The sequence below is a fragment of the Ambystoma mexicanum genome, chromosome 6p (assembly GCF_040938575.1).
Source record: "Ambystoma mexicanum isolate Mex_15411 chromosome 6p, UKY_AmexF1_1, whole genome shotgun sequence".
NCBI lineage: Eukaryota > Metazoa > Chordata > Amphibia > Caudata > Ambystomatidae > Ambystoma > Ambystoma mexicanum.
The window spans coordinates 361,355,480-361,643,837 of NC_090935.1; the positions used below are offsets into that span (position 1 = coordinate 361,355,480).

The 288,358-nt window shown below is 46.9% G+C and overlaps 1 protein-coding gene across 3 annotated transcripts; it reads right to left on the bottom strand.

The window, feature by feature from the left end:
* Window positions 1-6,141: 6,141 nt before the first annotated feature.
* On the bottom strand, window positions 6,142-241,974 carry RANBP3L (RAN binding protein 3 like). Of its 3 annotated transcripts, XM_069627138.1 has the most exons (16): window positions 241,377-241,572; window positions 200,365-200,419; window positions 159,220-159,278; window positions 157,572-157,608; window positions 148,071-148,148; window positions 140,244-140,318; window positions 130,606-130,674; window positions 130,332-130,468; window positions 126,204-126,307; window positions 125,135-125,201; window positions 122,134-122,218; window positions 99,210-99,340; window positions 68,511-68,631; window positions 67,769-67,911; window positions 36,844-37,042; window positions 6,142-10,088 (listed from the first exon to the last, which is right to left on the bottom strand). In XM_069627138.1, exons 1-16 carry the CDS (start codon window positions 241,422-241,424, stop codon window positions 10,045-10,047), a joined length of 1,452 nt encoding a protein of 483 aa, XP_069483239.1. In that variant the 5' UTR covers window positions 241,425-241,572; the 3' UTR covers window positions 6,142-10,044. The 3 variants fall into 3 exon arrangements, with proteins under 3 accessions (XP_069483239.1, XP_069483238.1, XP_069483240.1); XM_069627137.1 differs by lacking the exon at window positions 200,365-200,419 and having other exon boundaries at window positions 241,377-241,974; XM_069627139.1 differs by lacking the exons at window positions 200,365-200,419; window positions 241,377-241,572 and adding an exon at window positions 197,450-197,525.
* Between the last annotated feature and the right edge of the window lie 46,384 nt (window positions 241,975-288,358).

Sequence of the window (288,358 nt, forward strand, 5' to 3'; positions counted from 1 at the left end):
ATTAGGCTTTCCTTTCCCCTAGTATCCTCTTTGGCTTCTGCAGCTGTTCTGTCCTCTACGTTATTTTATTTTTTTCGACATGGTAGTTTATTGGCATTTATAAATAACAGATGCTTTATTATTCTTTGTGATTTGCTATTGAGAACAAGAAACAAACAGGGAGAAAGCAAAACAAATACAACAGTAAAATCGCCTAAGCTGAGGCTAACTTAAACATGAGTGGGGGGTATTCTGGGGTGGGCCGGAGGGGATTGCACTCAACTCATTTCCGCGTTACAGATCCTCGGATCACTGGTCGCGGTTGGGGGGACCACTGACTGTTTGGGCTGGGGTGACCCTGACCTGTTAGTCATCAAAGTGATGGTGGTTGTCTGGCTATACCTGGAAATTTCTGTACGAAGTCCAGAAATGGGTCCCAGATGTTGTGGAACTTGTTCCTGTTTCCCTGGCGGATGGCAGTGATTTTCTCGGCGGCGGTGGCGATGTCCCAACATATTACCCACCGTATCGGGATTGCTGGACCTTCTGGGTGTTTCCATAGTTTAGTAATCGAAATTTTGGCTGCCGTTAGTAGGTGTGTGCAGAGAGTTGACAAGTTGCCGGTCAGAGGAAATTGTCCTTTTCCTGTGTCTCCCAGCAAGATAATGCCTGGGTCCCATGGGATTGATAGGCCTGTGATTTGTCGAATGTGTTCCAGGACCTCCCTCCAAAATCTTTCCGTTTTCGGGCATGCCCAGAGGAGGTGGAACAGTGAGCCTGTGTTTGTGCAGCCTCGCCAGCATTGGGGTGAAACTGCGGAGCTGCATTTGTGTAAAATTTCAGGGGTCATGTACCACCTGTAGCAGACCTTAACGGCTCCCTCCTTGTTCGTTACGCATCTGAAGGCCTTGTGAGTTCTTGTAGGGCTCCTTTGATTCTGGGTCTGTCCTTTCCAGTAGCCTGTACAGGGTCGCTATCTTGCCTTTGGGCGGGGATGACGTTAATGTGTGTTCCAGTGCCATAAGCTCTGTTTCCATGCGTCCGCATAATGTCGTGAGATAACCAGTGTTGGAACAGGGCGTATCGGAACCTCTCGGTCTCTGGAATTTCCTTTTGCAGTCCTCAAATGTAAGTAGGGAGTCCCCTTCGTAGAAGTCTGACACGTGTCTCAGCCCACCCCGCCTTCCATCCGGAGAAGGCGTTTTGTCCCTGGCCTGGGGTGAAGTCCGGGTTTTCCCAAACTGGTGAGAGCGGGCCTATCGTGCTTCTGCATTTCTATTTCCTCACTGCCTGCTTCCAGCTGCCCCCTGTGTTCCTCGTAGTGGATAGGGGATATTTAGGCCATCTGATGTGTGGAAGGGATTCCAGAGGATGTTGGCTCCAGTCCTCTTCCAATTTCAGCCAGCAGGGTTTACTGCCTACCTGTTGCCACAGAAATGCCGCTGCCAGCTGAGCGGACAGGCAATACCTCTCGGGACTCCCATACTTCCGAAGCTAGTGCTTTTGAGTAGGACCTTCCTGGTTATTCAGGGTTTCTTAGCCCCCCCAGACGAATTTTAGCATATTTGCTTGCAACTTCTGTTTGGCTTCTTTGGGGAGCGTTACTTGGAAAGCCTGGCAGTGATATAGCAGCCTGGGGATCAAGTTCATCTTGAGCGTTGTGATCCTCCCCAACCAGGAAATCTCCTGATCTTGCCAACGGGCCACATCTGCTTGTAACTCTTTCAGTAGGGCTGGGAAGTTCAGTTTGTAGGTGCGTTCGGCGCATTTGGGTAGGCAGACGCCTAGGTAGTTCAGGTGTGTTTTGGCCCATGGGATCGGGGGGTTAGCTGCTAAAGAGTCCAGTGTGGCTTTCGGGATGTTGATACCCAGCGCTATGGACTTTTGAGGGTTGAACGAGAACCCTGAGGCTTCTTTGAAGTGGCTCAGCTCTTCCCATAGTGCCGTCATGGATCTGTTTGGGTGCTCTAATGTTAATAACACGTCATTGGCGTACAGGGCTGCTTTATAATTGTCGTTCTTGAATTTGGGACCCTAGATTACAGTGTTTTGTCAGATCCTGTTTGTGAAAGGTTCCATTAATAGGGCAAAGATGAGGGGTGATAGGGGACAGCCTTGGCGGGTGCCTCTAGTGATTTTGATCCTATGGGACATGGCTCCATTGATTCTCAAGTTTGTGGTAGGGTGCTGGTAATTTTCCATTGTCCATTTCTGAAATCTTGGCCCCAGCCCATAGTGTTTCAGTGTTTCTCCTATGTATCCCCAGTCTAGCATGTCAAACGCCTTATGTGCGTCCAGCGATACTATTGCTAGTTCCCGTCCAGTTCTGTTGGCCGTCTCGATGATATACAAGGTGCGCCTGATGTTGTCCATGGTGCTAGGTCCTGGGATGAAGCCCGTCTGGTCTGGGTGAGTAAGGTTTGGGAGAAGCTTGGCGAGCCTGTTTGCTAATAGTTTCGAGAAGATTTTAGCGTCCACATTCATTAAGGCGATGGGACGGTATGATGAGCAGAGTTCTTTCGGAATTAGGATCGTGATTGATTCTGCCATTGAGGGGGGGGTGGCTCCTGTTTCCAGAAACAAATTGAAGTGGGAGGCCAGATGGGGGGCTAGGATGTGATTGAATTTATTGTAGAATGATGCCAGCAATCCATCTGGGCCAGGGGCTGTGTTCTTCAATATACGGATTACTTCCGCTACCTCTTCTGAGGTTATGTGGTCTTCCAAGGAGTCGATCTGCGGGTGGCTTGCCAGTCTTGGGACCTTGCTCAGGTAGGCCTTGTGTGCGGCTGCCTCTGTGGGATTTCCCGACATCACGTTGCTGTGGTGGTCGGTCATGATGGCCAGTTTCTCTGGGTCTGAGCAGCCTCTGCGTTTTTCTTTACGGAGGCCTGTTTTTTCTTCCTTTTCCGTCTTCAGCGTCCTTTATTATTTCCTTTTGCTGCTTTCTGTCTCAACATTCTAGTATCCTCCTCCAATCTGGCCCTTGCGACCAAGGATAGTGAAGATTTCCTTGTTTCTACATTCCCGAGACTCAGAATCATTTTTGGAATGCACATCCACTTTCAAGCTACTAACAGGATTGGACTACAACTCTTCTTCTGGGTTTTTTGTGCCTTCTTGGCTTTTTCCCCTTCTGGCTGTTCCGGAAGGGAGTCTCTGGCACAGCACTTACAACTGTGACTGTGGCTTCTTTCCGTGGCAAGCCACCGCTTCAAATACAAAAAAACCCTGGAAGATACCAACATCTGGCAAAAAGACCTAAAGAATGTCTACTCCACAGAATCATCTGACACAGGTGAGGAGAGTGGGAACAGTGATTCTGGGGAATCAGAAGGTAGTTGTGACACTGAAGTAGTCCTGCTGCAAAATCATCTTCAATGCTGAGGTACTGTGTTCACTTGGGTATGTACACACCTTAAGTCTCTTAGGATATCTGTGTAGCTGTGGGGTGTGTTCTGTGATGGGGAGGCCTACCATCCAGTGCATCCAGTTGCACTGCTAGGATCCTGCTAGGGTGTCTTCTGCGAAGCCCCTGGACTCTCTTCTAACTCTAAAGTAAAGTACTCACCTGTTTGCCCAGTCTTCCTAAGGAACTCTGACTTTTGCTACTAATAATGAACCTATCCTGACACTGCCTGTTGGTCACCAGTCCGAGTGAACCCCCATCTGCCACTGAGAATGCTCATGCTCCAAGAATAAGGGAAAGACTTTTAAGGGATTGGGACTTTTGTCTAGAAAAGAAAATAAGTGTTTAAAAGTTACTTTCTTGTAAAGAGTTGGTTGGTAAATGTAACTCTAAGAGAGACCCATTACAAAAGTTCTTACCTTGGATGTGTGATGCACTATTCTTAAGTATGGTTAACATCTTTTCTTCCTTAGAAAAATGTTTTGCCAGTCTAATAGAAAGTAGATGTGAAGGTGTATTACTCTCCTGTGATTAGGTTGTACCTCTTCGCAAAACTAACGTGTTAGTGTCACCAGATTATTCCTGCAGGGTAATTGCATGAGTGTCCTCCAACTGTTGGTATCACCAGATTAGTCCTTTGAGGATAATTGTATGAGTCACCCCCAACTGGGTTTTGCTTCCCCTGACTTGCTGCTAACCTGTCCATAACGTTATCCTTATAGCTGGGAAAGATCTAACCTGGACTGCTTGTGAGATATAACAGGTCTATGGGTTTTACTTACCTTGAGTTAGCTGTGTGCCTTCCCAAAAATAAGTTACAAGAGTTACTGCTTATCTCTATCTGTGGTTCACTGATCCCAAAAGCACCTGTAATTGAATATTACATCCTTAGGTTTTACTCACTGTGTGTTATCACAAAAGTAGTTATAGGTTTTTACTGTACCTGGAATAGGTGTTCCACTATTGACAAAAAGTATATTGTCCAGATGACTGTTTAAGTGATTTGCACTGAGAGTCAGTGTATAACTGGTAGGGTCTACTGTCCTTGCATTATTGAATGTAATTGTGAAAGTAACCATTGGTTTTTACTCCCCAAGAATAGGTTTGACCTATACTGAATGTGTATGAAAAGAGTTTGACTTCGCTAGAACTACTGTTAGGTATTTCAAATAAGGTTTATACTTGGGTCTGTGTACCTTCAAGTATAGTGTTGTGTTTTTTATAATAGTGATTTCATATAATGTGTTAGTGCATATTTAACCCTAGATTTATCTGGGCCTACCTGTATTTAAATAAATAATTTATTTTTACATACATAGTGTTTCAGTGTTTCTTTGGACCATTTGTATTACAATTTCATGTGTACTGATTCTACAGCCCTCTCTCCCTTCTAAGATAAGCCTGGCTGCTAGGTCTACGCTACCATGTACTCAGGTGGTACAGCTTTATACTAAGACTGGAGTCATGTACTTCCTTTGAATGGTTTTGACAAAGTTGGTAGCACTTCAGAAAAACTGTCCTAACAATTGTGCAAGACCTTTGTGCTATCTTCAAGAAGTGCCTCAGCTCAATTGGCATTGCCTGTTCTGACTCCCTGCAGACTCTTCTTACCCTCTGACTTTGTGTTTAACAGTCCCATAAAGAAGTCATACAAACCTTACTTGTATAGCTGGGAAAGGGTTAACCTATATTTCATGGGGGGATTCTAAAGTGCTTACCTGTTTGAGAAGTATATTAACCATTGTTTCCTTCCCTAACCTTTTCCTTTTTGCCATAACGTCAGTGTTACCTTTTAAGTGTGACAAGTGATATATAATATCCACAGTGTCCTAGCAATTGAAGTTACCTCATAGTGTAGGAAGTATCAGTGTGCCACCCCAAAAGGCTATCTACTTACTTAACTGAACTGAAGGAGTGTATTTTCTGAAGTGTATTTAAGTGTTGCATATTGCTCCCTTCCAAAGAAGGATCATTTTAAAACTGACTGTTAAATTAATAAATCATTATTTTAATCAAGAATCCTTGAGTATAAGTGTTATTTGAATACCTGTCACCGTGAATCTCTATGTTACAAGCCTACAGCTCACATTGATCCCTCTTGAAATAAGCCTGGCTGTTCAGCCACTCTACCAACTTGTGTAGTAAAGGTCTATACCAAAGGTCGGGTTACCCATTGTCAAGAGGACAAGGCTGGTGTGGTCTCCCACAGGGTTACTACATACAATCTTGCCTAACAACCATGCAGACAGTTTGCAGTTGCAAAGAATAAACATGAAGCCTCTTCCCTCTGTACCAGAATGTAGATCTTGCTTTGAAATGCCACGAAGCGTATCACTGTGACTGATATGGGAAATGGAGTGGAGATGAATGGTGGTACGTTATGTCTGAGGGAAATGTAAGAAAATTGACTTTCACATTAATATTTTAACTGGAACAACTGGAAAATAGACTTATGGAATAACTAAAGGTTACCAAACCCTGTGGGAAATCATTCTGGGAATTCTGTCTTGGAGACTGATATAGATAGATGAAACACTTTTTAAATTGTTATCAACGGATGCACTGCTCACATATTTTAAAAGTTGTAAATAATTGAACAATAACTCCAAAAAAAGATATGGGAAACATGAAAGAACTTTAACAGATTGAGACATGGCCACAAAATCATTTTGACTTTATACAACAACGTGGTTCAGAATTGAAAGAATTAAATGCAAATGATATGTCTTTTAATTTAAAGAATGCTCAGAATGGTAGATAAATAAATCCCACTTTATTAAGTGATAAAATGGCATGCATGACCTTTACATTCTTCTTATACATGATGGTAAGCTAACAATCTATAGCACACCAGTAATAGAACAATCCAGCTAAACCAGCAACCCCTTTTCTCACAAAGCAGTAGCTCATAAATATATTGTTTACATTTACAAAATTGAGACGGCATCAGATATGCAAACCCTTTAGCAGCATGATTTGATAAAATAAGCAAATATTTTTGAAATCACACATTTATAAATACAATGGCATTTTGGTTAATACCAATTACTTACAATACCCTCTTTTTTAACAATAAATTATATACTTGAATTAAGTAAATAAAAGGAGTAAAGTAATAAACCTTACAATTAGACTCATGTATGCTGAAATAGAGAGTAGGAATGAGGAATTGTGTTTTACAAAATCTTGTTCTATTTAAATGTAAAATGTATGTTGACCAAACACATACTAAATCTAAATTAATTATTCAAATATGTTTATTTGAAAAGTTACATCACATATGCCATGCTATTCCGAAACCGGCTCCTGCCAGACTTCACAATACTAGCTGGAAAACCCAAAGGACAGATAGTCCTGGGGTGATGCCATTAGCTGTGACAGCGCATGACTAACTTCAACGAATACATAATGTAACCATAGTAAAGAAAAATGACAATTGAGGCACCTTTTTCCTCACAGTTTTTTCTTTAGGTCTGGTTCTTCTTTTCACTTCCTAACGTTTGTGTAATGAAAATGAACTAAAATAAGCCTGTGTATGGAAGGTGTTGGGACTGTCAGTCACATTATATCTTAAGAGGCCTAACTGGATTAGTGGAACGGAAGCCAACGAGTCATTTAAAAAAAAAGGCAAAATTTGATATAGATTTTAACTGTGATAACCAGTCATGTTTACGTTCAATTAACATTCTCATTCATGGTCAAGCTTTAGCAAGTTGAAAAAGTGAACTTGAAGGCAAACGTTAGTGGTTTTGCAGTTTCCGCCATTAAACCCCAAAAAGATATTTTCTGTACATTTTAAGTTTAACAGGTATTGTCATTTTTTGTTGCATCGCTGATTTTTGCCCCAATTTAGAACATATTATGCCAGTTTAGTAACTTTTTGCAATACAGCGAGAACTGCAAACCAAAATCAGCTGGCAAATGAGCTAAGTGGACATTTGACAGTGAACATGACAGAAGCTGATTTTATCTTTAATAACGATTTGATTAGTAGTGGTGGCACAGGCTGCAACTGCAGTGGCACATACTTCCAATGAACATCAAAAATAAATGCAGAGTTCAGCAATGCATACCCACTTTATGACATTAACCTCTCTCTGCCCCACAGTATGGCGATTGATTGACAGATGTCATCAACCAGAGCAACTATTTCCATGTTTGAGAGATTTCCATTGGGAAATTATGATAATGAACCCTCCTTAGCACAGCAGGTTTTTAGTTGCAAATAATGCCAATGTTGAACTTTTGATAGAAATTGGAATGTCAGCTCGCCTTTTTTTAAACAGTAGCATGGTCTGCTGATTGGAAATCTGTCCTTGTATTTCGGAGTATCTAGGTTTGGAACGAAAAGACATTTGCACAATAGGAAGCTATTCGTTAGTACAAGATTTTCTGTATTTCTCCTAGATCATAATTCTTATTCCTCAACAATAAGTCTTGTAACCCATTTACGATATTGTATATACTTCTTTTAATAGGCAGGGATTCATATATGTGTGTGGTAAAAGTATTATATGGTGGTTTTTACTGTTGGTTTAATCATGCGAATGATTCTGTTGCAATAGTCACATGAATCTAAAGCGTTTACTACACCGTTTTTGTTTTTACCTCAGACTACTGATTGAGATAATTTTGTTTTTTCACCGATATTAAGGGTAAATATGAATACTACTGATAAAACGTACATGCGATGTTGGTTTTTGTTCCTACAGACATTTTTCCAATGATACTTTCATATATGGTGCTTGTCATTTACTTTCATGTTGCATTATCGCACATTGAAGTAGCAAATCTAAACATTAGCTGGGATTCTTTGGAAACATTTGGTCGCACTGCTGAGTAATTACTAAAGTAAATCTTCAAACCGTGCTCCCCATTACTATTTGCCCTACCCCTCCACCCACAAACACAAAAAAGGAAATAAAAGCCCAGGCAGAAGCTATATGTGTACAAATTCACTGAGGAGGTTTCATGAAACTTGCTTTTAGTGGCTCTTCATAGCTCTTCACCTTTCAAAGTTTCAATGACGGTCCTTTGGCATTCAAAAAATGTTACACTTTGAATGCTCATTTAACCTCATTGGAATGAATGAATCACGTGTAGGATCCAGCAAGAAAATGGGTAATTAATTTCATTAAAAATGTGCATTAAATGCTGGACCACACAAAAGTTGTATCTAACAATTGGTTTGTTTCTAACAGAAATACTACATTGTCACAGTGTGGGTCTGACAATCTTAGGGCTGGTTTTGGTTCGGTTTGATTTTTTTTTTCCTACTTTGATGTATGTTACAGAAAACATATTCCTTTAATAAAACTTGTGTGGCTTCCTTTCAAATTTATATAGCATTTTTTCTGAAAGCAGACGTCCTATGGTACCTTTCCTTTAAATAAAAACAAAATAATTAACATTGTTTTCCATAAAGTGCAATTCGTTTTTCCAAGTAGACTATTTCCTTTTTAGTCTACGTTTTTGTTGGAGTCACGCCCCGTATATCATGGCAATGAAGACACTAGTGAGTTGAAAACTAAGAGCACGCCCTTTAACACTGCGGGGACCTAATATATGGTAGTATTCTTATAATTGTTGTTTAGCTGCATGTACTGGTCCCCACAACAGAATGTCAAAACTTGATTATGTTCTTGCAACACCTGTACCAACAAGGGAGCTACCGAATGATTTGTAATTGTAACTAAACTTGAGTTTCTAATCCTTTGCTGGTCTCCCTTGAAATCCACAATTTCTAGATTAAATATTAGCAAGATTTGGCTGTTTAAAAATACTAATCTAACACTGAATAGCAACAGAACTGTAAAGCTAGGCACTCTAGAATACATAAATAGAGAAATATATTATACTTTATAGTGCAATGCTGTTAAATGAGCTCATCGGATCCCATAACTCAAAACGCATTTATATATTGTTAAGAATAATAATACACCTTATGGACCATGTTTAGTTTGAGGTTAGTTAGCGTGTATGGCATTTGTAGAAGAGTCATTTCATAAGTAACATAACAAAACTGTTCTACTTCAAAACATTATTTTACACTGTCCTATATTTGACTCAAAATATGGCACTTGTAATGACTGAACACATTTTTGGGTATAACATTATTTTAAATCACAGTAGAAAGTCCACACAACTATCCATGGATAGAAAATTAGCGTCTCACAGCATATTTTGGATTGTTTCATACCACCACAGGAATCCAATATAGAAAAAGTCACAGTAAAGGATCTTTTCACCCATCAATATGATGAATGTATCTTGATTATGCAGGAACGCCTGAGGAAGAGGTAAGGTGGGGGATGGGCATACGTTATCACTCCTCAACTCCTCCTTGGGTCCACTGAGAGTATCCTTCATGTCATTTTTGTTGTACCAAATGCTAAAGCTGTACCAGCTCCTTTAAAATGCCAGATGACAACCAAGTATTTCCATAACACAACTCTGCGCCAAGGAATGGTGAAGTGGGAACAGGAGGACAGGGGCAGGTTCTTAAAGTGCACTGAAAGATCCTTTTTTTAGAGACAAAGATGTATATAGTTTCTCTTAGTTCTGCACCCACATCATGCATTATCATGGGTGCCAGGTCCTTTGGTGGAGTATTCAGCCATTTAACAAAACAGCTGAAATCACAGGTACAGCTGATGTCACAAAAACATTGCGGGCTCTCTGCGTATCCATCTAGGAGGATCTGAAATAGAACGCAAAAAGTAGGTTACTCACCATAGATCAGAATGAACATAATCAGACGAAACATACAATAAATACCGATCTATATAAATGTAGTTGGGTCGCATTGTCAGGTTACATTTTCCAAAGCACCCAACATGAAAAACATTTTGGCACATAGTATGATAAGCCCCATGGCTGATACTACTAATTGGCTTACACAGCACTCGAGAAAAAACATTTTTTCCAGTTGTAAGCAATGTGGATCGGGTATATGCACTTCAGAATATGAGTATGAGCACAACATCAAATGGAAGGTTAAACACGAAATCATTTGTTTTGACTTAATGTGTAGTATATCTAATAGGTTGCCCAAGTAAACTGGACTACATTGGTTCTACAATTTGTAGTCTCATACTTCAGCACTATTGTGCGATTAAAAAAATCAGGATGAGGTCTATCCACTTGCTAAATACTTTTTTCAAAAACATGGAGGAGATCCTGAGAATTTGACATTTCTTGGCCTACCTCATGTACCAGAATATGTACGCAAAGGTAACCGTGAGCTGAAGTTGCGACAATAAGAATCTAAATTGATCATTCTATTCAATACTCCTCATCGGCACACCTTCACCATCCTTTCCCCTCATCTCTGGCCAGCCTCCCTTGGCCCTTCTCCTACCCCCAACTGCGAGGCTAAGAACCTCAGGGTCATCTTTGACTCCACCCTTTCCTTCTCCGCCCACATCTCTGAGATCTCTAAAAAGTCAAATTTCCTACTGCATCTCCTCAGAGGTACTCTGCCTTTCCTCGACTTCCCCCAAAAGCTCATGGTATCCCAAGCTCTGGTTCTCTCTAGCTCGGACTATTGTAATAGCCTCTGCCTCTACTCTCCTCCCTCTGCAACTAATCCAGAACAGAACTGCAAGACTTGTCTTTGGCCTCAAGCCCTGGGATCGTATCTCTCCAGCTCTGAAATCTCTCCATTGGCTCCCAGTGGCTGCAAGGATTACATTCAAAACCCTCTGCATTGCCCACAAGGCTTTCTGGGGCCTGGGTCCAAAATACCTTCAGCTATCCCTCTGCAAATACCTCCCCTCTCAAGCTCTTTGCTCCTCTACCTCCAACTCCCTCAGAGTCAGTCGTTTTTCAAAGAAACAAGTTGGGGGTAGATCTCTGTCTTCAGCTGGGGCCTCCTTCTGGAACAGCCTCCCAGCCACTCTAAAACTTGCGGAGAACCATCTACGGTTCCGGAAGCACCTCAAGTCCTTCCTCTTTTCTTCTGCCTTCGCTCCCCCTCTCCACCTGCTGATCTGTTCTCTCTTGGCACCGTGCACCTGGCCACCCTCTGCCCTCTGGGCCCAGGTAACTGCTCACCCTGCCACCCTCCCGCACTGCCTCCGGGCCACCGCTTGCACTGGGGTTTGTATCTGTACCCATACAGCCCCCCCTTTATCTTCCTGCACTTATCAGACCTACCCTGTCTGCTGCCTTAAAGCGAGCACCTGCAAATTGCTGGCTGCACTACCACTGTTTGTTACCTTTATTATTTATTTATTGTTATTTATCTGTTTCTCCTCTGCTTCGCACTTTACACTTCTCCCCCCTTCCATGCACTTTTGCCCTCCCCCTCTCCCATGCACTTGCGCGTTCTCAATGTCACTGGGCCTAGTAAGATCACTGTTTTATTCTCCCCTGTTCCCCTCCCTTGCCTTGTTGCGCTCTGAAACACTTGTTTACGAGCACTATAGAAATAAAATATCAATATCAGTATCAATATCAACCACTGTGAAGGCATCATGAAGCAAGACACAGACAACAGATTCAAAGTTCAAAATAAAATGGTGTATTAAATCAAATGTCAGGATGGTTGAAGGCCTAACTTGCCCTATGCTAAGGTGGGATTTCCCTACCTGAACGAAACGTAGGAAAGTCTGAGTCAGAAAATTCAACTTAAGTCATTCTGTATCCAAAACCTTTCCTTGCCCTCACAACTAAAGCTAAACAACGTGTAGGGATGTCAACAATAAAATAAATGGAGATCAACACAAAGTTCTGAAATTCTTTCAGCTCCTAGCTTCCTCTTCAGCTCCCAGTCACCAATTTCAAGAAAGTTCCACAAATCCTTGAGGTTCCCTTCCCCAAGTTTAGGGTAATACAGTTCAACACAATCCTCGGGGTTCCTTTCCCCAAGGTCAAGGCAACACAGTTCAAAAGAAAGGCTCTTGAGGCTCTGTCCTCAATACAGCATTACAGTTCCTCAAGGCTCAGGGTTCCCTTCCCCAAGACTTCAATGTTGCAACTTATACTTGTTTCAGTCTTTCAATGTTCAACACAACTCCATGCTAACTTGACACTCCTTCGGGATTGCATTAACAGTTCACTTACAGTGCTCCTTGTTGGTTTGTTTCCCAATTTCTTTGGCTTTTACAAATGCTCATTGGCAGCTCGACCCACTCCTCCCCAGAACTACCGGCCCATTTCCAACACCCACTTCATGGTCAAACACATGGACCGCATAGCATACAAGCAACTCGGCCATTTCACTGAAGCCAACAACCTCCTGGAACTGCCCAATCTGGCTTCAGAGCACTCCAAGGAAACTGAGGTGGCCGTCTTCTGTTCCTGTGCCCGCTCTGCAAATCCTGGGTTCCTGGGCCTCAGTCGTGGGGACAAGTGGGAGGTCGTCTGGAGGAGTCCTGCACTGCAACGGGATGGTCGTCGACAGAAAAGGACCAACTTCTACTCAGTGGCACTTTGCGGTTTCAGCTCCTTGTGTCTAAGCAAATATCAGCACAGCATACTCTTGGCTGTTGAGATGGGCTTTCCTTGCATCTGGGGTCCAGCACTCTGTTGGGGTGGCTCAGGCTCGTCAGTCCTGCTTCCTGGCAGTCCAGAGGATCTTCCTAGAGCTCTTGGCCAACTTAAAAGCAACACACAAACTGGTGTTCTTCTCCGTGGCTATTCGGTTCCAGCAGCAACTGCAGTGGAATTTCAACCAGCTCCGAGAGGATGTCCAGATGGCTTACTTTGGAGTGGATTGGTCCCACCAACTGAAGGGTTTGAGGCGAATTCTGAGCTTCAGCACAGCAGCAGGGCTTCACCGGGCAAACCAACGGTCCAGGAGTTGCTGCAGGCATCTCTTCCAAGTTCTTTTTCGGATTCCTTCATCCAGTGGTCGACTCTGCCTTCCAAGCCAAAAAGCCTGGCTTTTTATGCAGGTTTCTCCCATTCATTCCAGCCTGTCAGTCACTCAGCAGGCGGGCTGTCCTTGCCGGACAGCCAGCCGACCAATCACCTAAGAGTTCATTTCTGTCTCCTAGGAGACTAAGCACAGGGAGTTTCAGGCACCTCTCTCGCTTCCTGCCCCTGCAAGACACACAGAGGCGGGCTTCACTTGTGAACCCCGCCAAAGGATAATCGAACAAAGTGACCAAACCTGGTTTGTAAAAGTAAATCTCAAGAAGGACCATTCCACAAAGAAATGGCAAAAAAATAAGACCAGGCCATTTTGACATAAATGGCACCCTTGGGTGCTTTCCTGCAGCTGCGAACGCAGCCCGCTGTTAATGCACATCATGGTAGCCAAAAGTAAACCACTGCCACCAGCCATTCATCGAAGAAAGGGTAACATCCAATTGTTACATGAGAAGCTAGACAAAGGGGATACTGAGTAACCCCTCCAGCACCCTATTGTAAGATAACGTGTGCTGGGTCTACAAAGTTACAATGTAAATGAAGTCAATTTCACTTCACTGCTCTTGGAAACAGTAGTTTATCCAAGAAAAGGTATTTAAACATTGGGGAAATCTTAAAGACTTTCCTGTGTCACTGCACTGAAGGTGCTGTGTGACACAACGTAAAAGATGATGCCTATGGAGTTTGTCAGACTCCACAACCAAAAGACACAGACAGAAAACACATAGAATTAAAAGTCAAAAGTCTCAAAGTTCAGCAAAAGAGCTGGGGGTCTCTAAGGTGGGAGGAATTTAGCACTAAACTGAACATTCTTCCTAACACTCCTCTTGAAACCTTCTTGCACTCTATACTGTTAATACACGCACAGAAACACTGGCCCAAACCTGACATCATACCTATACACCCAAACCTCCATGGATGTCGGCAGTGTTCTCAGCAGCACACCGTAATAAATTTGCAACCCTCAGACGATCATACCTCATGCTCCCGTCCCACCCAGGGACCTCATTTCACCAAAATGCCAGGGGTAGCGGAAGTGACATCACACAAACCTTGAACCCCTGATGACATTTGACCCCACCCCGAAGTGATATCGCGGCAAGCGATGGAACACAACCTTTCACCCATTGACAAAACAGGAAGTGGCATCACATAGCATTGTACGCTACAAAAAATATGGTTACGATATCACTATAATGTGATGTACATTTCATACAAGAATGAATCGCCATATGTATCGTTAAAATCAGTGTGTATAGGCCCATATTACCAAATTACTGTGAATGTAAGCAGACGTCCATGACCACATGATAATGATGTGTTATTATATAGCACTTACGCTTAAGCGCTTTATATAGAAAAAATATACACCCAATATCACCGAACCTGTGTTGGTACTCATTTATCAACCTCAGAAGGATAAAAGGCTGAGTTGAGAGGTTTAAGAACAGACTAAATCAGTGGCTCACCCCCTGAAGTGTGCCTGAAATAAACCTTTAAGGAGTGTAGCAATTATTGTATAGAATTCCAGAAAGACACATTATTTGGTATTCCTGTTCTTTCTTATTTAGGGTCAGTGCTGAAAGTGTTAGACTTGTGTCTTCTTCTTTTTTTGAACAAGAAAGCCAGCCACGCCAGAAGTAAAGAGCGACATGGTGCTGGCCACAGCCCAGGAGCATGCATTACAAAAAAAAAAAAGTTTTTTATTTTTTTATAGAGGTCGCAAGGGAGACCTCAGAGGTTGCAGTACGATCCCTGGCGACCCCTAAATGACGTCCCTGGTCCCACCTGGCCCCTCTCCCACTTCTCAGGCTCTCAATCTAGGGAGATCACAACTGGCAAGACCAGCCAATCGCTTTGGACCTAGAAAAACGACATTGAAGATAAACTCCATCCGATTTTAAGGTATGTATAACTTGTGCCACGTCTGTGGACACAGGCAGCAGGCACGGCCCCCCATCCATGCACTTTAGAAAGCAGCTATTGCTATGCAAATATGGTCTAGCACCTCGCGTAGCCGTCCACACTGACACCCCTGAGGAACCTCAACACCTCTGCCATTAGTATATAGCGACAACCTACAAAAAATGTTGGTCTAGCAGGACACACATTACATTTCCTGCAACAGCACTCCATCCTAAACCACCAACAGCACCCGCCCATGTGCCTGACCTCCGGGATGCTTACTGGAGCCTAGGCAGCCCACCTAAGTCCTTACCTGGCAAAATGCACACACGCATCTGTGAGGAACCTGACAGCATCCTCACTTCTTTTACCCCCTGTATTCTGCTGTCAGGTAGCCAGGGAAAGGCCATCACTTTTGGATCCCGTCCCTTGGGGTGGATATGCAAGGGAGGATCACCTGGGTGGAGGAGGCGAGAGGAGTGGGGAGAGGACGTCCTTAGGTGCGACATGGTATCCCCCATTTCCTTTTCATAATGAACCATCCATCCCTCAAGCCTTTGTAGGCTATTGTCAGCCCTTTTCCTGTTCTTCCCTTAACATATTCCCCAAGAAACATCATCTCGATACTGGGACGAGGAAGAGACCAACTAGCAACCATCCTCATTTTGTTAATACAGACACATATCAGCCTCATTTTATCAACACAGACAGAGAACAGCCTCAGCTGTGTACTGGAACAAGGAGGAGGACAACAAGAATAAGACAGGACTACCGTTCTGATGGTGAGTGGTCTAGCCTTTTATGGACTCATGGTGGCAGGAACTTTAAAAGCCGACATCCATCTGGAAATGGAATCAGCTGTGGAGGCAGGGTCACGGACTGCAGGGTGCAGGCAGACCTCTCCTGATCAGCGTTGTGGCAAGCAGAGCGCTGGAGACCCATTCAGAGATGCAGCTGTTATGCTGTGGGAAGAGAAACTGAAGGATGCTGGAGGCTGGTAGCAGACCGCAAGAGGGAGGCCGGCATGACTGAGCAAAGCAGTCATAGAGATCCCGAGCTGCAGGTGGAGCATTGCCGGGTGACCGGAGCCGCAGGAAGCCACTGGGAGAGAGAGCAAGGTACCACATGGGAAGGAGAAACCCTGTGGCGGGCAAGGATCTCGCAAAGGAGCGGTAAAATCCAACCGGTGAGTGAACCACGCAGGGGGTACACCGGGCTAGCCAGCGCATTTGAACAGCAAGCAAGGAACATTGATTTAAAATTAACTGAAAGTGATTACAAGTACTTTTGCATATCGAATGAAGTGACAACAGTTACAAGCCCTTTTGAATACCAAATGAACTGAAAGCAATAATGTTTTTCTAACAACTTTTATTGTTTTTCATTTAACATAATAACATACAGACTTGCACATCCAAGTATAACTGCACAATAAAACAATAACGTCGGCCTTCTCCCCCTTCCCCAACTCCCCCCTCCTGCCTACTTATCTAATAACATAAACATTGCGCGACAAACCGCTCATACCCTTCCTTCCTCCCTCACCACCACCGTCATACCCAGCGCCCATAATATCCATTACCATTGGAACTGAAAGCAATAATAAGTACTTTTGAATACAACAAAGTGGATGCAAGTGTTCAGCATTCTTGAACATTTAACAGAGTGAAAGAAAGTTGGGAATTTGCCTGATACAAGGAATTGTGCATTATATGAGAAAATATGAGAACACAAGAATTGGCAACAGCCAAGAGAGTTCAGGGAACTATACGTCCTGAAGAAATAAGCATTGGCACAAGCCAGGAGTAATTAATTGATGTAGTGACTAGAGTACTCATAGTACATGGTCCCCTTTCCTCCATCCTTGTGGGCGTCCCCCAACATGGGGATGGTACCGGAAGCTTTGGCAGTGAATAATTGAGCTTTTTGAACACATCGGACGCTTGGATACCTGGCTACACCTATACATAACAGCCATTGGCATACAAGCGGACAAAGGTGGGTGGGACGAATGGAGGAAAGGGCACTATGGATTATGAGTACTCTAGTCACTACAGTGAGTAAGGAACAAGTTACTTATCTGTAACTATTGTTCTCCAGCATGGGTCTGGCATGGATTGACATACTCATGAATATTCCCCGTTGTCAAGTGGGGAATCCTCGGTAAAAGAAAAAAACACTTTCACTTTTACTTACAAACTGTATTTCTCCTCTAACCCAATCACTGTACTCTGCGTCATACTGCCCCCAGCCAATGACTGCCTTCTCCCTGAGCCCCTCTGCCAGTCATCCTCAGATCTGGTAGCACGTAAAGTGGCAGTATGACCAAGAAGAGCCGCAGAGGGGCAGGAGGGAGGGTTTGCATGTGAATGCCAGACCCATGCTGGAGAACAACAGTTACAGGTAAGTAACTTGTTCCTTCTGAAGCATGGGGTCTGCATTAATTCACATGCTCATGAATAAAGAATTCATAGCAGTACAACATTACACAACCACAGGCTGTGGCAAGGCTCAACAGAAGCAATTACTCTACCTCTGGAACAGGCTCACCTTCAAGCAAACAGGTTGCGTAGCACTGCTTGGTTGACCCTTGGACTCCTCTCTGGAATCCCTGCCGATGGAGTAGAATCTTGGAAAGTGTGCATGGACCTCCATGTAGCAGCCCTGCAGATGTCCAGCAGGGGGACACCAGACAGGAACGCCGTCATCGCAGTGATCGCTCTGGTGGAATGGGCTCTCGGAAGGCTGGGCAATGGGCTCTCGGAAGGCCGGGCAGCGGTCGGTTTGCCAACCGATAGTGTGTGATACAGCCGGAGAGTCACCTTGAGATGGAAGCCTTGGACAAAGCCTTACCATGGTTCACAGGACCAAAGTTCACGAACGGTTGTGACGTTGTATGAAAACTCTTCGTGTGAGCCACGTAGAACTTCAGAGCAGGTGCAACATCCAGCGAGTGCAAAGTCCTCTCAGCCGATGATGAAGGTTTCGGAAAGAACGCAGGCAACAGCAAGGGCTCGTTGAGGTGGAACTCTGATGGAACCTTTGGCATGAAGGAGGGGTGGGTCCGTAACACCAATGTTGATTCGTGAAAAGCCAGATATGGCTGTTTGCAGGCTGGCAGATTTGATGGCCATGAGGAAAGTTGTTTTTCATGAGAGGAACCTGAGAGGGCCTGATGCGTAGGCCGGAGGGGTCCCCATGAGCCTCGTCAGTACCACGGTCAGTTCCCACGCCGGGGCAGGCGCCTTCACCGGCGGGAACCATCGAAACAGTCCTTTGAGGAACTCCTTGATGAGATGGTGGGACCAAAGAGATCGTCCTGGAGACCTGGTGTAGCGGGAGATAGCTGCCAGATGCATCTTGCTAGAGACGTGCGCCAGCCCCGCCTTGGCCAAAGACACACGTATGGAAGAATCTGCGTAGCCGTGACCCTCAGAGGATTGATCTTCTGCACCCGGCACCACGTAGCGAAACACTTCCACTTGTGTGCATTGCACTTAAGAGTCGACGATGCTCTGGCCCTGGTAAGGCCCTCCCTGCAGTCCGCTGGCAACTCGTACCCTCCGAAGCGTAAGGATGCAGGAGCCTAGCCCTCAGGTTCAGCAACCCTGGGTCGTGATGCAGGATTGCGCCTCCTTCTCTGTTGAGCAGATCCGCGACCACATGCAGCTTGACAGGAGGTGATGTTGACAGGCTGAGACGGCCTGGGTACCAAATCTTCCTAGGCCATGCCGGGGCGACGAGGATCATCCTGCATAGGCACCATTTGAGTTGATTGATGAATCGCAGCAGGAGAGGCAACGGAGGGAACGTGTCTGTAATGAGAAGGAAAATGCACCCCACCCCCCATGCTTCTCGGCTGGTGGAACCTGCTGGAGAATAACCGGCATTTGGAATACGTTGCAGTCGCAAACAGATCATTTTGGGGTCTGCCCCACTTGAGGAAGAGGCGGTCCACCTGATCCTGTCGAAGTTCCCACTAGAAGCAGGAGCACAGCTGCCTGCTGAGGGAGTCGGAGATGGTGTTCTTGACTCCCGCCAGGTGAAAGGGCATGAGGAACATCTCTTGGGCGACGGCCCAGTGCCACAAGTCCTGTGCCTCTCTGGAGAGCACTGGGGATCTGGTGCCCCCCTGCTTCCTGATGTAGAACATTGTGGTGGTGTTGTCCGTGAAGACCCTCACCACTTTGCTCTTGAGGGATAGAAGGAACTACTTGAGGGCCCAGAACACTGACCGCAAATCCAGGATATTGATGTAAAGATCCCTCTCCTCTGGCAGCTACAGGCCTCTGGCATGGAGACGTCCGGTGTGGGCTCCCCAGCCCTCCAGGGAAGTGTCTGTGGTAACCGTCTCCTGGTACGGGGGGGCTATGAAATCTTGTGCTCCCGGCGATGTTGGAGCATACGCCCCACCACCTTATCGCTCGACAGAACTCCTTGTTGAGAGAAATTTTGTCTGCAAAGCTTCCGGACACCTGGATCCAGCGAGCGCATCTCCAACCTGCAGAGCAAGATCAGGTAGATGCACGACAACATCATGCCGAGCAGCGACTTGATGTTACTGCTGCGCTCTTCAGTGCCAATAACTGTTGTACCTTTCCCAGCAGGGCCGCTATCCTCTCTTCCGAAGGAGCCATCAGACAGGAGACTGTGTTAAGCCTGTCCCCCAGGAACAGCGCATTCTACGATGGTATCAAGCATGACTTTGGATAGTTTACGGAGAACCCCAGATCTGTCAGCAGCCGGACGATCCTTTCAGTGTGTTTTCGATGGCTACTTTCCTTGACTTGGCCCGTGTTAGGCAAGATTGTATGCAGTACCCTTTGGGAGACTACAGCAACCTTGTTCTCCTAGCATAAGGTAACCCAACCTTTGGTATAAGTCTGTACTACACAGGTTGGTAGTGTGGCTGAGCAGCCAGGCTCATCTCAAGAGGGGTCAATGTGAGCAGTAGGGTTTTTACAAAGAGATTCACAGTGACAAGTATTCAAATAAACTCTTACACTCAAGGTTTCTTGGTTAAACAATTATTAATTTATTTAACAGTCAGTTGAATAAGCCTTCTTCAGAAGGGAGCAATATATATGTAACACAAAAATACACTTCAAAATACACCCTCTTAGTTTCTCTAAATCAGCAAGTACCCATTTGGGAAGGCACACAGATTCTTCCAACACCCTGAGGTGACTTAAATAATTAGGACATTGTGGACATTAATATATCACTGGTACATTTAGAGCAATACTGAGTTTGGTGTCAAAGAAAAAGGTTTAGGAATTAAACAAAGGTTACACAAATATTCTGAAGGAAGTAAGTACCAAGCCACTCAACAGAAGAAACCAAGACAAGTCTCAAATGAGAACAAGTAAGTGTACAAGACAAGAGGTAAGTTCTCTTAGTTTTACAGTACCTTTGGTTAGAAGAAATTGGTTACAGCTGGCTTCTGTTCCTGTGTAGGTCTGCAGATCCTGTTGTTCCTAGGCACTTTGGTGCGGACTCCGGCACCCAGTACTTTTTCCTCCAGCCTATCCCTCTTGGCCTGGCCGGATTTCTCATCAAAGATAGGCCCTCCTCCCAAATGTTGTCCAGGAGAGGCACTGCCAAGATGGTTTTCCTCTTGGCCTTGCGCCGTTGGTATAGGAAATCTTCCTTCTTGGTCTCTTCTGGCATCAGTTGGAAGAGTTCAGATGCTCTGGCAACGAACGACCCCACCTCATCCGGGGGAGAAGCCGTTGGCTGCGGCGAAATGCCTGCCGTGGCCAGATCGTCATCCGTGGCCATATCATCATCCGTGTCCGCCCCCGTGGCCCTAGGGGGGAGGGCACCTGTGGAGGTTGATGCAACGGCGTAGGGTGCTGCTTCCTCTTTTTCGCCGGAGGCTGGTCCGGGACCACAGGGGACAGTGGTGTTGTCGGCATCCTTTTCTGAATCTCCGAAACCAGGGTCGAAATGATGTCCAGTGATACATCCGTCAGAGGGGTCGGGCGTAGGCCTACTGGCCCACGTGCCGTTGCTGCCGGCAGCATTTACGCCATCGCCATCTCCGTCGTTCCCCTCTGCGTTTCTGCTGTCGGCGTCACCCACATCCGCCTGGATCGTGTGTAGGGACACCTACTCTTCCGAGGAAGAAATATCCGTGACCTGGAGTACGGTTGAGGCCTCCCCCCTTTTCTTGCATCCTGAGGGGTCAGTTTCAGGCTCAGGGATGGCATCCTCTTCTCCGGTGTCCTCTCCACCAGCTAGGCCGAGGCCTCCTGCCTCAGGGGTATAGATACACTGGCCACTGCTGGGGTTGCCTTGTCTGGATCAGCCCCCTTGGCCTTCGAGAGGGAGGCTGCCACCCACTCGATCGTCAATGACGATTTCACCTGGGCCGCCTGGGCCTTCTGGGGCAGGTTGGTCACCTTTTCCTGCACCTTTGTCTTCTCAGGCTTTTCCTGCAACTTTGCTGTGTTAGCCGATTTCCTCTTCCAGGAGGAGCTGGAGCGATGGCTGGCGAAGGCTGGCGATGGAGGTAGATGGTGAATATAAGCGCGCCCTGCCCATAGCGGGACCCGCTTGCACAGTGAGCCCGACGGAAACTGATTCGCACTGCTTAGCCTTGTCTTGGGCCCCCACCGATGGAGGGCCCTCAAAGGACTTAGAAGCCCGCTCCTCGGACCAGACGGTCCTGGGTGAGGCATGCCCCTGCTTCGCGGTTCGCTTGGAAAACCGGAGGAAGATTTCACTATCCGCTTCCCTATGATTCAGATGTAGACAGTAGAGGCACTGTATAGGTGTTTGTCTTCTTCAAACACATTCCGCACCCCGCAGCTGGAGCAGAGCTTGAAAAGGGAGGTTCCTTCTTTCTTCTCTTCCAACATCGTCCGGAGTGTGGAGTAGGCCTGATCGCCTTCTGTAATCTTCGATGAAAATTCAGCAATTTCTGCCCTTGATGGGCGTTGAAATTCACTGACAAACGGATCCCCGCTTGTTAGGGAGAATTCTCATTTCTGTGTTAATTCCCTGCAACCTTAAGAGACCCCCAGTTCTTTAGCTGGACTTTAGAATTTTATAATTTTAACCCTGGAGTGAGTGAGACCTTTTTCTCACTCATGTGTTTTGACCTGATTTGGATTACACGTTTCCTTTGTTTTCGGAGTCCGACAAACTCCATAGGCATCTACATTTTGTATGGTGACACACAGCACCTTCAGCGCAGTGTCACAGAGAAATCCTTTAGATTCCTCATAAGGTTTAAATAACTTTTCTTGTGTGAACTACTGTTCCCAAGAATACCAAAGTGAAACTGTCTTTACTTACCTTTTCTCATTGTAGGTCCAGCACACACCATCTTATGTGGAGTGCTCGAAGCAGGCCCTTATCCTACCTACTCATCTAACATTTTTTTTGTGTTACCCTCACTACTTTAAAAAGGCAGGTGGCAGTGGTTTAATTATCCTACCAGAGTGCTTTTCTACCGCAGGCTGAATCCTCATCTGCAGTATAGCACCCATGGGTGACCGTTTTGTCAAAATGGCCTGGTCTTCTTTTTTCGGCATTTTCCAGTTGTGAGATCTTTCTTGGGTTTTAGTCTGTGCGCCAAGCCAGGTTTCAGCCCTTTGTTTGTTTTGCCTTTGGCGGGCTTCAGTACTGAAACCTGCTTCTGGCTCCAGTGTGTTTGGAAGGGCAGGAAGTGAGGGAGGTTCCCGAAATTCCCCTGTCCTTTGTCTTTATGAATGCCTGAATGCACCCAGTCCCGATTGGCTGGCTGGCTGTCCTTGCAGCCACTGTTGAGTATTCTCTGAAATGTGCTAATTCCCTTCTACCTCAGAGACCCCCAGCTCTTTTTGCAGGACTTTAGGACTTTTAATTTTATCCTGGAGAGAGTGAGACCTTTTTCCCACTCTCTCATACATTTTTCATTGATTTGAACACTGTGTTTCATTTGGTTTTGGCGTCTGACAAACTCCATAGGCATTATCTTTTTACATTGTGACACACTGCACCTTCAGTGCAGTGGCACAGGGAAGTCTTTCAGATTTCCAAAAGGTTTAAATACCTTCTCTTGGTTAAACTACTGTTTCCAAGAGCAGTGAAGTGAAATTGACTTTACTTAACTTTTTTTGTAACTTTGTAGACCCAGCACACACTATCTTACATAGAGTGCTGGAGGGGTTACTTAGTATCCCCTTTGTCTTCTTTCTCATGTAACATTGTTATGTTAATCTTTCTACAATTAATGGCTGATGGCAGTGGTTTACTTTTTCCTACCATTGTGTGTTTTTACCGCAGACTGCAATTGCAGCTACAGTAAAGGACCAATGGGTGCCCATTTTGTCAAAATGGCCCTGGTCATTTTTCACCATTTCTTGTTGGAAAGGTCCTTCTTGAGATTTACTCTGCACGTCAAACCAGGTTTGGTCCCTTTATTTGTTTTGTCTTTGGCAGGGTTTACAGCGTGTTGGCAGGGCAGGAAGCGAGGGAGGTGCCCGAAACTCCCTGTGCTTAGTCTCTTTGGTTACAGGAATGCACCCAAAGGTGATTGGCCGGCTGGCTGTCCTTGTAGGACAGCCACCCTGCTGTGTGAGTGACAGCTAGGTTGTGAATGAAAGGGAGAGACTTGCAAGGAAGGCAGAGTCGACCACTGGACGAAGGAATCCAAAGAAGAACTTGGAAGAGAAGTTTTCTGCAACTCCTGGACCGTTGATTTTCCCGGTGAAGCCCTGCTGCAGTGGTGAAGTTCCGCATTCGCCTCGACTAGAGAAGCCCTGAAAAGTATGACCTCTCCCCTTGGGTTGGTGGGACCAATCGACCTCAAGATAAACTCCTCTGGAAATAATCTTGTTACTGGCTGTACTTCCATTTGCTGTTGCAGGAACCGAGTGCCAGGGAGAGAAACACCTGAATCGAGTGCATCATTTTTAAGTTGGACCCGAGCTCCAGGAAGATTCTCCGGACTCCCACGAAGCAGGACTAACCAAGCCTGAGCCACCTCAACAGAGAGCTGCTCCCCAGAAGCAAGGAAAGACCCCAAGGTATCCGAGAACCACAGTGGTGCTATTCGTGAGTAGCTGAAACCGTGAAGTGCTGCTGATCTGAACTTGGCCCATTGCTGCCACCGACCTGCGAATCGTATACGTCCTCCCTCTTGTCACCACGACTGAGGCCCAGGAACAACAGGATCTGCCATACTACAACAGGAACGGAAGCCAGCTGGAACCAATTTCTTCAGACCTAAGGTACTGTAAACTAAGTGGTACTTAACTCTTGCTGGGTAACTTGCTTGCTCTCAGTTGAGACTTGCATTTGTTGCCTTTTGCAGAGTTGCTTGCAGCTTTGCCCATCACAAGCCTCCCAGCTTGTGACCCAACAGGGATTTCATTTTCTACAAAGCTCTCTATAACATTGTGCAAGACTTTTGACTTACCTTCAAGAAGTGCCTCAGCTCCCCTAGACTTTGCTCAAGTGACATTGGCTGGCCTGGCTCCCCGAAGACTCGTCTAACCTCTGACTTTGTGTTTTGATCTGTCCCTCCAAAAAGTCATACATTCTTTACTTGCATAGCTGGGAAGGGTTAATCTACATTGCATTGGGGGTTCAAAAGTGCTTACCTGTTTGAGAAACTTGTTAACCATTGTTTCATTCCCTAACCTTTTCCTTTTGACACCAAACTCAGTATTGCTTTAAATGCACCAGTGATATATCAATGTCCACAGTGTCCTAGTTATTGAAGTCATCTCAAGGTGTAGGAATTGTCGTGTGCCATCCCAATGGGTATCTACTGATTTATTGAAACAGAGAGTCGATTTTGAATTATATTTCAGTATTACATATTTGCTCCCTTCAAAAGCAGGCTTACTGAACTGACTGCTAAATTAATAACTGTTTAATCAAGAAACCTTGGGTGTAAGTGTTATTTGGATAGTTGTCATTGTGAAAAACTATGTTGCAACACTACAACTCACATTGACCCCTTTTGAGATAAGCCTGGCTGTTCAGTCACTCTACCAACTTGTGTAGTACATGCTTATACCAAAGGTTGGGTTAACTATTGCCCAGAGGACAAGGCTGATGCAGTCTCCCACAGGGTACTGCATACAATCTTGCCTAACAGCCACCCTGCTGTTTGAGTGACAGCTAGGCTGTGCATGAATGGGAGAAACCTGCTCAAAAGGCGAGGGTTTTGGGACTGAAGACAGAGTCGACCACTGGGAAGAACCACCCGAAGAAACCGTGAACAAAGCTTGCTGCATCCTCCTGGACCTTTGAATTGCCTGGTGAAGCCCTGCTGCTGTACTGAAACTCCTTTTTCTAATCGGCAAGGGAAGCTCCAGAAGGGATGACTTCTTCCCTTGGGGTAGTGGGACCAACTAACCCCCAGCCAAACTCCACTGGACCACCTTCCCCGACTGGTTGTACTTCTTTGCTGCTGCAGGAACCGAGTGCCAGGGGGTCAAGAAATCCATAGTTGAGCGCAAGGTCTGGATGCGGCCAGAAGCTCCAGGCATCTCCCCAGGACCCTCCGGAAGCAGGATGACCAGAGCTCAAGTCCTCTCACCAGGGTGCAGGGCTCAAGGTGTGAAGGAAGCCCAACTGGTATCCAAGATCCACACTGGTGCTGTTTACCGAGTGCTGAAACCGTGAAGAGCCGCTGATCCAAAAAAAAAAAACATAGCTGCCGCTAACCTCCAAATTGCTGTGCAGGAGTCCTCCAGATGTTCTCCCTCTTGCCCCCACGACTGAGGCCCAGGAACACAGGATCTGCATCACTGCAACCAGACAGAATCCAGCGGGACCACTCTTCTTCTAACCACAGGTACTGTTCAGACTAGAGGTACTAACCTCAGTGTCTGTAGCCTTGCTCTTCTCAGTTGAGACTTGCAGTGGCTGCTTTTCTAGAGTTCATTTCAGCTCTATCCTTCACAGGTTTAACAGCTTGTGACCTTACATTGATTTGTCTTCAAGAAACTCTCTAACTTTGTGCAAGACCTTTACTATCTAAGAAATTCCCCAGCTCCATAGACTGTGCTCCAATTGACTTTGGCTGCCCTGGCTCCCTGCAGACTCTTCTTGTCCATTTGCCTTTGATACTTACTGTGCCTCATAGGTGATTACAGGGGTTTTAACTATTGTTGCTGGGAAAGGTTTTTATCTAGACTTCATTGGAAGATGTAAAGTGTTCACATGCTCTGAGAAACCGGTTTAACCTTTTTCCTTCCCTCAACCTTTCCTTTCTACAAACCTCAGAACCTACAAAGTGTATTAGAGATATACAAATGTCATTACTGTCATAGTAAGTGAAGTCACCTCAGGGTGTAGGAAGTGTGTAAGAAGCATCTCTAAAGAGAATCTACTAACTTTGTGTTGATTCTGGAAAAGTATTTTAAAGTATATTTGATTATTACATACATTACCCTTTTTAAAGAATGCTTATTTAAAAACTAATGTTAAATAAATAAATAACTATTTATAACGAAAACCTTGAGTGTAAGTGTTATTTGGCTACTTTTATTTATGGATTTCATTGCAACGGCTCACATTTACCCGTCTTGAGATAAGCCTTGCTGCTCAATCACACTACCAACTTGTGTAGTACAGGCCTATACCAATAGGTGGGTTTCCCAATACAAAGAGGATATAAGTATTGTGTAGTCTCCCCCAGGGTTACTACATCAATTCTTGCCTAACAGTCGTCCAGATAGCTACTACTGCTAATACTTTTGTGAACACCCTTGGCGCTGATGCAATGACGAAGAGGAGGACTTTGAATTGGCAATGATCTTGTTCAATTTTGAAGAGCAGGTATTTTCTGTGCGCTGGCAAAATTGAAATATGAAAGTATGCATCTTTCATATCTAATGCTGCCATGAAATCCCCCTGCTTTATCTCTTGTAACATTGTCATGCGAAACCTTTGAAGTTTGACATATGTGTTTGCTGGACGCAAGTCTTGAATAGGGCGCATAGTTAAGTCTTTCTTTGTCACAAGGAAGTATGTTGAATAAATACCATTTTTCACCTGGTCTGCTGCAACTGGTTCGATTGCGCTTTTTTTTCTAGAAGAATTTGTTACTCTTGTGGTGACATCTTTCAATGCTTTGGAGGGTGGTTCTGGGGTTTTTCTAGAACCTCGATACAGTATCCCCCTGCCACCGTGGATAAAACTCACTGATCGGATGTGATCCCCTCCCACACTTGGGTGAACTGACAAATTAGGCCTCTGACTGGAGTTGCAAGGGAGGGAACCCGGATCAGGGTGTGAGGGAGAATTCTCATTTCTGTGCTAATTCCCTTCAACCTTAGAGACCTCCAGCTCTTTTGCTGGACTTTAGTACTTTTCTTTTTAATTTTAACCCTGGAGTGAGTGAGATCTTTTTCTCACTCTCTCATGTGTTTTGAACTGATTTGGATTATGTATTTTCACTGTTTTTGGAGTCTGGCAAACTCCATAGGCATCTACTTTTTGTATGGTGACACACAGCACCTTCAGTGCAGTGTCCCAGAGAAATCCGTTAGATTTCTCCTAAGATTTAAATACCTTTTCTTGTGTGAATTACAGCTCCCAAGAATAGTAAAGTGAAATTTACTTTACTTAACTTTTCTCTTTGTAGGTCCAGCACACACCATTTTATGTGGAGTGCTGGGGGTTACCTAGTAGACCCTTATTCTACATTCTCGTGTAACATTTTTATGTTACCCTCACCACTTTAAATGGCTGGTGGCAGTGGTTTAATTTTGCCTACCGTTGTGCGTTTCTACTGCAGGCTGAACCCTCAGCTGCAGTACAGCACCCATGGGTGACCATTTTGTCAAAATGACCCCGTCTTCTTTTTTTGCCACTTTCTGTTTGTGACATATTTCTTTGGTTTTACTCTGCGCGTTGAGCCAGGTTGTGAGCCCTTTGTGCATTTTGCCTTTGGTGGGTTTCAGACCTGAAGCCCGCCTCTGGCTCCAGTGTGTCTGGAAGGACAGGATGTGAGGGAGGGTCCCGAAACTCCCCTGTCTTTGTCTCTAGGAATGCCTGAATGCAACCAGTCCTGATTGGCTGGCTGGTTAACCTTTTTCAGGACAGCCACCCTGCTGTGTGATTGATAGCCTAGGCATTACATGAATGGGAGAAACCTGCTTAAAAGGCGAGGGTTTTTGAGCTAGAGGCAGAATCGACCACTGGGAGAAACACCAGACGAAGAAACCGTGAACAAAGCTTGCTGCATACTCCTGGACCTTTGAATTGCACAGTGAAACCCTGCTGCTGTGCTGTACTCCTTTTTCACCTCGACAGAGAAGCTCCGGACGGAACAACTTCTCTCCTTGGGTTAGTGAGACCAACTAACCCAGAGATTAACTCCATTGGACCATCCTCCCTGTACTTCTTTGTTGCTGCAATAACCAAATGCCAGGGGTTGAGTATCCGTAGTCGAGTGAAACGTCTGAAGCAGTAACAAATCCAGCTAGAAGCTCCAGGAGTCTCCCGAGGACCCTCCAGAAGCAGGAGGGCCAGACCCCGAGTCCCCTCGCCAGAGTGGAGCACCCAAGAAGTGAAGGAAGCCCAACTGGCATCCGAGAACCGCAATGGTGCTGTTTGCTAAGCGCTGAAACCGCAAAGTGCTGCTGAAATGAAAAGAGCCCATAGCTGCCGACGACCTCCCAAGTACCGCCGCAGGAGCCCTCCAGACGTCCTCCCTCTTGTCCTCACGACTGAGGCTCAGGAACACAGGGTCTGCACTGCTGTAGTAAGACAGAATCCAGCTGGACCACTTCTTCAAACCAGAGGTACTGTTTAGGTTTGGGGTACTTACATCATTGCCTTTTGTAGCTGTGCTTTTCTCAGTTGGGAATTGCATTAGCTTACTTTTATAGTTAAGTCCAACTCTTTTTCTCACAGGCTTAACAGCTTGTGACCCTACAAGTGATTTTCTACCAACTCTCTAACTTTGTGCAAGACTGTCTCTGATATAAGAAGTGCCTCAGCTCCATAGACTGTGTTCCAATTGACTTTGGCTGTCCTGGCTCCCTGAAGACTCTTCTACTCCATTGACTTTGATAATGTGTGTCCCTCATAGGTGGTAGCTTGCTGTGAACCATTACTGCTGGGAAAGGCTTGTCTAGATTTCATTGTACGATTTAGTTGTCCTCACATCTACTGAGAACCTGTTCAAACCGTTTCCTTCCTTAAACCTTTCCTTTCTGCAACCTCAGAATCTGCAAAGTATAACTAGTGTGATATAAATGCCATTACTGTCCTTGTGATTGAAGTCACCTGAGGGTGTAGGAATTGTGTAAGAAGCATATCCAAAGATTATCTACTGACTTGTTCCGATTCTGAAAAGTAACTTTAAATTATATTTACCTTGTTACATGAATTGCCTTTTTAAAGAATGCTTATTTAAAAATTGCTGTTAAATAAATATTTATAACTGAAACCTTGAGTGTAAGTGTTACTTGGCTACATGTAGTTACGGATTTCATTTGTACAGCTCTACAGCTCACGTGTACTCCACTTGAAATAGGCATGGCTGCTCATTCACAGTACCAACTTGTGTAGTACAGACCTATACCCAACAGTGGGTTACCTAATACCAAGCAGTCACACAGTGTGACTGCATCGACTCTTACCTAACACAGGGCGTCATTGTTTAGAGGCAGGGGAGCCTCTGGAGACGGGCGCTCTAACCCTGCTTCTAGATATTTTATAACCTTTTTGAAAGTTGGGCTGGTAACTGTTTAACTTACTCTGTGTGTTGCCCCAGGATGAGGATTGGCCTGGGTTATATCCCATAGATCGTGGGTAACCTTGTCCACGAAAGGAGTGTCGGATATTGAACACCCCTCAGTGAACAAAAAGGTTTGTTAGTTATCTGGCCTAAAGATTTTAGAGTCTCATGCTCTTCTTTTGCACTCTTTGGTGCAACATCAACTGCCTTGCCAAACAACATGTTAGGTTCTATTGGCATATTTAAAAGTGAGGCCTGGGTTTCAAGCTTGAAACCTGACTGTTGTAGACACGTGTGCCATTTCATCAGGGTGCCTTCCGCAATAATGCATCCAGCATTATCTGCTGCCTCTAAATAGTTTTTTAGGATACAATTGGCAACCTCTTACCCCTCCGAGATGGTTTTAATGAGCTTAGATGTTAAGGGCTCAGGGACAGCCTCAATTTGTTGTTGGATTGTATCCCAGACATGGCAGTTATAACTGGCAAGCAGGGTGGTGTTATTGGCAATACAGGTTTGGTATGCAGCAGAGGATGCTACCTTCCTGCCTAGAGTATAGATATTTTTACTCTCCTTGTCTGGAGGCGCCTCCACGAATTCTAGCGGTGTGCCTGCCCTCTTTCTCGTTGTAGATACTACTAAGAAGTCAGGTTTTAGCTGACCTCTAATATAAAGGGGGTCTGGTGCAGCTGGCTTAAATATTTTTTGATGCAGTAGTTTACAACGCTTGTTAGGGTAGGTGTAAGTAGAGAGGCTTGAATGAGTCTCTGTACTGATTGGAAATTTGGGATTAACTGGGTTACAGATTATTTTTCCTCAGGATGTCGTTCATAAAGTCTGTCACATATTGAACCTCCTGTGTATTTATTTTGAATTGCTGTGCAGCTTTAATAAGCAGCTAATTGGGCCTCATTACAAGGTTGCCGGTCTGGTGAAATTGATGCCGGTATTACCGTACCGGCATCCATTACCGGACCGGAGTAGTCCGAGGGCATCGGCAGGGACCCGCCGTGGCCGGCCACACCATGGCCGGAATCATCGTTGACATGTGGCAGCCCTGCCAGTGACACCGGCATGCCGCAATTAGGCTCACATTAAGAGGTGACTGGACATGCAATTACTGTCATGGGCATGCCGGTAATAACGGTTACAATGATGCCGTTAACACCGGCATTGCATAGCAACCGCTAATAGGAATCTGGTGTGTAGAAACCTGCCACAGGTGCACACAATCAGCACAGGTGGAGGTAATGGAGTCTGGCACAGCACAAAATTAGCACTCCCACACACCACACCCCTCCCAAAGCCACAATGGTACCCTTAGCACAAGCAGTACTGGAGCTGGAGGCAGTGAACCAGAGTATGCAGCAGATGCATAGAAGGAGAAGGAGGGCGGGAATGGGCCAGCACATACCCATTGTGCAGGCAGTTGTAACCCGCAGGCAGCCACCAATCCCTCGCCTAAGGGCCAGCCCATTCAGCCTAACACCTGCTCAGATCCACACCCTGTACCGGATGGACAGGGACACCATCACCACAATAGTGGACCTCATACATGATGACCTGGTGAGCCTAATCAACATCCGGACAGCCATCCCTCCATTGCTGAAGGTAGTGAGTGCGCTACACTTCGTTGCCACAGGCATTTATCAGCACACGGTGGGGCAGCTGCATGGAATCACCCAACCCTGTTTCTCCCGTGTGCTGAACCAGGTGCTAGTTGCCCTCCTGTCCCACGCACGTGACCACATCAGTTTACCATGGACTGCGGAGGAGATGAATGCAAACAAAATAGCATTCTATGCACTGGCAGGCATGCCAAATGTAATAGGTGTGCTCAACTGTACACATGTGGAGCTGGTTATCTATCCGGCATGCTGTGGAAGTTGTGTACTGCAACAGGAAGCTGTACCATTCCCTGAATGTACAGATGGTGTGCGATGCACACAAAATAATCATGCGTTGCTGTGCAAGATACCCTGGCTCCACACAGGAGTGCGAGGGGCGGACAGGAGTGTGAGGGGCGGACAGGAGTTCGAGTGGCGGACAGGAGTGCGAGGGGCGGACAGGAGTGCGAGGGGCGGACAGGAGTGCGAGGGGCGGACAGGAGTGCGAGGGGCAGACAGGAGTGCGAGGGACGGACAGGAGTGCGAGGGGCGGACAGGAGTGCGAGGGGCGGACAGGAGTGCGAGGGGCAGACAGGAGTGCGAGGGGCAGACAGGAGTGCGAGGGGCGGACAGGACTGCGAGGGGTGGACAGGATTACATGCATGGGGCAGACAGGAGTGCAAGGGGCAGACAAGAGTGCGAGGGGCGGACGGGAGTGCGAGGGGCGGACAGGAGTGCGAGGGGCGGACAGGAGTGCGAGGGGCGGACAGGAGTACATGCATGGGGCAGACAGGAGTGCATGCACGGGTCAGTCAGAAGTGCATGCACGGGGCAGACAAGAGTGCATGGGGCAGACAAGAGTGCATGGGGCGGACTCGAGTGCATGAGTGCGTCGAGCAGACCGGAGTGTGTGGAGCAGACTGGGGTGAATGGAATGAATAAGAGTGCATGGAATGGACTAGAGCGCATAGAATTGCGTGATGTACATAGTATGGCTTGGAATGCTGGGAACGTTTGAAAGAGCATATAACCCATCCTATCACACCACCACGCTTACTCTCTTCTTTACACCACCACTCAACTAGAACACAGAGATACTATGACACCATTCGGTATAACTGTTCTCATACCAACATCCGCCGCTCACTCCCCATCACTCTAAGTAAGCAGTGCTGGTGACACACCCCCCAGCCAGGAGTTCTCCTCAGGCCTAACACAGCCACATTCAGTCTGGATAAATCCTGCCAGAACGGACACATACTCCTGATCTCTCAACCACCACACCTACCGCTAAGAAGCAGCTATTACACAAATACTGCACCAGCTGCACACATACCCAGTGCTCACATGCACCTTTGACTCCCTCTACTGACCTGAACTTCGGTTCCCAAGGGCGTTCAATCTACCAGCGCCTTCAACCATACCAATGGTATATAAGGCGCTATATAAATGCAAAATAACATAACATAACACATTATGCCATGGTGCTGCGCAACTCCACGCTGCCCCGCTACATGGAATGACACGCTGGACATCGTACCTCGCTGTTGGGTGAGTGTAACCATAGGGGCATGAGGGTCGTTGAATGGGGGGGAAGTAACCAGCATAGGCAACCTGTCTGCTGGGTGGGCCATGGGGGGCTTTGGGGAGGGGGGGGCTGTTACCAGCAAAGGCAACCTGTCTGCTGGGTGAGTCATGAGGGGCGTTGAGGGGGGGGGCAGTTACCAGCATAGGCAACCTGTCTGCTGGGTGGGCCATGGGGGGCATTGAATGGGGGGCAGTAACCAGCATAGGCAACCTGTCTGCCGGGTGGGCCATGAGGGGCGTTGAATGGGGGTTGGGAGGAGAGGCAACCTGTCTGCTGGAGAGTCTGATCACAGGGCGATGGGGGTTGATCCACTAATCCATCATCACTCCTGCAAAAACGCATAAATATTGCCAGGTATGCATTGAAGTGCAGAGGTACAGGGTAAGGCAATAGAAGGCTCAGATGAGGAATTACACCTAGCAATCAGCAGGATGAACCAGTCACCAGCCAGCAGGAGGAGGCACAATCCCCGTTGCACAGCAGCCAGCAGGATGACCCAGAGTCACCAGTATACAGCCAGCAGGAGGAGGCACAATCCCAGTTGCACAGCCAGTAGGAGGAGGCAGAATCCACGCCACCCAGGCAGACGAGCATACACGTAAGACAAACGGATGGCTACGGAGCAAACAGCACAGTGGAGCCAGTGAGCCCGAGTCACATAGCGGCGTTGCACTTGACAACCAAGCTGTGTTCACTCCACCAGGCCCTCTCCCACCTCCCTTGCCACTACCAGGACTGTGCCATATACAGGACATCGAGGGGCACCTCACTTGTATGGAAGGGCGGCAACAGGCAATGCACACCTTGGTGACCCAGTACATCACAGAGGCACAACTCACAAGGCACACATTGCAGGACTCCATGCGCAACATGCGTAGACTACTTGGCAGAGCCACAGAGGGTATCTACCACCTGGCTGGGCGCATTGAGAGGGTAACAGAGTCATGTCAAATATGGCTGCACAACGGAACATAACCACAACACACGGCCCATCCTCCAGCACAACACCCAGCAGCTCAATCCAGAGTAGCCCTGTGTGTCGATGGCAGCGACTGAAAAATGGTGATGAGTGCATCTTGACATGTGGTGGCTTTGGCCATGTGGTGGCACAGTGGTGACGGCAGCAGTTGGACAGTGATGTGTGCGTGCGCATGCAGCTGAAACTTGTGTTGGCAATACAGGGGACATGTGGGGTGTGTCAGTGGGGTTTGTTGATTGTGTTTGTGGCAGGAACATTCTACTTGTGTGGGAGGAGGCTTTCGGTGGGTGCAAATGCAGCAGGGATCTGGTGCCACTTACTTGACATTTTGACTTCACCATTGGCCTTGGGGATGAAGGTGTGTGGTGTGACTTTTGGATTACGGTAATGGTCACTCACTGTCATCATCAGATGTTGCTGCTCCCATCTCTGCATCTCCTACTATGCTCTCCATGTGGAGTATTGTGCTGCAGGTCTCCTCCCATGATGTGAGTTTGATGGGGGATGGCGCGCCACCTCCTGTGGCCAGCCCCTGGATGCGCTCAGCAGCAAGGAGGTTGCGGATCCGGAGACGTAGATCATCCCACCTCTTAAGACAATCTCAGACGGTCCAGGGTGTTGTCCCCACTGCCGTGACTTTGCGGGCCACTTCTTCCCATATGGCCTTTTTCCAGGGTTGTGCTGGCCGCTGCAGGTCAGTGCAGAAGACTACGTCTGTATGCTCCACAAGTGTGTCGACCAACATGTTGAACTCCTGCTCGCTGAAACTTGATTTTCGGCGACGGTCGGTGGCCTAGCTGCCATGGTGTACTTTGTTGTTGTCTACTCAGTTTTCCTGTTAGACTCCTGTAGACTGAGGATTGCAATGTATTGCATTTTAAAGATGCCTGCCGGTGCATTTCCCGTTCCGGCACGATGACGTTGTTTCCGGTGCCGGTATGACATATAATTATGGTGCCGGAGTTGGTGTCTGCGGCATTGAGGATGCCGGTATCAGCGGTTTGGGGACCGTTACCGGCATGCTGGTGCTACCGTGTTCGGCATGCTGGAATGCACGTGCACGCTGACTCGGAATCTATAGTAGATTCCGGCAGCAGTGCTACACGGAAACGGTAGCATTGGCATGCCGGTAATGTCCTTTTTTACCACCTTTCAACCTTCTAATGAGGCCCATTGTATTGGAGCTGATTGTCAACGTGGAAGTAGTAAATAGGCCGATCTTGGTCTTCTGGGGAGGGCAAAATGTAAATGTCTGGATCGTCGTTGTCATGGAGCTGATCCTGATTAAATTGGGTCATTCTGTGATACTTGATCACCTTGATGGGAAGGGTCAACAATGTACAGGTCATCAAAGGTGTCCTGACTGAGAGTAGTAAAGGGTAGGTGTGTGGAAGTGCTGGGCTGTGAGCTGTCCAGTCTTTGAACTTTTGCAGGTGGTTCCCTTCTAATTCCCTCCCTACCCTGTGCACCATGACGGTAAGTGAACTCTTCTGGATGCTTGTCCATAAAGTCGACAAAGCAATAAATCCTTTTCATTACTTGTTCGGTGGTTCATTCAGTGGACTTTGGGAACCGAGGGAGAAGGTTCTTGGAGAGATGCCTGCCTCCTGGGGTGTAAGGCCTCTGATAAGATGTCTTCAGAGGGTTTATAGTCTTTTTTTTGTTGTAATTTGTGTGTTTTATGTGATTTTGGCATCGAAATATTACCATGTTTTGACGTTCTGCCTTTAAGCAGCATCTTGGGAACATGTTTTTGAATATGTTGCTGCATTTTCAATGTGCCTGAATGTGTTGAAGATTTCACTTTCGATGTGAACTCTTCGGCGTGCGAAAGGAGGGCCTTTTTAGGCGCAGTGTAGGAAACGGGCTTACTCAGCACCTGTTTTGGAGACCTGTCATGCGGCGAACGTGAGGGCCCAGAGGGCAGTGTGTGTTTAGATTGTCCTGTCTCCCTTGATGCTGCATGGCTGTGTTTTGCCGACGGCGTGGTCGGCGGTCGGCTTGCGGATGTGTCTTTAGTGTGTTTGTGAGAATGTGTGATTTTGCCGCCGGGTTTCTACTCCATGACAGGACGGCTGACCGGCTTATCAGAGTCGGGAGCTCGCACCTGTTGTTCCGTAGACCCTCGACATCACTGACCGCTGTAGCTGCCTTCGACATCACTGAGCGCCGTAGCTGTCTTTGTTGCATTCATCCGCCAAGTCAATGGACTCAGCCTGCATTTCGTGTGTGGAGCTATCCGCCGATCGTTGCCGGAGATTGCTTGAAAGCAGGAGGTGAATATAATATTCAACTTTGCTCTGCAACACGCAACAAACTCTGGTGGTTAAAAATAACAATCTGAGGGACCTTGACGCGTGAAGGACCACAGTAGATGTCACACTAGAGATAGTATTACAAACATGCACATTCGAAGACCCTTTTCAAGTTTAAAAAACAAGACATGTAATACTCGGTGACTGCCACTAGATGTCGGCCTATGGCTGTTCAAAGAAATAAAAGCCAGTACAAAATGTGTTTATTTGTAAACTTTCAGGATTTAACAGATGTATTAGAGAGCACTGATTATTCTTAATTACCAAAATTAAGTATGGCATTACAAAATATGTTGTAGAATTATTGAATATATTAAATGAACACTACACCCCAAATATACAAAACCACAAACACTTATACAAAAAACCACACTTACTTTAAACATAATAAAACATGTATATAAAAACACTTGATGTACACATTTTCCATGAGCAGAACATTTGATGTGCACTAACGTTTGGCGATGAGAAACAATTTGAAAAGGTCTACCTGTCTTATTGCTGGCAAGGTGGCATGCTTGTTCACGGTCTTCATCTTCATCATCACTGTCCACATTCAGCAGCCCAATGCCGGTTTCTGGCTCTGCTTCATCCCGATTAACATCTGTCCTCTGTTCTGTGGTGATCCTCAGGGCCACCAGCCGATGATGTATTGCTGCATACAGACGACCAGCATCTTTTGCACTGGCCTACATGAAGCCAAGAGAAATATTTAAAAAATAATGAAGACAAATTTCTGGATAACAAATAAAACTCTTTCAAATAATGTGAAGTTATGGAAGCAGACAACGATACTCACTGTGCCAAACATAGTACTTTTCATCCATACTAAACAATCAACTCCTTGGAATCCAGTAGCCATGTGATTATGACCACCATTGCATTTATGGCAACGAGAACTGTAAACTAGGGTCTCTTTCCAAGCCGGCCTTCACCCCACTATCTATTCATTAAGCCTCACCTTTAGTGCAAACACAGCCGTTTGAAACACGAGGCTACACCACTCAACTCCACACACCTACTTTCCTCCCATTCCCCTTCTATTCTAGTTCCTTTCCCTTCAGAATGCCCTGAGCATCCCTGCTTTATTATTATTTTAGTTTGGCATCCACCCTCATTGTACAGCACTTTGTTGCTTCTCAAGGTTAGGTCTAGGGTCTATAAATTCCTAAAATTAAATAAATATACTTAGCACGCAAATCTGAGTCAAGGCAGTAGGTGCACACCAGTTACATAGGTGATTTACCACACACACGACTTCTAATATTGTCATAAGGCTATTTTACTCTACAGGTACCACAAAGCAGATCTCAAAGTGTGCAAGGCAACAACACCAGGCTCTAAAAAAAAACTTAAATCCTTTTTTATGGAATCCTACAATCAACTTTGAAACAAAATGTAAGACAAGTTATATCTGAAATTGTAAGTTTCAAAGTTTTTTCTTTTTGCCACTTTCCACCATTGACTTCAATGAAGTCGCCCAGCATACTTGCCTTCTGTCTGGATACAGAAAGATTTGGGGATGAGTGAGGCCCTTTGCCTCACTCACCTGCTTCTCTTACACATTTTGAGGTGCAGTAGTCTGTCCCTATGGCCACCAGTGGGTCTACCTTTGTTTTTCACCTTTATTTTTACAGTGTAGCACACACCACCTTTAGTGGGGTGCTAGATGGACACTGTCCCTTTTATTTTTCTTCAAGTAATATCCCAGTTACTTTTGTTATGTAGGCTGAGCGGGCTGGTAGCAGTGAACTGTTTTTCATCTTTATCCCAGTGCACAACTGTGCCCCTTTATTTTTGTCCTGCGAGAATTCCTCGAGTATCGTATTCTCAAAATGGCTGCTCCTCATGGTACAAGACGTGTTCTTTCTGCCACAGCCTTTGTTATGATATGATATGATAGGTTATTTATAACGCGCTTAATACCCAGAGGTTTCTAAGCACGAAACCGGGGATCGAACCTGCGTAGCTCCGTGTCATCAGGTTGGAAATTGCCAAATAGAGCATGAAGTTTCACTGCAATCCAGCACTCGCTACATTGGGTTGTGTGGACTTCCTGTGCTACTGGGATCAAATTCGAGCCCTTTGTATCCTGTCCTGGGACTTTCGCTGTGTGTATGTATTAAGACCTATTAACCATTTGAAGGCCTGTATAATTTCTATAACTGTTTTTTACCCCCGCCCCCTTTGCAGTGTGTGTATTTCCATGATTATCTGTGTTGCATTCTAAAGTGGTAGGTTACACATCTGGTGTTACCCAACTCTGGTACATATGTTTTTTTTAGTAATTGTACTACTCAGTAGTGTGTCGATTTAACTTCTTGTCTCTGCTAATAGTATATTTTGGTACTTGCGTCTGTGGAGCTCTGTTCCTTAAAATACTTTACCCTTCTTAATTTTACTTCACAGAAAGGCTACCTCCTTCTGAGTTTAAGCCCAAATGCTCGCCATAGAGAGTTTGGTCAAAAACCTTGGAGTGAAACTTCTTGCACCTTTAGGTTGGCTTCTCAAAACACTTCACCAAGTAGGTTTTGACGAAGGCCATAAGAAAATATTCAGCTGTTCAAGAACTAGAAAACAACTATTGCAAAACCAAATTATAGCTCATCAGCACAAAACAAAAGCTTTGCATATTTAAATGGAACATTGATGGGCAACATAGTGAACTGGTGTAGTTATAAATACTTATGGGCGATCTTTAAGAATAAGGCCGCAATAGAGGGAGCAAGCAGCAGGGCAAGATTAACAAAATCGTACAAATTGTTGAAGGACTTGGAAAATTTGACATCTTGAATAGACTATGTTGCAGCTAACAGAAGCCTATAAAAGTAAGACAGCTGCCACACAGTTGTATATGGGTTAGAAACTTGGAAATTTGAAAGGCCCTGTTAGGCAAGATTGGATGCAGTAACCCTGTGGGAGACTACATCAGCCATGTCCTCCTGGTAATAGGTAACCCACCTATTGGTATACTTTGTACTACACAAGTTGGTAGAGTGACTGAGCAGCCAGGATTATCTCAAGAGGGGTCAATGTGAGCTGTAGGGTTGTAACAGAGATTCACAGTGATAGGTATTCAAAAACACTTACTCTCAAGGTTTTCTACTAAAATAAAATATTTATTTAACAGTCAGTTTTTAAATAAGTCGTTTTTAAAAATGGCAATATGCAACAATAGAAATACACTTCATAACACTTCCTCAGATTTAAGATAAGCAAATAGATACCATTTTGGGATGCCTCACACACACTTCCTACACCCTAAGGGGACTTAAATTGCTACGACAATGTTGGCATTGATATATCACTTTTTATACCTAATGCAATTCTGAGTTGGTGGAAAAGGAAAAGGTTAGGGAAGGAAAAGGTCAACAGATTCTCAGAGCATGTGAATATTTTTCAATCTCCCAATGAAGTCTAGATCAGATCTTTCCCAGCAATACAAATTAAACTTATGTACCACATATGAGGGACAGTTAGAGCCAAAGTCAATGGGTCAGAATAGTCTGCAGGGAGCCAGGACAGCCAAAGTCAATTTGAATAATGTGTATGGGGCTAAGTCACTTCTTAAGATAGCACAAAAGTCTTACACAATGTTATTAGATAGTTTGTAGTAATAAAATCACTGTTGTGCCACAAACTGCAAGGCATGTGAAGGGCAGAGCTGAAATTAAATCTGCAAAATGCAGCTACTGCAAGTCTCCAGTAAGAACAAGCAAGCTACAGACACAAGAGGAGTCAAGACAGTCCCTTGGTTGGAAGACGAGGATCCAGCTGGCTTCTGTTCTGGTTGCAGTCTTGCAGATCCTGGGTTCCTGGCCCTCAGTCATGGGGACAGAAAGAGGACGTCTGGAGGACTCCTGCACTGTAGTTTGAAGGTCGTCGGCAGCTACAGGCTCTTTCCAATTCAGCAACACTTTGTGGTTTCAGCTACCGGTCAATAGACCGCGGTTCTTGGACATGTGATGGGATTCCCTTGCTTCTGGGGTCCAGCGCTCTGGTGAGGTGGGTCAGGTTTGGGTCATCCTGCTTCGGGAGGGTCCCCAGGATCTTCCTGGAGCTTGGGTCCGGGTTAAAGACGATGCACTCGATTCTGGGTTTCCCGACCCTTGCCACTCGGTTCCAGCAGCAGCAATGACGTCCAGCCAGTTGGGGAAGGTCCTCCAGCAAAGTTAGTCTTGGGGTTAGTTGGTCCCACCAACCCAAGGAAAGAAGTTGTCCGTTCCGGGGGCTTCTCTAGTCGATTCGGAATTGGAGTTTCAGCACTGCAGCAGGGCTTCACCGGGCAGTTCACCCAGGAGGATGCAGCAAGCTTCACTTCAAGCTTCCTTCGTCGATGTTTCGTCCAGTGGTCGACTCTGCCTTCAGTTCAAGAAGCCTCGCCTTTTATGCAGGTTTCTCCCATTCATGGACAGCGAGGCTGTCACTCGCACAGCAGGGTGGATATCCTGCAAGGACAGCCAGCCAGCCAATTAGCACTGGGTGCATTCAGGTAACCAAGGAGACTAAGGACAGGGAGTTTTGGGCACCTCCCTCGCTTCCTGTCCTGCCAGACACAATGGAGCCAGAGCCAGGTTTCAGCATTGAAGCCCGTCAAAGGCAAAATTAACAAAAGGGTTAAACCTGGTTTGGTGCGCAGAGTAAAACCCAAGAAAGACCTCACAAGCAAGAAATGGCGAAAAAAGAAGACCGGCCATTTTGACAAAAATGGGCGACCATGGGTGCACTACTGCAGCTGAGGATTCAGCCTGCGGTAGAAATGCACAATGGTAGGAAAATTAAACCACTGCCACCAGCCATTAGGAGTAGTGAGGGTAACATAAATAATGTTACATGAGTAAGTAGGAAAAGGGGCTACTAAGTAACCTCCCAGTACTTGCACATAAAATGGGGTGTACTGGACCTCCATAAGGAAAACAGGCAAGTAAACTCAATTTCAGAAAAAAAGATTACAAGCCCTAAGTTGCGCTTTTACCTATAAAGAGTCTTGATGCAGCCAATATTCAGTTTCAGTGTGTCTTTTATTAGTTAGACATCATTTGTTGAAGAAAAAAGATTAATTTGTATGAGTTAGATCCTTAGGTCAAGAAAAAAACACAAACCTAAATAGCCTGCAACCAAGGCGGGGAAACACGTGTCGAGGTCCAGACACTGTTATCTAACAGCAATATAGGTACTCACTTTTGGAAAACTTTAAAGATTCACCAATGCACAAACTGTAAGGCCTAGGTGACTCTACTAATTGGAATCTTCAAAGTTTGACAGTGAAGCAACTGCAATTTATGTTTGTGTTTTTTTCTTGACCTAAGGATCTAACTCATACAAATTCATTTTTTTCTTCAACAAATGATGTCTAACTAATAAAAGACACACTGAAACTGCATATTGGCTGCATCAAGACTCTTTATTGGTAAAAGCGCAACTTAGGGCTTGTAATCTTTTTTTCTGTTATTCAAAGTCCTGACCAGTCACAGGACAAAGCCACAGTTAGCAGCAAACCAGGAAATTATACAACCCAAACTGGAAAGCGCCAGTGCTCTTCAGGACTGGAAACATTTCTTGTTCTTAGTGTAATTAAAGTCAATTTCACTTTACTAATCTTGGGAACAGTAGTTCACCCAAGAGAAGGTATTTAAACCTTATGAGAAATTCAAAGGACTTCTCTGTGACACTGCACTGAAGGTGCCATCTGTCACAATACAAAAGTAGATGCATATGGAGTTTGGCAGACTCCAAAAACAAAAGAAACTCCGTCCAAATCAGATCAACAATACATGAGACGGGAAATGTGGCCTGCGGAAGTGCTAGCGGAGCAACCTGATACGGTTATTGAGACGATGTACGATGTCTCGGAGGGTGGGCACGAAATATCCCGCATATACGAATTATTGATGACTAGGGTGGGTAGGGAGGTGCTCCAACTGAGGCGAGACTGGGAGGAGGAGGTGGGAGAACCTATGTTGGATGGACAATGGGACAGAGTTCAAAGGTATCACAAGAAAGTGTCCCGCAACGCAAGGCTTCAGCAGATACAGCTGTATGTCACCCATAGGGCATATATGACCCCTGGGAGGATCGCCAGGTTTGGAAATTCAGCGGTACAAAAATGCTCACGGTGCGGGGAGGTGGATGCTGGATTGATGCACATGTTTTGGGCTTGCCCGGAGGTGGTCAGATTCTGGGCGGAGGTTAAGCTACGCCTAGCAGAAAAGGGGATTGCGCTGGAAGTGGAGTCAGTATGGGCATGAATGCTGGGGGTGTTCGCCAGACCACGCAACCTGAAGCACATTAGTAAAATGAAAGACCTGGCCTACATCCTGGCCAAACGGAGAATCGCAATGGGTTGGAAGGCTGCCCAACGGCCCAGAATAGAGAGGTGGTGGGCGGACCTCCTAAAGTGGGCAGATGCAGAAACGGCAGCCTGGTAAGAGGCGGGGAGGAAGAAGCGGGACCCCTGACAGCGTGGAGGCATTGGTGGCCACGATGGCGGGACCCCCCGGGCAGATCCCAGTGAAGTTGACACAAGGGGGACTGCCAAGTAAGACACGTATATAGATACGCAAGCTACTGGCATTGGAACAGGGGCTCGAGTTAAAGGGGTGGGAGGGGTGAGGACGGCGATGCGCAAGGAGTGCACATAATGAAGCAAAACTTATATGCAATGTCCTCAATGTTTGGAATGTTTGGTGTGGTGGTAATAAAATAATAAAAATTGTTTTAAAAAAAACAATACATGAGAGAATGAGAAAAAGCCCTCACTCCAGGATAAAAATTAAATGTCCTAAAGTCCAGCAAAAAATGTACGGGTCTCTAAGGTTTGAAGGGAATTAGCACAGAAATTAGAATTATCCCTAACGAGTAACACTTAATTAGTCCTACGTCACGTCCCCCTTCCTCCATACTTTATGGGCGATTACAAGTGACACAGCTGCTCTGGGGAGGAGAGCTTGACACTCTAGGCAAACGGATTACGGAGGACAGCCTGGCCAAATGCTGCGTCAGCCCTGGCACTGGTTTCCAGACACTAGTGCTTGCAGAATAACGATGGAGTGGCCCATGTCGCCGCCCTGCTAATCACTTGCCACGGAACATGACGTTGGAAGGCAACAGCCGCTGCCTTGGCCCTGATGGCGTGACCGTGCATGCCCCTTGGTGATTCTTTGTGCTGAGGCTTGTATGCCTCCTGGATGGCTGCAGTCATCCATCTAGCTATTGAAGCTTTGGATGCTTGCTGTCCAGGCCTTGAGCCGCCAAATGTGACAAATAAGATGCCCGTCTTGCGTAAGTCCTTGGTTCTGTCAAGATAGAATTTTAATTTTCTTCTTACGTCTAAACAGTGAAAACCCTTTTATGCGTCTTCCCCGGGGCTTGGAAAGAAGGTGGGGCACAAAATGTCTTTGTTAATGTGGAAGGAGTGAGTGCGGAGCACGACCTTGTCCCGGTGAAACCTAGTGTAGGGCTCGGAAGCCACTAGAGTCTGAATTTCGCTAGCTCTGAGAGCTGAATGAAGCCCCACTAGTAGCACTGTCTTGAGCGTGACTTATTTGATGTCCACTGTGGCCATGGGCTCAAATGGGTTGTGCGCAAGTGCGCTTACAACAACATTGAAATCCCAGACTGGGTGCGGGCGTCTGAAAGGTGGGCAACCTGGTTAACCCAGCTAGATGCCTTTTCAATGCTGGGTTGGCCGAGGAAAAGGTAAACCTGTCTGAGTTCCTGTATGCGTCAATGGCTGCTAAGTATAATAATAATAATGAATAATAATTTAGCATTTATATAGCGCTACGAACCCTCAGGTAGCTGAGCGCTGCTTATTACCCACGGTGTGTGGTGCTCATTTATCGACCTCGGAAGGATGAAAGGCTGAGTTTGGCCCTGCCGGGATTTGAACCTGCGTCAGCAGACTCTGCACAGATGTAAAAGCGATCGCTCTACTCGCTGTGCTATCAGACCGTTATGTCCTGTAGGTGTCGACCTGGACCCCTAATCTGGCTAAATACGCTGAGAAAGACAACACCTGGTCCAGAGTGCAGGATAGCGGGTCCTCTCTGTTTTCATTGGACCAGAAGCAAAACCTGGTCCATTTGCTTTAATATTGCTTTCGAGTAGCCTGTCTCCTGGCTCCCAACCAACTCGAGTCTGTCCGCCTCCTGGTTCGATTCCCACCGCAGGTGCATCGCAGAGATCCAGATGTCCTGCGCAATCGCCCACTCCCAGATGCTGAGGACCAGCCTGCAAAGGAGCGGGGATCTGGTGCTGCCTGCTTGTTGAGGTAATACATGCAGGTAGAGTTGTCCATCCGAATGCAAACTGCACTGCTCCTGATGAGCGGGAGGAATGCCTTGAGTACAAGCCAAATGGCCATCATTTCCAGCCAGCTGATGTGATTTTCTTGTCTGTCTGTAACCACACACCGTGCACAGAATTTGTCCCGAGGATAGCGACCCACCAATGGAGTAAGGAATCCGTAGTTAGGTATGATCCGCCTGAGGGTGCCTGAATGGTCAGCCCACCATGAGGTTCACCTCCTGCCCCCACCAAGTGAGTTCTTGCTGTAGGTGAGCAGGTATCGTGACCAGGGCTTCTTGATGACCAGACATCGGGTTCCGGGATGACGAAACATTTAGTTGCAGCTTCCTCATTCACAGCCTAGTGCAACGGATGGCCAGGAGGCATGCTCCCAGTATTCTGAGCAGGTGCTGGTAACCCCAGGCCATTATTACTGTTCTGATTAGGAAGTGTGCAACGGAGGATTTGATCGCTGCCACTTTCTCCTACGTGGGGAACACCTTCTGCTTCTGAGTATCGCACAGCAGCCCCAAGAACACCAGAGATTGTGTAGGGTAGAGTTGAGACTTTTGGAAGTTGATAGAGAACCCCAGTTTGTAGAGTGTAGCCATGAGTCTGCCCGCTGCGTACCTGACCTGCTCCGAGGATCCCCTTCGGACTAACCAGTCATTCAGGTTAGAATTAACATGAAGGCCCTCCGACCTGAGCAGGGCTGCCACTGCGTTCATCAGTCTTGTGAACACACTCAGCGTTGAGTTCAGGCCGAATGGCAACACCTTCAATTGAAAATGCAAACCCATGACCCGGAACAACAGGAATAGTGAAGTGAAACCAACAGCATTACTTTTGGGTAGAGGCACAACCAAATCACAGGTGAGTAAAATAACCTTACATCTATTTTCTATCAGAATGGCAAAACAGTTTCTAAGGGAAGAAAGATTTACATATACTTTTCAGAATGGCCAAACATTTCTAAGGTAAGTAATAACTTTTGTAACTGTTCACGCTCAGAGTTAGTTATCAACCAACTTCTTTTGCAAGTAAGTAACTTTTAAACACGTGTTCTCTTTTCTAGGCAAAACGCCAATCCTTGGAAGTCTTTGCCTTATTCTTGGAGCATGAGTGTTCTCAGTGGCAGAAGGTGGGTCACTAGGGTCTAGTGTCCAACAGGCAGGTCAGGATAGGTTCTTAAGTAGCAGAAGTCAGAGTTCCTAAGGAAGACGGTTAGAACAAGTAACTACTTTACTTTAGAGTTAGTTGAGGGTCCAGGGGCTTCACAGAAGACACCCTAGGAAGATTCCAGCAAGGGCCTGGGTACACTAGACGAGAGGACTCTGAATCACAGAAAACATCCCAAAACTACACAGGAATCACAAGAGACTTAAGGTAAGTAAATAACCAAAAACAAGGGGGGGTTCTGGGAGTCCCTCTGTCGGACATTAGTCCTGGTTATGAGAGCCTTACCCAGATTCTTTAGCTAACTATCTTTAACAGAGGAGAAATATTCAAAACATATCAGTCTTTGTCCTGCCATTGGGCAGTCCACCACCGAAATGCTAGGCAATTCTCCTCTGAACAAGAGTACCAACAGCAACCCTAGACACGTGTTGCGTTCTGGTTTGACCTCATCAGAAGGGTGGAGCTGTGCCGCTCTAAGAAGCCAGCACAGCACCTCAGCACAGAAGAAGATTTTTCAGCAGGAGGACTTCAGGATCTGTAGCCAAAAACCTGGTAGTTTCAGCAAGATTCGCAATTCGGAAGACCGTGCACCTCTCAATGACTCGAGGTCCCAGGGAATTGGGGTATTGCAGCCGGCAAGGTCACAGCACGGCGTGGGTTGGCTCAAAATGCAGGTCTCTTCTTGAGTCTAGTGGGTCTCACAAGGCCTGGGTCGGGGTCATTGTTTGCGGAATTCCCAGGTCGATTGGAAGGAAGGGCTACAGCAGGCTCTCCGGTCGCTGTAAATCGTTTCAGCCGCAAATTCTTCCTCTTCCTCTTCGGTTTTGGTTCCAGTGGTCGACTATCTCTTCAGCTTCCAGGTTTGGACTTTTATGCAGGAACCCAGCCAATTAAAGAGCCCTGCAACATTGAAACTTGGGGGATTGGCAATCCTTTCAGGACAGCCAGCCTCCCAGTTTGATCTGGAATCTCACACTCAGGCTGGAAGACAAAGGGCTGCAGAGTTTTGGACTCCCCCCTCGTTTCCTGCCTTCACAGAGACTGGTGGGGAATCCAAAGGATTCCTGCCGAAGCTAAAAATCACACAAAGGAATTTCCCACACTGGAATGTCAGGAGAAGAAAGAAGGAAGGACAGGAAACACTAAAATGGTGGAAAAAGAAGACAGGGGCCATTTTGGTAAAATGAGCACCCTTGGGTGCCTTTACCACAGCTGTGGAAACAGCCCACGGTAAAGGAGCACCGAATTAGTAAAAGGTATCACTGCCACCAGCAATTAGGCAAGCTTGTCCCTGTAACAGACAGTTTTAGTGTGAAAAGGGATACATTGGGCCACATTACAGGCTTAGCGGTAACCCTTCCAGTGCTACCGGCGGGTTGCCACCGGACCCGTAAAAATGTATACCGGCGCTGCTCTTCCCGGTGCCACCGGCTCATTACGAGTCCGGTGGCCGGGAAGTCTGGTGCCGGTAAATTTGTAAATCCCCATTCCCATTGAGTCTGAGAGGACTCTATAGGACAGGGGACACGGAAGCACTGGCAGTGTTGTTAAGGGTGCTGGTACATCCGTGATGGCTTTGCTTATCATGATTGATGCGCCCGGCAGGGTCAGACCGGTCAGGCACAGCAGCTCCGGCAGGCAAAACCATAGGCCCTTATTTCTAGACCGGCAAACTTTGGCATGAGGCCCATTGTATCTCCCCAGCACTCCACATATTGAAATGTAAAAGGTATACAAAGATCCTTTCTACCCTTGGGAACTGTAGTTCTCACAAGGTTAATCAGAGAAAGTTAAAAGGGGAGCCCAAACGGCAACCCAGCAACAATAGGCAGTATGTGCAAAAAGTTTTCAAAGAGGATAACATTTAAAAGGCACTATTTAGAGTCTTAAAATGACACCCATGAAAAGAGTAAAAGACTCTGTGGAAAAAAGTTCCCCTCATTGAGGTATAAGGAAAATAATCCACCTGTAAAGCAAAATGTTCTGGGAGATGAAAATCTTACCCAACACTCTCCACAAGGGAACGTATTTCTGTTAAAATTGAAAGAGTCCCGGACTGTGGGAGGGTGGGGGGGGGGCAAAGGCAGGGGAAGCTGAAAGCCTGTGGAGACTACCGAAATCACCCATGAGTCCGTAAAACAAGAGCACCAAGCTTGACTGTGCAGGGCCAGTCTGCCCCCAACTGGTGTGCTCTGGATTTGAGAACAGCTGTCATTGCTATGTTGAATCGGAGGCAGATGACTGGGAGGGGGACTGAAAAAAGCCCTTGTGCAAAGACTTTTGGTGTGTTTGCTTATGTTGGCTGGGCGACCTGTCCAGTTGCCTGGCCCGGCGGTCCTGGAAACCCGAGAAACTGCCAAAGGATCGCCCTCTGTCTGATCGAGAATGGCCCTGTGTGAAGGTTTTAGCTGCTGGCTTGGTGAGAATGGCCAGGGATTTGGCCGTCTGTGAGCTGCTCTTCTTTTTATCGAGTTCCTCGTCCATGGTGGAGTGGAACAAGTCGCTGCCCTCGAAAGGCAGGTCTAGGATTCTGTCCTGAACATCAGGGTTGAATCTATTTTCCTGGAGCCATGCCATCCTTCTCTTGTCAGTAACCACACAGATTGCCCTGCTAGCAGTATCTATGTGCACCACCGTGGCTTCCATGATGTCCTGTGCCACTAGTTTCGCTTCGGCGAGTCCTGCCTTGAAAGAGGCTTGTTTGTGGGCTGTAAATATCTGGGAGGAAGTCTGCAATTTACCTCCACAGCCGTTGGTTAGCAGCTGCCAGGATGGCATTGGCGTTGACCTGCCTGAGGTGAAGCCCAGCATTCGAGTACACCTTCTTCCCGTAGGCCTCAAGTATTTTGTCTTCCTTGCCCAGTAGTGCTGAAGTTGAGGGGCTCGTGGTAGAGGTTTGAGGCTTGGCGTTCATAAAGGCTGCCGCAACGACTGACGACAGTGGCTGAGGAGAAACGCCCTCCACCTGCCTGAATTTTGCATCCAGCCTTTTATTTTATTTTTTAAATATAGTTTTTTTTTAAACTCTTTTTATTAGTGGCTACACAAAGGCACATGGCACTCCCCCGCCCGCACAGTACATATACAAACAAATTATTGACACCATGATCATGACATTCATATATCAGCACGTAGAGTCATCGTCATCAGAGGCCAAGTTACATAGATATGTTCTAAATGGGCCCCATATGTCCTTAGGTCTAAAACCTGTGGGTCGGGTCATAGCATATTGCTCCTCTGCTTCATTCACATAGGTCAATTCACGAAGAAATTGATTTATGCCGGGTGGGTTTACATTCTTCCATTTCAATAGAATACATTTTTTAGCAATAGCACATGCAACATTGAACAATCTTCTAATTTTCTCAGAACATTTGCCTATGTCTCCAAAAAGGTATTTTTGGGGTTTCAGGTCTGGGGGAATTTGTGTGATCTCCGCCAACATTTCGGGAACCTCGCTCCAAAAGTTCTGCACCACACAGCATTCCCAGTACATATGGTAGTTTCCAGCCTGTGGCATATTACATTTGGGCCATGCATCTGACGCGCCTGGGGTGAATTTCGCTATTTTGATAGGGGTGTAATGCAATCTATTAAGAATTTTGAATTGAATCAGCCGCAGGCCTGCATTTAGGGATACATTTTTAGTCAGTGAACAATATCTGTTCCATTTCTCGTCTTCAATGGCCATCTGTAAATCCCTTTCCCATTTGTCTTTTATTTGATTAATAGTGGGGGTGTGGGTCTGTACTGCCGCATATAATTTAGAAATTCCCAACCCCCCCACTGCCGTCACCATCTGCAAGCAGGGGTGTGGTTGAGGCTTGTCCGGGAACAGCATCCATTTCTTTTGAAATGCGGATCTCATGCAGTAATATTGGAGCGTTCTAAGTTGGCCACCTCCAAACGCTCTTACTATTTCCTCCAGGGATGCAAATTTGCCATTTATAAACACATCACCAATTTTCATTTCCATGTCGGGGTCCCAGGCTTCCTGTATCGCGCTATCGTGTGTGGGGGGTATACCTGGATAGTTCCAGAGAGGTATGACTGGATTATAGAGTGTTTCTATAAGTAGTCTTCTGTTTATGGCCTCCCATGCCTTAACCGTACAGCTGACAGGGTTATAATCACATGTATCTCTGTATTGCGTGTCAAAGATGACTGATTGTATATTTGTGGGGTGCATAGTGTATTCCTCTATCAGGGCGTGGGGTGTCGTATGTGTGGTATCATACCAGTGTTTTGCAAATTGAGCTTGGGCCACATAAAAATATAGTTCAAAATCAGGAGCCGCTATACCGCCGTGGAGTACGACTCAGCCATCTTCTCCCAGCTAATCCTAGCGGTTTTTCCATTCCAGAGGAACGTCACCACTATGGACCGGAGCCTGGTGAAAAAGGTCCTTCCCGGCCATATGGGAATGTTGACAAACAGATAAAGAAGCTTAGGAAGGATTATCATTTTGAGAACCGCCACCCTGCCATGTAGAGATATCGGCAACCTCCCCCACATCTGGAGTTTCGTGCTGATGGTCTGTAGTGTAGTCTCGTAGTTGTCTTGGTATAGCGTGTTCCCTTCCCTGGACACCAGAATCCCCAGATACCCAATACGTTGATCCGACCATTTAAGTCCATGCAAGATTTCGGGGCACTCAGTGGATGGTGTGAGTGGAAAGATCTCAGATTTGGCACCGTTCACAGTATATCCCGAATAGGCCGCAAAGTTTTTTACTTCCGTCATTATGGGTGCTATGTTTTTTTCGGCTTCTCGGATGTATAATAGTGTGTCATTGGCATATAATGAGATTAATTGAATGGACCCCTTTATGTTTATGCCCTTGTCCGTGTGTCTCAACCTCACCGCAACTGCCATGGGTTCTATAGTCAGTGCAAACAGCAGGGGTGAGAACGGACAGCCCTGTCTGGTGCCCTTGCCTAACAAGAACAGGCTCGAGATGGTTTTATTAGTCAGAACTCGCGCCCCGGGTTCAGTGTCTAGTAGTTTCACATACCTAATAAAGTTAGGGCCGACCCCAAATGCCCCAAGGACCGCAATAAGGTAGACCCAGGACACCGAATCAAAGGCTTTCTCTGCGTCTAAGGAGATTGCAGCTGCGCTTCTCTTGGGGTCTATTTGTGCCATTAAGCCAAAGAGTCTACGGAGATTTAGGGATGTGGACCTGGTAGGGATAAACCCGTTCTGATCGGGATGGACCAGCGCGGGAACTGCCGGCAATAGTCTATTGGCCATTACTTTTGCAAATATTTTGGCGTCAGTATTTATGAGTGACAGGGGTCTATAGGACGACACATCTTGTGGTGGTCGTCGTGGCTTGGGGAGCACTGTGATCACTGCTTCCCTCAGAGATGGCGGCATTATCTTGCATTCAAGGGATTCCTCCCACACCTGTAGAAGTACCGGGACGATCTCTTCTCGGAATTCTTTATAAAATTCCGCCCCTATACCATCTGATCCCGGTGCCTTCCCTGGTGTCAACATTTTAACAGCTTCAGTGACCCCTTCTGCCGATATCGGCTGATCTAACGCTGCGCGTTCAGCCTCTGGGAGTTGGGGCAGACTAAGGGTTGCAAGATAGTCCTTAATGTCCGCAGGGACTTTTTATCTTGGTTAGAATAAAGTTTAGTATAAAACTTGACAAATTCTTTATTTATCTCATCTTCCCCTAGAAGTACCTCCCCTTGTTCTGTCTGTATACTGGTAATTTGATTAGGGGGTTTATTACACTTAAGCAGATTAGAGAGTGTTCTGCCCACTTTGTTACCTTCGCCGTATCTACGTGCCCGCATAGGGGCCGCCGCATATTGCAGTTCCCTAGTAGCCAGTTTATCAAAGTTTTGCAGGTGCGTATGTATGTCTGCTAACAGGTCCCTGTTCTGTGTCCGGGTATAATCTCCCTCCAATACACCCAATTTATTTTCGATGTCTGCTAGTTCAGAGCGCACGGCCCTCAACATGCCAACAGACTTGGATAACAGCACTCTTCTGACCCATAATTTAAAGGATTCCCAAACAGTGGAGCATTCAGCCACCGTTCCCATATTGTTGGAAAAAAAATCTGCTATCTCCGTATGTAATGTTTCCACCAACCCAGGGTCTTCCAGCATTCCACTCGGCATTCTCCACCTCGCAGCTGGACAGGGGGCATTCTGAATCTTTAATTCTATCAGCACTGGGGAATGGTCTGAAAATGTATGGGGCAAGATTTCGCATTTCAGCAACATAGAGGACATAACCGATGTGACAAACCAATAATCTATCCTGGACTCAGAATCGTGGACCGAGGAGTAATACGTATATCGCCTGTCCCCAGGGTGCATTGTACCCCAGGTGTCCATCATTGACAATTGACCCAGGATATATCCATGTTCCTCCCCCATGTCGTCTAGACTTCCGGCCTGGGCCTGTTGTTTTGTGCCTGCCTGCCCCATCTGGGAGGAAGAGGTATAGAGGTCTCAATGTACTGCGTGGCTTCAGCCGTGGACTCGAAGAAGTGCGCTCTCCCCGCATGTTGTATTCTCATCTTGGCCGGAAACATCAAGGCATATGGCACTTGGCAGTCTTTAAGAAGTCTTTTAATCGGGTCATAGGATCTTCTACTGGCCTGGACCCCGGCAGAAAAATCTGGGTAAATATGAATACAGTTCCCGTCGTGATGTAGTGTCCCAGCCTCTCTCGCCCTGCGTAGTATCGTGTCTCTGTCCCTATAATTGAGGAGCCTCGCGATTATCGTGCGTGGAAGCGCTCCTGGTTTAGGGTGCGGGGCCAATGTGCGGTGCGCCCTTTCCACAAGGAAATGTTCTGAGAATGCCTACGGGCCAAATAAGGTTTTGAGTAGTGTTTCCAGCTGCTTTTCCATCTGGCCCTTGCCAAATGATTCTGCCACTCCCACCACGCGGATGTTGTTTCGTCTTGATCGCGATTCCAGATCCTCACACATGTTTTGTATTTTGGACATGGCCTCTTTGAGTTGGTTGATATCTCTGCTACGGTGAGCAATGGAATCCTCATTAGTGCTTATTCTGTTCTCAGTTTCAGTGACACGTGCACTTTCTTTTTCGACCCTTGCTTTAAGTGAGCCTATGGTGGACACTATGTCGTCCAACTTGATGTTAACCACCCGGAACCCATTTTGCACTATTGTCGTTAGCCTGTCCTCTTGTTCCTCGCCCTCAGCGCACAGGGTTTCATTTGCACTAGTACATGCCTCTGAAGCCATGGCCTGAGTTTTGCCGCCTGTGTAGGCATCCATAGGGCCCTTCCTCCTGCTGCCGGGGGTTTTGCCCGTCTTCCCAGATTTCTGCAGGTCGCTCATTTTGTATTCGGGTTTACACCGCTTTGTGATATTGTCTTTAACCCCCTCTCACCCCCGATACTTGTTGTGCTTAGATGCGGGTATTGGCTGAGGTAGTGTAGTATTGGAGCCAGAAAGAAAGAGAAACGGGGGGTGGGGGAGTCCAGGGGAGCAAGGGGTATCCGTCTCCAATGGATTGTGTCCTCCCACGTATATTTCAACAGAGGTAATGAGTAAGGAGTAGTTCTGTGTCCTCCAGGGTATATCTGCCCACAGATGTCAATAAGAGCAGGCCTGCAGGGGGATTGTAGGCAGGACATCTGCAGCCAGCAGCTCCCCGATGACCTCACACCCCCACCAGACCCCTTAGCGTAGTCTCATTGGTGTCATCACCTCGGGGGGAGGGGATCCCGAGGCCCAGCAGGCAGGAATTTACTGGATGGGCGCCCCAAGTCAGTCACGCCAGGCCAAGACGGCCCGTAACACGCGGCCCGGGGCCCGGCAATACAGAAAGAGACACACCTCAGGATGTAGCGGCCAAATGGAGGAATCTGGCCGACCGCGAACCGCTGCTCAGCCGCGGAGGCGGGCGGGGGGGCCGAGGCCGTATCACACGTGTGGCCTAGATGTATGGGCGCCCTCCCCCCGCTCGCTGCACCGCCGCCTCCTTACTTTGTTTCGGAGCGTCTCCTCCGCTCCATGCGTCTCCGGCCTTGCGCCGTTCGCCCCGCCTGGGCTCCAGCAACCACAGGGCCATGGCACAGCTCCGGCGCCCTGCTTCCCAAGGGCCCGCGGCACCGTCCCACGCTGAGGCGAAGGCTCAGCGAACCGCCAGAGCGCAAGCCCCGACCACCATGGCCTCACTCTCCCTCCGAACCGCGGCCTCCAGCTGCCGCACCGTGGAGCCCTGGGGGCAGATTGCGTCGCCGGCAGGGGCCGGGCAAGGATCAGTTGGGGATAACTCCGGGCAGCGCCCTCGCAGCTGTATAGGATTTTCACGGGGTATGGACGGGTACTCAGGAGCTCAGAATCAAGCAGCCATTTTCGATGTGCGCAACAGCGCCCCCCCCCCCCTAAAATATAGTTTTTATTAACATTTTTTAAGGTTATCACAACAAACATGTCATTTCAAACCAATGCCATTCTCAGAAAAAGAAAACATTCGAAAAATAACCCTCCCCCCACTCCCCTAGCCAGTGAACAGGTGTCAATGTCAAGCTTATCTTGCAGGAATGCATTATGCATTCTTCGAGTTCGGACTATCGAGTAGATTGGTGTACACAAAGTCTAGGGCTCAACCTAGCAGCACCACCCGGGAGGGGAGTGTGCCTTATACAACAGATACCTAGTAGGTCCTCCATTTCCACTGAACTTCAAACCCAAACAGGCCAGCCGTTGATGGGCTCAACCCTCAGATCGATCGCTCATACTTTTCAAAGAAGGGAAGCCAAAGTTCCTCAATATTGGATCTGGATTCATCCAGGACGTGGGTTAAAAATTCTAATTCATATATCGTCCGCACCTTCATTACCCATTACTTCTCATCAGGCATGTGCGGATTCCTCCACTTCTGGGCCAAGCAGCACCTGGCCGCTAAGAGCATGACCTGCAACATGTGGCCCTGGGTGTCCTCCTGGTCATCGCCCACCTCAATAACAAACAGCAGCAACCAGGGACAGAGGGGCCTAGAGACACCATCCACCCCCTTAACACATGATAGGACCTCTTCCCAGTATGACTGCACCCTCGGGCAAGACCACCACATGTGTATGTAGTCCCCTTTTTTCTTTTTGCATTTCCAGCAGTGTGGGTCGTAGCCCGGACTCATCCTGGCTATCAACTGTGGGGGGTAGTGCCACCTGTGTAAAATCTTGAGGGCCTGGTGTCTGTACTGGGGGGAGGTTGTAGAGCGATGGGCCCGGATGCACATTTTGGTCCACCTTTTGTCATCTATTGCCGTGCCCAAATCTTTTTCCCATTGTACTCTTGCTGGCAGTGGATCCCTGGGTATCGAAAGCAGGAGGAGTTTGTACAAACGAGATATGACCACCCTGGAGGCCCGTGTGGAGATGATCGCTTTCTCGAAGTCCGCGAGTTCACTCCTGAGCGTGTCCCCCCATGAGGGTTCAGAGAGGACTCCCTTCAATTGGAGATAGCCAAAAGGTGAAAGCTTGCCCAGCCCCAGGGCCTCCTCCAGGTCCAGGAGGGGCATGAAGGAGCCACCTACCCACAGGTGGCACGCCCTAAAAAGGCCCGCCTCATACCACTTCTGATACGCGGCCGGCTCCGCAATCTTAGCTATGAATGGTGGCGCCCAGATGCAACTTAGTGGGGAAGGCCAGGTTGTGAGCCATCTGTAGTAACCCCCCTCCTTCCAGACAGACCACAGGACACCCAGTACTGGATGATCTAAAACACGCCTGGGGATGTGCGCTCTGGGGACCCACAACCACTCATCTACCGTGACCGGGGCAAGCAACCTATTGTCCAGTGCTACCCACTGCTTTTGTGTCCCAGGGTTGAAGTGGTCAACCAGAATCCTTAGTTGGGAGGCCCTATAGTATGTATCGAAGTCCGGGAATCCCACCCGCCATCTTCCTTAGGTCTCGTTAGGACATCGTAGGAGATCCTGTGTTTTTTCCCTTTCCAGAGGAACCTGAGTAGGGTGCGCTTCATGGACTGTAGGAACATGGCCGGGACCTGGGTGGGGAGCATCTGGAAGAGGAATAGGAATTTGGGAAGTACCACCATCTTGATCAGGTTGAGTCGTGCCATCCACGAGAACCCCGAGACCGCCCACCTCTCTATATCTCTTTTGACCTCCGTCCACAAAGGGGTGAAATTACTCGAGAAGAGGTCCTTCGGGTCCGGTGTTATTTGGATTCCCAAGTGCCGGAATCCCTCTCTCTGCAGTTGAAAGGGAAGGCCCTCCACATACTCCCTCTCGGTGTCCGGTAGTCGACCTCCCATAAAAGCCACAGATTTACCCAGGTTGACCCTGTACCCCGAGAGGCTCCCGTAACGCTCCAGTGCCCGCAACACATGAGGAACTGTCAGTGTCGGTTTGGTAACATAGAGGAGAGCGTCATCGGCGAACAGGCTGATCTTGTGGTGGGAGCCGCCCATCTGTACTCCAGTGATAGCCTCGTTGTTACGCACCGAGATCGCCCAGGGTTCCATGACAAGGACGTATATCAGGGGGGATAGTGGACAGCCCTGTCACGTGCCCCGCTCTAGGGGAACGGCTTCCGATTCCATCCCGTTAACAGCCACCCTAGCCGTGGGGGCTGAATATAGTGCAGCCATCCATCCCAACCATCTCTGGCCCATCCCTATTGCCGAGAGGACCTCCCCCATGAAGGCCCAACTCACCCGGTCGAAGGCCTTTTCTGCGTCTAGGGAGAGCAGGAGGAGCCCCTCGTTCCGGGTTTCCCTTGAAAGCAACACATGGAGGGTTTTGCGCATATTGTCCGAGGCTTGTCTGTGTAATATAAAGCCCGACTGGTCTGGATGGACCAGGCGGGGCAGGCATCTCTCTAGGCGAGTGGCCAGGATCCTGGCAAATATTTTAGCATCTAGGTTTAAAAGGGAGATGGGTATATAGGAGCCGCGCTCTGTGGGGTCTTTCCCTGGCTTGGGGATCACCGAGATGAGGGCCTGTAGGAATGTGGGGGGGATTGTCTCTTTGTTACGAATGTGGTTGAACAATTTGGCTAAGGGTTCTGTCAGAATGGGTTGGAATTGTTTATAAAAATCAGCCTTGTATCCATCACCTCCGGGGGACTTCCCTGCTTTAAGTCTCTTGATGGCTGCCTCCACCTCCTCCGCCGTTATGTCCCCCTCCAAGCCCTGCAGCTCGGCCTCCGTTAAGCAGGGTGGCCGGTGTTCTTCCAGATAAGCCCGGATCTCCTCCAGCGATTCCCCCTCCTGTTTTGTGTACAGGTCCCTATTGAAAGTTGCGAAGGAGCCCACTATCTCTGCCTTTCTGTTGAGAGCCCTGCCCTCCCCATCTTTAATAGGTCCGACCCTCCTCTCAAGTCTACAACCCCTAGCTCTACGTGCCAATAGGGTCCCCACCCTGTCCCCCTTATTGTAGTACCGTTGTCGAGTGTATCTCAACTTCTTGATCACCTCCCCAATGAGGACCATGTGCAGAGCCTGACGTTTTTTGCGCATTTCCGATAGGAGGGACTCCTTATCAACCCCCTACTGGGTGAGCCTGCCCTGCAGGCTCTTGAGTTCAGCCTGTATCTTGGCCTCAATGAGCCCTCTCTCCCGTTTGCACCTAGACCCCTCGGCTATAAGGGGACCACGGAAGGTGACCTTCGCCGCCTCCCACACTATCGCCATATCCATCTCCCCATCGTCATTTGTCTCAAAATATGCCTCCATTTCGCCTCTGAGGAATTCCCTAAAGACTGGGTCCCTTAGGAGAGTGTCATTACACCTCCATCTGGCTGACCAGGGGGACAAGGGAAGCGACCAGTCCGCCACCAGAAGCTCGTGATTGGACCACGTTATTGCCTCGACCTTCGGAGCTGTAGCCACCGCGCTCCCCTCTTTGGAAGTCAAGAGGAAATCGATTCTGGTGTAGGTGTGGGGGGGGAAAGAATGTATATCCCCCGGGCTCCGGGTGTCGTTCGCCAGACGTCCTCCCAGTAGTGTTCCCTCAGCAGGGTCTGGAGCGTTAGGTTGTCCTTGGTGATACCTTTTGGTTCAGTCACCCGTGCCGTCCACAAGTCCAGCCTGGGGTCCAAAATGAGATTGAAGTCCCCCCCAGTATCATGGCCCCTTCAGCCCATTCATCCATTACCCCCAGAATCTGGGTTAGGAAACCTATCTGGCCCGAGTTGGGAGCATAGAGGGTGGCCAGGGTTATGCGTTCCCCTTCATATGTACCCTTGATCCCCAGGAACCTCCCCCCAAAGCCTCTCTTGGTCTCTGTGTTGGTGAGATGGAGTGGCTTACTCAGGAGAATCCCCACACCTTCCTTCTTCGAGCTCCTGTGGGAGGCCCAGAAGTTGGCACCGATGTCCTTCCCCCTGATGGGTGATTCCCTCCCCTGTCTGTAATGGGTTTCTTGGAGGAACAGCACCATCAACTGCTGTTTGCGGAACATGTTACTGGTCAAGGACCTCTTGTTTGGTGAATTGAGGCCCTTGACATTGTGCCTATCTTGCCTTCAACCATTATCGTCTAGGTGCTCCGCCTCTAGATTCACCGTAGTGTAATGCTTGCGTATGGCACGTTGAAAAATATAGGATTCCTGTTCAAGTTGGCTAGTTCCCCCACCCCCCGTGGACCCCTCTAAACGTTCCCATTTTGGCCTCGATGATGGTCGTTCTCTCCCCCTCCCCCCTGCTCCTTTCCCCCTCCCCCCATCTTGAGGCGTTCGTCCATGTCACCCTATCTTTCTCGGGGACGGTCAACGAACCACCAAGGACTCTACCCCAGCTCCGGGTAGTGTAAGCATGTAGATAACCCATTCTCTGTTAAACCAGAATGAACGCGTGTGAACCTTCAAACAAAACTCATGAGACGTAACTCTGTTCCCGTGGTCCCCCGTGTCCCCAGGCACAGGCCCGACACGGAGGTCCATCGAACCAATCAACCAACATTGTAAAAAGTTACAGTCACTTCAGGAGATTCTCAGAGGCCGATGATGGGTGCCTGGTTTTTTGGAACTTGCGTGCCCCCTTAACCTTGGTCTTGCCGCTAGGTTGACCCAGTCTGTTGGGGCCCCGCGGTGGGTTCCTGGCCTCAACCCCCACTCTGCCGGACGGGCCTGCACGATCTCCCATCAAGTTGTCGGTGGCCCGCACAATGTCCTCCTCCGTCACCAGGTGGTGTCTTTCCCCCGACCACTCAAATGCCAGGTAGAAGGGGTGCCCCCAGCGGTATCTGACCCCCTTACCTTGCAACCATCTGGTTAGGGCCCCGCATTTCTTTCTCATTGCGAGGGTGAGGGCGGAAAGGTCCTGGTAGATTGCCACCTTAGAGTCTCCGTATTGGATATCACTGAGTTTCCTCGCCTTCTCCAGGGTCCTGGCTTTGTCTCTGTAGTAGTGTAGTCGAGCCAGCACCGACCTCGGGCCCCTGCCACCGCCGCCGGCTCGATGCAACCCATCGAATTTAATCTCGATGTCGGCCTCCTCCCCCATGACGATTCTTAAGATGTCATGGACTTTGCCCTCCAGTGCCTGCGGGCTCTCCCCTTCGGATTCCACAGGCCAAAAATGTGCAAGTTGTTCCTCCTCTCCCTGTTCTCCATGTCGTCCACCTTGAACCATAGTTCCTCCTCCCTACGGTGTACCTCCTGGAACCTGGCCTCCATTTGCGTCTCCAGGATCGCCGTGGATAGCTGGTTGTTCTCGACTCCCTCCATGTGATCCTCCAGGGTGGTGACCCTGGTGTTAAGGTCTGCCAACTTAGCACCCATGTCGGTTCGAATCCCACGTATCTCCTCAAAAATCATCTGGATGTTATTTTGGATGGCCCCCAGGTCGGGAGGCGGCACCGACGGAGACCCGGCGGCCATTTTGTCCCCTCCAGCCACAAACTGATACTTGGAGAGGGCCTCCTTCCAGCTCATGGGGTGTTGGTTGCAGCTGAATTTGTGGGGAGGGATGCCGGATGGGGGGGCACCTATGGTTGTGCCAGCCGAATAACTCGAGGGGTTCAGCGCCGGTGGAGTGGCGGCCTATACACAAAGTCCCAGCCCGAGGGCCTCTCACCTGGCGTGTCTCTTCTCCAGTACCCTCTCCAGCATCCCCAGCCGGGTTCGGTGTGGGTGCGCTCCCGCGACGGCCCGGGCTAGGGAGTTCTGGCGTGCAGTTGGGTGGGCCTGATATACCCTGTGGGTGGGTGGGGTGTCAGGGTGATGCGGTGCTCGTGCGGCACCTCCAGTGTCTTCGTTCAATGTCGAGCACGGCCTTGTGCCGGTTCTGCGCCACCTCGGCCCCACTGCGGATGGGGTACCAGGGCCCCCTGGGTCTGGTGGAGCCTCCAAGGTCCCCGACCTCCGACCTCACCTCGCTCCGAGTAGGTACTCCTTCAGTAAGTGTCACCGCTCCTGTGTTCTGCTGCGGCCTCGGCGAGCCTTGGCGCGCACCGCCTGCGTGCTGTTCAGGACCGCGGGGGGAGGGGCCGTGGGGACCCTGGACGGTCAAACTCAGTCTGTGGGCTATGTCGAATCTCCTGGTTTGGACCCCCTGGATGGGCAGGGGTTCACACGGCCTTTCTTGCGATGCTTGCGAGAGATGGGCACCTTCTTCCTGCTAAACTCCGCCAAATTCCCGGGGCTGGGTGCGGAGCTGTCGGCTCAGGCGGCCATCTTGCCTGCGCCCCCTGGTGGCCTCCCAGCCTTTTATTTGTTGGCTGAGAGGAGTGGGGCTTGAGCCATCCCTTCTTCGCCAGAGCTGCCATGTCCTTCTGCAGCGGGATGCCAAATCTGGATTTCGCTTTAATGGCGAGTACTTCCGCCAGTAGTCTTGACTCCAGCAGCTCCTTCTGGGGCTGAGATATGCCCAGGTATTCAGCTAGGCCAGCAATCCTATTGTGGAAGGCTCTTGCCGAAGAAGGCGTGTTCTGCTCCTCCTTGTTGGTGTCATGTTGGTCACCTGTGCTAGAAAGGGTTCCTGGGTCTGCAGGGGTTAGTTCTGCTGCTGGAGTTGGCCCAGGTGCTGGAACTGGGGGTGTAAGCGCTGCCACCGGAACTACCCAACGGTGGTGGTGGAGGTACAGGCTGCGCAGGCACCGGCTGAGGTGGTGGTATGTGAGGTAGCATCGCCTGAATTATGCCTTTAAGGATGTTCCCCATCTGCAGGGACCACATAAAGGTCAAAAAGGTTTTCTGGTAAAAAGACGCATAGCCATATCTTGGAAACTAAGACGTGCCCCCCCGATATATGGTATGGCGGAATGAATTTGAGTAATGGTCCCTGGCTGAAACTATGATCTGGCTTTGATCTTTCAGCAGGGACACCAGTGTGTCTGATAATTTTGATACTTGGAACGCCCTTGTTCTTGCAATGTTCCATCCATCGGATGATATGCCACCTTGAGCACCACAACCACTGTTTAAGCTGTAACATTACATTTGTTCAATTATCTCGCCCTGACCTGAAATTTCCAGTCCAATCCGGGCATGAAAGGTTTATCGGATACCTGTTTACCATATTTCTGAATCACTGCCTAGCTATGGGCCTGCCCTCAGAATATGTACACTGTCCAAGCATTATTTACTCCCTTTTGGAGTTGTTAATGTTTCATTTTGTTCATAATTTGTTGCTAATCTTGCGGACTGATTCGACATCTGGTAAAATGGCACCGGTACTCAATTTGCTTGTACTGATTGGCTGAATTGTTTGCCTTATCTGGCATTGCACTGTACGATACTGTGTCGATAATGTCCTTAAAAAATGTATAATAAAAAAATTTAAATAATAAAATAAGGGTCAAAAACTTAGAAACGATCCTTTCAAGCGGGCTAGGTGGAGTAGAGGCCTATTATCTTCACCCACCTTGCCCTCATGGTACTGTGCTTTAACTGTGAAGGTCGGGTATGAAGTGGCCTATGTAACTGGAGTCATAGGACCCCAATCCGACTTGGCCATAGGCTCGTGCCTTTGTGGTTCGCCCTGTTGGCGGGCTTCTGTCCTGGGCGCCATCTTGTCTGCACGTGCCACTATTGTGTCTGTGTCTTCCGCAAGTGGGACCGTGAATGATGCAGGCCTGGGCTCGGCCTGCATGCCTAAACGCATCAATTCTGACCCTGCACCTAAGGCGTGGGTCTGGTAGGCAGTTGGCCCTCGGCCATTGGGCCGGTAATGCTGTCTGCGCTGCATGTAGGCGCCCCCTTAGCTGAGCCCCTCAGGATGTGTCCCAGTAACAGAGCCAGTAGGCTCATCGGGGGCAAAACCGGTAGGGCCCTTAAACCCCTTGGCTGTTAAACCGGTAGTTAAAAAAGCCTCTGTGTCCTTGCTGTCAGTGCAAGTGTCCGACTGACCCCTCCCGTCAGCAGGCTTCCCCAGGAAGGAGTCGCCCCTGCGGGTGCTTTTGAGAAGAGTATGCTTATCTTCTTGGTCTTCCTGCGGACGTATTCCTTAATGCTCTCCGGCGGAGTCCTGGAGGACAGCACTCTCCACCGCGCAAGCTGGTTTCTGGGGGACCGGGGCGTGAGAGCTTTGCTTGCTGAACGTGTTCTTCTCCAAGGCACCAGAGGCAGAGCGCGTGCCGATCTGAGGTGGGACAGGAACCATCGCACAACGGGCACCTGCTGAAGCTAGCCCTGGTCGATATACACCGGGGACAGACTAGGGCACCGGTGGAATTTGAAAAAAGCACATAGAATTACGAGGCTTGAGGCCTGACCCATGAGTGTTTGCGAAATCGGTCTGCTCCCGTCAACGTGGAAGAGAGGACTGAGGTGTGGCACATGCTCCCCAGCACACGTAAACATTTAAAGGGAAAGTGTTATTTTCTGGTGAAAAAAGTTCTGTTTCCATGCCTAGCGAGGGACGCTGTTAGGCAAGATTGTATGCAGTACCCTTGGGGTGCACCACAACAACCCTGACCTAGATGTAATAGGAACCCAACCTTTTGTATAAGCTTGTACTACACAGATTGGTAGCGTGTTGAGCAGCCAGGCTTATCTCAAGAGGGGTCAATGTGAGCTGTAGGGGAGTTACACAGAGATTCAAAGTAACAAGCATTCAAATACACTCTTACACACAATGTTTCTTGAATAAACAATTATTAATTTATTTATCAGTCAGTTAGAGTAAGCCTTCTTCAGAAGGGAGCAATATAAAAGCAACATACAAATACACTTCAAAAACGGTAGTTTCTAAATCAGTAAAGACCCTTTTGGGATGGCCCACTGTCACAACCTACACCCTCAGGTGACTTCAATAGCTAGGCTGCTGGGGACATTAATATCTTACTGTTTGCATTTCGAATACTTTTGGAAGGTAGTCAAAGAAAAGGTTATTAGAACACACAAGAGATCACAAATATTCTTAAGCAGGCAAATACTTTTGGATCCCCTAAGCAGAGTCATTCAGTGCTACAGGCTAAACCAAAGTAAATGGGCAAAAGTCTTATATAGGCTGAAGCACTTCTGGTAGGTAAGAAGAAAAGTCTTTGCACAATGTTTTAGAAGTCTTTGAAGAAAAGAGGGCCACAAGCTGTTTAGACTTCTGAGTAGTAGAAGATGCAAGCAGCTCTACCATGAGAGGTAAGTTCTCTCAGACTTTACAGTACCTTTGTAGTGAAGAAAAAGTGCAGCAGATGACGCCTGTTCCTGTGCAGCTCCGCAGATCTCACTGTTCCTGGGCCTCAGTCATGGGGACAAGAGGGAGGACTTCTGGGGACTCCTGCTCTGCAATGGGACTGTCACCGCTCGTAACCGGCAATCTTTCCAACAAGTGGCACTTCAGTGTTTCAGCTCCACGGGACTACCGTAAATAGCAATACTGCGGTTTCTGGCTGTCGAGATGGACTTTAATTGCTTCTGGGGGTCCCGCACTCAGTTGAGGGGGCTCAGGCTTGGTCAGTCCTGCTTCCGGGGTGTCTGCAGGATCTTCCTGGAGCTCTTGGCCAACTTAAAAGCAACGCACACAATCTGGTGTTCCTCTCCCAGGTGTTTCGGTTTCCAGCAGCAACTCTGTGGAAATGCAGCCAGTTCCCAGAGAATGTCCAGATGGCTTACTTTGGAGTTGATTGGTCCCACCAACTCAAGAGGAGAAGTCGTCCTTGCAGCTGCTTCTCTGTCGATAAAATTTGGAGTTTCAGCACAGCAGCAGGGCTTCACCGGGCAAACCAACGGTCCAGGAGTTGCAGCCGTCGTCCTCTTCAAGTTCTTCTTTGGTTCCTTCGTCCAGTGGTCAACTCTGCCTTCCAAGCCAAAAGGCTCGCCTTTTATTCAGTTCTCTCCCATTCATTCCAGCCTAGCTGTCACTCACCCAGCAGGGTGGCTGTCCTTGCCGGACAGTCAGCCGGCCAATCATCACAAAGTGCACTTGGGACACTCGGGCGCCAGAGGCGGTCTTCACTCCTGAAGCCCACCAAAGGCAAATGAACAAAGAGACCAAACTGGGTTTGGCGCGCTGAGTAAATCTCAAGAAGGACCTTTCCACAAAGAAATGGCGAAAAAAGAAGGCCGGGGCCATTTTGACAAAAATGGCACCCTTGGGTGCTTTACTGCAGCTGCGAACGCAGCCTGTGGTAAATGCACACCACGGTAGTTAAAAGTAAACCACTGCCACCAGCCATTCAGTGCAAGAAGGGTAACATAAAAATGTTCCATGAGAAGCTAGACAAAGCGGATACTAAGTAAAGCACCCTATTGTAAGATAGTGTGTGCTGGGTCTAGAGAGTTACAAATGTAAGTAAAGTAGTTCATCAAAGAGAAGGTATTTAAAACTTTGGGAAATTTGAAAGACCTCCCTGTGTCACTACTCACTGCACTGAAGGTGCTCTGTGACACAATGTAAAATATGATGCCTATGGAGTTTGTTAGATTCCACAACCAAAAGCAACACAGTGTTTAAAATCACATTAAAATACATGGGGAAAAGGGTCTCACTCTCTCCAGGTTAAAAAAATAAAGTCCTCAAAATCCAGCAAAGTTGCTGGGGGTCTCTAAATAGGGAGGAATTAGCAAATTTCTGAGAATTCTCCCTATCAGACGCCTTCACAGGATGGAGGAAAGGGGATGGGCTGTAGGAGTATGACCACAATATTCTGTTGCAACGCCTGGAACAAGCAAGACTGACGGGCCCTACTCTGGCCTGGTTTTCTTCGTTCTTGAAGGACCGCACGCAGATGGATGCACCCTCCACGCCAATTCTCTGTGGGGTGCTGCAGGGTTTATCCCTGCCAACCTTACTTATTAAAGCCTGCCTAGCTGAGATGCCTAGCTGAGATCGGCCGCTGGATGTCCCAGAATTGGCTGAAACTTAATGGCAAAGAAAACGGAGGTAATGATAGCTGGCTGCACTGATGACCACTCTTTCTGGCTCACCGATTTCTTGCCCGACTCTCTGGGACCTTGTTCCTCCCCTAGTCCCTCTGTTAAGAGCTTGGGGGTTAAACTCCCCCCTTCAGTATCTAGAGAGGGACAGATCGCGGCCGTGTGCACGTTGGGTTTTGGCAAACTGAGATTGCTCAAAAAAGTATTGCCGTTTGTGCCTCCGCACAAACATGGTCACTGCCTCGATAAAGGGCGCGGTAGATTACTGTAACAGCATTTCTCTGAGCCAAACGGAATTTCTGGTCCATCAACTTCAAATTCTCCAAAATGTCACTGCACGCCTGGCTTTGAATGCCTCTAGTAGATCCTCTGCTTTGCTGCTACTGGCCAAACTGCACTGGCTCCCCGTCAAAAGTCGGAGAATGTCGGATAGAGGTCGGATAATGTCAGATAGAAATCGGATAATGTTTAAGATACTCTGCATGACGTGTTCTTTCATACAGGGCCCTCTTTTCTTCAATCTAAACTGAGCCACTATCTCCCTACTCATTCCCCGAGATCATCCTCTGCCAGCTTGTTGGAAGTGCCCCACTTTCGTAAAGCCCAATCGGGAGGACGCTCTTTCTCAGCCTTTCTGAGAGAGATTCCAGACCATTTGGGCTTCTGCAGAGCACTCAAGGCATTTCTTTTTAAAGAAGCTGCAAGTGCTTTCCTGTGGGTTTCCCCGTCGGTCGCTCTGATGTTTTTTCCTTACCGGATCGGTAGCGCCCATACGCCTTTTGGCCTTGATTCGTGCTTAATACATTATTTTACATTACATTTCACCAGTGTAAGGTCTGAGACCCTAACACAAGCAAATTGTGCCTTCAAGGAAAGCATCCTTGTCGCAGTGGTGAGCATAAGTGCACTGAAACCCTGAGAAGATTTGGAACTTTGCTGATACAAAGAGAGAGTGGCAAAATAAACATCAAGTTGAAAGATACGGAAAAGAACTCCAGAAGGGAGTCATTTGCATGGTGAACAAACATAAGTCCTTTTGAATATACTCAAGAGACGCCAGGGCAAGGGGGTCATTCCCCCTGGTTTTGTTGTTAACTATATTGAAGTGTGTGGACCAATACCAGGAGAAGGGAAGCATTCTCCTGGTCCCGAAGGTGGAGCAGTATGAAGGTTTTGCTGGAACCACAAGCCAGGGGAAGGGAGTCATTCATCACCCGATCACCAGGAGAAGAGTAATTCTCCTGGAGAAGGAACTTTCTGTCAGATTATTCTTTAGTTGTAGTGTAAGGGATAGAAGTAGGTTGTGGAAGGTGGAGTGTGATTTTGACAGACATTCTGACAGATCCTTTAGTATTGTTTTGAGGCAGAGAAACCCCTCTTAGAATATAGGGAGGGTTTCTCTTTACTATAAATATAGGTTTTTAGCAACCACAATGCCAGCTTTGTCCCAGTTTGCTTCTTCGAGATACTTACCCAAAACATCAAGAAAAGGGTTTAACTTGCAAGTGTGAAATAGAAGTATTTTTGGCAGGAACTACCTGAAGAACTTCGGTGAGGGGGATAGCTCAGGAGCAATGTGTTTGTCTTGGAAGCAAGACAATGCAGCACAACAAAGCTTCGAATCCCGATCCTGCACTTAGAAACCAATTTCTGGTATTAAGTGCGTTATAAAAGAACAATTATAATTATAACCTGAGGTGGATGGTACGCTTCTTCTGCTTTATGACTTGGTTGAGGGGGGTCTTTGTGTGTCTAGGTTATATGAGAGGTTGCTTTTCTGCCTACATAGTGGGACCATAGAGTACAGGTTTTATGGGAAGAAGACCTCAATATACATATGTAGGAAGCAGAATGGGGAAATGTTCTATTATATATACAGAAAGTGTCCAGAAATACCCAACAGAGTACTCCAACTGTTTATTCTCCACAGCACGTACATGACTCCATATAAGATAGCTCAGTTCTCCAGATCGTCATCCCCCTGCTACCCCTGCTGTGGTGATGATAAATGTGATTTGATACATATGTTTTGGTCTTGCCCAGTACTGAGGCAATTTTGGTCTACAATTCGGGTGAAAGTTGAAGCAGCGAGGATAAATAGATTTGCCTACCCGCCTGAGGCGTGCCTGCTGGGCATACATCCCCGTCTGAAGGCTACTAGGCAGCTGACCAAATTACTCAACTTAGCTTGTATGGTGGCAAAGCACAGAATCAACATGGCGTGAAAAGCTGTTGCAGGGCCACAAATTAGGGCTTGGTGGAAAGATCTTAGACTTTGGTCTGTAGCTGAAAGAAAGGTATGTTATATGTATGCACATAGGGGAATGCAAGAGGGGTGACTGACAATATATTGGCGTGTAACTCCCTTATACAGACTCTGTTCTATCCCTCTGATGATATGCCGCCTTGAAACCTTGGATATATTGTGTTTTTGTTGTTATATTACATTGCTGTTGCTGATCAGGCTTCCCCGGAATTTAATGTGGTTTGGGGTTGGATTTTTTTATTTGAAACAGGGGTCGATGGCAAGCAGTGTTTTGTATTTCGTATAATATTTTTATGTTTTGCGAACATTAAGGTGTTGGAATGATGTAATTTCTGCTGTAACACTGTTGCATTTAAATACCAATACTTTTTTTTATTTTAACTAAATGTTACCTGTATTAGAAATACTCTGATGACGTTGTCTTCCAAGTCCGTCGCAGAGAGGTGTATGCTTTTTCTGTTTGCCTTCTCAATCTTCATTTGAGCCCACAACTTAGTGTTGAAAATCAATCTTAAACTGCCATGGTTTCGCATCACTAAAATAAGAATCAACCAGAAGTTACTTCAGTAATTAAAAATCATCTCTTTGGGTTCACAGAAGCTTTGAGGCCATTTTGCATCATTTGTTTAACTTAAATTGCAAAAGGCAAAATAATTTCCGTCAAAGATATTCAAAGCATTAAATTTGTGCGGGCTATTTCTGAGATAAAGCAGTTTACTAATGTTGCTGGCCCACACAACTCCCACATCCCACTCCATGCTAAACTGGGATTACTGAAAGCCAAGCTTTCTGTCAATTATAAGACATGTTGCCTTCGACATACGTTACTTTTCTTATCCACACTTAGAAATCCATGCAGTAGGCAGAGACTTACAAACCGTGGGTTATTTGTAATGATTAAGGCAACATGGAAAAACACAAATAACCTTAGGAAAGCACAAACACATCTTTTGTGGAACATGCCTAAAGTGCCATGTCCACTCCTAATCTCTGGAAACAGCAGTAGTGACCATGAGGAAATTACTTTAGGTTCTGAGGGGTGACAAAACAGGCAACAGGACAGCCATGAACCAAACCAATACCAAGCTCATTGACCCCCATCAATAGAACCAAATGTAAGAAATTGACTTGTACCTAGCCGAGACTGCAGCATTCCATATCCATTGCTTGATGTGTCATTAAGCCGCAGGGATCCTCTGCCTTTTTCAGTCCAGGACTGGCTTGCTTTATTTAAGACAAAGAGCTTGCAGTTGATCTGTTGTAGAGAAAAATATATTTAGGAAAAGGTGCTAGGCATGCTGACCTTGAGTGTCCACACAGACTTGCTTGTCAAGCTGCAGCAAGTGGAAAAACTGTTACAAACCAACCTATATTTGCAAAGTTATTATGCTCCAAAGATTGTACATAGTGCACTTGGGGAATCATCTTCTAAAATATGCCTGTAATGTATTTAAAGTCACTACAAATGCATAAATAAACCACTTTAGCCAGCTATGTCTCGCCACTTTAGCCAGCTCTGTCTCAACTTAAAACGTTGCTTGACCCAAGGAGCGATATTCCAGAAACAGGCAGTTTGTAGCCAGAGGGGTAATTCAAAAAACAAAAGGATGGCGTCTAGATCCGTGCAGCACAACATATCCTAGGGGTCCTTCACACAATGCACCATTCCCCCATTTAGAAAGGTGCCAGTACCTGTTTGTTTGGAGTATTCTTTTCTGATCCAGTGTTTAGGGATTTGAGAATAATCTACCCATACTAGTCAACAAAGTTACCCTCAAGTCAACATGCCTCTCTCTTAGCAGTAAATGTGGCAGAATACCAAGACTCCACTCCAGTCTGTGGGGTAAAGGAATTGGCAGTTGGGAGCCGAGGAACGCAGTTTCATTTAAATTTTGCGGTGCAGGGTTCTCAGGGCCCAACCCTTTTAAGAGAACATCACAGGAGTAAGGAAGAAAGGGACAGAAAGTAGAAGTAATAGGAAAATATACTAAAAAACATACTGTTGGGTTACAGATGACTTTCTAAAATGAGCGTAGTATCAGAGGATATGACCCTTCTAAGTTCTTTTTTAATACTTTATTTTTGTATTTTAACAACCAACCAATACAAACACAATCACAGAGTCAGATTCCCTCCACCCCAGTCCAAAAATAGCATAGTCATTAGTAGGACTCGAGACCTAGGCATCAACAATACTGCAGCTAGTGTCTTCAGTCTGATGTGGAGATCAAGTATTGGAAGTACGGGTCCCACAACTCTTGGGGACGGGCATGCAGTGGTAAAGTTTGTATAAAAGCAATCTCTGCATCATGGCAATAAGCAACATCCCGCAGCCACCCTTGTATGTGGGGGGGGGCACCCCTTGCCCCAGGCCATGGCCACACTTCTGGGCGCCAGTACCAACAGTAGTCCTGCCAGGCGCCCCCTCGTGGGCGGCAAGGTTCTTGTGCATCCCAACAGAGCCAGAACGGGACTTAATTCCAATGTTTCACCTATGATCAGGGAGATTTTGGCTAGTATCTCGGACCAGTACCTATGAATCTGTGGGCACTCCCACGCCAGGTAGGAGAAGCCGGCCGGGGCGAAATTGCACCTGACGTATGAGGCCGGGGTCGTGGGGAAGTACTTATGGAGCGTAGCTGGGGTGTGGTAGACCTGGTTCAAGAAATTGAAGTGTATCTGCTTATATTTGGAGTTTAAGGAACCTTTCTGGGTCTGTTATAGTACGTACACCCAATCCGCCCATCTATGGATTCTCCCAAGGCTGTCTCCTACCATGCTCTCGGTCCACTCCCCTCACATGCTATCTCCTTCATCAGGCCTTCATCAATCTGTGAGACTAGGCGACCCTCCCCTTGTGACTGAATGACTCCTCTCATCATTGGCCACTCCGAAGGCTGCGCTGGGAATTATGCAAAGAGGCCTCTAAGTGTGTGTCGTAATTGAAAGTATATGAACATATCTAGCGCTGAGTTGCCCCCTCGCTTCCTTGCTTGTTGAATAGCAAAGAACTCCCCATCCACAAATTGATCCCCATGGGTTTCTATCCCCAGTTTATTTGCCCACTGGAGGTATACCTGTTCAGTCATCAGGGGCAGACCCGGGACATGGCATGCTGGAAGCAGAGATGAATAAACAATAGTGAGGCCCATCTTCTCCGCTAACCGCCTCCAGGTCTTGCAAGTAATTTGAACTACATTCAATGTGTGGGATGTTGCTCGGGCCGTACCGAGGATCGCCGCGTTCAGTAGATGAGGGGACGCCAGTGCCCTCTCCACTTGCACATGCGGTCTCACAAAGCACGTGGCATACCAGTGCCCAAGGAGGTGTGCTTGAGCCGCCCAATAGTAGCGCTCAAAGTCTGGGAGAGCGAACCCCCCCCCCCTCCATTTGACTGCATCAGTGTCGTATATGCTACCCGTGCTGCCTTCCCCGCCCACACCAGATTAAGGATAAGCCCACGAAGCTGTCGGAAGAAGCTGCCCGACAAGAGCAGGGGCACATTGAGGAAGAGATACAGAAATTTGGGGAGGATGACCATTTTCACAATAGAAATCCGAAGTTTCTCAATTGCCCTCCCATAGGTGTCGCGAAATAACTCTTCCTGGCGGCGGGACACCAGCACCTACAGATATCAGACTCCCGTACTTTCCCATCTTAGGCCATATTCGTCCTGGAATTCCATCGTTCCAGGCGTTTGGGGAAATACCACAGATTTGCTATGGGGAATTATCTGGCCTGAGAATCAACCAAAGTGTATCATCACCAGGCACAAGTTCTCCTCCGGGTCACCAATATAGAGGGCCACATCATCCGCATACAACAATGTGATCATTCTGTGTGGGCCGAAGGTCGGCTTCGCTGAATGTGTCGCTCCAAGGTCGCGCCAAGGGGAGAGGGAGCATCCTTTTCGGGTTCCCATCCCATTTCAAAACGGATCGATCTCGCTCTTCCCACCACTATCCTCGCCGATGGGCTGGTGTACAGTAAGGAGACCAGTTTAAGAAAGAGCGGGCCTAGCCCTCATTTCTGGAGTACCACAAACAGGAAGGGCCACTCGATGGAATCAAAGACCTTCTCGGCAGCTAAAAACACAGCGATTGCTTGGGATGCGCCGTCAAGCATTTCCATGGCCCCGAAGAGATGACAGAGCCTGAATGTCGTATTCCTCCAAGGAATGAATCCCGCCTGGTCGGCCAGGACCAGTCCGGGCATAAGTGGGAGCAATCGGTTTGCGAGGATTTTGGCATGTATTTTACTGTATACATTTATCAGAGTGGTTGGCCTATAGGAGGCACAGTCCTTCGGGGGGTTTTCCCTGCTTGTGTATCAGTATTATATTGGCTTCACGCAGTGTGGGGGGGAGCGACCCCATCGCAAGGGATTCCTCGAATACACAGAGGAGGATCGGGGCCAGGATAGGGGCGTAAGCCTTGCAGAACTCCCCGGTTAGGCAGTCGGCTTCCGGTGACTTCGACCCTGCGAGTTACTTAATTACCCCCAAGATCTCTTCCAAAGATACTGGATGCTCAAGGGGTTTGCACAAATGTGCCTCTGCCCAATATAACTCCACTGCTTCTAGATAGCACCCGAGTTCCCCCGGTTCGGCCGATCTCCTGGAGTTGTATAGTTCCTGATAAAAGGACTGGAACACTGTTGCGATATCTCCCTCGGAATACGCCAGTTCACACCGAGGGTCCCTCACCCTGTTCACATGCGGGGGCCGTCTATCTACAGCTATTAAATGTGCCAGCAGTGCCCCCAGTTTCTGCCCCTCTCCGTATTGCTGTACTTGGGGACCACGGGCCAGGAACCGGACCTCTTGGTCAGCATTGACCCTAAATTTGTCAAGCTCCTCACGGAGCAGGGCGAGCGTGCAGGGGTTTGATGTCTCTGCATAATATGTTTCTTTTTTTTTTTTTTACTTTTCTTTATTGGCAAGGAACAGTAGCAGGCACGTAATACAGCAGATTAGCAAATAATGTTACATGTTTGGGATTAGCAAAGCATGACATGTACAGGGGTATACAGAGAGAAATGGATTTGCAGCCCATTAGTCTTTTCCTAGTTTGGGGTTATGCTTCGGACTGTTCTTCCGACAGGGGAGAAGAGAGCAATTCAATGTCGTCTTTGCTGTTCAAGTAGCTACAGAAATCTGTCCACACATTTTTCGGGCGGGAGTTCATGGGGAGGGAATTGATGTAGTCTTCCTCGCACATTTTAGTCCAGGTAAGGGCCTTCAGCCACATCTCGAAGGAGGGGTGGGGGGGGACCGTCGCTTCCAGCATTGTAATATGCATTTTTTAGCTACCATGGCCCCAATGTTCAAAAACGTGGACGCTTTCTTTGCCCAAGCTCCATCCCACAACCCAAACAGTATAGCAAGGGGATCTGAGCCGATCTGGATCCCCACCATCTCAGATAGGGCTTTGGTGACTGCTTTCCCGAACGGGACTAGCGCACAGCAGGACCAAAACATGTGGGTATGTGAGCCTCTCTAGACCTGCACCTCGGGCAAGCGTGGGACTGGTTCTGAGCAAATTTCCCCACCCTGTGGGGCGCGTAGTATAGCCGGTTGAGCAGCTTGTACTGCATGCATCTGAATCTGGAATTGAGTGAGACCTTGCATGTGTGTATGCACATTTTGCCCCACATGGAGTCTGTGATTGTCAAGCCCAGTTCGTTGCTCCATGTGTCCCGTGGTGTCTGGGGTGCATCTGCCGCCTTTGCCATCATCATTTTGTAGAGCGAGGATGTTATGCCCCTCCCGCCGACTGAATTGGATATGTAGCAGATCTCGGGTGAGTCAGCGGGTTCATCAGGGTAAGAGGGCCACATGGCACAGTCTGCCGCTCTTAGTCTAAAGTATTGTAGCAGCTCAAGAGCTGAAACCGAGTGGCTAGGTCGCCATGTCTGCGGGGTGATGAATTTCCCTTCGGGATATAGATCAGATAGCGCTCGATATCCTAGGTCAAGCCAGTGTTGCATGAGGAGTTTGTCGTGTGTGTGGGCGAGACCCGAAAAAGTGCCAGATAGGTAGCCATTTATAGTATGGGTGATGTTCGGGGTGAGGCTGCAACAGTCGTCTCCATGCCATGGTTGTGGTGGCCACGGGGTCAGACGGGGCCTCGGTGTGGTATGAGCGATAGAGAATTAGGGACATGATGTTTACCTCCTTGCTTGCCAGGTTCTCGAATTTCACGTGGGGGGGTGGATCCTGGTGTTTATACCAATGTGTGGCATGTTGGGCTTGTGCGGCAATCCAATACTGGGCAAGGTCAAGGGCATTAAAGCCCCCTCTCTCGTAGCGTAAGGTCATATGTTGCCACTTCTTGCGAACTGCGCCGGAGTGCCACAGGAATTGGGCGCATATGGAGTGCAAGTTCGAGAAGTATTGTTTCCCGGGCCATAGCGGGACGTTCGCAAAAATATAGAGAAGCTTGGGGACTATTATCATTTTGATTAGTGACAGCTTGCCCTATAAGGAGAGCGGGAGGTTACGCCACCTAGATAGCTTGGACTCCACTAGTTGCGCACTAGCAGCGTAATTGTCGGCCAGTAAAGAGGATCTAAGTAGGGATACCTGGACCCCAAGATATCTGATGCCTCCAGGAGACCAACGAAGGGGGAACTCGCAGGCTGGTTGTGGGGTTGCAGTAGTTTATTTCGGACTTGCAGCAATTTATGGTAAAACCCGAGAACGTGCCAATTTTCGTTATGTCTCGGATGATCGGGTCTAAGTGTACAGAAGGGTCTCTAATGTATAAGAGTACGTTGTTAGCGTATAATCATATAATTTCCGGTGTGTCACGCAGCCGTATACCCTTGCGGGTGTGTTTATCTCTGACATTGTCAGCCATGGGCTCAATTGCTAGTGCAAATAAAATAGGGGAGAACGGGCGGCCCTAGTGTGTACCCCTATGGAGCGTGAATGGCAACGACGTCAGGAAGTTGACTAAGACTCTGGCCACAGGATTTGTATATAGCATTTTGATGTAGAATAGCATGCGTGGGCCGATTCCCATTTTCTGCCGCACTGCCCACATATATTTCGCCAGGACACCATATCAAATGCCTTTTGGGCATCCAGGGTGACCGTAACCTCATTAGCATTTGTATCGATTCTGGACATGACATTAAACAGTCGACGGATATGGAGAGCTGTAGAGCGGCCAGGGACGAAGCCGTTTTGGTCAGGGTGGACCAGATGCGACATTATAGGGAGGAATCTGTTAACGAATGCCTTGGCGAATATTTTAGTATCTGTGTTTATCAGTGAGAAGGGTCTATAGGAAGCACATTCATCAAGGGGCTTACCCGGCTTAGGGAGCATGGTTATAAGGGCTTCACGCAGGGATTGGGACAGGGTACCTAGGCGGAGCGATTCGGTCCATACTTTGTGTAATCTCGGGGCTAGAATGCCAATGTTCCTGGTACAATTCTGAGGTGAGTCCGTCCGGACTGGGAGCCTTGCCCTTCAGGAGGGTAGAAATAACCTTAGTAATCTCTTCAAGGGTGATCGGGGCGTCCAGCTGCTCTCGGGTGGCTTGGTAGATGTAGGTCATAGGGATTTGTTTACGTCATGGAGGCTGTGCTCGCGCTTGGGGGCGTACAAGGCCGCGTAGAAGTCCGTAAAGATCTCCCAAGATGTGCAGGTCTGACCAGTGCTGGCCACCACTCGCATCCCTAATGTTATAGATGCGGGTTTTACCCCCTTCAATGCGGGCCAAGGTGTAACGCTCACCTGACTCCCACGGAGACGCTGACCAGGTCTGGGCTGCTGCGGCCTCTTCTAAGGTGATGCGCAGGACTCGGAACACCGACTGGGCCGGACCCCCAAACCTCGCCCGTCTGATGTGTAGGAAGATCTTTCTGTAGATGGGGAAAAAGATTTTAATCACCTGCGGAGTGACGAGTCGAACCCCTCCTTTCCCCTTTTACTCTCTCTTCAAACCACCTCTGAACCTTCCATTAATTCTCACCTTAAGATTTGAAATGACGAGCTCTCCATCCTGCCTCTGGTGCAGGGGTGCGGTAGAATCCAGTTACTTCACTGGTTATCGGACGGGCATTCAGGTCCAGTTGCTTTACTGGTTTTTGGGATGAATAAGGCGCTTTCGTAAGTATATGACTTATCAAGTTCAAGGGTTGTTCTCCCTTCCTGTTTAGCCTTTATTTTCAATGGACTGCTTTTAGTCTTTTAGCGCAGGTGCAGAGCGAAGATTCTACGTAGAGAAGACAATTCGCTGTGGATAATTCAGGTGAGCTTATGTTGGGGTGGTTTTTCTAATGTCTGTATGTTCACCCACTAATGCATGTGTTCCTTTTTCCCCATAGGGGCCGGGGCGCGGTACTGCCAAAAGGCGTGCCAACCCGAGATGAGGAAGGATTCTCCCCCACCAATCGCCAGGTAAGCCTTCTGGCAAATCAGTTTTTTCCCAATGTTTTCTCTGGCTCACCTTTTGTTCTTCTCTTTTCCTCCCTAGGTGCTGGAATGCAGCGGAATGTGCGGATGGTCGTAGGAGTTCGGAATTCCTTGTGGACAGGTGAGTTGATCGCAGCGCTGCAACGAGCAACGCAAGGAATCCAAAAAAAATGTCTTTTCCTTTAGGACCGTCGGCGTGTTGGCTCCGGATCCCATGCAATATCAGGTAATGTCCTTTATTCACCTTCTCTTCCTCTCTTCTTCCTTTTAGGTGTTCCAGGACTGAAGCGGGCGTGGCTGGAGTCAGGATGCAGGGGCAGACACGGTGAGCGTCCAGCTGCTAGGAGCAGAGCAACGCGAAGCGTGAGCTGCTGTCTGGGCGTGGCTTAAATAGCCTCCAAAGAAGTCCCAGGTATGTATCCTTCCCCAACCAGGTATGTATCCTTCCCTGACCACGCCCGAGTGGCAAAATAGTCCCACAGGTAAAGTAGTTCCTTTCAGGCCTCAAAGAGGTCTGGATCTGGCAGCATGGTCTGCATCAGGTAAATCCACCAAAAGCACTCCCTTTTTGAGCCTGGTGCCTACGGCGCCATGACTGATGTCCAGAATGAGCCTGGCGCCAAAGGCACCAGGACTGTGTCCAAAGGGCCCCTATTTGGGGTTGCTGGACCTTCCCTTGGGTACCTGATGTGTGCTTCCGGGGCTGCCGGTCTTGGACTGGCTCTCCGGGAGTATGCATCATGACAGCAGGTCCGTCCAGGTCGGTCACCCTCGCCGTACTTCCGCGCAGCCAGGGGACGAGCATAGTATTGTACCTCCCTAAGGGCGTGAGTTTCAAAGGTTTCCAGCTCCAATCTTATCTTATCTGCACTAGTTTGGCTGGGGAAGGCGCAGAGGTGTATTCCCGCTCTAGTTCTTTAAGCCTGGTTTCAGAGCGTTGTAGGCTGGTTTTTTATGTCCTTAAGTACCCCAGATTCCCTGGAGATGCACATACCTCTGATAAAGACTTCAAATGCCTCCCACCGGGTCTCATCATGTGTATCGTGTCGCTTGTTGCAGTCAAAAAAAGTGTTAATGTCGGCTAGGATCTCGGCCTTGAAGACTATATCTCGCAGTGCCTCTGATTTAAAGCGCCAGGCGGAATGAATGGGTGGGCCAGGCTCAAACTGGATCTGCAGCGTCACTGGGGAGTGGTCTGAGAGTGTGTATGCCAGTATCTGTATATCTGTGGTCTTACCCATTAATTCAGCCGATATGAGGAACAAGTCTATGCTAGATAAGACTGTCGTGTACAGACGGGTAAAAGGTGTACTCTCTTGTTTGTGGGTTGAGTGCTCTCCTGGCATCATGTAGGTCCAGTGTGTCCATGTGTGTGCATAAGCGTTTGGCGGCCCGGACATGGCTCTGCTGTCGGTACCAGATCTGTCCAGAACATTATTAACGATCAGGTTCATGTCTCCCCCCCCATTTGATTTGGATTCTGATATATTTCATGAGTAGGGTAGTTACTTCGTCAAAGAATTCAGGGCCATCAATATTTGGGGCATATGTGTTCACCAGTAGACACTCTGTTGGCCAGAAGACAGTGTAAGATTACATATCTGCCCCCCCCCCCCGAGTCTATGTAGCTAGTGCGCAGTGAAAATTCAACTGACTTGTGGACCAGGGTCAGCATTCCTCTGGACTGCGTGGAGTATTTGGTGTAGAACCTGGTGGGACCCCAAGTTGGTGCGAGGGATGCTGTGAGGTGCCCAAGGGTATGTGTTTCTTGAAGGAGAAGTATTTTAATACTGTGTCTCTGGGCATATGCAGTTATCCTACTGGCTTTTGTGAAGTTGCTTAACCCCCGAATGTTCCATGTCATTAGTTTAATGGTCATAATATAGCACTATGGAATTTCCCAACAATGAGATCTGCCACCTTTCAGTGGTACATTTACTGCTACTGCATCGTCGTGCCTCTTCGTAGCCACAGCCACTGCCTTCTTGCCATTTTTAATGTAACATCTCCCAACTTTGCCCCCTTCCACCCTCACTGCCCTCCCCTAACTAGCAGTGTATTGAAACCCACCCAAACATTGTGCGCAAGCGTGCCAATCCCAACTAGGCACCACCTGCCCACCTGCCCAACAGGGGCATAACTGATAGCAAACCGCCAGATTAGGCATTGCAACTGCAGTGGGGGTTGCCGCGAACCCAACTTTAGCAAATCAGGTGGTGCCGGTGCACCGCTATACATTTACACGGTAAATTACATCAAGATTGCGAAAAAAGTAACATTATGATGCATTAAAACAGACAAGGGGTGAACTCATGGTAGCTGCTACATGAATAGCAGTGGGGGCCTGGAGGCGAGGCAGGAGGCGGAGGCAGCCCCTATCCAAGTATAGTTGAGGCAGTGGGGATCAGGCTGTCGTTGTCCTCAAGCCAGGGTGCTCGCAGCCAGCAGGATATTGAGTTGAGTTGGTGTACCATGATGTCAGATAAGGAGGGAGGAGGATCTTTTGACAGTGATCATGGTGTCAACCGATAGGCCTCACTGCTGATAGTAGGTGCCAACCGCCTTAGTCATTGATCATTGATTTCTTCAGCTGCCTCTCCGAGCGGGATACGAGATTGATGAACTTCACTGCTTCATTGGGGACTGTGAAAAAGTAGAGTTTGTTGCGATGCGTAAATTTCAAGCGAGCGGGGAAGAGCCTTTCCCTAAGCATCTTCTTCACTCTGTTAAACTGTCTACGCTCCATCTGGACTCCCACAGAGAAGTCTGGGAAGATTCTGATGATTTGTGATTCAAGCCTTAATTCTCCTTTCTCACGGGCTAGCCGTAGTATGTGGTCCCTAACTCTGTAGCTAAGGATCTTAGCAATTATCGGTCTGGGAAAGTCGCCCGGTTTAGGGCGGGGGGGGCAGGGCACGGTGCGCACACTCAACTGTGAAGAACAGGGAAAGTTGGGGGTTATCGAAGAGGTCTTTGAGGAGGTTTTCGACAGCTAGTTCCATCTTGCCTGTGAGAGTGGACTCCGGAACACCTACAATACGGATGTTGTTCCTCCGTGATCTAGACTGTAAGTCGTCACACTTGGCCTTAACTTGTTTCATATCAAGCACCAGTTCCGTGACTGTAGTCTTTAGGGCAAGCATCCCATCTTCATTGGCCCTGATCCTGGTCTCCGCTTTGGTTATTCGAGCACCATGCTGGTCCAGCTTAGCTCTCAGAGAGGCCACATTGGCATTAATGTCGTCGAGCTTCTCATGGAATGAGGCAAAGTTTTTCGCCATAGATTCATTCATCGCCATTAGATCAGGCTGAGGGGGGTCTGACGGTGGGGGTCTGTGTCGTTGTGGTTCGAGGAGGAGCCTGCCATCTCGGCTCTGGGTGTTGGTTTGGTGTACTTGTCTATGGCTCCAACCTTGTTGGCGCTGCGTGACCTGTTCGACATGCTGTGGGCAGATGACGGTGTAGGGCGAAGCAGAGAGATGCGGTCTGTGTATTTGGAAGAAGCAAGCTCCCTCCGCGATCACTCCTCCGGGCAGCTCTGGGTGTGAGCTAAAGTGTCAGGGAGCACTGATGCTCTGAGGAATAGAGTCTGGCACTGGGCCCAGAGAGAAGCCAAAGTAGCTGGGTCGCAGTGTGGAGGTTGGGGAAATGACAGACAAATGGGAGGGGGCTCCGCACTGCTGGGATCCTGGGTGCGCAGTGGGGAGAAGGTGCGAAGCTCAGCACAGGTCCCTCCAGGGATCGCCCGCAATTAAGCTCACAAAATAATAGGTGTAGTGCACAGTTTTGGCGGCTCGGAGGCCCATGGCCCGAAGGCCTCACGGAGGTAAGGCAGCAATGTAGGCGCAGGTGTGGGTGCTGCAAGGAGGAAAATCGGTGTCTGTAGCTCTCACAATGGAGTCAATGGTCGAGGCTCCAGGGGCAAGGTTAGCAGTTGGAGGAAGTGTGGGGCCAGCCCGGGAGGGGGTGAAAATCAGTGTAGAGCAGTACCTTGTGGGGGGGTGCACAGAGGGCACAGCCGGCAGCCCCCCAGCTCTCCACCAGCGATGTCAATGGTTAGGCTTTTGTTGGTGGTGGGGAGGAGCTGCAGGAGGGGGGACGCTGAGTCCCGCAGGAGCCTGCATGGCTGGTGGTCGGGCACGCGTCCCCAAGGAGATTGCAGCGCAGTATGCGCGGTATCAAGTGGGCCCCTCCGTGGAACCAGGTCACGTTGCAGGCTTAGGTGGGGGCACTGGAGGAAAGTGGCCCAATGTCAGTTGGCCGTATCGCACAGGCCGGGCCCGGGCCCAAGGGGGCAAAGTGTTCACACTGTGATGGCAGGGGGGGCACGGAGAACTCAGCGAGCAGCCTCCCCCAGCTCCTCACCTGCCTTGATGGTATTGTGGATCCTGGTGTGTCATGGGGAGGAGCCGCAGAGGGGCCGCGGAGTCTCACCAGGATCCGCAGGGTGGGCACGAACCTCCAAGGCGCCCGGGCAGGATGGGGCACGAGCCGCCAGCCCCGCTTGCACCACGCTGCCCCCAGCGTCGGGGTTTGGATGTCTTGGCAAAGGCAGGCACTCTGTTGGCGGGCGCACAGGGCAGGGAAGGTGGCTCCGGCCCCCCGCGGCCGCCTCAGCAGGGGGGGGCAGGCAGAGCGTTCACCACAGTGCAGGCGGGCCCGGCCACACAACACCCAACAGGTGGAGGGGGACAGAGGGGGGGCAAGAGGGTTTCTCGGGCAGCAAGATCCGGCGCAGCCAGCCGCAGCTCCAGCAGATGTACGGGCTCAGCAGGAATAGCGCCCCAGCGGGCAGCAGCACTCCGTCGGCCGCGCGGGTTCAACGCGAGGACCGGCACAGACTCGGTACGCTTTTCTGCTGATACCTGTCTTGGCTGCTCTGTAGAGTTGTAACAGCTTCTTTACTTCACAAGCCTAAACAGTTTGTGGCCCTACTTTGATGTACAAAAGTACTTACCTGCGTTCAGAAATATTTGTGAGATCTCTTGTTGTGCCATAATAACCTTTCTCTTTGACAAACTCTTAAACCGGATTCTAAATGCAACAGTGATATATTAATGTCCCCAGCACTCTAACTATTGAAGTCACCTGAAGGTGTAGGTAGTGTCTGTGGGCTATCCCAAAAGGGTACTTACTGATTTAGAAATATTAAGAGTGTGTATTTCTGAGGTCTATTTGAGTGTTACTGTTATATTGCCCCTTCTGAAGAAGACTTACTGAAACTGACTGTTAAATACATTAATAATTGTTTCATCAAGAAACCTTGTGTGTAAGAGTTTATTTGAATACTTGTTACTGTGAATCTCTGTGATACTCCCCTACAGCTCACACTGACCCCTCTTGAGATAAGCCTGGCAGCTCAATCACACTACCAACCTGTGTAGTACAGACTTATACCAAAGGTTGGGTTCCTATTGCCAAGAGGTCAAGGTTGTTATAGTGCACCCAAGGAGTTCTGCATACAATCTTGCCTAAGAGAGAGCCGTGCTTAAAATGCACAGAAATATTAACAAAATTAGGAAAAAGCCTGGTTTTAAAAGGGGAGCACAGACATTGAGTGATTGATTTTAGAAACACTGTATGCAATATATTGCTACCTTACACAATTAGGGCAAATGCAGAATATGGCTACCTTACACAATTAGGGCAAATGCAGAATATGGCTACCTTACACAACTGGCTTAATGCAGGATATGGCTACCTTACGTAATTAGGCTAAATGCAATGTAAGGGTACTCTACCCAATTGGGCCAAATGCAGAATAAGCCTGCCTTACAGAATTAGGCCAAATCCCGAATAAAGTTACCTTACACAACTAGGCTAAAAGCAAGGTAAGGCTACCTTATACACTTAAGCTAAATGCAAAATATGGCGACCTTACACACTTAAGCTAAATGAAAAATATGGCGACCTTACACACTTAAGCTAAATGCAAAATATGGCTAACAATGTATTTATTTATTGTGTCATGGTTTATCAAAGAAAACTTTGTATACATGAACAATTTAGATTTACATTAATACCTCAATAAAACCCCATTTCCATTATACACACATGTAAACAACAAAACAAATTTCATGCTAAAATACATATTAAGAACACAGTAAAACCATCATGTCATAAACTCATGTCATACACTTTCTGCAGACAAATATCAACACATATCACAAATACAGCAGCATTTAGCATAAAGTGCATAATACAAGATAATATCAATTATCCTAAATGACTCCGTCTCAAACCCCAATCTGGAGCAATGTAAAGTGCTCTGTGCTTTTTCATTGCCTTTTTCTTTTCATCTATCAGCTTAGAATTGCTAGGTTTCGTGTCGTAATGGAAATAAAACAGCAAAACGTTTAATATATAAAGTGACAAGTGCGAAAAGTAATTACTTATTCAGAGCCAGATCTAGTCTAACAGTACATCCTAACTACTGGGGGTGGTACACCTGGATATCAATGTGACATATACAACAGGAAATTAAATGGCCCTAAAAATGATATGTACATATCTCATAACGGCTACAGACAACATATCCCCTGGATTCATTAACAAATGGTGCCACATATACTCCCAGGAACAGAGTCTAAATTTTGATATGCTTCAACACGAGTACCAACAGACCGCTACACGAGATCATCAGATGTTTCAGTGTCTCGATATCCGCCACAGAACATTATTAGGCAGATACAAATTCAATTTAACTCTCAGCATAACAGTTCTGCATGTTTTAGAAATGTGTTTTTGCAGGTCCGGTTGTAGCATCTTAAAAGGTTTTACATCTCTGTAAAAATGGTCAATAACTGTATAGGTTGCCAACAAATTTCTATTTGCTATCCAATCTTTTTCTATGAGTTTTTTCTTTACCCTATACAGCTTGCATAGCAATTCTGCCTGGTTGGAGCCAATTTTGGTCAGTATATTAAGACACGGTTTCACCCAGTTAACCAACACTTTCAAAGTGCTATTGCCCCAAAGTTCATTAAGAATAACAAATAAAGTATTCTCTGTAAGTTGCAAAATCGCTCTAAATAGCTGTAAACATCACCAGTCAATGCGTGCCTCTATAGAGATAAGACCCAGTTAATGGCTAATTGCTGCCAATGGTGTACTCAAAGGGAGGCCCAAAACTCTCTTTCAGATGTTCGATTCAGATTTTACCCAATCCCAACATTCCTTCTTTGTCTCTGTGCCATGTGTCAAACTTGTTATTATCTTCTGGTTATACATTGTCACCATAGGAGCCAATGAAAAACCCCCATAGCGTTTATCAAGTAATCGTAATTGGGTTCCAGCACTTAAGAGTAATAACGTTGTTATGGGCTAAACATACTTGTGGAGATTCCCTATTGCCAAATCTAACACCCAAATATTTAAAATGCTGCACAACGTCCAATTTCTGACACAATAACCAATTAAACAATGTTCTCCTTAGATTGTTTTTCAGAGGATTCATGACTAGGACTTTAGACTTTGGGATTTTGACTTCGAGCTCTAGTCTTTTGAAAAAGAGATTAACAGCCTCCAAAGAACATTGTTGTCCAATTTAAGTATAATCCACGAAAACCAAATCACCTGCGTAAAGGAGATAACCAAGCTTGTGCTTTCCCAGTCTGGGAGAGTTCGCCCCCACATTGTTGAAGCTATCCTACAGATTTGAAATATATGCGTTAAAAAGAAAGCGGGCCAACACACAGCCTTGACGCAAACCTTGCTTGCTAAAGACCAAGTTGGATAGGTTACGCTGCTGGTCCAACTTGATATCAAGCCTTGTACTCGAATTAAGTTTATGTAACATGGAGGGCAGCCCTGAGATTGCAGAATTTCCCAAAGTTTAGCTCTGAGGACACAATCCAATGGCTTTCTTATATCCAGGAAGGCAAAATATAGGTGTCGATTTGTCCCCCCTGGCCTGATTGCTCAAGAGGTGAAGCACAAGACAATTCAGAGAGCTGTTAGAGATATTGTTCCTGTGCCTCTGTCATGGGGACAAGAGGGAGGACGTCGGGGGACTCCTGCACTATGAATGGAAGGTCGGTGGCAGCAATGGGCAAACTTCAGATCAGCGGCACTTCGCGGTTTCAGCTTCTGGCGACCATCGCAAATAGCACCATTGCTGTCCTCGGATACCTTGATGGACTTTCCTCGCATCTGTGGTCCAGCAGTCTGTTGAGGTGGCTCAGGCTTGTTCAGTCCTGCTTCATGGGAGTCCAGAGGATCTTTATTTTTTTTTTTTATTTTTACATTTTTAAAGCGCTCACACAGCCCACAGGCATCGAGGCGCTGTTACAGGAATTGTTTTTTTTTTGTAGTTGCGTAATTGTTTTTCTCTTAGTTGCGTATTTATAATGCGCTTAAACACCCAGATGTTTCTAAGAGCGGACCCGGGGATCGAACCTGTGTTGCTTCGTGTCGTCTTGCTTCCAAGGCGCGCACATTGCCGAAGTGCTTTCCTCCCGGGACTCCTGGAGCTCGGGTCAGACTTAAAGATACTCACTCGATTCTGGTGTTCCTTTCCCCGGCAACCGGTTCCAGCAGCAGCAATGGAAGTACAACCAGCTCAGAGAGGATTTCCAGATGAGCTTGTCTTGGGGTTGATTGGACCCACCAACCCAAGGGGAGAAGTCTTCCTTTGCAGGGCTTCTCTAGTCGAGGCGAATTTGGAGCTTCAGCACAGCAGCAGGGTTTCACCGGGCAAACCATGCAGTAGGCATCTCTTCCAAGTTCTTCTTCAGATTCCTTCATCCAGTGGTCGACTCTGCCTTCCAAGCAAAAGACTGAGGGCCTCATTACACGGAAGGCGGTGGTCCAGGGTGCTACTAGCACCCTGGACCATGCCGGTAAAATACCGGCACCGCCTTGGCGGAAAGGGGATTTACCGCCCCATTCCAAGGTTGGAGGGGCGGTAAATCCCCTTTCCGCCATTGCCCTTCCCCATTCCCATTTCTGCCCCATAGGGCTCTATGGGACTGGGGAAGGCGCTAATTACGGCAACGCAATTTTGCGGTGCCGTAATTAGCTCCGAGGTCCCTTAGCGGGTTGGTATTTAACGCCTGCAAAAAGCAGGCGTTAAAACTCCAACCCGCTAAGGGACCTCGTAGTACGGCGGTAAGGGTTAACGGTCACCGTTACCATTAACGGTGACCGTTAACCCTTACCGCCGTCCGTGTAATGAGGCCCTGAGCCTTTTATGCAGGTTTCTCCCATTCATTTGCAGCCTAGCTGTCAATCACACAGCAGGGTGGCTGTCCTCCAAGGACATCCAGCCGGTCAATCACCTTTGGGTGCATCCCTGTAACCAAGGGAATTAAGCACAGGGAGCTTAGGCCACCTCCCTCACTTCCTGCCCCTGCCAGACATACTGGAGTCAGAGGTGGGCTTCACCAGTGAATCTCGCCAAAGACAAAATGAACAAAGGGACAAAACCTGGTTTGGCGCGCAGACTAAATCTCAAGAAGGACCTTTCCAACAAGAAATGGCGAAAAAAGAAGACCAGGGCCATTTTGACAAAATGGGCAGCCCTGGGTGCTTTACTGCAGCTGCAATTGCAGCCCGTGGTAGAAACACACAATGGGCCTCATTACAGGTTTGCCGGTCCGGAAACAACGGTACCGGTAAGCTTGCCGGCACCGTTGTTTCCAGACCGGAAAACTACGAGTCTGCGAGTGGGAGCCTTTCAGCCTGCTAGGTCTGACCTGGCGGGCAGGAAGGCACCCGCTCGCAGACCTTAACGGATGCACCGGCACCATTCATGAATGGTGCCGGTGCATCCATCCTTCCCATTCCCATTGAGTCCAATAGGATTTATATACACTTGTTAGTATCAAATGGGAATGGGGAGTAATATTTTCCTGCGCCTGGGAATGGGCAATTACCGGGTCTGTAATGCCCTGGTAATTGCCCATTCCCGGGTGCCGGAAAGTTAATTTACCGGCACGGCTAACGCCAGAGTCATAATAACCCCCAATGGTAGGAAAAAGTAAACCACTGCCACCAGCCATTAATTGTAGAAAGGGTAACATAAAAATGTTACATGAGAAAGTAGACAAAGGGGATACTAAGTAACCCCTCCAGCACCCTATTGTAAGAAAGTGTGTGCTGGGTCTAGAAAGTTACAAAATGTAAGTAAAGTAAATTTCACTTCACTTCTCTCGGAAACATTTTAACCAAAAGAAGGTATTTAAATCTTTGGGAAATCTTAGAGACCTCCCTGTGGCACTGCGCTGAAGGTGTTGTGTGTCACAATGTAAAGATGATGCCTATGGAGGTTGTCAGACTCCACAGTCAAAAGAAACACAGAAACCAAATCAGACCAAAACACATGAGTGAGTGAGAAAAAGGGTGTTATGTAATGTATGGGTTCCCCACGTTGTGCAGTAGCACTGCGTAACGTGTGGAATCCAAGTTGTAGTGGTTCTGGAATGCAGCCATTCCAGAACCATTATGTTTGCTGGTTTCTCCTTGGAGGCAGCTCTCCGGGGGCTCTACGAATAAACTAAGTTATACACTTGTTACAGTCTCTGTCTGTAACTTCTTAACAATTGGCGACGAGGTACCTGTATATATAAGAGCCCCCGGGACCCAGCTTGCCGGTTCAGCTGCGCCGAGAAGCAACGCCGGAAGAAATCCCGAGTGACAGCACGGCAGTGAGGGGTGCACTAAAAAGGGCTCACTTATTCCAGGTTAAGATTTAAAAAAGTCAAAGTCGAGCAAAAGAGCTTGGGGTCTCTAAGGAGGGAGGAATTAGACACTAAAATGAAAATTCTCCTTAACAATAACTGAGTGTCACTGCAGGACTGATGGGGTCTACTACCCTTGAATTACTGATGTTATTCTAAAAGTATTTATAACCTGGTTTACTCCACATGAATAGCTGACTGCCATTCTAAATGTGTTGTAGGTTTGACTCACCTCGACTACTGATTGTATTCTTAATAAGGCTATACTTTGGGTTGTATCCCATAAGTATTGATTTGTTTTTTTATAATTGTGTTCATATGATATGTTATAGTACTTATTTCAATGGATTGCTTTTCTCCCGCAGTTCCTCATCTGATAGATATTCCCTCCAGCGTCGCTGCTTCGGAAAATCTTCAACAGGGGGCGTAGTGGATCTCGACCCAGCCGTCGACCATCGGTCCGTCTTGCTCAGCGTCTGGTCGTTGACTTCGGACATGACGTCAGGTGTTGTATAAGTAGCGCGTCACTAAGCCCTGATCTCAATTCCTTTTTTCTGCGCGCTAACACACTGCTTTAGGAACACAGAGCTAGTCTCTTCAACGTTTTCGAAATTCCTTGCTGCGAGATGTCGGTCACACGAGTGTTCAGTTTCAAGCGGTGTATCGATTGTGGTACCAAGATGTCCCTAACCGAACCACACAAGTTGACTCTGGTGCCTCGGCACGGGTCACGGGACAGACGAGTGGCCGTCGTGCGCCAAGATGCAGCCGAAGTCACTTTGCGACTAAGCTGCTAAGCTCGCTCTGGGTAGACTGCCCTCAAAATCTCTGGCGCGGTCGATGGTTCAGATCTCGGAGGCCGAAACTGAGGGTCATACCCCTGACAAACACTGGGAGAAGAAGAAATGGTATTACTCGAGGAGTCACTCTCCCTCGTCCCGAAAAAAGAAAAGGCGCCACCGCCATCGTCGGCGGAGGCTGTCGACGGAAAGAGGTAAGCCGGCGGCGGGGCCTACCAGTGCCCCGGTACTGACTACGTCGGCGCTGATTAACCTTTCGAAACCGAAGATGTATGTAAGTCGGATTATCCCTGTGTGTCCATGGATGTTGCAGAAACAGTGTTTCGACCTCAGTCGACACCGACATCCACAGTTACGCCGCCGAAGGTCAATCCCTCAAAGTCGTCGGCTGTCGACAAATTCTTTACACCACAACCTGGTCCGAATTTTTCAAGACCATGACGAGTATATTCATCGAGCACGACGTCGACAACCAAGATGTCGACCCAATGTTCTTGGGCTCATGTGGGGTCGTCTATTTTGAGGACCAAAGTAGACTACAGCAAATGGCACAAGGTCTCCAAGACGCCAGTGGTCTGGACACGTTACCAGATGTAGAGTTTCAACAGTCTCAGCCTTTTCTCTACAAAGTGTCCACATTTAGAGCTCTGGTGGAAATTGTCATTGACACTCTGGGTGTACACTCAATAGTGGCACCTCCTCAAGTTTACGACCTCACTGACATCCTAGAAGGTGGTCTGTCCTCTGAACGACATGTGCCCTTGAACCCGGCCATTGCCAATCCGCTAACAACTATGGCAAACACCATGTTCTATTTTTCCCGTCAATTCCATAATTTCAGGGAAGTACAGGCCGGCTAGGGGAGACCCCTTATACCTCTCCTCTCCCCAGAAGGGCTTGTTATACAAGCTGCTACGGTCTCTTCTAAACCAGCATCATCTACGTCCACTCTGCCCCCAGACAGAGAGGCAAAAAAAGTAGATGCCCTGCAAAGAAGGCGTTCACATCAGGGAGCATGGCCCTCAAGGCGACCAATGTGGCAAGCAGTTTTGCAAAAAATACTCCTTCGGCCTATGGATGGCGGTGGAAAATGCTCCCCAGTATGTTCCGGAACGAGAGATGTGCAAGGGCTTCCTACAGCTAGTGGAGGATGGGAAGGAAGTGGCCAGGCAGTCGCTGCAAACGGGCCTAGACATCACCGACTGTGTGGGCCGGTCTATGGCGTCAGCCATAACCTTAAGGAGATATGCCTATTTGAAGACCTCTGGTTTTTCATCCAATGCCCAAATGACACTTTTGGATATGCCCTTCGAGGGCGATCTTTTCAGCCATAAAGCCGATGATTCCCTGGAACAATTCAAGGAATCTAAACTCACTACCAAATCCTTGGGTCTAGCTGCGCAGTCATCCAAACCTGCCTATAGCTTTGCTTCTAGAGCACCGGGCTACAGGAGATATGCTCCTTATGGCAGAAGAACGCAGCTCCCACCGGCCAGGCAAAGGCAGAAGCATTTCTTGCGCTGAAGAAGGGGCAAAGGGGTTTCTAGGGGCCAACAGGCAGAGTCAGCGACCCAGCCTTCGAAGCTGATTTGATTTCCCTTCTCACAGTGCACCAGTTGGAGGACGGTTGATCGAGCACATGCTCCAATGGCAGGGAATTACTTCCGATGCCTGGGCTTTACAGCTCATTCAATGGGGTTATTGTCTGACGTTTCTGAGAAAACCACCGGACAGACCACCCCCGCCTCCAATACAACCAGGACAGGAGCTCCAGGAAGATCTGAGAGCCCTTTTGCTGAAGGGTGCCGTGAAAGAGGTACCTCCTGAACAGAGAGGATTGGGTTGGTATTCCCGGTATTTCCTGGTGCCCAAGAAAGGAGGAGGTCTCCGTCCCATTCTGGACCTCAGGGCCTTTAACAAGTTCTTGAGGAAAGACAAATTCTGGATGGTGACATTGAGAGAAATTCTCCACGCTCTCGAATTTCAGGATTGGCTGGTATCAATAGACCTATAGGACGCCTATTTCCATGTGCCAATACATCAAAAGCACAGAAAGTTCCTAAGGTTCACCATAGGAGACATGCACTTTCAGTTCAAGGTGCTTTCCTTTGATCTTACCTCCGCCGCAAGAGTCTTCACCAAGCTCATGGCAGTAGTTGCAGCCCACCTCAGGAGATCCGGAGTCCACATATTCCCATACCTGGATGACTGGTTGATCCGAGGGAAGTCTGTAGAGCAGGTCTTGTCTCATCTCCAGGACACCTGTTCATTGCTGCACAAGTTGAGCTTCTCCCTTAACTTAAAGAAGTCCCACATGACAACAGTCCAATGGCTCTAATTCATCGGAGCAGTCCCAGATACCCGAGTGGGAAAGGGCTTCCCTACCGAGGAGAGTACTCAGCTTGACACAGATGGTGCATTTATTCCGGAACAATGAGCCTCATTATGAGTATGCCGGTCTGGTAACAACGGTGCCGGTTAGCCTACCGGCACTGTTGTTACCGGATCGGCACACTACAAGACTGCGGGTGGGACGGCACCCGCCCCCGGACTTTCACAGAAGCACCGGCACAATTATTAATGGTGAGCGGCCCCTGGTCAGCAATAGAAGCCAAGTGGCACATCAACAGGCTAGAATTTACATGCTATCAGGCTAGCCCTGAAAGCATACCCCGCCCTGTCTCTGCAGGGGAAACAGGTGCCCATTTTGACGGACAACACAGTGGCAATGTACTACCTCAACAAGTAAGGTGGAGTGCACTCCTGCGCCCTCTGCACGGAGGCGATGATGCTTTGGTTCTGAGAACAAGATCTCAGTCCCTGCAGTTCATCTAGCCGGCACAGAGAACAACTTGGCGGATGTCCTGAACAGGCACAGCACGGTCTCTCACGAGTGGGAAGCGTGCCAGGAAGTCCTAGAGGAGGTCTTCTCTCTTTGGGGTAACCCAGCAGTGGCTCTGTTCCAACAGGAAATACAAACTGTTCTGATCAAGGGAATTCCCAGCAAACGGTGCACTGGGGGACGTATTTCTGATGGATTGGGCCTTCCCTCTCCTATACGCGTTCCCTCCAATTCCCGTCATTCCATGGGTTCTCCGGAGGTTGAAGAGGTTTTGAGCGACCATGATCTTGATCGCCCCAGACTGGGCAAAGAGAACGTGGTACTCTGACCACTTGGATCTGTCCATCTGTCCGCCTCACCGGTTGCCTCAGCAACCAGATCTCCTAACCCAGTTGGAAAGCCGGATACTCCATCCAACCCCGGAATCCCTCAACCTACATACGTGGCTCTTGAGAGGATGAGATATGATGACTGGGACCTCTCTGAAGAAGTACTTGAGGTGTTGCTGGCTGCACGCATACCATCTACAAGATCTTTGTATGCGTGCAGATGGAGAGAACTTAAGGCGTTGTGCAGGGAACACAAGAGTGTCCACATCTCTTGCCTCACCACTGCAGTGATGGAGTTTCTGCTGTCACTGGCCTCTACAGGCCTTTATGTTACCACAGTGAAAGCATATTTGGCAGCCTTGTCTGTGTTTAAAAGATCCCCGGATCAAGGTCCATGTTTCACGATTCCGGTACTGGCACAATTCCTGAAAGGCCTTGTAAATAAGTTTCTGCCAACTCCTTTTGTTGTCCCAGATTGGGATCTTAATCTGGTCCTTACCATTCTGATGGCGGCTCCTTTTGAGACTATGCACTCTTGCTCGTTGCAGCTTCTCTCATTGAAAAAAGCCTTCTTGGTGGCTATCACATCCGCTAGGCGGGTGAGTGAAATTCAGGCCTTATGCTGTAGGCCACCCTTCTTACGTTTTTCTGAGAAAATGTTTCACTTAGAGAAGACCTGGTTTCCTTCCCAAGGTTGTGTCAGAATGTCACTTTTCACAACACTTGTCACAATCTATCAACCTTCTGGTCTTCTATCCTCCTCCTCACCCTTCTAAACAGGAGGAACGATTTCATCAGCTTGACCCTAAGAGGCCACCGAGTTACTATGTTGCCAGAACAGCTGATTTTAGGACAACTGACCATCTCTTCGTGGCTTTTTCCTTAGCCCGTAAGGGTTTGCCCATAACAAAGGAGATTTTATCCTGTTGGATAATCCTCTGCATAGAAGAGTGTTACCAGACCGCTGGGAAAGAATTACCAGCAGGCATCAGGGCCCGTTCCACAAGGGGGGTCTCCGCATCCACCGCAGAGGGGAGTCCCTATCCGGGATACTTGTCACGCTGTGACATGGTCGTCTTTACCTTCACAAAGCACTATAGCCTGGATGTGGCTCACACTTCCGATGCACGTTTTGCCAGAGCAGTTCTGCAGAATCTCTTAGTTTGACTTACTGTCTGCCTCCTTCATTTCTGCTTTGGGAGTCTATCAGATGAGGAATCTGCAGAAGAAAAGCAATCCACTGAAGGAGACATTACTGTACTGTTCTTTCTATGGATTCTTCTCCCGCAGATTCCTCATTTCCCCTCCCATCCATCCCTGCTGAGAAAGTCAGTGGTTGGTGCGCATCTTTCTATTTCAAATAACAATGACTTGGAGATGGTCCTCTGTGGCCCATTTTTCTGTCTTCCTGCCATGTCCTTAAATCAAAAGAAATTCTGACACTACTACTACTAGTGTTTCTTTTACAATTGTTCTTCCTTCTGAGGCCTGTAATAAATTAAAAAATGTTAAGTAAAGGGCTCATTAACCCGCTTCTTCTCTCTGTTTCCTATGCGGTGTGGTGCTCTAAAAAAAGAGGGAACTGAGATCGGGGCATAGTGACGCGCTACTTATATATATACATGACGCTTGACGTCAGGTCCGAAGTCGATGACCAGACGCCGAGCAAGACGGATCGATGGTCGACAGCCAAGGTGAGGTCCACTACGCCCCCTGTTGAAGATTTTATGAAGTAGCAATGTGTTACGCTCACCTGGCTCCCACAGGGGCGTCGATTGGAACTGGACAGCTGCGGTTTCCACCCACGTGACGCGTAGTGCAGAGATGACAGACTGGACTGGCCCACCTAATCTCGTCTGCTTGACCCGAAGAAGTATTCTCCTGAAAGTGGAGAAAGGGAATTAGTCACCCGTGGATTTGAATGATAACCCCCCCACCCCACTGTTCTCCCCTCTAATCACCTCCGATGTCTCTTTTTATATTCTCACCTTAGGTTTTTAAAGGATGAGCTCTCCATCCTGCGTATAATGCAGGGGCGCGTGGATAACCAGTTACTTCACTGGTCCGAAGGAATTGGAGGGTTCCAGAACAATATTGACTCTGAGGTTCCTGGCGAGGAGCCGTAAGTATATAGTTCGTAAGAGTTCAAAATCTCTGACTTTCACTCTTGTCTGATTCCTTGCAGCTTGACCCTAGAGAAGATTGCCTCGTGCGGCTGGTAAAGTTCAGGTAAGAATCTGTAGTATCCAACACTGTCCGGTAAATGACATCTGTATGTAATCTGTTGCTTTCTCCCTTATTACAGGTGCTGAGTGAGAATTACGGTGTTTTGAGGAATAATACCTCCGGCGGTAAAATCAGGTAAGTCTATTATGGTGAAGGAGATTCCCTTCGTTTGTTCTTTCGGCTCACCTGGCTGTCCTTTTGTTCCCCTTAGATGCCGGAATTCGGCAAAGATGAAAGGAGACTGCGCCGGCCCGTGGAGATGAAGAATGCCTCCGGCGGTAAAATCAGGTAAGTCTATTGTGGTGACTAATATTGCCTTATTATTCTCTCGGCTCACCTTGCTGTTTTTTATTCCTCTTAGGTGCCGAAGTTTGACGACGAAATGAAGAAGACAGAGGTGGATCGTGGAGGTGCTGCAAAGGCTGGTGAGTATAGCGCGGCGCTGCAGCAGCAAGCATCAAATAATGTCTTTCTTCCTATTCGAAGGCGCGATGGATCCAGAATCAGGTGAGGAAAAAGTATTTTTCTTGTTCTAACCTTTTTCCTTCTTTCTCCCTTTTCTCTAGGAGCTCCAGACTCGAGGCGGGCGTGGCAGAAGACTGGATGCTGGCTTGCAGGCACGGTGAGCGTTACGATGCAGGATGCAGAATAACGCGAAGCGTGAGCTGCTCTTCGGGCGTGGTTTAAATAGCCTTCAAGGTAGTCCCAGGTAAGAAGTTCCCAAGACCACACCCGAGTAAGAAAATAGTCCCTGACATTAAGTAGTCCCCCTTCAGACTTCACATTGGCTTGAATGCTGAGCAGCATGGTCTGCATGAGGTAAGTGAAAGCAAATGAGCCTGGTGCCTATGGCGCCAGGACTGACCCCTTCTATGAGCCTGGCGCCTACGGTGCCAGGACTGTACCCAGATAGCCCCTAGCCGGGGCTGCTGGGTTTTTCCCAAGTATCTGGATGCCTGCTCCTGGGACAAATGGACCTGGTCCGGGTGCCCGGGGGTAGGAATCATGACACAATGCTGGAGAGAACATCTATAAGATGGGGAATATGCGGGAGAAGAATCCATAGTAAGAACATTACGGTAAGTTAATTTCTCCTTCCCCAAGATTTATCTGGGCCTACTTGTATTTTGATAAACCATTTATTTTTACAAAACATAATTTTTCAGTGTTTCTTTGGACTGTATTTATGCTACAATTTCTTTGTACTAAGCTACAGCCCTCTCTCCCTATCAAGATTAGCCTAATTGCTCCGTCCATGCTACCAAAACATTCTCAGGTGGTAACGCCTTATACTAAGAGTGGAGCTTATGTCCTGCCTGAGATATGTTTTAGAAAACCTGTCCTAACAGTAATCATTTGGGTTAGTAAGGGCGGTGGATGTCATTCAGATGGCGACACTGGTTAAGGCTAATTGCTCCATGGGTTCTCCTGTGGATTTTACTATCTTATCCGAGGTGTCTCTGGTTGCTGCTAATCAGCTGGCACCACTTAAACACACTCTGGCACGCAAGCGCCCTTCTCAGCCACGGTTTTCTGTGGAATTTAGGGTAGCCCGATTGGCTCTAAAACAAGCTGCACGTAAATGACACTTGTTTTATGACCCTAATGAAAAGGGCGGCGTTTGGCGCACTTTCTAAGAAGTATCACACAGCTATTCAGCTGGCCAACTGTAATTATTTTCACGCATAAGGTTGAAACTGCAATCAATCCAAGAAACTATTTGTAGTAGTTAAATCTTTCTCATTCACAGCACGATTTATGCCAGTAGCATTCCCTTCTCAGTCTCGGTGTGACGTCCTGGCTAATTTCTTTCATACTAAGATAGAGGTTATACGTAACCGTATCCAAAAGGATCAAACTACTACTTCTCGGGCCGTCGATGAACTTGGTCAGCGGGCTGGTTCCAGTTGGTCTAGATTTCCTGTTTTTTCCTAACGAGGCCCTATCTACGGCCACATACCAGCTCAAATCTGCGGCTCCTTCTGACCCTGTTCTGCTTTAGTGTCCTGAAGAACAATCTGCGGGAAATTATCTCCTGGGTCACTGTAGCTGTTAACCTATCTTGTCAATCGGGATGCATCCCTGAAGAGCTCACCAAGCGATTGTGGTTCCCCTTTTAAAAATTCTTTGCTAGATGCGTCTGAACTGGCTAATTTTCATCCCATTTCTTTGCTCCCTTTCTTCATGATCTTCTTTCTTCCTTTCTTGAGTCCTCTTCTCTGCTTGACCCCTTTCAGTCGGGTTTCTGTCTGGGGAGAGGCACTGCGAGTGTTTTGGTATCAGTTGTGGACGATATGGCCAAGCTGGTTGACAAGAGGGGGACTGGGTGCCCTCATATTGCTCGAACTGTCAGCGTCTTTTGACACTGTTAACCACTCAATTTTCCTGCCCCAGCTGGCCTCAGCAGGGCTCTCAGGCGTCGTCCTAACATGGTTCACCTCCTTTCTTAATGTAAGGGGCCAATCACTATCATTACCTCTTTTTCTCTCTTCTTCTTTCACGCTGTCCTGTGGTTTTCCTCAGGGATCCGCCTTGTCCCTGATGTTATTTAATATCTTTGTCCAGCCCTTGGTTGGGCTGATCCACTCTCACGGCTTTGGGTGCTACTCGTATGCTGATGACACACCGATCCTGTGTTAAAGGAGTTTTCTTAAAGTCCTACTGGCAGTAAGACTTTAGTAAGCTTATGCCAGTGGTTGGTAGATCCCCAACTCTTGGTATCAGTTTGTACTAGCTCAAGACCTTGGTAGAGTGGCAGAGAAGTCAGGCTTATCTTAAGAGGAAGATGTGAGCTGTAGGTAAGTACATCGAATTTTAGCTAGACAGGCACAACAAAGAAGCACTTACACATATATTTATATAAAAGATATACATGTATTATATTTGCACCAGAATCACTTTAAATACTTCAGACATTTACGATAGAACACTTAGGAATACTAGATAATACACTGCAAAGGGAACTTTCACTTGTGTTTGTTCGCGGTTACATTTGATGCAACGTTAGAAAGGAGGTTATCGTATTATTGGTAATTGTGCACTCATGCAGTTTTCAACAGGTCATACGGTCATGCATTTACTCTGCAAACACATATAGAAAAGTCACTTAAAGGGAGGAAAATAAGTGGTTAGTGCAACATGAGCTTAGTTCAAGGTTCTAGAGACGGTTTCTTCGCCTGCCAAGTCTTTTAGGTCCAAAAACAACACCATAGCTAGAGGCAGTTCGGAGAGGGCTTGAAGTCTTGGCAAACAGCAAATTATGAAAAGTTCCTGTGGATTTCTTCCAGTGTCTAAAGTTATTGAAGCAGCAAGTTAGAAACTAACAAAGGAGACCTAAAAACAGACTTGAGAAGGGGACACAAGCAGCGGCTTGGGCCAAAGTTAAGAGGGTGTTGCCCTGGACTCCAACGCTCTGGAGCGACTTCTTGGAAACAGGTAAGCAATACCCTTTTCCTCACAGTACATTTGGTTTGAAGAAAGTGTTCGGGTGTGCTTCTTCGTCATGTGGCAGCTGTGGATCCGACCTCCGGATTCCTTGGTCTGGTGACGAAAGGCAGCACAATGGACAGTGTTTCTCAGCAGCAGTAGTCTCGAGGGAGGACCTGTAGCATGAGTTTCAGCAACTTTGTGGTTCACTCTGCGGTTTTGGTGCCTTTTCAGCAGCACCAACAAAGGACAAGGATCACCCGGTCAATCTTCTTTGCTTCCTGCAATCCCACACTCTGGTGAGGGGCTCTGGGTGAGTTTGATCAGATCTCTGGAATGTCCTTACGGTTTCAGCAAAGATTTGGATGGATTCGCCCTTTCCACAATGATACATTAGAAATGGGCAGCAGGTCTCCTAGTATTGGGGTTCTGCAGTTCTGGAATCTCCTAGGACAGCGGGAGATGGCTTGTTTCAAAGTTTGTCTTGGGACTGGTTGTTCTCACCAGCCAAAAGGAAGGAGTCGCCCTCTTCAGAGCTTCTCTGTCGCATAGAAAATGGGGTCAGGACAGCAGTGGTCGCTTCACGGTCTTGCAAAGGGTCTGCAGGTGTCTATGGTCATCTTCTTTTTCAGTTACTTCTGTTTCATGTGGCCGACTTGCTTCACACTCCAGAAGCCTTACCTTTTATACAGTTCCAGCACACATTCCTCTGCAATTTCTGTCAGCATTTTATAGAAAGGGGCGTTTGCCTGTCCAATCAGGACAGCTGTATCCCCCTGTGGGAGCTGGATCTATTCAGGCACTGTGGAAGACTCCTCCCCCACTTCCTGCCTACCCAGACACTCTGGAGCCTAGGCAGGGATACGTACAGGCAAAACACACACACAGACCTCCCCCTCCCAGAATGGTAGAAGAAGGGCTAACAAAGAATTAATGGTAGAAGAAGGGCTAACAAAGAATGAATGGCAAGAAAAAAGGGAGGCCCCATGTTGGTAATTGGGTGCCCCTACTGTGCACTACCGAAGTTATGGACACAGCCTGCAGTATGAAAAATACACAATAGTTGGTAGAGCATGTCCACTGCCACCAGCCATAACTAGGTGATTGTCGATCTGACTAAAAGGTCCCAGGAGCAAAGAGGAGGTTACTAAGTATCCCTTTGGCACGGACTGAAGGTGGTATGTGCCAATCTCTCAGACTATAGAGTTTTGGGAGAGATACTCTATCCTTAAGAACTGTAGTTATTCGAGGATACAGAAAATAATCTTAAAGGAGGACCCTAAGTGTCCCCAGCAACACTGCCCATAAGGATATGTGTGCTGCAGTAGCAAACACAGATGCCTTTAAGAGCTATGGGGGAGACAGACTCCATACTACAGGTAAAAATACAAAGAATAGAGTTCCAAAAGACAGAGCCCACAAGAACAAATTAGTGTAAAAAGGCTCCACTCATTCAGGATTGAAAGAAAAGGGTCCAGAAGTCCAGCAAAAGGTGCTGGGGGTCTCACTAAGAGAGGGGATGAAGCAAGATAAATCTTACCTGGATGAGCAACAACTGGCTTAAACTCAACCGGGATAAGAGTGAGGGTCCTGGTGGTGAGGGCTTCTTACTATTCTGGCTCTTGGTCTTCCTCTTTCTGGCCAACTACACTTGGTGATTTTCCTATTTCAGTGACGGTTTTGGGTCTGTTATCTTCTCTATCTATGGTCTCTTAGGTCAGCGCAGTTTTCAAAACTGCCCATTTCTCATTGAAGGTGCTTCATAGGGTTTTGCCATTTCTGCCCGCCCACCTTCGTCCGGCTGTGGTTGCCTCCCTTGTCACCAGTCAACTTGACTATTGCAACGTTCCATATCTAGCCCAGTCCAGTGGTCCGATCCATCGTCTTCAGCTGTCGCAGAATCTGGCGGCTTGGGTGGCCACGGCCCATCCTTATGGTTCCCACATTAGTTCAGTCCTTAGATTTCTTCATGGGCTTCGAGTGGAAAAAAGGATAGTTTTAGAATCCTTATGCCTGGTTCACTGTCTTACTACAAAGCTAGGTGCAGACTCCCCCCAAGATAAGTTTTTGCCATACATTCCAGACAGGGTTCTCTGTTCTTGCAATGATTGCTTGGTTGTGGTTCCCAAGTTTCGTTTGAGTAGAGTGGGAGGCTGGGCCTTTTCAGTGGCTGCCAGTAAGCTGTGGAATGATCTTCCGGCTAGCTTGAAAATTACTAAAAATCACCTGCAATTTCGCCGTCACCTTATGTTATTTTAAGCTCCGGGCTGGTATTGTTTTCTATGCATTATTCTCGCGCCAAGATGCCTTTGGTGTTCGTGCACGTTATGTTTCAAACATAATAGAACATAACATAAGGCCAGTAAATCGGAAAAAGGGTTGCAGGGATAGGGGCGCTCCTACTGAAGATCCACTGGCCATAAAATGTAACTTGAAGAACCAAAGAAGCCAGCAAAAAGGTTTAGTAGACCCACAAAGTGGGCTAGAAGAACTCTGACTCAGCTTAGGTCAGTCATCCCCAGTACCAAGCTTAAAAGCCTAGGAGGCACCCTTAATTTTAAAAAGAATTACACAGAAAGACAAGATCGTGCCTCAGGTTTGCACATCCCACCACTACTTCAGGATCCTGAGATTCGTGCTCCCTTATCACATGTGAGGACTGCCCAATAGAAGGAAGAACTATCAAATCTCAACTTATCTGCACAAACCTAACCCTACCTTTCTAAATATCAAATATCTCATGTGCAAGTGATACAGAACACAGCATCGACACCAGTAAGGAGCACTGGTACTCCATGCCACGATTGCTGAAATAACCTTCACTCATATTTATTGCCTGCCAGTAGCACCCATAAAGACCCTCTGCCTCCCCTGAAAAAGCATCAACCAACCAAACAATACAGTATGCCGCCTCGGGGCAAAAATCGAACCAGATCCTATACAGCTCAGGCATAGATTTCAAGTACAGGTATCAAGGGGATGGTGCCACAGAATGACAGGTATGAAAGAAGCATGATGCAAGCGTTCACACCGTTAGCAAGTACCAGTGTTTTTTTGTTACATAAGGCCACTCAATTGCTACTGTTCAGACGTAAGATCACTTTACCTGCAGTACATTACGTTCTGCTTCTTCTCCAGTGAGGATATCCACTTTCTCCATTTTAATATTTCGATGTGACTTCGATGTGCAGGCAGCAGCTGATTCAATCAAAGTTGTTTCACAAATTTCACTTGTTTCTGACAAAAAAAAAGAAGAGGCGATGAGAGAAGAAAATAACATTTTATTTATTTTCATTGAAGAGTAATATTATGTGGCACCAAGATAGTTTTAAAATAGTTGTATCATGTTCAGGCTGCTCAGCTACAAATAATCCAAATATACCAGACAGAACCAAGGCCATTACTCAATGACGTTAATGGGCCTGATGGACACTGTACTGCCAGCATATAAAGACCTTGAGCCCATCTTGTCTGCCCACCCAGTTTAGCCTCAAGATCTATTTTTCAAACTGATGTGCTGTAATGTCATGATGCCCCTGCAGGTGAGATAGCTGGGCTTTACACAAAACTACAGCATAATAACATCATAGCCTACTGACAGACCTTGCAAAGTTCAAGCAAAAAAGAAAGACCTTGGCTACAAAGCCAGCGGTGTGGACTGCACTCCCAATCTCCACATAGTGGTTTATAATGTTCTCAATTATTAGGGAACAGTAGTCTAAATACCAAAATCTTCAATGTTACTTTATTCTCTAATTGTTGTCTTAGAAAATAATTCGTTATTCATCAGTTAGTAGCAGATGCATGTTAGGGCCAATGCATTTTGGAGAATACTGTCCTTCATCAGGGCCAGTGCATTCTTCAAATTAGGTAAGGTGATTACAATTCATTATCCATAACCAGTCGATATACATTAACATGGTCCACATGACCATTGCATAGTTCAACAGAAAACAATGTAAATTTGGCGCACAGCGCGCATCGGTATCAATGTGTGCAAATCCGTCATATACAGTGCAAGCACAAATATATCCAAGTTAGACAAGAAGAACAAACAGAAGTGACATTATTCAGTAATTAATACGTACATTGTGAGACATTATGTTGGTAGGGAAAAAGAGAAACATTAGCTAAAACAGAATTTGATATGGCCATGCTCTATAAAGAACCAGACCGGTTAGTGGACTAACCTGTTGATGATCACAAGTGCAAATGTATCTGCAAATTTACAGTAAGCACAATGTCACTGTAGGTGATTAAAAAGGTAAATAAGGCTGTGCGACGCATATTGAATACTTAGTGTCTTACCACTATGTCAATTCTGGGACCTACATGAGATAGGAGTATTTGCAGTAAAATGACAGTTTTCCACGTGTTCAGATACGTTTTCCCTGTAATGATGCCACTGTATTAAAATACGGTTCAATTTGTCAACGATCGTATAAAATTACGGTTACATTTGTCAACGATCGTATGCTATCTTGATAACAATGATTTACGCATGAGCCCTTCCGACATGGTTCTTCCCCACAATTTCGATCTGTCTACTCGTCAAAAGCCTCGGAGACACGTTGTGTCAAGCAGTTGTTAATGTGGACAACCAAGCGTTGTTATGGAAACTGAAGAGGTTTCTAATGTTAGATGCGGTCGGCCATCTTGGAATGGCACGATCGTAATACTAGTTAACGGTCAATTTCAAAAAAGGATTTTAACTGCGATTATCAATAGTAATTCATTATAAAATTTAATTCAGGAAGTAACCCTTAAAGCTAAAGGGGACTCTTACAACCAGAGAGTTGAGAATACCAGATACAGTTCGAGAGAACTCTTCGCCATACTCGGCGAGCTAGAATCTCCTGCCCCTACCCCTGACCAATGCATCAAGGATAGGAAATGGTGTTCTAATATCCAAAACGCCTTGGCTGACAAAATTACGCTTCTCACAAAAAAAAAGAACAACAAAAAAAAGAGGAAGTCAAGAAATCTAAACTTAACCATGACTCGCCCCTAGCCGATCACCCAACTACAAAAAAGCAAACTGCACAGAAATTTGCCTTCACACCTCTGACCTCATCAGAAACAATCAAAATGATAAAAGGTCTTAAACCATCAAGATGTAAAGGTGACACTTGCCCCGTCACCTGCATTAAAGACTGTGCCAATGAGCTGGTTCCATTCATCACCACGCTCATAAACAGTTAATTTGCTTCTTGCGAAGTGCCCGACGACCTAAAAGAAGCATGGGTACTACCATTGCTAAAAGAAACAACGCAAGACCCTAACATCCCAACCAACTTCCGACCCATCAACACGGTACCATTTCTCTTAAAAATATCAGACCGCATAGCCTACCTACGGATTTAAACGTTTCTGGAGTCTAATAATCTCCTTGGCCTCAGACAGTCTGGTATCTGCCCAGGCCACGGAACGGAAACAGGACCTAAAAACACAAATGGACCAGATCAAGGACAAAGGGGACCTCTGCATCCTCCTTCTGCTCTGCTCGACTTGTTGGAAGCATTCAATCTGGTCAACCACAAAATTCTAAGTAACCATCTAGCAACGGCAGCCCAATTCTCCCCTGAAGCTATAAAATGGATTGAATAGTTTCTATCCAATCGCACCACGAGGGTCTTCTCTGCCTCATCAGCAGCTACCCCAGCCCTAATCTCATGTGGCGTACCTCAAGGTTCCTGTGTCCCCCCACACTATATAATGTATTCACCAAGCAGCTTCTCGAACAATTAGACAAACTTGTTGTCACATAGATTAACTATGCGGCTGATACCCAAATACCCCTACCCATCACAGGCTCCTACAACACTGACTCTAACACTCTCAACTAAATTTACCTCACGATCCAATCCTGGATGGCGCAAAATGAGTTATGTCACAATGATGCGAAAACTGAATTACTCGTCATAGGAAGTAACTCTAACCTAAACAAGTTATCACAACGTTATAAATCCTTTAACCTCGACGATAACACTATCAACGTTGCTAAAGAGATAAAAACACTAGGTGTCTACATCGACTCAACTCTTACCTTAACAAGACAGGTCAATGCCATTATCTCCTCAGCAGTGTACACTTCTAAATTAATCAGAACCAGCAGACCTTTCCTTTCTGCTAATAACTGTATTACGCGGGCAAGAGCATTGATCCTCCCCAGGATCGATTATTGCAATTCCCTATTTTCAGGATCCAATGCTAGAAACATTAGCAAACTTTAAGTTGTGCAAAACAATGCATTCAGAGCAGCACTAGACATACCCAGAAAAGAACATATTTCATCAACTAGACGTTCTATTAATTGGCTCCCTGTACGAGACAGAATTAAATTCAAAGTCCTCTAACTCACTCACGAATGCCTCTCTAATAATGCCCCAGCATACCATAGCAATCAAATTGCCGAAACCCAATCTAACAGACCTACCCATTCCTCTTACACAAGCTTAATCTCCACATCGAGATTTAGAAGACAGAAAGCTTGCGGTACTATCTTCACAGTGATTGCGGCCAAACTCTGTAACTCCTTGCCATTATCTTTGAGGATAGATACATCCTTGTGGTCCTTCTGCAAAAAACTTAAAACCTTGTTGTTTAAGCAAGATTCAAACTAATTTGTCACCTAGCTTAGGATCCCACACCTACCATGGGATTTCACATCTTGAAATAAGCAACTCCTATAAATTATGTATCTAATGATAGCTTGTGTACATGTGTAAACTTTTTTCTTTTTTGTAAACCTTGCATATAATATTTGACAGTGCATGACTGTGTATGAAAAGACTGTATGTTGAGATAGTAACCCTCACTCTTATATTGTGCATTATGCCTGTAACCACTCAATCATGAACAAGATGAATTACATACCTGTAACCAATCTTGTAAGTTCAAGCACGTAGATACCTTTGGGTTTTGCGCGCTAGATAAATACTCAAATAAATAAATACATTTGGACTTCAAAGGGCTTGCATCGCAATGACGGCTCTGAGTGCGCTTTCCGATTGCCTCGCATTTAAAATGTTCTATAGTTACGTAGGCATGTACTCTACAATAAAGTAAATACTGCGCTAATACCAAATCATTTGGGCCAACCTGGACAGACTTAGAGAGTGTGTCCCGCCCTGTTTGTTGAGAACATGGCAGAGGTACTGTCTGTGAGGACTAGGACTGTTTGTTCTGCTAAGTGATGTAGAAAAACTAGTAAGGCTTTGAGGACTGCTAGCAACTCTATTAGATTGATGTGATGGTGTGTTAGGCAGAAACCTATGCAGTTCCCTTAGGGACCACTGCAAAAGATTTAAGACTACAGGTGTTTGGCAGTAAACCCACTTGGTAGCAGTCTGTACCACACAGATTCACTTGGTAGCTGTGGCGAAGCAGTCAGACTTCCCTCAAGAAGAGTTAGGCAGTATATGGAGTATATACAATAGGTACAGAGATACAGTAGCACAAGCAAACACTGACCAGAGCTTTGGTGTAAAAGTATATAATTATTTATTTAAAGACACACTTGTAAATTACACTAGCAACAAAGAGGTAAGTAAATTCAGCACACAGTCATTATTATATATATACAACCCCAATTACTTATTAGACAAGTCTTAATGAGAAACACCACTTATTTTCAGACAGAGGTGAGCGCTTAACATAAGATGGCACTCTAATAAGTGATTAAAAAGGGGAGGGAAAAAGGCAGAGTTATGGAAGCACAGAAATTTCAATACTTTTAAAAGAACCACAGTAAGGCAGGATAGGCAGAGTTCTACTGGAGAGCAAGGAAGTCAATTGCAAGGCCCACTCTTGGAGAGAGCAAGCAGGAGGGGTCCAGGTTCACACAGTGGGGTTATGCCCAAAGAGTCTTGTAGATAGTTTGCACACAAAGGATGAAATTAAAGTCAGGAAAAGTTAGCTAGGTTGTCCTAGGCCAGCCCAGGTTAGAAAGTCGAGGCTTTACTGTCACCCCGAACGATCTGTCGCAAGGGAAGCCAGGCGGGACACAGTACCTTAAGTGTGAAGGAAGCTCCAGCGGGGGCAGTTGTTCCTGGCACCGGGTGCAAGTCAGTGTTTCGTCCAGAGGAAGAGGAGGTCCTGCCATGGAGGAAAGATGAAGGTCGTTGCACTGCCAGGGAAGAGACCAGCCGCAGAGTTCTTTGGTTAAATGGTACTACCCTTCTCTTCGCGGTAGTGGTAAGCCTGGTATTCCGGTTGCTGGGGTGCTTGGCGCGGGCAAGGCAGCCACGAGATGCTCCAGGAAGGTGAAAAGAAGGCAAAACTGGTTATCCCCACTAGTCAAAGGAAGAGGACTCTCCGGACTGGAGATCTCCTCTGTTGTCGGGAAAAATGGTGAGACGTTTCAGCAGGGCTCCACCGGTGGTGTCGTCGTTGCAGGTCGGATCAGCTTCTCCCTCCTCGGATTCTTAGGTCCTGTGGCGACTTCTGAAGTTCCAGTCCCCAAAGCCCTGCTTTTATGCAGCAAACCCCCATTCATTCAGCCTAGCTGTCAATCAAACATGCTAAGTGGTGAGTCGGCCGGCTCACCACTTGGGCCAATCACACAAGAGTGTGACTTGAGTTGCCAAGGCAACTCAGTCCAGGGTGCCTAAACCCCCTCCCACATCCCCTGTGGTACCCAGACAGAGTGGCACCACTTTTGGAGGCTTCTGTGGAGAAGCCCGCCAAAAAGTGGAACAAAGGGCTCGACTTGGGTTAGAGTCACAGAAGAGAACACAAACGCCATTTTAGAATCGAGTTCTGACAAAAAATACCAACCGGTGAATTAATATTAAATAAATAAACCGGCGGTATGTTCGAGGCTATAGGAATTAAATAATTAAAGATGGTAGCCTCGAACAATGGGAAAATCCCAAAGAGATATATTCGCGGTCGAATATAAAAAGTAGTATCCACTGCCACCAGCCAAAACTCTATCAGGGGGGACGGAGACGTGCCCCCTCGAACAACAGACCCCGGGGCAATCGAATTGCCCCGACCAGTACGTCCACAATATGATGGTTTGTATTGGTTTCTGTTCATAATTGGGGACTAGTAAAGCCAATGGTGACTTTACATGCTCTGGGAGACAGTAGTCAGTCCCAGGGTATGGAGTCTATGTTTGGGGTTCACTACGACACGCCTGGGTTACGGCACGGAGGGTGCTGTGTAACCCACATGAAAAACACATGAGACCCTATGGAGTAAAAAGACCCCATGGCCCATAAAACACATGGAAAGACAAAGGAACACCTCAAATCATGTCTAGGAGTGGGAGTAAAAGAGTCTCACTCTTAGCAGGAGAAAAAAATAAAGTCCAAAAATCCAGCAAAGCTGCTGGGGGACTCACTAGGTTTGGGAAATTAGCCTTTACAGAGAATTCTCCCTAACACTCACACCCCCTCCCCCCAGACTAAGGGACAGGAGGATTTAATCCACTCCTGGATGAATCTCATACCTCTAGTCGGTTACAAACACCCTAGAGAGACCATCAGCATTTTGATGGTGTCACCCTGACTTATGTTCAGTGGTAGAGTCAAAGGTTTTCCTTTGTAAGCTATATGACCTACAAACCCTTTGAGGAACATCAGTCTTTTTAAAGTTATAGGGGATCTGGTTGTCTAGTCCCTCAGAAGTTGTTACAACTTCTGAACCTGTGTTAGGCTTTTTCAAGGGGTCCTTATAAAGGATTCCCTTACATCTAGAGGGGCCTCCAGAGGTCCTCACCACCTCTCTGTTGGGAGAAGGTTGGGTTTTAGGCCTCTTGGTTGGAGGGGATGGAGATAAGCAAGGTACATGCTTCTCCTTCCTCTTAGATCTACCTTAACCTACTTTAGGAGTTTCCTCCTTAAGACTAGGAATTGGGTTGGAGTCTTCTGTGGAAGGTCCAACAGTCTGAAGGTTTTTGGCCTTAGACTTTTCTTTTCTGGTTTTCCACCAGCACTGAGAATTACCAGTTCTCTTAGGCCTAGTTAGGGTTCCAGTAGGTCTATCCACCTCTTCCTTAGAAGCACGGGGAGTCACAGACTATAAAACTGGGGGAACAATGATGGAGCTTGGTTGGGGCTCCCATTTCCCTAACATTTTTGCCTGAAATTTGCCTGGGTCAGAGGTCAACTTACCAACACCAGGGCTTGGAGTGGGGTTCTCAGTAGCGGTTCCCACAGGCTTAGAGTGGTTCCGTAAGGTGGCCTCTCTAGCCAATTTGGTTTGGTTCTGGGTCTGCATACTGGGAGGCCTGGGGGTACTGGATACTACTCCTAGAGTTCTTAGATCATTTCCCAACAGGACTCTCCCAGGCACCTCAGTCTGAACACTGACAGGAATCAACACTGTCATGTCACTACACTGAGTGAGGGCTGGTAGAATTGGAACCATTTGGACAGGGCCTCCAGACATCTTAGTGGGACCTTTGGGTGCCTTAGCAACATCCTCAGGACTGAAAACGCTTTCATCCACTACTGTTCTGCTGGCCCCAGAGTCTCGCCTGGCAGGAGTATCCTGGCCATTGACAAGAACACTGTCCATATAATAAACTTTTGAGTTTTCTGGTATGGAGTTGTACACACTCCTATTCTGATCACTAACCAGACCCATGGACTCTACGGTTACACTTGTTTGAAGACCCAAAGGTTCTTCAGCAAAGACTTCAAAGTGAGCACTAGCCATTTGGACTTCCTCCTCAGGAGTGAAGGCTAAGGAGACTGTGCTGATCCCTGCAGGTTTACCCTTACATCTGGGATCTCCTTTGATGTGGTCAGTTGCCCCACAGAGATAGCATGTTCCAAATGCTCTCTGGAAGGGTGGATTGGCCTGACCTCCTTCTGGTTTTTGACCAGAAGGTACACTAGCCTGTTGTGGTTTACACTGGGGCTTGCCCTGGTTATTTTGTTGTTTGGGGCCCTCTTTGGTTTGGGAGGTATTAGAAATCTCTTGGTTCCCTTTTGGTGGCTGCTTTCCCTCATCCTTTTTCTGAGTGACCCCTGAATCCTTGTGAGTAGCCCTGTTGGCAACCCACAAGTCAGCAGCCTTAGCTAGCTTTCTAGGATCGAATTCCTTTGAATCAGCCAAGTGCTGTCTGAGCTCAGGAGAGCAGGCATCATAAATTGACTCCAACATTACAAGATTTCTCATTCCCTCATAAGTGTTCACCTTGTAACCCTTAATCTATCCCTCTAAGTTTTTCAAACACTCACTCACCCAGGTAGCCCAAGGGGTACCATCATTCTTTTTGAGGGTCCTAAACCTCTTAAGGTACTGGGAAGGGGTCTTCCCAAATCTAGCTATCAAAGCTAGCTTCACACATTCATAATCCTTCCTATCCTCCTCCCCCAACTCCATTACCACATCAGTTGCAACAGGGGGGAGCCTAGAGAACAACCAGGAAAGTAACTCATTTCCTGTAATGTTCTGGAGCCCATGATTATACTCAAACAAACTCAACCAATCCAACACATCCAACTTAGGCTCATACACACCCACCAACTCCTTAGGCATCCGGGGTCTTTTGGGACTGGATCTCCTAGAGAATTCGGAGAGAGAAGCACTTTCCACAGACCATTTTTTTCATTTCTAGCTCATGGTTGAGCTCCATTTCTCTGAGCCTTGGTTCTTGGTGCCGTTGTTCTGTTTGAGCATTAATTCTTTTGAATTCTAATTCAAGCTTCATTTTTTAGTTCCATATATTGAGGATCAAGTGTGGAACCTGGTAAGGGTCCAGTAGGTACAGCTGGCAGGGCAGGTAGAGGCCCAGGGGAGACAACTCTAACATCTTCCCCCTACTCTTCTGCTTCTGACTCAAAGTTATCAATACTAACATTCATATCAATATCATTGCTGTTATCTACAGTTGCTGGAGTGGTAGGTTCCTCTGAACCACCATCCAGACTTTGGCTTGCTAACAACCTTTCTATTAGCTCCCTTGTCTTGCCTTTAGTCAGGAGATTCTTATGCTTACAGAGAAGTCTTAAACAATCAGCAGTTTTTGTAGCAAGGGACTCTTGACTATAACTTTCCATATTTGACATGTTTTAGAAAATACTTCTTTAGTGCTAAGCTTTCTGGTTAGTTGCACTAAGGTATCTATAAGCACACTAAAATGTATACTCAATACAAATCCCACCGCTGTACACCAGTATTAGGCAGAAACCTGTGCAGTTCCCTTAGGGACCACTGCAAAAATTTAAGACTACAGGTGTTTGGCAGTAAACCCACTTGGTAGCAGTCTGTACCGCACAGATTCACTTGGTAGCTGTGGCTGAGCAGTCAGACTTCCCTCAAGAAGAGTTAGGCAGTATATAGAGTATACACAATAGGTACAGAGATACAGTAGCACAACCAAACACTGACCAGAGCTTTGGTGTAAAAGTATATAATTATTTATTTAAAGACACACTTGTAAATTACACTAGCAACAAAGAGGTAAGTAAATTCAGCACACAGTCACTATTATATATATACAACCCTAATTACTTATTAGACAAGTCTTAATGAGAAACACCACGTATTTTCAGACAGAGGTGAGCGCTTAACAGAAGATGGCACTCTAATAAGTGATTAAAAAGGGGAGGGAAAAAGGCAGAGTTATGGAAGCACACAAATTTCAATACTTTTAAAAGAACCACAGTAAGGCAGGATAGGCAGCGTTCTACTGGAGAGCAAGGAAGACAATTGCAAGGCCCACTCTTGGAGAGAGCAAGCAGGAGGGGTCCAGGTTCACACAGTGGGGTTATGCCCAAAGAGTCTTGTAGATAGTTCGCACACAAATGATGAAATTAAAGTCAGGAAAAGTTAGCTAGGTTGTCCCAGGCCAGCCCAGGTTAGAAAGTCGAGGCTTTACTGTCACCCCGAACGATCTGTCGCAAGGGAAGCCAGGCGGGACACAGTACCTTAAGTGTGAAGGAAGCTCCAGCGGGGGCAGTTGTTCCTGGCAGCAGGTGCAAGTCGGTGTTTCGTCCAGAGGAAGAGGAGGTCTCGCCATGGAGGAAAGATGAAGGTTGTTGCACGGCCAGGGAAGAGACCAGCCGCGGAGTTCTTCGGTTAAAAGGTACTACCCTTCTCTTCGCGGTAGTGGTAAGCCGTGGTATTCCGGTTGCCGGGGTGCTTGGCACGGGCAAGGCGGCCACGAGATGCTCCAGGAAGGTGAAAAGAAGGCAAAACTGGTTATCCCCACCAGTCAAAGGAAGAAGACTCTCCGGACTGGAGATCTCCTCTGTCGTCGGGAAAAGTGGTGAGACGGTTCAGCAGGGCTCCACCGGTGGTGTCGTCGTTGCAGATCGGCTCAGCTTCTCCCTCCTCAGATTCTTAGGTCCTGGCGCGACTTCTGAAGTTCCAGTCCCCAAAGCCCTGCTTTTATGCAGCAAACCCCCATTCATTCAGCCTAGCTGTCAATCAAACATGCTAAGTGGTGAGCCGGCTGGCTCACCACTTGGGCCAATCACACAAGAGTGTGACTTGAGTTGCCAAGGCAACTCAGTCCAGGGTGCCTAAACCCCCTCCCACACTTTTGGAGGATTCTGTGGAGAAGCCAGCCAAAAAGTGGAACAAAGGGCTCGACTTGGGTTAGAGTCACAGAAGAGAACACAAACGCCATTTTAGAATCGAGTTCTGGCAAAAAATACCAACCGGTGAATTCATATTAAATTAATAAACCGGCGGTATGTTCGAGGCTATAGGAATTAAATAATTAAAGTTGGTAGCCTCGAACAATGGGAAAATCACATAGAGATATATTTGCGGTTGAATATAAAAAGTAGTATCCACTGACACCAGCCAATACTCGATATGGGGGGACGGAGACGTGCCCCCTCGAACAACAGACCCCAGGGCAATCGAATTGCCCCGACCAGTATGTCCACAATATGATGGCTTGTAATGGTTTCTGTTCATAATTTGGGACTAGTAAAGCCAATGCTGACTTTACATGCCCTGGGAGACAGTAGTCAGTCCCAGGGTATGGAGTCTATGTTTGGGGGTCGCTACGACACCCCTGGGTTACGGCACGGAGGGTGCTGTGTAACCCACATCAAAAACACATGAGGCCCTATAAAGTAAAAGACCCAATAGCCCATAAAACACATGGAAAGACAAAGGAACACCTCAAATCATGAGTGGGAGTAAAAGAGTCTCACTCTTAGCAGGAGAAAAAAATAAACTCCAAAAATCCAGCAAATCTAGGTTTGGGAAATTAGCCTTTACAGAGAATTCTCCCTAACACGGCGTCCACACACCGTGTGCAATGTCATGCAGGTAATGTGCTCCCCACCCCAAGAGTGAGGTGTCTGTTGTCAGAGTGGCCTGCACTGGTGGGTTGCAAAAGGGTTTCCCTTTTAACATATTTTCTTTGGACCACCAGAGAAGAGCATGTACTAAGGGCTGCAAAGCGACCACTAGATCATCCCTCTGACCAATTGCCTGACGCCATTGTTTTGCTAGTCACTCTTGCACTGGACGCATGGGCAGCGCACGTGTGGTACCAGATGTATGCAAGAAGCCATCACCCTGAGCAGGCGCATTGTCTTGCTTTTTTATTAGTGCTCCCAGGAATTGTTTTTTTTTGACTGGGGATGAGACTGGATTTCTTCTTGTTGATTGAGAACACCAATTGGAACAATAGACTGATTGTAGCTTCATTGTTCTTTTGACACATTTGTGGTGTTTCCCCTGTTATGAGCCAGTCGTCTAGATAAGGGCACACTTGGATGGATTGCCTTTGCAGGTGTGCTGCTACCACTGTTAGGACTTTGGTGAACACCCTTGGCGCTGATGAAATGCCAAAGAGGAGCATTTTGAACTAATAGTGGGTATTTCATAGCTCGAAGCGCAGATAGCATTGAAATATTAAAGTATGCATCTTTCATGTCCAATGTTGCCATGTAATCCCCGTTTTAAAAGGGGAATTGCTTCTTGCAGTGTTGTCATTCGAAACTTTTGCGGTTCCACATATGTGTTGGCTGGACGCAGGTCTAACACAGGGCGCATAGGTAAATCCTTTTTTGGCACTAGGAAGTATACTGAATACCCTTGTTTACCTGGTGAGCTGGAACTAACTCTATTGTGCCTTTCTGAAGGAGGGACTGGATTTCTTCCTGCAGGATTCTCTGATGGTGTGGAGACATCTTCCTGGGTCTTGGTGGAGATTGTTTGGGTTTCTCTAGAACCTCGATTGAGTAACCCTTTGCCACTGTAGATAACACCCACTGATCTGAAGTGATTCTCTCCGACGCGTGGGCTAATTGAGAAATGCGGACTCCTACTGGAGAGGCATGGGAGGGAACTTGGACGGGAATGTAATTGCTTAGAGGGGGAGGCAACTCTAGCAGTGGCCGCTCCAGCCCTACCTTGAGCTCTTCTGTAGCTCGGTCTGGCCCTGATCGTATACTGACTGTAATGAGCGTTGGAATCCCTTTCTGCGAAAGGAACGGGTGTGTTTAAAAAAACATTGTATATAGGGTTTGATATTTGACTTACGTTTTTTAGGGTCTCATGCTCTTCTTTTGCATCTTTAAGTGCATCAACTGCTTTGCCGAAGAGAACATTGGGCTTGATGGGTATATTTAGTAAGGTAGCCTGTGTATCTAGTTTAAACCCTGACTGTCGTAACCAAGAGTGTCGTTTTAAAAGTGTACCTTCAGCAATGAAGCGGACAGCGTTATCTACTGCATCTAAATTGTTTTTGAGAATGCAGTTGGCAACCTGTTTGCCTTCAGACACTGATTTAAACATCTGGGATTTTAAATGCTCAGGAACTGAATCAAGCTGTTGGAGGACAGAGGTGGAAGTTATAACTTGCTAATAAGGTGGTGTTAGGCAAGATTGTATGCAGTACCCTGTGGGAGGCTGCACCAGCCTTGTCCTCTTGGCAATAGTTAACCCAACCTTTGGTATAAGCATGTACTACACAAGTTGGTAGAGTGACTGAGCAGCCAGGCTTATCTCAAGAGGGTTCAACGTGAACTGTAGGTTTGTAACATAGACTTTCACAGGGACAAGTAGCCAAATAAAACATATACTCAAGGTTTCTTGATAAACCATTATTAATTTATTTAGCAGTCAGTTGAATATGCCTTCTTTAGAAGGAAGCAAACAAGTTATATTTCAAAGTATACTTCAAAGCACACTCTTAGTTTCTCTAACCAGATGATACCCATTTGGGATGACACACAGACACTTCCTAAACCCTCAGGTGACTTAAGTAACTAGGACACTGTTGACACTGATTGCAATGCAAAGTAAATTAACCCTTTCCTGGAGGAAAAGGCAAAGACACAAAGGCAGAGGTAAGAAGAGTCTCTCGGGGAGCCAGGGCAGCCAATGTTAGTGAGCAAAGTCTAGGGGAGCTGAAAAGCCTTCTTGTAGGTAAGTAAAAGTCGTGCACAATATTTTTAGAAAGGTTTGTAGAAAGGAAATCACTGAAGGGCCACAAGCTGATAGGCTTGTGAGAGGGTGAAGCTGCAAGCAACTCTGCAAGAGCAACCATGACAAGTCTGATCTGAGAACTAGCAAGGCTACACAACAAGAGGTAAGTCCTCTTAGGTTTACAGTACCTTTGATTAGAAGAAAGCTGGATCCAGTTGCACTTCTGTTCCTGTCTAGGTCTGCAGATCCTTTGTTCCTGGGCCTCAGTCGTGGCGACAAGAGGTAGGACGTCTGGGGACTCCTGCACTACGAACGGAAGGTTGGCGGCAGCAATGGGCAAACTTTCTGATCAGTGGCACTTTGCGGTTTCAGCTTCTCGCGTCTCTCGCAAATAGCACCGCTGCGGTTCTCGGATACCATAATGGACTTTCTACGCATCTGGGGTCCAGCACTCTGTTGAGGTGGCTCAGGCTTGGTCAGTCCTGCTTCATGGGAGTCCGGAGGATCTTCCTGGAGCTCGGGTGCGACTTAAAAGCGATGCACTCAATCTGGTGTTCCTCTCCCTGCCAATTCGGTTCCTGCAGCAGCAATGGAAGTACAACCAGCTCCGAGAGGATGTCCAGACGAGTTCACTTTGGAGTTGATTGGTCCCACCAACCCAAGGGGAGAAGTCGTCCGTTGCAGGGCTTCTCTAGTCGAGGCGAATTCGGAGCTTCTGCACAACAGCAGGGCGTCACTGGGCAAACCAACGGTCCAGGAGTTGCATCAGTTCTTTTTCGGATTCCCTCGTCCACTGGTCGACTCTGCCTTCCAAGCAAAAAGCCTATGCAGGTTTCTCCCATTCATTCGCAGCCTAGCAGTCAATCACACAGCATGGTGGCTGTCCTCAAAGGACAGCCAGCCGGTCAATCACCTTTAGGGGCATTCCTGTAACCAAGGGGTTTAAGCACAGGGAGTTTCGGGCACCTCTCTCCCTTCCTGCCCCTGCCAGACATACTGGAGCCAGAGGCGGGCTTCACCAGTGAATCCCGCAAAAGACAAAACAAACAAAGGGACCAAACTGGTTTGGCGCGCAAAGTAAATCTCAAGAAGGACCTTTCCAACAGGAAATTGTGAAAAAAGAAGACCGGGGCCATTTTGACAAAATGAGCACCCATGGGTGCTTTACTGCAGCTGCGATTGCTGTCCGCGGTAGAAACACACAATAGTAGGAAAAAGTAAATCACTGTCACGAGCCATTAATTGTAGATAGGGTAACATAAAAATGTTACATGAGAAACTATACAAAGGGGATACTAAGTAACCCCTCCAGCACCCTATTGTAAGATAGTGTGTGCTGGGTCTAGAAAGTTACAAAATATAAGTAAAGTCAATTTCACTTCACTGCTCTTGGAAACAGTAATTTATCCAAGAGAAGGTATTTAAACCTTTGGGAAATCTGAGAGACTTCCCTGTGTCACTGTACTGAAGGTGCTGTGTATCACAATGTAAAGATGATGCCTCTGGAGTTTGTCAGACTCCAAAGTCAAAACAAACACAGAGAGCCCAAATCACAGAAAAATACATGAGAGAGTGGGGAAGAAGGTCTCACTCTTTTCAGGTTAGAAATTAAAAGTCCTAAAGTCCAGCAAAAAAGAGCTAGGGGTCTCTAAGGTAGAAGGGAATTAGCACATTTCTGAGAATTCTCCCAGACAGGTGGTATTGCTGGTAATGCGTGTATGGTACGCTGGTGATGCAGCCACGTCCCTGCCTAGGGTATACAGTTGTTTGCTTTTTTTTCAGGGTGTGACTCTGCAGATGTTAGCGGGGTACCTGCTCTCTTCCTTGTGGTTGTATCTGTTAGGTAAGATTTTCATATTTGTGATACATTTTCCTGACCTGTGTCAAACCCAGAACTTTTTGCTGGGACTTGGTAACTATTTTACCTGGTCACCAGGTGAAGGGGAATCTTTTTCCCCTCTCACCTAATCTTTTACTCTTTTTATGGGTGACCTTGTTATGTCTCTCCATAGTGCATTGTATACGTTATAGTTTTCTACAACTTTTAGGCTTAGGCTGGGTTGCCCCTTTGGGTTCCCCTGTTAATTTCTCTTTCATGTACTTGGTTAAACTGCTGTCCCCAAGTAGTAAAGAGTGATTTTCATCCCCTTTACATTTTGTATAAGTGAGCCAGCACATCACACCTTAAGTGGAGTGCTGGGGGGATACAATGTATCGTCTTTCTTACTTACCTGTAACATTTTTGTTACAATTGCAGGTTTAGTTGAATGGCTGGTGGCACTGTAACTACTTTTATTACTTTTAGTCATCATTACTCGCAGGTTGTTAAATCAACGTAGGTAAATGGGCCACCATTTTGCTACAATGGTGGGCTCCTCCTCACCATTTCTCATGTGCTTTTTGTTTCGGAGGTCTTCCCCTGCCGCTCTAGGTGGGAACGACCTCAGTGGAAGTTTTGTCTTTGGTGGGAATCCTTTGTATTCCCCGCCTAGGCTCCAGAGTGTCTGAGAAGGCAGGAAGCGAGGGAAGCATCCAAAGCTCTGCAGCCCTTTCTCTTTCATCTTGCCTGAAAGGAACCAGCTCTCAGTAGGGGGGCTGGCTGTCCTAATTGGAGAGCCAGACCGTGCCTTTATGTAAACTTCAGAGAGAGTTTGCCGAAGTTGTGCTGTAGTTCCTGATACTTGGAAGCTGCTGACAAGTCGATCAATGGAGCTGAAACCGAAGATGAAGACGAAGAAAAGACAGCTGTAGCGATTTCCAGCGACCGGTGAGCCTGCTGTGTAACCAGAGCCTGTTCTAACCCTTCCTTCCAATCGACCTGGGGGTCCTGAACATGATGACTCCTACCCAAAGGCTGGTGGGATACACTAGTCCACGAAGACCTGCATTTTGAGCCATCCCACGATGTGCTGCGACATTGCTGGGGTGCAATACCCCAATACCCTGGGACCTCGAGCCATTGTGCGGTGCATGGTCATCCAAATACGTCTGAAACTTTGGCGGCTTCCTCCTGGCTCTCTAGAGACTTGATTCGAATCCCTGAAGTCCCCTCACCAGAATGCAGGACCGAGAGAGTGAAGAGAATCTGACCGTCGATATTCGTTCTTCATCTGGCTGCTGTAAAAAGGTGCCAAATCCTCAGTGCCGTGAGAATCCGTGAAATATACATTGCTGGAAGCCTTCTCTGACGACTGTTGCTGCAACTTCCCATCCAGTGTCCAGTTCCTTCATCTCCAGACCAAGAATCCAGGGACTTGGTACTGTGCTACTGCATCCTGAAGGCACCCACTCTGAAGCTGTTCCTTTCTCCCAAAGTACTGTGTGGGCTTGGGTATTAATTACCGTAAGTCTGGTGTGCATCCTGGGAGGCTGAGTGGGTGATTTGTGTCGTTGGGAGTTTGCCCATACCACTTGTCCAGGCCTAATGCTGAACACATATAGGGAGCCTTTCCAGAAGTCCCTGAACACTTTTAAGTAACTATGAAAGTTAATACTTGTTAAAGAAGACATCCTCTGGAACGTTGACTTTCCTGCAACTGAACCCTATCTCAACCTGCCTACAGTTTGTACCTAGACCAGTAGGGTCCGTCTTCTGCCTCTGAGATAAACTCATGCAATAGGCTACGGAAGGACTGGATAAGAACAGGCTTCTGTCTTAAAAAGTCTAACCAATGTAAAAGTACTTACTTGCTGAAAGAATTAGTGTGGTAACTGTATCTCTGTGAAAGAAGAAGTTACAAAGTGTCATTAGGTTTATGCTTACCTTTGAGTTGAATTCTGCCGTACTATAAAAGTGTATAAGTCGCTTTACTTACTTTGAATGGTGTTTCCCCCTTCTAAAAAGTAATAAGAATTGGTACTGTTTTATCATTGCTTAAATGAATGAGCGTAAACACTTACCAATAGGGTTTACCTGTCTGATTAACCTTGTGTCATTCTTAAAGTGTATCACTGGGTGCTGCCTTCCCTGGTCTGCTTTATACAGATCTAAAACAGTCTTTTGAGTTAATACTTGTCTTTGAGTTGCTTGGTGACTCTCCTAAAAGTATATAGGTCATATTCACCTTGATTAGCCGCTGCTCTTCTAAACCTGTAACCCTGGTTGTGCTTCCCTGAATTGTTTTGGTGCTATTCTAAAATAGTTTCATAAAGTTCTTACTTACCTTAGAAACTGTATTATACACTTCTTAAAGGTATACTTGGCGTAACTAGCTATTAAGCAGCGGATAGGTATGTACCAATAGGTCAATTACCTACATTGAATAACCTTGTGTCATTCTTAAAGTGAAATAGGGTTTTGCTGTCCCCTGATTTGTTTAGTGCATTGTAAAATAGTTAGAGTGTTCATACTCACTGAGTAGCTTAAGGCCCCTCCAGAATGTATGTGAGTTGATTTACTAACTCTAAACGGAGTTCTAAAAAGTAATGTTGAACGGAATATACATGTAACATGGTTAGTTTATAACCTGGTGTTACTCCCCATGAAAAATGGACTGCCATTCTGAATGTGTTGTAGGTTTGACTCACCTTGAACTGCTGATTGCTATTCTCAATAAGGTTATGCTTTGGGTTGTATCCCATAAGTATTGAGTTGATTTTTATAATTGTGTTTATATATAATGTGATAGTACTTGTTTACCCACGATTTACCTTGGTCTACTAACCATTTATTTTTTACAATACATAGAGTATGTGGGGGGGGGGTTTGGTACTGTATGTATGCAACAATTTCTTTGTACCAAGCTACAGCCCTCTCTCTCACCTAAAATAAGCCTGGCTGTGCTGTCCATGCTACCAACATTCTCAGGGGGTACAGCCTTATACTAAGAGTGGAGCTTATGTACTGTCTCTGATGTATGGTTTTATGAAGCCCTTAGTTGGACTTCAGAAATACTGTCCTAACAGTAACAACCAAGGAATCTGGTTTAAGTTGTCCCCTAATATAGATGGGATCTGTAGGTGCAAGCTTAAATGTTTTCTTCATTCTATGGTTTACAGCTAGTTAATGATAGAGTTGATAAAGAGGGCTGAATGCGTCTACAGGGATTGTTGTAATGGGATACATTGTGTGACGGACCCTGTTGTTGCTGGTCATCAATGATGCACAGATCATCTGATGCCCCTTGAATATCTGAGGGGGCAGTTTGAGTAGGAGTGTCACGGGCGTGAATTGAGTGCAATCTTTGTGTTTTAGCAAGAGGTTCCTCCCCCCTGCGGGTATGTATATTGGTAAGGATGCCTGTCCATGAAATCAACAAAGCATGAATTTCTTTTCATGTTTAACTCAAACTTCTAAGAAGTGCACTGGCTTGAGCTAGGGAAATTTGTAAATGAAAAGGATCCTTCGGATTCTTTCCCTGAGAGCGTAGAGCTTCGGATAAAGAATATGTGGATGGTGTATATTGTGTGTCTTTCAAAGTGATGTCAATGGGCGTGGAAAGAGCAGCTGATTTTATAGGAGTCTGCTTTAAAACCATTTTCGAAACGTGTTTTTAATGTAACTTAAGTTTCAACGTACAGTGGACATGCATCAAGGGTTTGAGTTTCTGCGCTTGATTTTCAGCACGCAACGGAACAATTTTTAGGCGCTGTCCCTGCAGTTACTCTGCTTGACATATGTTTAGGATGTTTGTCATATGCCGATAAAGTAGGCGAGGGCCCAGAGGACAAAGGACGCTTTGCGCTAGAAAGGGTTTTACTGCTTTCACGTGACACTGCGTGGCAGTGTTTGCCTGACGATTTAGTTGACGTATGGATAGGTGTTGTGTGCTTGGTGCGATGGGAATGTGTGCCTTCGTCACCGAGTGTGATCTCCAGCACAGGACCACCATCCTGCTTATGGGAGGAAGGGACTGGCACTAGGGATTCAGAAGAACTCATGCTGTTTCACTATGTGTGCCGGTCAGCCGTAGCTTCCTTGTTCCTCTTCGGCGCCTGTTGGGACACCTGTTTTGTTTTCGGTTTAAATAGTATACACACTTTACAGTGTTTCTCCGAGTGATCTCTCTGTCGTTCCAAGGGTATTTACGATTGCAGGACGGGCAAAATTTAAATGGTGTATTTTCCATACTTGGTGTAAAAGGGAGCACAATGACAAATGTAAAGGGGAGAGAAAAGAAAAGACAGTCTCATGTGAAAGAATATATGACAACCCCCACTCTCCCTACTGTAACAGGCCAGTGCCTGGTGTAGGCCAAAGCCAATGGTCGTCGAGAGGCGAGGATTTCCGGTTGAAGCTCCGGATCTAGAGACGTTGGTCTAAAGCCGCTGAATAATACTATCGAAGAACATGCCAATTTAAACACAAAAGGGGTCAGACAAAGGCTAAAATGTCTTCAAAAAATGAATTATAAAATGGGTCAGCACTCAGTAGATTTCCATCAAGGTCAGTTATCAAAAAGACCATGATTGCAATAGGATAAAACCCCCTACGAATTGGGGTCCCACTCCTGTAGGATAGGAGCAGCCACTTCAGCCTAGATGGAGGGGTTGCAGGAAAAAGCCATAAAGGGGATAGGGAGCTGGAAATCGGGATTTTATATTAGGAAAGACTTGATCTAACAGTCTTCTCCCTCCCCTCTTCCCACCTCCCCCCAGGTGCTCACAGGCAACCCTCGTCCAAAAACGGCATGGATCATGGGCCACTCATTTATCTCATGGGCCAGCAGATGGCTGGAGGAAACCCAGGTCGGCATGCATTTTCAGGACACCATCCCTTACTGGTGGGGCAAGCCAGGCATGCGTTGGGGGGTCCGCCACTACAAAGTGGACGGCCTACTGGGGGCCTGCTCCCCTCCCCCGAAGTATCTCATCATCCACCTGGGGGGCAATGACTTGCCTCAACTGGGCAGGGAGCTCCTCCTGGCTGAAATCTGCACCTCCCTCAGATCCCTGGCCCACATGCTAAGACTTCGAACAGAAGTGATGATGTCAGAAATTATCCCGCGCCAACAGTGGCATGGAGCAGAGTGCAACAAAGCCATGGAGATATCTCGGCGCAAACTGAATAAAGCAGGGGCCAATTTCTGCCTTTTCTCAGGCCTCAAATTCATTAAACATGGGATCTCAGTGCATCACAGGCCATGTTCTGCAGTGACGGGGTCCTCCTTTCCATTGAAGGTATGGACATTTTCACCAGGAACATTTTCTGGACCCTGGCAGCCACGGGCTGTACTTAATTCATAACTTCTATTTTGGGAGGCCCTGGGGGACGCCGGTCAGCATCCCCTCCGGGTGGCGGTGGGGATCAGCCTCGAGCGGGCCCTAATTGGGAGTAAGGCCCCCCCCCGCTCACCTGATCCCTCTTTCCCCAAAATATATTATTGTTATCCTTCTTATGTGATGTTATGGTTGTTTTTTCTTTTGCACCATGGCTGGTACTAAAATAAAGCTTGTGGTCAAAGTTTTTCCACCTCACATCCTGGTTTCAGTCTCCTCATTCCTGCAGCTGTCATTACTGTCTTTCCTGCCATGTCATAATTATCATCCATAGCAAAAACAAAGAGGTGATGGCTGGAAGGTTTAGAATGAATCTTAAACACTGGCATTGCTCTGGGCACCCTCCAGACCATCGTTCTTCACCTGCCAAGCCATTACAGAAGGGGGAAGACCATATGCAAATCAGGCTTGGTCCCACCCCAAAAGGGACAGTCCAGCCCGAACTGCTAGGTCACATCCCTTCTGCACGAGACCACAAGCATCCCCAAACATGTTTCGGCCTTGTTGGGCCTCATCATTGAGGAGAAGCTTGGGTCTCTAGGCCCAGCAGGAACGGGACCCACGTCTGGGCATACCTGTCCCACTCGGGTGACAAATCAAAAACAAAGAGGGGATGGCTGGAAGGTTTAGAATTAATCTTAACCACTGGCATTGCTCTGGGTACCCTCCAGACCATCGTTCTTCGCTTGCCAAGCCATTACAGAAGGGGAAAGACCATATGCAAATCAGGCTTGGTCCCACCTCAAAAGGGGCAGTCCAGCCTGAACTGCTAGGTCACATCCCTTCTGCACAATACCACAAGCATCCCCAAACATGTTTCGGCCTTGTTGGGCCTCATCATTGAGGAGTAGCTTGGGTCTCTAGGCCCAGCAGGCATGGGACCCACGTCTGGGCATACCTGTCCCACTCGGGGTGACAAAGCAAAAACAAAGAGGGGATGGCTGAAAGGTTTAGAATACATCTTAACCACTGGCATTGCTCTGGGCACCCTCCAGACCATCGTTCTTCACCTGCCAAGCCATTACAGAAGGGGAAAGACCATATGCAAATCAGGCTTGGTCCCACCCCAAAAGGGGCAGTCCAGCCCAAACTGCTAGGTCACATCCCTTCTGCACGAGACTACAAGCATCCCCAAACATATTTCGGCCTTGTTGGGCCTCATCAGTGAGGAGTAGCTCCGGTCTCTAGGCCCAGCAGGCATGGGACCCACGTCTGGGCATACCCGTCCCACTCTGGGTGACAAAGCAAAAACAAAGAGGTTATGGCTGGAAGGTTTAGAATGAATCTTAACCACTGGCATTGCTCTGGGCACCCATGACACTTGTCACCCGCATGCCACTCCCCCACACTTCCAGGCTTATACACCCGGGCCCCCCCGGATGGGAGGCCCTGGCCGTAAACTGGGACGTTTGTGCGAAGTCCAGAGGAGCAATACCTTTCAGGTGCTGCCCCACTTAGGATGCACTTGGTGGGGGCGGGCAGCTGGGTCCCCAAGACAAAGGGGACCGAGACTGCACGACGCCAGTGCAGGAAAGCCAGGTGGGGGGGCAGGTGACAACAGGTAGTCCCTGCCCCCTGTCACCTCGCTCCAACTTCAGAGGTCCCCCCTTCCCATCCTGGCGGATGCGAAGAGGGGACCTTTGAGGTTCAAAAAGGGGCCGCCTTGCCCCCAGGCAGAATGTTGCCTTCATCTGGCGGGGGCAAGGTGGCCCCTCTCATTCATTCTCAAATAGAAGGGGAGGCTAAAACACCTGACTTTAAAAATAAAAATAAAATTCAACTCCAAGAAGGGGTTTTAAAAGACACTTTTGTTTGTTTGTCGATTATTACATTTTTCTATTAAAATACAGTTATGTAAGAACCAGGCGCTCAGAATCCACCAACAAAAACGGATCACGAGACAGAAGGATCCTCATCAAGTCTCCAGGAACCCATTTCAGATAAAATCAATACAGGTTAGAGCTCTAGGGGTCTTACAAAACCAAAAAGGAGGGAGGACCCTGAGCAGAAACACATACCTCAAGTTTCCACCTCCAAGCATGCATAGGGGGGTCTCACCGCAAGTGGATCAGGAGCAGGATAAGTTCCTAGTAAGGCTCCGGATCCCACCACCCTTGCATTTAATATCCAAGATAAGCGCACTGGGGTACACAAGTGGATCATGGGTAGGGGAAGTTCCCAGTTAAGCCCTTAGAACCCACCCCAGCGGCGAAATAGTACAACACAAGCGCTGAAGGAGTCTCACAACACAAATGGATTGGTAGCTGGGTATTACCGGTGATAGTATTATAAATACGCCCAGTCAACATCACTTTTCGAATACAAGTCATGCAGTGCTATGCAACTACCACCAGATGTTGGCCTATGCATAGCATGTGATTCTAAGCAGATCCACAGGCCTCGGAAAACTTATAAGGGTCATCCCATAATTTGCTAGACTATAATGCAGGACTTACTTTGAGGAGCGTTATTTATCTGGAATGCTGATTCTCTCTTGTACTGGGCAGATTCAATTAGAAAGTCTGAGGAAGTTTGAGGGCTCTGGAAATAAAACATTTTAAAATAAATTAAGAGTTTGCGATAACCGGAATACTTTTGCATAGTACTTCACACTCTTAACAGTAGAGCAGTTGATTTTATTAGCAATCTGGAAACCACCCCACACATGTGGCCAGATAACTTTAACATGGAAGGGGAAAGCCAATGGAATCATGCCATAGCCTAAAACTGTGCAGAGGCTGATATTACATTAATTCCCAGGATGAAAGCCACAACTACACTTTCACTGAATTCTGTTGACACCTGTAGATTGTTTATAATGATATGGCATTTATAACACGCCTATACACAAGTGTACATCAACATACTGTGGGTAAGGTTTCAAGTGTTAACTAAAAAAGACAAGAGGCTTGAAATTCATAGCAAAGGTGTATGCCAAACTCGATGCGCTAATCCGGACTCATAGAGCTGAAATGGAATGGTCCAACACCAAATGGGTTTTGAATATACACTGACACTAAGCAAATGGGTTTCCCCACATGAATGCGTTCTGGAGAGTACCATTACGTGAGCAGTACAAAGTGCATTGGGTCATCACAGCTGAACCATAATAACGGATTACAGAGCAGCGGTGATGTCATTTTCTTACTATAGGTCAGTAGTTTACCTTACCTTACCTTGTTCCTCCTCATTCAATTGCCTTTATTTATGTAATGTACCTGTCTGTACTATTTTGTGTACCAGTTGAATATTCCTCTGTATTCTTTGTTAACCTAGCCTTTAGCTCAATATGATGCACTGTCTTCTCACTATGTTGTAACCTCAAACAAAGGCTGTTTTGCTCTGATTTGCTATTTATATCTGTAAGTCATGCGCCCAGATGCCCCAGGGCCGGGAGTGCAATAGAAATATAAAATAAATACAAATAGTGATGTCACAACTAGATTGTTTTAAGCACAGTATTTGCAGGTTTGTATACTTGTATTGCAGGCTACCATCTATTATATAAACCTTACATGCGTCTCACATCTACCAATCCGGTTGCAAAAAACAAAATCTTAAATGAAAAATCTTGAGACTCCATGTATCCAGATAATAGAAGCAGAGAAATATGTTGGATAGAAGTAGCAACATCGTTCATCAAGTGCAAAAATAACAGCAGTGAAACCAATCCCCAGGTGCAGTACAAGATAAACACTGAAAGTGACATAACAAAAAAGGAACAAAACAAACAAAAAATAACAAACGTTCAAAAAGCAATAGTAAACAGCAAGCTGAGCATCTATTAGAGTGAGCCCAAATATATAAGGCACCTGTAATGAGTGCAAGTGCTATTTTACTGTTTTTCTCCTGATATTACAAGGAAGAGTATTCCAGAGTCGACATCCCACAGCCTTTATTTACATGCCATTCAAACAAGCTTTATGGAATCTGCTCACTTATAGAAAAGAATAATGACGCGCCAGCACTCTAGGGGGATGCAGCCTAGGAACAGGACCCTCAGTGGTATCTCCATTAAGATACAACCAAGTCCTCTGCAGCCACTGCTCTTGAATCACACCAAAACCAGCACAAACCAGATCATTCAGGATCTGAGTGTCATTGGCATAAAGCTGACAACAAGAACAAAAGTCCACCAGCACCTGGGCCAGGGACCGCATATACAATGTCTAAAAGCTGTGGGGAGAGGTAGGAAACCTGTTGCACTCCACAGGGAATCTCACTATTATCAGAGATGACATTCCTTGGCTGTACCCTCAGATTTCTCTCCCAAAAAGTAATGACAAATTCAAATAAAGCTCTACTTTCTTATTGGGTCACTATTTCTTATAGCTTACTTTATTGTTGAACTGCCCAAATAGATGGGAAACTAGAAATCTTTGATGATCAGATTTTGTATTGTGTACCAAGGGTATCTTCAGCCCCCACGCATGGCTCTGTTCCCGCCAGCACTAATGATCTCCTGAAAGCCTGGTGTGTTGCTTGAATTGCTCGGGATTGTCCAGCTACATGCTGCCGACTTCCACCAGAAGTACACAAGGAAAGCTGGCTCAGCTGAAGTCTCCCCCGCATATTTAAATTGCTGACTCTCATGAGATAGGAATCCGATCTCCCTCGCTTGCTAAGGTAGAACGTGGCTGTAGTTTTGCCTATGGATGAAATATCTACTCTCCCTTGAAGTATCAGTGAGAAGGGCTTTAGGGTCACGACTGTAATCATCAGAGAGAGAGTGGGTCTGAAGGTAGGATTTCCCGCACCTAAAATATCATGCACTCAGGCCAAATGTGCAGTAAAGCGTTCCCAGGAGACCCGAGCATACACATCATCACCTTACAGCAGATTGAAGGGGACTAGCAAGCCCCTAGTCTAAAGCTCGATGCTCTCTCCCTCATTACAAACCTGAAGAGCTTCTGCCCCCCTCTTGGTGGAAGGCATGGACGGGCCACTGCATTGATTAACCCAGCCTAGCTTCTGACATTTGTCAAGATGTAAACTGTTGCTGTTACTTATACTTTTATTATAAAGGGTGTCGATGTGCATCTTTCTATTACATAATCTAAAAATGTTAGAGATCAAACCTCAAGCTGCACTTTCACGAGTACTTTACAGGCTGAAAATAGAGCTGCTATGTTTTTTTCTAGTGAGGTCAATAAACGATCGATATTATCAATGTGCACGCTTCTTCACTAAAAAACAATAAAGTCAATGGTACATCAATTTCTGGTGACGTACAATACGCACACTTTTGTCCGATTGTGATTACACAGTAACTTGTGCATTGTTTCGGGCCCAACATTTGACTAAACGTATCAGCTGAAGAGACTCCCCCATTTCTGGAATTTGAATATATTTAACTACAAAACGAAAGACTACCATTTTGAACTGAGGTACAAATGGCCGTTTCATCCACCAAGCATGTATTGTATGAGAAAACGTAATACGGATATCATAACTCACCAGGACTCTCTCCGTCATGTTTTCACCAAACACAAAATCAGAATTGGTGCCGTCCTCTGGCTGGCTTCTGGTAACAGTGCATAAAGAACAAACGTATTGTGAACATGTATCACGGTATTCAGTGGCCTGCCAATCAAAATGCAATGTAGCCCGTTTCACATGTACTGGGAAAACAAGCAGAAGCCAGCTTGCTTTAAAACGTCGGCACAGCTGTAAACCCACCCGAGAGGCGACTAGAGGGGCCGAGTTTAGTTGTGTGTCTTTGTTGACAAGGCTGAGAAGAATGCGCGTGACACACATGCAGAGCATGATTGCTGAAAGCAGCTTTTGCATCGCTATGTCATTGGCCAGGTCGAACATGAGCACAGGTTCACTACGCCTTCCTGCCAGTGCACATGCACACACATGTTCATCAGGGGTGTTAAATTAGGAGCTCAGTCATATGGAGGGCCATCCTGCTGCCTTGCATGTGCCTCCTCTCCCAGCAGCTCTCTTCCATTGTGCAGTGGGGGGGGTGCTACTGCAGCCCCCCGCCCCCCACTGCACAATAGCGGCCAGATGTCCAGCTCCTGCACACCGATGAGACTCTGTGCGGCAATTCCCCCAGAGTTATACGATCTTACCATGATTTTTAGCGACAGCTGACCTACTTTACACTTCATCATTGACTATATACAGGGCGGGAGTGTCTCAAGAGTTTTTAAAGGAACACAAACAGAAGAAAGCAATGCAACAGCATCAACGAAATATGTTTGGGAACAAATCTGTCGCATACATATTTAAAATGGGGTTTAACATTATAAAAGATTAATACAACGGATAGTGTGACTTACAACAATGAGTTTCTTCGGTTCCTTGTTCATTAAATGGAATTTGAACCATCAAAACATGGAAGAAAGCCTTTGGGGATCAATTATGCATCTTGCAGACGAACATGCATCCAGCTACATCAGTGGTAACACTCCTCTGCTCCCCGACCCCCCAAAAAAGAAGCAACTCTCATTCCCCCTTCAAGTCCACGTTTACACGGAACAGGGCACTGTGCGAGTGCTAGGGTTGGGAATCTTACCTTGGCGGTTTGGAGGGTGTTATGTGGGTGCAGTTATAGGGCCCAACGACTGTGCCTGGCTTAAGCACGTTTTCCGCCAGCGGGCAGAAGTTCTGTGAAACACCCTGAAAATAAAACCAAACAGCAGGTTAAAAAACAACACAAGCAGTAAATGAATTCCAACGGCTGCAGTGTTTTCAGTGGGATGAGAAATCAAGGAGGAGAGAGAGGGAGGGACTCTAACAGGGGCGTGGCCTACGCCTTGGGAATGGACTAAGTGGGAAAGGTGACTTAGGTAACGGCCGTCTGCACCAAACAATAACATCATTAGACCCTGCAAATTTGTGATTTGAGTCACGCAGCATGGTTTCAGGGGTCTTGTTTGCATTCAGTTTGCATATAGTAAATATATATCTCGAGCTCTGTTTGTGAATAAATAGTCTCCAAATAAATAAGTGTCTCAGTAAGAATATAAACAACTCAAATTATTCTGTGAATAAATCCCTATGGGAGAGGGAGACAGAACCAATGTGGGTTTGCTGGCGCTATTGCATAAAATCAATTTTGGGAACTTAAGAATGGCCACCCGTTCTTATATTTGACAAACAGGTCTGTGATATTGACTCAAGTATGCAATGCTTCTGAGCATGTAATGTGCAAAGGGTGTCATTTGTCACAATACTCACCCCAGTGCTTCATTTGGGGGGGTGGTTGCCAGTGCCCAACACCGGCACTCTTTTTTGGGCACTGGAACTCATGCGGGGCCAGCGCACGTGCAATTGCTTTATTTGTTCTTCCACTTTGCTTTGCTTAGATTATAAATCATTGGGATTTGTCATTCTGATCTCGATCCCTCTATTGCTTGCAGGTTGCAGGCCGTGACTGGCTGGGCCTGGAAGGGGCTAGCAATAGCAATGAACAACAAACGGTTACAAACAACAGCCAATGAAAACTACCATTCTGTTATTTCTATGCAGTATTTGATATTTTCTGTATAGTAACACAGAATGTGCAGTTGTCATTGGCTGTTCTTCTGAGCCAGTGAGATTACATGGTGACGTGTTGTTGCCACAGGAGGCGGTCTTGACTTGTGAGAGAGAGACCCTGCTCTACTGCACTGCGGGGTGCAGCCTAGTTACTTCCTGGGGCCCCCTCTGCCTGCTTTTTCTCTACTGCACTGCGGGGTGCGGCCTAGTTACTTCCTGGGGCCCCCTCTGCCTGCTTTTTCATTTGTGCGGGTGCCAGTGTGCGCACCTGCCCCCCCCCCACCCTGAGGCCCCAACAGGAGACCAAGTCCTAGCTGGCAAAGCAGGTAAGTCACTTGTTGCGTCCGGTGCAGCCTGAGCCTGTCACAGTCAAGTAATCAGGCAAGGAAGGCCCAGGTCGGGGCACGGGCGGCGGCGCGGTCCCCTGAGATGTCCTGACTGCCCAGGAGTCAGGACCCCACTAGGGGCCCGTCCGCGCCCGGGCTTCTGTATGTGTGACCTGTGTGCAGTGTGCTGCTGACTGCAGTCAGTGCCAGGCCCAGGCCAATTTCTGTGACCAGGGGCTGCCGGCTGCCGCAGACTGAGTCAATGACTCTACCGCAGGCGGCCGGGCCCGTGGATTGTGCCCAAAAGTATGATTATTACTTTTTTCTTTGAAAACCTGACCTTCCGTGGGGCCGGTGGCCGGGGCCCAGCCCCACGGAAGGTAGGTTTTAAAAGAAATAACTTCTTTTGAGTGGCGGCTGTGGCCCATCACTTCGAAAATGATGGGCCCCAGCCACCCAAATATATGTTTTTTCTTTTAAAATCTTACCTTCCGTGGGGCCTCTGCACCGCACACCTATTTTTGTCATCATCAGGCTCAGCATGGCCGTGGTGGTGGTGGCCCCACGGAAGGTAGCCTAAGTGATTGAGGCAAGGCAGGGCAGGGCAAAGCCCAAGACCGGGCGTGGCACGGGTGGCAGCGTGGTCCCACAAGTGTCTGTTACAAAAGGAAATAATTTTCGTTTGCAACTTTGGCCACTTTTTCATTGGTGCCGAGCCCGACTCGAGACAATTATATGCCCCAGTCCGACCCTGGATAGCATTCATCTAAGAGAAACATGAACTGTGAATTTTTGCCTGGGTGTTTCCGTTCTTCCTTTTAATGTTATCGGCCTCATTAGTTCACAAACGAGCTTCAGCGACGGGACCCGGAACGGTGCACATATCGGGCCGAAACCGAGCCAGCTGCACTTCGCGAGAAAAGCCCATGCAAAGACGAACTTCTGAAATGCTATTTCAGGCTTAAATATACACACATGGAAACTAGACGGGGATAAACATGGTGCACATGCCCACTAATCTGTCGTCATAAATAAAAGCACTAGTTGAGTATTCATGTATAATTCAACCGTCTTTTGCTGTCATTTTTTTACATTATTCCAGCGCATGTTTTCTATCCTGATGTGTGGTTTATACACCAGATGTGGCCCCTTAACCTGGGTACAATACACTCCGAGCATGTGCTCTGAATGAGAGCACATGCAATCCTCGTATAGGAATCCTCAGATAGGGAGGTGGGTGTCTGTTACACCCCACAGTTTGAACATGTCAGTGGGAAGGAGATATCCGACTATGCACTCTCCTCTGGCTCCTGAATTTGGGTGACGAAACATATTTAGTTTTTTAATATGTGTTAAGGTGGAAAGAGGCCCTAAAGCAGAAGTAGCACAGGCCGTTGATTTCACAACAATGGGGGTCATTACGAACCGGGCACAAAGGGATACCGGGTACTGGTAATGACACCGGTGCCAGTAATCCCTTTGCGCCCTATTCCGAGGTCCCTTTGCGGGTCCTTCCTTAATGCCTGGTTTTAGCAGGCGTTAAGGACGCGACCCGCAAAGGGATACCGGGGTCAATAACAGTACCGCAATTTGTGGCACCGTTATTGCCGCCTCTCCCCTCCCCATTGAGCCCTACGGGGGCTCAAATGGGAATGGGGAATGGCATTTCAAATGGGGATTTACCGGTCCCGCAAAGGGCAGAATGGACCGGTAAGTCCCCATACCACCACGTCGGTATGAGGGCCAATGTTTTGCAGAAATGACTTTTTCCAAGTAATACAACACCATGCTCATGCTTGAATGAAATGGGTTAAGGTGGATGCATTTATGAGATGTGATGACTGATAAGGGCTTGAGAGTAAATTGATTACACAAAACACCTGGATGAGATGACTGAAGAACGGGCTGAGGGGAGGGTGCTCTTCCTGGAGGTAACCGATTAACAATACTTGGTGTATTTAACTGACTGCCAGATGGGGCAGAAGGGGCAAAGACAAATACAGTGCAACAGTGACTGAAACAGAATGCTTTTTTATTTATTTGCATTTTTAAAGTGCTCACACAGCCCGGGGGCATTGAGGCGCAGTTACAGGAGGAGCATGCCTTAGTTGCGTATTTACTACTAGCCTGTGCCAGCAGTTGCTGCAGCACCAAACATGTGACATGGAGCAGCAGCAGTGTGATGGGCTGGTGGTGGGCCGATCTAGGTAGGTCTAGCACTGAACTGGCACGGCAGGCGCGCCCGTGCTGAAGACGGCACCACGCTCATGCTGAGGGTGGCGCCGAGCCCGCACTGGGTGCCGCGCCCAGCATTATGGGGCCAATATTCTTTGGGCACTGGCACTTATTTTTTTTACAAATTAAGCACTCACTCACCCTAAGAGAAAAACGTCTGCAAATCATGAAACATATACACTCATTTTGAAGGCCTAAACTCTCGCTTTTGAGAGGACTGTGCTGCTTCAGCACAGGATGACTTTTAATTTCAGTTCCCTAAGTGCAACCTTCTCACAATTGGGAAACTGTTCAGTGTGCCTGCAATTCTCAACTGCCTCACGTCTCCAAGAGCAAGCAATCAGACTCTTGATTGTGTATGTGTGAAAATGTGTCAGGTGCTCATTAACGAGGGCCTGAAGAAGGCCCAGCAGCACCCAGGATCAGGAGCAGCTTTTTGAAGACAACCGGAGCACCACCCGGTTAGCCCCGGCCCACTTCTGAGTGTTTGTGCTCTGGAGTTTCACAAGGAAAGACATGCCTGGCTTCTGGCTTCCATTGCCCAATTAGTGTATGTTGTATTATGGTGTGTACAAAGTTTTTCGACGCATTTGTGACTTCACCTTTATACTTTGTGTTTCTTTCGTTAGGGAAGTTGGAAGTACATTCTCTGCAACCTTCTCTGCTTCCTTTGCACACAGCTGAGCATGTGGCGGTTGTAAAATTGCAGGCCTTATGACATTCCGCTGTGTTTTGGTCCCTTGAAAGCAAATGTAAAATAAATGCTTCACGTTAGCCTAATGTAATTGTACATTAATATCATATACTATGGCATCAGCACTCAAGTTTAAAAATGGGACACCTAAAATTACAATATTTAAGATTTTTCTTCTGTACCTCTGTCTGCTGAAATGACATCATTTTTTGCACTGGTAGGAGTTGAGGACATAAAGATATTTTTTCTTGCTGCAAAAAAAGTATTGAGAAAGTTAACGGTATTTATTGGTGTCTAAAAATGTAATTTTATTTATTTTCCTTATTTCCATTCATCAATCAATGCGTAGCAGAATATTACATAAGCAACAAGTTTCTTACCTGTAACTGTTGTTCTCCAGCATGGGTCTGGCATGGATTCACATGCTCATGAATATTCCCTGTCGTCAGGCTGGGAATCCTTGGTAAAAGAAAAAACTGTTTCACTTTCATTTCCAAACTGTCTTTCTCCTATAAACCAATCACTGAGCTCTGGGTAACACTGTCCCCCAGCCAATGACTGCCCTCCACCTAAGCCCCTCCTCTGGCAGCCATCTTCAGATTTGGTAGCACGTAAAGTGGCAGTAGGACCAAGAGAAGAGCCGCAGAGGGGCAGGTGGGAGGGTTCGCATGCAAATCCATGCCAGACCCATGCTGGAGAACAAAAGTTACAGGTAAGTAATTTGTTCCTTCTCCAGCATGGGGTCTGGCATGGATCACATGCTCATGAATAAAGAATACATAGAAGTACACACATGCACAACCACGGGAGGTGGCCAGGCTCAACAGAAGCAATCTCTTACCTCCACACCAGGCTCACCTTCAAGCAAACAGGTTGCGCAGCACTGCTTGGCCGACTCTGGACTCCTCGCTGGAATCCCTGTTGACTCAGTAGAATTTTGTGAAGGTGTGCATTGACCTCCACGTAGCAGCCCTGCAGATGTCCAGCAGGGGCACACCAGACAGGAACGCCGTTGTAGCAGCGATCGCTCTGGTAGAATGGGCTCTCGGGACAGCCAGGCAGTGGTCGGTTTGCCTACCGGTGATAGTGAGTGATGCAGCCGGAGAGCCACCTGGAAATGGAAGCCTTTCACAGGGCCTTCCCATGGTTCACAGGACCAAAGTTCACAAAAAGCGGATACGTTTTCCGGAAACTCTGTGCAGGCTACATAAAACGTCAGCACTCTAGCCACATTCAGCGAGTGCGAAGTCCGTTCAGCCGGCAACGAAGGCTTCGGAAAAAACACAGGTAACACCAAGGGCTCATTAAGATGAAAGTCCGATGGCACCTTGTGCATGAAGGCGGGATGTGTCTGCAGCACCACCCTCGTCTCGTGGAAAGCCAAGTAAGATGGCTTACAGGATAGGGCCTGGATCTCACCCACTCATCGTGCAGAGGTGATGGCCACAAGAAAAGCTGTCTTCCATGACAGAAACTTCAGCGGAGCTGAATGCATAGGTCCGAACGGAGCTCCCATGAGCCTACTCAGCACCACATTGAGTTCCCACGCTGGGGCCGGAGCCTTCACTGGTGGGAACTTGCAGAACAGTCCCTTGATGAATTCCTTAACTAGACAGTGCCACCACAATGAAGACCATCCCGGAGATCTGGTGTAACGGGAGCTAACCACCAGATGAACCTTGATGGAGGCGTGAGCCAGCCCCGATTTAGCCATTGACAGCAAATACGGAAGTACTTGATGGGCCGTGACACTAAGAGGGTTGATCTTCTGCGAACGGCACCAAATTGCGAATCGCTTCCATTTGTGTCCATAGCATTTTAAGGTAGATGACGCCCTGGCCTTGGCGAGTACCTCCTTGCAGTCCGCTGGAAGATGGTAGCCTCCGAACTCTAATGCTGCAGGAGCCAGGCCTCCAGGTTCAGAGACCCCGGGTCGTGGGGCAGAATTGCGCCACCTTCCCTGGCGAGAAGATCCTCGACCACTGGCAGCTTGACTGGAGGGGACGCTGACATGCTGAGAAGGTCCGTGTACCAGATCTGCCTCGGCCACGCTGGTGCAACGTGGATCATCTTGCACGGGTACCGTCTGAATTGATTGATGACTCGAAGAAGCAACGGCAACGGAGGGAACGCATACAGAAACGGCCTTCCTAGGGGAATGAGAATGCGTTCCCCCCCCATGCTCGCCGGCTAGGGGAACCTCCTGGTGAACATATGGCAATTGGTGTTCGTCGCTGTCGCAAACAGATCGATCTGGTGACTGCCCCATCTGAGGAAAAGGTCCACTTGATACTGTCAAAGCTCCCACTCGTGGCAAGAGCACAACTCCCTGCTGAGAGAGTCGGCGACAGCGTTCTTTACTCCTGCCAGATGAAATGTTATGAGGATCTGGTGCCCCCCTGCTTCCGAATGTAAAATATTGTGGTGGTATTGTCCGTGAAGACTCTGACCACTTTGCCCTTGAGGGACGGCAGAAACGAGTTGAGGGCCCAGAATACCGCCTGTAGCTCCAGAACGTTGATGTGCAGCGCCTTCTCCTCCGGCAACCACAGGCCTCTGGCGTGAAGACGTCCGGTGTGGGCGCCCCATCCTTCCATGGAAGCATCCGCCGTAACTGTCTGCTGGTATGGAAAACCGTGCCTCTGGCGATATTGGAGTGCACGCCCCACCATCTTATCGCTCGGCAGAACTCCTCGCCGAGCGTGATCCTGTCCTGGAAGCTTCCGGACACCTGGACCCAACAGGCGTCGAGAACTCCTGCAGCGGGCGCATCCACAACCGGCAGAGCTGAATCAGATATATGCATGATGACATCATGCCGAGTAGAGACTTGATGGTCCTCACTGTGCCGATCTTCAGTGCCAAAAGCTGTTGCACTTTGCCCAAGATGGCCGATATCCTTTCCTCCGATGGCGACGCCAGGCATGACACCGTGTTGAGCCTGGATCCCAGGAACAGCACGTCCTGTGATGGAGTTTGGCAGGACTTTGCATAATTCACAGAGAACCCCAGTTCCGACTTCAGTCCGAAAGGAAGTGCCTTGAACTGATAATGCTTCCCCTGAACGACAAAGCACAGAAACTTGCAGTGTCCCTTGTGTATGGGGATGTGGAAGCACACGTCCTGTAGATCCAACGACGAGAGAAAGTCCCCCTCCTCCAGATGGCCAAGCATTTGCTGCAGCGTGACCATCCTGAACTTCTGGGACTTTATGTACTTGCTGAGCCGTTGTAGGTCGAGAATGGGCCTCCAGCCCCCGGTCTTCTTTCTTATGAGAAAGTACCTTGCGTATACTCCGGAGTCCCGGAGTCGCTGTGGAACCAGCTCTATCGCCCCTTTTCTTAACATGGCCCGAACCTCCAGCTGTGGATTTCCTGTCGGGCCACCAGTGGTATTCGCAGACACTGTTGATGAAACTCCAAGGTGTGTCCGTGGGCAAGAGCGTCCAGCACCCATCTGTCGGTGGAGATGGCACCCCACACGCCGATGAAGTTCGCCAGCCGGCCACTCACCAGGGTGGACGGGTAGGGGCCCCGATGTCCTGGCCGGTTCAATCTTGCTTGGAGGTCGACGGGCAGCCTTGCGGTCCCTGACGACAATGGGGTCCGCCCCCGAAGGCCTCTGTTGGCTTCCTGGGTTGAGGAGCGGAAGGGCTGGCGGTAAGAGGAAGAGCCCTTCGAACACCGGATAGACTTCCCTCCTGAGGAACAAAAGGACAGTGTCGTTGCTGTAAAGTGCCCAGGGCTCGTGCTGTCTCCGTGTCCGCCTTGATGGCCTGGAGGGATTCATCCACAGCCTTCCCGAACAGGTTGTCCCCGTCAAAGGGCATGGCCAAAACCCTTGCCTGGACCTCCTGTCTAAAGTTGGTGGCCTTGAGCCAGCCACAACGGCAAAGACAGACTCTGTTTCCCATCTGGCGGAAACTCATGTCAGCGATGTCCAGGGCCACTGTGATGGCGTGGTCCGATGCCATCTCGCCCTCTTAAAGGATCTCCAAGGCCTCTACCCGCTTGTCATTGGGGAGGAAGTCCAGTAGCAGGGCCAACTTAAAACACAGCTCCTGGTCATATCTGGCCACGATCACAAGGTTGTTGTCAGCCTTGACCCTCGTTGCCATCGAGTAGATAACCTTTCTACCCATAGAATCCAATTTCTGCGTCTCGTTGTCCGGAGGGGTGGAAGAAGACGACGCCAAGCTCAATGATTTCTTCCTGCCGGCCGCCAAAACCACTGAGTCCGGCCACGGTTGAGACTGCAAGCACTTTGGGGAAGAGTCCGGCACCCTGTACTTTTTCTCTAGCCGGTCTCTCTTCGCTGGGGCTGTCGAGGGGTTCTTCAGCAGAGCCAGCCCTTCATCCCAAACATCGTCCAGGAGCAGGACCGAAAGCATGGTCTTCTTCTTCGCCTCCCTGTGCTGGTACAAGAAGCCTCCTTCTTTTCCTCTGGCGTGAGATGGAAAAGCTCCGATGCTCGGGAGATCATTGCATGGAAAGATCCTACTTCATCCGGCGGAGAGGCTCCGGGCGGAGGCGACGGGAGGTCCCCCATCCCGCCGTCATCATCCGTGCCCGTTGTTGCCGTATCTGACTCTTGTCTCCCTTGCGGTGAGGGGGCAATGGGTGGCATGGAGGCACAGGTGCCTCCTCCTCTTCTTGGCCAGCGGTTCCCCCGGTGACACCGGGGTGGCTAACACTGGTGGAGCGGGCAGAGGGGCCATCGGCATCCTCCTCTGTATCTCCGACACCAGCGTGTGGCGGGTCGAAAGGATATCCAGTGAAAGATATTTAAGCAGTATCTTGGGTGTAGGAGCGCTAGGTCCAGGCTTGTCGTCCTGGGGATGCTCGTCGTAGTGGGGCCCCTCATAGTCGTCTCCATAGATGGTAACGCTGCCGTCGTCGCCCCCGTCGTGGGGTGACTCCCCAATGTTCCCCTAGACGTCTTCGCCCTCCTGCCTGGACGGTGTGGACGGAAATGATCTCATCCCCTTCAGCCAAAGAAATGTCTGTTCCCTGGAGGCCTTCAACGTCCCCCGCCTCTTTCTTCGGATCCTGAGTGGTCGGTCTTGGGCTGAGGTCCGGCATCCTCTTCTCTGAGGTCTTCTCAACTGGCTTGCTCGGAGCGAATCCTCCCTCCTGGGAGGAAGAGACACCCTGGCTGTCATTGGGATACCCTGGGCCGGGTCCGCCCCTACGTCCTTCAAGAGTGACGCCACCACCAACTCGATGGAGGGTGACAATTTTGCCTGGTGCACCTGGGCCTTCCCTGAAAAGCCGTATCCCTTGTCTGTCTTGGCCTTCTCTTTCACAGCCGTGTCGGATACCTTGTCCTGCTTGGCCTTCTCCTTCGGGGCCTTGTCAGATCCCTTGACTACTATGGCCCTCTCCGTCGCGGGTGGGTCGGACACTGCACCCTGCTTGGCCTTCTCCTGCTTGGCCTTCTCTGGCTTCTCTCCCACCCTCCAGAGTGGTGACTGGAGATCGATGCAGATGGGGATGACGATTGCCCCTTGACCGTCGCGGGACCCGCAACAGTGGCGACCCTGACAGAAGCAGACTCACAGTGCTTAAGCCTGCTAAGGTTTACCGGATCCGGGAGAGGCATGCTCATGGGTACCACCCGGTGCAGAGGCCTTTCCTGCAGCTATGACCCCAACCGTTGGTGTCGATCCTTTCATATTCTGGACTCGGCGATGGACCTTGTGGGGTCCCAATGGATAAAGGTTTAGGCAAAAGAGCATGCTGAGGTAAAGAGGCGCTCCCTTGCTGGGACTCCTCTCCCTCCTCAGACTCTTCTAAGACATTAGAGTTTGACTATGAATAATCATCCTCATTATCAATTTCCAGCGTTAGTAGGTGTGACAGGCCTACTACCCAGACTTTGATGATCCAACAATCTTGCTATCAATTTATTTTTCTTTCCTTTAACAGGGAGATTCCTGACTGTACACATTTCTTTCAGTTGCTCTACTGTTAAAATGATCAGGGCTTCCTGACTGAAGTTATCCATATTTGCCATGTTACAATTGCTGTTCTAGTGGAGCTTAGCCTTGTGAAGGTTTTAGTTGAACAAAAGCAAAGCAAATACTTAGTGTAACAACTCTACAATAGATCCTCACTGCCTGCCGCCAGTGTTAGGCAAGATTTGGTGCAGTACCCTATGGGTACACTACAACCTTGACCTCCGGAACCCAACCTTTGGTATAGGTCTGTACTACACAGGTTGGTAGTGAGGCTGAGCAGCCAGGCTTATCTCAAGATGGGTCAATGTGAACAGTAGGGTGGTTACAAAGAGATTCACAGTGACAAGTATCCAAATAAACTCTTACACCCAAGGTTTCTTGATAAAACAATTATTAATTCATATAACAGTCAGTTTGAATAAGCCTTCTTCAGAAGGGGCAATATGATAGTAACACACATATACACTCCAAAATACACACTCTTAGTTTCTCTAAATCAGCAAGTAACCATTTGGGGTGGCACACAGACACTTCCTACACCCTCGGGTGACTTAAATAGCTAGGACACTATGGACATTATTATATCACTGGTACATTCAGATCAATACTGAGATGTGTGTCAAAGTAAAGAGGTTTTAGAATAAGACAAGAGATCACACAAATATTCTTAAGCGGGCAAGTACTTTTGAACCCCCCAATGCAAAGTAAGTTAACCCTTTCCTGGAAGGAAGGTACCAACACTGCAAAGTAGGTTAGCCCTTTCCTGGAAGGAAGATACCAACACACAATCAGAGGAGAGAAGAGTCATTCAGGGAGCCAGGCCAGCCAATGTCAATTGGGTAAAAGTCTTGGTGAGCTGAAGCACTTCTTGCAAGTAAGTAAAAGTCTTGCACAATGTTTTAGAAGTCTTTGTAGAAGAAGTAGAATCAATGTAGGGCCACAAGCTGGGAGGCTTTTGGGAGGTAGAAGATGCAAGCAACTCTACAGGAGCAACCAAGACAAGTCTCAACTGAGAACAAGTAAGGCTAAAAGACAAGAGGTAAATTCTCTTAGACTGTACAGTACCTTTGGTTAGAAGAAATGGTTCCAGCTGGCTGCTGTTCCTGTGTGGCTCAGCAGATCCTTTTGTTCCTGTGCCTCTGTCGTGGGGACAAGAGGGAGGACTTCTGGGGACTCCTGCAACACAACGGGACGGTCGGCGACAGCAAAGGGCAAACTTCAATTCAGTGGCACTTCGGCGTTTCAGCTCCTCACGCCTGACAGCAAATAGCAACACCACGTTTCTCGGATACCACTTCAGACTTTCCTTGCTTCTGGGGTTCAGTACTCTGTTGAGGTGGCTCAGGCTTGGTCAGTCCTGCTTCAGGGAAGTCCAGAGGATCTTCTGCGCGTTCGGGTCCGACTTAAAAGCAATCCACTTGATTTGGTGTTCCTCTCCCTGGCACTTCGGTTCCAGCAGCAGCAGTGGAAGTACAGCCAGCGTCGAGAGGATGTCCAAACGAGTTAACTTTGGAGTTGATTGGTCCCACCAACTCAAGGGGAGAAGTCGTCCTTGCAGGGCTTCTCTAGTTGAGGAGAATTCGGAGCTTCAGCACAGCAGTAGGGCTTCACCAGGCAAACCAACGGTCCAGGAGTTGCAGCAGGCATCTCTTCCAAGTTCTTCGGATTCCTTCGTTCAGTGGTCGACTCTGCCTTCCAAGCCAAAAAGCCTAGCCTTTTATGCAGGTTTGTCCCATTCATTCCAGCCTAGCGGTCACTCACACAGCAGGGTGGCTGTCCTTGCCGGACAGCCAGTCGGCCAATCACCTTTGGGTGCATTCCTGTAACCAAGGGGATTAAGCACAGGGAGTTTCGGGCACCTCCCTCACTTCCTGCCCCTGCCAGACATACTGGAGCCAGAGGTGGGCTTCAACCGTGAATCCTGCCAAAGACAAAATTAACAAAGGGACTAAACCTGGTTTGGCGCGCAGAGTACATCTCAAGAAGAACCTTTACAACAAGAAATGGCGAAAAAAGAAGACTGGGCCATTTTGACAAAATGGGCACCCATGGGTGCTTTACTGCAGCTGCAAACGCAGCCCGTGGAAAAAACTCCCAATGGTAGTTAAAAGTAAACCACTGCCACCAGCCATTAACTGCAGAAAAGGTAACACAAAATTGTTACATGAGAAACTAGACAAGGGGAATACTAAGTAACCCCTCCAGCACCCTATTGTAAGAAGGTGTGTGCTGGGTCTAGAAAGTTACAATTGTAAGTAAAGTCAATTTCACTTTACTGCTCTTGGAAACAGTAGTTTATCCAAGAAAAGTTATTTAAACCTTTGGGAAATCTAAAAGACTTCCCTTTGCCACTGCACTGAAGGTGCTCTGTGTCACAATGTAAAAAGATGATGCCTATGGGGTTTGTCAGATTCCAAAACCAAAAGGAAACACAGAGTTTAAATCACAGTAAAATACATGAGAGAGTGGGAAAAAGGTCTCACTCTCTCCAGGTTGAAAATCAAAAAGTCCTAGAGTCCAGCAAAAGTGCTGGGGGTCTCTAAGGTAGAGAGGAATTAGCACATTTCTGAGAATTCTCCCCAACAGTGCTGCTTTCCCATGCTGCTTGGAGGAGTCCCAGGGCTGGTTCTCTTCTCGCGCTGAAGGATCACCCGGCAGTCCGCACCAGGCACAAGATCTGCTGGATTAGGCCTTGCAGTGATGGTCATCTCAATTGAAACTTGTGTTTTGCCTGGAATCCTGATGTTTAATGTGACATAGTTCTTGGCATATCATAATATGTACGCAGAATAATTCCCTCTAGCCCTTAACAGGTTGTTTGGCAGTAAACTAACTTATGTAAATTAGCTACATAATTTAAATTTCATAGAATTAACTACTTATATAAATTAAGCAGTAACAGTACATGTAACATTGTAAGTTTTACTACTGGGGCAGACAGTTCGCATAATGTTGTTTAACTAAGTCGAATCAAAGAGGGTTTTAAGCATTCTCAGCACACAGATGGACAAAATCCTATCCCATCCCAGCCCCGCTCTGCTCATCTGTAATGTTTCCTTGCACAGTCTACTGTTGACTTAGAGTGTCTTGGCAGCCAGGCTGGGTAATCCCTTAATCAGTATTCTGGTGTTTAATTCGGGTCAATAATAGTGAGCCCAAACACATTTGCCCCAATGTTACAAGGGTCTACTTGAGCACATCTCGAGGACATCACGTACCACTTGGAAACTACCTTCATGAAAACATCTCTCAGTAGTCTGCACTCTCTCGTCATTCTACTTGTTGGATCCACACACATATCCAAAAGCTCACAAACATACCCTGGCCATCATCCCTGCGCGTCTCCATCCAAAACTCTCCGAGCTCATGTAACCATGCAGCCACTTCACCCTTTTCAACCTCCTTTCCCTTCTCGGTCTCCTCCACAGACTATGTTCTCCATACCACTGGCGCAGCTGCAATATGGCAACACCTCGGCCAAAAGACTTTGGTGCTGTGAAACCATTATGATGGAGTTTTTCTGCATTATAAAACTCAGTAACATAACGTATCCCTAAAACCTGTCACAACACTAAGCCATCTAGACCATCAGGCTTCCTTGCCTCTTTATTATGTGCTTTGCTGTATGGACTCTTGTTTTAAAAACGTTTCCATTTGTATCCCATGCAATCACATATAGGGTTTAGCATTTCTAAAAGCAGTCAAGCAGGGCAGTGGCTCAGATGTATAGCACAATTTCAAGGCCTACTATGGTGTACAACCAGATACACTAGTTGGATATGCAGATACAGCTAATCCATACAGCTTCTACCATTGTCGAAAACCCAACAGAATGATGCAAAATATATTATAGAAATGTACCTGGCTGGCATTCTGGAAAAGTAGGGATGAAAGTAAAGGATGATGACCGCACTCTTTTCTCAGATCCTTTGCCATCTGAAATAGGAACGTAAAATCAATGGACAATTTCAGAATGCTCAATAATGATTATGCATTGCTTTTTTTAGATTTTCATATGCCAAATAAATTCACACACACTACAGTTATTGGCTCATTCATAGCACGTTTCAGCATACTGCACGTAGAGTAGTAATCAAGCGAGGTAAACGATGTGGTATGAAATATTACCAGACAACATCCTTCTCCTTTGGCAGAGCACTAGAATGTGGTCTGGAAGAACCACAATGCTAAAATAATTGAATGCCTGGCTAGGAGTGTGTTGATCCCATCCTTTGTGTGCGCGAGTCCTTTGTATGTTCCTGGGTGTGCTAGGAGGGATGGCCAGAAGTTAGCTGACCATCACTGTTTGAATATTGCATGGGGTGTGATTGGGAGCTTATTCACTCACTGCCTCCTGAGGGAGTTAACCCCAGATTTCCTTATCCACTCATCTTATCTACTGCTGCAACTCTGAACCTACAATCCTTGAAGGTATGCTGCCATAAGGAAAAAACGGGGCTCTGTGCTGTACCTTTGATGCGCCACCGAACCAGACTGAACCAACTGAGGCACTCCTTCCACTAAATACAGAGGGGACCACTGGATCACAGCTCCTGCAAGAAGGCCCAGTCTCCCGGAAGAACCCGACCCGGCTTGCATTGACGGATCCAGAAGTGGGTGCTCGTCCATTACTCTCAAGTCTTTCCAGGCCAGACCGACCAGAGAATCTTCATCCCAGGACATCAGGCAAGCACCCTGCAACTGGGAAGCTCCAAGGGCCTGTGCCGCCTCTGATTCTGGGAGCCATTTGCTGCTGAAACCCTGACGACTATGACATCTGGGTGAGAGATTCTTCGTCCAAGGACACATGGCTAGCATCCTGGTTCCTTCTGGGAAGATCCAATATCCTGTATTACCTTTTTTCCCAACTGCACCAATACATTTGTCTCCCCCACCATTTTTCATAGCTGCCTCTTCTTGGGGGAGTCTATGTGGGTGGAACTTGAACTATCGTCTTTCCATGGGATCTTCAGGTAGTCCTGATCCCCAGAAGCATAATCCTAAACCAAAAACAACCGAGGGCCCCTGAATCGCTGACTACCTCATCTTTCTGCACTTCTGGCCTAGATCCTTGACTCAGTAGGCACAAAACCATCTTCAATACTCATTTTTACCAAGTGTTAAGGCAGATTTTGTACATCCTTCTTGTGAGGGCTACAAAACCACTAACCTTGAGGTGGGGCAATACACCAAACCCAAAAAGGAAACTAAAACGGATCTGGAGGACAGTAGTCTGACAGAGCAATCAGGCACTCAAAGGGAGAGAAGTAGGTCGACTCAAAGGACCAGAGGACCACACATTGGTTTAATCAAAAATATACACTTTTATTGTATGCACACACACATAAAATATTAGTTAAGGGACAATTAAGGTTTTCGGATTTAACTCAAAACCCTTGAAATTCAGCGGATGTGGGAAGTGATGATCATCTTAACTCTGCATCCCCCAGTTGATGATAGCTATATTTTTGGTGGAAGGGGGCACCACCTTCCCCGGAATGCCAGTCACCGCTTCGTGCCCAAGTTTCCTTATCTGGTCCAATTCCATCCAGCAGTTTTTGCATTTTTGCTTGATAAAACGTGGACTTTTTCTCTATTCTTAAAATGAAGGGAATAGGCTAAAAACGCCTTTTTTGACTTTCCTTATATCTTTTTTATTTTTTTAACAAATCTTTCCCCTAATTTTCAGTCTGGCTTGGCCCGTGACAAACATTTTGTTTGGAAAATATCAGCCAAATCAGTCATGCAAGTCAAAAGTTATTGGCAATAGAATTTTCGGATTTCCTATGGCGCATGTCACACACCTTAACCATAGTGCAGCGACCGCTGCACTTTGAAATATATAACTTGCATAAGTATTTTAAGTAGATATGGCATACAGTAAAATGACGTAGTTTATGTATAAAAAATGGTAAATTGCTGTAGAAGACAAACCACAACACTAAAACCTATATTGTAGTTCTACTATCTAGTGACAGGCACATTACATAGGTTGCATGTGATATGGTCGCCTAGAAAAAGTCGCAAAGTAGGCCACTTTTTTTTCCTGACCCCTAAAATACTTTCCCCAAATATTCTAGGAGGGGTATCATTTTATATGATAAACTCCAATCATAGAATATTTGGGGAAAGTGTTTTATTTTACTGAGGGGGCATTGCTTGGGAAATGTCGCCCCCTGGCGGCCATTTCCCAGGTGACTCTCACTGGACACCATTACATAAAGACCAGGGGTGAGAATAGAGGTACACAGTCACATGATTTCTGGATGTCTAGGACATATATGGAAAATACAAATGGGCCTCTCACAGTCACGGTAGGGCTTAGAAGGGTGGGGGCGGAATGTTAGCAGTTCTAACACGCAGCCAGAGGCTACCAAAAACAAGATACAATTAAGCTGAGAGCACAAAGACAATACATTTCAGGGAAAAATAGATCCACTGAACAGTAACTACTTGTAGTGACAATCGGGCATTCACGTTAGCAGGAGTGGAACACATAACTTTAAAAGTACATTAAAATCATTGGTACACGTTAAGATTCTAGTGTTTGGTGGCTTAAAACTCTGAAACCAAACAGGGTGCAGGGAAAAAGTTCAGAGGAAGGCAAGTATCTCCAAACTCACTTTAAAAGAGTTTCAGGTGAGTAAAATGTTCACCATAGACATAAAACAGGGCAAAGTTAGTAGACAATACGTGTGTTTGAGGAAAAGGTAACCAAGTCGCGCCTAGCAACACTTGTGTACAGGCGCGTTATAAGTGCCATATCATAAGTCACAGTTTTATCCCACGTGTACGGAATTCGCTGCAAACAGCTCCAGGAGATCCTTAGCAGGTCTGAGAACCGACCTCCATAAAAGGAGATGCAGTTTAACAGCAATTTGTCCCAATGGAATCCAACGTAAAAATGTGGTTAAAGTATGCCTACGAAAACCTCTAATCACAGTCACCCCTGTGGGTAAGTATCAAGAATAACCCACCAACCCATGGGCCAGAGGAATTTACTGTGAAGAATCACAGGATTCTGTCACTTCTCCCCAGGGAGCTCACCTCCCTGTGAGGCTAGGGAGGTGAACCCGCTACGCAATACAATTTAAAGTTTGGTGTAAAAAGTCAAATATCAATCCTATTGACCATCAAATATAGTGCAATATTTATTGCACTTATTACACTCTGGACATGTTTTCAATTCATTAAAGGTCCATCTCGCAGCTCTATTTGCTTATACCATTTATCAAAGCAAGTGATCCAAACGTTGGGAAAGAAGACCAATTGCCCCTCTTAGTAGTGGGATCCTCAAGCCAAAAGCAAAGACAGCAGCGATTGAGGCTCCAAAAAGGAAGAATAAGCTGGCAAAGCACATTCCAGCGGCTAGCTGAAGAAAGAAGGGTAATGGTACCACAAAGACAACTACAGTGGGGGTGATCCAGATTAGTCCCAAAGAGCAGATGATATGGGGTACTGGATTCTCAATGCCCTATCAGACAGCAGAGTCCAGCACCAAGGCGGAACAGCAATACTGAAAAACATGAAGTCGGTGCCAAAACCGCCTAACGATTGTCCCAGCACAGAAGTCCTGGCCCAGCTGACGAAGGAGGGCAGCAGGAAGACAGATGACCAAGAAGGACGGACAACAGCCAAAAATGGAGGTTAACACACGACACAGGGACTATCCAGTAAGGCCAGATCTGGTCCTACAAATGCAGCAATGACTCATAAATGGCAGGAACCCCCCTGCAGGCAAGTAAGCTACCTGCCTTCCACGAAAAATCCAGTAGAATCGAGTGCAGGCACATGGTCTCCCCTAATTAAAGAAAAAACAAAGGGTTAGGCCCTTAAAACAGCAAATCACTGTGGACCACCCTCATAGGAAATGGCCAGCCCAGGTTCACAAATGGCCTTCACCAGCTCAAACCACTGTAGAGGGTGCATGGCTAGACTCACAAAAATGCCATATGCGCACAATGGCTATTTTAGGCCTACCTTTTTGTTTCTTTTTATAAAGGAAGCCTCTAAAACAAAATGGCAGCGAGAAAGACGTAAAAAATACATTGGTAGCCCAATGCCTACCAAAAGGGTACATTAAACAACCAATACAGTAAATCGGCTTGTACCCCGGGTAAAATCAAATCTAAATTACAGTGCCACCGTTCTACTTCCTTAAAGGAATGTCGGGTGATATAATCACCACTGGGCCAACATGTGGTGCTTAGAAAGCACCCGTTCCAGGGGCTCTATGGGTAACCATGAGACCATATGCTCTTAATAAGTCAAATAGGACAGAGATCCCAAAAACATAAGGGAAAAAGCAAACAAGTAAGGCATATGTAAAGACCCTGACTACAGGGCTAAAGGACAATCTCCCCAACAATTTGCTTAATAATTAGTATACTTCTGCACTTGCCTCCATAAAACCTACTTGCTCTCGAGTCGAAGCTGAACTGCTCAGCCACTTTACTATAGAGAGTTTGGTCAAAGACTTTTAGAGTTTAATTGGCTGCACAATTGTGTTGGCCTCTCAGAACTCCTCACCATAGTAGGTTCTGATAAACCCTCTAAACACATGGCTTGCATATGTTAATGGTATTTATATTGCGCACTGTCACCAACAGAGTTGGTCCCCAGGCGCTCTGGCGGATCTGTAAAACAAGAAGGTGGGCGGGGGTGGGTTAGTCGGGAGAAGAGGTAGTAGGAGAGTGAGAGAGGTGGTGTGACGTTGGCAGCACTACTGCATAATACAGAGGGTTCTATCTCTGACCAGAAGCGCCCACCGACAGACCACAGCATGGCTCTACCAGGTGAACCAGAGTGAATTTGCAGTGCTGCATGCCCCATGAAAGGGCGCTCCGGCTGCACTTTAAACAATTGTTCATTTACTGTACCTGCTGAGCAAGGTGAATTACCAGCCAAAGAAAGACCTCCCTTGTACAGTTCTAGACTTGTGCAATGTTTTAGGGGCTGTCGCAAGAGTTCTGCAATATCTGCCGGGGTTTATGGGGGAATGGAAGAGAGAAGCGATGAATGCTCCCCCATTAAAGGGTGCCAGGCAGACCTGAACCACACCTAGTACACAGGCCTGTACACAGACCACTGTTCCAGCTGGTCTCAGCTATTGCAAAGTTGGCAACTGTCCGCCCGTATTTTTTAATGTTTAAAGGGCAACTAACATTGAAAAAATGTCAACGGTGTGAGGCAAGGAGGAGGTGTGTGTGTGTGTGTATTTCAGTGGATGAATATGTGTGGTGTCCGTGTGTGTGTGGGGTTATATTTGGAAGACTGAATGGAACGTAGGTGGGCCAGGAGTCTGGGGAGGAGAACGTTGGGCCAGGAGAGCATGGAAGAGGGAGGTGTCCCCTACATTGGAAGAGGGCAGGGAAGAGGGAAATTATGTTTCGCTGCAGCGCCAAAAACCACGCTTTGGTGAAAACAGCCAGCGGGGAAACATCATAGATCCTCTTTTTTTCCAATCGCTAGGAAAAGGTAGTTTACCTTCTGCGATGCCTCCGATCCCATTTAGCTAAAATATTTTGACAATATTTTCTGCTGCGTTGAAGAAAAACACTGCCTGCCCTCTATGACCGATAGTAGTGGTAGTAAATTCTTTATTTTGGATTAAAAGAAAAATCCATAAAAGATACATCATGCACAACCACTAAACACAATCTATTAGAAATGTGAACATAAAACCATAATTCATTCAGTACAATATCACTTGCATAGCACAATTTCACTCTTGTAAAAAGCGAAAATTAGCACGTATAATACGGTTTAGCATTGTGTACAGCCCAATGAGTACCTTGACAGTTTAATATCGGCTCAACTGGTTTCATCATTACTTCTTCTTAGACTTATATCTAGTCTGAGTCCCCTTTATCGTATTCGCCAAGCTTTTCTTATGTATAGGAATAAGTACCAGGCTATGGCTGGCGAGGATGCATTAAACAAATAGTACAGTGCCGGCCTATGCTGGGAAAAGCCTCTTCCTATAAACAGCGGTAGCAAGTACTTTTTCCTTAAGCCACAATAAGCCAACAGTATGTTTCATTACAGGAACCTGTTTCTGTACATGTGCATGTCCGTTGAACTTCTCATTAAATTGCACCCCAAGATAGTCAAATTGGGTCACTCTTGGAATCACCAATCCATCACACCATATTTTTGGGAACTTGCGTGCTCATTTTTTCCCAAAACAAACCATCACTGCCGATTTGGTAGTGTTAACGTGCAGGTCAAAATCGCTCATATAGGTGGAAAATTTGTTTACCAAAATCTGTAATGCTCCAGGGGTCTGAGCAATAAGGACCCTATCATCCACACAAATTAGCGCTGGAATCAAAATATTTCCTAGTCTTGGTACACCAGCGTTACATTCCAATATATTATCTAAAAGTCAGAACACACCCCTGCCTTACCTCCGATTCAATAGAGAACCAGGCTGTACAATGTCCCCCACTACCAGAGCGGATGCAGGCCTCATTGTAACTATGTAAGGCTTCCAGGGTGTCCAATATAACAACTGGGCATTCATATGACCTGAGCACCTCCCACAATCTGATCCGGTTTACTTTATGGAAGGCGGAGCTCAGGTCCATAAATGCTAGGTATATAGAGGTTCTTGTTTAATATGCAGTGATTGGGCGATTAGCATATACAGATTTAGACATGGCTCCATTGTCCCTAGTTGGGCTTAAGGCCCAGCTGGATTGGGGATAAGATTTTATTAGTTGTAACCCACTGTTCTAATTTGGAGTATAGGTACTTCCCAAACATTTTGAAGCTAGTATTCAAGAGGGATATGGGCCGGTATGATTGTAGTGTTTTTCTGCAGCCTTTTTTATAGATTGGGACAATTATTGCTCTTCCCATTCCTTTGGTGTAAATGTGGTGCTCATTATAGCATTAAACAGTATTGTTACAATTGGACCCCTCGTTTTGCCATTTTCTTGATAGAACTCGGCCGGTATTCCGTCACTGTCAGGGGCACACATTCTTTTTGCATTTTGGATTGCTTTAGTCACCTCTACAAGTGATAAATAAACTTCACCCTTTACATTGTCCACGTTTCTCTGATTTTCCGGCAGGAAATATATCACATTATTTTCCCCTCCCTCTGCTTAGTAAACCTTACTAAAATGGTGCACCCATATCTGGTCTTGAATACCACACACCAATCCCACTATTTGCTCGCTATACACAGGGTGACCATTTCCAAAAGATACACAAGTCATTGTTTTTACTCGCTATTTCTAGCCTATCCCATGCTTGGTTGTCCAACTCTATCTTGCGTTTTCTGATCTGTTCTTTATACTTTGCCCTTGCCTGAACAATCTCCCTCTTAGGCGACTCTAGCTTTTTGAGTAGGCTTAGTAGTTTCACCGTTGCTAGTCTACACTCTTTGTCAAGCCATCCCGCCTTAGGACCCTTTTTCACTTTTGGCACGCATCTCCACATACATCCCGCTTCAATGTTCCCCATCAGGTGCATGAATGTATGTTTGTACTATTACCACGGGACGGATAGTATTTTTCAGTTGTTTCATCTTTTTCAACTAGGCGAAGGCTCTGTAAGGAATATGGCCCTAATTTGATGTTGCTTATGGCAACTTTCGATGGACTCACACGATGAGCATTTAAAAAAAATAAAATTTAAAAAAAAACACAAATAATATAACAATTCAATGAATAATCATACCAGTGTTGGGATGGGAATAAGAGGGGCTGTGAGTCAAAGACGTAGATCGCACGCGCTTTACAGGCCAACCGCTGCATTCTGTAAGAAACAGATATTTTGTATTAAGTTACACAGGAGTGAAAAGTGTACAGTTATGATTCGATCACGGAAAAAGTGGGGCCCTTCAATACAAAGAGGCAGTCATTGCTTTTGGTTCTGCTAATGGGAGAGCAAAAGGAGTGATCTGTAAACATCAGAAAGAAGTGCCACACAGAAAGCAGAATGGAAAGCAAATAAATCATGACATGGTAGAATCCTCTCTGGTATCCTATTTAGATTCCTAGTTTAAAATGTGACGGTAATGGCACAGCCTCATGTAAATCACAGGCGCTAAAAGCTAAAATACTACCAAACTATTAACAATTCTCAGTATGCAGGAGACCTGTGGCCAAAAAGTAACTATCCTCAGATCTTCTCAGTAGACGATCACCATCGATTACTTACAAACGAAGAGTAACTGTGTATCAATGGATCCCTCTTCCCAATATTGCACTCTTATATTTATAAAGGGCAGCAGCACTAAATGCTCAACATTTTACAAAATAGACTTCAAAATTCCACTTTTTGAATATAGTGATTTTTGTTTTGGAGAATTTCAGAAGTGCCTGGTTTTATTTACAAAGGATTTAGCAGGCAGCATCTTCACCAACTTTCCATCCCATTGTATTTTCAAGTTAAGAATTAGCTCTTTATTAGAGCTTTGAATCGCATATAAAATGCACAAAGTAATCAAGAATAAAATGGAGAGACTACAAGCACCGGGTGCAAGATGACAAGCCAATCAGATCCCTCCTTAGGTGTGAACGGGCGGTGACGGCCTGCATTTGGAGGGAGCTGCTGGCTCTCCTATGCAACAGGGGCCAATGACCACTATGGCCCCCAACTCCTTTCTCTGCCCACTTCAGCAGTCCACTCGCGACTATGGCATGGCCACCCTCTTGCCCTGCACCTACCTGAGCAGCCCTAGAATTGCCACCCAAACACCACAGAATAAGATTAACCTAACAGATCAACCAAATGCACAGAAAAAGACTGAGACGACGGCTGACTAACACAACTAAAAACTCACTAATATTCAGCATACCCACTCACCAACACTGACGAAACGAGACACATACCCTCACCACAAAAACAAAACCACTGCAAACTACAAGCACTCTACCTACTCTCCACAACACCCGAGATGCACATAATCCACCCATATTCAGCTGCCACCCAAACACCACACAATGTCGTTCTACTAAAACAAACCAGCACACAGTGGTTGGTTTTTCTGAACTGAAGCTACCAACAGCACATCAAAGCTCTCCTGCATTCTTTTCCTGCTCTATCCCACTAATACATCCCAACCCCTTCCTTTTCAGATCCGCCATGGCACCTGGAGACCATGAAAATGGCAGCATGTGCATATAAATCACAATACCACAACCCATTCGGATTTAGATCGGACTGACTGTATTTTCAGAGCTTTGTCTGGTTGTCTGGTTTACACACAATAACTCGGGATGTATGTCTCCCGTGGGTTGGCAGGCCGAGCTTCAGTACTCAGATGTCAAGGACGCTCGGTCAGTGGGGTATTAAGGTTAGGAGAAGTCAGTAAACCCGGCTCAGCCTCTGATCTCATCTGATTACATCGGTAACAGGCAGAGCTGCAGCCTTGTCTCACACCTCGATCGTTAGGAGCTGCTGGAGCAGTGTCCTCTGCAGAGACAATGAGAAGGTAAGCCCTGCTGGGCCCTTTCAACAAAATTGGCACCGTGAATGGGAATATGAGAACATTTTATCGGCGAGCGCACACATCGCGCATATATCAAGGGAATCGCTCCGTTCAGCTTCAATTTCAAAGCTTTATGTTTGGGTGCATTTTCTGAAGGTGGCAATCTTTCTTTGGGGACATTTCATATTCTTAAACACAGAGTCTTCCACTCTGCAAGATGGCCGATCATTCATAGGGTTGTGGAGCCACTCATCCAAGCCAGCTGCCCCCTCCCATCTTGGTTCAGGGTCCTCACCCTAACATCCTTCTCTTTGACCGGCGCCAACTGTCCCTCATTAACTTCCTTCCTTCCTTCACCTGTCTCTCCCCCTACCACTCGCTCTGTCCCTCCATCTCTTACTAGTGTACCCCATCCCTGTACTCCACCTCAGAAATCCTTAAAAGGTGGAGACCTCCTTTACCTGGCTACCCTTAAATCCTGCTCAGCCAACAAACACTCTGCCGACATCTGCCTCCTTCTTGAAGACACCGACCTCGACATTCTCGGTCTTACCGAGACATGATGCAATGCCAGCTCAGTCACTGCGTTTGGCTCCCTTATCCCTGATGGCTTCAAGATCATCTCCAAGCCACATCCTCACTGTGGTAGTGGTGGGGTTGCCTTAATTTTCTCTGAGTGGGTTCCTTCCCCCACCAAGCCCTACTCTTCCTTTGAGAGCCTGGTCTGCAAGCTGGTCATCTCTCCCTTCTCCCCTCTGACCTTTGCTACCATCTACAGGCCTCCTGGCAGTACCATCTTGTTCCTCTCTGAATGGGCTGATTTCTGTACCTTCCTACTCTCAACCACCTCCAATTTCCTCCTCATGGGCGATGTCAACATCCAATTGGACTCCCCTGTCACAACATCCACTCTCTCCCTTGGGCTCTGCATGTCACTATCCCTCTCCATTCTCCCTTCTGGCCCAACCCACTCAGATGGACACGCTCTGGATGCCCTCAGCCATTCTGACATCTCTCTCCCCTCCCCCCCCTCTCTGGTCACTTCACTCTCTTGGTCAGACCATTCTCTCCTCGCACCTGGGTCACCTCAGCCCTTTGACCGCAACTCCAAAAGCCCTGCCAACCTCGTTCACAAACATCTGTACGTCCTGAATCTACCTTCTTCCACTTTACAACCCCTCCAGCTGATCTAGAATAGGGCAGCGAGACATATCCTTGGCCTTAAGCCCAGGGGCTGCATCTCTCATGCCCTAAAAACTATTCACTGGCTCCTGGTTGCGGCACGGATTAAATTCAAATCCCTCTGCATCATTAACAAGGCTGTCTGGAGTCTGGGACCACGCTAACTGCAACTTTCTCTTACTAAATACTCTCCCTGTAGACCTCTACGGTCCTCTGGCACCAACTCTCTGTGTGTAAAGCGTTTAGCTAAACAGAGGCCCGGAGGCCAATCACTTTCTTCAGATGGCTCCCTTTTATGTAACACCTCCCCACCCCCCCTTCCTCTTCGTCTTGAGCAGGACTTCCTCAAATTCCAGAAGATCCTCAAGACTTTCCTCTTCACCTCCTCCTTCCCTACTTCCCTCCTCTGCTAATCTCAGTCGCTGTGATTGGTGACCAGGCCCCTTATGTATCCTTCAGAATTCTGGCCTCCTTGGGAAGAGCACCCTGGACTGCATCCAGGGTTGCATGATGGTGAACGCAGCTATTCCTATTTCTCAGCTGTACATGGGTCTTATTCTCGCACTGAGTATGCTTTCTGGTGGAGGAGGGATATAACTTGGTTTCATCTGTGGAGTTCCTCGACGGGACCTTGTCGGACCATGCACCATTGCTAGTGGGGCTGGCAAGGAAAAAGGTTAGGCTACCGATTACCAAATAGAAATTTGATAACCGAATGCTATTGGATGGATCCTTAAAGACCTCGCTGGGGGAAAAGATTTGGCAGTTTCTGGAAGTTTATTGGGGCTCAACGGCGGGTAGGACTACTGAGTGAGAAGCATTGAAGGTGTTTATCGGGGGATTTGTATCTCGGCAAGGGGTGCAAAGTTCTATCCGAGGAAGTGAGAGGTGTTGAATTGCAGGTAGCTTCACTGGAACTAGAACAGGCTAGAAGGGAGGCATCGATAGAGGTGGTGGCTGATGCTCGATGTGACCTACATGGGGCAGAGAACAATTGAATGCTTACGACATATAAGTATGTGGTCAAGCAGCACACTGACGGTGATAAGGCAGTCAAACTGTTGGCTTGGTTAGTGAAGGAGGGCGGTCAGCGATTATGCAATGGCGTGAAAGGTTGGGAGGGGGTGTTGGTCACAAAGAAGGAGGGGATGTGCGCAGTGTTTTATGCTTCTCTGTATGCTTAGAGAGGAGGATTTGGCACGCAGCTCACAACACAGCGGTTGGAGGAGGCAGCTCTTGGTGGGCATGCAGAGGGACCGAGTGAGCAGCTGGGGAGTGATGTGGATGTTCATGAGGTAGAATGGCAGTCAAAGGCTTGCGCTTATGTAAGAAACTAGGGATATATGGGATTGTGGTGGAGGTAAATAAAGCATATAAGGAGCTGTTACCAAAGCTCCTGGAGGTATTTCTGGAGGCCAGCGAGTGTGGTAAGTGTCCAGACTCTATGCTGGAAGAACCGGTTATACTGCTGCCTAAGCAGGGCAGAAATGTTAGGGACTGTGCCTCGTACTGTCCTCTGTCGAAGATCAATGTAGACATTAAGATAATGTGAAAATTGTTGGCCGGTCGCCTGTCGCTGGTTATGCAGGAGCTGGTGCATCGGACAAAACCGGTTTTATACCAGGTAGGTCCACCTCAGAAAACTTGAGACGGTTGCTCCCGATCCTGGAAAAATATAGACGATCTTTGGAGAAAATAGCAGTGGTACGTTTTGGATTCGTATAAAGCCTTTGACTCGGTCACTTGGGACTGTCAGTGGATGGTGTTGCTGGGGTCCATATTATGGAATGGGTGCGGCTCTTGTATGCAGGCTCTACCTCAAGAGTGTAAGTAAACAGGATGATCTCGAGTCCTTGGCAGGTGCAGAGGGGCACACGTCAGGGGTGTGCGCTGTCGCTTCCAATATTCGGGCTGGTCACTGCCGCTTCCAAGAGTCTTTCGGAACAGGTATGAAGAGGTGCAACTGCAGATGGGGGTGGGGGGTTTAGACACTGCATATCCACATACGCTGATGACGTACTTTTATATGTGAGGTAACCAACTGTGAAGTTGGAACAGGTTATGGCTACGGTACGAGATTTCGGGAGGTTTGTTGGGGCTGGTTATTATCTACTCCAAGTCTGCCATCTACACACTACCCCAGAAGTTAGGAAGTGAGTTGGTACAATATGGAACAGAGATCTCGACTCAGTGTTTCCAATATCTGGGTATAGGGATAAGTGCTGACTGGGACTGGATGTACCAGCAGAATGTAGTTAAGGTGGTGTCCACCTTCGATAAGCTGGCAGAATTCTGGGCAAGATTCCCTAACTCTCTGATGGGGCAGATGGCAGTAGTGAAGATGATTATGCTACCGAAATTGCTGTATGTGTTTCAGGTGATGCCCATGGATTTGCCGGCAGAATGCTTCTGAATACTTCATGGGACACTGTCCAATCTACTATGGGAAGGACGGGCACTGATGAATGCGTTGGGTACGATGCAACTACCAGAAGGTAAAGGGAGAATAGGGCTCCAGACTTTGATCTTACTACTGGGCATCAGTGTTGAAGCATATGGTGGACTGGTTTGTCTTTCCACATGAGGACCGCCTTACTGATTGAATTATGATTGAGTCTATGTGCCTCAACAGGTCTCGAACTGCTGGGGGTGGAGGCAGGGAAAAGGAGCTTGGGTGGCTGCGGTCTCCGGTACACACCATCATACAGACATGGTGGAAGGATGCCAAGAACTCAGGACAGAGGTTTCCCTTCATGGCAGAAATGCGCCTTACGTGCACTAGACTGGGGTATGGGTTCCAGAGGAAGGGGGGAAAATAGTATTGGGCAACTGGGATAAGGGGGCCTAGTCGGTGATACCTATAAGGAGGACAAGGTCATCAACTCTGCAGAATTTAAGGTCCCTCACACAGCGGTGCAACTTAACTTTTTGGAGTTTGCCACTTTGATTGCGTGCGTAAGAGCATCAGGAGTAGGTTTCCCAGGAAAGCCTTGTACCCATGGTGCAAATGCAATGCTGGTGCAGTTGGCAGCGGGCAGGAGAAATGTTTCTGGATTATACGCAGTGGATAGGGCTGAATTTAAGAGGCATAGACATAAGTAGGAAGGGGATATTGGGGAACCATTTGTGGGTTGGAGAGTGGGGTAGGGTCCTCATGCACGTGAAATAGAATGCTGTCGTAAGACTGGTCTGCCTGTTAGGCAGGTCCTCCCACGCTTCGGCCTCCCACCGGTCCCTTCATTGGTTGTATGTGGAGGACAGAATTCATTTCAAGGTGGCCTGTCTGACATATAAATGTCTGAATGGACTCGCCCTTTCCTACTTGAGTGAAAAACTTAGCCGTTAGCAACCAACAAAGGCGTTACACTCAGAGCAACGATTGTTGTTGACAATTCCGTCCTCCTTCAAGAGGAGATGGAAGATTTGCTGTCTATGGCCTAGATTCTGGAACAGCCTTCCTGGATAAATTAGAGCGCTTGACTCTTTCTACCCGTTCCGTAAAGCCCTAAAAACCTACCTTTTTAAATAAAGGGTAGATTTACCTTTAGGGCCCTATACTGCCACTACTGATGGCTTGTCTTTTTTGTAGCAGCTGCGCCTTTATAGGGTTAAATCCGTTCTGAGCACGTTATAAATACCAAAATCAAATCAAATAAGTATCTAGCAATGTTTGATTTCAATGGATACAGTATAAGATTGTGCGGCGGGTGTATGTCACTCCGGTAAGGGTTGTTAAAATGGCTCCTGATGCAGACCCTGCCTGTTGGAGATGTACGTGGGCGATAGGAACGTATCTCCATATGCGGTGGGGATTTGACCGGGGGAAGGGATTCTGAGTAAGAAGTTTGTGAAGAACTAGTTGAGATAGTTGAGGTGAGGGTTCGGCTCACAAAATAGCATTACCTAATCCACCTGGGACCTCTTAGGAAAGGTAGGTGAGATACGGCCATCTCTAGAGTGCTACTGTTGGGGCTACTACTTGCAAAAAGGGTAATCACCATGGCCTGGAAGGCAAAAGCAGGGCCTAAACTGTGTGATTGGCAAAGGACAATGCGTAAGTGAGTGCAGGAGAACAGGGATGTGTCATCACTGGCTTCCTCGGGCGCCGGCGGTTTGGGCAATCTTGAGGTGCGGTTGGATCTCAGACTGTTTTACATCATCTGGCAGTCCAGAAGGGGGGGGTGTACGGTTTGGTGGACTAGCACTGAGGAGTTGGGTGGTGCACGTGGGGCTTTGGGGGTATAGGAAATGGATCCCTTTTTCTTCCTAATTGTAAAGGTTGAAGCTCAATGATAATGCTGTATCAAGATCATGTCCGACACATGTAACTAGATATTTGATGAAAATGACAAAAGTGTTTAAAACTCAAATATATAAATAAATAAAAATCCTTCGAAGTGCTGCCCATTGACGACCCGAGAAGGACTTCTCCAGTGGGCCAGCATCCTCTCCAGTGATTCGCCTGTTGATGCCTTGCTCCTCTACCTGATCTCCAAAGACCCTCATCAGTGATTCGACCCTTGGACTAGTGGCACTAACTAGTCTCAACGCCTTCTCGGCTTTGCATGCCCCAAGAGACTTTGGACGTGCCCCTTGGCTGCCCGGTGGATTGACCAGCTCCCTTGTGGGCTATCTTGCCAGCATTGCCACTGTTCTGCATTCAAGCCCAGAACTTTGGTGGTCGCCAGCTTGTGTCATAAGTCGCCTTTTCCCAAAATTTTAGCTTCCTATCATCAAGGGAACCTGTCATGGAGCCACTTATTTGAAAGAGAATGGAAGGACGGCTGTTGCCTGCGAACGGGGATCGTCCCTGGAGCTCACCTTCCTCCATCCCTTGAAGCACACTGAAGAGGTCTGCATCGCGCAGGCCTGCATTTCTTCATCAACTGGGCTTGCATCTTGCAGAGGAACCCGCCCGGAAGAAGCACTCGTACGTGCAAATCCTGGGCGCATCTCACCCAAACAAAGGACAGTGCTCCCAGAGACCCCCAGATGATCCTGGAGTGGGGTGGGGGTGTCTGTCCCCGCATGTTCTCCACAGAAGCAGCATGAAGATTTTTCATGCTCATGAGCAAAAGAAGCCACAAGCCATTATTACGAGTACATTATAGAGCCTACCGTAAAGGATGAGTGCAAGAGTTTGCTTGAGGACCAGTGGTGTGTAGTTGAGGGTCTTCTTAGCTCCAGTCTTGGTGTGGCTGCTTCTCCTTTGTTGGATCTTGTTCTTGCACTCCCCGCAAAAATACACTTTTTCTCTGTGCTCTCCGTTTAAGCTCTCCTCATGGAACACCAGACTGCGGGGCAGTCTCTGCTTCCTGTTTTTCAGAGGAGCACGTGTGTCTGCTTTTACCTCTTCCCCTCTATTAGCACGCCATTGCATCCACTTACATTGTGTACTTATCGGTTCTTTTGAGGGGTACCTATTTCCCCTTTTTATTGGCAATCCCCAAGTCCCCCCCTGATCCCCTCCCCCACGTACCAGCCCACCAACATCAATCTGCTTTGAAGACTGGTATAGCCATGTGACTTTGAAATGAAGTTGCGACAAGTGGCACAGTACTGCGTGTCAGGGAACCTAGGGTTCACCCTGCAATCAGAGCATGTTGGGCAGTGTAAAGGGAGAACCCGAAAGCAGAAGGCGGAATCGTTGGGACACGCTTACAGTGAGTATCGCTATAACATGCTATTTGGTGATGTCATTAAGAGAATAATGCACACCAACGCCTTGCTTTAAACCCCATACTACTGGCTAGCGGGGACGTATAGAAGGGCACACACACACGCACGGTCCATAGTGCTATGAGCGTCATTACTATCTTAACGTTATGCATTTGACAACCAAATGAAATACACAAGGACTGAACAGAAAATGCATACAGGCTTCAGATGTGTGCTGTGCAAGGGTTAGAAGTGCATGGTTGGAATGCCCCTTCCGCATCAAGGCATGACAAAGAGCTCGAGACAAGATGAGTCAAGTTCAGCTGACTGTGGAACATGACTGATGGGGTCAGAGGATAATATTTTGCTATAATATACTTCTAGGACTGTACTCTATTTTGTTGTGTGCCACCACTGTTTGAATGGACTGTGCCCTTTTCCAATTTGTTTTCCTGCTGAGCCTTTGTCTCCCTAACCCTGGTGCTTTTAAACGACATTGCGCTAAATTGGTGCATGAACACTAATAAGTAGAGATTTACAGTTTCAGAAACATTTTCTAAAATATCGATTGCCAGGTTTTGTGGACAGCTTACTTTCCTTTTGCCCTCTATCGCGCACACCTACTGTTTCCATAGCTCATAATATTGTCTCATAGTCCAACGTGATTTGATGCTTATGCAGAATAACAATTATTCTCAAAATCTTAAGAAAACTCTTCATACAAAAGAAAAATTGATTGTTGCCACACAGAAAGGATCCCAAAAAGCAAGCCGGCCACTTCTCAACTCACTAACAGCCATCAACACCTCCTGTATATTTCAGCTACATGGCATGCTGGGAGTGTGAGGGCGTAACTAGTCTGTGGTCTACCTCTGCAGATACTTATTCATGGGGTGCATTATTACCGTGTTCTGCCTTGCAAACAAGGTCTTCGGCATGCCTCTGAAAGAGAAAGCAGAGAGGAAGCAGTCACGTGTCAGTCTGGCGAGTTAGCAAAATAAATGTACGGTTTTTCAATCGGATAACGGAATATATTTTCAAGATACTCCCCACGAGCGGTGGACACCACAGATTAAAATATCAAATATCCTGCTTCCAGGTGAACCCCAGCAATGAGAGTTAGTTTGTTCATAACACGCCTAAGATGATTTATAATGAAAAACAAAAATGGGGTCAGACTGAAGTATGGCCGATTGCTCTATTGCGAAGACTAGCCCTTGTAATAGCTTTAAGTGGGATGGGAAATCGAACACGGGGACGTTGCCCAAGTGCTAGGTGTGGCCTCCGAGTGGTATGCGGGCAGGCGGCACGATCTTCAGGCAAGGGCGGCCTACCACAAACAATGCATTAGGAGAGACTGCACATATGTATTTTGGGTCCAGTTGGGCTCAGGAGATTCCATTCACATTCTTCGTGTTGTAAGTATTTCTCTCTCTGGTTCGGTTTGCCCAGATTATTCAAAAGACACACAATAGCCAATCATGCGGGGCAATGGCAAAGAGTGTTGTATGTCACTGTCAGCCACGAAGGGGTTACGAGTCATCTGACATCATATGCACTGCTGCTATCATTCGGGTGAAATGACCACTGGCCAGCACAAGGTATATGGCAGAAAGTGTTTAAACTCCAAAGGCTGTGGCAATATTAGTTTCTGTTTCTTACACCACAGAATGATCAGACATGTTTGCTCTGTGTGCATGAAAAAGCCAATATTTAGCTTAATTTTGTTTTAAAGGGGGATTTTCTTGGCTTTGCAGCCATCATTCGCCCATTAAGTAGACCCCTTGTCTCCTCGTCTTACTGGAAGGATCTAAATATCCATTTCACCAATCGAAATAACTAGAGTGACTGGCTTACAGCAGGGGGCACACTATTTTCTGCCATCCCCAACATTGCTCAGATGATTAGGTGATAAGTGACTTTTTCTGAGCAATTGGAGAAGCCAATACCCTCTGCGTTTCAGTTTAAATTCAGTTGGTGTTTTTTTGTCAGTTTTAGCATTCCAAAATGGTGTCTGCAGAATAGAATAAGGCCTCCCACTCCAAGATGTCAATCTTTGGTACAGAACCATATTAAAAAACCTAAAAGCGTTTGGCGTACCTGCAAATGTATTTCACTCGATGCAGTGCATTTCAATTTGGACTGAACGCCTGCCCAACCCGAACTTGCAATGACCAGGGCTGGACTGGCCTATGGGGAACTCTGGTGATTTCCCAGTGGGCCTCTGCAACCTGGGCCTCTTTTGTGTGGTAGTTCCACATTTTCTGATAGAAAAAGCATTGGGCTTGTTGAAAATGTGTCATAAGGGGCCACTTTGAAAATTATTTCTAGGGCCTCTTTTGGTCCCCAGTAATTATTTCCAGGGCCTCTTTTGGTCCCCAGTCCACCCCTGGCAATGACCCTCCCTTGAATGTTTTGCTGTTGCTTGGTACGAGTTTAACCTGCTGGCGGCAATCCCTCAGAACAGTCGTCACAGTCTAAAAGAACTTTAAAATCTCGGCATGGGCACACATCACAGGTTATTAAAATGATAAAATAATCACATTATTTTACCTTGCACGATCTGTCCTTTTTTTGAAAAACGAAAACAGGCTGAGCAATCAAAGAATTATCTGTAGAAGAGAAAAAAGTACACCTTAAAAAGTGCACACATCTCGCACAGTAATTTTGTGCGCAAAGGTTTTTTACACATTAACACCGTTCATTGTTTTAAAATGCAATTTTGGTCTAAAATATTGTATATTTCTCATTACTAAAAAAGTGGGGTTGGCTTTGTCAACTAATTGAATAGTAAACTACAGTCTGGTACAAGCATAACAATACATTGCGCAACCACTTCGGTTCCACGTTGGGGTGTCCTTTCCCCAGCCCCCATAACCTCTCCCTGCCACGCACCCCACCAATCCTCTACACCAAATAAATACACATTAAGTGAAAAAGAAATTTTAAAAAAACAACGAAAACATCTGCGGTGCAAACTACACGTTTAAAATGATAAAGGCCCGCGATCATACTATTAAAAAGAAGAAAAAAAATCCTGACGCTTGCTCTCAGATTTGCCATGCATTATATGTGAGACGCGCCATGATTTCCTCCTGACCATGTAGGCACATCAGGGCGGGTGGCTATCATCACACGGCACCGCCCGATAGTAGATCTAAATCTTTAAAGTTGCTTTCAGATCAAATATACATTTTTTGTTTGTTTTTATAAAATGATAGAAAATACAAAAATGTACCAAAATAACCTACTGTAATACAATAAAGAGCAAGATGATACATGTTGTTTACTTGCCTCCAACCCCCTCACACAAAAACTCTATAAGGTTTTCCAGCATCACTAGTCCTGAAAAAATGGACCGTCTGCTATAACTGATTTACACAAATGTATAACAAGTTTATTATTCAAATAATTTAAACTGAATTTAAACAAAAAACACTACCCTCACCTAACACAGTGTACTAAACATTAAAAAACAAATATAAAACAAATGTAAAACATCAAATAACTTATTTATACGACACAAAAGATATCACATAACACAAAAAAATCTCAATGTGTCACTAAAACAACAAGCATCCCAACATGTTTCTGTTCTTAACTGCCCAGTTCAGGCGAACATTCTTCAGGGGATAAATTTAAAAGCATCCACTAATCTCTTCCACACCGTGTTGAAAGGGTAGATTCAGGCACCCAAGAGGGTAAAAGGAAAACAAACTCCAAGCCTGTAAAAATAAAGGAAAGGAGAAACCTAATGAGTTCCAAAAAGGGAAGGAAGTACTACAAAATGTAAATGGTGGCATGGCACAGGGATTATGCCACACTCACAAGGGTCCCAAAGGGTACCCGCAGATTTACCTTTAAATGGTGAAACTTCAAAGCACGTCACAGAATGACAAATTTGCTGGTTTCCCTCCAAATGAGAAATCAATACTTCAACAAAGCGTCACAGTCCGCTAGAGTATCGCCACACCTAAGTAAGACAAAACCAATAAACAGAGACCACATGCTCTGTTATATCCAGAAATCACACTGGCTTCAATACCATTGCACATAAAATCAAGGCTCCAAATAACAAAGTAAATTACCTCAACAAATGTAGGGATCAAGACTGCAAATCACAATTCAGTAATGAACAAGTTGAAATGGAAACATCCATACGATCAAGCAATAAAGTACAGAGTCAATCTGGAAAGCAATGGAAACATAACAGTAAACACCATTTATCTGGCATTACCAAAACCTCAGCTAACAACATGCCGTCAACATGCACTAGAGGGCAAACAGAAGGGGGTGCTTATATTTCACACACGTGAGGAGACCATGCATTATCATTATCTATATCTATTCAAATAAATAAGTGTATATATTTTTTTATTTTACACATGTTGTGTGGCTATCCATTTTCCGCGTTTCTTTGACGTTGTGGAGGTTGGACAGCATGGACGCCGAGTAGTTGTCTTTACACATTAGATAATGCATGGTCTCCTCACGTGTGTGAAATATAAGCACCCCCTTCTGTTTGCCCTCTAGTGCATGTTGACGGCATGTTGTTAGCTGAGGTTTTGGTAATGCCAGATAAATGGTGTTTACTGTTATGTTTCCATTGCTTTCCAGATTGACTCTGTACTTTATTGCTTGATCGTATGGATGTTTCCATTTCAACTTGTTCATTACTGAATTGTGATTTGCAGTCTTGATCCCTACATTTGTGGAGGTAATTTACTTTGTTATTTGGAGCCTTGATTTTATGTGCAATGGTATTGAAGCCAGTGTGATTTCTGGATATAACAGAGCATGTGGTCTCTGTTTATTGGTTTTGTCTTACTTAGGTGTGGCGATACTCTAGCGGACTGTGACGCTTTGTTGAAGTATTGATTTCTCATTTGGAGGGAAACCAGCAAATTTGTCATTCTGTGACGTGCTTTGAAGTTTCACCATTTAAAGGTAAATCTGCGGGTACCCTTTGGGACCGTTGTGAGTGTGGCATAATCCCTGTGCCATGCCACCATTTACATTTTGTAGTACTTCCTTCCCTTTTTGGAACTCATTAGGTTTCTCCTTTCCTTTATTTTTACAGGCTTGGAGTTTGTTTTCCTTTTACCCTCTTGGGTGCCTGAATCTACCCTTTCAACACGGTGTGGAAGAGATTAGTGGATGCTTTTAAATTTATCCCCTGAAGAATGTTCGCCTGAACTGGGCAGTTAAGAACAGAAACATGTTGGGATGCTTGTTGTTTTAGTGACACATTGAGATTTTTTTGTGTGTTATGTGATATCTTTTGTGTCGTATAAATAAGTTATTTGATGTTTTAGATTTGTTTTATATTTGTTTTTTAATGTTTAGTACACTGTGTTAGGTGAGGGCAGTGTTTTTTGTTTAAATTCAGTTTAAATTATTTGAATAATAAACTTGTTATACATTTGTGTAAATCAGTTATAGCAGACGGTCCATTTTTTCAGGACTAGTGATGCTGGAAAACCTTATAGAGTTTTTGTGTGAGGGGGTTGGAGGCAAGTAAACAACACGTATCATCTTGCTCTTTATTGTATTACATATATCTAAATCCCCGTTGGTGGAGTAGGATGTTTTCATGTTAATAGGGATTCTTTATACCTATTTAAACATATTATATTACCAAAATAACCTACTTCCATGCTCTTTCCTTTATTAAGGGCATACAAGAGAATCTATAATGACATCAGGAATCACACCTGAAATTCTTCATTATTATTATTATTAGGGTATTTTTTGAGCGCAGACCTAGATCGAGAAGCAACAGAGCGCTTTACAGAGGTATACAACAGTACAGATGCATAACGCAGCGCTTTACAGAGGTGTACAACAGTACAGATGCATAACGCTGCGCTTTACAGAGGTGTACAACAGTACAGATGCATAACGCAGCGCTTTACAGAGGTGTACAACATTACAGATGCATAAAGCAGCGCTGTACAACAGTACAGATGTATAACGCAGCGCTTTACAGAGGTATAAAACATTACACATGCATAACGGAGCGCTTTACAGAGGTATACAACAGTACAGATGCATAACGCAGCGCTTTACAGAGGTGTACAACAGAACAGATATACAGCGGGGGTGGGGGTGATACAGAGGGACACAGAGGAGGGCTTCAGCTGTACAGGGTGGTGGGGAGGAGCGGGGCGGACTTCATAAACAGGCATACAATTTTGTAAAGTATGTATTTTATAAAAAGAAATCTTCACTTGGGGTTGGGCTGAGAAGGAAAATTGCCATTTGGATGGCAACCGCAAAGAAATGACTGAAACCAGATAGATCATTGTGTGCGATTCTTCTGGCTTCTGTGATGCTGGCATGCAGACGGTGCCAATAGGTGTGCTTTGTGTCTGGTGGCCTATCTCGGCAAGGGCTACCACATGAGTACCAAGTTAGGGTTACAATCTGGTCCAGTGAGGTCAACCCACAAACCAAAATGCATATAAATGTCATGCTGGTATGTTGGTATGCATACAACCCCAATGGCAGAGCACAACTGGGCGATGGAGACTTGATGTTCCAAAGGTTTCTTGTATGGCATCTAGGAGACAACTCCCAAAAGAACCTTGGAAACTGAAATAATTACCTGGCCCTCAACAATGGCATCCGAAAACAGGCAGCCAGACACACTTAACTGGTCAACAGTGTTGTGACCTTCTGCTCATCGGATGGCCACACATTTCCTGAACAGGGAAAATGTCTGGCTTGCAATCCATAGGAGTGTTTCAGTAATGCTAGATATGCCCACATGGTCTTTCATAGATAAACGTGCTTGAATTCCCTGCCATCAACCTGGGTATCCCCAGCCCAATAGAAATTATAATATGAATACATTGCCCAAACAAAGCAATGGGAAAAGGCTTTTTTATTAAACTGTAGCATGTCCACCTTATGCTGGTTCTTGTTTACCTTAACCAACAACGTTGTGAGGCTTTAGCTCCAACCAGGGCAGCCATCTTCGGATTCAGTACCAGAGTTGGGTGACTGGAGGCTTCCTTCACTCTGCAGTTTTGTAAGGGGGGCGGATGGCTACATGTGAAACTATGAAAGATACCAAAGCTGGAGAACTGCAGTTACAGGTAGGTAAATAAACCTTCTCCCACATTTCATCTTTCATAAATGTACATGCTTGAACAGGACACAAAGCTTGACCACCCGTCGGCTTAGTCATGGCTCCACATCAAAGAAGTTGTGTTTGGAAAAAGTGTGCAGCGACCTCCAGGTGGCAGCCATGCAGAGGTCACACAGAGAGGTGCCCTTGTAGAAGTGTGGAAGGCTATAGTTGCTGCGTTATCTAGAGTTGTGTGTGCCATCCTCTTTTGAAGATCCTGCTTATGCAGGGTCCCGACATGGTGAAGGGAGGCTCAAGCTGTTCTAATTGACTAAATGCTTTATGCAGAATGATATTGAGCGCCTGGAGACCAATTCCAATTGGTGACGGTGCGCTATATAAATACCTTTAACATTAACATTTATACACGTGCTAGCACGAGTGGTGATTACGTGAAATTCAGGCCAGCTCTCGGCACGTACAAGAAGAAAAGGTGAACACACATTTAAACCATGCACATGATTTGCAAAGTTGATATGTGCATAGCGATTCAGAATTGGTTGCCAAGGCACCTCTCTTTAGTGGGGTTATGGGCATGTGAAACAAAACCACTGCACGGTCTGAAAAGAACATGAATGGAATTGAGGGCATCAGGGCATCCCTAGATGAATTTGCCTTTGAAGTGATGAGATGTGAAATGAAAGGACAGGTAGATGAAAAGCAGCTTATGAATTGATGGGTACCTCCCATCTAGAATAAGAAAATCCAATTAAAGATGTGAGGTATTAGGGAATAGTGCCCTGAGGAAGACGCTCGTGGTGAATATGATATAGGGGTTGAAACATGTATGTCTTGTAAAGAATGTACGCAAAATTGTATACAATACGTTTTTAAATCATTCCCTTCCAGTCATAGCTTGCACTTAGAAGATCGATGTTTATAAAAATCGCAAAGCACTTTGCAGCACATTCACACTGATCCCCGTGCGTTTTTGTAAATAAACTGTGAGTTGGCATTTTTTGCATTTTTATAATAAAATCATGTGGGCATAACAAGGAAGTAATAATAACACCAGGCTATTGTGTTTGAGATAAACACATGTATATTCAGGTATTCATTTCATGATGCTCTTTTTATAAACAAAATGGGTCCGAATTATTTGTCTGTGGTTTATGCTGAATCCTCACAGGAGCATAGGCTTTTGTTTCAACAGCTACCAACAGCTTATGTCTGTCCAAAAGCATTTTTTGGTATATGATATGATATGATATGGCATTTACAACCCATTGAAAAATCTTGCAGTCCTCTGTATTTTGAGGATACAGGCAATAGTGTGGATGTTTAAGAAAAATATGTTTCTTTCTGTACTTTCCACAATGCTTAAATATATTTGGTATCGGAAGCGGCTGTTTGTGTCCCTGGCTCGGTGCGCTTGGCACCAGATACGAACGCAAGGACGTGTGAGGGTCCTTTTCTTGATGCAAGCTAGGCCTAGCCCCGTGGAGGCCCGCAGACTGTGAACCGGGGAGCTGGTGAGCCGTGTTCGGCATGCACCTGAGACACACACTTGTGGCGGCAGAGGTGTAGGGGCGGGAAGGGGTCTGCTTGGTGGATGCTGGGGGTGGAGAGGGCGTGACCAGTGGGATGCTTGAGGGGTCGATCTTGGCCCGTACCCTGCAGGCCCTGGACCTCGAGACTCCTTACCGGGCTACACTATTCGCCAGTTGGTAATGGGTGTCCTGAGTGAGCGCTGTTGGCACAGTCAGCGAGGAGAGGTGGTGCCACGAGGTACATGAGGTATATTCTATGTGGTGTATAGCGCTGGCTATTGAAGCGTGGATTCATTCACTTCATTGAATCTCACGCAGTTGTTATTTCCCACACTCTCAATCTGCTCAGACAAAACACTACTGCTCCCACAATCACCTCTGTCCATTTCATAACATTAATCCTGGTCATTACCGTTGGTTTCGCAAACCCTACCAATCTCACCCTGCTGAATTTACCAACCCCCCCTAGGACGAAGAATATAATTTCCCATGACAAACCCCCGCCCCTTTCCAACACAAACACTTCTCACACCATGGAAGACAGCGGACTAACCCTAGAGTCGTTTTCCTGACCTGTTCAGACACATGGGTCAGGCCGAGTCAGGCAATTAACCAGAATCACACACACCTCACAGCCCTTTCCCTTCCCCACAGGGATAAAAGGCGGAGCATGAGAGCACAATATTTGCAAGGCAGACGCACGTCAAGAATTCTAACTCAGCACGGCAGTTCAATAAGAAGAGAAAGACGGCGCAAGCCGATAGTGTGACAAGGAGTGAAGCGACCTTGCCCTTTCCGACCAAGGCCCGTGAAACCTCTGTGGAAGGAATCGTAAGACCGCAAACATTAGCCACTCTGTGTTGCAGCAGATGTCAACGGTACACATGACCCTCCTCTGCTGATAACCGAGCCGGGGGGGAGACACTCGTCTCCATGTAACCAACCTGGACTCCCAAGAGAAGCAAAGCCAACCAGTTCACCATAGCCGGTGAGTCAAGGGGAGAGCCAATAAGAAACCAAACTGTGTTGAAAGAAAAGTAGCAAACGGCTAATTGAACTGTGAAAGTACAAAGAACCATTGATACTAAAAGGGGGAAAACCAGCAACAGAGGAGTCAGGCACCACGTGGGTGCTCACTCTGGAAACTCTGGCCCTTTACCCGATTGTAGAAACTACCGTTACCAGAAGGCCTTGGGACAACCGTTCCACGTATGAATCGTCTTCAAAGGGGTCGAAGTGGTCGTACAGGGGTCCAGTAAAATCCTCTGTACAGCAGAAAGTATTTGACTGACAGATGATTGTGAAGCTAAGGGAAGTGAATCCTGCATCGCAAGAGCTGATTGAGAAAATGTGCAAGTAACAAAGTTGGCAAGAGTGAACCCGAAGGAAGGATGCCGATAAACAGGGGGTCAAGTCTAACGTCCCGATATAAAGTTGTTGACAAGAGTGAACCCGGCAGAGGGAGGTCTACAGTGAAATCTTTGAAAAAACATTAAGATTTGTGAATGTTACAGATGAGATTGTGTTCAGAAAGCATAGGGAACCCGACTGAGGGAGACAAACATTCAGGAAGGGTCTGAGTCCCGAAGAGGGGGATCCAAGGGGTAAACAGCCGTCACCCGAAGATTTGTGAATGCCAAAGGAGAAAACATGTGAGTGAGAGCTGTAGTGAACTCGACACCCACCGACACGTGAAGGTAACAGATCAAGTTATTGAATACAAGCCAGAGTGAATTAGACGGAGGGAGGCTGATATTCGAGAGCGGTCTGAGCCCGGAAGAGGGGAATCCGAGGGTGAGGAATCATCACCCAGAGTGCAACCAGAAAATAACTTTTGTTGAACTTTTGTTTTGTACTTTGAACCTGTCAGCAGGCCCTCGGAAGCAAGAGAACTTAACCATTGAAGGCCCTGATATCATTAATAACTTTTACTGGCTCTGAAGCCCAGAAGAGGGGGGATCCAGGGCTGAAAGGTCATCACTGAACGTACATACAGAACTTTTGTTTATTATTTTGAAACCCTTCAGGTCCTCAGAGGCCAGAGTTTAGCAAAGAGACTTAACCACCAGAGGCCCTGAGTGCTGAGAGTGGAACTGTTGGCTCCTGCTGGGAAAGCTCGAGTGTTTGCTGTGCTCCAGAATCCTACCTTATCATGTGCTAAAAACGTGGGAAAGGGAGACCCCAACTACCGCATCCTGACTTATTATTTGTGAACACTTTCTTCTTTCTTAAGAACATTATCCCACACTTCTTTTGTATTTAGCATAAGGATTGGCAATAGGTTTTTCTTAGTATAGGTCCTTTTATTTGACAAGATGCCACTCGGCCTACCTTATTATTGTTTGATTGTCAAATCTTGCTGCCATCTTAGATTTAGGTTTAGAGGAGGCATTTTTCCAACCTACCTATACCGTTTAATAAACACCCTTGAACTGTGATCACTTGTGTCTGTTTTTCTGTTGCCACCATAGGATCCTTACAGCTGTTCATGGATTTCAAAGCTGCATTTGATGCAGCGGACAGACAACTACTGTGGGCTAAGCTTGAAAGGTGGAAGAAGGACACAAACGCTCCAAGGACATATAATATATAATCCTTAAATGGTTTCTTGTGACTTCTTGGATCAGTCTATGTAACTGTTCAAATGGACTACTGAGTTTTACTTCCACTTTGGGAAACCCTTTTGGAGATCTTTTATAAGATCTATATTCCTGGTTGTGGCTCTCAGCATATCCTTGGAAGGTACTATTGCTCGGGCAGGCTTTCCCTCCTGGGCTATTATAGCTCAGCTTGCTTTGGTCTGATTGACTTTGTGTATGGTTTAATAGCCTAGTTCCACTAACCTCTGGCTCTCCCTTTTTGGTATTCCGTTCTTCTTGTACAGAATATTGGGTTACACTCCCTTTTTCCCAAGGGTATTGTTGTGCAGTGTTCTTTTCTTTCAGTATTCACACTTTCAATCATTCTTTCTCTTGTACCACAACATTTTATGTTAATTTGTTTCAAGGTTAACTTTGTCTCATGACTTCTACTGAGACAAGTTGCTTGGATGGTATAATGATTCCCTTGAGGCCACCCGTGACTCCAGTTCTCCCAGTTACCATCACCTTTGAAGGAGAACATCTTTGGGAGCCTTGTTCCTCTGGAACCTTCTCTCTTGTCCTAGACCGCTAGCACCTCCTCTTCGTTGGCGTTTCCTTGTGTTTTCCCGGTGCTCCGATGAGTGACCAGACACTCTGCGGCTCTATACTTGCAGTGGTATCGGTGATGGTTTGTTTACTAGTTGTCCACAATGGATCTTCCTTTGTGGTCTCACCACCACCTTCATCTGGGCTCCCGCCCTGTCAGTTTCTTGTGCTCCTGGTTGTCTGTAGCTCTGGTGTCCTGCTCTTCAATATCGAGCAAGTTTGAAACTTGTGGGCTTCCTGGCTTCCGTCTTCTACAAGTGTTCCGCAGCTTGGGGCCTTTACGAGTCCAGCTTATGTCTTCCTCTCTTTCTCCCTGTGGCTCCTCGAGTGCACGCTATTCAACCTACTCATCCCAGGGGATTGGCTATTTTGTTTTAAAGGGACATGTTCTTTTTCTGTAAGATAATGGCATCTCTTAGGAGGATCTTTGTCCCAGTCTTGATATTTAAAAATGTCTGGTATTTTATTTAGAGCATCCATGTAGGCCACAGTGTGTAAAGCTTTACCGAGTCCCTCACAGGAACGGGAGTCCTTGTTCCCTTAGGGGGAGTCCCTCCCGGTAAAGTTCCACTTGCCTCGCCCCATAGGGAGGGTGTTGCGGAGCGGGCTCACCTCCTTCACCTCACAGTACTGAGACATCTGCCTAAATTACTTGTCCTATTGCATGATGGAACATGCAGATGATGTAAATTAATGCACATATAGGAAACAAATAGATATATGTTAACCAGAATGTCTATATATGTGTCAACTGGAAAGTTTTGTGCACAATTATGATTATATTAAATCTAGGCTTTTTTGGAGACGCTGCTTGAATGGTAATAACAATGCTCTTAATATCACTTTATTTAGGATATGGCAGAGGGTCTGGATCCAATAGCGATGGCCATGCCCAGGCCACCTGGATGATAGATCCCAAGGGAATAGTCGGTGAGACAACCTTTGGTTTCTCACAGCACCCTTAGATACAATATGGGCCTCCAACCCCCTGTAGCCAATTCGTCCTTTGGCACCTTCTCCACCGCCTTTTTGCCAGTAATGCCAGCACTTCTTGTAGCAGAAGGTGCCGCAACTTCTCCAGCTTGTGTGTGGGTGGAATGTCAGGTGAAAAAAGGTATGAATTCCTACGATTGGCCCTGCTAGAGAAGGGATAGCACGCATTCGTCGGATGTGATGGTTCTCCATTCCCTGACGAATTATGACAGCCATCCTCCCACTGGGGTGCTGAAGCTGGAGGGCTGGGCCCTGCGCTGGTCATGGTTGCTTGCCGGACTGGCCCGTGGATTGGGAGGAGCCACGGTGATGCTGAGAACATCTGTAGGACAGGGTCTTCTTCCTGTATTGCTCTCCTGAGGAGTATGGAGGCTTGTACGAGGAAGACGACTCATACGTGGAATGGTTGTGCCATGAAGTTCTACTGTAACGTCCTTTTCCAGGGCAAAAGGACTATCGCCTTTGCTGCAACATGCCCAGGGAACGAGCAGTCTCAGTGTCCGTCTTGATAGAGAGTAAGGCCTCATCAACCTTCTTTCCGAACAGGTCTATGCCGTCGAAAGGCATGCGACGACTCTGGATTGGACATCAGGCCGAAAATCTGTTGCCTTGAGCCCCCCTTATCTGCGAAGGACCGCCCCATTACCAAGCTGCCAAAATCCATTGTGGGCGTTATCCAATGATACTGTGATGGCAGGGTCTGATACCAACTCGCCCTCGCAGCCCTGATAGTCGTGGCTGCAGTGGTTATGGTTATCTTACCGAAGGCATCTAGGCGTTTTCCCTCCTTGTCCGAGGAACGGAGCAGGAAGACGCCGGGATAGCTGACCTCTTCCTAGCAGCAGCGGAGACAACCGAATCTGGTGTAGGCTGAATGCAGAGGCAGGTGGGGGCGCTGTCTGAGGCCCTTTATTCTTTGTCAAAACAGTCCTTTTTTGCCCGAGCCGTTGCGGGATGTGCCAAGGTGACAAGGCCATCCTCCCAGACATCCTCCAAAAGCGAAATGGACATGACCAATTTCCTTTGCTGCTCCCTCTGCTGGTACAAGACACTGTCCTTGCGCTGCTCCTCTGGAGTGAGGCCGAAAATCTTCGCCACTCAGCTCATGAGCGCAAAGCCCCCACTTCATCCGGTGAAGAGTCCCTAATTAGGACCTCATCAGGTTCCCCATCAGCCAGAACAAAATCTTCAAACTCATCAGTGCCAGATGTGCACGTTGATGCCACATTGTCCAGACGGTCTGGATCTGTGTCCGCCCTGGACAGTTTAGGGGGTCTTAGAACGTCATCCTCCCTGGATGGACCAGGGCATCTGCGGGAGGCCTTTGTGGTGGAACCGGGATTGGTGCTGGAAGCCTTTGTTGCAATGTAGCCACTAGCGTAGTCAGGGTGGATAAAATGTCCAGTGACACGTCCCTCGGAGGCGTGGTGGAGCTGGCTGCACCAAAGGTAATTCGTCCACTGCAGGGGTTGGATACAAGGGTGGCAATACTGGTAGCCATATGAGGCTTGCCTTACCATGTGGCAAACTAGGCTGCTTCCTTGGAGGTGGTGTCCTGCTTTGTGGGGAAGAGGGAGGTGACTTGACAGGTTCCACATCCCGTTCTTTAAAATCTTCAGAGGAACAGAGGCTTGGCTCCATTAAGATGGTCCCCTCTGGGAGCAACCCCCACTGCGGGTTCTGGGTATGATGATCGAGAGAGCGCAGCTAGTGCAGACACTGTGTTGGTGGGTGGCAGAAATGGTCATCACAGTCGATGGTGCAATGGTCGTGGCCATGCAAGAAGATAAGGTTTTTGCCATCGACTGGGCCATCTACGGGGGTACCACGGTCGTCGACAAAGTGATTATCATTGAAATTTTCATCGACGGGGTAGCCTGCTTGTTCCACGTCATCGTCGTTACCAGTTTTGTCGGCGGGGCACTTGTGCATGTAGATGGTTTTGATGTGGACGATCTGGAGGAAGACTTGGCGTCGACAAGGCCTTACACTGCGCTGACTTCGAAGACAACGTTGATGGGGTAGATTTGACCATCGACAATGAAGAGTGGACTTTGAAGTGGATTTCCCTCTGTCGGGCAGGGGAAAAGGCCTTGGTTGCTCTTTTCCTTAGAAGCCCCCTGGACAGGAACCTTAGGTGATGACCGGTCCTTGTGCGAGAATCTCGGATTGTTGTCGAAAGCTTCCCTTTGTCTCTTCCTGCTGCTGGCGTGGATTTCATGCGACCTAGACCTCTTCCTGGAGGTGGATCGCTGGGCCACCCTGCTCTGCCGTAGAGAGGCATTGCTCCATACAGAAGCAGAGTCAGAGGCCCCACCGGCATCCTCGAGCCACGCAATGAGACGCTGGTGTAGAGGAGCTGGTAGACACTTTCTCACTAGCTGCCGCCCCCTCACCAACGTCATACTGGAATAGTCGGAGAAGAGCAGTAAATGGGACCCCCTGTGTTGTTCCCATACCACATTGAATGTATGAGAGACACTATGCAGTTAAGACAACCAAACAGAATGTACACTCATGTTGAGCCAGTGGAAGGATTCCCCATATAAGAATGCCAGCATGCACCATTGGCCACTATGGAGCGTTAAGTGAAACTTGACGGCCGTGAAGTGATGTCATATAGAAGATATATGAACCTATGTTGAAACGATATGAAAATACTTAACAGTAAAACGTAACTGAAGCACAAGAGAAACATGTACCTAAAAGCTAAAGTAATCATGGTTACAAAGAAGATGAAGTTAAATACTGAGCAATAACTGTAAATACGCAATAACGCAAGGTAGAAAGGAAACACATAGAGGCTTGCTACAAAGGTTTATATAACATGGCTAGGACGGCCATGATAGAAAATGGAGGCCGACTCTTGTCTGATTTAACCAAGCTACCTCAGAGACAGATTAAGGCTGTAGAATCAGGAGATGCAGGAGAACAGCTTTGTGTGCAGAACCGACACGAAGTCAAGGTTGGCCTAGAATAAAGGATGATATTTTAAGGCATAAGCACAGAGCACAAATGGAGTTACATGGATAAGATCTGAACGTGGGACATTCTTCATAGATCAGAGGTCTTCAAACTGTGGGGCGCGCCCCCCAGGAGGGGAAGGGCCGCATTCCCCGGGGGTGTGGGGAGCGCTAGTCCCCAGCTTGAAATGAACAAATTGAGGTAATGGGCAGGGGCGGCTCACAGGGTCGGATTGGAGCATAAAATTGTCATTGTCACCAATGAAAAAGTGTCCCACAGTTGCAAATGGCATTTAATTCCTTTAGTGACAGACTGTTTGAATAGTACCCAAGGGGGTGTTTTTTGTTAAAATGTAAGCAAATTGTGATATTTAAAGAATATTTATTCAGCAACCAAGGTCAAAAATAATAAACTGCATAGTGAAATAACTCATCAAACTAGCCCACAAGGCCAACAAAGTGGTCCATTGAGACCAACAAAACTGGCCCCCACTAGCATTTTTGGTTCCTTGCATTGCCCCATAGGCCAGTCCGGCCAGTCTGAGCCTATCGGCTCATCGTTAATGGGTGAGGGCTTTTTCCAGCTGAGGCAGTGCTCCTGGGCTGGCTGTACTGTCAAAGGGAAACAGATCCCCAGCCGCACATGATCACTAAGCCATGCAACGCTGGGGGAGTTTTGCTTCGCAAGCCTTGCTTAGCACATTGGAAATGCTGGCTGGGGAACTGTATGTCTATATGTGCAAAGGGGAGCTCCTGCACCTCCTCGCACATACGGACAGTGCAGTCTAGAATGGGGTGGAGCAAAGTGCTTGCTGTTTGAATGTGTGTGTGTTTGTGTTGGTCCGTGGAGATTATTTTGGTGTGTGGGGGCAGGAGGGAGAGAGGTTGTACAACAAAGGCATTGCAAAAATTCTTATATTGCACAATCCCACTACCCACCTGCCAAAATCATCTCTCCTTCTGAGGTGCTATGGAGCACAGGGGACATGGATGGTATTTCTTTTTTTACTGGATATCTATCATAGATGTCCAGTCAAAAATGCCATGCTTTCCCCCTGGGCACCCCAGCACCTTGCATACACACATAATCATGCTGATAGTGTTAGGCACTGTGTGGTCCAGGGGACAGGGATGGCATCTTTTTACTATCATAGAGGTGCAGTAAAAAACTATCATGCATACCCCTAGGCTCCCCAGAGCAAATTGCAAAATGTTTGGCTTTTTATCGATTTATTTTTTTAAAGCATGCTCCAAAATGCAATATTTTAACCCATTATTTTAAATAAATTCCTGGGGGGCAGGGGACCCCTGTACCCTCCTTTATTGGTTTGGGCTCCCTCGATATGCCATATCTGGGGGAAATATTTATGCCCCTCCACTTACAAAATACAGCAGCCGCCACTGGCTCTGGAAATGTGTTGGGAGCAGGGTGGGGGACACCAGGGACTATGTTGGGAGCAGGAGGGGCTGGAGCCATGGGATAGTAGTGGGAACAGGGCGAGGAGAGCCCATGGTCTGTGGTGGGTTGGGGAGAGCCCAGGAACTGGGTAGGAGTGGGATGAAGGAACCCAGAGACTGATGGGAGCAGGTGGGGGAGTCTAAAGAATAAACTGGGAGAAGGGTGCCGTCTATTTTTGAAGATTATTGGTTGAGAGAAAAATTGGGGACTCCCAACATGAACGTGCAGTAAACAATCTGAAGATGGCCGACAGGGGAGGAGTTAAGGGATATGTTCCTATTGGGTACGGGCAGTGTGACCAAAACATGACTGTACTAGAGCACTAAAGTGACTGAAATTTCAGTTTAAGTTTAAACTGCTCTATGTTACCGAGGATTCCCAGCCTGACGACTGGGAATTTCACAGCATGTGAATCTATGAAAGAACCAATGCTGGAAATGACAGCTTATGTGCCACAAAGAAATTGAAGATTGTGACACCAATGGCATTACGTATTGGCCATCACACTAAAATTCAGTTTGTGTTAGAACTTTGCAGTGTCCTGAAGACAAGGGCACACATGAAACAGATCTAATTGTGGATGTGTTGCAAACCCTGGACCCAGAAACATGATAAAGTGTTGACAAGAGAACAATATTATTCCGAAGGGCTACTGGTTTAAGATCCCTCGCTTTTCTTTACTAACCTCACCCTTTCTCGTTGCTACGACGGTAGACAATCCACTGAGGCAATAATGTATATACAATTGACACTTAGGTTAGCCGAACTGAATGTGAATCTGTTTTTCTTGTTTGTAAAAAAACTTTTAATGTGTTTTAAAAACATGTTGTATACTAATTAAAATATGTACTGTTGTATAAGATTGTGTAACCTGGTCTAAATGAAATAACACAATCCTCCAGATCTGATACATGTGGTTTTCCCACGCCCTGAGCATATAAAAGGAGGGTAGCTGTTTTGTGGAATCTGCTTTGCATGGCTTCCCTTCATGTCGCTTGTGTCAGCCACAGTGCTGCTTCTTACGGTTTGCTTGCGCTGCGAGTTCTGCCTGGAGTTTCTGCCTCTCTCTCAGACACTTCTCTCTCGTCGGTCTGTCAGCTGTGGCAGTTTTAAACTTCCTGGCATTGCTGAGCAATTTCCATAGACTAGACGGCAACGTTGGCTTCCTGGTCCTAGTCATCTTCATTGCTCTGTCTCTGTCCCTCTTCCTCATCTCAGTACCAAAAGCGGCGTTTGGCAAATAAGGGATTTGACTGGAAAAACGTGGACATTCCTCATCTACATCACAATAAGCCATATAGGTATGTGCTAAGGTACATGGATGTCATTCGCAATTATCGATGCAAGATTATTTCGGTCCAATATTTTCTTGTCCCTCTGGAGTTTGTCTTCCCTCGTGTGGTCCTCCTGCAGATAGCTACCCCACCACGGTCCAGAGTCAGGTAACCTCTGCCTTTTCCTGGCTGCTTATTTTCCTCCAGAGAATCAGTGACGATATTGCTAGATTCGTCACAGCGGGTTCTCAAGTCTTCCTGGGGTACTCCTCGCTGAAATCTTCGTTGAAGGTTTGAGGTTCCAGATACTGAAAGGAGCCTTTATTCCTTTTCTGGGTTGCTGGGATCATCGTAAACCCAGGGTTCAAATCCATGCGACTAATGCAAGTACTTACCTTGAGGTCCTGAGGTCGGCAAATATTAGAGCTACTCACCCTCAAGGTACCCCCTGGCCCTTGACAGAGTACCTTTGGAGGAGAGTTTTACCACAATCCCATAGAGTTTTATTGGGGTCCTCCTGTTCTGCTACTTCTTCTCAGATCCTGTGTGCATCTTCTGGCCTCTCGACACTTTCTTGGGGCTCTCCTCTGGCCTTCCCTGTGGTTCTTGTAGCAGAATCCTCGCCTGTAGGGGTTAAACAAACTTACCTCGACTAAGGTGGATGGCTCTTTAACTGTCTTCCATTCATTCCAGTGGACAGAAGCCTTTGACTAAGATTTACAATGGTTTCATTTTCTCTATGGCTATAATGTATATGTGTATATGTGACTGTACATTAATAAGGATATAATGCCCTGAAAGTCTAAATGATTGTGGATTAATGTCATAGGTATTCAGGTTTTATTTTACCTGTTGGCAATATTGTGTTTCCCGATTCTCCAACCCCCTACCATATGTGTTTGATGCTGACCACAAAGTCTAGGTCCTTCCACATACGACATATAGTAGGGTTGTGTTGCATCTTTAGGGCACTATATTATTGTGCAAGCCCAAAGGGCACTTATCTGCTTCTATGGTTCACTGGCTCTTCCCACCCACTTTATTATGTTATGTTGGGTGCTTACCTATGGTAGAGGGCCCACATATAGATATTGGGGTTAGGAGAATCATTTTAGAGACTTTACTGTTTTTCTAAATATGTGTGGTATATTTCAATAATGTGCATTATTACTTGGGTGCCTTTTTGACCAAACAGTTTTATGTGTCACTTAAATAAAAGGTATATATTTTTCGGTGTGGTATATTTTTTAGAGGTGTGCATGGATTAATTGTACCTTTATATCAGCCTACTAACCCTACCTCAGAGTTAAAGCCTTGTTGCTCTGTCCATGTTACCTACCTTAAAAGAGGTTGGTTTCCTTTTCTTGTCAGATGTGTTAGCTGTCCCTTTAGGTTTAGTGGCTGCAGTATCATATGAGAAGGTGGTACCAAAACCGCCTTAATCCAGCGGTGAGAAGGCAATGCCTATAATTACACCATTTCTAGAGAGTCTTGCTGAGTTCTTCCAACTTAGATGAAAGAGTGCTGCAGGCAACAGAGAATGCAAACATTTTGAAAATAGTCCAAAACAACAGCAAAGAAGCTGAAGAAAAATGTGTAAAGCTCAGGGATTACCCATCACACAATTTACAGTGAAGAAGGAGAAGATAGCTGCTCTGAGTTAGCTAAGGCTTGCCCACCTTATTGGTCAAAGCCAAAAATGAACCAAATGAGGTGGACAGGCTACATCTACACCATCTATTTCTACTGCTGGGTTTGGGCAAAGTATTGCTAGGATTTGTTAAGTGCTTGCCTTACGACTGGGAATCATTCAAGGATGTGAACCTATGAAAGATCCAATGTTGGAGAAGGTGGTGTTCCTTTCTGCAGAGCTATCTTAGAAGGGAGCTTCTCATAACTCCCAACAAAGGTGCTATCTAAGAATGCATGGTTGGAACAAATGTTTTTTTGGAACTTTATTCCAACGGTGACCAATCTTAACCACAACCCAAATAATGTTTTTTGTGTTTTGTAGGTGAATAATAGTTTTTGGAAGACACAATGATCTCCATGGTACAAAAATGCTCCTAGAAACAGAGCCACCGGTCCCCCCAACAAAACTAAGCCACTCCCTCATATCCACCGGAGACCATGCAAATAGCAGTGGAGCACAGTATAAGTCCCAGGAACATGTCATGGAATCTTAATTTCTCTGGTTACTTCCTTAACTGTTGTATGTTGCCTTGTAACTCAAACTCAAAACTCTGCAGTACGCTTACATCTTAGCACTTCCTTCAGGTAGAACTGTACCTATTCCACAGACCTGGCACATTTCCAGAAAGAACCAACAACCTATTCAACAATAAAAGGTGGTCGCTCCTACTGTCCTCATATTACTAACGTTTCCTCATTCACTTTAATACATATAACCGAATGCTGAGATGTTGATGGCTTATTGCACAACTACACCTCTGTAAGAAGCCCATATGCATCTACAATACTCCTGAATGTTTTCCCGTAATGCTTCAACCCCTAGGAAAAGGTCATCCAGTACACTCCCCATAAGCACTTGCATGCCAGCTTGATTGGGCCCATCACTATCTTTAGAAATCCAGATGATGATTAATTTCCTAAAGCTGCTTTATGTTTTCTATAGGAAGGGCCATTCTATGTCTGTTTGGACGGATCTAACACCACCAGAGGCTGCACGTCTCTGGCTTTGGCACCTAGTCTGTGACGGATGCAATCCCATCCTAAGCTCCCTGGCTAAATGTTTGGCTAGGCTCATGCATCGGGCTAGCTTAAAGCTTTACTTGGATAATGTGGCTATGCTAATATCAAAGTCGGAGAACAAAGTGTGCTAGGTGGCGAGAGGTTTACCTTAGCCAGGAACCCGCTATGCAATGAACCTACAGGAGAACAAGACCCACCAAGGCTTTGTAGCACCAGCGATACATTTATTTAATTTTGATTTCATTCCATTTATTTCCTGATTTAACATGCACTTTTAGCAGCACTGAATAGGTTCTTTGTTCCTTTGTAAATACAAGATTCTCCGAGGACCTCTTTTATGGGAACGAATTGTGTTTGTTACTTCTACACTTAAGATAATAATTAGGTCTTTGTGGGATTTCTCGCCTGACAGTCACAGCTACCACGCGCAGGCTAGTGACCAGCTAAAGGCGATAACATATTTACGTTTTGAGTTGACAATTTTGTACTGCTTGGAGGGTTGCAAAACTAAAATGTTCTTTAGGTTAACTTTTTTATCTTACTAGTTTAACTGCTGCTAGCTTTTGGGGGGCAGGGGGTGGGGTGTTTACAATATGTTTTTGCTACCTTGTGCCCTTTTGTTCATTTTTCCTTTTCTTTTAAACCTCAATGGCAGTTTACAGTTTAAGAGGATGATCCCACATTCCGGATTAGGTTTGCAAACAGGAATGGCTTTTGTGTTCTTGGAATGTGATTGCATATACTATTTAGAATCGCTTCATATATTGTTTGCAAATGCAATTTGAACGTTCAGAATGAATGAGCTGAACAAACCTCATCTTTCTCCATATAAAATGTTGCCAGGGCTACGTACTATATACAGCAAACATTAAAACATACATCAAGCTACCGTTTGAAGGGGCATTTCTTTTTTCTAAAATGCCCCATCTGAAAGAAGTTGAACGGGAGACTACCAGGGGGCGCAGACGCGATGGCAGCCTAAACCGGCGTCTCCCTCTCCAGGCTCGAATATACGGCGAAATAATGCTCGAAAATGGCAAACTTATAACATTATAAAAGCACGATCCTGATCATGAGCTTACTGGGCATCACGCTGAGAAGATTTATGAAAAACCGTAGAATGGCTTTGGGAGATCGGACCCAGAAGAGTTAAGCATCCGTTCCCGACACGAGTGTACCAAGATGGCGGACACCAAGTGAGTTTTGCAGCAACGTGAAAGTGGGCCGCCCGCACCAGCAGTGAACTTACTGGGCGGAGCAGATACCTTGATCCGCCTTCCCGAAGAGCAGCCCCTCGATAAAGGCAAAGAAGTGCTGCCGGTAAGGAGAGTGGGGGGGCCGGGAAAATAATGCTTTGGAAGCGCTGAATGTTCTCAGACCTATCCTGAAAAATACAGCCTCGGGAAAAGGATGAATAATGAATTTCCTCTAGGCGTGCCTATACCCGCCCCCGGAACGCAGCCTTCTTCAACAAACACTCCGACAACCCAGTTGTTACGAACTCACGCCACCCAGTGGAAAAGCTGGACCCGCGCACTATTGCTAAACTAACATCATTTCGCCGAGAACAAACCAACATGGACATGGAAGAGGTTCAAAGTTCTTCTGAGATCCCCGGGAACGACCTGGACAGCGCTACCAAATCGGACATACCGCTCTTGCCCGGCGAGATCCGATTAATTAAAACTAGCCTCACCGAGACGGTCTCAGACCTGCAGACAAGAATGGCCAAAGTGGAAGACCGGATGGAAGCAGTAGAAAGCAACCAGCAGTCGGGGAACATAACAGCAATGCAATACGAGGCAAAGTTCCAGGATCTAGAGCAAAAAGAAATGGATATAGAGTTCAAACTAGATGACCTTGAAAACCGGGAATGGAGATCGAACATTCACATTTTGGGCCTCATTGAGAAACAGGGTGAAAACCCATCAGGACTTGAAAGTAGAGTCAAAGCCTTGATTGCATCTTTGTTTGACAACTCAAATCCCCCCGAACTGGAATTTGGCAGAATTCACAGAGTAGGGGGACCACCAAGAGACCCCACTCAGTCCTCATAAAATGCCACTGCTATAGGCAACAGCAAGACATTTTGCAAAGAGCAAGTGAAAATAAACCCATGGAAATTTGAGGGCTCTAATGTGAAACTCTACCAAGATCTCTCTGCAGCAACTCTGCGCAAAACAGGAGGGTGTCGTCCCCTTACCCTCTGGCTTTAAGAACGGGGTACCTGCTACCGTTGGGGTCATCCCTTTTCTTTGTCTTTTGAATACGTAGGTGAGAGTTATAGACTCACTTCGGAGGAGGAGGCCTGAAGGGGCCTGGATCATCTTCAGGCAACGGTGACAGGCCCAGACATAGGTGTCGACAGGAGACCCACTAGTCCCCTACAAGACACTATGCCGAAGTCTCCAAGAAGAGGCCGGGCTCCAACAAACTGGAAATACAAGCGCCTCAATATGCCCTGAAACAGACAGTATCTTTGAGTTCTTTCTTGATTATTTCTTCCCTTCATTTTCTTTACCCATGCATCATCTGAAATGAGGGACTTTACAATGCTTTCAGTACCAACTGTCCCCACCCTGCACAGGGACTCAGAGACTATAATAGCACTCCACCGGGGACAGGCCATTCAAATTTTCCATGTAAAAACGGCAGGAAAATGTGATATGGAAAAGAATGTTAAAGTTTTGACTACTTCACCACAAGTTGTTCTCCCCGTCTAGTTCTCTTAAAGTGCTCAAATTTAAGATCATATGCCTGGAGAGGGGCCCCACCAGAGTTGCCCTTCTTTTTCAAGGGCGTCTCTTTCTTCGGGAAATGCCGACTCTGTTTTTTTCCATTGGCAGAGGAAGGGGGGGTGGGAAAGGGGTTCACTCATCTAGGAACAAGGTAGCCTCAGATTTACGACCTCACATCTTTACAACTGAAAGCTCCCAAACCATTCGTACAACAACTTTCCACACACGTGCTTACCAGTCATCCACAAGTGACATGCAGCGCTGTGGTTCCACACTTGCTGGACATACACCGATATGGCAACACATGATAGTATAGTTTTAGGGTCCCTCAATGTTAAGGGTCTCATTTCGCCACAAAAGCGCTCAATGTTAGCACGTCGATTCAGGCTCTCGAGATTAGACGTGCTGTTTGTACAAGAAACTAAATATGCCCAGAGAGGGGAATGCAAGATCATCAGCAGGGAAATCGGTGACACAGTATGGGCCTCTGAAACCCGGAAAAAAGGGCGAGTTGGCATTTTGTGCAGAAGGTCCCTGGGTCTCCAGATAGAGCAGGTACCCAAGGTAGATATGTAGCTCTGAAGGGAAAACTAAAGTCACGCACAGTCTCTCTTTGCTCTACTTACACCCCTAACCAAAACCAATCGCACTACTTCAAATCTCTATTCGACTTTCTGGGAGGATGGCAAGAGGGCACACTCGTGTGTGGGGGGGGGACTTGAATGTTGCGGCTAACCCGAGTAGGGACTGGAACTCAATAAGACAAGATGCCCACCCAGCAAGTAGTCTATAGGGGGATAGATTCCTAAGCCAACTGAGAGAACATCATCTGATAGATACTGTGAGGAATAAGGGCTGGAGTCGCAAGGGAGTAACGAGATTTGCCTCCTGAGATGCGCACGGCACATACGGAGGTACAGACTACAATTCCCAGCAACCCGTGGGAGTCTGATCATGGCGTTCTACATTCACTCCGAGAGGTCCCGCGGGGCTCTCGGAGCTCAGATAAGTGCTCATTACATTGCGGGGTGGGGGCCAAGTTCATCCAGTACGGCAACAGGCATTTAATAGTTTTGACTGCAAAAGTCGTACGGCAAAATATTGGGTGTTAACCTTCGCATTCTTAATCAGCTTTGTGAACCACAGAACTGTTTATGCCTGAATGTATGGCTAATAACGAGTGCTGCTAACTCGTTGTTATAAGACTTTGTATGGCCTCTCGGGAGAGCAGGTTCTGTTAACTTCCAGGAGTGTTATTACAGGAAAGGGAAGTTTATGTATTTATGTGTTGCTTAAAGCTTGCCCAACGGGCCATGTGTTTTGTGTCTCATATATGGGAGATAACCCCATTGTCCTGTGTTCATCCTGCTTGCTATGATATGTGTTTTGTTATGATAAACAGTGTTGTTTATTCGCCATGTTCACACGTATTGAGGTGTGCTTCTGTACTGTTTGGATGTAGTCCTGTTCCACAGGTTACTCGAGTGTCATTAGGCAGGTATTAGATAGGGAGGGTATTTTCCTGGTGCTTCCCCCTCCCTATCCAATTTAGGAGTTCCCTAACCCTTTTTCCGGTGTTCCTAAATCCCCTACCCATCCACAACCTCTCCCTAACTCCTCTTCCCCCCATTGGCTGCCACATGGTGTCCTGTATACTAATATCAGGCGCCTGTGCCAACCACGGTGGGAGGGTCGAATTCATTCGGCTTCTGTGGTTCGGGGGAGAGTGTTGATTCCTCTCCTCCATTATTGTGTGTTCTTGACAGATACCTGGCGCACAGTTCACCCAGGGGAGAGGGCCTTCACTTTTTATTCCCCCCCCACCGCACATATTCCTGTATAGATTACTTATTAGTGGGGGCGGAATGTGAAGGTGCTGTGCTCGGCGCATCAATTGATATTGTCGCCTGGTCAGACCACGAGCTCTGCACATTAGACCTAGATCTGGGACCCTCCCAAGAGGTAGAACAGAGGTGGGTCTGCAACGACTACCTCTGCAAGGACCCTGTGTTCAGAGGCACTCTCTCTGACTCCATAAAAGACTACTTTACGACAAATGACACCGGTGGGATGTCACTGAACACGGTCTGGGAAGCAGCACAATATGGGGCGTTCTACATTCACTCTGAGAAGTCCTGCGGGGCTCTCTGAGCTCAGATAAGTGCTCATTACATTGCGGGGTGGGGGCCAAGTTCATCCAGTACGGCAACAGGCATTTAAAAGTTTTGACTGCAAAAGTCGTACGGCAAAATACTGGGAGTTAACCTTCGCATTCTTAATCAGCTTTGTGAACCACAGAACTGTTTATGCCTGAATGTATGGCTAATAACGAGTGCTGCTAACTCGTTGTTTTAAGACTTTGTATGGCCTTCGGGCAGAGCAGGTTCTGTTACCTTCCAGGAGTGTTATTACAGGAAAGGGAAGTTTATGTATTTATGTGTTGCTTAAAGCTTGCCCAACGGGCCATGTGTTTTGTGCCTCATATATGGGAGATAACCCCATTGTCCTGTGTTCATCCTGCTTGCTATGATATGTGTTTTGTTATGATACACAGTGTTGTTTATTCTCCATGTTCACACGTATTGAGGTGTGCTTCTGTACTGTTTGGATGTAGTCCTGTTCCATAGGTTACTCAAGTGTCATTAGACAGGTATTAGATAGGGAGGGTTTTTCCTGGTGCTTCCCCCTCCCTATCCAATTTAGGAGTTCCCTAACCCTTTTTCCAGTGTTCCTAACTCCCCTACCCCATTCACAACCTCTCCCTAACTCCTCTTCCCCCCCATTGGCTGCCACGTGGTGTCCTGTGTACTAATATCAGGCGCCTGTGCCAACCACGGTGGGAGAGTCAAATTCATTCGGCTTCTGTGGTTCGGGGGAGAGTGTCGATTCCTCTCCTCCATTATTGTGTGTTCTTGACATAATAAGCCACCCCTATATTGGGATACTTACAACCACCCAAGCCAAATGGAGCCGACTCCTCTGCCTTTGGCCGATGTGCTAAAGGCCCTTCAAGATATTCAGTTAGAGTTAGCACATGCTCGCCAAGAGTCTGACAACCTGAAAGCACAAGTAAAGGGTTTGGTGGCTCAGCAGACCCCCTTGGAGGGGCCCAGTGGGTCCACCACAAGGGCAAGGGAAGCATCCTCAAATCAAAATGCTACCGTAATTGTGCAACCTCCCAGAAGCGTACCGTTGGCAGCTCCAGAACGTTTTTCAGGGGATCCTCGCAAGTATATGATGTTCCTTACTCAGTGTAGACTGCCTTTTTTGTGTAAGCCATCAGCCTTTGAAACCATTCAGGCCAGAACTGCGTTTGTGATATCATATCCAACGGGGGATGCGGCGGTATGGGCAATGCCACTGGTTCAAAAAAGATGACCCTCTGTTATATAATTGGGGTGGGTTTTTGGCAGAATTTGGTAGGTTGTTTGACCTGCGGGAGGTGTTTTTGGCACAATATAAGGAATTGTTGGGTTTGAAACAGGGCAGTAGGGACCTAGTGACTTATGTGACCCAATTTAATAGGTTGGTGATTGAAACTGAATGGCCAGTGGCTAAGCAAACAGTATTATATTATCAAGGTTTGAGGGAAGAACTGAAGGATGCCATTGCTCAAGTAGAGCCGCAACCAGGGACATATACTGCCATGATAGATTTAGCATTAAGATTGGATCACAGAATGAACGAACGGAAAGGTGACAAGAAAAGGCCGGAAGCGGCACCATTTGTGAGATTGGATAGGAGTAGGGGAGGAAGGGGGAGTGAGGTGGAACCGATGCAGATTGGTAGCATTAGGGCACCACTATCAGCAGCAGAAAAGGAGCAGCGTAAAGTTAACAACTTGTGTTTGTACTGTGGGCAGGTAGGGTATTTTATACGTACCTATCCTAATACTCCTCAGAGAGGGGTGGGAAGTGAAAGGAGCAAGAAGGAAACGGGAAAAGAGATGGGCCGGCCGTAGGGGGAACACTGGAGGCAGGCCCAAGTGAGTTAAGGTTCCCCAGAAGGGTAGCAAACACGGTTGGAAACAAAACTTCTCACTTGTATAAATTGGTGACGTTGTGTTTTCCTTTGTCCAAACAGGAAGTATTGGCGATGGTTGATTCAGGGGCGACGGTCAATTTTGTAGATATTGCTTTGGCTGCACAGTTAGGGTTGCCAGTATAGGAGAAGGAGAGGGTGGAAGGAGTGCAGTCGGTGGATGGATCCCCGTTGGTGTCAGGGCCGATTCGGCAGCAAACAGAGAAATTGGAGATGGTGTGCACATCAGGTCACAGAGAGGAAATTACGTTTGATTTGATCGCAGCACCTCAGTTTGGTTTAATTTTGGGGATGCCCTGGCTGATAAAGCATAATCCTCGGATTGACTGGGAAAAGCAAATGGTGTGGTTTGAGGAACAGAAGTATCAGGAGCACATGTTACCAGCATTAGGACCTGCAGCCTGGTTGGCTAAAAGAAAACTAACTGACCAAGTGGTGGGAGCAGTTGAATCAGAAATCCCTGACCAATATAGAGAGTTTGCAAACGTTTTTGATAAGAGAAGAGCGGAACGGTTGCCTCCTCATCGTCCCTATGATTGTGTCATTGAACTGGAGGAGGGGGCGAAGTTGCCTTGCAGCAGAATATATGCTCTCACAGAAACTGAAAATAAATACCTAAGGGAATATCTAGACAAGATGCTGGCCAAAGGGTTCATTCGACATTCTACTTCCCCGGTCTCCTCGCCTTTATTTTTTGTCCCTAAGAAAGAAGGCACTTTACGAACGTGCATTTATTATCGTGCATTAAATAGAGTTACTGTAAATAATAGGTTTCCCTTGCCGTTGATTTCGGTCCTGTTGGATCAAGTGCGGTCTGCGCAGATTTACACCAAGTTTGATTTAAGAGGGGCCTATCATTTGATAAGAGTGAAAGAGGGGGATGAGTGGAAAACGGCTTTCCGGACTAAGTTTGGGTTGTTTGAGTACCTTGTGATGCTGTTTGGTTTATGTAATGCCCCCGTGGCTTTTCCGTTCTTTATGCAAGAAGTGTTGCGAGAATGTATTGATATTTTTGTTATCGTCTATATTGACGATATTTTGATATATTCAGATTCTCCAGAACAGCATGTAAAACATGTACGGGCAGTGTTGCACCGTTTACAAGAGTAACAATTATGTGTGAAATTGGAAAAATTTGCGTTCCATGTGAAGCAGGTTGAGTTTTTAGGATTTATCCTGACCCCAACAGGTGTGGTAGTGGATCCCAAGAAAGTGCAGGCAGTAACAGACTGGCCGTCTCCACAATGCATCAAAGATATCCAATCCTTTCTAGGGTTCGCCAATTTCTATCGGCGCTTTATCAGTAATTTTTCTAAAATAGTCACGCCCGTCACACAATTGCTTAGGAAGGCTGTGAGTTTTGTTTGGTGTCCAGAGGCAGAAAAGCCTTTTAAAGAATTGAAAGTGGCCTTCACTATGGCCCCAGTGTTAAGACACCCAAACACTGAGAAACCTTTTCAGGTGGAGACTGATGCTAGTAATGCTGTGATAGGAGCCATATTATCACAGAAAGATGAGGCGGGAGTAAGGCAACCAGTGGCTTTTTTCTCAAGGAAATTAACTGGTTGTGAGCAAAATTATTCAATCTCTGACAAGGAATTGTTGGCCAGTCGGTCAGCATCTTTGGAATGGAGACATTATTTACTGGGGGCGAGGCATCAGGTGGTGTTGGTAACTGATCATAAGAACTTATAATATTTCAAGACCACTCAAACTTTGAGTCAAAGACAGCTTCGATGGTCCCAGTATTTTAATGAATTTGATTTTGTGGTGACATTCAGGCCCAGGAGTAAAAACGGAAAAGCGGATGCATTATCCCGGCAACAAAATACAGACAATACAGTAGGGGAAGTCAAGACCATTATTTCGGAGTTATTGGTGCGGTCACAAAACAACTAATTGACCACATAAAGAAAGTTTTACCCTCCAGGCAACTTCAAAAATGGAAGGCCAGTCACCCGGCACGTACTGTGCAGGAAGGGTTGCCTTAACACCAGGGTCATTTGTACTTGCCAACTAAAAAGTTGCAGGAAAAGGCTTTATATTGGTGCCATAATTCTCCCCTGGCAGGACATGCAGGTCAGAGAAAGATGCAAATTATGTTGGAGAAATATTTTTGGTGGCCTACATTGAGACAGGATGTGGAGAGGTATTTGTTACAATGTGAAAATTGTGTGCGTAACAAGGCAGATCATGTTAAAAAGAGAGGTTATTTACAGCCATTGCCAATTTCGGAAAGAGTATGGACTCACATTTCAATGGATTTCATTACTGATCTGCCTCCTGATAACCAGTTTGACACCATTTGGGTGGTGGTGGATTTTTTGTTCAAACAAGCTAATTTTGTTCCATGTGTCTTGGAATTCCTGGGGCAGGCAAGTTGGCAGAGTTGTTTTTACAACATGTTAGATTGCATGGTTTACCAAAGTGTATTGGCTTGGATAGAGGCTCCCAGTTTACATCCAGATTTTGGCATGCTTTCTGTCGTATGCTGGGAATCAACTGTGCTCTGTCTACTAGTTATCATCCCCAGACAGATGGAGGGACTGAAAGAGTGAATCAGACTTTGGAGCAATACTTGAGAGGTTATCTAGGAGATGGCAGGGACTCATGGGTGCAGGCGGTGTGGTTGGCAGAATTTACCTACAATAATACCTTTCACAGCTCATTGGGGATGGCACCTAATGAATGTTTGTATGGACATGAACAAAACATGATACCCGAACAACTACCGAAGATTGAGACAATGCCGGTGCTACAAGAACGTAAACAGTTGCTTCTTGAAGTCAGGCACAAGGCACGCACAAAGAGCCAAGAAAGCATATAAGAATCAAGCCGATAAGCATCGGCAAGAGAGTCCGCGTTACAAAATTGGGGATCGGGTTTGGTTATCAAGTAGAAACGTATCCTGGTAGGATCACGTAAATGTATGCCTAGATTTATTGGTCCTTACGACATCATTAAGTGTGTATCAGATACTGCGATGAAATTGAGTCTGCCAAAGACGTTACCGGTACATCCGGTATTTCATGTATCTTTGCTTAAACCTGCAGCTCCTTGGATGAAGACTAAACGGCCTCCGCCTATGGTGAAAGAAGGACACATGGAGTATGAGGTGAAACGCATTTTGGATGCCAAGAAGAAAAAGCAACAGTTATAGTACTTGATTCAATGGGTAGGCTACGGACTGGAGTATTGTTCATGGGAGCCGGCAGAAGCAGTGCATGCCCCCCAGTTAGTGAAACTTTTTCATTAGAGACATCCGCAAAAACCTGGTCCTGGGAAGAGGCCTGGGAGAGGAGGTAATGTGAGGAATAAGGGCTAGTGTCGCAAGGGAGTAACAAGATTTGCCTCCTGAGACGCACACGGCGCATACGGAGGTACAGACTACAATTCCCAGCAACCCGTGGGAGTCTGTAGTCCAGGACAGGTGCGCGTTGCCACCTGCAGTGATTTCGGGCAGCATAAAGGAGCAACGGCGCGTGAACAGGTGTGGCTTATTTTCTGTGGGTTCGGTTGGTGTTGGAAGCAGGACGGCGGAGCGCTGCAGGAATCCATGGCAGGCTGATTTTTGGCACCGCGGGTGCTCGCTTTCATATGAAAGAGCGGGCAGGCTGGTGGCTGATCACGGCGTTCTACATTCACTCTGAGAAGTCCCGCGGGGCTCTCGGAGCTCAGATAAGTGCTCATTACATTGCGGGGTGGGGGCCAAGTTCATCCAGTACGGCAACAGGCATTTAATAGTTTTGACTGCAAAAGTCGTACGGCAAAATACTGGGTGTTAACCTTCGCATTCTTAATCAGCTTTGTGAACCACAGAACTGTTTATGCCTGAATGTATGGCTAATAACGAGTGCTGCTAACTCGTTGTTATAAGACTTTGTATGGCCTTCGGGCAGAGCAGGTTCTGTTAACTTCCAGGAGTGTTATTACAGGAAAGGGAAGTTTATGTATTTATGTGTTGCTTAAAGCTTTCCCAACGGGCCATGTGTTTTGTGCCTCATATATGGGAGATAACCCCATTGTCCTGTGTTCATCCTGCTTGCTATGATATGTGTTTTGTTATGATACACAGTGTTGTTTATTCTCCATGTTCACACGTATTGAGGTGTGCTTCTGTTCTGTTTGGATGTAGTCCTGTTCCACAGGTTACTCGAGTGTCATTAGGCAGGTATTAGATAGGGAGGGTATTTTCCTGGTGCTTCCCCCTCCCTATCCAATTTAGGAGTTCCCTAATCCTTTTTCCGGTGTTCCTAACTCCCCTACCCATCCACAACCTCTCCCTAACTCCTCTTCCCCCCATTGGCTGCCACATGGTGTCCTGTATAATAATATCAGGCGCCTGTGGCAACCACGGTGGGAGGGTCGAATTCATTTGGCTTCTGTGGTTCGGGGGATAGTGTTGATTCCTCTCCTCCATTATTGTGTGTTCTTGACAGATACCTGGCGCACAGTTCACCCAGGGGAGAGGGCCTTCACTTTTTATTCCCCCCCCACCGCACATATTCCTGTATAGATTACTTATTAGTGGGGGCGGAATGTGAAGGTGCTGTGCTTGGCGCATCAATTGATATTGTCGCCTGGTCAGACCACGAGCTCTGCACATTAGACCTAGATCTGGGACCCTCCCAAGAGGTAGAACGGAGGTGGGTCTGCAACGACTATCTCTGCAAGGACCCTGTGTTCAGAGGCACTCTCTCTGACTCCATAAAAGACTACTTTACGACAAATGACACCGGTGGTATGTCACTGAACACGGTCTGGGAAGCAGCACAATATGGGGAATCTTGATAGCCGAAGGGATGCATCAAAAAAAATATAGGCTAAGGAGGGAAAAGGAACTCAAGCACGAGATCTCGCGACAGGAACAAGACCTCCGCAAACACCCGACAAATGCAGACACCATTCTGGATCAGATCAAAGGGCTCTGAGAAGAACTAAAGGAAATCTGGAATGGCAAATCACTAACACAACTGAAATATCTTAAACAACATTTTTTTGTAAAAAGGCGATAAGGCTCACACAAAGCTTGCCAACCGTCTATGTAAACAAAGAGCGGATAGGGCGGTACACAAAATCAACAACGAACAAGGCACAGCGCTCACCGACCCCCATGAAATCACAAAGCGCTTCTCTGAATTTTATACTTCACTGTACTCGGCAGAAGGAGAAAGCTCGGTCACAGAAATTGAGAGCTACCTAGCAAAACTGCCATGTCCCCCGATAACACGAGAACATTTGGAAATGTTAAATAGTCTGATTACCACCATAGAAGTCCAGAGAGCTATTTCTAACTTAAAGGCAGGCTCAGCTCCGGGGCAAGATGGTTACACGCCAGCCTTTTATAAAATAAATATTAACACTCTCAGTCCCTTTCCTCACTAAACTTTTCAATTCAATTCTGACAACAGGACAAGCCCCTTTGTGATTTACTGAGTCATTAATAATAGTGATCCCCAAAGAAGGGAGAGATGCCACAGAATGTTCGTCATACCGCCCAATCTCACTTATTAACGTGGACGCGAAGATCTATTCTAGCATTCTGGCTGCCCGCTTAGCCCAAGTCCTTCCCCAACAGGTTCACACCGACCAAGTCGGATGCGTGAAAGGTAGGCAAGGGGTGGATAACATGCGAAAGACCCTAGATCATATGGTTGATCCTAGTGATGCAAAGAACTGCCCCATTCTGCCATCAGTCGACGCCGAGAAGGCGTTTGACCGCGTCAAATGGCCCTGCCTACAGGCAGTGATGAGCTGGTCAGGCTTAGGAGAAGCATGGACCCGAGGGGCCAAAGCATTGTATCACAACTCCTCTGCTAAAGTCTCAGTGAATGCCATTGCCTCAAGTCCTTTCACACTGACTCGGGATACAATGCAAGGCTGCCCTCTCTCCCCCTTATTATATGCCCTAGTGGTGAAGCCCTTTGTGCAGGGGGTCCGAGCCAATCCTCTAATTCATGGGATGTCACGGGTCGGAAAAGAATACAAGCTAGCAATGTTTGCTGATGATATTCTGTTGTATCTCACTCGAGCGTTACACTCAGCCCCCTGCCCTCTTTGATGATTTGAAGAAATACAGAGTGCTATCTGGGTTCTGGGCGAATCTACAAAAAACAATAGCAGTTCCCCTGAAACCAGACTCCGAAATTCCTCCCTGTTTGGTAGCGGAATGGGGCTTTCAAGTGCAAACGCACGCCATTAGATACTTGGGGGTGGAGATCACAGTTCCCCTAGCAAACCTATTCGATGCAAATTACATCCCCCTGTGGCCTACTATTAAAGAAGATCCCAACAGATGGGCCAAATTACCTCTTTCCTCGGCAGCACGGTTTACTTCCATAAAAATGAACATTTTACCCAGATTCCTATTCCTTTTCCAATCTATCCCAGTGATTGTCCCTGATACCTTTCTAACAGAGGTCAAACGTACACTTTTAGCATTCCTCTGGGCAAATACGAAACCCAGAGACCCGTACACAACTCTTATTCTGCCAAAGGAGATGGGAGGCATGGGATAGCCGGATTTAGCAGATTATTATAGAGCCTCCCGACTTTGGATCCTTTCAGACCACCTGTGGGAAAATGCCTGAAAAGCAATTGGCGTCTCGGGAGAACACTTCTTTTGCACCAGTCAGTCTTGGTGAATGGTTAGGGGTCCCTCTCTCTGCCATGCCCCAAAGGATACGAGAACACAGGGTTCTATCTGTGTTATGGTCATTATGCCGTGCCTCGCGCCTCATGAAAGGGGTCACAATCTGGCCATCCCCCCTCAGCTGTATTTGGTCTCCCCCCATACGCAACGACCTGAGCTGGGTTCTCCGTTTCCGACCATGGTACGAAGCAGGTCTAGTGAGAGTAGGGCAAATGTGGAGAGGGGGCTCCTACATTTCCAAGGATGAATTAGAGGAAGCCTTGCACGGGACCACAATTCCCCACTTGCTTTACCTCCAATTGAGAAGTATCCTTAAGGATCCAATGTGGGGTTGTTCCCTCCAACGCCCTCTCACACTGTTTGAACAAATCCTCAGCGTATCCCAAACCACTAGAGGCTTAATAGCCTGTTTGTATAAAGCACTGATTGCTAGGCGTCACCTTGCACGGCCCACATTCGAAACCAAGTGGGACACAGACCTAGAGCTTGTAGACCAGCTAGAGGTGTGTGGAGCTCGTCAGTATCTGTGCAGTATAAAATGCACAACACACGCCTTTTGACAAGATGGCACTACACACCCCCCTGCGACTATCTACGATATTCCCAGGCACCTCCCCTTACTACTGGAGAGATTGCGGGGATACCTGTGATTACTGGCATCAGTGGTAGAAATGTGGGAAAGTCCAGACATACTGGAAGGAGGTCCTAGGGTGGATCCATGCAATAGATGGTATTACTAGAACACTCACGCCGTTGTTAGTATTGTTTGGGGTTGAATCAAATGAAGAGGATTCATATATGTAACATGCACACACATGCCCCGAAACTTGCTGCTTGCAGCGAGAATCTGCTTAACGATTAAATGGAAAAGTTGCACCCTACCCTCCGAAAGAGAATGGTTAACAAAAGCTCACTCAATCTATGAAATGGAAAGCCTCACAGCCACACTAATGGAAACCCACACACAAATAGACCTGATCTGGCTACCCTTCAAAGAATATTACTCAGCATATTGGGACTCCCTCAAGCTACTTGACTAACACTAATCATTGTTGTCCCAAGCATTACTTACTTAAAAACCAAGCGCACATTGCTGCAAACGATTCTGGTCGTACTGCATGTAAAACTACTGTGGAACTGTAAATGTCTTCCAAGAATTACAACGTTACTCTTATGCCACTTAAGATGAGTTGGGGAGGGAACAGGTAGGGGGAAGGTGACGGGGGGGGGGGAATAAATAAAACAAGTTAAGGTCTTACTATTGCCATTTGACTTCTAAGCATCTAGATCTGTGACTGCTACTGTGAAACTAACATGTAACTCCCTCACACTTGTAAAATCAATAAAAACTATTTTTTTAAAAAAGAAAGAAGTTGGACGAATCTAACACCAATAGGCATCTAAAAACGTGGTAATATTTATAAAAACAGTCAGGCGGACTGTTTAACTTTTTCTGTGGGTCAAAAAGTTAGGAATGTTTTTTGACAGACAAAAAAACAAAAAAAATATCGATGTTATTTGTGTCAGAGACCTCTGCTTGTGTGTGATCTACAATACATAGGCGGCAAAGGTCCTCAGTTTCTACAACAGTACTGCTGTCTCTATACTTCCAATAGTTCTCTCTGATTATTAGGACACATCTAGTAGACACATAAAGCCTAATGGCTTCAAGAGAATTGACAATAATCATGTATAGTTTGCATCTTATGCAAGTCGTGGCACCATGCACTGGCCCCTCTAATGCCGAGAGGTAGCTCCTGTTGACTGGGGGTGGGTGAAGGGGATTCCCGACTGACAGGAGCTGCTTTTAACTTCTGCTCATCAAATCTTCTATTCCTTATCTACGAAGGGCTGGGAAAGACAGATCGGGAAAATGTTTGTATGCAAACCCCTCTGGCCTGCTTTCTGAGCACCTCCACTACACGTCTAACAGTACAAACCTAGAATCTAGCCAGAACCTGAGTCACTCACCACTGTAGTGCATGCTGAGGATTTAAAGATGGGAGGCACCATGAGTAAAAAAGACATTTTTTTAGAAATGTTGCCAATTAAAATTTATATATGTTAAGTCAATGTTTTTGCAGTTGTCACTTTTACTGTATATTTTCAAATACAAGCCCAGCAATCTGGCCTTTGTGGCTCAACTCCAAACTCCATGTAAAGGGACTGCAGTATTTTCTTGAACTGTAAAATTAGTATATTTATTCTGCTGTTCATTGCTTTATGGCCCAATCCCTACCCAAGAATATGCACTGTTGGTCATCCAGATACAATTCTAAAAATAAAATGTCAAGTGTTGATATTTGCAGAATATTTTGAATGCTAGTGTCACATCTCTCCGTCTCTACCTCTGGGTGACGCAGTCTGCAGTCTAATGGGGTGCGTTGTCAGCCATCACCAGAGAAGACCCTGGCTTTTTAACCACTACCTGGAACCTCTTGCCCACTGCATCGCTACTTTTTGCTCCAATTTTCAGTGTTATGCGGATGACACATAGCTCTCTTTCAGGCTCCCCTCAGCCACGTCTGCTCCTTCTCTCATACCACTGTCTGGCCGCAGTTCAGGATTGGTGTGCCGCCAATGATCTCTGCCTGAATGCCAGTAAGACTGAGATCCTCCTCATCAGCACACCTGCTCCCTTCTTTACTCTCTTTCTCTGGCCGCCCACTCTGGGCCCTCTTCCTGCTCCCTCCTGTGAGGCTAAGAACCTTGATGTCATCTTCGTCTGCCCCCTCTCCTCACATCTCTGATGTCTCTAAGAAGTCAAACTATCAGCTGCACCTACTCAGAGGTATTCTTCCTTTTCTCACTTCCCCCCGGAAGCTCACTGCCTCCAGAGCTCTGGTCCTCTCTAGGCTGGACAACTGCAACAGCCTCTTTCTAAATCTGCCTGCCTCTACTCTTCGACTTTTACGACTTATCCAGAACAGGACTGCGAGACTTGTCCTTGGCTGAAATCTCTTCACTGACTCCCTGTGGCTGCAAGGATCAAGTTCAAGACCCTTTGCATTGCCCACAAGGATTTCTGGGGCATGGGACTGCACTACCTCCAACTTTCTCTTCCTAAACATCGTCCTTCTCAAGCTTTCCACTCATCCACCTCCAAATCTATGAGGGTCGGACGCTTCTCCAAGCAGAGAGTTGGGGCAGATCTCTCTCCTCGGCTGGGGCTTCGCTCTGGAACAGCCTGCCTGTCTCAAACTTGAGCAGAACCATCACTGGTTCCAGAAGCAACTCAAGACCTTCCTTTTCGCTTCCGCTTTCTCTCTTCCTCTAACCTGCCGATGTCCCAGACTGCTCAGCGCACAGGTCTCCTTGCTACCCTTCTGAACTCGGGCCCAGGTTCCTGCATGTTCAGTTCCCCTTGCGCTGCCTGCGAGCTTCCCCCTGCACTTAAGGGTCTGTACCTGCAACACAACAGTCCCTTCCCTCGCTTATGAGCCAGCTGCTGGCTGCACATATTGAGTTACCTGTGCTTTTCCCCTTCCCTCCCCTCCTGGCACTTCTCCCCTCCCTCTTCCCCACACTTGCGTGATCTGAATGACACAAGCCCTAGTAAGATCGATTTTGTCCTCCCTTTGTTTTCCCATCCTAGTCTTGTCACGCCTCGAAACACTTGAATACAGGCGCGTTATAAATGTCATATCATTATTTAATATTTCCGTTCATAAATCTGAATTTCCCAAAATATGGACTTCCATTGCCATAATACACTTTAAGCTATCTGAAAAACCCAGCTGCCCAATCCAGATAGACACAAAAAATTGCAATTAGGGGGTTGCACTTGCCAACCTTACTGATTTAGGTAGTAGGCTACTGCTTTTTAAGCAGTCCTACCGCCTACAGATTTGGGTGACAGATCCTACTGCTTTTTACAGGGCAGTTAATTTATGTGACTTTAAGGCAGGCTGCTTGAGACCCGCCCATGACAAAGCATGCGACACATTAGTTAGTCTGTCTGTGCGGTGGGCAGGTAAGTAATTATTTTGAGTGATGGGCTCAGACCAATCCAGTGACCCGACAGTTACACAACTCTGCCCTGCACTCTGGCCTTAGGTGAAGCACCAGTGAAGGTAAGTGGCACACCATCACATAGCATCTGCATATCGGACTGACGAGGGTATCAGTCTCCATGTTGTTATGTTATTAATTTTGCACTGCAGGAATACATATGTATTGCCCATGCTGCTGCTACAGAGCAGTGGCAAACGCTGCCTACCAGCAGGGCTTTAAGTGGGCCGGGGCTGGGCCCCGGCAGGCTCCGAAATTTCGTTTTGTGGTGGGGCCCTGCCGGTGCCCACTAATCTCCCCTTGCAGCCCCAGCCACTACACGAAAAGGCTTTTTTTCTACAGCCTGAAGCTCTCGCTCGTGTGCGAGAGCTTCAGGCTTCAGAAAAAAAAGCCTTTCAGCCATAATGGTGGCGCCGCACCTGCGAGGCATCCCTTTAATGAAGGGATGCCTGTGGGCCGGCGCCACCATTATAGAGAAAACGTGAGGCCGCTGGAAGCAGAGGCCTTGCTTTCTAAATAATGAAGCTCCCGCGGATTCGCGGGAGTTTCAGTATTTAGGAAAAAGGCCTCTGCTTCCAGCGGCCTCACCCTTTCAACCTTAATGGTGACGCTGCCGAAGGGCAGCGCCACCATTAAGGCTGAATAGACGAGGCGCTGTCCACTGCCAGGCAAGCCTATAGAAAACAAATGCAGAGATCAGCACCCTCTCCCCCATGGGGAGAGGGTGCTGATCTCTACAAAAGGCTGCCTGGCAGGGGTGCCAGTAGCCCATTGAGCCGAGGCTTGTCAAGGGGGCGTGGCCTCACGAGCCAGCAGGACCCCCGCTGTTAGGCCACGCCCCCCCCCGATGAGCCCCGGCTCGATTTGTAGTGCCACTTAAGGCACTGCCTACCAGCTCTGTGTGATTACCTTCTGTGAATTTAGGTAATTGAATTCAGTGTTAACTTACCATTCAGAATTATGCATTTTAAACATTTGAACATCTTTCCATTTTGTGCTGTTTGATGGTATTTTAGATATCATATCAATGCTCCAGTGGTGCCAACAATGTATGTTTTGTATTCTCCTGTGATGTAATTGTTGTGCGAAGTATTATTTTTGAAACTTGAAAAATCCTACATCTTTTTGGCCACAGAAGTTGGCAAGTAGGACTCTGGTCCCTAAAAACCACTTCCCCGGGCAATGCGACACATTACGGCTTGAGGACACCTGCAGAGACATATTTGTGTCTCCCTTCTGCTCATACAAAGAACTAACTTTATCAATAAAAACCAAAATAAAGGTTTTGACCTGAAACGTATACGTGGAGGTCTGCTACTTTTTATACAATCACGAAGATCTGGCGACGTGACTGCCCTTGAGGTACCCATTATACATTAGGGTTCACCTGCTACTTCTACACCACCCATGTAATATGGGACACCCACACTACTATAATTGATAACCCTCCCATCCACCGTTCTCTGTTAACCTCAAATTACTCGTACAGCACCGTTTCTTCCTAGCTAGGTTTAAAATAGAAACCGGCCTGGCAAGCAAGGAGTCGCTGTGCAACTTTGGGAGGTGGGGGCCGGGTACAAAAGGTGAAAGTAGTTACAAGAGACAGTGATGCGCAGGGTTGATTAGAGAAATGGAGTTCGGTACACAAGGATACGTAAACACGCCAACGGACGGGAATCCATAAGCAGGCCAATGGAAACCTCAAGATTAAACAGCAGTAAAGGGCCAAGGAACCTTCGTGTTTATCTTCTGTAACTAACACGCTTGATACGCATTCATATGTTCCTATTGTTTGCGGCACAGACGGAAAAGCGCCGAGACTTATTTGTGTCCTCCGTTTACCATTTTCCCAAGCGTGTTGTGTTTCTGTTACTGGATGGTCCACACACGCATCGTTCAGTACAACGACGGACAGAGGGGACTGTGCAACAGCTCTAGTAAAAGCAATAAAACGGTTTGTCATCATTTGTTTGCGCCCGGGGCAAACACGTTCCCCGCCCACCCTTGGGCCAGTCATCGATTAAGCAGCTCTGGGCATTGCCGCCCCGCCCACAGCCCTCCGCGCCTACCCCCTGCGGCCCAGCAGCCGCCTCAGACCGGACCGATCCGGTTTCGGCCATTCTGTCGTACCTTGGTGAATGAAGGCGGGCCACGAAAACAAATCCCGGCGCGTCAACATTACGTACTCACTGGCCTGGGAGGGGCAACGAGCGACATCATGACAGGCAACCCACACAACCAGCCAGGACAGGCCAGACTGGCCGTCACCTGGTTCTGTACGCGCGTGCTGTTTACAGGGCTATTCTGGTTTCGCATCTGAGGTGTTGCTCGAAAGCGGGTTATTCTAGGATATGCGGTTTTTGAGTCTTTCACGCTTCTATTCATGAGTCAGTACCTGAGGTACTTACTGTGATATGGACCCAACCCTCGGTGTTTAATGTACTTCGATGGCACGTTCAAAGTAGAGCACAGACCCGTTACCTTTTTTATTTGTTTAAAGTGAGAGCTGTGGAACACGGTTTGAGTTACCACATTTTACCGGAATAATGCGCCCGAGATAATGGTCATGACAGTTTATCATGAAAAGTAAAAAATAAAAATATTGCAATTTTTCGGTGGCCAGATCCCCAACACCCTGCTCCCCTATCCCATTTAGAGCATCATGGACACAGAGTATTCACTACACGACTCTTCGGTACGATTAAATACGCCTTGTGTGGGCCATGGAATCGGGGCCAGCTAGCACTGGCTTTCTATAATGTCATACTCGTAGCAATGATCGCATTCATGGGTTTTTGTATTGAGGAATGGTAGCAATACAAAGGTTCTTGGTGTTATGGGTGTCCCATGACCCCCACTCACGATGCCCGTAAGCCCCCAACACGTACAGACACGTCTGTACTGCTCGGGCTTCCCGGTCGCACCTTTTATTTATACTGCACGCGGCCCCTTGCGCGTCCTTCAAGGGGCAGCGCCACACTTGGCACTGTTTATATGATATTTGTGAAGGGATACATTTAAACCATTAGCAAAGTATTTAATCCATATTCTTGTTACATTTGTCTTATTTAACGCAGCAAGATCCGAATGCAGAACGGTAAATGGGTTATTGTGGTAATCAAGCGGATTCTGAATGTCTAATATAGCACCCTTCTGCCAGTAACGTTGGCCTTGTTGAGCGTGGCTCTGTAAGGAAGGAGGGCAGGATGCGTTAGTTGGATAGCGGCATGGGACAATTGATAGATGCAGGTCAGAAGTCCCAGTTACTGTGTGTTGTTAGGAATATCTCCGTGTTGTTTATGCTTGGTACCGGTTACCCATATATGGGCAGCCCTCGGATTGTAGAGTGCACAAATTAACAGCATGATGAAATACACTTCTCGACTACGTGTTCAGCCACTTGATTTTAAAATATTATAGAATTCAAGCACACAACCGTGAATTAAGGTATTTTGCTGAGCTTTTCCTTTGCATAAAATGTAGACTGGTGTTGAAAGGTTATTTTAAAAATAAAAGGCAAATACCTGCAGTAATTAACACTGTTCACATTATTTGAATCAATGGCAGAACACTGATTATTTGAAAATAATTTGTGTTTTTTTTCCCACTATAAAAACTTTAAGGTGCTGTTAAGTTGAGCAGATTTAACACAACCAAACCCTTGGAATTTAGAGGATGTAGTTAATGTTAAAGGATATTTGTACTGCGGACTATCACCACCGGAGTGGTCCCCTGGCGCTCTGGCGGCTCTGAAAGAGGGAGTGGGGGGTGGGTTAGTGGGAATGAGCTGGAAAAGTGCTAGACAGCAGTGATGTGCTGTTGGCAGCCTCAGCCCGGTGGGTCCGTTGGCTGGGCTTGGGGTGTTATACGGTCGATAGTCATCGTGTGCTGTTGTGCAAGTCTATGTGCGGTTTGTTTTGTTGTTGCAGTGTAGTGAAGTTTGTGTGGTTTGCTGCGTTTTAGGCTTGTGGTTGTGTTTGGTTAGAGTTTGAGAGGAGTATGCAGAGGGATGAAATTGTTAGTGGATTGGTTAGTTGGCATTGCTGTCCTTGCAATTATGTCTAGGTGTGATGCCTACTATCATTCACTATTATGTCGGAGTGTGGCACTTGCTAATTTTCAATATTCTGTCTAGATGTGAGACAGGCTAGTGATAACGATTCCATTCTAGTGTTGCACTTGTCATCATTCACAGTTTCATTTAAGTGTTCTAACTTTCACGTGTAGGAAGCCATGACCAGCTTAACTCAGCACGTTCCCGTTGATGTCCCCCACAATGCCATTTGGCCTTTTACCATGACCCGTCTGTTGCACCAATAGGTTTCTTTAGGGCCCACTGACCGTGTTCACTTTAAAATTAATTCTTGCAGTACCTGTAAAATGTGTGTTTATTTTTTATAAACACCATTTTTCTGATGCCTGCGGCTATTCCATTCATCTACCCATAAGCTGGGTTATGCCTGGTTATAACGATTATACGAAAAGGCTCGAAAAAATCAGCTCTTCCCCGCCCTCACAAGCATCCACAAAGTGACCCCCCCTCCTTTTCCCATGGTCCCCCGACTCTCCTCAGGTGATTTTACCCTTCCTCTCCTGTTACCCCCATCACTCTTTTAGTGTGCCGCACTAGCAGCGCCGGTCAGATCTTGATTGTAGCCAAGGTTATTCCTGGGTAGAATCCAGGTTATGCAAAACTGTTAGAGTTTTAACTCGTTTCCCTGACCAACTGCAACTCCCACTCCCCCAGCCCCACCTCGAGCCTGATGCCATTTCATCCTTTTTCCACCTCCAAATGGCTTTTTTGCACTTTTCGTTTGTTTTCGGCCAACCCAGTTTATAACCGCGGTTATCTCTTGCATCGGACAAAAAAAGGGTTGCTTTTCCAATGCTGAAAAGCCTCTCTGATGCATCATGGCCCAAATGTATAGCTATAATTTTGGGAGAAGGGGCACCCCTTTCTCTGTCAAATATTTAACAGCTTCTTGATGGAATGACGCCAGACCCTTCCCGGAAATAGAAAGCTTTGTGCCCAAGTTGTTTCGTACCTGGTCCAATTCCGTGCAGCGCTTTTGGTTGTGCAGACATTTTGACTTTTTCTCTCTGGGGAAATGAATGAGAGTAAAACAAAAACAGTGTTATTTGTTTTTGCTCTCTTAATGACTTTTATTTTGTAACTAATCTTTCCCAAAATGTCCAGTCTGATTGGGTGGGGGAGGGGCAGTTACAAACTTTGTGTTTGCAAAATATCAGGCAGATCCATCTTGCAAGGTTATTTATATATCACTTATGCTTAAGCCCTTTACATAGAACACATATACAAACAATATCACCCAACCAGAGTTGATACTCATTTATCAGCCTCAGAAGGATGAAAGGGTCGGTTAGCCTTAGAGATTCGGAAATGCAACCTGCAGAACACACACAGATCACACCAGCGACCGCCCAACCCACAGAGCTATCCTGCCAGCCTCTAATAATGAGCAGAGAGCCCAGTTTGTATTACATGCTCAGAAGGGGTTCAAGCTTGAATCTCTATCACACGACATATTTCAAATATAAAATTCAGTGGTCATTCCTATGTTCCCCAAAAAAGCTTTGCTTTTATGCAAATGGCCAGGAAATTACATTAGTTTGTTCCCCCACTTTCTCGTAATTATTATTTACAGGAGGGCGATTTACTCCATTGGCTTGTTCATGTACTTTTTGGGAGGGACATATTTACAAAACCCAGAGAAATTAATGTACAACATGCAGACGGGATGCATACAAACATCTGACAGCATGCCGAGTGACCACATTGTGACTCCATGATTTAGTACCTCCTGCAGGTGACCTATAGTTGCACTTGATTTTCTTTCTTGAAGAGATCAGGTGCGGCTCAATCTGCGCTAGTGGTCTCCCTTGTAGCCCTATCTATGTCACTCTGACCACTCCCAAGTCTCCTGCACGCATCCTTGAGCACAGTTTGTTAGTTTACAGCACTCCCTACCTGGTGTTTGTTAAACTGCTAAAGATATCATTCACTTGAGGTTGTCCCTTTAAGCAATTGTCAGAGAAGATGTCTTGATATCAGCCATCATATTTTTGAAAATATACTCAATTTCCGGTTTTCGGCTTTGTTTTGTAACAGCAAAACTAACTACCATCCCCTGGCCTTGACAATCCCCACCCTCTTTACTTTCATCATGTCATTAACATGCTCAGAGAAAAACTCTACTGAGAAAGCAAGGGTCTATGGGCCTCATTACGAGGCTGGAGGTAACCCTGTAACATCGATTCCGGCGCCTGACTTCCCGGTGCCTACCGGGACATTACGAGTTCCAGAAGTGCGGGAAGTTGGGCGTCGGATTTTGTAACTCCCCATTGCCATAGAGTCCAATAGAACTCTATGGCAGTGGGGAGACGGAAGCACCGTTTCTAACGGTGTTTGAGCTTCCGTGAAAAGTCTGCTAACTGCGGGCAATGCGCCCGGCAGGTCAGACCTGCCGAGTGCAACGGCCCTGGCAGGCAAACTCTTATTGTGACGGTCAGGAAACAAGGGTGCCAGTCAGCTCACCGGCACCCTTGTTTCCAGACCGCCACACTCGAAATGAGGCCCTATGTGTTAGTCAGAACCAGGCATAGAAAGCAAGGGTCAGTCTGTGTGTTAGTCGGAGCCAGACATAGAATGTGCACATTCAATAGGTTGTTGTCTTACTGTGCTTGGCCTGTAGCTCCAGGTGCCTAAGTATTATCTGGGTCCTGAGGGAAAATTGTTAAAACAAGAAGACCGATTTAGAAAAAGCACTTTGAGATCGCTCAACTGTCATGCCCCAGTCGCATACGAGTGCTCGCAGAGGCTGATGGGAGGGGCCAAGCCGGAAGAGGGAAGCAGGTGATGAAGGCAAGTTGTGTATGTGTGGGTCGAGTGCGCAGAAGACTGACAGGCCCGGCCAAGATGGAAGACGGAAGCCACAGGTGGTGAAGGCAAGTGTGTATGTGTGGGTCGAGGACGAGTGTTTGTTGTGTGGACGGTAGGGGGCGGGTGGGCGAGTAAGTGTGCATGTTTCTGTTTGGAAAGTGTGGGTTTGTGTAGAAATGTTTATGGCGGGAAGGGGTCATTGCTTTCTAGGGGTGTGTGCAGAGCTGAAACCCCTCCCCCTCCCCCCGCTCTTGGACTCTGATTCATCAATCTGGTAAAAAGCTTCCACACTACAGGTTCCCACTTGAGCACATGTCAAGTCCATCACACAGCCAAACTCCATCTACCTCTAGTACTAGGCATTGTCTGGCCTAGATATTGCCATTGCTCAAGCGGAACACAGCGCTCTTGAAATTTCTCTCATGCTGACTGGTAACTAATCGCAGCAAAGAAATGTGCATACCACAACCGTATTATCTCCCTCACATCCTACCATTTTTACCCCACTGAATTTTTTTGCCAAAAGGAAACTGTGGTTTGCCAATCCCCCTAACCCGCAAACCTTTTTCTACTATCATAGACTACGGTATGGCGGCACCCTGACAAGGCCACAATATTCTACATTTGGAATAGCCTTGGATGCCCTAAGACCACTACCGTGATGATGGGCTCAGTGTACATATTGGATAATGGGGACAGGGATAAAAGAAGGAAGGAGTAGGGGAGAGAAAGGGCATTAAGCTGTGACAGTAATTGCGTTGAATACAATGGTCTTTGTGTGCAGCCATTGGAAGGCATCCAAACATCTGAGGTATCCTGCATTCAGTATATTTGTGCTGTACACCGCAGTTTTATCGAAGTAAATTAGTATGTTATTTAGGGTGGTATATGGGGGACATGGAGGAACCCTCGATTTTAAAAGAAGACGAATTAAAACTAAATTGAACACGGAGTAATTTACTTTGATAAAACCATGCAGAGCCATTTCTGCGTATTACGTGTTGGGCAGTTTGCAACTGAAAGCCATTAGTTAGCATAGCCACCCTAGAGTATCTGCATGAACTATGTTCACGCTAACATTTCTTTAACACGACCCACACCGCCATTCAACGAGCACGGTGTCACTCAAACAGTAAGGTCATTTCAGTTCATCCAGTTTTCCAAAAGGTACAGCCACCTTTCAATTTAAATAATAAAAATGTTTTAAAAATCTTTACTTCTAGACCTAATTCTAGATGTAAACAATCTTAATATCTTGTGTGGGGGACTATCCAATCTCTGTATGCCTGTCAATTGAGCATAGTGTGATCGCATTACTCGCCACGAGCCCTGCGACACCCATGTTGCTATTTGTAGCTAGTGGGTAATGCAAGACATGCTGTTAATGACAGCTATGTGGATTGTTCTTGTGAATGCCCTGTATGATGGCCACTGTCACTTAAGGTATATCTAGAGGATAGGTGGCTGGGGAAGCATGAGCTGTGTTGTCCCCATAGAACCCAAAATGAGGCAGGTTCCATGTGGAGGAGAGTCTTCGCTCCTGCACAGCTGTAAAGAGTAAGTATGCAGGCTCTTGGAGATCTTAAGTACCATATCAACAATGTCATACATAGCATGAAAAGGAGGATCAAACTCCTTCGTACCCACCATGTCAAAACTGGACAAAGTAGGGCACACAGACCTGCACTCATGCCCATTGATACAACTAGGTTAAACTAATGGTAATAACGCAAGTGCATGAAGCAGTCGGATCAATGGCACACATGGCCTTTTAAAGCTGTTAAGACATGGGTGGGACCTTCGAAATGGAGAACCAGGACGTGCTCTTTAGAAGTGAGTATTCTGAAGCACAAAGAGTTTCCAATTGTCTCGTATTTTGTGGGACTGTCCCTTTTTATTGGATTGTGTCCCACCTACCACACAGTCTGTCTGGGACGGCAGGGAAATCACAACTTTCCTCCTCTACATCAGTATCGGCTGTTCAAAACCTTCCTAGCTCGGAGTTCACACTTAGTGTGATTATTGAATTACGTGATAATTCAAAGGTCAGGCAAGCAGAGGAACTCCCCATGAGGTCCCGCTTTATGTCAGCAGAGCATTACAGTGAGATTGATTGGAGGCTGGTGGCACAGCTGGGCAAGGACTGTTGTGTGACCATACATGAGAGAGGAGCATAACTTTGTAAGCTGTATACAATAATGTTTCAAGTAGATGATCTTCTAGTGATCTTCTAGTGCATTGCATTACATGTGCATGCTGCTACTGTAATCTCCCATGTAGAATGGGGGAAATAATGTTCTAATCCAATTGATGATGCTCTACATCAGGGGTACACATTTCAAGGCACAAGGTAACAGCTTGGCACCCCCTCAAATTGTCCACATTCACAGAGCACATCATTTCTTAAATCACCAAAAGTTAATTATCAGTAGCCAGTCGCTATTGGCGAGAGCAAATGTTGAGGCACGCGCAACATTAGGTCTCAAAATTTGCAATCGAACGTTTATTAGTGATAATTCGTTCTTGGCGAATAAGATATTGTTTTGAGCCGGTCTTTGTATTAAACCATCTGAATTGTAAAGATACCTAGAAGAACAATTGCCCGTAAAGAAAAACAAAAATACATTATGCAAATGGGCACAATGAATGGCAAAAGTTAGGCAGTAATCTATCTACATGGCACAAAAAAACCTGTAACACAACTAATATCACTACTAAGAAATTCACTTTATTAGTACGCACTTGTTTTAGCTGCTTGGCTTAATGGTGCTTCCTCGTTCAAACGCAACCCCTGTTTCTTCCTGAGTTACACTTCTTAGGTTTGTGGTCCCAGCTCGGCCTGGTTGCCATCATTGGGTTTTGATCGGCATAGTTCGTGTTTGATGTACGGATGCCTAGAAACTTTGACACAGAGGCGCCTGAAAACGTCCCTGTCCCCATAAAAACACATTACACTGAACGCTAAGTATGATGACAGGAGCTGTTCTTTGCTGCAAACGTACAGCCAGCACTGTTTCAAGACGGATGTCGTGGCTGAGAAAATCAGGATTGTCCTATCTCCACTGACTTCTGTCGTTAAAGGACCCGTTTAATGTATAACGGCTGGCAGAGCGGCCCCTTTCCCTGCCAGCCCGTCCAACAATTTGTTTTGCAAACGCCTATTTCAGGGGCGCTTGTGCCTCATTGATGGCGGCATACGAATTGGTGAATTTTGTTAACTCCTTTAAGGAGTCGCTAAATAGCTTTACTTTTGCCGCTGCTGCTGCCTCTGACATGGCTAACTCGCTGAGTTTAGGGTCTATCTTTACAAGGACTGATCTGCGTCTCTCGCTCTGTTGGCGTTGCCTAAAAGGCAGATCACCCAGCCTGCCATTATTGTTGGATGTATAGCCTCATTCTTGTCTTTAGCCTCATCCACCATCTGTGGTATCTTATCTTGGCCTGACTGGAACGCCAGGACCTATCCAGACCTTTCTTGGTATCTTTTGCATATTTGCTCATAAATGTTACCATCTTGTCATCGATTTACGGAGTCTCTGCTATTCCCTCCGGAAGATGGGGCCTCTGGCATTCCGCCCTAAGCTTGTTCTGGGCCTCCTTTTGTTAACAGCGTTCTCAGACGCTTTTTTAGATATGAGGCTATTTTATACGGCAGCTCCAACTCCACAGATCACGGGGGGATTAGCACATCCGGGTCAAGTCCTCCCGGCATCTTCCTCCGTCTGTGGCTTTCTTTTTCGTAGTAGCTTTCTTCTCCCTCTCCTCACTGCAAGATGATGACACTTCTACTTCCTCTTCCAAGGAGTGATCTTGCCATTTGTCATCCTCTTCTGAACTCTGAGGATGTGTCGTGCCACTTGCTCTCTTTCCTCCTGGACTTCACTGCTTTTTTGATTGATTGATTGTTTATTTATTATTATGTGCTTATATACAAGTGTTTCAAAGCGCACCCATTCATGGGAGGGGACGACATAAGGAAGACAAGACAAGCAATGTTGCTAGGCATGGTACATTCAGATCATGCAGGTGCAAGGAAAAGGAAGTGCATGAAGAAAGGGGGGACAATAGGGACCAAGTATGCCCAGTCCCATCAGAACATCGGTTAAGTGCAGAGAGATTCCACTCTCATGGGTAGTAACCTAAGTGCAGTAGTGCTGCGGCAAGTGCAAGGCCCTGTGAGGCTCTGAAAGTACACCAGGCAGCCAGTCATTGAAACTGAGCAGAAACAGAGGCGAGAGGGTGACAGAGAAGAAAGAGGTGGTTAGCAGGGAAGAGGGCGGGGGAAGGAGGCGGCGAATAGGAAAGTTTTGAGGACTTTCTGGAACTTAAGGAGCTCCGACTCAAGACGGAGGGAGGCTGTTCCAGAGAGAGGCACCTGCAGTGGATAAAGATCTCCCTCAAAGTCTCTGCTTGGAGAAGCAGCTCACCCGCAGAAAGTTGGAGGAAGAAGAGCAGAGTGTTCGGGAGGGAGAGTATTTAGGAAGAGAGCATTGCAGATAGAATGGGCCCAGGCCCAGGAAAGCTTTGTGGACAATGCAAAGGGTCTTGAACTTGATCCTTGCAGCCATGGGGAGCCAGTGAGGGGATTTTCTTATTCTCATTTTTCTGTGGCGTGCCTGGGTGAGGGGGGGGGAGGGAGCAGGGAGGGAGGACCTTGGCATCTCGTGCTTTACACGCTCTTTTTCTTCCCCCTTTCTGTCTCCCATGTCCACCTGCCCCCCAGAATTCTTCCATACCTTGCGAGAACTTCAGCCAGTCCTCCATAATGGCCAATTGATGGGATCCCCCCAAACTGGTTTCCAGAGCCTTCTGAACGACTTGCCCCAGACTGTGGTGGCTCCTCTTCTGGCTCACTTGTGCTCTACCTTCTTCACTGGAGGTCAGATTGCCAGAATAGGCAAAATATAGATATTGACAGTGGGCCTCTAGGCAGGCAAAAAGCAAACATCAATAGGGGGCATCCAAGGCAGGCAAAATGCAAACAACAATAGTGGGCAAAGTGCAGATAATAGTGAGCCTCTAAACGGGCAAAATACAAACAAAAATGCGACAACAGCTTTGTGTCCTGGCGTAGGGAGGCTGAGTTCGGTTTTATGCAGCTCAGGGTTATTGGCATTACGAGGTTTAGCTAGGTGAGGCTAATTAGCTTTAGAGTCTAGAGTTGGGCAGCTACGGTCTCACTAAATGCAGCTCCTGGTTAGTTACCCTTGTGAGGCTAGATACAACTCGGAATAAATTACATTGAGAGGCTAGAATGTGGCTAGATATGAATGATAAGCCTTAGCCGTGTGGGCTCAAATATGGCTAAGTACAGATTAAAGTTAGTTGCAATGCGACAAAATACAGAATGAAGACAGTTGCATGTGGGTACAGACGCAGCTTAATGCACACCAGTGACTATTGTTTCAGAATGCGAGGGGCGGTCATTTGCAGGAGGGCGCAAGTGCTGCTCAATAACATGTATTAATGTTTAGTTCGATCACCAATAAAAAGCAGAGGCAGTCGTTTGCAATAAGGGCACAAGCGCGACACAATATGACTCGCATTAGCCCTGTCTCATTGTTGCAGTTGAACGCTGATACTCTGATCATGCTCAATTTGGGGTTGAAGGAGTCTTGTGAGCATGGTATAGGATGAGCATGCAGGGCTAGGATCCGAGTGAAGGCTAGGTACAGCGTTGAGGCGGTCGTGCTATGGCAAAAGTGTTCGAACAGTTTGTCTGCAGGGCTGGGGTCGTCGGCCAGGGAAGGACCGGTCGTGCGGCAGCCGTAGGCGTTGGGGGTGGCGACTTTAGGATAGGATCATAGGGGTTTGCAAAGCGCAGGTAGAGGCAGGCACTGCAGTGTAAGCCTGCTGAGGTTGGCAGGTAGGCTTACCTTAAACCTCATATTGAACGGTGGATGGTCCAAGCGGCGCGCACCGGCGCAAACAGGAGTATACAGTGACTTAAGTGAAGACCTTTGGTGTAGGGCCGGCTTCGCCTGCTGGCTAGCGGATTGGGCAGTTTAGAGCTGCTGCAGCCCAATCACGTGCTTTGGTGGAGTGGAAGTGAGAACAAGAAGAGTTGGTTATGTATTATTGCTGTTAGACTGTCGCGTGTTTATTTTTAAAGTCCAATACCAATGATCTACTAAAGACTCGAACTACGTCGGGATTTGTAGTTTTTCAATTTGTTTCACTTTGATATTGTTATTTTGATGTTGCTCGAGAAAGTGAAGAGAGCCCATAATCCGGGCCTTGACATAGAATTGTTGTGTGACATACAGTACTTAACCCTAGTTTTGTAGTGCAGTGACTCATGAAAGAATGCTATTCATTTAAACACTCGTTTTATTGGTTTTACAGGATGGAACGCTGAGGGCAGCTCCTTGGGATAGGAACCTGTCTGACCTTGATAATCTGCTGATAAAAGCCTCTGTTCCGAGAATCTCTCCCTGCTACCGTCTCCCGCATTGCTCTGCACCTCTCGTCCCTCCACACTACCATTCAACCCTCCCCCCCACCAGTCCACTGACTTACCTGTGGGGGCTTCATACTGCCATAGTCCCCTTTTTACTGACAGACCCCACAAGTCCACCACCATGGAAAGTATAAACGGGGCCTACTCAAAGTGCCCTCTTTCTCTTGTTTCCGTGCTCCCATCTTCTCTTGGTCAACACTTCCCTTTAATATGAAAGAACAAATGACCGTGTGCACCCTTTGAAAAGGGAACAATTTGTTTGGTCTGACGGCACCCTTACTACCTCATGCTTGATGCTAGGTTGCTAATGGGGTTAATAGACACCAGGGACCCTTAATCGTCCAGTAATAACCCTAAGCCATTAGTGAAGCCCTTGCTTTATTCTAGCCAATCACCTCAGGCTTGCAGGCCATTACGAGTACGGGTAAGCCTAGACTACACAGCTCCCTCGGCAGGGGCCATTAATGCTGTATTCTTAGCTAGATGTTAATTCACCTCTTTTGACCACAAACAGCGTGTTATGGGACATCAACCGATCTTTGTTTAAACTCAAGACTGTCAAGTTATCATACTCCTCAAACGATTTTGTGTGTGGGCAGACTCGACTAATTGCAGTTTGGGCATAAACTCCTTAAGGCAACACTAAGCCTACGACCTTGACATCCAAAAACAAGGCCATCTGCTCCTACCCAAGTCACACAAACATCATGCACAGTGTTAGGGAGAATTCTCATAAATGTGCTAATTCCCTTCACCTTAGAGACCACCAGCAACTTGGATTTTGAGGACTTGATTTTTTTACCTGGAGAGAGCATAACCCTTTTTCCCACTCTCTCATGTGTTTTACTCTTGTGTTTTTTTTTGGTTATGGAGCCTAACCAACTCCATAGGCATCATTTTTTCATTTCAAACTACTGTTTCCCAGAGTAAGTAAAGTGAAATTGACTTTACTAGTCTTTTTAAATCCTAGACCCAGCACACCCTATCTTACAATAGAGTGCTGGAGGGGTTACTTAGTATCCCCTGTGTCTAGAAACTCATGTAGCAGTCAAATGCGGTTACCAGACATTTGGTCGAAAAAAATTGGTCGACCAGACAAATGGTCGAACCAATTTGGTCGAAAACCAAATGGTCGAATTTTTTTATTTTTTTATTTTATCCCTTTTTTTTATTTTTTTGGGGGGGTCCCCCCCACCCCCTTTTTTTCTCTAAAAACCCCTTTTTTTACAAAACGAAAACCCGAAAAATAAATATATAAATAAAAAAAAAATTCGACCATTTGGTTTTCGACCAAATTGCGTCGACCAAATTGCAGTCGACCAGTTTTTTTTCGACCAAATGACTGGACACCGTCAAATGCTACCCTTTCCTCTCAGAATGGCTGCTGGCAGTGGTTTTACAACAAACTACCATGATTTTTCCCGACCGCAAGCACCAGTAGCGTTAAATCGCAGGAGCCATGTTTTTCAAGATGGCGTCCGAGCCCCCTCTGTAAAAACAGGTCCCAGTCTTCTTTTTTCACCATTTCTATGTGGAAAGGTCCTTCTAGAGTTTTGCTCTGCGCACCAAACCAGGTTTGGTCTCTTTTCATTCGCCTTTGGCGGGCTTCCGGAGTGAAGACCGCCCCTGGTGCCCGAGTGGCTGGGGTGGGCAGGAAGTGAGGGAGGTGCCTTACACTCCCTGTGCTTGGTCTCCTAGGAGACCCAAATGCACTCTGCAGTGATTGGCTGGCTGAATGTCCGGCAAGGACAGCCACCCAGCTGGGTGAGTAACAGCTAGGCTGGACTGAATGGGAGAGAACTAAATAAAAGGCCAGTCTCTTGGCTTGGAAGGCAGAGTCGACTACTGGAACGAAAGAACCAAAGACGAACTTGAAGCGGACGGCTGCTGCAACTCCTGGACCGTTGGTTTGCCCGAAGAAGCCCTGCTGCAGGTCCGAATCGCCAAGTGCACCTCGACAGAGAAGCCCTGAAAGGACTTCTCCCTTTGAGTTGGTGAAACCAATCAATTCGACAGTAAGCCACCTGGATACCAATCACGGAGCTGGTTGCATTTTCCTCAGAGTGCTGCAGGAAACCTTAATACCAGGGAGAGAGACACCACTTTGTGTGTGTTACTTACAGCCACCGGAATTGAAGTTTGCCAATTACTAGCTTTTTGACCAGTCCCAGTGCAGTGCAGGAGTCCCCCGACGTCCTCCCTCTTGTCCCCACGACTGAGGCACAGGAACAGCGAGATCTGCAGGAACTGCCAGGAACAGAAGTCATCGGCTGCATCTTTTTCTTCATTGAAAGGTACTGTGAAACAAGACTTCTTTTTACAAACTTCATCCAAGAACTTTTTACCAGAACCGCTTTATCCTATCCAAGACTTTAGCCCATTGACTTTGGCCTAGCCTATTGAATTAAATTGACTCTTCTGGCGAAGTTTTTGCACTGTCTAAGAATAACTGTAACCTTTCATGTTCTAATAATCTTTGCCTTTTTTACTCCTCTTGAAAAGTATTCTGATATAGTATTGAAGTATATTTGTGTGTGATTATATTGCCTCCTTCTAACGAATGTTTTATAACTGACAGATAAATAAATTAATAAGTATTTATCAAAGAAACCTTGAGTAAAGAAACCTTGAGTTTAAGAGTTTACTTGAACACTTGTGATTGTAGACCTCTGTGTAACATCATTACTGCTCAAATTCCCCTCTTGACATAAGCATGGCTGCTCAGCTCTGCTACCAAAACTGTGTAGTACAGACTTATACCAAAGGTTGGTTTTGCTTACACCTGTAGTCCTAGTTGTGTGTAGTGGTCCCAAGGGGTACTGCATCAAAACTTTGCCTAACCCACAACAAGAGTAATACTTCAGACTTGCCTTTTACCCCAGATGCAAGTCTACCTGGCACCAGCAAGTTCGTGGACAAAACAACACTGCCTAACGCTCTACTACCAATAGTGACAACTTTACAGTACCTACGTGACCTAAAAATTGCATAACTGGTGAAACAAGCGACACCTGCCCACCATATCCGTTTCACCACACAGTAAGATGTCCTAGATCCCCACATACACTATGTGGAATGCTACCTCTGTGGCAACTAGCCTTACGTAAGTAAGCAACCAAACAAATGGCAGATTTCTGCACTATTTATAAAAACAAATTTTAAAATGTCTTCATCAAGAAATGAAGGCACATTTGTATAACCATTATAAATCGGTTTTTGAAAGTACCATGTTTCAATATTTTTATAAGATAACCTAAAGTTATCTCAGAACCACCTCACGGAACACTTTGAAGGCCGGTCTCAGAAAAGCACTAAAAGATCAACTTAACTGCTGCGTTTCTGCAGGCACATTTCGATTAGCACTAGGGTAAAGTAGATTCAACGGGAAACACTACAGGCTCAGTGTTTCAATTAAAAACACGCCTTATTTAATGAAATCAGCATTTATACTGGGTCTGTTACTGCTGTAGTGATCTTCCACATAAGTTTGTCCTTGTGGATATTATACCATTTGCCTATGCATAGGTTTTCAGACCTTGGTCTGCGGTGGGCTGAGAAGGACTTTGGAGAAATCAGAAGCAGAGAGCATGCAGTAGGAGGTAGGCAAGGAACGGCAGTAAGGTGGTTCTAATGCTGACAATATTATAGCTGGAATGCCAGTGCAGCTATTTTAGAATGGGAGAACATTTGTGGTTTCTCGTTATGAGTTGTGCTGTTGCGTGTTGGGAAGCTTCAAGTGGGACCAGGTGCATCGCCAGAATGTCAGCGAGGAGGGAGTTTCCCTCATCAATGTGGCAAATTATCAGGGCCTGGACTGTGGTTGTGAAGTCCTTGGGCCCTCCAGAGGAGGGCCGGCTGGTACCAGGCAGTTTGGGCCTTTTTGTTGATATGCTGTCCGCAGCAGAAACAATTGCGTGTAGTGAACCCCAGACATTAGTGAGCCAGGTAAGATGTGAAGCAGTCATGGTGCTTGCTGGTTATATAAGGTTTGACGAGCCGTAGAGCTAAAGCTCGCTTCTTGGTGTCAGACATCTAGTAAGCAGGAGCTACAGCTGGAAAACCAGGAGCAAGTAAACTGAACACTACAAATCCAACGTCCACATGAGATGCACACTTAATTTTTTGGCTATTATCTATGCTTAAATGCGTCCATCATGTGCCTGAATTCTTCTTTATTAACATTCTCAAACACTTAGAATTAATGTCACAGATGCATGTTTGAAAAGGCACCAGTTAGCCTGGGGAGCTAATATTACCTCCAGGTAGCGGTTGATTTTACGATAACCACGCTCTCCTAGGGTAAAAGCAGGAGGAGGATAGCTCTTAGCAATTTCTAACCCTGGACTGCTTATATAGGTGACCGAGTAGGATGAATTCAGTCTTTGTGGGCTCGAGCTTCATGTGCTGGTCATCCAGGCATCAATAACGGCTAAACAATTCTTGAAGCACAGGATGTCGTAGGTACCATTGAGCTTTAAGTATATTTGGATATTGTCTGCTTATTTTTGGAGTGAGATGTTGGGGTCTTTGAAAAGTTATCCCAACATCTCCAAGTATAGATTAAAGATCACTGGGGAGAGGGTTGGGCCTTGGGGGATGCCGCAGGTGATCGGGTGGCTGGCTGACCTGAAATTGCCCACTGGGAAGGCTTGGTGGCTGTCCAAGAGGTACGATGCAAACAAGTTGAAAAACTTTACACCTAATATGAAAAAACAATCTCCTCTCACACTCAGTCACTGGTACCGAGCCTGGTTCCTTTCTGCCATATTTTTAAATGTACTATGGGATACCTACAATACGAATGGTCTGCATAAACAAACTACCTAGCACTTAGCTAGTGCAGAACCCCGCCGTTCAATGGCCCCTGGGGAGTTGTGCTTCATCATTGTAAAGGTTTTGCTCTGTCTCCAAAGCAGAGAGGTTGAACCTCCTTGAATGCAGCTTTTGAAATTTGGAAGTGTCTTACCCCCTCCACATCTTTTGGAGCTAATATTACACTGACGTATGTCCAGTTACGTCCCATTGAAAGAATGTTTTTATTGTTGAAGTAACATTTTATTCACGTATTATGATTTTGATGTGGTAAAATGTGCATTGTCCCTTAAGTTAGTGTGTTGCAGCACTAACATTTTTCTTATCGTGAATTATTGTGGTGCAATTACCCAAACCATTGTTATAAAAGAGAGAGGAGGGAAATGGGGTTCTAAAATGAGAATATCTTGTTGGCATAGCAACTAGCAGTGCCATGGTATGAAATGGCCAAGAGGGAAGTAATTCAAATCTACAGTGCACCTATTAATCATACGTGGCCACACCACTAAAAAAAGAAGACAACTCTGCTACAAACTGGCCCTGGGGAAGAACACCCTATCCCTAATGGAGGTGCCTCGCCCAAGGTGGCGTGTGGTGCAGCGCCTATCTAACAGAGATAGTAAGGGAAGCTGTCCCTAAATTGCTACAGTTATGGCATATACCTTCCAGACCAATTTGACATACCCGATATACATTAAGAACAATTCCAACCGGCTGATAGATGGACGGCAGAACTGTGCATTGGATTCTGCCGAAGACAGCTCAAAGTGGTAGCAACCTGTAATCAAGTTAGCTAATTTGATTCCAAACAACATTTGTATGTTTAATTATACCCTTAGGTGTTGGAGTCAACAAATGCAGTTGGAATGTTCGCTAAAGGGGAACAGATAAAACGGCTCATTTAGCTTGAGCATGTAAAAACGCTCACTCCATCCATGTGAGTGTGCAATCTAACTTATCCAGCTAGTATCTCTCAATTCTTGTAGGAGGTCTCAACGAGGTCATGAGGTCCCTCATGACCCGAAAGGTCGACCAGTTTCGATGGTGGTAGAGAGATAAGCCATCTTCATCAGGACCAGGATTTTAGAGAGAAACACATTTACTTATCCAGCTTAACTGTTCTGTAGATGCCACGGGTGGGAACATGCGTCCCCTGTGAGGAGACAAAAAGAGAGAGAAGCAGGGGGCTTAGAATCAAGACCACACCTGAGTCTCTCTAACATGTGAACAGTTGAGCATGTGGCATCCTTATAAAGAAACATAACTAGTATGATTCCTAACTAATTACAGGCTACTGGGGTTCCTGACCACCTGAGAAGGTGGAGTGTGAATCCCATGGTCTCGTGAGGTGGGGGGGAGGTGGGGCGGTAGAGTGAGTCGTGGGGTGAGGGGGTAGAGTTCCCCACTGTAGTGCACTTTCCTACATATATTGTCCCATGTGGAGTAATTTATGTGCATCTGTCTCCAACAAGGTCCCTAACGTAGTGGGCCAAGCTCATTCAGAACAAAGCACATCCTTCCAGCTCTTTGTTGTTCGTGTTTCCTGCCCCCAAGCAACTACCCCCATTAGCCACCCTACCCCCACTCTCTGTACCCTCACTCACCCACCGTACCCCCCACCAACCTCTCTACCCCCACCCACCCAACTCTCTAACCCACCAACCCACCTCTCTTTACCCGATCTACCAGCCCTACCCCCTTTATCTACTCCACCCCGCCACCTCTATTTAACCCCACCACACACTCTAGCCCCCCCACCGTATACCTTTTATTCCTCTATTCCCCTTTCTTACCTATCCACTCTCACTTTACACTCACCCTTTCTTGCTCATATTTCCTCCTGCTCATCCTCGATTGCACCCTCTATCAGTGGTTTCCTCCCTTGCTCTATTCCCTTATTCTATTGCACACCTGCACCCCTTATCGCACCCTCTTTTGAAACTTTCCACTCTCCTCCTTGGTGCCTATAAATGCATACATTAAAAGAACAGCAGTAACGGGACCAATCCTGAGTAGCATATGGTCTTTCCCCTTTTGTTATAGTTTGGCAGGCAAAGAACGATGTTCTTGCGGGTTGACCAGAGCAATGCCACAGGTTAAGATTAATTCTAAACCTTCCAGCCATCACCTCTTTTGTTTTGGTTTAGGAAAACGGCCGGCATTAAACTCCCAGGCCCACCCACTTCACATGTATACATGGTGGGAAAAGGGATACAGTCACTGCCCCATGACGTCTCCTTTAACCAATGGGAAGAAAGATAACCACCTGAACCAGAGATGGAATGCTCCAGCTGGTGGGTGCCAGTATCTAATAAGGAATGTTGTTCTTAATTACAATGGACGAACATACCGACGCACAGACTGCAACTCAGTAGTACTGCGCTACTCTTAATATATGCCAGTCAAAATGCTGGCAACTCACTCTGTACAAGGCTCTGATGCTCTCGTGCTAGGTCAGCGCTTTAAACAAAACAATCTAAAAATAAGAAATGTTTCACCTGTCCTGGAAATCAAAGATTGAAAGATTGGGGAAAAAAGTACTAGCGATGGCTGGGCGTGCAATCTTATTTTCATTACATAAAGGAAGAGCCGTAGTTGCTAAAAAAAAAAAAGAACAAAAAATAAATAAAAAAATTCTAAAAGAAAAATTACAAAAAACAATGCACTCATTGTTAACATTTATTTTATTTTTTTAAAACTTTATTTATTTGTCTTGACAACACATATGAGAGAACAAAACCATGTCAGAGATAAGCATAGCATGATAACAATTTGCAAATTATACAAGGAAACTTGCAGTACAGTGCGAGATTTCATGCAACTCGAGAGGGACGAATGATAAGGGACGTAGTGCGCCCAGGGCTAACGAGGGACAAATCACGGGGGGCATCCCTGAGGGGATTGGGAGGAAGAGGAAAACTCTGAATCTGAGTTGGAGGTCAAGGCAGACATATATTCGCGAAAATGCCGCCAAATGTCCCTTGGTCTCGAGTGGGAATATTGCAGTGCCCCCCAGGCCTCCTCGGTGTCATGTGCCCAGGTGACTGCCCTTAGCCATTGCCCATAAGTGGGAGCGTTAGGCCGAAGCTAACATAATGGTATGCAGCGTACTGCCAGCACCATGCAGGGACCTGCCATTTTCCTAGAGTCTCGCTTCAATTTGGGGAAACCGTGGAAGAGGCAGAGCATAGGAGAAGGGTCTATGGCATAATCTAGTATGTCTGATATTGTGGAGCATATGTCGTGCCAGAATTGTCAGGTGTGGACAGTGCCAAATCATATGAATGTAAGTGGCTTGATCGGCGCCACATCTGGGGCAAGCATGTGAGAGTTCATGAAACATATGATGCAGTTTAGTAGGAGTGTGCAGCACCTTAGACTGCCGTAATTTGAACCTAGAATTGTAGGACACTTCCTGGGTGCGCGCACACATACAGGACCAGCGCACATATGTAACCTCAACTCCGAGATCCTCTTCCCATTTAAGCCTTCGTTTGGTAAAAGAGGGGGCGGCTCTGGTCTGTAGTAGGTTATAAAGTCTTGATACCTTCCCTCTGAAGGCATCGGCGGAGCAGAGTTCAGTAATTATAGGATCGCCTGGTGGTACTGTGGGAAATTCGGGGTATCTGGCTTTAAGATTTCTACGGAGGGTAGAGTATTGTAGCCATACTGATGGTTTACGCTTAAGGGAGAGGGGGATGTCTGACCATTCAATGAAGTTGCCCTGTACATAGACATCGCGAAGAGTCCAGAAGCCCGCAGCAGTCCAGCGAGACACTATGGATTGAGAGATGCATGGAACATCAGGGAAGAAATTCCAAAGCGAGAGATCACCGTGGAATGGGTGAGGCATTGCGACCATTGCCCATACTTTAGTGAGTGCAGGGAATGTGCTAATAACGGGGTCTGCTGAGTAGAGATCGGACGGGGGGGCTTGAGAATGAGGGAACCAATCGTACGTTCGCTGACCTTCAGTTTTCAAGTCGGACATGGGGGGTGGGGGGAGGGATAAACGGTGTCAAACCAATGGGAAGTGAATTGGGATTGGGCTACCGCCCAGTACCTGAGAAAGTCGGGGGCGCCGAACCCGTCCAATTCCTTGGTGAGTGTAGTTAGCTTGAGGCAGACTGCTCCGCCAGAGAAATGTGTTAGTTATGCTGCGTAGCGACTTGAAGAATTCCTCGCCTGGCCATAGCGGAAGGTTGGTGAATCGGTATAGGAGTTGAGGTAGCACTACCATTTTAAGTATTCCGATTCTACCAGCTAGGGTAGGGTAATTCTGATAGTTGTCGGCACGTAACTTCTCAGCGAGTCGGGACACCAACACCCCCAGGTACGTAAAGTTGGATTGAGACCAAGTGAAACACCTTAGGTCAGATGGTGGTTGCGTATTGTCTGTGAGCGGGAATAGGGCCGACTTACAGCAGTTAACTTTCAGTCCAGATATGTGTCCAAATCGGGCCACGTCATTCAGGATTGGAGCAAGGTTGGTTTCTGGGGAGTGGATGTAAAGAAGGGCATCGTCGGCATATAAGGATACAATATCGGCCTGTCCCACCGTGCGCAGGCCTCTGTGGGAGTGTGACTGGCGCATCATGTCTGCAAATGGCTCCATAGCTATCGCAAATATCAGCGGAGAAAAGGGGCATCCCTGCCGCGTCCCTCTGGCTATCTGGAAGAGGGTGAAACATTGTCCTCGGTGCGGACCCTGGCGACTGGGTTAGTGTAGAGGAGTCTGACCCAGGTAAGGAAGTTGGGGCCAATTTTGCATTTTACAAGGACTCGCCACAGATACTCCCAAGACACGGAGTCGAATGCCTTCTGCATGTCCAGAATGGCTGCCACTGCCTGTGCATTTGGATTGATCCTGCTAATCACATTGAACAGTCTTCTAAGGTTTAGGGATGTGGACCTACCTGGGACAAAACCTGCCTGGTCAGGGTGAATGATGTGGGGCATGAATGGGGCCAAACGATTAGCAAGGAGTTTAGTGTATATTTTGACGTCACAGTTTATTAACGAGAGGGGGCGGTATGAACCGCATTGGGTGGGGGGTTTACCAGGTTTAAGAAGAACTGTTATCATGGCCTCACGGAGAGAGGGGGGTGGGGGGAGTGTACCTATTTCGCATGCCTCCTCCTAGAGATCCAGTAATTGCGGGACCAGAATAGATTTATAACATTTGTAGAAGTCCATGGGGAGGCCATCCAGACCCAGTGCCTTCCCTGCCGCCAGTGAGTCAATGGCTTCTGTTAGCTCTTCGGTGGTGAAGGGCCTTTCCAGGGAGGCGGTGGCGTCAGTAGATAGGACCGTGAGAGGAAGTTCCTCCAGATAGGAGTCAATTTCTGAGATATAGGGGCCATCGGCCTTCGAGTATAGGGAGGTATAGAATGTGAGGAACTCTGTGTTGATGTCCTGAGGCGAGGTAGCAAGTGTTCCGTCGGGTCTTTCTATTGCTGGGATGTTGGGGGCTCCAAATTTGTGGCGGATTAACCTGGCCAGTACGCGGCCCGGCCTCTCACCCTCCCCGTATCGTCTTACCGACCGAGGGCTATCTAGGAATTTCACCTCCCGCTCTGCAAGGTCACGGAATCTGTCAAGCTCCGAAACCCAGTGATGCAAGTGTATCGGGGGGAGTGGTCTTGGGCATATTGGGACTCCAGATTGGCTAGGGACGATTCGCTGTCTGCTATATCCTCCCAGATGTTTTTCAGAATGCTGCTCCCTTTGGATATGGCGATGCCCCTGGTATAAGCTTTCTATGATTCCCAGAGGACGGCTTGTGAGGATACTGAACCTGCGTTGACCTCAAAAAACTCCTCAATGGAAGATTCAAGTTCGGAAGCGAAGGCCTGGTCTAGGAGAGCGTGGAGCGTCATTTTCCACTGTCTCGTCTTCTCAAAGTCATGCCCCCAATTCAGTGAGATAATCACCGGAGAGTGATCCGACAGCGTTCTGGGGAGCATAGCCAGATGGGACAGGCACCTAATTAGTATGTCCGATAACAGCCATCTGTCTATCCCAGAATGCGAGTCATGGACTGAGGAGCAATAGGAATATGTGCGAGAATCAGGGTACATTAAGCGCCAACCGTCAACAACTGCTAGTCTGGGGAGAGTGGTGAGGATCGTGTAGGCTGCCCCTGAGAGCTGGTGTGGTCTGGAGCCTGACCTATCTAGGTCAACGTCTAAGATCGTGTTGAAGGCGCCGCCCCATATGATCGGGATCTGGGGGTAACTCTCTAGGATTGAGGCCAGGTGTAGGTAGAACTCGGGATCATAAATGTTAGGGCCGTATATATTCAGGATGGCTACCTCTTGATTTTGCAGTTTGCCGATAATAAGTATATATCTCCCAAGGGGGTCTATTTGCGAGTGGGAGCAACAGAATTTAAGGCCCTTGTGAATTAAGGTGAGGGTGCCTCGACTCTGAGTGGAGTAATTAGTGTAGTATCTCTGGGGTCCCCATTGCTTAGTGAATCTCTTGCATTGTTCAGAGCGAGCGTGGGTTTCTTGCAAGCATAAGATTTGGACACCCTGGCACTCAGCATAGAGTTGTACTTGTCGCATCTTTTTGTAGTTGCCTAGACCCCTTACGTTCCAGCTCATGAAGGTCAAGCTATTATCCGCCAATGGCATGTAGGGATTGTATACGTTTTATTCTATGGGTTCGAGTTGGTCTATGCCACCTAGGTCTGTGTATCACCTTGTCTACGATTCTGTGTTGTCTTAATGTATCATGTGTGGTCTCTCTGGCGGTTGCCAAGACTATTTAACATAACTTCCCATGCCCCCGATCCCCACCCACATCCCTCCCCCAACCTGAGGAATGAAACCCCGACCCAACCGTTAAAACAACGAACTTCTCGGCATTAGCGCCTGGGGGCCTGTTAGCTGGCCTAGCAGTGGCACAGCAGACTGGAGAGAGGTTAAGGAGATTACCAGTACAGCTGGGTTAGCTAGTGTGTTTAGCGTAGTCTACGCATGCAGAGGATTATGGTGGAGCAAAAAGGGCCCAGAGAAACCTGCTGCTGCACCCCGTAAGGGTAGATATGGCACTGTATAATTGTGTACACAATCATGTCCCCGGGATCCTGTCGGGGCTCAGATGAATCGATTACGTGCATATCTTAGAACTGGCGAAGCATTGGGGTATCAGTAATAGCTAAACACCATAAGATCATGTACCCTAAGCAGATCGGAGAATAGAGGATCAGCTGAACAGGAGAAATCAAACTAACAACCATTTTAAATCTGGACGGGATAGTTACTATTATAAGCAAGGCAGAGTGCGGCCTATCACTGGCATGGGCCGACTGGACGAATATCATAACAGATTGAACTTCCACTGTGGCTAAGAGGGATCAGCCTGGGAAATGCTCATCCAGGAACTTGGAGGCCTCCTCAGGAATCGTGAAAAAAAACGTTTTGTTGGAATGTTCAATCCTTAATTTTGCGGGGAACAGCATGGAGTATTTGACTCCCAAGTCTCAGAGTCTCTTTTTCACAGCTGCGAAAGTCTGGCGTTCCCTCTGCACAGCCACAGAATAGTCCGGGTAGAGGTGGACCCTAGTCGCTCCAAGAAGTTGTTCTTCCTTGATCCTGGCTGCTCGTAGGAGGGCGTCCCAGTCCCGGAAGTTTAAGACCCTGGCTATGATGGGCCGTGGTGGAACCCCCGTTCTGGGTTTTGCGGTCAAGGAACGGTGTGCTCTCTCTATAGCAAACTGCGGGGAGAGCTTGGGGGCATCTAGGAGTGTCATGAGGATGCGTTCCACAAAGTCCTCCATGGGTTCCGTGATATTGTCCTTGGATATTCTGCCAATGTGCAGGTTGTTTCGTCTCGAGCGGGATTCAAGATCATCATTTTTCTTCTCCGCTGCCGACACCCTGTTGGTAAGTATGGAGACCGGAGAGCCCAGGTCCTCTTCAGTTGCCCCCACCCTGGCCTCCACCTCAGCGACTCGTCCATCTGTTTTTTCAATATGAGCTTTTATGGAGGAGATGGTCCCATTCATGTCGTCCAGTTTAGTGTGCAGTGTAGTGAAACCATCTCGGATATACTCCAGCATCTTCTGTGAGTCGTCTGAGACAGAGGGGGCAGAGGCGGTGGGTGCCTCCTCAGGGACGTCGGACGCTGGCTTGGACAGCGTTTTAGTGAACATGTTTAGCGAGCTTTGTTTTTTCCCGGCACCGGCTCCTTTGGTCATGGTGAGGCTCGAGGTAGGGATCTGGGAGCCAGGGAGAGTGTGGGTGTTCAGAAGCAGTGGAGTACTCTGGTGGCAGTTGTAGGACCAGGGGTATCGCGGTGGGAAATCGTGCGGACCCTCGGGCGCTGGGCTAAGACCTGCTCAAGACTAGGTAATGTTCCAAGTATTCTTTTAACCTATGTTTGTGCTGCAGCAGCAGCGCCTCAGCTCCGCACCTCTCCGGAGTTGGCACGGCAGAGGTTTCACCAATGGACTAGACCTTAGAGCGCGGCAGCAGCAGCGGAGTATCACTTAGGGCAAAGCTGGTGAGCGTGTGACTGCCGGTGGCGTAGGACCCCAGGGCCCAGTACTGCGCGGGAAAGGTATTGGAGATCAGGTCCGGGCCCTGGCCGTAGCCAGTGCGTGTAGCAATTAGGAAGTTCTGTGCTGTTTAAGGCTCCCGATACCGGCTTGGCGGGGCCGATTCAAAGGTTAATATGGCCCTAGAGGGGCCCCTGACTCCTGTGTCTACCACCCCAACCACCTCAGCAATGCAGGGGGACCCCCAGTTCATAGGAGTTCGTCAGTCGTTGCAATCCAGGCGGTAGGGGGGCAGCAACCTCCCGTGCCGGCAACAGAGATGCGCAGGGAGGGGCACACCCAGGCCCGCCACAAATTTGGGGCGTCCCCGCAGGACCACGGCCTCCTGGAGGAATGGGTAAACCACGATAGTGGGGCTCACTGGGTGGCTCCACTGGAGGATTGTGGCAGGATCAGTGAATGTACAGGGGGGGGATCTCCCCGGGGCCCGGGCCGCCGCAGCGTTCAGGCAGCGGGCCGCCCAGCACAGAGCGTCCGGATCACAAATGTCTTAGGGTGGTGCGGCCAGAAGTTAAGTGGCCGCAGTAGATGGCGCTGCAGCTCCGGGGGATCAGTCCGTTCCCAACACCCCCGGCCCCGCTACCTTGTCGTGTGCAGCCACCGGTGCGCCTCTGGGGGGGGGAGTAGGGCAGGCGAGCGGTGTCTGGCGCAGAGACAACCACAACAGCTCAGTCCACCCGCGGCACACGGCCCTGAGCCGCGGGGTATCGGGCGTCGCAGGATCTAGCCCTCGGGTGTTGCAGAGTGAGGCGATCCTCGGGCCCGGCGTCTAGGAGGCCAGGGCGCGCTGGCTGGGCAAGGCGCAGGGGAACGCCGAGTGATCTCGTCAGGAATTCAGCTACTCCGCGCGCCCCAGGGGCCAAGAAGCCCCTCCCCCACAAAGGCCGTCCGCGCCGGGGAGTTGAGTGGCAAAGTAGAGCCGGAGCCGTGGTGCGCGATGGGCAAGGTGTCTGCTGTCCTGACTTATTCGGCGGCCACAGCAGAGGTCTCGGTGGGGGTGGGCAGGGTGTCTCCCGGTCCGAAACTTGGAGTGTGTGCAAAGCGCAGGCTCACGCAATCGACCACAGCAGTTGGGGAAGGCTCAGCTGTATTAGCTAGGATATATCTTAAAGTATGTGCTCTCGTAGTCCGGAGCTCAACACTCGGGCGGCCATCTTGCTTCGGTGCAACAGCGCCCCCCCATGTTAACATTTATAAATATATGTAAATCATCTGAACATAACTGCACACTTCACCTCTCTAACCCTTTATCACTGAGCCCACTTAAATATCATTTGCAATTTAAATGGCAAAGAAATAAATGAATTAGTCTATATTTTAAAAACGTACATAGTGATATGTGATCTAGTGGGTTTACTGATAACGAGAGCTGCACTTTTCAGCATCTTTCTTGACATAATGTCAAGTGGCCAACAAAATGGCAGAAGTTTCATCATACACTTTACATTGAATTACATGACATGACCACCTGCTCTTCGAACTGCACCTAGTATTAGATAAAAGCAGTTCCATGAAATGGGACTTGGTAAAGAAAGCAGAAAAAAGTTCGAGCGGGCATCAGTAAATGTGGGACATGATGAAATATTGGGTGTGTATCGAATTCAGGGTTAATGGGTTAAGATGTATGAGAATTTCCGTATGTCTAGACCTCCTCCTGCCCTCGTTTGATTTGATCTTCTACGGTCACTTTCAGATAGCCTTCTCAGCTTCCAATATGTTGGACCCCACAAAAACATGCTCTGTGGGAAAAGATTCCCCACAGGTACGGTCCAACAAACCTGACGCCGGGGAGGCCAAATGACCGTGACCAGAGAAGAAAAAATTAGAACGGCAAACTGTAAGGCTGGGGAAGGAGAAGAGTTGGGGGCATGAGACTATCAGGCATGCAGAATGAGAGGAGAGTGAATTGACATGCAAAATTGGTCAAACCGTAAATGGAGCCCATGGGTAGGGGGATGTTTGGAACACAATGTGTTGAAGGAAGCAGCACAACAGACCGCGAAGGAAGGAAGCAGATATAAACCATTGGGAAGTAGGTGTGACTATGGGAAAAGAAATGTGTTATGGCATTTGGGCAGTGCATAAAGGCCAGTGGTGTCCAACACGCAAAGAAAAAAAAATACTGTGTCCATATTTATGCACCTTTTATGAATTCTCTACTCGGATGGTGATGCGTTGTTCTATCGAACCTTCCTCGAGGAGCTCAGCGGGAAGTACTGTGAAGCGTAGGCAGAAGGGGAGGGGTCGCAAAACATTTGGCCATAGCAGTTAATTTGTAGGGGAAATTGAACATTTCTACTTGGGACCTTCTTGGCAACCTTGCCACACAACCACGGGGTAGATCATGCCAAGCAATTCATTTGCAGGTCAAGGCATTTCACTGGAAGCATGAAGCTTTTGAGATCACTTGCTTTGCCTCGGATGTAGTCCGACATCAGAATCTTGCACCTCTTGTTGTTTGTGAGCTGCTGGAAGCCGTTTGTATACAGGGTTAAAAGTACTAACCACCACCTCACAGAGGTCTGGTGTGATGTATGGGAGGATTTGCTGGCGTTGCCAAAATTGTATAGCACTAACTTGCGTTTTCGATAAAAGGCACCTATTTAACTTAGTTAAGGTCTATGTTTGCTTCCAATCTTATAAATAATCAGGTGTGTGGTTATGGTGGGAGAGGGAGAGTGCGTAAGAGTTCTGATTGGGGGATGCATTCCGTACTATAACTTTATAATTACCACGCTGCCATCAAACCTGTATGAATGCCTATGGAAGGATCATTATCCAGGATATAATCGAGAATAGAACAGGATATATATATATATATATATATATATATATATACCATGACCTACAGCCACACATTAGTAAGCGTATGTATGGATGAAATTAATAACACAGATAATAGTTGGAAAAGTATCGCACAGAATTGACTGAACCCTAAATCCGCACTTGTTTATGCATTGGGGTACATAGTTCCGTGAACATATAAAACATGAATTTTTTAAATATATATTATGAATCTGTCAGGAAATTAAATTTTAAGTGATGTTTGTACAATTCGATAAACAAGAGATATATGAACATTTTGAATCAATAATGAAAAGTATCATGATTTGAATAATTCACTAGATACTGGTCCTGAAGAAAAACCATGTTGAAAGTTATGTACATGAGTGATTAGGAAGTGCTGTGAATTTCAATTGGATTGAGGTCTGAAGAAATTGTGAAAGTATGAGTGTTTGGGTCTTGGGAAAGCCCTAGGTGGCGAAACATTTGCACAGGCCCCATTTGGTTAATGTTGGCATAAGACCAAAGACATAAGTGTGTACAATTAAACTATTTACTATTTCTCATTTGAAAAATTAATTCAAGACTTAGCGCAACGTTACCCAACTCCTATATGTTGTACTCAAATTAATTGGACTAGCTGTGAATAGTAGCCTCTTGGGTCTGTACAGCTACAAAGTCATTAGTAAATATAATACAACTCTAGGAATCTCGAGATCATTTGAGTGGCGCCCCTTTCACCGTATTCACCCAATATTATTAATTGTATAATTAACAAAACGTTTATGTGATGAGGAAACTAACAACAGTGGGAATATATTATCCGGTTTGTCCACGAGTCACTTGATACAGCATGATCATTTTTTTTATTTGTCCCACTTGTTTTTAAAACAGTAACCCCAGTGTACGATCAACAGTTGGCAGCAAATCAGGTGGGAAAAAAAGTGTTTTTAAGTGACCGCGGATGGGCATTGCTCCTTTTACAAGAGAACACAACAGGCAAATCGACGAGTGGGTGGGGGGAGTTCGGAGGGAAGGGATGAATCGTTTCTAGTGAGTGACTGGTGGAAGTATTTTGGGAGCTCGTATCACGTTGGGGTTATTTCCGTGAAGCGGCTACATGCCAGCTGTAATTATGCCAGTAGCACAATGCCTGGTAAGAGGCAGTTCGATAACTAAGAACACAGCTTTTTACTACAGCCTCCTCTGGCATCTCTCTCAGCAGCTTGACACTGTTGCGGGCAGTGCTAGCAGCACATTCTCAGGGCCTTTAACTCAGTCCCTCAATATAATATCTCAATTAGTGGTCTTTCCGCTGGTATCTGCGATTCTGCACTTTGCATGAATTCTACCATACCATAAGCTTCTGGCATATTTGGAAGTCCATGGATGACAGGAGGCTGGTGGTAGAGATAAGTGTCCTTTATTGAAGACCGGATCAGTCAGGTAAGCAGGTCTAAGGAGGACAGACACTGGGCATCCACACCGCAGGGGAAGGCAGCTGACTTTGACTAACTGACACACACAGCACACTCGGGGAACAGTCCAAGAGACCATGTATCAGCCAGGCACCCAAGGTTGCCTTCACCCACACACAGGCAAGGAAAGGCACCCAAGGTTGCCTTCACCCACACACAGGCAAGGAAGACGAGACCTAACCGCTTCCTCATGCGCATCTCCTAAAGTTGGGTGAGGGTGAATAGCTAGCGTTGAGGGTAAAAGCTACACACCGACTGAAAGGGTACTCAAAATGCTCTGGTGTTTTTTTGTTGGAGGATGGATTCTCAAGAACTTTAGCTTGGAATATAATAATATTTAATAGTGGAACAAAATTTGTCATCAGAATAAGGCAAGTCTACCTTGCTAATCCCTGCACACTTTACAAAAGGTTTAACTGGATAGCTTTAAATCTCCAACGGTCGAAGAAGTTTACAAGTAAATGCTAAGGGAGGGGGTGGCGAATGGCACCCAACATGTCTGCCTAATTTGGTCGCGCCGATCGTACTTGGGATGCTTTTGCAGGAAAGAAGCTGATTGAGCTGCCGTGAGTGCCCATGATGAGCCACATGACATGCTGAGGTGAAGCTGCACCTCCAGAATGGGTTTCGCCCGCGACAAACCGCTTCAATAGACCAGGTGGCAGTGACTGCCTGGGCCGCATGGAGGTCCTGAAGCGACCCATCAGGAGGAGCCGCAAGTGTGGACTGAGGGTGGCGGAGCATCGCCCCTAGTCACGCGGCATATCACGCCGTTGAAAGGAGTCACAGCAGCGCTGAGGGAGACGCAGCGTGGATTACTGGCATTTAATGAGCTCCCAAACGAGGAAGCTGGAAAACAGTGGTCAGGGCTGCAGTGACTGACCCGGTGCAAAGCGCCGCCGCATGGTGGCGAGACACGCCACAGTAAGAAATTGAAGAGCGGCATTCACCACAGGGGGATGAGCAGCTAAACCCCACCCCCCATTGTGACTGCAAGCACGTGCTCAAGGCAGTACTCTGAAGCACAGAAAAGCAGCTGCGAGAGAGCTGCTGACCGAGAAACGGGAACTAAGGATCTAGCTGCCCAGAGGGCATATGAGCTGTGGAGGAGGAGGCAGCAGTGCGACATACACCATACGGTTCAAGCAGATTATGAAAAGAGAAGCAGAGACCTCATATTGGTAAGTCAGTGAGACCATCCTAGAGGGTAGGATCAGCCACTGAGGACGTTCAGGGCCCTGAGTTGGGAGGCCTGTTGCTCAGGGCTCTGGAGGAGAGCGGGCACCAATGGATAAAGAGGAGAAAGAAGGGGGTGGATACGCAAGCAAGAGGCCGCTCCTGGTAGACGAAGTGGAGGTACAGTGTGCGTGAACAAGTGGCTCTGCGCAAACCACAGTGCTGTTAGGTGTCCAGGTGATAGTGGACAAAGTGATCTCTCACTAAATAGCGTTTATCCCATTTGAGACCATATGCAAGTGGCTTTGCTTGGTGCTGGCGATAGCAGTGTGAGGGGTGGGATGCTTTGCTCCAGTGAAGCGGGGCAGATGTCGCAGCGCAGATCTGCGTGCTGAGTGCAGACAATGAATAAATACTGGCCGTCTGCCCATCAACAAGCAGGTGGTGAACCAGCGACTTTCAACATCCCAAGGGCCTGCCCACCAGGAAGAAATTATGGAGAAGGCTTCGGAAAAGACGTGGCCCATGGACTCTTAAAAACGGACTTGTTCGACTGTTTGAAGACCCTAAAAGATGAATTGAAGGAAGAGCCAACTCAATCAGTGCGAGCAGAAATGAAAAACAGTGCGGAAGAGCTCAAAAAGGCGATTGCAGATTTAGTTAACGACACGAAGCAGCAAAATGCAAGAGTGGAGGACGTGGAGACGGCATTACAGTCACTTCAGAAAGATGCAGGGTTGAGCTAATCCATGGAATGCAAGATCTGTCCCTGCTAGTTGACACCATTGAAGACCCGGAGAATAGGCGTTGATGAGAGAACCTCTGTATACAGGGAGCAGCAGAGTGAGTGGAGGGCACAGGCCTGCGGAAGTGGGTTCAACAAGTCTTCAAAGCAATTGCTCCGGAAGTAACTAAAGACAGCATTGTATTAAACAGAGTTCACAGGGTGGAACCGCTTAGAAAAACACTGAAAGCACAACCAAGAGGCATTATTATGAAATTCCACTCATACTGTACTAAAGAAGAGATACTACAGCCTCGAGAACGATGGGTTCAATCACAATTCAGGGGCAGAGACTTGGTTTTTCAGGATATAGCAGTGCTCCCCCTACCAAAAAGACATGCATTTCGTCAGATAACAGAGAATTTGCAGAGGGATGGTGTCCGCCACAGATTGACCTTTCCTTTTGGGCTGGTCTTCACGTGAACAATCACGAAACAGCACAGATAATAGGTCTGCAGATTCAGGATGACAGAGCAACAGAATTTGGTCAAGAGTGCCAGTGCCACTAGACCACGTAGACTGCCCGGCGACGAACCAAACCTGGAAAAGCGTTTGCAAGAAGCTTGAGAGGAGAGCGATCACTCCCTAAGCATGGTTTGGGGTGGCTCAACAGCTCCCTGGGGGGCCGTGTGGACTGTACGGTCTCTTGTTCTTGATGTGTGGAATAAGGATCTTGGTACACCGCATGGTTTTACCTCAAGTTATGAAGAAGAGTGGTTAGCAGAAGAGCTCAAATTCTCAGCGCGCACTCTCAATGCTGGTGGGATGGAGGGGTTAAAGTTGACTGGATGCATTGGCAGCTTGCAAGGCCAGGGCGTAGTTCACATTCAGGGCTTTCACACATATAATGTAAGGGGGCTGAACGCCTAAAAAAGAGGGGGCGGTTGTTGGCTGAACTTAAGCGACTGCAGGTTGATGTAGCATGTCTCTAGGAGACATATCCCATGAAGAGAGATACGCATGGGCTGAAGTCCAAGAAATACCTCTGTCAGTACTTTGCAGTGGCCAAAGCTAGGGGGGTGGACATTCTGGTGAGCAAAAATGTCCAATTTACGCTGGTCAGGTCTAAGACAGATAAAGAGGGGAGATTTCTGTTTATTGATGGTTGGTTTAACGGTGCTCTGTTATCGGTGGCATTAGGTTATACTGCAAATAGCGGGCAGAATGAATACTGTAGTTTAGTTCTAAGTAAGTATGTAGCGTTTGCATGGGGGGGAAATGCTGTTCACGGGGGAGCTCAATAGGACTGTTGACCCCAATTGGGATGTTTCCAGGCGCATGTACATGGGCACGACACAACCAAAGAAACATCTGTTAAAGGGTTTCGATGAGACGGGGCTGGTGGACTAGCACTATCATGCCAACTCCGGGATGAGGGACTTCTCATTCTACTCCCACATACACCAAACATACTCCGGAATACACTATATTTGGGTGGGGTCTGGAACTCTATCAAGGCTTGAATCTGCTAAGATTGGCACAATTACCGGGTCGGATCATGCACCCGTACACATTGCATGGGACCTACACCCCAGGGAACATAAGCCCAATTACTGGAGGCTAAACCTCTCCATCCTATATGACCTCATTTGCCAAAAGGAGATTGGTGAAAGCATCGAGCAATATTTTAAGGAGAACACACTGGGACTAACGAGCAAAGGGATAAGATTGGATTCATTTAAGGCCTATATGCGGGGGGGGGGTGTTAATTTCGAAAGGTGTAGGGTACGAAAGGGAGAACTAGAGCAACTATTGGCACAACTGAATAACTTAGAAGAGCAATATCAGGTTCCAGGGTCCCGAAAGGTCTATAGAGCACAGACTATTGGCATGGAAGCTCAAGACGAGAGCGAGCGGATGGGCCGTTGGGGGAATTGCAGGCATCTCCCGGGAGTGTGGCCAAAACGGAAATAGAAAAACAGGAGGCCTTTGATCGGTATTACAGAGACTTGTACACCTCGGACTCCCCTGTCCAGACAGAGATTAGAGTAGGGAGAGTGGACATCTGTCGTTGGGCTTCCGGCTGTTCAGAGGGACGAGGACAAGGCTGCCCGCAATCGTCGCTCCTTTTCACGCTGTCCGTAGAACGGCTCGCCGAACACATAAGGGCTAACCCAGCGATAAGAGGCATTAATTATGAAGGGGTTTCTCATGAAATAGCGTTATATGCAGATGATATTCTACTGGAAATTTCTGAGCCAGACCATTCGCTACCCCAACACTAGTGCTACTTGAAAAATATCAGACATTAGCAGGATTTAAAATGAACCTGGATACATTTGAGGCCCTGAATCGATCCCCGACAACGGAAAGAGTGCAGGAGCTGCAGAACATCTCCCCCTTCAGATGGGCAGCTGAGAGCATTAGATGCCTTGGCAAACTGCTTACAGCGAGACAGGGGGAGCTTTATGAGTCCAACTATCCCAAAGCAGTACAGGTGGTCAGGGAGGCCTTGAGTAAATGGAGCACACAGGAACTCTCCCTGCTGGGCAGAATAGCAGCGATAAAGATGAACCCTCTACCAAAACCATTGTACCTCTTTCAAGTGCTCTGGTATTTATCCCCAAGCAGACAGTAGAGAAACCTCAAAAGGAGCTAATTAGGTTTATATGTAGGCACCGCACGTCTAGAGTGGTGGACACAATGTTCTACAAACCCAGGGAATGGGAGGATTGGCCATGCCCGAGCTATGGAAATATTTTCAAGCTGCATAACTGAGAATTCTGCGAGATTGGGTAGACACTTGCTCGAAGAAGGGCTGGAGACAACTAGTGGAACAGGGGTGGGAAGGCCCCTCAGGTACGTGCCACCATGGTTCCCTCAGACAGAGCGTGCTATTGGCATGTATGAGCTTCCATCCACCGCTGCCACGCTGCTTGTCTGGGACGGGGTCGCCCATAGAGTTGGGCTGACCACGTTTCCGGTGACGCTGCTTCATTAAAACAGGAACTTTACTCCGGCATATGGTAATAGGGCATTTGAAGCATGGCTGTTAGGAGGATGCATGTTCATATCACACATGTTTGGCGGAGGTGAAATCGGATCATTTGAGGCCTGTAAAGATACGTTTTGAGTGGGTGAGAAGGATCACTTTACTTATTTACAGCTTAGACACTGGGTCCTCCAAATGGGAACAGAGAAGGCACCGTGAGGCAACTTACTCCATTTGAAAAGCTAATATTCTCACAAGGAGGTTGGGAGGATGGGTGGGGTAATCAGGCTTGATTTCGCAGATATACAGATGTCTCAATGCTCCCGGTAACAAGGGGCTCCCATCTTATGTAAACGGTAGGGACAGGGACCTTGGCAGCGAAATGGACCAGGATCAATGGGCTGGGATTTCGCAGAGTAACGAAGGTGTCGGTGAGCGCTCAGTATGCTGAACAAAACTGCAAGATGCGGGCGAGATGGTATGTTACCAAAAGGGAGTCTCATATGAGAAAGGGTACATTGGGTCTGTGTTGGAGGGGCTGTGGAGCTGCCGGCACATACTTGCATATTTGGTGGAGTTGCCCGACGCTACAGCACTATTGGGAGGAGATTGTAAACACCCTAAGCCAAATAACTGGATTGACGATTGAGTGTGCTCCTGAGGTGTGTCTATTGGGGCTCTGGAGCCCGTGCACTAGCAGAATGGAGGAAGCTCGAGGCGGTCAGCAAGGCTGCTCAGATGGATGTAGACAGTGGCGAGGAACGCCATCGCAGGGTGCTGGAAGTCAACGAGGCTGCCCTCCATTGATGACTGGGTAGGTGGGTTGTGGAGGTTCCTCCGCTGTGAGAAAGTGACGTATGCCCTTCATAACAAACTAGTCTACTTGCTTAGAAAGTGGGATGGGTTTCTGCAGTTCATTAAGACAACAAACAAGGATTGTACCTACCCACCAAGGCTCAGAGCTCTGGGTCTGCTGAATTTGTCGTAATTGTTGAACAGGGCGTAGCAAGTGAACTATACTGCACTGTTGGAGCAGGTGTTAGGAAAGTTTCCATTTATGTGTAATTTTCCCTCCAGTTGTGTAAGTACCCCACCACCCCCAACATATTGCTGTTGGCTGACAATCCTAGTCTGACTTTTGCCAGTGGAGCACAGCCTTCTGCTGCACTCCGCTGGGTTTTCGCTCAGATTGTTATGGGGAAACTGACATGCCCTTAAAAACAGTCAGTACTGGGAGACTTTGTTTCTCTTAGCCTTTCCTATGTTGCAACTTTTCTGCAACATGTTATAAGTGCACAAAGTATTTTACAGTACAGTGCGCTTGGGTCTTCCTTTCGTTTCCAAAAGCCCTAGATTCCCTCAAAGGTTCTTTGGTATAAGTGCTGATGTGCCTTGGACAGGGCTGGTGGCAGCTTATCTTTTCGCATATTTTTAACCCTTTTGTGCCATGCAAACAGCGGTTCCCGTGTTTCGCACAGGAAGGTGGCCTGGCTCCAAAATAGCCTTGCCACAAGGTTCTTTGTCCTGCCCTTTGGCCATCTTGCCCCTTTGCCTTCCCAAGGTCGAGCAGACCGGAGTCAGCCCTTATTTGTTTGTGCATTGTCCCGCGAAACGGCAAGCCTTCGCAGGCTTCTGCATGCCTTGTGTGTGTTCCTCCAGGATGTGGGCTGGACTGTCTCGTTCCAATACACATCCTGGGTGCCACAGAGTCTGGTGTGCTGGGAATGACTGGGACCACTGTGGTCTGTGATTGGTCCACATCTGATGTTCCTGTATGTGAGCAGATCTCCCATTGGGTCCTCTTTGTTTTGGCACGAAGGAGATTCTGGATAAGAGAAGGCTCCAAACACCCATACCAGGTCGATCTCTTGAGTTCTCACTGAACCTAGGATAGGATCTAAGAATCCCGAAACTAAGAAGCCGAGCCGTGGAACTGCAAAGGCGCTTCGACCCATCTGAATAGTGGAAATAACTATTCACGGCACCTTCATCTTAACCTGCAAGCGAGCCTCTTTGGAATTGTTCCTAGGCCAACCAGTGAACCGACCAGCTTGCGCAGGACCTTTGCTCTAAAACTGCCGCACTTTCGTCTTGACACTTGGTAGATTGTAAACTCTGTGTTCACGGCACTCTCACAACACATTTTGTACACTTGGTTTTCCCAGGTCCGGAATAAAAAGCGAGCGTCTGAACCAGAGTGCACGCGGTCACTGTGTCGCCCAGCCGTGGTGACGAACTTCGCAGGTGCCTTGCTGCTGTGCCCCTCTAGGCTCTGAATCCTGCTGCAGTGAAACTGGCCTGATTCTCTTCGACAGGAGTGGAGAAATCGCCACTATCCTGCCACAGAATCATCACTTTAACTCAGCCGCTGAAAGCAGCAGAGCTGCACAATTGCCGCATTTGAACCTGCAACCGAAGTGGACTCGGCTGCTGAAGTTTGGTCCGGAGTGCGCCTGGGGTCAGCGAGTACTTGCATCCCTTACCGGTGGCCCCTAGAGCATCCATCCATTTTTATGCACAAGTGTCCCCTGAGGGCCACTCACCTTTCCACAGGTAGCCTGTGCTACCGTCCTATTCCCAACTCCTGGAATCTGTTCTGCATCTGATCGACGTAGAAAGTCTGCAAAGGCGCTTCGACCCATTTGAATAGTGGAAATAACTATTCACGGCACCTTCATCTTAACCTGCAAGCGAGCCTCTTCGGAATTGTTCCTGGGCCAACCAGTGAACTGACCAGCTTGCGCAGGACCTTTGCTCTGAAACTGCCGCCCTTTCGTCTTGACACTTGGTAGATCGTATGCTCTGTGTTCACGGCACTCCCACAACAAATTTTGTACACTTAGCTTCTCCAGGTCTGGAATAAAGAGCGAGCGTCTGAACCAGAGTGCACGCGGTCACCGTGTCGCCTAGCCGTGGTGTCGAACTTCGCAGGTGCCTTGCTGCTGTTCCCCTCTAGGGCCTGAATCCTGCTGCAGTGAAACCGGCCTGATTCTCTTCATCAGGAGTGGTCAAATCGCCACTGTCCTGCCACAGAATCATCGCTTTAACTCAGCTGCAGAGCTGCACAATTGCCGCTTTTGAACCTGCAACCGAAGTGGACCCGGCTGCCGAAGTTTGGTCCGGAGTGCGCCTGGGGTCAGTGAGTACTTGCAACCCTTACTGGTGGCTCCTAGAGCATCCATCCATTTTTATACACAAGTGTTCCCTGAGGGCCACTCACCTTTCCGCAGGTAGCCTGTGCTACTGTCCTATTCCCAACTCCTGGAACCTGTTCTGCCCTCTTGGGGAGACCCTCCTTGAATAGTGGGAACCTATTCTTCTTCACCTAACCCACCTTTCTGAGTCGCTACCGCCCCTGCAAGAGACCCCGTTTTCACTCTACTGCACCATCGCTTGCACCTGCATCCGAAAGTACTTTTGTGAGACTCCACTCTTCGTAGGGACTGGACTGCCTCTTAGTTAGGGATTGATTGATGAAGAACTGCCTAAAGTATATTTGCACTGTTTGCCCCCTTTCTTCATAGGTTGTGGACCCATTCTGTGCACTATTCCTTTAGGCCACTTGGTAACTGTATATATGTTTCATAGTAGAGTTGTGTTGGTTTGAAATATTACTGTTGATATTTGCTTTGTTTGATTTCAAAGGCCTTGAATAAATGTTATGTATTTTTGATATATACACCTGAGTGATTTTTAGTGCCCCTTACTGTGTGTGCTCATTGTGGGCTTTCAGTCACCCTCACCCCTCCTGAGACCTAGTCTTGACCGCCACCAATGCTACCTTGATTGGTCTGGCTTGTCCAGAGGTTACCCTGTTCCAAGACATTCTGAACCTCTGCCCACCAGGTCAGAGTTCAGAAATCCATCCTAACAGCAGGTGTGCTTGACTTTGGGGGTTGGGTACACCTGAATACGGTGCAAGGGGTGGTGGCACTAATAGAAGTTAAGATGCTGAGCTGTGATGTAAGCGCTGTTTATAACTTCTTTGCAGGGTAAGGTCTCTGACTCAAGACATGTTGTACTATGTAGATTTATAATAAAAAGGTTTAAACACAAAAAGTAAATGCTAATAAAAATATGTGATCAAACTCCTCTAGACCAGTGGTCTTCAAACTTAATAATGCCAAGCCCCTCTTGAGGAAAACGTTTTGAAGTCGGCCCCACCCGCCCTCCCTCGCTTCGTTGAGTTCCCTAGATGAGAGGCAGACAAGGCTTTCAAGAGACCACCTATCCATGGTCACAGATGTAGCTCTGAGCAGGGAGTATGCCAAGGAACTAAGTGCCCACACTCGCCTATCAAGCTCTTCAGTCTACAAAGGAGAGAGTTGTGAAGTTTGGTTATGTGGTGGGTGGGTTGAGGCAGAAGCGTGTCTGTTAATCCCTTCTGTATCACACTTCTTCCTTACACAGTCTATCCCAATTTTAACTCTATGCTGTTGTCTCTCTTCCTTCTTTACTTCACCTGTTCGGTCTCCCACCTTCCTCTCTGGGCTTAACTGATTTTCTCTTGTTCTCTTATCTTATAACTTGCAATATATTTTGTCCTTCTCATCCCCATAAATTCAGTCTTATCGCTCTATGTACAGACTTCTCACTCTCCATTATCCCTCCCCTCGACCCATTACATTCAGTCTCTCCTCTTCCTCCATTTCTGTCTTTTATTTATTTAGCCCTGCACCCATTTGGTCTATTGACTCTCTAAACTTCTCATTCCATCTATTGGCTCCTCATCATTCTTGACTTGTGTCTTCTCCCTTTCTCCCTCTGGCTGTTTCTGCTCTCTCACTCTGTTCCCAAACCAAACCTCTCTCTTTTTCCCTTCTGTTCTGTCTCATTTAGTTTGTCCCTTACTGTTGTCTTAGTTCTCTTTTCCATATGGTTTCATCTTTAAATCTTCTGTCCCCCATAACCTATTTAAGTTCTCTCCACATTCCCTCACTCTTTCTTTCTCTGTGTCCTCCACCCTCCCATGGGTTTCCCTCCTAGGCACACTGTCTCACTCCCTTCTATTCTATCGGACCCTCCCTTTCTATTGGCCCCCTCCATCCCCTCCTATAATGTCTAACCCTCTCTTCTAATATGTCTCAATCTCTGCCTCCTTCTTTTATTCTGTCCCTTCCTCCTTTCAGTCCAGCCTCTCTAAAACTATTCTGTCTCTCTCTTCCCTGTCCTGTGCCCTTCTGTTAGTGTCTCTCTCCTGATCTCAAACTCCATTCTACCCTCCGCCTGCTCCGTCTCTTCTCTGCAGTCTGACATTCTGTCTCCCTCCCTAATCTAATGACAAAAACAATGACAGTAAAACAGTCCTACTAGGCATTGTGAGATTCGAATTGTGCAAGTCCAGTGACAATGGGTGCAGTTGGGAGGGGGCAGGTCAGGGGGGAATGACTTGGATGTGGGAAGGGGGAGGGAGAAGTGCAGAAAGGAAGAGGCCCCAGGGGTTGGGCAAGTGTTGAGGGGTGGGCGGGGGCACGAGGGCAAGTGCCAGAGGGATATGGTATGGGCCAGCTAGTGCGGGGTGAGGTGAACCAGATTCAGGCTAGTCAGTGACGGATGCCCGAGGGCAAGTGCTGGTAAGGGTATGGGGTAGACTGGACGCAAAATGCCTGTCTCCAGAAGGGCACATAAGGGACCAGGTGCCAGTCGCACAATTAGCAAGTTTGGGGGGAGAACGAAGGTGGAGAAAAGGAAAGTTGAGTAGTTTCCAGAATCCGGCTCGAGGGGCAGGAAGGCCGTTCCAGAGGGAGAATCCTGCCGAAGAAAGATCTATCCTGCTTGGAGAAACATCTGATCTGCAGAGAGTTGGAGCTAGAGGACCGAAGGACTCTAGCAGGGAGGTATTTAGGGAGAGAAAGTTGGATGTAGCAGTGTCCTGGTCTCCAGAGAGCCTTGTGGATGATGCAGAGGGTCTTGAATTTGATCCTTGCAGCCACTGGGAGCCAGTGAGGTTTTAGGGCTGGGGAGATGCAGTCCCTGGGCTTGAAGCCAAGGATAAGTGTCACGGCCCATTTCTGGATTAGTGGAAGAGGGCGAAGGGAGGAAAGCGGCAGAATGAGGAATAGGCTTTTGCAGTAGTCCAGCCTAGAGAGAACCAGGGCTCTGGAGACATTGGGATTCTGGGGTAAGGTGAGGAAAGGGAGAATGCCTCTGAGGAGGCGGAGCAGAAGGTTGGACTTCTTGGCAAGGTCCGTGATGTGAGGGGAGAAGGAGAGAGAGAGGAGTCGTAGATGACCCCAAGGTTTTTTGCCTCACAAGTGGGTGAGGGTAGGGGGGGCAGGGAGGGAGGGAAACAGGGAGCAGGCGTCCCAATGATTCTTACTGGCATGAGATCCTTAGCAGAACACCATGTCTGAATAGAAGTAAGGCAGTCGGGTACGAGAGAGGAAGAAGAGGTGGAAGAGGAGAGAAGCTTAAAGGAGAGCTGTGTGTCCACAGCATACCACTGGAAGTGAAGAGAGAACATGGAGATCAAGTGGGCCAAAGGTGCACAGTAAATATTGAAAAGCCACAGCGATAGGATAGATCCCTGAGGAACACTGCAGGTAGAGAGTAAGGTAGAGGAAAGGAAAGGACCCAGTTGCACTTGGGACGGTCGGTTACAAAAGAAAGAGGTCAGCCAGGCCAGTGCCCGGTCTATGATGCCTCACGATTTGTGAGGATGCCATGATTGACCATGTCAAAGGCAGAAGAAAGATCAAGATAGATTAGAACAGAGGGAGAGCTGGAATCAAGATTTGTGAGCAGGTCTTCATGGGTGTTCAGTAGAGTAGTTTCCGTGCCTCTGGATGCTTTGAAGCCAGACTGGTGATCGTGGAGACAGCTAACAGATTTGGTGTGGTGGGTCAGTTAGGAGTTTGCCCAAGAAATGGGTGATGGAGCAGAGGGGCACCTGTTTGGAGGAGACTTTCATAGAGCGTACTACTCTAGAGACCTCATCCAGTACAATGGGAGAGGAGGAGGAGAGTAAGGGTTAGTGCAAGAGGGGGGCCAAAGGAGGCAGGAGCAGGGGGGGGGTGGGAGAGGAGAGAGGACAGGATGTCCTGAGTATTGGTGGAGAAGTGGGTAGTCAGTGCAGAGGGACTGGGAGGGAAGAGGAGACTACAGTAGGATTGGCAAGTACCTTGCAGATTTTGAAAGGTTCAGCTGTGTTATTGGTGGCCCCAGGAATCGGCTTGGATATGAGCTTAGAAATGATTGAGAGTCGGTATTGTCTTTGGAGCAAGCGGCAGGCCAGTTTGCCAAAGGATGTGCCTGAGGCATGCCACTTCCACTCAGCAACTTTGCACTTGCATTTCAGGGCAGCCCAGTCAGAGTTACCAAGAGTTGCACTTGGAGGCAGGTGTCATGCAGATCCTCATGACAGGGGCAAGGATGTCCAGAGTGTTGGAGATGGAGGGATAGAGGTTAGTAATAGTTGAGTCGGTACAAGAGTCAAAAGCAGGGGTGGGAGGAGGAATGAAGGTGGTGGCAAATGCAGCGACTGACACACGCTTCATTGGTGGAATGATGGAGGAGGCTGGCAGTGCGGGTAGAGGCATTGCCTGGGGGCCAGTGATGTCTGCTGAGGGGAGAGCATCCAGGGTGTGACCAGCAGAGTGGGTCAGGCCGGAGGGAAGAATAGTGAGGGAGAGTCACCGAGGTTGTGGAAAGATACAGTGGCCGCATCTGGAGAGTTTAGACGAATATTAAAGTCACCCAGGAAGAGAAGTTTGGGGGAGCAGGTCCGGAGAGAGGAGTGGTGATCGTACCATTCAGAGAGGAAAAGGGTAGGTACAGGGGGCCTATATATAGTGGTGAGAGTGAGGGAAAAGGTGGGAGAGACACCCAGCCTACAGATGAGGCATTTAAAGAAAGAGTAAGATTGAGTGGGAATGATGATACCAGTTACCCATTCAGGGAAGACAATGGCCGGTGACCCATTCAGGGAAGACGAGGACCGGCGAGTCCTGGGCTTGGAGAGGATCTTGTAGCCCTCAGGAAGGAGAGTGTCAAAAGCAATGACAGAGCTGGCATTGAACCACGTCTCTGTGAGTGCGAGGACATAAAGGTCAAAGTCTTCAAGGGGGTGACGAATGTCAGAGGAGTGTTTAACAGCAGAGCAAGAGTTGTGGGTAGCTAAGTGAAGTTGGTTGCCACCTTTAACGGCCTTCCGAGGTGGGGTGCAGGGATGTGGTAAATGCGGTGGTGGGGGCCAGAGAGGTGGCAGACAGAGGGGTGGCAGTAGAGGGGAGGACGTAGATGAGAGACGAGAGACACCTATCCAGAAGGAGGAGGTTGGGCTGCGAGCATTAGGCCATGATAGTGCCATTTTGATAGACATTAATATATGAGAGAGAGAGAGAGAGAGAAATTCACCGGGCGACCTAGCAACCAATATATGGGAGAAGAAAGGAAGTACAGTAGGCCAGGTCACAGGAATTACAGAGTTGACACGAAGGGAGGAAACTATTTTGAATCGCCTTAGGGTGGGTCATGCGGGGTTGGCAGGATGGAATTGTTTGATGGGTAGAGTTGCATCGGTGGCTTGCGGGTGCCCGGGGGCGGTGTCTCGTTATATGTTGGACTGTGTGAGGTTTGATGTGCAGCGGGAATCGCTCAGAGTCAGGATGAGTGGCATTGGGGTGGTTGTACAGAGGTTATCTGATCTGTTCAGTTGGAAAAGAGGGGTGGTGGATGATCAATGCAGCTTCCTGCTTCAGTTTGTGTGGGAGACGGGGAAGTGGGACAAGATCTAGTGGAGGTGGATGGCTGATTGGTGCTTATTTTGGTGAACATCCTCTCAATAGATGGAAATCGCCGGCTTCAGGTTTCTGGAGTCACATTAACAAGAAGACGACATTTCTAAACAGCGAAACTCAAAGTCAAAGTCCCTAATTTGCATTCGGATATCACCTGCACCATACTGGGCATGAACGGTCAGTTTAGAGATGATGAGAGAGGGCAGGGAGGTTCACGCTGCCTGGCCATAGCGATGCCTACATGAAACAAAGGCCTGGTTCCGCCACTAATATCAAAGCGAGATTTTATCTTTGCAATTAAACGGCTGGACCCAAACATTTGGGATTAGCTCTTTATTTATGGCATGACTTTATTTGAATACTGACATATGCTCTTAAACGTGCCCACGTGTTTTAACTTATCATATTTCTTATTGCACAACCTTAATGTTTTAATGCCCACTTTTCTTCTGGGGCATGACGTAGGTTCACATATCAAGTTCTTAAATGCACCCTCTTGTGTGCACTTAATTTTTTGCTGTTTTATAAAACATTCAATCGTATGAAATCATTGTTAGCTATCAATACTTACTATTTTCCATGAAAACTGTAGATTTATCGATGTATTTAGTTTCAGGAGACCAACACACTACACACCAGCTTCTATGTTTAGATAATGCCCATGGGTAGCTTTGTTACACATATTAATTTGTACTTTAAGCTCTATCCATGGGTATGTTCGTTATAATGCATGATCATATTACTTAAAGGTCCATGTCACGTCTGTATCCTTTGACAAGTAGAAGTGTAGCACCAATTTGCAATTAAGAGCCATTAGCTAACAATATGAATAACTGAACATGAATAACTGTGCCTTGAAATGATTAACTGAACGTGCCTTCACACTGACACTGTACCCCTTTCTTCCCACTAAGTTGTACCAGCGCCGTGATACTTACGGGTTTGGGTGCTGTCAATAAATTAAATAAATAAAATACATAAATGGATAAAACGCGCTCTCGCTCGTAACCCTGGGCCACTTCCCTTCCTGGGGAAAAAAAAGTAAAACATGCAGTGACCGCCAGAGGCGCTTCTAGCTATGCGGGCATGAAACACGCTTTAAAGTGGTAGAATCACCCTACTAGTTCACAATACGGGTGCGCTGGAAAAATGAGAAAAAAAGCCGATAGTATAAGGAAGGGAGTTTGCAAGGAAATTTCTTAGAAAAGTTCTCCTGCTTGCTATAGCGTTCTCGTCTTTTCTGGATTTCTCCACGCACCCACTGCAAGCAAAAAGCTGCCTGGGTTTTGTGTTTGTTTAGCAGAACCATGTTATCGAAGCCTATTCAATACAGAGTGATATGTGTGGCCTGGGATTGAAAAAAAGACGTTGGTGTTTAATCGATGGGCCATCTGAAACAAGGTAAATAAACTCTATACGAACTCACCTTTGTTGCGGTCTTCCCTTTCACACCAGTGTAGCCTGCAACCCACATCGCTGCTGTTCTCAATTATGAGACGCCTGCTGTTCTCGGGACTCTGACTGCCGGTAGGTCTGTGCCTGGGACACCCCTTTTCACCGACGGCCCAGTTCCTCTCTTTCCTGGTGGGGTACAGCGAGCAGACCGGGGATTCGCCACACAAGGAGTCCAGCGTCGGGCAGAAGGTACCCGTATTATCAGGGAGACCCTGCTGGTTCCTCATGACTGCTGTGCACAATCGTGGACAAATTGCAGACGCTCTGCCCCCGAACTTTGGTTTAAATGACTCCTGGCCCAGCTATTTCCCTTGGCTTCAGAAACACTCAGCGCAATTTCTTTTCCACCCGAACTTGCAGTGCGGCGAATTCAGTCCCTGTGGGTACCTGCAGTCTGCATGCCTCTTCTCGCTATATGCACTGAGTAACGGAGCTCCGTGTCGCTCAGATCGGAGTAGATTTAGGATCCGTCTGTGACTCGAGCGATCGCTTGGGATCCTTTTGAACTGCAGAATTCCGGTTAGTTCTGGTGTGAGAGCAGTTTGAAGTTTGTACGAGTGTCAGAATGGAAGGGGGCGGGCTGAAAGGCGGGGGCGGGGCTTGGGAGGAGATGTGCACGACAAGACGATGCGTTGCGATAGGCTTCGCATTGTTTACAGAGTGCTTCCCGGGGCCAACTTTAGGCTTGTATTGTACAAGCAACTGGACCCCCCACCTACCCCGCTGCTGAACAAAGTGCGGAGAGACACACCACACAGTGAGCTGACGAAAGTGACCAAGCCCTGATATCCTGTGTTCAACCAGTATAAAACTGCAACGAATACTGCCTCTTTTGGGAACCGCAAACAGATCATTTTAAGTAGTAATCAAATTACCTGCCTTTTGTCCTTTTATCCGCAGGATTAAACTGGAGTATGCCACTCTCTTAAACCAACGTTTTCTCTTGAACTTTTTAGAGACATTCTTTTTTTGTGTGCAATTATGTCATTCAGCACACAAACCCTAGGGCATCTGGGCGCTAGTTACAGAAAGTGCAAAGTACATTTGTGAAGTGCAGGAATACGCACATGGTTACAGACATAATTGGTATGATTACACAGACTGGCAAAGCCTCACCTCATGATACAAGGGTTACATCAGGTGTGCAGGTGAACAGAGGCATTGCTAGGGGTGGGCTAAGGGGGCTATAGCCCCTGGTCATTTGGTTGTAGCCCCGGATAGAATCTCAGGAGCTACAACCAAAAGGCCAGCTAGCCCTGAGTACCGACAGTGCCAACATTAGCGTAGCCCCAGATCTTTTCCAGACCTAGCAACACCCCTGCAGGTGAACATGTTTAGGTCCAAATCAAATAGTCAAAGGGTGCAGTGCACCTTTGGCGAGCCAAGTGCACAGATGCAGGCGAAGATGGTCCTGGCTGAAGGGAAAAGCTGACTGTGGCAGAGGAAGATCAGACAGAGATAGCGGTGCGGCGCCTAGATACAGACTGGGCGCACGCAGTTAGATGCAGTTGATGGGTGAACAAGAAAGAAAGAAAGATGAGTCAAGGCTACCCCTCCCTTCAATGCCTAGTTCGTGGACAAAATGTACCGAGGGCTAAGGACAAGTTCCATTAGCTATTCATGATCACAATAACAGATACTCGTACTGTTAAAACGAAATTTATTCTACATAAAGTATCATAATAAAAAAGAAAGTGTGCATATGACTGTCATTGTCATTCACAATACAGAGACAAATAGTACTCAGATAAGTGAGTTTAGTAACAGACAGGTGTTTTATGTGCTGCACAAGAAATTAACAGCCCATATTCACTATCACTGAAGACATGCCTCTGAACTCTCACGCCAGAAAAAATACAACCCGCTAGGGAAAAAAGGCCAAGAGATTTCTTGCATGGATAACAGTTTTAATGGCACAAAAATAAGGGTGCAAGCAAAGAACTCTGCTGCTCGAGAGCGTGCTGCCGAAAATGAGTACAAACAGAAGGTTATAAGGCAGCCCAACATCATCACATACAGTAAAAACTTGTGTTGCTGGTTGGTAAGAACCTATACAGGGCCTGCTCCATAGGGGATGCCAGGCTGCATTTGGTCCCAGCCCAGTCCGTCCGTCTTCCATCACGTGGGGCCAGCTGGGCTCATCTCTCCAGGGATTGAAGGTTGTGTTCCTCATAAATTACTATTTCAAGACAATGCTACTCTATCATTACAGTATGCACCTGAGAAACTCTGAGACTGGCAAAGGGGGAGGATCACGATCATGCTGACCCACACATTATTTGCTTCATTCATTTCGCACTCTCCGCACCCAAGGTTTCTAACCTCGCTTTGGACTATAATTTATTCCCCCCTTTACCACGTATTGCATAGTGTATCATTATGGATATGGTGAAATGGCCATGCTCTTTCAGATCTTTTAGGAACACCGGCTTTATGGTTGGTGGTCTGAGGTCACCTACTATAGTGGAATAGCGAGGGGTTTTGGACTGGGTCAGTTGTGGGTGTCATAACTCCTAGTGGGCTGGGTGGGGGTTGGAAGTCTGCTGGTGGCCTGGCTATGATGAATGTGCTCAGCGAGGAGCCTGGTGCATTCTTGCAGCCTTGCAGGGCGCATTCCTTTTTGGGATAACAAATAATTGCAACAGTTAAGGAACAAAGGGAAGTTTCTGTCAGAATTATCAGCGCAGGTCCTTCTATCATCACCGCTTGGGCCTGTTCATGTTTCTTCATCGGACCTGTGTTTACCGCGTGGCCATGCAGGGTTGAATGTATCTACCATAACTACAAAAACGGCGTCTCTTCATATACACGGACTATGTCTGTACATCTGTATTTCATGCAATGTTGTGTTCATGCAGGGTTTCTTTAGCACCGCCCTCCTCCCCCTGGTACATCGCACATCAATCTATGGGACTTGCCTCACTCTAAAATGCCTAGGGGGGTGTGAAAGGTTAATTTTCTTTCCAACATTCACCCCTTTCGTTTCTTCTACAGTAACAAATTCCTCTGCATACTTGCACTCATTCTCCCTCATTACCGCAGCTTCATATGGTGGTGTTCCCTTTATTGGCATCCATGCCCTACATACATCCCACAGGCTTTCTCTTGCATGCACATATTCTTCGGGAGTACATGTCATGTAGATGCATCCCCTGTCCCCTGCTAAATCTACCCACACTTCCTTATAATTTTTAGAGTCATGGGGAGGAACAATAATCGTGTGGTACAGTCTATCTACCTCATCTCCATAGGGTATGGGGACCCTGCGGGGCATAGGGAGGTCAGTTTGTATTTCTATTTCTTTTGTATTATGAGGTACTTTTGAAATGCCAATAGAAACCATCATCATTGTGCTACTAAGCACTGCTTTGGCACAACATCAGAGTCCCACTTGGCACGTGTAAAAAAGAACAAGAATGAACATGATAACCGGAACCACCACAACGGGGGGCACCCCCCCCGGCCGATTATAGTGAAAATACTGAACTATAAGGATCGCGAGAAGATTTTGGAATACTTCTGCAAAGGAGGAACCATCGAAAGGGCTTTGTGCACCGTCATGGCATATCCAGATTACACAATGCTGGTCCAAAGGCAGCGGTACAGCTATGTGGCAATCAAAAGAAGGCTACGTGCGGCGGGGATCAAATATATGCTGCTGTACCCTGCGAAATTAAAAGTGATCCACAAGAGCAAGATGTTTTTTTTTCCACACTCCCGAAGAAGCGACGGCCTGGCTAGACCTTCAGGGTTGTCCGGAACAGGAGGCGGATCAAGCTCGAGAGTATACGATAAGTGTTCGGGACATTACATGTGGCGGGATATGATGTGCAGGGGGTATCCATTAGTATGGTGGGTGATGGCTCTGGCTGAGGGGTATCACTGGGTACAGGTGGCACCTGAAGCAGATCCCACGGACTTGGGCAAACATAAAGACTTGAATATAGCACAGTGTATATATGTGTTAAGTGTATAGTTAAGTGTGTTGAGCTTATAGCGAATAGGAGTGGCAGGACGCGAGCACCCTATCCCCCCATACTGGTCCTAGTAGGTTAGCCATTAGGACGGCCTTACCCTGCGGAGCATCAAGTACAGGCAGAAGCCAGAAAGTGCTAGATGCGGGGGAGCCTGAGATCCAGGGATGGAGCTGGGCAACAGTTGGGGGAGGGGTTGGGGGGGATGGGAGATAGATTGGGGTGTGGGGAGTTGGGTGTGGTTGAGCGGGATAAGGGGGAGGGAGGGGTGTTTGGGGGGTGTGTAGTTAGGGGAAGTTTGAACTGGGATACGAGCCTAAATAGCGGAGAACGAGTCAGAGTGGGGGATTGCGCGGCTGGGGTGGGTATAATATCAGGCCATGGGGGACCTTAAAATGATCACGTGGAATGTCAGGGGTCTAAACAGTTATTTGAAGAGAAATAAGGTTATGCTCTACCTGCACAGACAAAAGATAGACATTGCGCTATTACAGGAGACTCATTTGACAGAAGAGAGACTGGGTATGATTGAGAGGAAATGGAAAGGAGTGGTGGTGGGCTCAACATACTCCGCCTATTCTAGAGGGGTCCTAATCTGGGTGACCCCGCATGTCCCCTTCCTTGTGTTGCAGGAAACTGCTGAAGCGGATGGGAGAATGGTCATACTCGGGGGATTGGTAGAGAACAGAGAGATGAGTATAATCAACAGATACGCACCCAATCAGAATACAGCAACGTATTTCAGAGCCCTGACTGCTAACATCGGTGTGTGCATGGGAAGTGCGGTAATCTGGGGTGGGGATTTTAACTGTGTACTAGATCAAGGGTGGATAGATCAGATCAGAAATTGGAAAAACCTGTCCCGGCGGCACGTGTGTTACAAAAGCTGCTCAATGACTTTGACCTGGCAGATGTATGGAGAATGAAGCACCCTCTAGAAAGGCAGTACTCTCACTACTCGGCCCCACAATAGCTGTCCACTAGACTAGACTATGTCTTTTCTACGTCAGATCTAATAATGGAAATGGTGCGGGTAGAATATAAAGCGAGAGTCCTGTCGGACCACTCGCCCTTGTTTGTCAGCTGGCAATACTGCCCTCCAAGAGCAAGGATCCCGACATGGCGGCTCCGAGCGGAAGCGCTTAAAGACGCTGTGTTCAAAGAAAAGGTAAGGGAGGAGATCATAAATTACTTTGAGGAGAACACGGGTAGTGTGGATTCAGCGTGCACGTTATGGGAGGCTTTTAAAGTAGTGCTGAGAGGCGTAGCCATAGCAAAGTCCCGAAGTCTGCAGGGCGGTGTCCTGGCTGATTTACAAGCGGCTGAGAGGGAGTTGGAAAAAGCGCAAAGGGAGGATGGCGATACTGGTTCGAATGCGGAGATGATCCTTCAACTACAACAGTTGTGTGGGCAGCATTGGGATAGGTTGTGTAAACTGAATTATAAGAAATACATAGAGAGGCAGCACGCGGGTGGTGACAAGACAGGACGGCCTCTGGCGTGGTTATATAAGAGCGAAAACCCCAGACTCACCATCAGGGCAATAACGAGACATGATGGAAGTGTAGCTGACACCCAGGAAAAGAAAAAAAAAATAAATAAATTTAAAAAAAAAATAACCGGAACCAGCATCTTCGCGTGGGCTCCTAGCCAGGATAGTGCCCAGTCAAAAATGGTATCAAACCAATCACCTCCTTGGATACCAGCTTATTTATTCATGCGCACCCCCAGGTCATGCATTGCCGCTACTATGTGGGTCAACAATCCGTTTTCTGCATCTTCAGGAGGTACGAATGTGCAACATGAATTGTGAAAACAGAAAAATAATATGAGGCCGGGAAACCCAAAGGAAACACACCCAACACCGGTTACAAAGGAACATACAAAGTACTTTATTTTAAGGTCAAGCAGTGACAAAGTCAATGACAGATCGGATAGCTATCGGCCCTCGGTACAACACAACAAACTTCAACGGGGTTCGATGTATTCAGTGAGAGACTGGACAATGGGACATTCAGGCTTTTATACATTTCTCCAGCCTTTTGTCCAACCCCTTCGCGGGTTAACCATTCCATGAATGTATTACTGGTCTAGGGTCTCTGCCAGGTCAACTTTTAATATATACATCAGTATGCGCATAGATCAGTTCCGTTGATACAGGTAATCCATTTACACACAGGTCAACAGAAGGACAAGGTCTCAGTTCACGACCCTAACAAGTGGCCTGTAGGCAAGTTATACATTAGCTGTACGGAGGTCATGACGACCAGATTCTGTTCGGAATGGCATCGACCACCATTTTGATGTACAGGGTGACTTTTACACAGCAAAAGAACCTAAGATGGCGGCTCGATTCAAGATGGCGGCTTACATCAATTTCTAAGGGCAAGACCTTGCCGTAGAGAGTTATTCGCGTATAGATTTAAGCAACTTGGCGTAGGCCAATATACATACAATCTTTACAATAGGAGGCATAATTTAATATCCAGTTTGACAAACCCTGCTTTCGGCCTATGCCAAGTGATCAGACTACCTCTGATCTCCTTGCAAGTAACTCCATACGTCATCGTCCATACACCCTGAATCGCTGTCAGAGATAACTATGGCCATCAGGTCGTTCACTAAGATCTCTTTTAACACATACTCCTTGGAAGTTTTATACGGGGCATATACTTTATGTCCTATCGTACCCATCGCCTGGGCACAACATCCCCCTAGCATCGTACATATACTAGGCAGACATTGGATACAACAACAAAGGAATAGCAGAACTCCCAAAATGATCAGCAAGACTGAAATCACCTTCCAACCCCAAGATCGCAAGAAATCCCAAAACCAAGCACTAAGATTCCAGTTCCCCTTGGGAACATGCACTTCTGAGCTAAGTACGTGCAGATTCTGAATTGCTTTGAAAATGGTTGGGGAGGAGTCTGGTACGAAAACACAGCAAGCGGACCCCACTAATTTACATACTCCACCACGTTCAGCCAGAATGACATCTAATGCCATCCGGTTCTGGAGTGCTACTAATCTTATCGCTTTCTGCTCTAATGTCATGTTATAGAGTATATCTGTGGTCCGGTTGATGGTTCTCTCCAGTACTCTCGCTAGTCTCCTGATGTCTTCGGAATTTGCTATCTGCCCCCAAAAAGGCACAACTGATTTTGCTATATCTCCCAGGACTTGTGCGGGGGTATCACCATTCTCGTCCCGCCGTGGACGAGCCTTTGAAACTTCCAAAGTGCTTGCTATGAATACCCCAGGTAACAGGATCCTTAAATAACAGGTTCCCTGCCAATCCCTGGGCAACCATGGAAATGCTACATTACCGCAAACGAAATAGACAGGTTCGCCTACATACAAAGGTCTGTTTTCCCCAGTCAAATTTGCAACGTTGGCACAGCCTTTAAAATCTCCCATTGACCGGTGCCATTCCTCTGTATGCAGAAAGAAACTGAATCGGGGCTATGGTTAACAGAGTAAGAAGGAGGCACGGCATCCTTATTGTCTATCGGAGCCATTTTAAAGGAAACCAAAGACTGGAAAGGACGAGATAGTCTATCAGAAGGCCTAATTGAAGCAACGTTGAGTTTACTCCTATTTGCGAAAAGCAAGCATCCCAGGGGAGTCGGAACACGTTTTTCAAAATTATTCAAATTAGTTCCATCAAAATTCCCCGAGATGCTATCATTCCATCGGCCAAAGAACAGTGCTCTAAGAGAGGCATAACAAGCAGTCGTCAAAGGTAAGGGATGAATATACCAACCTAGCCCCTTATCCCCATGTTGCGGTAAATGCGAGCAGACCCAACAATTGGTTTTGTTAAAAATGGCATGTGTCGAATTCATAATCAACATCATAGTATTGTTGTGATACTTCTGTCTATGCTGAGAGTCCCTAGGTGACAGAGTATGCAAATGTACAAAAGGATTAAAAACAGTAGGTACAATTTCAGTTGGCAAAAGAGGCTCTAGAGGATAAATCTCCTCGACGTACCAGGATCCTAAAGCAGTTACTATAAAAACCCCAATTATTATCATCAAAACACAGCAATAAGTTTTCGGGGCCCAGGCACATTGTTCATTGTCCAAGTTGGTCACCCCCTTATTTACAAGTCCAATACGAGCAGTAGCGGTGGCAGGCATCGTAGTCTTCGGATGGAAACCCCAATGTTCGTTGCTGCAGACCACCGGTCGCGCGGCTTCTTAGTCCTTCCCCAACCCTAGCCAACAGAATCCCCTTTCTCAAATTTGGGCAAAAGCAAGCCCTTGATGATCCTTTCCTTTTTTGAATGCACAGTCGAACCGTGCCGTAGGTCTATTTTCTCCACCGAAGATTATATCTGGTGGTTCCCGGTACTGTTTGATCCGGAAATAAGGTAACGTCACTTCCTGAGGGAAGCAACGTATCGGGGGCAACGGAAGTTGCAGAATTCGGAGCAATGGTTTCCGGAAATGACTCTTCCAAAGAGTGTGGAGACGAAATGGACGGTTCCCCAAGCCCCACGGGCTCAGAGAGATTCTCTGACTCACTCACAGTGCTATTTGCTGCTTCAGGATCATCGATTGCAGCGTTAGTGAGGGGTTCTGCTTCTTCTGTAACGTGCAGCGTTGGGTGAGGAAGTTTCTTGACATGCGTTGCGTGTATCCAATTTTTCTTTCCAGCCACCCGCACTGCCGTTTGGGTGACCAACAAAACCTGGAATGGTCCCCGCCGGCGAGGCAAGAGGACCGCTCGTATGCTCTCACCAGGATCCAGCTTCCAGGCCGGATGTTGTGGTCTGGGTCCTCGTAGCGTACAGGTAAAGCTGATCGTACCTGATGATAAATGAAATACACATTTTTAGTCAACTGGTTACAGTAGTCTGAAAGCAATACATTCTCAACACTCCTCAGTGCTTTAGGTTTCAGAAGACCCCAAATATTGGCAGGCCTCCCCATCACCACCTCAAATGGAGAGAGCCCAGTCTTAGTTTGAGGGGTAGTGCGCATGGCTAGTAACACAATCGGTAAGGCGTCCGGCCATTTTAGTTTGGTGCCGGCACACGTCTTAGCGAGCTTTTACTTTAGGATACCGTTATGTCTCTCTACCAACCCGGCACTTTGAGGATGTCTAGGCGTATGAAATCGCTTATCAATATGTAGTGCCGTACATATCTGTAAAATTACAGCAGCAACAAAATGTGGAACATTGTCCGACCAAATGACTCTTGGCAACCCAAACCGCGGGAAGTACTCTTTTATCATAATTTTCTCAGTGGTCCTGCCTGTAGCATCTTTGACAGGGAAAGCCTCAACCCATTTACTAAAGGCACAAATGACCACAAGAGCATATTTTAAGCTATTGCACCGCTCCATCTCAATAAAATCAAAATGAATCACTTCAAACGGGACAGAAGGAGGCCCAAAGCTACCCCTTGGAGTTACTGTCCCCTTCCCCACATTGTGCTGTAGGCAAATCATGCAATTTTGGACATAATGCTGAGCAATTTTCAAAATCTTATCATTTACCCAGACTTTCTCTAACATTTTCCTGATCTGTTATGGGACCGTGTGCCTTAGTAACCATCATGACTATGTAGGCATTAGGAAGCAACCATTTCCCTTCAACTGTGTCCACCCAACACCCATCATCATCTAATTTCCCCAAGCCTTCAGCCCATTTCTTAGATTCTTCCATTGTGGCATCAGCTTGGATATCCTGCACAGACCCAATATCCTCGTCCATTACATAGACATCCCTAGTTTCTCTTAGAGCATACATTTCTGTGCGAAGATCTGTGGCAGTTTGTCTGGCTATCTGATCAGCGAAAGCATTCCCTTTTCCTACATCATCTGTGATCTTGTGGTGCGCTGCGCATTTCAGGATTGCTAACTGACTAGGGAGCGCGAGCGCCGAGAGAAATTGTACTATCAGGGGGCCATGCTGAATCTTGGTCCCATGTGAAGTTAGAAACCCTCTCTCTGACCAAAGTCTCCCAAAGTTGTGAGCCACCCCAAAAGCATACTGACTGTCAGCATATATATTCACCGTTAGCCCTTCGGAAAGCTCACAAGCTCGGGTTAATGCTATAATCTCTGCAGCCTGCGCAGAGTTATGCGTAATTCTCTTGGTCTCTACAACCGTACTTAATGTAGTGACTGCATACGCAGCTGTGGATGTACCATCCGGAAGTTTGAAGCAGGAGCCATCACAAAATAGCTCCCCTTGCGCATTATCCAAAGGAGTGTCCTTAAGATCAATTCTGCCCTTTGTTTCTTGTTCAGTAGTATACAGGCAGTCATGTGACTCATCATCACCGCAAACTGTATTTTTTGGGAAAGGTAGGAGTTCAGACGGATTAAGAACACAACACCTCCTAATTTGTTTGTGGGGAGCAAACAAAATCAATTCATATCTCGTCAATTGTGCGGAAGTGAGGTGTTATGTTTGGGTTTTGTTCAATAGAACATCTACAGAGTGAGGCACCATCAGGGTTAGATCATGGCCTAGGACCATTCTCTCACTCTGCTTTACAGACGCGGCAGCAGCGACAGCTCGCAAACATCTTGGCAAAGCGCATGCAACAGGATCAAGGGCGGAAGAGTAGTAACCGCACAGCCTATTCTTCCCTCCATGTTCCTGCGTTAATACAGCCAAAGCACATCCATGACATTCATGCACAAACACAAAGGCCTTGTTGTAATTTGGTGTACCCAAAACCGGTGCAGAGCACAATGCAGTCTTGAGAAGCTCAAATGATTGTTGATGTTCCGATTTCCATGGCAATGGCGAAGAAATGCCCTTCTTTGTCAAAGCCAACATCGGTTTTATCACTAGTGAAAAGTTCGGGATCCATAACCTATAGTAAGAAGCCATACCTATTAAGGCTCCGACTTCCTTCTGTGTATTTGGGACAGACATGCCAGAAATGTGTTTTATTCTTTCAGGTGTCAATCTTCTTCCCTCCTTTGACAGGAGGGAGCCTAAATAGGCGACCTCCTGGCAACAATATTGAAATGTTTTAAGCGAAGCTTTGTGACCATGCTTAGCTAGATGGATGAGCAACAATACAGTGCCCTCTTTACAAGAGCTCTCAGAATCTGCTGCTAAAAGCAAGTCGTCAACGTACTGAAGCAGCCTACAATTAGGGGGTAATTCAAGAGTATCAAGCTGTTCTTTCAAGGCCCTACTATAAATGCTAGGACTCTCGGTGTAACCTTGAGGTGCACGAGTAAATGTGAACGAGCGTCCCCCTAAGGCGGACGCTAATAAATATCTACTGTCCTTGTGTATAGGAATACTGAAGAAAGCATTCTTCAGGTCCACAACACTGAAGTAAGTAGCAGTAACTGGAATCGTAGTTAATATCGTCACATCAGGCACAATTGGAAATTGCGGAGCGACAACTCTATTGATGGCACGTAAATTAATTATAAAACGAAACGGAATAGCATTATCGCCTTTTTTGTACACGGGTAAGATCGGACTATTGCACAAACTTCCTGTAATCTCCTCAATCACCCCACGATGCACAAAATCGGAAACAATGCTCTTCAAAGCTCGCTCACCTTCAACCGAGATCTTATACTGCGGGATACGTGGCAGCTTAATACCATGTTTCAAGACTATTCTAACAGGCTCAATCTGTAGAACACCGACATCATTGTCGTCAGCCACCCAAAAACACTCCTGGACATTAGTGAATTCTGGTGGCAAAGGTCTAGTCAAAAATTGTGAAACAGAAAATTGCTGTGGTGAAATCGTCAAACGCACTCCATCAGAAGAACAATGAATTACCGCATTTAATTCCTTCAACAGATTCAACCCCAACAAATTCTCTCCACAATTCGAAGTCAAAAGAAATGGACAATGGTCCGTAAAGGGACCCAAAGAAATAGGTACCGGCGAAGAAACCGGACAAATAACTGGTGTGCCAGAAAACCCTACGGAGACATTGGTTTGCCTGACAGTGGAATGTTTGGAACCCGAGAATGATCAATGGAGCACTTCTGCGCTCCAGTGTCTATCAAGAACTGTTGTTTCCTATTTCCCACTACCATTTCAACGTAGGGACCTTTCTGACTAACGGGAATAGGTGTAGGTTCCAAACCCTGCTTCGGGTAATCCTAACGAAACAGAATATCGTCAAGAGGAAGCTCCTCAGAGAGGTAAGCAGCAGAAGGGTGATCGAATATGTTTCTAGTATCCACACTCGAAGTCTGATTGTCCTGTGAAAAAGGTTGCTGAGGATCCTGTGAAAACTGACCTCTACCAGGGCCCCCCACCCCGGGGCGACCTCTGGGTCGTCTACCCATACTCCCAAATGTGTTATTCGACCTCTGTCGAAGGACGGGGCATTGTGCACGCCAATGACCCTCCTGGCGTTAATAGGCACACTGGTTAATGTTCACAGGACCCAAGGGCACGTTCCCTTGTGGAACATACTGACCTCTAATCTGCGAACTACCCCCTCTGGGGCCTCTAACAATTTGTTGTAACAATACTTTAGTCTTTAAGTCTCCTTTTCTCTTCTCGACTCTATCATTTTCATTATTGACACGGTTCTCGTAGTACTGAGCCATGTGCAGTACTTCTGATTGGGATTTCGCCTGCCAAGCGCTCTCGGAAGACATAATCTGTGACTGGATGTCAGGCAGCAATCCACGCACGAATATGTCCACAAATAACCTTTTCCCAGACTCTGTGCCTAAATCCTGTCCACTGAAGTCCGAGAATACTTGTTCGAACCGATTAAAGAACTCGGTGTCACCCTCAGATTTTCCTTGGACACAGGCCGTAAGCTTGTCCCAAATAATTCTTTTTTCGGGAATTATAGTTTTTAATTTTGCAATGATTCTGTCAGGCAAAGTGAGTGTCACCTGAGGCGGTCTTTCACCAGCCGGCCTTTCCCCGTCAAGCCTAGTTATATTAGCCCACGTATCTCCCAACCCAGGTGCATCATCTATTGTTCTAACCTGCTTCCACAAATCTACGGACAGGAGTACAGGGAATAACAAGTCAATATCGCCTAGGGTGAACACTGAGGACTGCAACTAGAATCCTGTTGGATTTCTCCTAATGTCGGGAATAGACTGCCTAATAGTGTTCACTTCCTGTTGCGAAAACGGGACGTGAACAAACTGTGATACATAATGTGCGGGAATGTCCACAGCAGCTATACCTGCTGCAACATTAGCAGCAATCTCAACTTTTGGGACAAATGTCGGAGGTACCTCTCTCATAGGCAACTGAGATATAGGCAACTCCGAACGCTTACTAAGCAACAGAGCTAAGTCGAGCGCTAAAGCAGTCGAAGAAGTGTCAAGTGAAAAAGCTCTCTTATAAATAACCAGTAACTCTGTGGGACAACTAACCTTCTTCCTCACACATTCATCCTGCAGGTACTCTACCATTACCTGAATCACCTTCCTCTGCATTTCTATCGTATATTGACTGTATGTGTCATATACCTCAACCGGAGTTATCGATAAATCCGAAATCCATCTAATCGCATCTCTTGTACAAATTTGCGCTTCCTCAGATGCCCATTTATGACACGGAAGAAATCGTTTCTGTACATACATTCTCTCCTCTTCGTCATCCTCATTCCGTAACTTCTCCAAATCTCTCCTATACTCAAATAACCTCTCGACATGCTCATGAACTTTCTCCACAGTGTCTCTTGAAAGTGCTAAAGTATTCAGATCCCTCAGCCCTTGTGGGAGATCTACATTATTTAATTTACCCCACATTACGCATAAATGAATCCATAAACCTTCAATAAAAACATTTTTCTCAGGAAAATTATCCATATTAGACAGTGTGGCAAAAACATTAGCTCGATCATCTCTCTCCATACAATGCTTAGCCCATGCAAACAAATCCCGCTTTTTATCTGTAGGGTCAGTATTACGAGTAACAACCTTCGACCCCGTACCCCTATCAACTATAGTCGGTACAGAACCACTCGGGAGTGGAGGTGCAGGCAGATTCAATGGAGGTGTTATTATTGGTGCAATGGGAAGAGGTAGTAGAGCAGGCGGAGGAACAACAGCCGGAAGAATAGGAACAACAGGTTGAGCAGGGAGAGCAGGAATAACAGCAGAAAGAGGCAAAGCAACAGGAAGAGGATCATACGGAGGTGGTGCAGAGGCACCAGGCCTTCGCTCGTTTAACAATTTGTTGAGAAACTCGTCAGAAACATGAAGGTCTTTAGAAGGATAGATTTTCTGAATACAGAGTGAGAAAGCCCTATCCATATTTCTAACTGACTCAGACTGTTTGTCCTGATCATATAACAACGCCTTTTCAGCGTTCGTTTTATGACGGCATGCATGTTTTTCCCTACTCTTAAGCTGCTGCAACGCTTCTTTTTTCCAATTCTGTAGAACATCAAATGCTGCGGGTCTGGCCTTTTTCTTTAAGAAGACTGACTCTAAGTATTCAATACGAGGGATCTCAAAACTACCATTGATTGGCCACTGAAGTTCGGAGGCATGTCTGGTTTGTCTGTGCCAAATACCAATGCCATGCTTACAATACATACTAAACGCCGGCGACCCCTCCTGGTGCCGGGCGGCTACATTCCAATGATTGTCGATCGCTGTGGAATAATGCCCTAAAGCAGCTAGACAATTTCCCAGTAATTTCTCAAATACTTGGTGTTACCTGGTCAATAATTGTGTCTCCAGATACAGTGCGCCAAATTCAAATTGTCAGGGTTAAATTAAGAGTCGGGTCATGACTCACCTGACCAAACCTAAGGAGGACCGTACAGTTTATCAAAGAACTTACCTTACGAATATTACCTTGTGTTTGGTGATTTCGGCAAATCTGCCCACCTCAAAAGTGGACCCTCGTCAAGATGCCCTCTCAGACCGCACAGCTATCGTCCAAAGATCGGATCGTGCAGCGCTGTAGAGGTGTCGCGTCTCTTTCAGTCGGCCCCGTAGTATCACACCGTCCGATCCCGGTCCGATAGCATGCGTCAACCTTCAATGGTCCGGCATCAATCTTGAGGGTCCCTATTCGGGCGCCAACTGTGAAAACAGAAAAATAATGAGGCCGGGAAACCGAAAGGAAACACACCAAACACCGGTTACAAAGGAACATACAAAGTACTTTATTTTAAGGTCAAGCAGTGACAAAGTCAATGACAGATCGGATAGCTATCAGCCCTCAGTACAGCACAACGAACTTCAACGGGGTTCGATGTATTCAGTGAGAGACTGTACATTGGGACATTCAGGCTTTTATACATTTCTCCAGCCTTTTGTCCAACCCCTTCGCGGGTTAACCATTCCATGAATGTATTACTGGTCTAGGTCTCTGCCAGGTCAACTTTTAATATATACATCAGTATGCAAATAGATCAGTTCCGTTGATACAGGTAATCCATTTACACACAGGTCAACAGAAGGACAAGGTTTCAGTTCACGACCCTAACAAGTGGCCTGCAGGCAAGTTATACATTAGCTGTACGGAGGTCATGACGACCAGATTCTGTTCGGAATGGCATCGTCCATCATTTTGATGTACAGGGTGACTTTTACACAGCAAAAGAACCTAAGATGGTAGCTCGATTCAAGATGGGGGCTTTCATCAATTTCTAAGGTCAAGACCTTGCCGTAGAGAGTTATTCACATATAGTTTTAAGCAACTTGGCGTAGGCCAATATACACACAATCGTTACAATAGGAGGCATAATTTTATATCCAGTTTGACAGAATGACCGATCTTTTTGCACGCACCTCCTATTGCCACGTAGCTTGACATTTATGATGTTAAACCCCTGCTTGCAGTCGTTCGCCAACTGGACCAGTTCCCATTGTATGATCTGCAGCCACTTGGCATTAGTTCTTGCCTGTACGCCTGGTAACAAGTGCGATGTGAAAAACGTTTCAGCAGAGTTCAACCGGTATTCCTCAGGATTCTCCTCAAGCAGTGCTGTCGAGTGTTTGACGGATAGTTTGATGCCCTCTTTTCCCTGTGTAGTTTATCATATTGGCTCTTCCCAGGGAGGATATGAAATTCTGGCTGTGGCATTGGGTTCTTCTATACGACCCCCGGGGAAACTGTAGGTGCTCTGTCATGTGTTTGCCCCCCTTTCAAATGTTCTTCTGGGACTACCAGTAGTGCTGAGTTTAACGTGGCTAGTGAATCGTAGCCCCTCCATGTTGGTGGGAGGTGCAAGTAAGCTTGTTGGTTCTCTAACCAAGGAATACCTTGGTTAGAGAAACACAATCCTCTGATCGATTGGCGAGCAAGAACGGTCCAGTTTCCAGAATGTGTCTCTACTTGTCACCCTCCACCTGGTGTTGCACTGGCAGCAATTTCTTCAGAGACTCCCCAGTTACCTCCCGAATACCTAGAATACCAAGATGTTTTCCGGAAGGATCAGGCTAACTCTCTACCTCCTCATAGGTCTTATGACTGCCAGATGGACCTGATACCTGGATCTACTCCTCCTTGTAGTAGAATTTATGCCCTCACCGAGCCTGAGAACCTTCACCTTCGACAATACCTGGATCAATAGCTGGCAAATGGGTTCATTCGTCCTTCCAAGTCCCCTGCTTCTTCAGCTTTGTTCTTCGTTCCAAAAAAGGAAGGAGACCTTAGAACTTGTATAGATTATCGCTCCCTGAACCAGATCACCGTTAAGAATAGATATCCGTTACCTTTGATCCCTGAACTCCTGGACCAAGTCAGAAAAGCATGCATATATACAAAGCTGGATCTTAGAGGAGCTTACCACTTGGTACGAGTAAAGGGCGATGAATGGAAGACGGCCTTCCGCACCAAGTATGGGCTATTTGAATATCAGGTCATGCCCTTCGGACTTTGCAATGCCCCGGCCGCCTTTCAATATTTTATGAACGATGTCCTCAGAGAGCTCATAGATGTGTGTGTTGTTGTTTACATTGACGACATCCTCGTTTATTCTTCATCGGAATCTGAACATCGGAAACACGTGAAAATGGTCCTCGAAAGATTGCGTCAACACAAACTTTTCGCTAAGTTGGAAAAATGTGTTTTCAACGTGACTGAAGTTGAATTCTTGGGATTCATATTATCACCTGGCGGAGTGCGTATGGATTCAAAGAAGGTCGATGCAGTTCTCAAATGGCCATCACCATCCTCCGTAAAAGGTGTGCAAAGCATGTTAGGCTTCGCTAACTTTTACAGCAGGTTTATCCCCGAATTCTCTCGAATAGTCCAGCCCGTCACTGCCTTGTTAAAGAAAAACAAACGTTTTGAATGGTCTACCGAGGCGGAACAAGCTTTCCAGGATTTGAAGACTAAATTTATCTCTGCACCAATCTTAAAACACCCTCGCCCCGAAGTCCCCTACATCGTGGAAACTGATGCTTCAAGCCTTGCCATGGGGGCAGTTCTATCACAAAAGGACCCGGTAACCAATCAGTTGCATCCCGTGGCATTTTGGTCCCGCAAATTCTCGCCTCCTGAAATCAATTACACGATTACTGACAAGGAACTTCTGGCTATCAAGTCTGCCTTTAAGGCTTGGCGGCATTATCTGCTGGGGGCCCGACACACTGTTACTGTGATTACGGATCACCGAAACCTGCAATATTTGAAAACCGCAAAAGCCCAATCCTCTAGACAACTCCGTTGGGCATTATTCTTTGCCGAGTTTGACTTCATAATTACCTATCGACCTGGTACAAAGAACGGTAAAGCTGATGCCCTTTCTCGGATGGGAGTGGAAGAACACTTGATCAACCCTAAACCTGTACCAATCATTCCCGAACAAAGAATTCTGGGTGTAATCGCCACAGAATCCATAGAGGAAGTTAAGGATAAAGCCAGGCAACTTGTAACTCCAGCAGACATACAGAATTGGCATCTGCAGGGAAAGGACTTTGCAGTAAAGGACGACTTATTGTATTTCCAAGAACGATTATACCTACCCAGCACAGATTTACAGAAAAAAGTAATCTCTTGTTATCACGATTCTTTAATGGAAGGACATCCCGGTATGGCCAAGACCTCAGAAAAGATCAAGCGCTACTTCTGGTGGCCGTCTTGGAAAAAAGATATCAGAGACTTTATAATGTCCTGTGGAGTATGCGCCCAAAACAAGAGTCAAAAGGAAAGACCAGCAGGCCTCTTACGCCCTATTGACATCCCACCTCGCCCATGGCATACGCTTTCTATGGACTTCATCACCGATCTACCTCCATGCTCCGGATACAATACGATTCTAGTAATCGTGGACTTATTCTCCAAGATGGCGCATTTCATTCTCGCCCGAGAATTTCTCGAAAACATCGTCCGACTGCACGGTTTTCCTTCGGTTCTAATTTCGGATCGAGGTAGTCAATTTATTTCTCATTTTTGGCGAAGTTGCTGTCGGTCGGCTCAAATTGATGTGAGACTATCAACCAGTCACCACCCTCAGACCGACGGACAAACCGAGAGGACCAATCAAACTCTGGAACAGTATTTACGCTGCATGCTGCAACAAACTGAAAAAACTTGGAAAGACATCCTTTGGATAGCCGAATATGCCTACAATAACTCTGTCCATTCGGGAACTGGGAAAACCCCGTTTTTTCTTTTGTACGGCAGTCACCCTCGAACCTCGGAGTTGGATCCCCTCCAAGATCTTGAAACACCAGCAGTAGACTACCTGCATTCTACAATCACCCAAGCCTTTAAGGAAGCTGTTTCTCACCTTCAAAGGGCTAAAGAACAATACAAGAAAGGAGCAGATCAACATCGGAAGGAAGCCCCTCAATATCAAGTAGGGGATCAAGTCTGGTTATCCACCAAATATCTACCTCTAAAAGGGCCACGCACATTCAACCCAAGATACCTTGGTCCCTATTCCATCACTACCATAGTAAACCCAGTAGCGGTCAAGTTGGACTTGCCCCCGCACATGAAGATACATCCGGTCTTCCACGTCTCTCTATTAAAACCCATGCAACCTCAAACCCGACTAACTAAATCTCCAAAACCTATCCTAGTTGATGGAGAACTCGAGTTTGAAGTCAAAAGCATTCTGGACTCCAAGATCTCCAAATCTAAACTATTTTACCTAATTGACTGGAAAGGCTACGGCCCCCAAGAGAGATCCTGGGAACCTGCTGAATATGTCCACGCTCCTCGCCTAATCAAAAGATTTCACCGAACATTTCCTGACAAGCCAAAACCCCCGGAGAAGCCCGGTTTGGGAGGGGCCTTGACGGGGGGTACTGTCATGATCTCTGCTTCCAAAAGGTCAGGGTTTTCCCAACTCCCTTGGAAGCAGATCCATAACCCAGGTTCCGAGTGCCAACCAGTCCCAATTGGGACCTTTTGGACCCAGTCCTGGCGCCAGTGGCACCAGGCTCATAAATATGCCCAGTCCCAGCGCTGGAAGCGCCGGGCTCATCATGCTTGGGTGGACTTACCTGCAGCAGACCATGCTGCTTACTTGCCTGCCAGTTGAGCCTCTGATCCTCTTCTGTTTGGAACTACTTTTCCTGTTGGGTGGGGCAGGAGCCACTCCCTAGATTCAGAACACTGGAACTCTTCTGGAAAGCAGGAACTCTTTTCTTACCTAGGCGTGGCTGTGGAAGGAGACACCTAAGCACTACAGGAGGCTATTTAAACCACACCCGATGGATGAATCTTGCTTTGCGTTATTCTGCATCCTCTGCAGCAGAACGCTCATCGTGTCTTCTGCATCTGATCCTGGGCCTAAGGAAAAAGGCTTACCATCCTGAATCCAGTCTTCAGCAACACCTATAAAGACAAGAAAGAACAGGTTAGCATTACGGTCTTCAGTGACAGCTCTTCACTTACCTGGTCCATCGGCTGTCACCAACGCCTCGCGCTGCATTCCGGCGTCTGAAAGACAAAGGCTTACCTACTCTTCGTGCGCTCCGGAGGTCTTCACACTGCATTCCGGCATCTGAAAAACAAAAGCTTACCAACTCTTCGCACGCTCCGGAGGCCTTCGGCGCTGCATCCCGCATCTGAAAGACAAAACAAGGTGCGTTTAAAGACATTGGGGAACTTTAATACTCACGTGCCATTACTCCTTTCCACATCTAACCCAGTGGGTATTCCGGCACCCTGCAGCCGCTCCGAACTTGTACCTGCAAAATAAAAAGACAGTTAGAGCGCATCGTGAAGCAGGCAACAAGCGCTTACTTGCGTGCTTCCAGGCGCTTCTATTCATCACACGGGCTCCATCTTCAACTCACTTCAGCCCGTCATCCGCCATCGCCAGAACCCTGCAAAAATAGAATCATCATTACTAAAGACTTTAAAGACATTAGAATTACTCGAAACTTACCGTTCGTGCAGTAAACGACGGACAGCAGTCCTCTGAAGTCAAGAGGCCTGCTCCCCTTATCCAGTGAAGAAACTGGTTACAGCACCCTGCCCCGAGGCAGATGGAGAGCACGGCGTTCACTTACCTAAGACATCTTACCCTTCAAGTCAGCCATACAGTGCACAGAGGTCCAGCCCAAAGAGCCAGCCTTTGAAGATACGGTATACGCCCAGTCAAGACCGGCGCCTCTACGGGAATCAGGTGAGCGTTACAGTTGGCCACACATTCAGCAATAGTCTATCACAGCCGCCGTGCCCTTTTTTGTTCTGGAATCAACAATGTTCTGTTGCATCGCTCGTTGGAGCTGACAAAGACAGTTCCTTCGCTGTGGAAACACAGCTCATAGTTCTCCTCTCGGTGCACTTTCACTGGCTTCTCCATTGCTGCAATCCATGTCAGTTTTCTGACATGCTCTGTCGATATTCGTGCACATGTTTTCCCTACCAATGTCACGGTTTTCTCTTGGTACCCCAGGAGGCTTTCACCTCGGCAACTGTACGTAGTTTCCTGCCACTTGTTGTTTATGTATTTTGCCCCACTAATCACTAAATATGGCTGTTGTAAACAGTTGAGATTCTTCAGGTTGTTTCTGCATTTCAGGACGCATGGATCGACAAGCTCTAGTCGCACGCTGTGTGCCTGGAAGATGCCTTTTAGTCTACATAGCACAAGATGAACCGGGCATTGTGCCTCTATAATTGGAACTTCCTGTGGTACTAAAACCTTGGGTTCCCGCGATACATGCAGTATCAATGAGCATACATAACTCGTGTTTGTTGTTCACCTTCCTACCAACTAATTTTAGAATACCACCATTTTATCTAACTCTCCCTGTCCCTGGTATGACCACCACCTTATCACTTTCAAAATCAATACCAGATCGAGCCCAAACAACCCTCCGAATATAGCCCTTGAGGCCCCCTCGAGAAACAAAAAGAATATTACTGCTAACAACTTGCTCCCACTCCTGCAACCAGTCCTGGCTTCACCTACGGACGTAGCAGCCAACCCCACCTTAATGTCCAGACTTTACAACGACACAAAACTGGCAGCTATAAAGAAAATAGCGTCACTTGCGCTACGCAAACCCAAACAACCAGCCCATCTCAATGGTTGGTTCACCCCCAAACTAAAAGCTTTAAGAACTACCAAAAGAAAAGTAGAATCATCCTGGAAAAAACTTCCTACCTCAACTAACAAAATTATATTTGACACTGCCTCTAGGAATTAAAAACAACAAGTAGTTCTCACCAAAGGCAAATTATACAACAACAGAATATCCAAAGCCAGCTCCAATACCAAGGAACTATTCCATATCCTCAGAGAGTTAGAAACCCCTATCCCACCCTTTGACAGCTGTAATAAAGATGCTAACTGGTGTGAGAATATCTAAAATGCTCTCCATAACAAATTCAGTCGCCTGCAAGCAGCAATTGAAGTAAAAAAGAACGGCCTAACCAAACCTCATAAACCAACACCTTCTTTCTGCCACCAACCTCAAGGAGCCCCCCCCAATTTAAATTCACGGAGATCAACATCCCAGAAGTCCTGAAAATCACCCATAGCCTAAAACCCTCAAGGTGCCAAGGTGACTCCTGCCCACCTACAGTCATCAAAGACTGTGCTCCCCAACCCGCCCCATTCATCACCAACCTGATGAACGCCTCCTTCAAAAACAACTGCGTCGCAACAGACCTAAGAAAAGCATGGGTACTGCCCCACCTAAAAAAAATAACACCCTGGACCCCAACACCCCTATAAACCACCTCCCCATAACAACAGTACAGTTTATTCTACAAATTCTCGATAGGGTGGCCTACCTGCAGATTCAGAAATATCTGGAAGTCAATAATATTCTGGAGCTACATCAGTCCAGTTTCCGGCCAAGACACGGGACGGAAACAGCACTTTCGGTTTTAAAAATCCAAATGGACAACCTGAGGGATAATAGGAAATTAGCAGTGCTTCTTCTCCTAGACCTCTCAGCCTCTTCCGACTTGGTGGACCATAGTATTCTCTGTAAGCACCTAACATCAGCAGCTAACGTCTCATCTAACGCCACACTATGGATAAAATCCTTTCTCAGTGACAGAACTATGAAAGTCTTCTCCCCTAAAGCCGAACCACGCCCCACAGCCTGCGGAGTGCCACAAGACTCCTGTGTGGCCCCCACCCTGTACAATATTTTCTCAAAGCCTCTCTTTGACCGCCTCTCTTTGACCGCCTCGACGGCCTGGGTGTCACCTACACTAACTATGCACACAACACCCAGGTCCTCATCCCTATAACAGGAGACCACGATACCGACAAAGCCACCCTCAACGCCATCTACCTCTCTATCCCGGAAAGGATGGCTCAGCACGGACTATGCTTAAATGACGATAAGACTGAGCTGATTATCGTCGGCTCTTATGCCATCCCTATTCCCTCCATGTATCTGCATTCGTTGTATGTAACCCTGCTCACGTTACATATATGTACTGTCATTTTCGTGCTCTATGACTGTCTTTTTTTACCTGCTCTTGTAACTATGTAACTGCCACATCATGTAAGAAAGCGCCCTGATGCCTTTGGGCTTGGCACGCTATTTAAGTTTCAAAATAAATGAATCTATTTGAGCGCTCTGGATGTCTAACATCCTCAATAGCATCCAGGCCTAGGCCATGGCATGCATCGTATTTGGGCCTACGCGCTTGCCTTTTCATTCTATTATGGTGCGATGCATATCTCTTTGTTAATATACTAGTGGTAACATTGTTGCTATTACTAATATTTGTGTTACAAAAAAGACTTAATTGTGGGGAATAATATTTCTAACATTCTTCTCATGCACACACTGTTGCCACTATTGTTACTTATTTGGGAAGTATTATGCATATGTACAGTTGCGTTGCTGGTTTCATTTGACAGTGCAGTTGCGCTTAGTTGTGCACTTCTATTCATGTTTTCCCCTCCCCTACTCTTTTAACAGGCTTGCCTAGATAAAAGATGTACTCCAATACAGTCCTAGTACAATCATTAATATAGTAAATAGGATGGCCGTAAAGTGTAGGCCACAATTGTAGGAATATGATCTGGTAGAACTAACAGTACATCTATCATTATTATAGACATGCAATGAACAATTTGACGTTGAGAGCTCCATGTAGTCCACTCCTGTAAGGGACCAAAAACGGGTGGGGAGGGAGAGAGGAGAGAGAGAGAGAGAGAGAGAAAGGGAAAGAAAGGGAGAGAGGGGGAGTATTTCTTTTATTGTAAAGTGATTATGCTTTTAGCAGCATTGCATGTTTTATTATATTCTCTGGGACATGCAGCTATATTACCCATTCATTCTTAATATAAAATGTTTATTTTCAGATGTCAAAAGCATTTACATGAAACTCAACAAATGGTACATAACTGCATTAAAATCATCTGTACAATCAGCGCAGGTGTACAAATGGACAGTCAAGAAGAAACAAGTATTCCCCTAAGTAGATTAAAGATGGAGAAAGAAAAGGGATAAAAAAAAGAACCTACATTAATTCTGAGGTAGCCATTGTGAGGTATATCGGTGGTTTCTTTTAGGATACTGGAGATGAGTTTTGGGGTGCCCTGCGGACATCCGAGAGGTGTATCCCACATCAAAGCCCCTTCACTTTTACTGCGAGAGGGGTGTAAAAGACCACTTCATAAGGGCCACGGAAACTAGGGTTGCTCCATTTGTGTACAAAGCTCCTTAGACATATCATGTCACCTGGTAGCAGTGGTTGGGCAGGTGTGGCATCAATGGTAGGTTGCTCTGCAGGGTCCTGTGGATTTTCTGGGCGCGGCAGTGCGATTTATCAGGGGACCTATTTGATTGCACATGTCAGTTTTGTTGAGTATTCTTTGAACTCCTCCCCCAGAACTGCTGCAGCTCTATGGGCGTCTCACGCCCTCTTTACTGGGGAGATGGGTGTGTGCATGCTCCTGCCAGTTACTTTTTCATGTGGTGAGAGGTGATGGTCCTTACCTGGCTGAGTGCGCAAACTGATCAAGGCCAGGGGCAAACAATGCACCCAGTTTTTTTTTAAGGTGGTGCAGTGTTTGGAGGACTTGCTTTAGAGGAGGTGTTTATTCGTTCCACAACGCCCTTTGCAATGTGGCGTGTGTGATACGTTAAAGTCTGGCAATGGCACCCATTTTTTCAATGAACTCTTCAAAGAGATCACAGCACTACTTGGCATTACGCACATCCAGTGTTTAATGCCAAGTAGTGCTGTGATCTCTTTGAAGAGTTCATTGAAAAAATGGGTGCCATTGTCAGACTGTAACGTATCACACACGCACATTGATGAAACCCCTCGCACACTAGACATTTAGCAGCGCATTTGGCATCCAGGTGTGCAAAAGGACCAGTCTCAAGCCACTGTGAAAACGGGCACACCACAACTATCAGATATCGGGAACCATTGCATCTTTCTCCCATATCTGCGTAACCAAAGTATAACTCGCGGAACGGCCCAATAGAGTGAGGCATTGTTCCTCCTGTTGTCTGGAGCGTCATGCCAGTGCTGCAAGTTTGGCAGGTGGTGAAATGTATAATGAGATTCGTGAGATCCTCATGAAGATTTTGTATGAACCAATCATCCTGAATGTCTGCAGCAATGTGTTGCTTGGAGCTGTGGGATGGGTGGTGTAACTGGACAAATTATATTGTCAAGAGCTCTACAGGCATTACTGCCTTGCCAGTGCACTCGTAGGTCCGTGGGGCACTGCTTACATCCTCTTTTGGACCATTATTTCTTTTTCCTCATTTGGTGCTTTTCCCGGTATTTCAATGAGTTGCATTATGGGCAGCGCTGTGTATGCTGCTAGCTGCGAGTCCTGTGTTTGTGTAGTTATGACACATTCTGATATTACCATGAGAGGAAGGTAGGCTGCCATTTTGGCCGCAGCGTCTGCCGCCATTTCTCTTAATGCAATTTCATCAGTGCCACCTGTGTGTGTGGCACACTTGACAACAGCTACTACAGAGGGTAGTGATAGTGCGGAAATAAGTGTGGTTAGGAGGCTGATGTTGTAGAGGAGGTCCCAGATATGGCCTGCACTCCAGCCACCCATTTTGAAATACCAGGAACATACTTGCCTAGATATGTGATGTATGAGGAGCAAATAGACCAACAGAGAGCAGCACTAGGGCTCTGCCCAGTGCCCATCAGAAGAGCAATACCTGTCGAAGTGTCGATAACCAGACAACCATGGGCAGCACAGTACCCATTGAGACAACCGTACCAGCAGCTGACACGAAATGAAGACTACTTACAAACTGTCCCTGAAGAGACCCAAAAGGCCTTAATTGAAGGCGAATGGTGACGACACAAGGGCCCGGGCAGACGTACAGATGAACATAAACGACAATCGAAAGATGACACACAAAGACAAAATGTAAAGAATAATGATGTAACGGACTTGGAAGAAGAAACGATGTTGACATATAAAGAAACGTAACCATATAGAAGGATAAAAATATGCAACTAGCTAACACCTGTAAATAGGCTTGGAACGCAAGAAGCTAAGAAAACAGTACGGCTTGCTATGCTTAGTAGAAGAATAGAGCGGCAAGCGCCAACTATATATATATATCTACTTCAATGAAGCACATTATACAAGTGCGACTCCATTTTACAAAAGCAGAAATTAAGCCAGGATAGTAGGAGTCAAACAGACCAAGATTCATACTCCTGCTGAGCTAGAAGAAACGGCGGAATCGAAACTTAGCAAGCTGCAGCTCATGCCTGGGAATTTGAGGTCAACCCCAGTAAGGGAGAAGAGCGGCAACTTCGAAGAAACGAAACGTAAGAGCATAGCAGCCTGCTCCGTGAAGGTCGAGATAAAGAGGCCCAGGCAGGTGGCGACTGTCTGACAAAGAGAGAATAAAATACGCAAATAGAGGGAAAATGAAGCAGATTCACGGTGTACTAACACGTGACCAGCCAAGCGCAAAGAGGTACCAACGTCTGATGTCACCCAAACCAGAGGATGCCATAACTTTTCCTGATAAGAAGCTACAATTTCGAGGCCAACCTCAGCCAACTAATTGACACATAGCCCTAAAGCACTGATTGATGGAAGGCCGGCAGGGTGAATTGTGGGGCACACTGCATCTGGGTGAACATTCTGCATGCTGCTAATTAAAGTGGAGATTTATGCCTACGGGTGTAACCGACCGAATCACGATGGACCAAATAATCTAGGGTCCTATAGCTAGTAGAACCAATGAGACGTCATACTTGTAGTGACGTCTTGCACAAGAGATGTAGAGGGATGGGCGTAGACGCCCACCTGATAAGAGTTATCCAATCCTCACACTCTGTTACCATATACAGATATAGCACCTATACTTAAGTTATTCTTTTAACCAACTGACTTGCATGACAAACGTTTGAGTGTTACACGTCAATGATGACGAGAATGTACTATAACTATTACTGTCTGAATGAAGAATTGGGGAGTTGAAGCGAGACGGGCGATCGCATCACTGGTGATTTCCATTGTTTCCCCGTTTTTTGTGCTTGTCATTAAACGGAGTTCCCTTTGCCAAACCATTGAGTTGTCCTTATTGCTTTGTGTTTGAGCAAGAGAATCCCGCATGCCATCCACCTCAAGGTGCAGCTATCTCGTCTTAAAGTACTTAAGGGCGAGCTTTGATCCTATGGGCCCGTCAGAGGTCGCTCCGCCCTCATGTACACGTGGTAGCAGAGGATGGTTTTGACCATCGATTATTGATTGATTAGAATAAGACACCTATGGACCGTCGACACAAAGTAACTCTAGGTCTTTGGCAATATCACAAGTCCTTCGCCATTTGGCCGAGTAGACTGTGAAGCTTCCTGTGGATAATGATAGTTTAAACCTATCAAAAAACTGCAGTGGGTCTGAAGGGAGACGTTTTATAAACATAAAACCCTTCCATTCCTATGGGCAGCGGAACAGACGAAAGACTAAAAGAGGTGGTAACGGAGGCGGTGATCCCGAGATTCCAGAGAGGAACCATGCGAGCGGTGAGTGAAACAAAAAATTGAATGCTTTGGCAAATGTCATAGGCATTAGAACAAGTAAGGGAGGGAAAAGGTAATGGAGGGAGGTGGAAAAAACAAAATAGAAGTAGAGAAGACTGTGTATGTGTATATATATATATATATATATACATATATATATATATGTGGATAATGACTCGAGAATAATTGAGATATTAAAGAATACCAGGGTAGACACCTGAGATATTAAAGAATACCAGAGCGGACACCTGAGGAGAGAGAGGATTCGCCTTGTTCCTGCACTTTAATATAGCAGTCAGAAGAAACGTGAACTCAGAACCCACATAATAGGGGACGACTAGACTACCACGTTTAAAGACGTTGTAAAAGGAGTTTGTTTAAACTCCATGTAGGGGTACAAATTAGAGGCAGAGATATTTGTGTCCAGCTGGTGTTTGTCTAGTCCGTCAAATGTCTGTTGTACGTGTTCTGTTGTATGTCACATGTAAGGAACTGTGTCAGCTTGTTGTTTGAAGTCAAGTAGAGTTTTTACGCGATTCTATAGTTAAGAGGGAATCGCACATGAATGTTCTTGAAGTAAATTGGTGATCCAAAAGTTCTGGTGGGAAAAGATTGGATTGGAACTTTCAGTATTTGGTGTTCGCTCATATTGTTGGGAGTGTTGAAGTTGCATGAAAGTATTGTTAGAAACAGATTTAAGCATGGAAGACATTACTCCATTAGCACATCTATGTAAACAACTGCCGAAACATGCACCCAAGCTTAAAAAATACAGCACTGAGTGGGTTAAGGGTACCGCCCACTTGATGTTTATGCCGTGGACACAAAATGGGTCCTTATCTAAAGCCGTCTTACAACATAGGATGACTTACTTGCATGCCACATATTCAGGCAAGAAATTAGAGAAACGCCTTGCTGTTCTAGAACTTTGGAAAATGTTTGAACAGCCGAAGTAGGAAGAACCACCTGCAGACTGGATATTAAACTTATGTACGGAGGGGCAGACTGGATATTAAACTTATGTACGGGGGGGTGAGATGCCTACCGCGCCACCTGCCCCACCTGAAACGGAAACTGAGGGAAGTAAGCCTGAGGGACTCTATCCATTAAGAGAGCTTAAGGCAGCCACAGGGTATAGCAACCCCACATATGAGTCACCTACGTACAGTAGTGACGACAATAAAGGGAAGGATCAGGATAAGAATCTTACCTCCGCAGTCCCGAGGGACAAGGAGAGACACGATGATGAGAGGAAGGATCAGGCACAGATTAGTGCATCTCTCGATAAGGAGAGAGAGAACGAAATGGAAAGGAGGTGAAAGCAGAACTGATGAGATAGCAGTCGCTATCAAGATGAATGGATGGGAGGACAGATATTGTTGAAACTCGATGGAAAAGGAAGTGATGATGTGAGACCGAGAGAGAAGTCAGATGAGGCACAGAGAAGGGAGAAGGAAAAGGAGTTACGGCACGAAAGGATAAGAAGGAAAGATAGGCTGTGGCGAGAACAGCTATATCGCGAGGAGCAAGAAAAGAAGCTCGATCGCAAACAGAAAGCAGCCTATGACCAGTACAGACAGAAACAGATAAGGTTGGAAGAAGAGCAAAGGGTACGTGAAAAAAGGATAAGGAGACGAAAAGACGAGGAAGTTCGAAGGGCAGATGAACGAAGAAACGAACGGAGAAGGAAAGAAGGCGACGAAGCGCAAAGAATTCGATGATGATATTGAACGTAAGCGTAGACAAAGGCACGCGATCACGAATATCTGGAGAGGGAAGTTAAAAAACCCAATCCTGTTGTTGAATGGGAAGTCATTGAAGAATTCTTCTCTGCGTATGACTCAGTACCAGGCACGACCAGGGCAAATATTAAAGATGACTTCGACACCAGAAGCATCGGGGAAACGATCGATAAGATATATGACGAGATGGGGTTAGTATGTTGGCTGTGTGGAATGACGGGGCACTTAGCGCGCACATGCTAAAGTCAAGGCGCATGGCAAAATGGCCAAGGCATGGGAGCAGGTACAGCAAATCCACCCGCAGTGTCACAACAGGGCGGTGCACAGAATCACACAGAACCATACAGTGGACCGAACTTATATATGAACTAGGACAGCTCACTGGGAACCCTGATGTGCTCTATCCTATCAGTGACACCAGACCCTAATAGGGAATCAAAGGTGAATGTTGTCATAGGGGGTAAAGAATATTCCTTCTTAGTTGACACGGGTGCAACACGCTCGTGCATACGAGAAGGCAAGTTTTCCTTGTCCGGCGAGGCCATAGATACTCAGAGTTTTACAGGAGCTCACAGTCAATTTCCCTTTAAAAACGCACTCCCAGTCTCTGTAGGAGAGTGCAAAATGAATGTACCTTTATTATATTCACGTCAGACCCCAGTAAACATTTTGGGTCAAGACTTAATGACAAAATTGAACATGATGATCTCGTTCACGGAGGAGGCCATAGTATGCTCCACTCCAGGAATGCATTATTCAAACGTGTGCGATGTGATCAGGGCATACTCAGGCCACATAGCCATGAGAGCTACACCATTAGAGTCAGACGTTTTCGCATATGGCATGCGTGTGCTTATGGCAGAATTGCCGGGCCTCGCAGATAGGTCTATGAGAACCCCTGATGAGTTCTATTCAGACCGAGAATACCAATGCATGAACAGGAGGGACAAGTATTTCCCTTGATACACTCAGCAGCAGTGCGAGGTGAAAGTAGCATTGGTCGAAGGATACGATGATGAAGGCAGACAATGGTGTGCTATTATCGCCATTGAAGAAGGGTCTCGAGTGACTGACGTCACTGATGATGATCTGTTTGAAGAACAGCCAGACTCAGAAGAGACGAGGGTGGAAGTGAGTCTCATATTTTGGGTAAAAACGATCAAAAGAGAAGTGCCTCAGAGAATGATGTTGGCGCTGATACGTCCGGATTACTTTGATGACGACATGGCCCAGGTGCCTGTCTCAGTATGGACTACAGGAATTATGACGTAGGCCTCCTGAAGGGGGTGGGAGAAGTCAAAATTAAACTGAAACCAGGAGCAATTTTACTGAGAGGGTGACAATATCCCATGTCCAGAGAGGCGGATGAAGGGATTTCGCCATGATGGACCAGGGCATCTTAGTGAAGTCAGAGTCACCCTGTAATACAGTGATTTATCCCATCAAGAAATCAAAGGGAGGGTCTTGGCGCTTAATCCAAGATTTAAGAGCATTAAACGATATTGTTGAAGCCGAGTTCCCTCGAGTCTCTAATCCATCTACAATCCTGTGTAACATACCCATCGAGGCAAAATATTTCACAGTGATTGACTTGAAAAATGCTTTTTTCTCAATCCCGTTGCACCGTGACTCTCAAGATCTGATGTCATTTACATTCAGACAAATGCGTCTCAAAAGCACAACGTTGCCACAGGGGTACTGTGAGTCCCCGTCCATTTTCACCAGAGTCCTACAGATGGACCTAAGCAATATTGCATTAGATAGTGTCTTCTTGCAGTACGTGGACGACATCTTGATCTGCAGCACCACAGAAGAACAATGCAGGCAGGATTATATCCAGTTACTGACCATACTGGCTGAGAAAGGATATAAGGTTGACAAGGAAAAGCTACAGTATTGTCAACAGGAAGTGCTGTACATTGGCCAACTCCTCTCGCATGAGGGTAAAAAGGTGACCCCAGAAAGGGCTGAAGCCATCTTGAACACGGCTAAGCCACTCACGATAAAGCAAATGCAGAGCTTTTTAGGCCTGTGCAATTGTTAGAGCATGGGTTTTCTATTAAAGCACATATACCAAACCCTTGCTCCAGGCTCTAAAGGCTCAGATACAATGGAAAAGATTGAATGGACTGAGGCAATGGAAAAGGGGTTTGCAGAACTCAAGAGAGCGATTTGTACAGCTCCAGTTCTCAGGATTCCTAATTATGCGGAGGAATTCTACCTGTTCTCGCACACAATTGGCAGCGTTATGACGGCAGTACTCGCTCAAAGAACCTCATTGGGGTACAAGCCCCTGGCATATTACAGTGGGAACCTGGACTCAGTAATGAGAGGCCACTTCCCATGCGAACAAAGCTTAGCTGCCGCAGCGTTCGCCATAGAGAAAGCGACAACCATTGTGATGGGATGTTCTATGACGTTATACGTCGAGCACTCATTATTCGCCATTTTAGAGAAACCAAAGGGCACATTGACATCTCAGAGCTTCTGCCTATGAAGTGATTATATCTAATCCATCGATCAAAATAGTTTGATGTAAAACGGTAAACCCAGCCATGTTCATAGCTGAGCCAGTCACTGAAGGAGAACCGATACATGACTGTGCAAACTATGAAGAATTCTATGATGAAATCCCCAGGGTGAAAGAAAATGCCCTGGAGGGAGGGGAGATCGTTTTTATTGACGGATCTTCAAGAATCGTCCAAGAAGACGGACAAAGATATACAGGCGTTGCCGTAATAAAACACATAGCAAACAGAGAATTTCGAGTACTCGACAGTGCACGAATACCATCTCATTATTCAGCACAGGCTGCAGAATTATTGGCATTGATACTCGCCATTGAGAATCACGCAGACCATGAAGTAACGGTGTACAGTGACTCTGCCTATGTGATGTCAACAGTGCACGCAGGCTTATCGCACTGGAAAAGGAGGGGCTACCTCCGAGCAGATGGCACGCCAGTGCAACATGCATCCTTATTGGACAGGCTGATTAAGGCACTACAGCTCCCAGTGGGCATAGCGGTCGTGAAATGCGCCGCCCACACCAAAGGGACAGATTTCGTGTCACGCGGAAACCATGCAGCAGACACGGAAGCCAAGCGTATGGCATCCAAAAGTGAGACGTTCATGGAAGTGGAAGTGGCATGTACCCATGAGAGAATGATGGTGGCCCGAACCACAACTGAAGCTTATAGCGATATGGGGCAGACACAACTAATGGAGCTTCAAGGGGAGGCACCGCAGGACGAGAAGAACCTGTGGAAACGTCGAGGGTGTACCTTAAACCCCTCTGACGGATTGTTGCGGCAAGACCACACTGGTAAACCAGTAATGCCTGTAGCCCTACTAAAAATAGCATTGGAGCAATTGCATTACCCCATACACATGTCAAAAGAAAATCTAGCAGCAACGCTGGCTGAAGACTGGTTTAAACCGAATTTAACAGAGCATGTTGCGTTCTTTATGGTGAACTGTATAATCTGCCAGCAATCACCGCTGGGCACACATTAAATGTAGTGAGAGGAGACATCCCCCGGCCAAATGGGCCTTTTCAGCACTTGCATATCGACTACGTCGACATGATTCAAGTATGTAACGGGTACAGGTACTTGTAGTGGTGTGTCCATTCTCTAGGTTGATAGAGGAAGGTCCTTGTACACACCCAGACTCAACCTGTGCAGCCAAATTCCTGGTGAGGGAAGTGTTCCCTAGATAGGGGTGTGTGTGAATTGATGAGATCAGACAATGGGGCTCATTTTGTAAATTTTTTTCTGAACAGATTAGCTTGTTGCTTGGCATAAACCACAAGTTCTCGTTGGCGTATCATCCGGAAGGTAATGGTATTTGTGAGAGGCCCAACGGCTTGTTAAAGGAAAGGATAGCCAAGTTGAAGCTTACTCTAAAGAGGGGATGGTTGCACTGCCTTCCACTGGCATTGTATGCTGTTCGGAACCAACCAGGCTCCGACCATCATTTTACGCAGCACGAGATAGTCACAGGAAGGAGAATGAATACTCCCCTAACCGTTCGAGACACAGCTAGATGTGATGCCCAGTCAACCCGAGAGGTCCTGCGATACGAATTACAAAAATATCTGAACTGCATGACATCCAGTCTTACTGTAATTTCAGACCAACTGCAGCGACGACGAAGAGGGTGCAGCACAGCGCAGAACACAGCAGGAGACGCTACAACAGATTCAGCTCAAGGTCTACGTGTTCCACTCATCTTTCCTGGAGATGTGGTGTTAGTAAAAAACCACACGAGGAAGAGGTGGGACGAGCCAAGATTCAATGGCCCTTTCATTGAAGAGGACTGCACTCCTTCAGCTGTAAAACTGCAGGGCAGGAGAGCATGGATTTTTCTCAATGACATTAAGTCTTATATCAGAGAAAGCCCTCTAGCTGCACCCCACCGCGAAGAAACCAAAGACAACGGGTAAGAACCTCAGCACATGCAGACGAGATCCATGACGAGGAAGAAGGATGCATGAGCAGCAAAGAACCCCTTTGAAAGTTGTGGCTTAAATTGGACATTTCCTCTAAGCAAAAAGGGGATAAGGACATAAAACAGACACTCTGTGCATCCTAGTTGCAGGGTGAAGAAGAAAACTGCACATGTAAGCCACTACACGTTTGTTGACACGAACTTGTAAACCAAGCCACGCTTAAGCATTGTTGAGAAACAAGACTCAAACAGACAGTGATCAAGGACCTTAACTTTAAGAGCAAATTACAGTATCCTGAATCATCCAATACCAAGACTTTGTTTTGCAGCACTTATGGTGTCTCCCAGCAGAAATCTCACATGGGATGTGCTAACCTAATTCCAGTTAATGCTGGTATCATACCCATCGCTGGTAGGGAGGGTCACCCGTGTCACAGACTTTATCCAAGATCCTGACAACAAGAAAGTAATCTGGCAACTACTTACTGTCATGGCGGAAGCCTTCTTAGTACTGCCTGAATACAACGAAAAGGACACAAATGCTTCCACCGCAGACGATTATAGATGAACTCACCAATTCGCTTTTCTTTCGCATCATAGAGGAGTGTCCAGCTATAGTCGGGAGAACCACAGACACTCTCACGTTTATTCGAGATCCAGCAAACTCTGAACATATGAGCCAGCTGTGGGCAAAGCTTAGTTACTTAGTCGCAATCCACGCAGCAGGTAAGTGCAAGGACTGTTCACGTCAAGGGAAGGGCCTGTGATCCAGAACCCAGCAAGTCAGGACAAATGTCCCTGTCACTCGAGGACAGCTGACTGGCACATAACGTCCTGTTTCGCCTAGTCACTTACTTTTCAGAGATGGTGGGGGGACCTATCGAGGTTGACGTCATACCCTTCATCAGAGATCCAGCTAATGTCGCACATATGGGAACACTCCTCCATGGGATCATGCTACAAGTGGAGCTGTCCAACTTTCAGAGAGATTATATGAGGAGATTCCAGTGAAACTTTCCTGCTGAGGGACAGATCGAGGGAACAGCGACAAGAACTTCTCCTTTATTTGTTTGATAGCCATACTTTCCATTTCTTCACACTGAACAGTGTCCAGCATGTCCTCAGGATTGAAGCAGATTCGGGGGTGGACTGGGAGCTTAGGTACTTTGAGCATGCACAGTAAAAGTGACTTATCGAAGTGTTAGTATAATCTATTTTTCCATAATCTAGCAAGGACACTGCATCCTGTAGCAAGAGACAATCGTCACCCGCAAGAGGGGGGGACACTTGTGAAGCACCAGATACTTTATGATACAAACTGTTCGAGAACTATAGTGGAGTGAGGGAAAAGAATAAAAACATTGACATTTTGTTATGAGCGGGATGGGGGCCCAGAACAGTAACCTGGTCCTCCCACAAGCAGAGGGGCGCCCCCGCTTCTCTGGAAGGAAATGCTGCTGTTTAACCTACCGCACTATTATGTATCTATGCATTGTGTTTATCATTATTTTGCTATCTTTAACGATCAGAACTGCATTTTTCATTGGTGCACGAAGTGTTCCAATTTCAGTGCACCCACCTGATGGTGTACGCATGAGTCCCACAAAAGCACCCAGACCCTATATAGTTATTCCAGTACCGAGGAAATCTGATGGTAAAGCAAACAAACTGAAAATGAATGTAATTAGCAGTGATACATGCACACTTGTGGTAACAAATGAAGAGAAAAGCTGGAGACAGGGTCAGCACGGAATGAATGAAAACATAGCTCTGACAACTACACGCACCCACACACTGAATGCACACGAACCAGGGCGAGTGTCAATGGCCACAGAACCTCAAGCGAAGGCCACAGAGAGCACAAGACTGCCTACCGAACAACCAACCCCAGTAAATAATGAAAGAGACTGAAAAAGAATCCAGTGAAAGGCCAACTAAAGCAGATATAGCAAAAGCCCCCAAGGAGACAGATGCGGCTACGGGAGAATTCACTGCAAGGACACAAATGTTGATAGATCATTTATTCCTGTTTATAGCCAGAAGAAATGGCAGGAGGAACTGAAAAATAAAACCGCATTGACAAGCACACAAGTTCCAACACAAGCAACAAGTACCAGGCCCACGATGCAGCCATACACTGGGCTGATGACAGGCGGGTGATTGATAAGGGCACTTATAGAGGGCAGGAAAACAATGCAAGAGGAGAAGAAGAGAATTGCAAAACCTCCACCTTCCACATCGATGCAGATAAAGAAACCTGCTCCACCGACCAGCATGCCCGAGAGACCCACAGCAAGGAAAAGTCAGATGTGTTTAGAGATGTAGTTATAGATAACTACAGGAAGACACTAAGAATCAAGAAAGCCCACATGAAGATAACAATGAACTGAACGACTATCTGGACAGCACAGCACATCTAGGAAACAACATTTGGTACCAACACATGAAAGAAGTCAGAAGACGGAAATCAGAAGGAGAATGCTTCATTTGCGCACTTCTACGGTACAACATGGGGAAATCCAAGATCTTCGTGGCTGTAGAAATTGATGTCCCAACAGCACACTGTTTGTCACACATAGCAATGTGCAACATCAGAGGACAGTTTATGGGGAGAGATGCCTCATTGATATGGGCAACTGAAACGGATTACCCTGATGAAGATGGCTACGTCCAGGACATTAAGACGAGAAATAGAGCTCATACTAGGAATCACGTGATTAGGTATGAAAAACTGCAGGAACAGAAATAAGATGGGAAATAAAACCGAGACTGAACGTCCAGGGAAAAACTCCAGAAGAAGCTCATATTTGGAAAAACAGAGGCCAAATGCAGATTTGGGGGACAGTGGTTTCACCAACCGGATGGGAAGAAGGAGTGGTGATCTGCCGAGCTTGGATGGTCCTTGGAGCCTGCAAGGAAGCAATAGAAAACTCTCAAAAAACTTTGCAAACCTTTATGGCCAAAACTCACAAGATTACTGACATGGGTCGAAGACAGAGGAGGACTCTTGCAGATAGTGCCACTGGAAAGCCCAAAATTGTGCTTCAGTAGCAATGGCACAAGGAAGATGGGAGAGAATCAGGACTGCAGACAAATCTTTGAAGCTCCAGGAATGACTTGCGGAACCGCAGTAATTATGGATCATTACTGGGCGTGTGGATCTAAAGCAAACATAAGACTGCCGAAAAACTGGGGAGGCATATGCACAATAGTGAACGTCCACGTTCCTGCACTAGTGATCCCGAAGAGTGACCTGAATATTGACAGTTTCCCGAAAGCAGAGTCCCAACTGAGGAAAAGGAGATCCGTAGAGCCGGTATACCGAATGAAGAGAGAAAATTACTTTTCTGCCAAATCAGAAGCATTCCATGCAATCCCGTATGAGCACAGGCTCTTCATCCTCACCTCATCTGTGTTCACAACGATCTTCATGCCAAGAATCCAAGTTGGAGTAAATACCAAATGGTTGCAGATAACCAGATGGGAATTATTACAGACCATCAACACCACCATAAAAGGATTCAACGTGATTAAAAAGAACTAAGAGCAATCTGATTGATGACTCTACAGAACAGATACGTACTTGACATGATCACAGCGATGGATGGAGGTGTTTGCGCAAAAATCGGAGAATCATGTTGCACATTTATACGTCACATGACGAAGAAAATGGAACCTTAACGGAAGCCATAAGTATGCTGACAAACCTACAGAACCAGATGATAGATGAAACTGACGAAGTTGATGATGACAGCTGGTTTGGAACACTATTCCATGGGTCCCACAATGTATGGCAGACATATTCAAGTTTCTGGGAGCCCTTCTATTGATGATACTACTAGGATTTTGTGTTATCAAGATAATCATCTCACAATGCCAGAACACTGCAGAGAAAGCCATAGGGATGAAGATCATGATCAATGTCAAACCAGGATGGAAACCCAGAGACCTGACTGATGAAGAAATAAGAGACTTTGTGAAGGCCAGCGAATATGCGCCAGCAGGAACAAAGTTTGTGTATCCCAGGAAACAAAGAAAGTATGAAGGAAAATGGATCTATGGCAGCCTGAATGGACAATGCCAGCTGATGACCTGGTACAAAGACGAGCATGTAAAAACAGCAGGAAGTTTGAAAGGAGTGATAAAAAAATGGACTCCAGAGACACACTCTTTCGCACCATCATGTACAAATCCAGAAGACGATGAACAAGATACAGAAGAACCAAGTAAGACGAATCCAAAGGAAGAAGCAGAAGTGGTCGATGAACCGACCAGAGGGGGGAGTGTAGAGGAGGTCACAGATATGGCCTGCACTCCAATCACCCGTTTTGAAATACCAGGAACATACTCGCTGAGATATGTGACGTATGAGGAGCAAATAAACCAAAAGAGAGCAGCACTAGGGCTCTGCCCAGTGCCCATCAGAAGAGCAATATCTGTCGAAGTGCCGATAACCAGACAACCATGGGCAGCACGGTACCCAATGAGACAACCGTACCAGCAGCTGACACGAAATGAAGACTACTTACAAACTGTCCCCGAAGAGACCCAAAGGGCCTTAATTGAAGGCGAATGGTGATGACACAAGGGCCCGGACAGACGTACAGATGAACATAAACGAAAGTTGAAAGATAACACACAAAGACGAAATGTAAAGAATAATGGTGTAACGGACTTGGAAGAAGAAACAATGTTGACATATAAAGAAACGTAACCATATAGAAGGATGAAACTATGCAACTAGCTAATGCCTGTAAATAGGCTTGGAATGCAAGAGGCTAAGAAAACAGTATGGCTTGCTATGCTTAGTAGAATAGAGCGGCAAGCGCCAACTATATATATATATATCTATCTCAATGAAGCACATTATACAAGTGCAACTCCATTTTCCGAAAGCAGAAATTAAGCCAGGATAGTAGGAGTCAAACAGGCCAAGATTCATACTCCAGCTAAGCTAGAAGAAACAGCAGAATCGAAACTTAGCAAGCAGCAGCTCATGCCTGGGAATTCGAGGTCAACCCCAGGAAGGGAGGAGAGCGGCAACTTCGAAGAAATGAAACTTAAGCCTGCCCTGTGAAGGTCGAGGTAAAGAGGACCAGGCAGGTGGCGAGGCCAAAGACAGAATCAAATACGCAAATAGATGGAAAATGAAGCAGATTCACAGTGTACACTAACACGTGACCAGCCAAACGCGAAGAGGTACCAACATCTGATGTCACCCAAACCAGAGGATGCCATAACGTTTCCTGATAAGCTACAGTTTCGAGGCCAACCTCAGCCAACTAATTGACACATATCCCTAAAGCACTGATTGATGGAAGGGAGGCAGGGTGAATCATGGGGCACACTGCATCTGGATGAACATTCTGCTAATTAAAGTGGAGATTTATGCCTACGGGTGTAACCGACCCAATCACAATGGACCAAATAATCTAGGGTCCTATAGCTAGTAGAACCAATGAGACGTCGTACTTGTAGTGACGTCTTGCACGAGTGATATAGAGGGATGGGCGTAGACGCCCACCTGATAAGTTATCCAATCCTCACACTCTGTTGCCATATACTGATCTAGCACCTATACTTATCCTTTTAACCAATAGAATTGCATGACAAACTTTTGAGTGTTACACGTCAATGATGACGAGAATGTACTATAACTATTGCTGTCTGAATGAAGAATTGGGGAGTTGAAGCGAGACGGGCGATCACATCACTGGTGATTTCCATTGTTTCCCTGTTTTTTGTACTTGTCATTAAACAGACTTCCCTTTGCCAAACCATTGAGTTGTCCTTATTGCTTGGTGTTAGAGTAAGAGAATCCCGCATCCCATCCACCTCAAGCTGCAGCTATCTCGTCTTAAAGTACTTGAGGGTGAGCTCTGATCCTATGGGCCCGTCAGAGGTCGCTCTGCCCTCATGTACAACATGTTGTACTGGGAAACCACCTGTTCGGCGGGACCCTCACCTTTTCCATTGTGACAGCCCGACATGCACTGTTGTAGTGATGTATGCCAAATCTGAGTAAATGGTTACGTGGCACCCTTGTGAGACGTGCAGCGCCTCGATGAGTGCAATTAGCTCTGCTGCTTGTGCTGAGTAGTGCATGGGTAATCTCTTCATTACTAGTGTTTCAAAGTCCCCTCCTTCGAGGCGCACTACTGCTGCACCTGTATGTCTTTGGCCTGTGTCCTGGTCAATCATTGCTCACCCGTCAACAAAAAGTACTGCACCCTCCTCTAGTGGGCTGTCCTTTGCTTTGGGGATGTCCTTCTCTTTGCCTTCATGTGTGGCGCAGTCGTGTAGTTGCAAATCTTAGTCAGTGCGCACTTCTGTTGGAATGTGGCAGGATTTACTCTCTTGCATCACACCACATGAATGTTTGGCCTGGAGATGATCATCTTGTAGGCTGATGCTCTATGGGTGGTCAGGGTGAACTTTGATCTTTCCAAGATCGCAAATACTGAGTGCTCTACATTCAATGCTACTGAGCATCCCATCACAACTGTGGAGCTTTTTTCAATGGCGAAAGCAGCAGCAGCAAGAGCTTGTTTGCATGCAATTTTCCTTGCATAACTGAATCCAGTGTACCGCCATAGTAGGCCAATGACTTGTGGCCCATTGTACTTTTCTGTTTTAAGATGGCAGTCATGAGTGTACCATTTGAGTGTGAGAAGATATAGAATTCTTGCGTGCAATCTGGGGTGGCGAGAACTGGGGCTGTGGAATCACTTATTTTAACTCATTACAATTCTATACCCTGTCTGCTGTCCATTCTACTATATGGTTGCCCTTTTGCGCCTCCTTGAGACCCTGTAAGGGTGGTCTTGTGTATGCTGCCTAGTCCAGAATCCATGCCCTGCAATAATTGCACAACCCCAGGAATTTTTGCATATCCTTTCCTGTCACAGGTTTGGGAGTGGCGCGCATAGTGTCTGGGCTGTCTGGTATTATTCTCTTGCCGTTTTCTGAGATGAGCTGTCCTAAGTAAAGCACCTCAAGCTGGCAATACTGGAGTTTGGCCTTGTCTACCTTGTACCCATTGCGGGCCAACAGTTGTAGGAGGGCGATGGAATCTTTGCGACATTTCTTCTCACTGTTGCTGCATACTAATAGGTCGTCCACGTACTGGATGACCATACTGAACACATGGATATTGGCTAAGCCTTCATGTAATATCCCGTCTAATATGCTCGGCTCCTGCAATACCCTTGGGGCAAACAAGTGTGCTTGTAGCACTTTCCACCATGTGTGAATGCTGTGAGGTACTGACACTCGAGGTGTAATGGTATTGAAAAGAAGGAATATTTTAAGTTTCAATCACTGTGAAGTGCGTTGCTTCTTTGGGGATGCCGCACAAATTGGTGGCCGGGTTCGGGACTAAAGGAAATTCTATCTGTAATACGTCATTAAGGGGGCTGAGATCTTGGATCATTCTCCAATTACCCCCTGTTGCCTTTTTGACAGGGCATGTGGCAGTATTGCAAGGTGAGGTAGCAGGCACTATGATGCCTTGGTAGAGTAGAGCCTGTATTGTGACTTTTATCCCCTTTTCTGCCTCCCTTGATAGTGGGTACTCTTTCAACCAGGGTAATACCGCTCTGGGATTTAGTGTAATCTGCATTGGGGTCACTTCCTTCAGTAGCCCTAGATCAGGCGGGTTGGTTGTCCACAATTGTGGTGGTGCATACTCTAGGTCAGCCTGGACGAAGGGAGATGGTGCGACAACGGCCATAAGGGGGCATTTTACACTCTTCTGTAATGCACCATTACTTCACAGGGGGTACATATCTCAAGTAATATTTTCCCGTCATTGTATTCAAAAGGTTCTGCATCTGTGACTTCCTTGAGGAGTATAGTGGAATCAATGCACAATACAGTACGTTACTGGCACCCATGACCATCTGTTCCGAGAACTACTCTTTTTGTAGATACTAACAACCTTGTTGATCTAGGGATAATATTGTGCCTGCTACCAATTCCGGGGACACTACTGGACGGAAAATAAAATCAGTTGGGACTCTCCGGCAGGCTTTGGCAATTTGTGGTACTGCTTCCAGAAGCACTGTTCTGCCATAAATGAACATGTCTGGGTCAACAGGTACGCCTCGCACTACTACATGACTCGTCAGCATCGCCCTCATTGCGCACACTCCTGGTGTGGCGCAGACAATGGCGTTGTCGGTAAAGGAGATTGTCATATTCAATTTCCTAAGCCGATCCCTGCCGAGCAAGTTGACAGGAGAGGTCTCACAATACAGTAGGGGGGGCGTGAACTACCCTTCCTCCCACCTTTCCATCCATATCTTTTGTATATGGAACTGTAGAAATAGCCCCAGAGAATCCCTGCGTGTCGAGAGTATTGCCTGATAACGGGAAGTCACCTTCACTGATGCATGATTTCTCAGCGCCCTAATCCACCATTAAGTTGAATTGCTTGTTTCCTATCTCTGCCACCACCAAGTGTTCCTCTTCTGTGTTGAGGGTCATCGAGAGGACCGGACACGCAAGTTCTCTCTGTGGGCTATTCTAGTCAGGATAAGTATTGTCCCCGGGAACGAGAAGGGGTTTCCTCCCACTACTGTAGTGCATTAGAACGGCACCACTGTGCCACTGGGCGCACTACTGAAGGGGTTTGCGTTTCCTGACTGCTGGAAATTGTTGTGAGGCATGTATTGTTGCATCGCCTGCTGTGGGTCTCGCTGTGAAGGAGGTAGGGGCCCCGATATTTGCAGGGGCAACTGTGTGCAAGCTTGCTGTATCTCGTTTGGAGGTCCTTCTGGGAGTATGCTCTTGAGGGGCCCCTTGAGGTGGTGTGCCGTAGTTGTTTTGGCCATAACAGTACCCCATTCCTTGTCCGCTTCTGCACTCCCTTGAGAAATGTCCCCACTTCCCACAGTTGCAACATTGCCCAATTCCTCCTTCTTGTGGTCCCATCCCTCAAACCCTCCCCCCTTTGCTCCTCTAAACCCATCTCTTCCTCCCGGCTGCTCGCCTTACCACTGGTGGTCCATGGTACTGGGGATTTCCGCCCCACATTTGTGAAGTCGGGAGTGTACACTGCCGCTTTTATCTGTGCTGGCGCTGATACTGACACCTCCACAGATACTTTAGCTAATTGTTTCTGTTTTGCTTCCTCTGCCTGTCGCCTTTGAAACGCTTCTTTCTCGTGCTCTTCTATCCTTCGGCAATGGTGCACTATTATATGCTGAATTTCAGGCCATCCTTCGCCTCTTCTCCCACAATCTTGTCTAATGCCTTTGTACTTCCTTGGGTAGGCCTGAACAATAAAGTAGAAGAAGGGTATTGGCTGATCCCACGTGTTACCTGCTTCTGCCCTCCACATCTCTTGGATCTTAAGAATTAATTCAGCGGCATCCTCATCGCTTCCCATGGTACACGGCATAATGGACTGCAAATCGGGTGTGTCTGGGAACGCTCGCTGCATTGCATCCCACACCTTTGCTCTAATTGTATTGAATGATGCTCCATCATGTGCATCATTGCTCAGGGTTACTCCCGGGTACCCCGCCTTAACCCACACATCGGCAACCTGATCCCCGATAGCGGACACCAATAGGCTTTTCATGTCCCCTATTACCTGGGGTACTCTCGCTGTTTGCATTTCAAGTGCATATATCCATTGCCAGTGCCTTATATTAGATTGTTCTTGTCCATGTGTGCCCATGGCATATAGTGCACCACCCCCTTGCCCTTGTGTATTAGGGACATTTGCATTTTCAGTTTGCTCCTCCCGCCCTTCGTCCCACTTGCCTTTTTTCTTGCTACTGCCATCCGGCCAAACCTCTCTCCACCTAACTTCCCATAAGCTCCCTACTCTAGGGTTGCGTTGAGGCACTTGCTCTGCCCCTCTATCTTCATCGTCCTCAACCTCATCGAACATGCTCCACTCATCTTCGTCTCCCCTACGGGAATCAACATTCTCGTAACCCAAGCGGTCTGTTTCACCGTCACGCTCTGCGTGTAGAGATCTTATGGGTGCTTTGTCTATTCTGAATACAAAATCCCCTTACTTCTATCCGTCCGTCCCCTGTGTACTGGTGTGTCTATCTTAGTCACATCACATGTCTCCTGCAGTCTAGCGAGTTCTGTGCGGTTGATGGCAATGCTATCTCTAGGTCTCTTGGATTAACGTCTGCGTGCACTGTGAACTCTGGAGGGGAGACATATGGGGGCGGTGGAGCTGTCGCCGGTGTTGATACATTGAAACCTGTTGACACATATATTGGATTTGTCTATCCCACTTCGACGCGCGCTGCTAGAGGATATGTACCCTTATGTCCCACTGACGACTTCCCATCTTCGCTTAGGCCTGCGCCCTTGCTATCGCTGCATGCCCCTCCACCTCCTTCGCACTGCTCTGTATCCTCAAACATTTTCCAGAGGTTCAACATTTCCCTTCGTTCTGTAATTGTTTCCCCTTCGATGTACTTTGCTGTCAAGAAGGTGGACATGTGTTCTAGAATATTTCTGTCATAGGAGCCCTGCTCTGGCCACGAGCGGGGCATCCACCTCCCCTAGTCTGTCACCCACTGGTTGTGATATTTCTTGATCATGTCACAGTACAACGGCAGGGCCTTGCACATGTATTCTATGGTGTTTCTCCCCCCATAGCCGCATTGGTCGCGTCCTTGCTGATGCTACGCCTGTGCTAGTGTGTTGTGTGTATATATATATTTTTCAAAAACACATCAATTTTCACCCTTCTTTTCCGTCAACAAAATATGCTCCTTTTCCTCTCCCAACCCTCTACTTTTTCCTTTCGGTCTCCTTACTCACACAAACCACGTTCTCTACACACGCACAGACCACACAATGCCACTCCTGGGCCTCCTGCCTGCACAATATAATACACAAATAAAAAAACTAAAATAACAAGCTAAAATAACAACCACTACTATTCCCGAGCCCTCTAATTATACAGGGCTCCTATGTATTTCCTCTTTTCTTCTTCGTTATACAATATGAGTGGTGCCACCTTCTCCCCTCACTCAGGGAGGCTCCCTACACTTCTGTTTTTCTGTTTTCCTTTTCCTTATTATTCTCCTTAAAATGTTGACAAAACCAAAAAACTAAACAAACCACATACATGCCACACTTGCAAATTCAATCTCTGCGTGTTCACCCGGTTCACACCCCCCCCCCCCATAATTCTGTCCTCTGCATGTTATCCCTTGCAAGGCTATACTCGCGTGCGCACGTTCACCAAAACCCCTCCGTCATGGGGTTCCAACAACACCACCCTGCACTTCTCCTTGGGGTCGCACCCCGCTCCAAAGAGCAGACAGGATTCTGCAAAGACGGCTTCTGTACGGCCACTCAGGTATATGTGTTTTTGGGACTGGTCGCTGTAGGTAGGCGTGGCCCTTCCAGGGAGGCAGCCTGGATATCTCTGCAGGTACGGGGGTGGTGGGATCACGTCAGGGTCACCAACTGAAGGCACACCAGAAAAAATACAACCTGCTAGGGAAAAAAGCCAAGAGAATTCTTGCAAGGATAACACATTTTAATCACACAAAAATAAGGGTGCACGCAAAGAACTCTGCTGCTTGAGAACGTTCTTCCAAAAATTGGTACAAGCAGAAGGTTATAAGGCAGCACAAAATCATCACATGCAGGGGCTTGCTCCATAGGGGATGCAAAGCTGCGATTGGCCTCAGCAGCGTCATCTGTCTTCCATCACGTGGGGTCAGCTGGGCTCATCTCTCCAAGGATTGAAGGTCGTAGTCCTTATGAGCTATTATTGCAAGACAATGCTACTCTATCATTATGGCATGCAATTGGAGAAACTCTGAGACTGGCACAGGGGGAGGATCACGATCATGCTGACCCACACATTCTTTGCTCAGTTCATATCGCACTCTCCGCACCAAAGGTTTCTGCCCTTGCTTTGGACTATAATTTATTCCACTGTGTACCTCGTATTACATAGTCTTACACCCCGCCGTCACTTACCTGCAGCTCCCAGGGGAACCGCCCACTGCCGTCGCTCGTCCATAGCCTCTTGGCGGCTGTACCCGCGGTGGTGCAGGCGGGCATCCATCCATTCTGGCGGACTACGGGGGGCACCACAGTCGCTGCGGATGCTTCCGGGTTCTTTGGGGTTGCGCGCCTACGTCATGGCACCGCTTCACGGAATGGGCTCCTGTGATTGGCCACAACAGTGTTTGGTTTCCAGGACGACAGCCAATGCCGGAACTGTTCTTTCGCAATAAAAGGACAGCGGAAGCAGCCCTGGGCGCTTGTTTTTTTCTTGCTCCTCGTTTCTGGTTGCTTTTTGCTACTCGGTGCTCCTTGCTACTTGTTGCTCCTTGTTGCTGCTCCTGCCTGCTTCCGGCCTTTCTTGCCCTCCTCCGTCTCGTTCTTCCTGCTTTTTCATTCTCCTCTCTGGCCTGCCTCCTCCTTGGCCCCTTACCCTCCTTACTGCTCTAGGGGTGGCTCCCTTGGAACAGGGACTTGCTACAGAACAACTACCTCCCTGTTCAATGGTCTCCACTGCCTCCTCATCACGTTAATACCGTGAGTTCACCCTGTGGTGTTGGGGAGCCGGTCCCCGACCTTGCCTAAGTATTCACTGTTTGGGACTAACCTGTCCACACTAACCTGAAGAAGACACCCTGGACGTCTTGCAAACTGATGCCCCCAAGAAGAGTAACCGGACAGCACGTGACAGCAACCAGACAACCGCTAAGCCACGTCCCAGTGATCAGGCTCTTATCACATAGTGTCATTATGGGATAAGGTGAAATGGTTGTGCTCTTTCAGATCTTTTATGACCACCAGCTTTATGGTTGGTGGTCTGAGGTCACCTACTATAGTGGAATTCAGGGGTCTTGGACTGGGTCAGTTGTTGGTGTCATAACTCCTAGTGGGATGGGTGGGGGTTTGAGGTCTGCTGGTGGCCTGGCTGTGATGAATGTGCTCAGCGAGGAGCTTGGTGCTGTCTAGCATCCTTGCAGGGCGCATTCCTTTTCGGGATAACAAATAATTGCAACAGTTAAGGAACAAAAGGAAGTTTCTGTGGGGATTATCAGCACGGGTCCTTCTATCATCAGCGCTTGGGCCTGTTCAGGTTTCTTCTTCAGGCCTGTGTTTACCACACGGCCATGCAGGGCTGAATGTATCTACCGTAACTACAAAAATAGCATCTCTTCACATGCACGCACTATGTCTATGCATCTGTATTTCATGCAATATTGTGTTTGTGCAGGGTTTCTTTAGCATGGCCCTCTCCCCCCTGGTACATCGCACGTCAATCTATGGGACTCCCCTCACTCTAAAGCACCTAGGGTGGTGGGAAAGGTTAATTTCCTTCCCAAAATGGGACATGGCAGGGATGAGCGGCTGATGGTCGTAGAGGTGGGTGCGACGTAGCCTAGTCTATGGCGGCTATGCTATATAACAGGCGGTACATAC

Coding starts and splice junctions, on each gene's coding strand:
- RANBP3L (XM_069627137.1), bottom strand. CDS start 241,632: ATGAGGAACCAGCAGGGTCTCCCTGATAATACGGGTACCTTCTGCCCG. Junction 126,308..130,331: donor AAGAAACACAAAGTATAAAG/GTGAAGTCACAA, acceptor TTTTATTTTCAG/GGTGTTTCACAGAACTTCTG. Junction 67,912..68,510: donor AATGCTGCAGTCTCGGCTAG/GTACAAGTCAAT, acceptor TTCTTATTTTAG/TGATGCGAAACCATGGCAGT.